This window comes from Eschrichtius robustus, chromosome 10 (genome assembly GCF_028021215.1).
Source record: "Eschrichtius robustus isolate mEscRob2 chromosome 10, mEscRob2.pri, whole genome shotgun sequence".
Lineage (NCBI taxonomy): Eukaryota > Metazoa > Chordata > Mammalia > Artiodactyla > Eschrichtiidae > Eschrichtius > Eschrichtius robustus.
Genome location: NC_090833.1, coordinates 103,631,112 through 103,916,703, shown reverse-complemented (window position 1 = coordinate 103,916,703; position 285,592 = coordinate 103,631,112). Strand labels below are relative to the sequence as shown.

The 285,592-nt window shown below is 46.3% G+C and overlaps 7 protein-coding genes and 1 pseudogene across 24 annotated transcripts; 1 reads left to right on the top strand and 7 right to left on the bottom strand.

Moving 5' to 3' along the window:
* The first annotated feature begins 8,939 nt into the window (after positions 1-8,939).
* BIN3 (bridging integrator 3) lies at positions 8,940-55,730 on the top strand. 4 transcript variants are annotated; one of them, XR_011075161.1, is made up of 10 exons: positions 8,940-9,032; positions 33,569-33,617; positions 41,114-41,154; positions 41,520-41,581; positions 44,139-44,275; positions 45,170-45,210; positions 51,834-51,975; positions 52,187-52,321; positions 54,864-55,225; positions 55,410-55,730. XR_011075161.1 is itself a non-coding variant. In XM_068552852.1 (9 exons), exons 1-9 carry the CDS (start codon positions 9,025-9,027, stop codon positions 55,008-55,010), a joined length of 762 nt encoding a protein of 253 aa, XP_068408953.1. In that variant the 5' UTR covers positions 8,940-9,024; the 3' UTR covers positions 55,011-55,730. The 4 variants fall into 4 exon arrangements, 3 of the variants coding, with proteins under 3 accessions (XP_068408953.1, XP_068408954.1, XP_068408955.1); XM_068552852.1 differs by having other exon boundaries at positions 54,864-55,730; XM_068552854.1 differs by lacking the exons at positions 8,940-9,032; positions 33,569-33,617 and adding an exon at positions 40,849-40,867 and having other exon boundaries at positions 54,864-55,730.
* Positions 55,731-55,965: 235 nt separating this feature from the next.
* CCAR2 (cell cycle and apoptosis regulator 2) lies at positions 55,966-70,937 on the bottom strand. Of its 5 annotated transcripts, none has more exons than XM_068552845.1 (21): positions 70,819-70,930; positions 69,851-69,946; positions 69,489-69,580; positions 68,951-69,042; positions 68,632-68,746; positions 68,360-68,489; positions 68,079-68,175; positions 63,630-63,749; positions 61,692-61,914; positions 61,492-61,605; positions 61,031-61,194; positions 60,392-60,563; positions 60,073-60,303; positions 59,748-59,966; positions 58,962-59,106; positions 58,757-58,839; positions 57,938-58,084; positions 57,664-57,775; positions 57,385-57,573; positions 57,027-57,232; positions 55,966-56,799 (listed from the first exon to the last, which is right to left on the bottom strand). In XM_068552845.1, the coding sequence occupies exons 2-21, from the start codon at positions 69,906-69,908 to the stop codon at positions 56,755-56,757; spliced, it is 2,754 nt and encodes a 917-aa protein (XP_068408946.1). In that variant the 5' UTR covers positions 69,909-69,946; positions 70,819-70,930; the 3' UTR covers positions 55,966-56,754. The 5 variants fall into 5 exon arrangements, with proteins under 5 accessions (XP_068408946.1, XP_068408947.1, XP_068408945.1 ...); XM_068552846.1 differs by having other exon boundaries at positions 58,757-58,836; XM_068552844.1 differs by having other exon boundaries at positions 57,385-57,775; positions 58,757-58,836; positions 60,401-60,563; positions 70,819-70,937.
* An 855-nt stretch (positions 70,938-71,792) lies between these two features.
* C10H8orf58 (chromosome 10 C8orf58 homolog) lies at positions 71,793-76,626 on the bottom strand. 5 transcript variants are annotated; one of them, XM_068552427.1, is made up of 7 exons: positions 76,128-76,626; positions 74,485-74,993; positions 73,993-74,172; positions 73,773-73,884; positions 73,532-73,644; positions 73,226-73,332; positions 71,793-72,698 (listed from the first exon to the last, which is right to left on the bottom strand). In XM_068552427.1, exons 1-7 carry the CDS (start codon positions 76,174-76,176, stop codon positions 72,587-72,589), a joined length of 1,182 nt encoding a protein of 393 aa, XP_068408528.1. In that variant the 5' UTR covers positions 76,177-76,626; the 3' UTR covers positions 71,793-72,586. The 5 variants fall into 5 exon arrangements, with proteins under 5 accessions (XP_068408528.1, XP_068408529.1, XP_068408530.1 ...); XM_068552428.1 differs by having other exon boundaries at positions 73,226-73,308; XM_068552429.1 differs by having other exon boundaries at positions 74,032-74,172.
* A 4,197-nt stretch (positions 76,627-80,823) lies between these two features.
* On the bottom strand, positions 80,824-93,840 carry PDLIM2 (PDZ and LIM domain 2). 4 transcript variants are annotated; one of them, XM_068552849.1, is made up of 10 exons: positions 93,689-93,840; positions 92,158-92,252; positions 91,301-91,452; positions 89,209-89,278; positions 88,954-89,105; positions 88,721-88,799; positions 84,516-84,610; positions 84,143-84,288; positions 82,460-82,577; positions 80,824-81,406 (listed from the first exon to the last, which is right to left on the bottom strand). In XM_068552849.1, exons 2-10 carry the CDS (start codon positions 92,248-92,250, stop codon positions 81,229-81,231), a joined length of 1,083 nt encoding a protein of 360 aa, XP_068408950.1. In that variant the 5' UTR covers positions 92,251-92,252; positions 93,689-93,840; the 3' UTR covers positions 80,824-81,228. The 4 variants fall into 4 exon arrangements, with proteins under 4 accessions (XP_068408950.1, XP_068408949.1, XP_068408952.1 ...); XM_068552848.1 differs by having other exon boundaries at positions 93,704-93,840; XM_068552851.1 differs by having other exon boundaries at positions 84,522-84,610; positions 93,704-93,837.
* A 3,280-nt stretch (positions 93,841-97,120) lies between these two features.
* On the bottom strand, positions 97,121-120,192 carry SORBS3 (sorbin and SH3 domain containing 3). 2 transcript variants are annotated; one of them, XM_068553699.1, is made up of 21 exons: positions 119,859-120,192; positions 116,213-116,369; positions 115,835-115,952; positions 114,177-114,370; positions 113,197-113,260; positions 110,959-110,997; positions 110,415-110,508; positions 108,605-108,695; positions 108,232-108,318; positions 108,081-108,134; positions 107,161-107,247; positions 106,477-106,523; positions 105,882-106,015; positions 105,618-105,670; positions 105,444-105,490; positions 105,158-105,272; positions 102,763-102,888; positions 101,416-101,724; positions 100,506-100,609; positions 99,799-99,905; positions 97,121-97,964 (listed from the first exon to the last, which is right to left on the bottom strand). In XM_068553699.1, the coding sequence occupies exons 2-21, from the start codon at positions 116,312-116,314 to the stop codon at positions 97,903-97,905; spliced, it is 2,034 nt and encodes a 677-aa protein (XP_068409800.1). In that variant the 5' UTR covers positions 116,315-116,369; positions 119,859-120,192; the 3' UTR covers positions 97,121-97,902. The 2 variants fall into 2 exon arrangements, with proteins under 2 accessions (XP_068409800.1, XP_068409801.1); XM_068553700.1 differs by lacking the exons at positions 106,477-106,523; positions 107,161-107,247; positions 108,081-108,134; ... (7 more) ...; positions 116,213-116,369; positions 119,859-120,192 and adding an exon at positions 106,176-106,372.
* Positions 120,193-131,578: 11,386 nt separating this feature from the next.
* On the bottom strand, positions 131,579-220,792 carry PPP3CC (protein phosphatase 3 catalytic subunit gamma). Of its 3 annotated transcripts, none has more exons than XM_068552410.1 (14): positions 220,588-220,792; positions 181,065-181,262; positions 180,605-180,729; positions 170,181-170,292; positions 161,012-161,157; positions 159,065-159,204; positions 155,937-156,014; positions 155,607-155,701; positions 151,773-151,898; positions 150,966-151,037; positions 140,444-140,525; positions 139,735-139,832; positions 133,050-133,079; positions 131,579-131,958 (listed from the first exon to the last, which is right to left on the bottom strand). In XM_068552410.1, the coding sequence occupies exons 1-14, from the start codon at positions 220,790-220,792 to the stop codon at positions 131,741-131,743; spliced, it is 1,725 nt and encodes a 574-aa protein (XP_068408511.1). In that variant the 3' UTR covers positions 131,579-131,740. The 3 variants fall into 3 exon arrangements, with proteins under 3 accessions (XP_068408511.1, XP_068408513.1, XP_068408512.1); XM_068552412.1 differs by lacking the exon at positions 220,588-220,792 and adding an exon at positions 220,075-220,402; XM_068552411.1 differs by lacking the exon at positions 133,050-133,079.
* On the bottom strand, positions 145,877-146,041 carry LOC137770045 (pterin-4-alpha-carbinolamine dehydratase 2 pseudogene; annotated as a pseudogene).
* An 11,438-nt stretch (positions 220,793-232,230) lies between the features above and the next one.
* On the bottom strand, positions 232,231-277,383 carry SLC39A14 (solute carrier family 39 member 14). Its single transcript, XM_068552066.1, has 9 exons — positions 277,261-277,383; positions 246,425-246,702; positions 244,268-244,454; positions 241,026-241,195; positions 238,844-238,966; positions 238,173-238,361; positions 237,848-238,055; positions 236,577-236,761; positions 232,231-234,440 (listed from the first exon to the last, which is right to left on the bottom strand). The coding sequence occupies exons 2-9, from the start codon at positions 246,686-246,688 to the stop codon at positions 234,294-234,296; spliced, it is 1,473 nt and encodes a 490-aa protein (XP_068408167.1). The 5' UTR covers positions 246,689-246,702; positions 277,261-277,383; the 3' UTR covers positions 232,231-234,293.
* Between the last annotated feature and the right edge of the window lie 8,209 nt (positions 277,384-285,592).

Genomic DNA, 285,592 nt, shown 5'->3' with positions numbered 1-285,592 from the left:
CCAAGGTCCTCTTCCGGTTCTCTTAGGTCTGCTCATTCTCAGCTCTTTCTCGCCCCTACTCTGACAACAGCACCTCATCTGCACCCACTTGGGATTCTTAGCTCGCTTCTTCCCCATCCTTTGCACACCAGCCTTCTCCCAGCAGCTCTCTCCTTGGGTCCCACCTCTCTCCCATCCACATCCCTCTACCCTTGAGTCTCTCCAGACTTCCTTATAGGAATCTCCAAACAAATCCAAGAACAGGCCTCCAGACACCACCCCATCCCACCCCGCCGCCAGAGGTTCAGGTCACCACTTCCCTCTGCACTCCCCCCGCATCGTCCAGGGAACCCCAGAGGTTACAGAGCAAAGCCCAGTTTCCCTCTGGGGACCAGAAAATGGGCTCTGGCCTCTGTTCACGCAGCATTCTGAAGCTGGCGGGGCCCTCAGTGGTCCCTTCTGTGTGCAGCCGGGTGGTGGCAGGGTTGGGGGGGGCCGGGGGGGGCTCCCATCTTTGTACACGCCCTGCACACATGCTCACAGCGGCCTCACTCAATCCTCCCGCAAGCAGTCCCTCCTGCCCTCCCTCCCCCTCTCGATTTCTCTTTCTGCGCTGTGCTCCTAGAACACACCCTCCCAGCCCACCGATCCTACACATGCCACTGCGCTTTACAAGCATCAGCTCCAGAATTTCCCAGTTCTCCACTCGCTCCTCCACCCCATCCCTCCAACTCCTCCACCCCCAAAAGGGTGGGCCCCTGGCTGCCCACCAGACAGACACGCCTCAGCTTCCCCCAGCCTGCCTTTATCAGAAAGGTCTTTGCAGGTTCCTCCCTAAGCCCCTCACCTCCCTTTCCCCCTGAACAAAAGCAGCTCAAGGTCCCCAGCAGCCCTGGCAGCCCCTCCCCGGCATCTGGTGAAAGGACAAGAAAGAAGAACTGTAGGTTCTTTTTCCCCAAGACTCCTAGATTTTGCACCAAAATGCAGGGTGTGCTCCTGTTTGCATCTTTTTTTTTTTTTGTTTCCTTTCTGAAAATAACCATGAAACTATCATTTCCTCCCACTGCCTTTTCCCTATCTTATTTGGATTAGCAGAGTTGCTGGGAGAGGTGGTTTGGAGCCACTGACAGCTTCCTTCTCTGACCTGCGTCTGGAGGACTCACAGGTGGCTCTCAGGCAGGTGCTGCCAGATGGGTACTGGGTCCCGCAGGTTGGAAGGAAGGAGTGCAGATGCTGGGCACGGTGGGTCCAGGAGAACCCCCCCACCAAAAAAGAAAAAAAACCCAGCAACAATCAAGGGCTTCTGGGAAACCAGGTTCTGCCTGGCCTTGTCCCCAACGTGGCAAATATTGGGAAGAACTGTGCCCTGGTTTTCCCTCAGCTGTAGCTCCTGGGTGTGGGGGAAGGACCGGCAGCTCAGCCCCCTCCCGGGCCGACAGGAAGGGAGGCTGCAATGGTTGCAGACTCTCAAAGTGTGTGTGCGGGGGGGGAGATAAGCACAGAGGGATCTATACTTATACAAGAAGGAAAATGGGGTACATGCTGGGGAATATATTGCCCTTTTTCTATTTTGTTTTCACGCTCCTCCCATTCAGCCATTCTGGGCACTCATGCTGCTGCATCAAGCAAGCCTCTAAAGATGCCAGATCCAGGGTTGGGGGCGGCAGATCCGAGAGGCCCCCAAAGGAAGCTGCGGCTCACTGCACCCAAGCGCCTTCGGGGTCCAGCCCCCTGACTTCCCCTTGACTTGCTTGAGAAACTGCGTTCTCCCTCCACCCCCATCCTGCTCAGCCCTCGCTGTGGAGAGTTGCTGGCCCCGCGGGTCTCAAGCCCTCTGTGACACCTCAGAGAGGTCCAGAGGCAGCGGCTTGGGCAGAGGGAAGGCAGTTAGACACGGAGGGGCGAGGAGCCTCTTCTTGCAGGGCGCCCCATGGCCCCGGCTCCTGGACCCCGGCCTCTGAGGCCTGCGGCCACCTGGCTTTACTTCTGGCTGAAGATCACCCTGAGGGAGGGTCCGTGGGGCCCGGGAAGTTGCAGTCCCATGTGACGCAAGGGGTGGCTCGAGGAGGGTCTAAGACCTTTACTGCACACAGACCTTGGCCTGGCCCTGTGGGGTTTGGGGATTCTGTGCCCCCGGCCCCCTCCTCACGCTCACTTAGCCTCCCTTCCCTTCCCTGTGTGCCTTCTTTGGGGGTCCCTTGCTGATCAGTCCAGAGGTGCCGTGGGTCAGGGCTGGAGGCGGGCAGCTGGTCTGGCTTCAGTGGCGCCACTGGTTCCTCCTATGCTGTGAGACCCCCACTACATCCCCGCTCATGCTGGGTACCACCTTCTCGGGTGACCAGATTTACCCTCAGGAAGGCTGGAGTAGTGTCGTCTGCCCCATCTAATTCCTCCGGGTCGGCCTGCGGCAGCGGGGACCTCATTCTTTTCCTTGATGGCCCTCGCCTGCCCGAAAGGCAGAAGCCTTGACGTGGTGAGCTCCTCCCCCACGCCACAGTCCTTCCAAATACATCCACCCCGTGCACCCTCTCAATCCTGCCCCTTCTCCCCCAGCGGGACCCTTCTCCTCCCCCACTCCTGTGCCAGGCTGAGCTGCTATTTGGGGCTCTGGACGGCCCTGCGGTGTAATCAGTGCCCAGGGATAATTGCCACCTGCCCTGCCGGTGTCTGGGGGCTGTCTCGGCCACAGCAGCAGGGGGTGGACACTGGGCAGCCAGGCCTGGAGCGAGGTCAGGCTAGGGCAATCCTCCCCATCCCCCCAGATCTGCTCTTCGCCACCTATAGGACCTGCAAGGATTCCCCACGAAAGCCGTGCTCTCCTGGGGGCTGTGCCCACTGGGAGGCCCCGTGGCTACAGCTGGGAATGGGTGGCCATCCCAGCCAGGGGACAAAAGTCTGGAGGCCACTCTATCACCCACAATCATATCAAAGCCTGTCCCCCCTATACTGTCCCTAGTGGGTACCCTCCCGCAGCTGCAAGCTGACCACTGGACGGCACCACAGCTGGAGCACGGGCTTTACAGCCAGGACTTCAGTTTGTCGTTCAGCACAAGCTTTCCTGGGGTCAAGCCCTCCAAGCCTCATTGTCCTCCTTCAGGGAGGAGGCAAATGAGATGACATGTGAGAGTAGGCCTCCCATAAATGCCAGCTCCCTGCCCTTTTGCTACTTTCTTTTCTACTCTGAGGCAGTTTACACAGCCTGGGTTTAAAAAAACCTGTCGTTCTCACTTGGCCGACTCTAAGACGTTGGGCAATCTGTTCAGCCTCAGTTTCCTCATCAATAAAAAGGAGATAATCAGAGGAGCCGCCTCATCAAGTTACTGTGAAAAAGACATTATCTAATACATGCCAAATGCTTAACCCAGTGCCAGAAAGTGTCAATGGTAGCTACTATTATGGGAAACTTCAGAGGGCAGAGAATGGGGCTTGGGAGCATCCAGAGGCCAGTTGTAAGACGTTCAGGGGAGCAAAGCCTGAAGACACAGGCCAGAGCTGATGGGACTAACCACACAGCAACCCTGGCACCTGGACATCCCCTATTGCACTGATGGCCCTGGGGGCTGAGGGTGATTTCTCCCAGGCCTTCTCCCTCTTTTAACCCCATTTGCTCTAAGGTGGTGCCATATACGCTTTTTGAGATCAGTGAACACCAGACACCTGTGGATGTTTTATTTTTAAAAGAGAATCACGGGGGCTTCCCTGGTGGCGCAGTGGTTGAGAAACTGCCTGCCAGTGCAGGGGACGCGGGTTCGAGCCCTGGTCTGGGAGGATCCCACATGCCACGGAGCAACTGGGCCCGTGAGCCACAATTACTGAGCCTGCGCGTCTGGAGCCTGTGCTCCGCAACAAGAGAGGCCGCGATAGTGAGAGGCCCGCGCACCGTGATGAAGACTGGCCCCCACTTGCCACAACTAGAGAAAGCCCTCGCATAGAAACGAAGACCCAACACAGCCATAAATAAATAAAAAAATTAATTAATTAATTTAAAAAAAAAAAAAAAAAAAGAATCACGGGTTTCCCTGGTGGCACAGTGGTTAAGAATCCGCCTGCCAATGCAGGGGACACGGGTTCGAGCCCTGTTCCGGGAAGATCCCACGTGCTGCAGAGCAGCTAAGTCCATGTGCCACAACTACTGAGCCTGCGCTCTAGAGCTCCGCGAGCCACAACTACGGAGCCCACAAGCCTAGAGCCCGAGCTCCACAACAAGAGAAGCCACCACAATGAGAAGCCCGCGCACCGCAACGAAGACCCAATGCAGCCAAAAATAAATCTAAAAAAAAATAAAAGAGAATCATCAGTAGCAAAATCAAGATGAAGTACTTTGATCTTGAGAGATGGAGAAATAAAACTTTTTTCTTTACTGTTAGAGTCCAGTGCTAATTTGTCCTGATCCTTGGAATTCTTCGCACAGATATCCTTGAGTGGCCTACTAGGGCCACTCAGAGAAGTGACTTCTTCCTAGGGTGGAACAACACTATTGGGGAGAATGGGCTGCAGGGCTGGGCAGAGAAAACAGGATTCACAGGGCCAGCCTGTCCCTGACACAGCCCAGCGCCATCCCTCCCAATTTCTCTTCCCCAACCAGGCACAGAGCTCCCATCTCTGGCACCCTGGCCAACAGGCCAGACCGGGAGAGCGCCTTAGCTCTCCTGCCCCACCAGCACCACAGCAGGTGCAAAGGTCACTTTGGATAGAAAGATGAGGTCCAAGTACTAGATACCACCCCTTTGAGGATGGAGAGGAAAAGAGAATGGTGAAGTGTGGAGCGTGGAAAGTGGGTACCATCCCCACCTGCAGGAACTTCTCAACCCCAATCCGAGCCCTGAGGACGCCAGCTCTAAGGCACTTCTTAGCCCCACCATGGCCTGGGTACCAGCCCCACATCACAGCCATGATGACTCCACCGTGCTCTCCCTCATCCTTTTCAGCCACCAGTGCCCCACCTCAGGAGCCACATCTTCAGGGACTTCCTCTGACTTCCCCTTGGTGGACCCACCTGGAGGCATAGGCCACCCAAAGCCAACTGGGACCGCGGGAGCAGTGGGCTCAGTGCTCCTCCCGCGAGTTCTCTTTCCAGTGGGCGCCTCCTACTGCGGGGCAAGTCGTCAGGGGGCTGCCCAGGCTTGACAGAGCATCCCTTGGACTGATGCCTGGGGCATATGTTGTCCAGGGGGGATTGTTTTCCCTCCTGGTGTGCGCTCTCTCTCTCCCTCACTCGCGTCTCCTCCCTGGCTTCTGTGAGCTAATCAGGGAGCAGGAGGGGGAGGAGGGGGATGCTGCTTGCCTTCCCCGTTATCTGCAGCAATCCACGGTGACTAATGCTCCCAGTTGGTAAAAAGGCAGTGTAATCAAAACACTTTTTTTTTTTAGTCCTTAAAGTTAGTCATTCTCCCAGAGTGGAGGGAAAAAAAAGCCCACAGCAGGCACCATGAAATGCAAGCTGAGAGACTCGCGCTGCGGATGGAACTAAAGCATTGGCCATGGCAGCTCCCTGTGGGTCTGAGGCTCGGTCCCTCCTCCTCTGGGCCCCTTGGCTAGCCTTCCTCTGCACCCTCATTTGTTCTTGCTTTCCTCGATATCTGGGCTGTCTGATCCCTGAAGGACTCCCATGCCAAGCTGGGATCTGCCCTTTCCTCTCACCCTGCGAGGTGCCGCCACCTGCTGGTCCTGAGTGCTCCAAACTGGAGGAAGCATATAAAAGCTCCCAGGCCGAGGCTGAGTGCCAGATCTTTTGTTAGTTAGGTATCTGGTCATGTGCTGCCCCCTCCCTTCACCCCAACCCGGCCATGGGCCAGGTTGCCCATGTTGGAGTCTCCATTTTGCTACTTATTGACTGTGCTTCATGCTAATAATAATAACAGTACCTACTTCATAGAGTCATTGTAAAGATTAAACAGGAACTGCTTAGAATACTGCCTGCCACATCCTGAGTGCTCAATTAACTCATAAAAATAATAACAACAAAATAACAAACTGGAATGTATACCATCACATTCCCCTTACTCATCCATGGCAGACATTGCTAATCAATCACAGAATTTCTCCATCAGTAGAAGATTCCCCAGAATCCTCAGCACAGCACTCCAGCACTCCCTAGATTTCTGTGTGGGGAAGCTGGGAGAGGAAGTATATGACAAGCTCAGAGATGAGGGTCAATGGGGAGCAGCTGCTTACCAATTACTACGTGAAAAGCTCCAAAGAGAAGTCAGGGGTCTGATGGCAGAGCTAGTAGTTCTTCAACTCCTTTCCCTCTGGTAAATAGCTTTGTCCCCTAAAGTGGATCTCTGCCACCCGAACACTCATTAAACTTCTGGCTTAGGCTTCTGGGGAGAAAGCAGTAGTCACCAGGCTTGAAACCAGGAGCGTCTACCTCTACCCAAAGCTCCTCCACTCTCTGCTTCCACTTAGAAACTGAATTTGCTTGTATTCTATTCCACCCCACCCGCTGAAGGGACAGGGTCAACCTGTATTGTGCTGTCCTTTGGTTACAGAAGAGAAAGACATAGCTCCCAGCCCTGGGTCTAGAGACCCTGCCGCTGAGTCTTCCCCAACAGTGGGAGGAGTTTGTGCTTCCTCATGCTCAGCTCCCCAGGAATCAATACATGGCATGCCACACTCACGGAGGGAAGCCTGTGGGTCCACAGGATAGCAGGATGCCTGCCTCAGCCCAGCATCCAACCTCAGCCCAGCAGGCCTCGAGCTGAGCCAATGAGCCACAGGTAAGGAGACGGAGCTCAGCTCAGAGCAGGCACTCTCCTTACAGACTCCCAGGAAGCCAGCACTCTTCCTAGTCCCCTCAAAAGTCCTGAGGGCTACATGAAAGGTTTGGGGTTGAAAGTAAGCAGCACAGCCTTAGTAGGGCCTCAGTCTGAATCCTTCCATCCCAGAAGGTATGTTTGGCTTCATTCCAAGACATCCATGATTCCTCAGACCAGCTCACTTCTCTGGGTTTGCCTCTCTGTTCGGGCCCCATCTCACATGCCTTCCCCGTTCTCCTGTTTCCTGAGGGCCTCTGGAGTCAACAAGAGAGTTGACTTGGATTCTCAGAATATTGGAGACTTTGGTGATGTGATCCATCCACTCCTCTTTTAAATGAGGGGACCAAGGCCCAGAAAGGAGATGGGACTTGTCAGCTGTAGGGTCAAAGAACTAGAGTCCAGTACTCCTCCAGATTCTTAATCTAGAACTCATCATTCTTGCCCTGCAGGATGTGGTTTCCACCCCACAGCCCTGAAACAGACTTGCCCTGGGTTATGGCGGTTGCCTAGGTTAACACTTGGAAATTCTTTAGCACTGTGGGGCAATAACTAGGGGAGACAGAGTAGGGGGAAAGGAGGAAGCAGGTGGGGAAGCCATCCGCAGGCGCTGAAATTCCAGGAGCCTCATAAACACACTGCACCCTCCGTCCATTCATCACACCCCGTGCAAAGCAGCAAGGAATGTCCCTCCCTTTGCCCACAGTCTCTGCCCCAGCTGCCCTTTGGTGACTTCTCTTCTTCCTCTTTACTCTTCAAGGCTGCTCTAGTGCTCATTTTGGCCTGTTTCCTGAGGGGTAACAATGGTGATGAAGCTGATCTGTGTGATGTGCTTGGGGGCCCACTCAAGAATGGAAATAGAAAATATAAATGAGAGACTACCTCCCCTGGACAATTTTCTGAGCTCCCCTATTCCCCCTGGCCAAGCCCTCCACCCTGCCCTGGGAGGTCAGAACAAACTATACATTTCTTTGCTCTAGTTCATCAGCTTAACTACTCCCCAAGCATCCCTTATAACACTAAAGCCCATTTGAAGCAGAATTCCTAGAGAGAAGGCCCTTGGGGGCCCAGCAGTTACCAGCAGCCTCACTGCCTGCTGCTCTCTCTTCTAAGGCAGAGAGGTTTTGGAGGGTGAGAAAGCCAACTTGGCCCAGAACAGCTTAGGAGGAATTTTGGAAGACCCACGGCAAGTGAGCTGCTTGCCTGGAACTCAGTCCTCTTCTCAGCCACCATAGGTTCCCTCTGCCTGGACCCTCCCCAGCCCTCCCCTGAGACTCACCGGGCCAGCCTGATTTGCCTTCAGGACGTGGCTTACCCATTGGCTCCTCCCAGAAGCCTTCACTAAAACTCCATGTGCAGTTTGGGGCGGGGGGGCCTTACAGGCTGCCACAGCACTTTCTTTCCCATCATATACTATTACTTAGTTGCCTGTTTATCTCTCCTTCCAGGTAAGTAGCCCTGGGAGGGCATAAGGGCAGGATCCGTACTGCTTTTTCATGGTTGTATCCTTGAAGTTAGCTCAGTGCCTGGCACATTGTAGGAGCCCAATGAATATGTGTTAAATGAATGAGCATAAAAATGAAACCATTCACATCATTTGGGTTCTGTAGTGCGGAGCACAGAGGGAAGACTGGAAGACTGGGAGCAACCCTTACTCTTTGTCCTCTTTTGTTGAGTAAATCCACAGAACATTCCAACCTGAAAAGCACTATTCTATTTCTATTCAGAGCCCTGTGCCATTTTGGAGGAGCGAAAAGATCCATTTGTTTCTTTGTAACAGGTAACTATGTACAGGGTACAAAATTTAAAAGATACAAAAGACCGTACAGTGAATGTAAGTCTCCCTCACACCCACTCCTTCATCGCTCCTTTCGCCCCTGCCCCCGCTAGACAATTAATTACTGCTACTGTCCCTGGATGAGAAATCTCTTTACAAACTGAAAAACTAAGGCAATCCCCGGTTAAGCAACACGTGTAGTCCGTGGAGGAGAATTTTACCAAGTCAGCGTTTAAGGCACAAAACGCACCCAGGGGTCCTCATGCCCCCGCCACAGGCTAAGTCCTCTGGAGCCCCTAAGCCTAGGCGCGAGAGTCGCTGGCCAGGGCAACTCCGCGAAAGCTAGCGGCAGAGGAAGGGTTAATGCGTCTGGCCCCGCCCTCCAGACCCGCCTCTTCCGGGCAGAGGGGGACGGGGCTCACGTCACTTCCTGGAGACTGGCTGAATCCGGAAGCGATCCCCCAGGACCGAGTTGCAGCTGAGGACCCCGGCGGCAGGGCCAGGTTCGGGACCATGAGCTGGTGAGTGGGGCCCAGGCGGCGGGGTCAGCTGGAGCCCCCGGCCTGCAATGCGCTTTGCTCTGCGTCCGTCCGACTTGAGTCCCTTGACCCGCGCTGCCCGCGGACCCTCCGCCCCGGAGCAGGGCCCGATTAGCCCCAGCCCGTGGGGTCGTTCAAAGGGCCTTCCTCTGGTGCTTTCCTGGAGGCTCCAGCTCTCGGCAGGCCTCACCGGTAGGTGGGGCGGGGGATCCCTTTAGAGTGGTATCCCGCGTCTGTTTCCTGACTCTGTCCCAAGGAGCCGGTCCCGTCCGTCTTCTCTCAGCTGCGTGAAGTGAGGGACGCCCTTGTTACCTCCTTTACTGAATATCCGTTGAGAAATATCCACTTCTCTCTCCCCCGTGGGCATCTCTTCACCACTGCCAGGTGGCCCTCACTCTGGCCGTCTGAGCTCAGTTCATGGATCAAAACCCCTAGCTTTCAGATGAGTAGCCTTTGCCCCACTGAGTCTTCAAGAGACAAAACTTGCTTCTCTTTCGGAAGGGGCCAGAATTACACACCCGCCCTCCCAGTATGGGATTGGACTAATTTTTTTCTGGGGCCTTACGCACTCATTGCTTTCGCTGTTAAATTAACATAAGTAAGTTTAAATGTTATGGGAACTATCAAGCCATGAGAAAAGAAGCCAGGAAGCCTCAGAGTAGTAGTCACAACTCCAGAGCTGGCACGTGCGTTGCTATGGAACTGTATGATACTTGGCTCATAGTAGACACTTGATAATGTTCAGTGGTTGATTTCTTTTGTAAGACTCAATTTGCCCAAAGGACCTTACCTTCAGGCTTAAGGGCCTATATATCCACAACCCAAACCTCAGGGCATCCAACTAAAGTGTGCTTGTATGAATGCATTGACCCCCGGAGATGTACAAGATGAATCAGTCCTTTTGGAATCCAAGTTACATTAACATAGGGTACACGTTTGCCACTCTCTCCTCAGAGTCTAGCCTGTTTCTTTACGAAAAGTGCACTAGTTATGCTTTAGCTAGTTATGAACGAGTGAAGATGGTAGAATATTCTTTAGGAAGGCTCTTGCAGGCTCACATTTGGCCATCAATGGAGACTAAGCTCTGGCCACAAACAACTGATGTCATTCAGTGTCAGGGACAGCTCTGTAATGTAAAATGTAAGCCATTTCTCTCCCCTCCTCCCCCCTGCTTCTTAGACGAAGATTGACTGACAGATGTCAGACAATCAGCACCAGCACGTGGAGGGCAGCCCCGAGCAATCCCCTAACAAGCCCCAGCAGGAGCTGCTCCTTTTCCCTCCACCTTTGCTCCAGGAGGCCGATAGGGGGCTGGAGCCTTAAAAAGCTAACTTTCGCATCTTGTTATAACCTAGTTAGTGATGGGCATAGTGGCAATCCTTCAATTCCCCTTCCTAGAGGAATTACTTCCTTAAAGGACCAATCTGGGTCCCTTTACTTTGTGATGTAGATGTCTTCTTGCCTGCTGCATCTTGAATCTTTGGAGTTCTCTTACCTGATGTCTCAAAAAGCAGACAGTACAGGTGCTTTACATTGCCTAGACTGGCATTTACAATTCTTAAGAATGAATCGACCTTTTCTTCACAAATCAGGAGAAGAGTAGAGCAGAGACCACTAAAGGTAGAGGATTCTCTGGGTGATCTGAGATGCATTGTTTCCACCTGTCTTACAGAAATCTTTTTTCTGAAAAACTAATAGCCTATTTCAGGCTGGAGAGAATTGAAATTGACAAGTAACTGCCCAGCCAAAGCTGAGATTTTATCCAGTAGAATTAATTTAACAATACACACGCATCTTGGCACCTCCTTGGACTGAGGGTCACAACCAAAAGGGTGGCTTTGTCCCTCAAAGCTGAGGTTCCTTTCTCTTCCTCCTTAGAGGGCTTCTACGTCATCTCTTGCGTGGCCCCTGACCCTCTCTCCCTGAGAGGGGAACAGCACCAGCGCCTGGGCACACAATTGCACTCAGTTCCTGGCTCAATGGCTGGCAAGGGCACCAGGGTTGGGTCCTTCTGATTCACTCCTGGAGTGGTTTTCCTGCTCCCAGAATGAATCCATCCATTCATCCGTGATTGGAATTCTCAGTGGGGGAAGAGACCAGAGTGACGTAGAGCCATCATGGGAGGCTGATGCCCAAGGTCAAGTTCACCAAGCACGTGGGATATGCCAGCCATCGTCGAATAAGGCCTAAGGGTACGCGGCCCATGGTCCCCAGAGGGTAGCCATTGTTCTGGGCTAGGCTGGGCTTTCAAAATGTCACAGTGAGAAATGTCCAATATTGGCGCCCTTTGCACACTGTGGACTTTGCATGAAGAGTGAGAGGTCTTTGTTCTCTGCTTCCTCAGTGCATGCAGCCTGCCCACCGCCTGTTTGTTTAGTGGGCACTTGCTGCCTTCCTGTACCATCTACTCATCCATCCGTCCACCGGTCTGCTTTTCAGCAAGGTGGCCCAGTGGTGGGCTCTGCTCGGAGGAAGGCATTTGATGTTTACATCTCAGATCACTGATCCACCTCTTGACCCCAAGCCAAGTGCTGCTTTCTTACCCCTCCTCCTCCGTGTCACCCCCTCTCTCCCTGTGTGTGTGTGTGTGTGTGTGTGTGTGTGTGTGTCTTTATTATGGTGTGGAGGGAGAATTAAATGGAATTAAGGATAGCGACCTTAATCTTGCTTAGCTGTCTCCAGGACCCGTAGCCTTCCTTGGAACCACACACCTTCATGGTGATCTTAGGCTTCAGTGACAAGGAAAAAGGAGCACTGCTGGAGGAAATCGTCCTATACCTAGAGGTTCAGGAGTTTGACTCAGAAGGAAGGAAATTAAAGTCAGTGCGGATAAATTCGGTAGGAGTTGGAGTGCTGAGTTCAGGCTCTGGTTCCCTCATTCACAGTGTGGCCTGGTTAGGCATCTGATCTTCCTCTGTCTTGTTTTCTCCAATTATGACATGGAATGGATAAGCTCAGCTGACACTTTGTCACCCAGACCTGTTGTGAAAAGAATGGAAACCCTGCAGATGCGATTTCTTTTTCTGACTCTTCTGGGCTCTTCTGCCCCTTAAATATTGGTATTCCTCAGGGAACATCTTTTTTTTTTTTTTTTTTTTTTTTTTCCTGTTCTCACCATGTATACCCTCCCCATCATCTTCAGGATAAAGGCCTAACTCTGGGCCATGGCTTATAAGGCCCTTCTGGATCTGGCTGTCCCCCTTCACTCCTGTGTCCAAGCTTTTCCTGGTCTCTCGTGCCCCTGCTCCTCTGTACGTGCCGTTCCCCTGCCCGAAATGCCCTTTACTCCCCTCACCTCCCCACCCGCCATCCCCCAGGCCAACATCCACTTATCCTTCAAGAGTCAGGGCGGGCTTCAGCTCCTCTGAGGGTCTTCCCTGAACGGCCCCCCATACCCTGCCAAGCTGAGTGGGGTGCCCCTCCTCTGACCACCGTTAGCATCTGAACTTGAATTCTTGGCTTACTTTTCAGTCAGCCCACTAGTCCGTGAGCTGTTGAAAACAGAGGCTGTCTCTTGGTCACCACTGTATCCCTAGCGCTGTTCCCGGCAATCAGTAAATGTTTACTGAATGTATGAATGAGAACTTTATTCCCATTTACTGACTTGCCTTCACTCAGGAAAAAATTTAAGATAAAAATGTGCAAAAGCTACTGGCCACTTCCTGAAGTGAAGAGCCTCTAAGCGTGCTATTGTTAACATGAAGAAGTGGCTTCCGAGGCTCTCTGAGGCTGTCTCAGTTCTCTGCCCTCCCCTCCCCACCCATCCCCCACCCAGACTCCTTTATTCTCGAACTCCATGGTGCTTCTCTTGTAGTACTCCCACGCTATCCACGCATCACAAACGTGAGCCTCTCTCCCACATAAAGTCCGTGAGAGCAGGATCTACAGCGTCTCCATCTGTGTGTACACATACTGTCTTGCACATAGTGGGTACCTAATCGGTAATCGTCAAATGAAGTGGATGGAATACAAAGAAAGGACGGTAAACTGCTGGGTCAGAGGGAACCATCCGTGCAATTGCAAACATTTTCTCGGTGGAGGCTCTTTTCCCTCTAGCGTCACCAGTGCTATCTTACATTCATATAGTGCTTTTAACTTTGCACATTACTTTCCCATCCATTCTCTGATATCATCCCCACATCTACCCTTTGAAGTTTGCAGTTCAGGGCTGATTATCTCCCTTTGACAACTTATCCGAATTCACTCACCTGGCAGAACTGGAACTGAAGCCTGCATCTCCTGAGTACTCCCTGTGCTTAAACAGGAACATTAGGAAAGTGGAAGACCATTCCCAAGCTGATTGGATCCCAGAGGAAGGTGTCTGACTTTGCTAGGCCGTATTGACATCACCAGGTTGGTAGTGAGTTACAGGAAGTGACCAGTTTTCACAGGTAAAGTGATAGAGGAAGTCCTGTGTCCTGCAGACCTCCAGGTATTCTGGACCATCTCAGCTTCTTCCTATTCTGGGGCCTCCCTGCATGGGGCAGCCTTATCACTTGCTTCTGTGACTTTGGACAGGCCAGGCTCTCCCCAAGCTTCTTCCTCCTGTGTAAAGATCATAGTAATGCCTAGAAGACAGGGACCCCATGAGGAGCCCATGAGATTCTATATTCAACATTGTTTTGGGAACAAATGTAAAACTCTTCTTTCAGCCGTTTGTAACAAGGGGGGAAGGGACCTTTTCCCGATTTTGGAGTAGTTGGAAAGAGTCAAGTACCTTGAGTCCCACAGCTTCGTAGTCAAAGGTGTTTTCTTGTATATTATACTTTTAAGTAAATGTGTTGAGGTAGCTTTCAAATTGGCAGTTAAACTATTAAAGTTGTTCTCCCAAAACCATTATTCTGGTGGCTAATCTATTAAGTAGAGCCCAGTATAGTTTGTTGCACACAGATAGTGCTCAATGAATCTTTGTTGATTTAATGCATATCAAACAGTTTTTAATGTACAAGGGCCTGTGCTAAACACTGGGAGACATTCAAAATGCTTTAAGAATCCATCCTTGTCTTCGGCCGGTGTATGGAAAGTACCAGAGTTTCACAAGAATGACAGCAGATCGCTAAACATCCCTGTGGCAGCATCAAGAAAGACTTCAAGCAGAGGATGTGATTTTTAACTGAACCTTGACTTAGCGAGCGTGTCCTGTTGCAGTGGGGAACGGGAGGGGGGGGGTGCAGGTTAGAAGAACGGTGTGAAAAAGGTGTGTGGAGACAGAATGCGTGAAGAGTGTTGGGGGCAGGCAGTCAGGAGGCCAGCTTGGGTTTAGTAAATAGTGATTTGGGTAGAAGCTTCATTGATGAAAGCTGGCACTGCGGTTGGGGCCATATTGTAAGTGCTTTCAGTGCCATGCTGAGGAATTGAAATTGAGCCTAGCCTTCTGAAAATTGAAGGTTTTTGAGCGGGGAAGTGGCAGGGCAAAAGCAATGATTTTTGTCAGGTTAATTTGGCAGTGGTCTGCAGGATAACTCAGAAAAGAGAAAGAATAGAGTTGGGGGCGGGGCACCTTGGACAGTGGCTTCCAAAGTTTTTTGACCACAACTTGCAGTCAGAAATGCCTTTGATATCAACAGACACACAAACACACACACACACACGAAATAAGTTTCACATTGTATGGGTACAATGCACTCAGATATTTTCTACTATGTTCTATTTTGTTTTTTAAAGAATGACCCACTTCAGTTGATTTCATGACTGATTTTGATAGATGTTTACAATGGAATGATGTGTAGCAGTGTAAATGATCGGTGAGGGATGGGTGTATCTAGGAGTTTATTACAAATATTCAGACTAGAAGCTCATACCTGTGACTCCAGCCAGGTAAAGATAGTGTTGTTTATTTGGTTGTTTGTCATTGGTTATAAATAAGGAATACAGAAGGGGCGGCTGTAAAGAAAGCTGGCTGGTTCTGCATAAGAACTTATTGCATAGATTTGAAAGCCGCCAACCACTTTACATAGAAAAGAAAACCCAGGTGGACAAAAGCCTAAATCAAGGTGTTCCATTTAGCAGTAATCAGGGAGAGCAGGTTAAACCAACATTGAGAAATGAAATGTCATTTCACAGCCATCAGACTGGCAAAAATGGTAAATTTAGCCTGGCAATGCCAAGTATCTGAGGATGAGGAGCAGTGAGAACTGGCATCCGCTGAGTGGGGTGGCGGGGTGGGGAATTGATACAGCTGCTGGGAGATTTTGCAGTACCTCACACAGTCAAAGATGGGCCTGCCCCTCACGCAGAGAAACTTCTGCACCTGTGCAGCAGGAGACCTGAGCAGAAATGTCCGCTGCTTCATTGTTTATACATGTCCAGCCTCTGAAGAATGGGAAAATAAAACATGGTATCATTACATAGCGAAATATGCAGTGTCAAAATGAATGAAGTCGAGCCATGTGTATCAGCAGGGGCAAATCTCAGAAACATAAGGCCCAACGTAAAAGGCTAGTTTGGAAATGATACATTCAATACTGTACTATTTGTATAAAGTTTAGATCTGTAAAACAACACTATGTTGTGCTTATGGATTCAAACTTATAAAGCAAAAGTATAGGATTAATAAACACTGAGTTTGGGGTAGTGGTTGCCTCAAGGATAACAGGAGGGAGGGAAGGAAGGAAATGGGATCAGGCTGGAACACTCAGGGAGCTTCAGCAGTATCTGTGCTGGTGTACTGCTTGAAGAATAAGACCTGAAGCAAGTATGGCTCAGTGTTAGAATTTGACAATGCTAGGTGGTGGGTACATGAGTATTTATTATATGTGCTCTGCTCTATAATTTTCTGAGTGTTTCCAATATTTCTGTAACTATCATCATGCCTAGCCTGACCAGTATGATGGCTAAGGCTGACCTCATAGCAGGAGAATTATTGCCTCCTGTGGCCAAAAGCTGGGGATGACCGAGGCAGGCGGGCCTAGAAGTGGGTTTCCATCCCAGCCCTCTTTCCGCTTCTGGGGGCCAAACCTTCAACAGAGAAGAGGAAACGGTGGAGTGAAAGCTCTTTTTAAGATTCCTGGTTGGGGGCTTCCCTGATGGCGCAGTGGTGTGGTTGAGAATCTGCCTGCCAGTGCAGGGGACACGGGTTCGAGCCCTGGTCTGGGAGGATCCCACATGCCGCGGAGCAACTAGGCCCGTGAGCCACAATTACTGAGCCTGCGCGTCTGGAGCCTGTGCTCCGCAACGAGAGAGGCCGCGATAGTGAGAGGCCCGCGCACTAGGCCCGTGAGCCACAATTACTGAGCCTGCGCGTCTGGAGCCTGTGCTCCGCAACAGGAGAGGCCACGATAATGAGAGGCCCGCGCACCGCGATGAAGAGTGGCCCCCGCTCGCCGCAACTAGAGAAAGCCCTCGCACAGAAACGAAGACCCAACACAGCCATAAATAAATAAATAAATAGATAAACCCAAAGTTAAAAAAAAAAAAAAAAAAGAAGAAGATCACCTGAGACCAGATTAAAGGAGTACAGGCCCCGCACACCCCCTAATCTTACCAGCAATCCTGCTCTTGAACCCTTGCCATAAAACTCCTCACCAAACTCCCCTGGGTTGGGACACATACCTTCCGAGTGCAGGAGCCCACTGTGTCCCCCTTTGCCTGGCAAAGCAATAAAGCTATTCTTAAAAAAAAAAAAAAAAAAAGATTCCTGGTTGGTAAAGGACAGAAGTGAGAATGAGATTAGAGCTACTGCCTCAGCTGGTCTGGTGCTTCTCAGACTCTGTCTGCCCTCAGCCACTGTGAACCCATCAGAGTGGAAGTCAGGCCATAGGAGGATTCTCTCAGGCTTGTTCAGTAGGCAGGACAAGACCTTTCACCTCCAAATGTCTTCTGATTCCCTTTTATAAAATGGGAAAACCGAGTTTCTACCTCTTCTTATCTTAACAGGTTAGAATGAGAATAGGTAGTAACTTGTCTGCCAAATATTAGGAGTTTCTTAAAGAGCTGCCAAAAAAAAAAAAATCCAAACCACCTCCCTGAATTGCCTTCCTTCCTCTCTTTTCTTGACCTTTGGATGCTCCATCAGCCTCCAAACTTGTGTCACAAATCCCTTTACTACTCACGAAGAAGTCACCACTCAATTTTAAGCAAATATATTAACTTGGACCTGGTAGTGGTGATTATGGTAGGGACTACTGCGTGCTCCCCAAACAGAAAACAACCATTTCAGGTTTCCTGACCATACTTACCTCTGTGTAATTTTGTGCAAGTCCCCCATCTGGGCCTCAGTTTGATCATCATCATCAAAATACCACCACCATCGTCTTTACGACAGATACTCCCAGGCTGCTTACTGTAGGCTGGGAACGATTTTAAAGATTAAACTCATTTAGCTTTCACAGCGACCCTATAAAATAGGTATATTATGGTCCTATTTTATAGAGAGGGAAACTGAGACACAGGAAAATTAGGTAAGTTGTCCAAGTCTCAGAGCTGGCAGTTGGCAGAGCCAGATCTTGAACCCAGGCAGCCTGGCTCCACAGTCCACCCCCTCATCCAGTGCGCCGTCTCTTGGGTGAAATACGGGAGGGCAGCACTTTGAATGAGCTGACATATCGGAAGCACCTAGCACAGAAACTGGCAATAGTAGATGCTCGATAAATGGTCGCTTTAATTGGATGATCTCACTCAACATTCTGTGATTCATTCTGTCTTTCCTTTTCAGAGGTCAGCCCGGGGAGCGTGGGGAAGGAGGGATCACAGCTGAGCTGGACCATTGTTCTGGTCAAGTAACAAATCAGCCAAGTCACAGAGTCGTGCCTTTTATTTTTAAACACACACATACCTCCTCGGACTGGTGGCAAGCGAGAGTGGTGTTCTCTGTGCTCTGGTTCGGGATCCAGCTAATTTAGGGGAAGGACTGAGGTGGGGCTGGAGAGGCTATGGTCCTAAGCACTGGAAATGGATCCTTCACAGCTCAGGCCATTTCCCCTTCTGATGGGGTCTCTCACGTCCTTGCTTGGGCTGAACTTTCCTTGGCCCCGGGCATTGTGGCCAGCTGGCCCTTCAGAGAGGATGGCATCCAGCAAGCAGCTGCTCCGCCGGAGCCAGCTGACTCTCCATAAACCCTGCCCTGGCCTGGGCCCACTGTTTTCTCTCTCCGATTGTCAAGGTGGTGGTAGCCTTGGTGGGGCCTCAGACCAGAGAAGGCAGCGACCGGAGGATAGAGTGACAGAAGGATGGGGGAGGAGGGGCTTGTCCTTCCAGCCTGCAGAAGCTGCTGCCTTTCGCCCACCTTCCTGCTCTTGCCGAGACAGTGACTCAGGCCCAGACCACTCCCCGGGGAGCCAGGATTTCAGCCACTATCTGCTGCCTCCTACTCTTTGCTCAGCCCTCCCTTCGTTCTCACCTCCCTCCCCTCCCCCCACGCCCCACCCCCAAAACTGTGATCTTTGCCCAGCTGGAGATACCAGACGATACAGGGTGGGGTAGACTGAATCATTCCAGGGTTCTCTCGGCCCATTCAGGCTCAGTAGAAACAAATTCTGCAGGCCCAGTGAAGGCCAGGGAGGACGGGGTAGGTCTTAGCTTCTGTAAGCTGTTCTTGGTAATGGAGTGGAGGACTCTCCAAAGAAGGCGGGTCTCGGGGGATCTGCTGGGGTGACCGGGGGATCCCCACCCAGCTGCCGTCTGGGCCTGCCTCTCATCTCTGCCTCTGCAGTGGAGGGGGTGGGGAAACAAAAGATTGAGAAACCTAGCAAATCGAAAACGCACAAGAGCTGGTTTTGTAAATAGACATTACCCAAGAGCAGTTTTTGGGGAAAGGTTTTCCTGAGACAGACAGGATTAGCCAACTGGCATCATGCTGCTAATAGAGCTATTTACTGTTTGAAAAAGTATATTTGTAGCTTTGGAGAACATCCTGTTGACTTTTCTTTATTGTGAAAGAAAATAGAACCCTTTTTCTTCCCCCCCTTTCCCTCTGTACACATAGAACTTTTTTTTTTCTTTTTTGAGGTGGGGCACGTTGAGGGTTGGAGAAGGGTAGGGCTGAGAGAAATGTTTTCTCCATCTTGTTGCCGAGACCAAAATATCCCTCCTCCTGCCCTCTGGTGCTCATATTTATGGAATGGCAAGCAGAACAAAGTGAAGAATCCTACTCCAGGGGCCGGGAGCTCACAGCCTTCGTGATGGTTTCCAGAACGTAGAGATTCTCTGGGGAGCAAGCCCAGTCTCCTCTCTGGATCTCTACTTACCCACCCGATTCCAGAGGGAGAGCCCTGAGGAAAGCTGTGAGGAGGAGGAGGAGGAACAAGTCTGGAAGCCTGGTGAGCGCCCCCTGCCCCAGAGCCCCAGCCGTGCCAGGGCAGCACTGCTGTGAGATGCTCTGACGCTGTCAGCCTTGCCGCACACTTGCCAAAGCAGCTACTTCTCCTGAGGACGTCCCTGTGCTCCTGCGGCGGCGTAGACCGCAGGATGAAATCAAGAGGTCAAGGAGAAGAAGAGGCAGAAGAGTCAGTTGACGTGCAGTTGCTTTGCTGTTTCGTCTCGCCATCTTTCACCACTTCAGTGGCAGAGAATCCGATCCCTCCATCAGGGCACCTGCCCCAGTTTTCTGGCTCTTTCTCTGGCAGAGTGGAGTACATTTGCTATTTGGCAGCCTGAGAATAAACCCAGGAGACTCTTCTCCTTTCATATTTCCTCTCAGGCTCTTGAAAATGTTTTCCCTTGACCCATACTCTGATAACTTTGCCAGGCTTTACTGCCAGTGCCAAAGGCCAGCTCCATTCTCTCGGTCTCCGCTGAATTTACTTTCCCTTGACCCAGGCTGGTACTTGTAGCTGGTGATGCCTTTTTAGGTTTTATTTTACTCAGGTAAGGATTGGGAGACCAAGGACAATGATATTACCTTTCTTTGTCTAAGAGTAGCTTTCTTCAGGAACCCTAAATTAGAGTATGGTATTTGATAGGGCCCCTGGGCCAATAGACTCATTTTACTCATTCATTTAATCATTCATTCCCTGCTTACTATGTGTATGAAGCCAGACTATAAGCTCCATGAGATCATAGAATGAGTCTGCCTTATTCATCCTGATATCCCTAGAACCTCGCGTAGTGCTAGGCATGAAGGAGGCCCCTAATACATATTTACTGACTGTTCATTCAGTAAAAGGTTGAAAATAGCACTGTGCCTAGTACAGCACTTGGCAGGAGTTGCAGAGAAGCATAACATTGAGTCCCTACCCTTGAGGTGCTTTTGTGTCATAATCAGAAAGCAAGATGTACGCACATCAAAGTTAATTAACCTGTACCTTTTACCAAGCAGAGCTCACTTCAGTAATGAAAGGATGGCTCAGTCTTAGGACATGTATTCACACGGTTCGTCACAGCACTAGGTCGTAGGAGAACCAACTGGTCCACCAAATGTATGCTGAAAAGGCATTGATATAATTCAAAAATGCAGTCTTTGTATCTTTCAGTAAACTAGAAACAGAAAAATATTTCCTTACTATTAGCCTCCTAAATAAACCAGGAGCCCTCTTCGTATTTTATAGTGAAAGATCAAACTTGAAGTATTCTTACTAAAGTTAGAAACATTTTTCTGCAATTTTTAGCCAATGCCGTAATACAAGACAAAAATAGGTATTAAATATTGGGGAAGAAGAGGGAAATTTTACAGTTATTTTCAAATGATATCACTGTCTACTTGGAAAACCCAATTAGTTCTTTTTTTTTTTCCCAGCCAGATTTCTTGGGCTATGTAGGTTAGGTGTATAGCTGTGGTGATTGGTTGTAGGGTAAATATTTAACACCCAGTAGCTTTCCTGTGTACTAGGAAGATGAAATGAAAAAGAGAATCCATTTATAGTATAACCAAAAATATAAAATTCCATGGAATGTACCTAAGACCATGTGTAGGGCAAAAAAATTCACAGATAAGTGTTACTTTTGGATGTTAATATTTAACTAAATAAATGTAGACGACCTATGTGAAAAAAACTCTTAAGACTAAAGGACATAATAAAAAGACTTGAATGACTGGAAAGAAATATTTTGGCCCTGAATGAGCAAACCTAATATTTATAAAGATGTAGGTTCTTCAAAAGTTAATCTATAAATATAATGTATTTTCAGTAATTAATATCTTGATTTGGAAGGGGAAACACAGCAGATGATTTTGAATTTCATCTTAAATATGAAAACAAAATTAAAATAGCCAAGAAATTACCTGAAAAAGAAATGTAATGAGAAGGGATTTGCTTACTAGGTATCAAGAGCTGTTATAAACCTAAATAATTAAATTCGTGTTATTGGCAAAAGAGTAGACAGATCTATGATATAGAACAGAAGTATTTAATGCTGATAAAATGATTTTTCAAAGATAGATTATTTTTTTAACTCATTCATTTATTTATTTTTGCTGCGTTGGGTCTTTGTTGCTGCGTGCGTGCTTTCTCTAGTTGCAGTGCGCAGGCTTCTCACTGCGGTGGCTTCTCTTGTTGCGGAACACAGGCTCTAGGCGGGTGGGCTTCAGTAGTTGTGGCTCGCGGGCTCTAGAGCGCAGGCTCAGTAGGTGTGGCGCACAGGCTTAGTTGCTCTGTGGCATGTGGGATCTTCCCGGACCAGGGCTCAAACCCATGTCCCCTGCATTGGCAGGCGGATTCTTAACCACTGCGCCACCAGGGAAGTCCCAAAGATGGATTATTTTTTAAATCAGTTAAAACAACTGGTTAACCATACACTCAAACTCTACATGGAGTAAAGATTTAAATATAAAAAACAAACCACTAAAATTCATATGGAAATTCAAGGGACACAGAATAGCCAAAACAATCTTGACAAAGAAGAACAAAGTTGGAGGACTCACACTTCCCAATCTCAAAACTTACTACAAAGCAACAGTAACTAAGACAATGTGGTACTAGCAATAAAGATAGATATGTAGATCAATGGAATAGAATTGAGAATCCAAAAATAAACGTTTATACTGATGGTCGGTTGTTTTTTTTTTTAATTTTTTTTTTTATATTTATTTTTGGCTGCGTTGGGTCTTCGTTTCTGTGCGAGGGCTTTCTCTAGTTGCGGCAAGCGGGGGCCACTCTTCATCGCCGTGCGTGGGCCTCTCACTGTCGCGGCCTCTCTTGTTGCAGAGCACAGGCTCCAGAGGCGCAGGCTCAGTAGTTGTGGCTCACGGGCCTAGTTGCTCCGCGGCATGTGGGATCTTCCCAGACCAGGGCTCGAACCCGTGTCCCCTGCATTGGCAGGCAGATTCTCAACCACTGCGCCACCAGGGAAGCCCCGGTCGGTTGATTTTTAACAAGGATGCCAGTTCAATGGAGAAGGAATAGTCTTTTCAACAAACAGTACTGGGATAACTGGATAGTCACATGCAAAAGAGTGAAGTAGGACCCTTACCTCCACCATATAAAAAAATTAGAATGGATCAAAGACCTAAATATAAGAACTGAAACTATAAAACTCTAAGAAGAAAACATAAGGGTGAATCTTCATGACCTTGGATTTGTCAAAGAATTCTTAGACATGATACCAAAACCACAAACAACAAAAGAAAACATAGATTAGACTTCTTCAAAATCTAAAACTTTTATTCTTCAAAGGACACCATTAAGAAAATGAAAAAACAACTCACTAATGAGAGAAAATATTTGCAAATTATATATCTGATTAGGGACTTGTACTCAGAGTATATAAAGAACTCTTACGCCTCAACAGTAAAAAAAAAAAAAAAGGTCAACCAATTTTTAAAAAGGGCTAACGATTTGAATAGATGTCTCTCCAGAGAAGATATACAAATGACTAATAAACACATGACAAGATGCTCAACATCATTAATCATTAGAGAAATGCAAATCAAAGCCACAATGATGCCCTCATACCCTCTAGAATGGCTAAAATAAAAGACACAGTGACAAGTACTGGTGAGGAGGTGGAGAAATTGGAACCTTCATACAATGCTGGTGGGGATATAGAATGGTGCAACTACTTTGGAAAGCATTCTGGCAGTTTCTCAAAAACTTTAACCTAGATTTACCATACGGCCCAGTAGTTTCAGCCCTAGGTATATATACCCAAGGGAAATGAAAACATATGTCCACCCAAAAACAAATGTTCATAGCAGCATTTTTCATAATACAAAAAAATGGAAACAACCCAAATATCCATCTCCTGATGAATGGATAAGCTAAATGTGGTATATCCATACAATGGAATATTATTCAGTGATTAAAAAGAACTGGAGCACTGATACATGCCACAACAGGGATGATCCTTGAAAACATTTTGCTAGGTGAAAGAAGCCGACACAAAAGGCCACATGTTATATAATTCCATTTATATGAAATGTCCAGAATAGGCAAATCCATGGAGACCGAAAGTGTCTTTCTACTACCCTACAAAATGGTGAATGACTGCTAATAGATATGGGGTTTCCTTTTGGGTGATGAAAATGTTCTAAAATTAGCTAGTGGTGGGAATTCCCTGGCAGTCCAGTGGTTAGGACTCCGCTCTTTCACTGCCAAGGGAGCAGGTTTGATCCCTGGTCGAGGAACTAAGATCCAGCAAGCCATGCAGCGTGGCCAAAAAAAATAAAATTAGTTGTAGTGATGGTTGCACAACTCTGTGAATACAGCAAAAACACCAAATTGTACACTTTAAAAGGACGAATGTTATGGTATGTGAATTACATCTCGTAAAGTTATTTAAAATTAATAAATAAAGCAGTTTCTGAGTAAAGGTGACAAATTGTGGGATTTGTGAGGGAGATAAAACTAGGTGTATATAATAATATAATTCATATACATCTATAATGTATAACACATTATACATTATAATGTCTAATAATGTACATCTAGTTTTATCTCCCCCACAAATCCCACAAGAAGCACAGTGAGGTGATTTTTTTTAAGTCATAAACCTACCAATTCAGGGAGAATAGAAGAGACATTGACAGCATTTGGGGATTGGAATGCAGTTACGTGGGGTAACTGACTTGGCAGTTCCCAGAAAGCCAGATCGTGAACTGGCATTTAGGAAAACCAAGAACTTACATCACAGAATCCTCAAAGGTTCAGGAACTGGTGACACTAGGTACCTCTAGAAGTGGGCGGAAGCCGAACACTCAGATCAGGAGGATTGGTTGAAAGCTGCTTATAAATAAGTTGAGAGTGCTACTATCTCCTCCCCAACGCCATTTCACGGAACACTGTCCCCACCTCACCCTAGCAGAAGAATGAAGAGGCCCCACCCCTGGAGAGTGTGAAGCAGGGAGTTTCTCTACTAGGACACACAGAGGTGGATTTACTGTGTGAAACTAATAAAGCTTAAGCCTCAGGGCCCCACGCTTACATGGACCTTGTCCAGGGCCCTAGAAGGAACCCTAGCCATGTGTTCAAATGATCCTGTGTTTCTGTAAACTTTGAAAATGTATTTATACTGCACTCAGCTAAGAATATCTCTGCCTTCCTTTCCTCCTTTTTTTTAAATTAATTATTTATTGGAGTATAGTTGATTTACAATGTTGTGTTAGTTTCTGCTGTACAGCAAAGTGAATCAGCTACACATATACATGTATCCACTCTTTTTTAGATTCTATTCCCATATAGCTCATTACAGAATATTGAGTAGAGTTCCCTGAGCTATACAATAGGTTCTTATTAGCTACCTATTTTATATATAGTAATGTGTATATGTCAATCGCAATCTCCCAATTTATCCCTACCCCACCCCCTCTTTTTCCCCTTGGTAACCATAAGGGTGTTTTTACATCTGTGACTCAATTTCTGAATTTCTGTTTTGTAAATAGGTTCATTTGTACCATTTTTTTAGATTCCACATATAAGCGATATCATATATTTGTCTTTCGCTGTCTGACTACACTCAGTATGACAATCTCTAGGTCCTTCTTTTTCTTCTTTATACTACCCTTCATGTCAGGCAGCTTTGGAGTAGCCTAGACCCTTTTTGGGATGGGACAGGATTGGAGGGGGTTGTTGAATTGGGAGTATGCTGTTTTGACTTCAGTTTGTAAAGACATTTTTGGAAAACGTAAAACAAGTGAGAAATTAGAGTCCTGGGTTGGAAACAAACAAAGGATACCTTTTTTGATCATCTTCAAATGTATTTTATAGCTAAGAGAAAAATTGGATAAAAGTAGAACACAAAACAAAAGTGACAAAGGTGAGAATGAAATCAATAGATATTATTCTGAAATCATGTAAAGTGTAACAAAACATTGTCACATTGTACCAAAAGCTAGTAATTCATTAAGAAAATAAGATCAGTTTTAGATAGGAGTGATGATTATCTGATGATCTAGTTAATGAAGAGGAGGAGCATATCATATGAACATATTGCTAAAACATTTAAATTTCCAGTGGATTTAACATGAAAGACATAACAAAGATAACATAAAACTCATACCCTCCTACTAGGACATCAGTAACAGACCAGTTGCTCTCATTAATTCAGAGAGCATTTAAGATTAGTCATTGTACAAGAAAATTTGAAATGTGGCCTGAAATCTTACAGTTTATTTATGAGAGAAACATGAGATTTTCCTAAATTTTACAACAATCCTAAAATTTATATTATATTTATATGTTACCAGTAAGCTGGAAAAAAAAAGCTTTTCTAAACTGTCAGTAATAGGAAACAAATTTCAATCAACGCTACTAGAGAAAAGGCTGAATTATCTGTCTTTTCTCTCTAAGGAAATGATTTATCAACTCTGTGTCACATGAAGAGGCAATCATAGACTATGCAGCCAAAAAAATGTGGAGAAATAAATACAAAGGTGTGTCAGGCAGATGATTAATAAAAATATTAGGTTATTTTTGATTTTCTGATGTTCATGTTATTTGTCAGCTTTTATAACTTGTAATTTATAATGCTCTTTTCTCTGTTTAAATAAACATTCACTTTCAGGCCTATTTTTATATTTGCAGTTTTGTAATCTCTTTTTTTTAAAGGGCATGCAAAATTGTGTAAGCTTCAGGCCCACAAAGCCCAGATCCGCTTCAAGCACAGGTGAGGGCAGGACTTCATAGGATGAAGTGGATGAATGCATGTGGAGTGCTGACACACCCTCTTACACACACACCCACACCCACACCCACACACACACACGGCCTCCTCTACTCAGCTCCCAGAACAGTGAGCTGGGCCTTTATTCCCGGTGCAAGACAGCGGAAGAATCTTCTCTAGGGAATTTTACCTCCCTTGGAGAAAAGAGTACAAACTGGCATCAAGGATCCCCCACAAAACTTCTCAGCCAGATCATCCTACACAATAGACAGACATTATTCTTGTACTCACAGCTTCTAGTCAGCCTTTTGGTCCCCAGTCATATATTGGAGAAGACAACCAAGAATTACCACTCATCCAAGGGACATGTTTAATATGAAAAATGGAGACTAAAACAAACAAAGAAAGCAACTTGAAGGGAAACTGAGACTATAAAGGAAGAAGAAACTTTTTTCAAAGCTATCATTAAGATTTTCAGATAAGGCGTCCAAGAAATAAAAACAGGGTACCATTTAAAAAAACAAAAAGGGACATCCTGAAAATTAAGAACTATTGGAAATTAAAAACATGGCAGCAGAAATGAAAAACTCTTTAGAAATATTAAAAGATAAGGAAACATTGAAAAATAGAGAAATTAGAGGACCAGCCAAAGAGGGTCAGCATCAGAATTATAAGAATTTCAGAAATAAGAAACAGAGAAAATGGGTGTGGGGGGAATGGTCAATAGCAACAAAGTTTCCTTTAATCCCAGAACTAAAGATTATAAATTGCCAACTCGAAAGAGTCCTGTGTATCCCCCAGCACAATGGATAAAAACAGACCACAAGGTACATCGTTGTGAAATTTTGCACCCCGGGAGACACACATCTGACCCGCGAAGCTGGCATGAAGAAAATAAAAAGCAGGTCACATTCAAAGGTTGGGAATCAGATTGGCTTCAGACTTCACCACCACAGCGGTACTGGGAAATGAGAAGCCAGTGAAGCAGTGCCTTTGAGATTCTGGAAGAAATCATGTCCAGCCTATAATTCTATACCCAGTCAAAACTAACTCGTGTGAGGATAGGATAAAAAGGGTTTGGGTTGCGCAGTCTCAAAAATGATCTCCCTCACACTTTTTCTCCACCCAGATGAGGAGTAAACCAAGAAAGGAGAAGACACGGAATCCAGGTGGAAAAGATCCTAGGAGAGAGGCAGAAGGAATCCCTGTGAGGATGGTGACAGGGGAGCCCAGAGTGGAGGCAGCCCGTCCAGACCCGAGCAGGTCCAAGGCTCCAGTAGAGACTGCTTCAGGAAGGGAAAATGATAGGACACCTGATACGCATGAATGTATTGAGAGTAGATTTAGACAACTGAGAGAGGATTAGGGATAAACATCTAGAAGATTAAGCATATGAAAGAAAAGGAAAAATTAGTTTTAGGGAAACTTGTGCAGTGTTCTTAGTTCTGTATTGCTGTGGAGCGGATTACCCCACAAATTAGTGCCTCCCAACAATAATACCAGTTTCTGATTGTCAGGAATTTGGGAGTGGCTCAGCTGGGGGTTTTGGCTTGGGAACTCCGCAGTCTCCTGAAGGTTTGGCTGAAGCTGAACAGTCTGCTGGCTGCCACATGCAGGAAGGAAAACAAACCATGTTCTGTTCCTAGTAGTGTACTTCACATTGCTCTAACCAGATCACAGTATACCTCTACTGAGAAGGCAGAGTTGCAAATGTACCTTTGGGTAGTAGGGGTGAAGACCCAAAAGAGGTGTGTGTTTTTGTTTAGTTAAATCTTCCTCTTCCAAGATAAAGAGTCAATAGCTAGGGCCTAAAACCTAATCATCACAGGGTGGTAATACACGCATTTTTATTTAGAGATGCAAAGGTACGTATCAAAAACAAAACAAAACCATCCACGTTAGAAGTGCTCATCACAGGGAATTGAGTTTAGGGGAGCCTAGAACCTCATGTTTTACTTAGCAGACATTGTTGCCTTGTTAAACTATGCACATGTATAACTTTGATAAGAGCAAAACTTAGATTAGTAGAAGGAAATCATAAAAGTAAAAAGTAGGTCTAGGTGAAATTTTTCTGTGTTGGAGTGGAAGAGACAGGTCTTTCTCAGTATGACACCAAAAGAAGAAATCATAAAGGAAAAAGATTTGGGCAGTTTCACTTCATACTAATTAAAAGCCTCTGTACATTAAACACACGCATGTACAAAATGGGAAGGTAAACGTTAAGACAGGAAAAAAATCCTGGGGCTGGTGGTAAATGATTTCAATCCTTTAAAAAATGTAAACTGTTTCAGTCTGTCTCAGGGGCAATTTGGCAAGCGAATCAAAGCCTTGAACCTGCATGTATCCTTTGACCCAGCAATTCCAATACTAAGAATTTATCCTGGACTTCCCTGGTGGCACAGTGGTTAAGAATCCGTCTGCCAATGCAGGGGACATGGGTTCGAACCCTGGTCCAGGAAGATCCCACATGCCGTGGAGCAACTAAGCCCATGTGCCACAACTACTGAGCCTGTGCTCTAGAGCTTGCAAGCCACAACTACTGAAGCCCGCGCACCTAGAGTACATGCTCCACAACAAGAGAAGCCACCGCAATGAGAAGCCCGCCCACTGCAATGAAGAGTAGCCCCCACCTGCCGCGACTAGAGAAAGCCCGCATGCAGCAACGAAGACCCAATGCAACAATTAATTAATTATTTTTTAAAAAAGAATTTATCCTATGTGACTAATCCTTGATGTACCCAAAGATTTAGCCGTTGGTTTTTGTTTATAATAGAAGAAAAACTTGAGGCAGTTGAAATGATACATAAGCCATGTGGGTTACAAAAAGAAAACTAGTGATACAGTTGATTAATGAAATACTAGGTAGCTCTTAAGAGGCTGATGAAAACTTGTGTATTGGCATATAAAAACACTCCTGATATATGTTTCCTTTATTTTTTAAAAGTTGTGTAAATATGCATATGCTGTACACACTGAAATTCGGGGTATTACTTTTTCTCTGGGATTTTATGTATTTGTATCTGTGTGTGTGTGTTTGTCTTTTGTGGTTTTCCAAGTTTTTGACACTGATCAGGTGTTATTTTTATAGTCAGGGAAAAAAACTTAAGGGATTTTTTTTCTTCAGTTTATTTGAGAGGTATGGAAAGTACAAAAAAGAAAACAGTAATCATATTCTCACCACCCGGAATTAACTACTAACATTTGGCATATCTGCTTCAGGTTTTTTTCTTTCTGCAAATGTTTAAAGTATAATTAACACCAAAATATTAACCTTGGTTATCTTTTCAATATGAGACTGAGGGCTGTTTGGGTTTTTTTTTCTTTTCCTTCTCTGTCTTTCTCTCTCCCTCTCTTCTCTCCCTTTTAAGCTTTCTGTACTTCTCCAGTTTTCTCTGTTGAGCATGTTTTGCTTTTTAAAGAGATGAACTGTAATCAACTGTAAAAGGTAGAAATTTTAAAATGCCTAATAAAGGCGTAGACATTTTGAAGAAGGTAAGCAAGGTTTGGGACTCAGAGCAGCTTTGATGAAGCCAGGAGAAGGGAAAGGTTCCCTCTGGGTGGGGTGGCCATATGTCCCAGTTGCCCTGGACAGTCCAAGTTTTATGCCTTTTGTCCTGATGAAATTATTAATGACATGTTGGCACTAGAAAAATGGACCTCCCACTTTGGGACAGGAAGTTGTTTCTGAGGCGTCTAGATTTCGGGGATAAATGAACAGCCACTTGGCTGAATCAGAGTAGTTGTACTGGGTGAATGGGAAGGGAAACGAAAAGGCGGGGTGAGACCATATTATAGAGGCACAGTGACTGCTGGTTTAGGAAGTTCCTCGACCAGTTCTAGGGCTGGCTCAGGAAGTGTACAGGGTAAGCCTGGAGCATCTCATAGTCCAGAAAACAAGGAAGTACTAAACAAAACACACACACACACACGCACACACACTGATGTGGGTATGTCAGAAAGACAGGAGCCAGCTGAAGGAGCTCCCAGTGGCCAAAGCTGGAACAGTTTGAGCAACAAAATATAGTAGGATTGGATTATAATCCATATAAAATAAATATCGATGCATTTATACTGCTATAAGTGACTGAATAAATAGAGAACAGAAATCTCCCATACAGAATCCCAAATAACTTATGCCAATACTCTGCCCACAAAAAGGTGGAGTATTACTCCTCATTTCTTAAGTGTGGGCTGTGCCCAGTGGCTTCCTTCCAAAGGCGGGGGGGAGGGGAAGGGACCATATAGTGGAGAATCCTGGGAAAGGCTGCTTCAGCCCAGTGACCGAGACTCACATCAGCAGTAGGAAGTCGGGTTGATAGCTCAAACCCTCAGTATGATGTGGCAAGAATGGCACTTCACTCCTTCCCTCCAGAACCTGTAACGCCAGTCTAGTCGTGAGAAAAATAGCAGGCAAGTCCCAGTTGAGGGACATTTCTATAGAGTACCTGACCAGCACTCCTTAGAACTGTCAAGGTCATCAAAACCAGGGAAAGTCTGAGAAAATATCAAGAGGAGTCTGAGGAGACTTAATGACTAAATGGAATGCAGCAACCTGGCTGGGATCCTGGAACTTAAAGGGGACGTTAGGTGAAAACTAAGGGAATCTGAATAAAGTGTAGACTTTAATATTTCAGGATTGGTTTGCTAATTGTGATAAATATGCCATACAAATATAAGATGTTAATAATAAGGGAAAGTGGGTGTGGGATATATGGAGTTAGGTACTGTCTTTACAATTGTTCTATAAATCTAAAACTTTGCAAATCAAAAGTTACTTTTTGGGCTTCCCTGGTGGCACAGTGGTTGAGAATCTGCCTGCCAATGCAGGGGACACGGGTTCGAGCCCTGGTCTGGGAAGATCCCACATGCCGCAGAGCAACCGGGGCCGTGAGCCACAACTACTGAGCCTGCGCATCTGGAGCCTGTGCTCCGCAACAAGAGAGGCCGTGACAGTGAGAGGCCTGCGCACCGCGATGAAGAGTGGCCCCCGCTCGCCGCAACTAGAGAAAGCCCTCGCACAGAAACGAAGACCCAACACAGCCAAAAATAAATAAATAAATAAATTTAAAAAAAAAAAAAAAAAAAAAGTTACTTTTTTTTTTTTTTTAAGGCATTCTTCAGGCAGGGAGATGGCTTTTGAAGAGGTGAGGTGAAAACTAATCAGAATCATATGATAAAGTTATAGGTGATTGTCAGTAGCTGCAGTGAGATTACAGAGGCCTGGTTCCTTCTACACAGTTCACGTAGCCTCTCATTTGTGCAGAAGCACCCAGTTCAGCACCAGCCTCCTTCTCCTGATAACACAGTCCTCTTTCATTTCCAGTCTTTTAACAATGAACCCTTTCTAAATTCCATAGTATTTTAAGATTAGGTATTTTGACCAGATGATTTTTTTTCCTGGTTCCTTCAAATACATATGACATATCTGTGTGAAAGAGTATTAAACTCTGAGTAGTAGAGAGAAAACTGGACAAGAAATCACAACCCTGATTGTTTGTTCTGGGTCCTGTTGTTGAATGACCCTGGGCTAGTCACTGAACCCCTCCAGATCTGCTTCCTCATCTCCGAAATGAGAGGGTTGAACTGGAAAAATTTCTATGGTAACTTGCAGCTCTAAAAATACTGTGCTTCTAAATTAAGATTTAGAGAGAGGCTGTGGCACCACAAATAATGGAATCTAAGTTCCTAATTCCTTTGTAGCTAGTCTGGAGTACTGGACGCCACGTTGGAATCACTTTGAAGACGGCTCTGAGGATTCTTCAGAATGCTTGTCCTGCTCGCCACATTCTTGGAATGGAGATTCAGTTTAGAATTCAAGTTTTAGATAAGCTGAAAGGGCTACCTAGTCCAGCTCCTTTGTTTTATAGTTTGTTTAAGAAACTAGTCAGAGGCGGAGACCAGGGTTTCTGATTCCTGGTCCAGAGCTTTTTATACGGCAACATGCTTCACACAGAGCCCGATCAGTCTTTTCGCAATGCCACCAGGACCTCGTTTGCAGTGTCACCAAAATGGTCCTTGCGGGCAGTTGCTCACTGTCCAAAACCATTGTGTCAGTCAACTCGAGTCCCTGATTTGGGCAAAAGTAACTGGGGGGAGGGGGAGAGGACTAAGGCTCTCCTATCCCCTTAACCTTTCTTCTTCAGGTCTGAGAGAGGGAAATGGCAATTTCATTTTTTCTTTCCTTTTCAATTCCATAGCTTACCTTCCCCTGGTAATTACATAGCCAGAGATTATTTGTTTACAGAAGCCACGTGAATCAGCCGGGCCCCCAAAGGGTTAACGCTCCCAAATTACGGGGCTGGGTTAACAATAAACAGGATGTCCTCCAGAAATTAAATTTAAACTGCTGTGACTCAGGCTGGCCCAGCCTCTCAACCAGATCGTTGTCTGGGGTTATTATCGGTGGTTAATTATACCATTGGGCTTAGCAGCAGTGTTGGTCAGTATGGGCCAAGAGAAGCCAGGCTCGGGGAGAGGGGGGTGTGGAGGGAGGGGCCTGGTGGAGGAGGGGGGAAGCAGTGGGAGCGGGAGGTTTGAATGGAAGGGACCACTGGTCCTGAGCACTGGAAGGAGAGCAGTGAGAGTGGGGTCCAACCTGCACCCTCAGGGCTCTCCCCTGAGCTGATCCCAGCCAGGGAGGCTTAACTCACGCCTACCTTGGTGGGAGAAGCCTGCGTTTCTGTAGCTGTTGGGATGCACTGTGGCTTCTTTAATTCTCAGAACTGTAGGATGGTAGAATTTTCAGCGCTTAGAGGAAGCTTCTAGATTACCCAGTTTAACCCTCTTGTTTCACGGAGTAGGAAATTAAGTCCCGGCACCCGGCAGCCTGCTCCTCAGGGGTGGAGGCGGGGTTAGTGCTCAGGGTTTGACTCCTCGACCATGACCTTCCTTCCATTATGCCACGCCTTCTTCCATTTCCAAGTGGAGAACCTGAGGTGCAGGGCTTGCCAGCAAGTTCAAGGCAGACTTGAGCTGGATTCAGATTCTTCTCCAAGCTAGCTTTCTTTAGATGTTGTCAGTTCTCGCAGGAAATAACCCAGCCTGACTGGTCCTCAGTGCCCCTACAATTTGTCATCTCTCCCCAGCCCCACAAGAAGCCCTCCACAGTTTGTCTCTCTATAGAGGAGTAGGGAAGCACCTGCTACAGATGATAGTGGGCTTTGTGGTGTTTTTTAAAGTCATGTTTTCAAGGATGATAGCTGTCCAGGTGAGCCTGCAACCTCTGACTTCGCAGCTCCTCAAGACACAAGGTTTGTAGTGACTGTTACTAGTACAGCATCTCGCCTTTCCTGCCTTCACCTTTGCAATGTATGTAAACATTGCAGAGAAAGATGCTCTGGGGCACCTCCATCTGATTCTGTCCACAGGGGACCGTTCTCCTGGAGCCCAGCCTGGTTGCTGATGGTCCTAGACCCGCAGGCGCGTGGTACGAGTCCCGGGAGTGAGGCACTCCTTCCAGCGGGGAAGTGGCCATACCTCATCAAGTCTTTTCAGCCACATCCTTCCCCATTTCTCCTAACCTTCCTCTTTGACTCTTTGTCTTACAGGATTCCTTTCAAGATTGGGCAGCCCAAGAAACAGATTGTCCCCAAAACAGTGAGTAACCACTTCTTTCACTCCGAGACTCACGTGGCCTTTGTGTAGAACCGGAGCTTTGACTCAGTGCGTCGTGGGGCCGGGGAGGCAGAACCCAGGCCTTATTATTCCCAGGCGTGCTGCTCTAGAACCTCACACAGGCGGGGGCTTATAGGGCCCTCTTATCCTGGGACACTTTCCTCCCTCAGGGCAGCCTGGGCCCCTCCCCTTCCTTGGGCGGTGGAAGAGGTGGGTTACAAGGTGAGGACAGACACCCTGCTTCTGAACAGCCCAGCACCGGGGTCTGGTGTGACAGTCTGCACTTTCCTGGAAGGGTTCCTGAGACATAGGCTCCCGCCAAGGACACGTCCCACGCCTCTATCTCCCACCCCCTCAGGCTGCGTAAAAGGCCAGAAAGCCTCCCTGGGGTGTCCAGGTCCCCTTCTCTCTGCTGCTACGTTCATTCTTAGCCAGGACCCGGAGCCATTCGCTGGGAGGGCATGATTGAATCCTACCCCTTTGTAAGTCCACAGTTTTTATCTCTATTTTATCGCCACAGTGGAAGAGGAGGAGAATCTAGATTCTCAGAAAATTAGAACTGTGGGACTTCCCTGACGGTCCAATGGTTAGGACTCCACTCTTTCCACCGCAGGGGGCCCAGGTTCGATCCCTTGTTGGGGAACTAAGATCCTGCAAGCCACGCAGTGTGGCCAAATAAAAACAGAACTGGAAGCCACGCAGTGTGGCCAAAACAAAACAGAACTGGAAGCCCTTAGAGATCATCCAGTCCAACCTTCTGAGTTTTCCTGATGAGGAAACCAAGGCCCGTGGAGTTGCTGTGACTTTCTAAGGTCATAAACCTAATTCCGATGGAGCTGGAATTAGAACTCAAGTTCGAGGCTCCGTTTCGTACACTTTCCATAGCTTCACGCAAGCTCACTCGGGCTGTGAAGATCTCCTGAGGTTTTGGAATTCTAGTCAAGAGTGGCCTCTCCACAGGACTTCCCTGGTGGCGCAGGGGTTAAGAATCCATCTGCCAATGCAGGGGACACGGGTTCGAGCCCTGGTCTGGGAAGATCCCACATGCCGCGGAGCAACTAAGCCCAGGTGCCACAACAACTGAGCCTGCGCTCTAGAGCCCACGAGCCACAACTACTGAGCCCGAGTGCCACAACTACTGAGTCTGCGTGCCTAGAGCCCGTGCTCCACAACAAGAGAGGTCACTGCAGTGAGAAGCCCACTCACTGCAACGAAGAGTAGCCCCTGCCTGCCGCAACTAGAGAAAGCCCATGTGCAGCAACGAAGACCCAACGCAGCCAAAAATTAATTAATTAATTAATTAATTAGAAAAAAAAGAATGGCCTCTCCAACCCCTCACCCACCAATGTGGGTGAGGCTCTTGAGGGTTTAACGTGAGAGACTGTATCTGAAAGCTTAGCACTGTCAGCCTGCTGGAGGCCCTGGACTGTCATCCCAGCCGCTTATGAGACAGTTCTTGTCTTATAACCTTGGCCCTCCTTAGCTCCAGACTCTGAACTGGGTTTGGCGGGAGGGCAAGTGCAGCACGCATCTGAGCACTGGCTCTGTCTTTGGGAAGTCCAAAGTTAGGTCACTTAAAAGGAAATGGGTCCACGTTCAAAGGGCCCTCCCTTTTTTTCAAGCAAAGGCAGGCCAAGGACAGACTCAGAGTTTACCTCCCATGCAGAGGCTGACCAGCTGTGGAGGCTCTCAGCTGAAGCACGAAGAATCTGGATGTGCTCCAGCCAGCTACAGGAAGTGGGAAGGTGTGGCTTTGAGTCTCCAGAGTTTAATCCAGGGCAGATCTGAAAGGGAAGTGGTTTCGAGAAGGGTCTTTTATTCCCAGCACTCACTACCAAAAAACAAACAAACAAACAAAAATTTCTCCTAACACTCCAACCTTGATGGAAATAGCCTTTGTTCTCCATGGAAAAGTATAGGGTAGCATGCAGTTTCTAGCTTCCTTGCCAGAATTTGTTGTTGGAAAGGTCTCTAGGTCTTTTACTCTGAGGGGTGGCCAGGACTCCCCGGAGGAAGGGCAGATGGACAATCTCAGTGCCTGTGGATGGGCCCGTGGCCTCCCTCTTCCCTTCCTGGTGTCCGTCGTGTTTGGGATGGAATTGTAGCCCTCTAACACCTGGCATCAGCTCCTCCAGACAGACTGGGCATCAAGGAATGGTTAAGAAACTGGATTTGGAAGGTTCCCTGCCTGGATTCCCATCCTAGCCCTGCCACGTGTTGTCCGTGACCTTTAGCAAGTTCCTTACCCTCCCTGAGCCCTCATTTTCTCCTTTGTGAAGTGAGCTCCTATGGACATAGCTCCTATGTCATTGATGTAAATATTATGCGTCTTACGTGAGATAATGCATATGAAGCACTTAGCACCGTGCCTGGCACGTAGTGAGCCCTCAGTAAATATTAACTGCATTATGAGAAGATAGCTGATTTGACTCTTAATAAACCACCAAGGACCCAGCCTGTCCCAAGCGGCTGGATTCCCCAGTACAATGAAATGGTAGGCTGGGCCTTTGATCTCTCACGAGGAATAGAGTCCTTTGCTTCCTCAACTCCGCAGAGGCACTGAAGTCTATGTAGCAAGACCCTGCCTCTTCGGAGTCTCGCTACCCTCCCCGCCACAAGCCCCCTCCTGGCCCCCAAACAGGCCGAGGCTGTGCAGTTGTCTCAGCATCTCTGGCAGCTGCCCCCGAACATGGGTGACACACTCTACTTTTCCTGTCCAGGCATTCTCAGGGAGGGGAGCAGATGCGGCTGCCTGGGTTATTGGAAGTCGTGGCACCCCTGTCATGGGAAGAAAAGCTCTTGTTATCTTCAGGGAGTTTCAGGAGGTTTCTGGCTCAAGGCACCCAACCATCAGACACAAAGAAAGCATTGTGCGTTTGCCCTCCCCATTCTGCTGTGCCCAGGTTATTAACACAGATTCCAGTATTGTCAAGGCTTTGGCTGGAAGGGTGTGTTCTCTGCAGGGGCTGGCCACTGGGGCTGAAATGGAAGGACAGACACTCCCCCACTTCCCTGTCCTAACCTTCTGCTTAGCCCCCTCCCGCTGCCCCAGCTTATAAAGGAGCTGGAGCATCTTGGTACGGCAAAGAGAAGCTGCACCTCCCTCTGCAGCCGGGATGATGGAAGACCGCATATTGAAGCAAGGGTTTCCCTGGGTCTCGCACACACCTAGATTCCCAGCTAGGCAGGCGCTCTGGAAGGTCAAGGCAGATGGGAGTCCCGGCAGGTCGCGCCTTCACTTGAGAAGGGTTTTCATGTGCAAAGTGGAGGGACCCTTTGTAACAAACCAAAGGCAGGCCGCTCTCCACCCTGAGCCGCCCTGGAAGAGGAGCTTCTCAGAAGGCACAGGGCTCGCTCTGCCTCAGATCCGATCTGGCTCAGCTTAGCCCCGGGATTAGAGCCTGGCCCTGCCTGCTGGCCTCCCTCTTCCCTTCACCATGAGTGTGAGTGGGTGGGAACTCAGCCCACTATTCACTTAACAACCACCGAGCTCCTGCCATGTGGCAGCCTGACCTAGGCCCTGGGGACAAGCTGTGAGCAGCACGGCCCCTCCTGCCACCCTGAGCCTCCGAGAATGCAGGGGTTGCTGAGGCGGTCTCGGTGCTTGATCCTCCCTGCACTGACCTCGCCAGCCTGACCCAGCCCACCCTGACCTGCTGACAGTCGTGCACATGTGTTTACACTTGCATTGTTGACTGGGGTCCAGTTGCCTTTTTGGCAAAGGCATCAAGCATCCAAAGATGTTCAGATCTTTTGTATTTGGCTCCTTCCCTCTGCACGGATATACCTTGGAATGAGGCTCCAGTGTGTCCCTTGATCCCCTCAGCCGTTGTCTGAGGGCCTAGAATCCCGGTGCTGTGCCTCTCAGATCTTTCCCCTGGGGAGGAGAGAGACCTCAGGAGCAGTGAGCTATGGAAGCAACCCCAGCTGGCTACCGACAAAAGAGGTGAAGCGTTCTTGACCTTCTCTTAGGCTGTCAGATGGCCTTGAGCTGGGAGAGCAGAAGACTCAAGCTCCCACCCCGACACACTTCTCCGCTTCCAGCGTGAGACCCCGAGTTTCTCCTCAGCCAGTTGGAAACCTGCGGTCCTTCTCTGTGCAAGTCCCAACAGTGGCAGCCCGGGAGACCAGGTGTTCCCTGACATCCCACACAGCACGCTGGGGATTGCACAAGAGAGCGAGGGGAGCCTGGCCCTCGCCTCCCCTCTCGCCCACCCCCCCCCCAGGGCACCTGCCCTCTCTCTTGGTCTTCAGGAGAGCTGGACCCCGGCCAAGGCATCCTTAATTTCAACTTCATCTTTTCGGCAGAAAAAATACTTGTGCGACGTAAAGACTCAGCTCAGCTGTCACATCCTACAAAGTAAGAAAGGAGACGTGTCCAGCGGAGGGAGGCCCCTCTGTGGCCCCAGGCACAGGGCCCGGGCTTTACCCCACCTGCCAGCTGACCGAGTGCTCTGTGCCAGAGGGTCACAGACCGGTCTGCCTCCTCAGACTCCCGGTCCCCTCACCACCCCAGTGGAGGGGAGCAGGGAGACCCCGTGTGTAAGCCGGGCGCTGTGCTCTGTGCTCCACACATACTGCTCGTTAATCCTGCAAACAAGCCAGCGAGGCTGATGCTGGCCCACTGCCTCGTCAGCCACCTGAAATTCCCATGGGCTGAGACCAAGTGAAACTATCCCATTTTATTAGGAAAGAAACCGAGGCTCAAAATGTTGGAAATGTTTCTAAAGCTCCTCATCTAGTATCAGAGTTCATATCTTCTGTCCGCTCGCTCCCCTCCACCACCTGCCCCCGGGCGCTGTTGGAAAAAGGACTAGACTAACTTCAGTGCGGACTCCAAAGGGCAGGGCGAGGCCCATTTGCTCCAGAACAAATCTCCCATCCGCCGTCGCACCAGCAGCTGTTCAGACCTTCAGCTAAGACTCTGATTCCTGTCCAGCTACAAATCCCCCGACTTAGGTAGCACTTTAAACTTTTATCAGGCACATGCACTTTAGCGGGAGTGAATTATGAATTTTTTCTTGAGAGAATCTTTTGGTGGGTCATACAAAAGGTGAGGATAAAAATGTTGGGTTCCCAGATGGAGAAAGAGTGGGTCTGTTGAAAAGAGAGAAGACTGTATGTAGGGCAGGAGGCTAGGGCACCAGTGATTGATTGATTGATTGATCGATTTAGCTGCACCACATGGCTTTGGGACCTTAGTTCCCGGACCAGGGACCAAACCCGGGCCCTCGTCAGTGAGAATGCAGAGTCCTAACCACTGGACTGCCAGGGAATTCCCAGTATGAATTTTACTTCACAACTTTGTGGAAGGTCCCAGATGTTAGGATCATAATGTAAGGGGAAGACCATGTGTTTCTGCTTCTAAGTTTTACAGTTCAAATGAGGAAGGCGAGCCATCTCCATGCAAGAGAGCCCCGTTGTCAAGCCCTGAGGTCGGATGCTAAGTAGGGCCTCTGCGTCAGGCCTCACTGGGCCCTTCCTTGCCCTCCACGGGGCTCCCCACAGCCCCCTGTCACGTGTGTGTTTGTTCTTTTCATCTCCCGACCAGGGCCTGTGTCTGTTTTGGTTTTTTTTTAATTATTTATTTTTGGCTGCGTTGGGTCTTCCTTGCTGCGCGCAGGCTTTCTCTAGTTGCGGCGAGCGGGGGCTACTCTTCGTTGTGGCGCGTGGGCTTCTCATTGCGGTGGCTTCCCTTGTGTTGTGGAGCACGGGCTCTAGGTGCGCAGGCTTCAGTAGGTGTGGCACGTGGGCTCAGTAGTTGTGGCTCGCGGGCTCTAGAGCACAGGCTCAGTAGTTGTGGCGCACGGGCTTAGTTGCTTCGAGGCACCTGGGATCTTCCCGGACCAGGGCTCAAACCTGTGTCCCCTGCATTGGCAGGCGGACTCGCAACCACTGTGCCACCAGGGAAGCCCCCATGTCTGTTTTATTCACCAGTGTATCCCTGGCACCTGGCAGAATGCATTACACTTAATCGGTGCTCAATAAATGTTTGTGGGATTAATGAATGCAGTTTGAAAAAAAAAAAAAAAGGCCTGGATTAAGAGTCTGAATTCTAGCCCTGCTTTGCCACACACTAGCTCTGTGTCCTGATGTAAATCACTTCCCCCCTCTGGGTGGCATTCTCATTTATTTCGTGAAATAATTGGCCTGAATAATGTTCTGCCAGTCTACGACTGTCAAATTTACCTTAATCCAAACCTGGAGCACGAGGCCAGTGGGGTTTTAGAAGACTCCTGGTGAGGCGCAGCGGGGCTTTGGTGATCACTGCAGATTCACACTCCTTCACCTCCAGCCTGTGATAGTCAGGATTTACTGCTCTGCCTGGCGGGAGTCTCGGGGCAGCCGCCAGGAAGGTGCTCTCATAGGTCATGGCTTTCGTTCATCAGCCAGAGCTTTTCCCCCTTAGGTAGAATGACGGTAAAGGGCACAGGCCTGGGAGCCAGGCCGCCTGGCCCGTGTTCAGACCCCAGGCCAGCCGCTTACTGGTGGTGTGACCTTGCTCAGGTGACTCCCCCTCTGTCCCAGTGACCTCAGTGTGGTGAAGGCCGTCAGTGCACCTGCCTGCCAGGTGAGTGATGGAGGAGAAACCGGTCATGGGAGCGTGTGGTGCCTCAACGAGCCATGCAGGGAGCTGCTCGGCCTCCTTGGAAGAGGACAAAGCAGAGGCGGGGGCTCCGTCCTCCTATCGGCCCTCAGACATCAGGACTCCACAGACCACTCTCCTGAGACCGTTGCCTGGGCCCCACTTTACAGATGGGGAGATTCAGGCTCTAGAAGTGCAAGTGACTTTCCTGACTTCACCTGCCTTGTAGGCCGAAGAACTGGGGTCAGGGCGCATACCCACTCGGTCTAAATATCAGGGAAATCTGATAACTCATCCAGAATTTAGAGAGCCTTGCCTGAGTCGATAATAATATCTGTGATGGCTGCATCCCAGCACACAGAGCAGGGATACCTGGTCTTTCTTGATCCACCCTGAACGTAGCAGGTTCTGGACCTGTGAGGAAACCAGGACCGGGAGGGGAGGTGACCCGTTCCAGCCCCAGAGCTGCTGAGCGGCAGGGACAGGACCGGACTCCAACCCGCCCGCTTTCCTCCGTGCCCTGCCTCTTCCCCGATGATGAGTTTCCATCACACTCTGAGCCCCTTACCCGGACCCCGCAGGGGAGGGGAGGGAGCACAGCCCAGCCTCGCTCCCTGCGGTGGAAGAACAGAGCCGGGATCTGCTGGTACCTGCCTGGCTGGCCCTTTCTGGGAGGGGCGTCCTTTGACCTAAATGAAACAATTAATTTGGGAACACAGGGCTCCTGTGTCATGAACGGTGTGCTGGCCCCTGTGTGGAGTGGATGGTGGTGTTTTCTGCAGAAGGGGGAGCGGGGGGGGGGGGGGGGGGCGGGGAGGGAGTTTCGTAGGTGACAGGTTTTCTCCAGCCTGCCGTCATTCCTCCAGTGACTGAGTTATCACTTCCCTTACAGGTGGAAAGAGACTTTGAAAGGGAGTATGGAAAACTCCAGCAGTGAGTGTCAACCCCCAGAAGGGAGGGCAGGGAGGGGGCTGCTCCGAGAAGGAAAAGAGCCCCCTTCCCCGGGCTGCCTCATCCGCTCACCCTGGGAGCCGAGGGCAGCTCAGCTCACCACCTGCCAGGAATTCTCCCCCCGGGGTGGTGGCTCTGTGACAGTCGTGAACTCGTAGCCTTTGGGTGCCTCGCGCCAGCTCGCGGTGGCCCTTCAGTCAGTGGGGACATCTGCGCAGAGCAGGCCCTTCCTCCTCCTGGCAGGCGACCTGAGTGTCGCGTGGGGCTCGGCTCAGGGGGACGGGCAGAACGGGGGCAGAAGCAGGTGGGTGATGCCAGGTCCCCAGGCCCGTGCCCCTGCCTTGCAGGCTGGAGGAGCAGACCAAGCGGCTGCAGAAGGACATGAAGAAGAGCACGGACGCTGACCTGGGTAGGCGGCCCGTCCCCCGTGCCCGGCCTGGACGGGGGAGGGGCAGAGGTGGACGCCCTCCTCGCTCAGTCCCTTTTGGCTCAGAAGGAAGTGCCCTTAGTAGGCGCCCCGCAGATGTCCCTGAGAAGCGGCTTGAGGTCACCCTTCACTTAGATCACCACTCCCTGCATTCCCTGGGGCAGCAGCAGCCACCGCTGGCGGGTGGAGGGCAGCTCCCGTGGTCTGCGCCCCAGAGCCTCCCGCCACTGCTCCTCCAGAGGACGGCGGGGGCGGGGGGGGGGGGGGTTCTGTCCACGACCGCCCCTGCTTCTGACCCCGGCGTCTCCAGACTGTGTGTAGCAAGCCACGGGTCTGATTTTCAGTCTGTCCGTTATTTGTTTTGTGGTGAGTTCTGAATTGCCTGGATTCCATCTTTCGTTGTGGCTCCCCGCTGTCTTCCTAGTAGGGAAATGCTGTGGCCTGTGCTTCTGTTCCTTCCTGCTTCTCCACACAGCTGCACTCTCAGAGCGTGAACGGAAGGGACAGAACGTCAGGGATCCATGAACTGGAGTCTGGCTGTAGAGAGTGTAGGTTTTTAACAAGGAAATCAGGACAAACGGGTGACCCCTGGCACCTAGGATTTCTGGCCGCTGCTGTTCCGAGTCAGAAGTGGAGTCTGGGCAGCGGAAGCCCTCCTGAAACTGTGGTGCCCTCGCCCATCCCAAAGCCTGCATCCCCCCGTCCAGGCCAGAGAGCCTCGCACACTGTTGGCTGGTGCATCAGAGTCAGTGAGGGCCCGCTGCAGTGTGGGTCGCCCGGCCCACCCCGAGACTCTCTGATTCATCAGGTCTGGGTGAGGCTTGGGGACCCCACTTTGAGAACCACTGCTCCACACAGTCGGGGGGGATCAAATTATACCTTTCCTGGTCTTGGAAACTCCTGAGCTGCTGCCTGGACAGGATCTCACATCCAAAGCTGTGGGTCCAAAGTAAGATCCAGTAGGCATGACCAGACCCTGCCAGGTCCTTGTCGACCCCTGCACTCCCAGGTTGTGTTAGGGCTCTAGAGACCCACGTGGGGTCCAAGACTCTTGGGCTCCCTAAGGTACGAAGCCCGCCAGCCTCCTGGTTTGTGCTGGTCTGACCATGCCCCTCCCCTGTCCCTGTAGAGGTAGAACAGGGATGTGAGCTGCCCTAGAGGAGAGTGGAGGCCACGGCGCCCTGCTCTGTTCACGCAGGCCGGTGATGTCTCGGGGTGGGGCTCCCGGATGAAGGGCCGCCCCGCAGACACTCGCCGTTCATTGACTTCAGATGGTTCTAGCAAAGAGACATCGGCGTGAAGATGTGGAGGCGTTAGGAAAGAAAAGGAAAATTGGGAAGGAAGTCTTCCCTCCCAACCCCTGACTTTTGGGGGGTTTTCCCTCAACTACTAAAAAAAAAAATTAGGGGAAGAAATTTTTCAAAAACATTTCCAGTTTTGTCCTTGTTTTCTATATTTTAATTATGCAGTCTGTGACCATTTCATAATCCAGTCAAATTACACGTGAGTTTGCTCCTAAGCCTACAAAGTCACTTTACTTTTTTTTAAGAGGGTTTTTCCCTCCGTTGCTTCAACATCTCTGGGAAGTTTACATTTCCAGTCTTCTCTCATATTTTGCCCTTTTGCTAGGGGACTGCAGCACACCCCCAGATTCAAGAGAAATCAAGGTATACAACACTTAGCAGTGTGCTCTGGTTTCATTGGCAGCATTTTTTTTTTCTTCACGGTTTATGCAATAATGGTCTTACAGTTAATAGCATCTTAAATTTAATGACATAAAATAATAAGAAATAGATCAAAAACACGTTTTCCCGTGAGCCCCTGAAACTGGTACAGACACTGTGGGGTACACAAGGCCCTTCTCCAGCCTTTCCTGCCCCTCTAGGATTTCGTTTGCTGGTAATGGAGGCCTGAAAACTCTCATGGGACCAAGAACTCCAAAGCTGCCAACAGGTTGCCTCGCCACACCAAATCCGGCCTAGTTTTGTCAATAAAGTTTTATTGGAACACACGCATTCTTTGGGTGTCATCTGTGGCAAAGCTGAGTTATTGAAAGCCTAAAATCTTGTCTCTAGCTGTACAGTAGGTTTGCCTCTCTGGTGTAGATACCATGTTACTCTTTCTGTGAGGGAGCCCCAAACCAAGCTTCACGTCCAAACTGCCTGGAGAATTTTTTTTTTTTTTAATGCATATTCCTGGATTCTAGGCTTACTGAAATAAATCTTTGGAGCTAGAAATAATGTATTCCTTACAGCTTCCCACCCAGATGATTCTGTTATAATCCAGAGTTTGGAAAATAAGTCATGGCAACAGGTAAATCTGCTCAAAAGAATTACCCAGAGCAGCATCAGAAATGCACATTACACCATAAGGACTGGTGTCTTGTGCCTCTGGGGTACTGTGTAGTTTATGGCCTGTGGCCATGGATATGGAGGTCGTCCGGGTGCAGGCCTCTGGCCCCAAGGACGACAGGGAGTCCTGAGGACAAGACCTTGAAGCCTGCCCTGTCATTGGTTCACTGAGCTTTGACTTCTTACAGCCATGTCCAAATCCGCTGTGAAGATATCCTTGGACTTGCTCTCCAATCCCCTCTGCGAGCAAGACCAGGACTTTCTGAACATGGTGACAGCCCTGGACACGGCCATGAAGCGGATGGATGCCTTCAACCAGGAAAAGGTGACTGGGGTCTTTGTCTCCCCCTCCTCGAGGCTTCTGTCTGGGTGGAGCGCCGCATGGAGTCCTTATCGGTGCTTGGTCTCCTCCCTGGACACCTGCGTGTCCCAGCCCTGTGAGCTCTCGCCTGGCCGCCCTGCCCCCGCACCGGCTGCTTCCCGTGGCTCCCACGAGCTCACGTCACTCACGTGAGGCCACGAGGGAGACTCAGGCCAGCTCTGCCCACCCATTCCTGTAGCCCCTCAGACTTGCCCGCCCAGCCTCCTCACTGAGCAAGGCCATCGTCGGCTTCACAGGATGAGAACTGACCTGGGACAAGGCCGGTGCTCCTTGTCACCCTTCAGGCTCCCTGGTTGTCATCTCTGCCTCGCTCCAGCGGCAGTTAGGGGTGTCTCCTCCCTGCCTGGGGCTCTCGGGGTACCCCTGTCCTGTCCCCTTTCTCTTCTCAGGAACTTGGAGGCTCCCCTTTTGGGAAGAGTCTGGCTTCCCCCCAGTTTTTGTTTGGTTTTTTTTTAAATTTATTTTTGGCTGCGTCAGGTCTTCATTGCTGCTCGCAGGCTTTCTCTAGTTGTGGCGAGCGGGGGGCCACTCTTCGTTGCAGTGCACGGGCTTCTCATTGCGGTGGCTTCTCTTGTTGCGGAGCACGGGCTCTAGGCACGTGGGCCTCAGTAGTTGTGGCACACGAGCTCAGTAGTTGTGGCTTGCAAGCTCTAGTAGTTGTGGCACCTCAGTAGTTGTGGCACCTGGGCTTAGTTGCTCCGTGGCATGTGGGATCTTCCCGGACCAGGGCTCAAACCCGTGTTCCCTGCATTGGCAGGCGGATTCTTAACCCCTGCACCACCAGGGAAGCCCTGGCTTCCCCCCAATTTTGACGCCATCGGGTTTTTCTTTTGACAGGTGAACCAGATACAAAAGACTGTGATTGAACCCTTAAAAAAGTGAGTAAAGGTCATCGGGGGAACACAGGCCTGAGGGCAGTTGCTGGAAAGGCAGGTCAACCAGCCACTTGGGGACCGAATATCATTTCTGGCAGCCTGTCCCGAGACTCACACGGGGTGGGCAGGAGCCTCCAGGGGACACCGGCTCCCTGATCTGTGGCCCTGGCGTTGACCCTCCCGGTAGCTCCAGAGCACCCGCCTGGCCAGGCACGCTCAGTGGCGGCAGGGCCTGTCTGATCCTCCACAGTGGCCGGCCGGCGCTCCTGTGGTCATTCTGCCATTGTCCCTTTGTTCCTGACCGAGAACCAGTGGGACCAGGGCTTGTGGAGTTAAGCTAGCAGAGATCTTGGCCGGGCCTCCACGGAGATGAGTGAGGCCTTTCATCTCGCTCAGCCGGGTTGGGAGAAGCAGCTGCCTGCCACACTCGGCTTTTGAAGCCGAGGCGGGGTGGGGGGGGGGGGGCGCGGGGGTGTGGGTGGGGGGGGGCGCGGGGGTGTGGCTGGGGGCGCCTCACACGGGGAAGGGCGCTGCAGCAGGGTCCCGCCTGGGAAGGTCCCCCGACTCATGACCTGCCAGGGTCAGAAATTCTTCTGTGAGACTCATCTTCTGTCCAGCAGGCTCTGGTCAGTGATCAGACAGGACTATTCCCCGGGTCCCCTAGGGGGGCGGCGCTGGGTGGGAGACAGGCAGGAACATTGCCTTGAAGCTCCCGAATCACTTCATCTTCCTCCCTGGCCTCTCCCAGCTCGGCTCTGGCCTAGAGAGGCTCCCACTCCAGCCCGGCAGCTGCACTTTATTACCTCTTCCGTGGTGGTCCCTGGCAGTTGCCTCACCAGGACCTGGGTAATGAGGCTGTGCTAATTACCATGAGGCCTGGATCAGGGCCCGGAGGGCGATGAAGAGAGCAGGTTTTGATCCTCTGGCCCCTGGTGTTCAGGTTGTTGAGCTCTTGTTCCCTGTTCAGGTCCAAGGGGTGGGGTTAGGGAAAGCTCTTTCTAAGCTGGGCTGTCTGGAGGCTCAGCCGTGGAGGGCAGGCAGAACCTGGCCCGCAGGGATTTCTCCCCGCTCCTGCCCTGGGCCCCTGTCCCCAGCCCCTGCTCGGCCCCAGGTCGCAGGGTCATGTGAGGAGCAGGGTGCTGAGGAGGCCAGTAGCTCAGGAGGGAGGCGTCGGAAGGAGCTCCACTGCTTGTAGCTCTGTGACCCTGTCTCCAGGCCTGAGGGTTCAGAGCTGGGTGGGAAGGACCCCGAGCCGAGCAGACCCTGCCCACGGGGGTCCCAGGGGCTGCCACGGAGGCTGCCGTGGACACCGGCCCAGAGAACTGGGGGACTGACTTCCGCCTTGATTTCACCACCACCGAGGCGGGCTTGAAATCTGATGCCTGGCTTCTGGAGCCAAATGGAGAGAAATCCCGGCTGCTTCCCACCACTCCAGCCACCCACCACCTGCCAGGAAGGTGGGTGAGCGGCCGAGGGGATGGGCACCATCTCCGCAGCAGATCCGCTGACCTCTGCCCGAGCCCCCCCAGGCCTGCCTGCCTGCCTACCCGGCTGGCTTCTCTGCATCCCGTGGCCAACATGCGATCTCCCCCAACCACATAAACCCAGCACTGCCTGTTGCCGCCTCTTGCCAGGAGAGAAGCTCCCAGGGACCCCAGCACCGGAAACAGGAAACTGCAGCTTTCCTGTCCTCTGATGAGGAACGTTGCCACATGGCCACCCCACCGCCCCCGGCCTCCCCCCAGGGGACTCGGCCTCTAATCCCCCAGTCTCTGGGCCGTGTTCACATGGTGGGATGGGGATGCTTTCAATTTCCCTTTCCTGGTGGGTGGAAGATCCCGGCTGTGTGGGCACAGATTGAGGAATGGCAGGCATTCCCCACCAGGGCCGGCTGCTCGCAGCCCACCTCCCAGCCAGCCTCCCTCCCTCCCCCTTTCCCTCCGCCTCTCGCTGCCTCTTCACCCCACGCTTACCCTGAGGAGCCAGCCATTTGCTGTGCCACCTTAGAGCAGGCAAGAAACGGGCCGAGCTTCAGGAGCGCCTGGGGTAGGCCCAGCCCTGTCCTCCCTTCTCTGCGATTCAAACTTTAGGAGCTTAGGATGTAGCGCAGAAGCCATGCGGCGTCCCCCGAGAAACGGACCAGAATGATAACGGCCGAGGCGGGGCAGTGCAGTGGAGTGGGGAGAACCCTGAACGGGCCAGGCCTGTGCCTCCAAGTCTCTTCCCCTTCTGCGGAAGCGGGAGCGGAGCTGAACTCTCGAAATGGCAGAGCCGGGCACTTCCCTGAGCGGAGAGGGAGGTATCGTGGGCTGGAGTGGCGCTGTATGTGGAGGGCAGAGTCCCTCCTGGGGTCCTGACCCAGGGACTCCCATGTGCCCCTCACCACTAATTATCAGGGGGATGCCAGGCACTGAGCAGAGAGGCTCTAGGCCCGCAGCCTTGCTCCTTCATGGCAGCCCCATAAAAGTGCAGACTTGGTGCCCCAGGGAGAGCTGGATCACCCCATCCTTGTCAGGTCAAGCCAGCAGGTACCCTGTCGGGTCCCAGGGGCATGTCTGGGAGGGGCCCGGGCTCTGGGGACCAGCCTATGCTTGTCCTTGCCTCCCTGCAGCTTCCCTGCCCTGACAAGAAGGTAGGGGGAGCACTAAAACACCCCACACGAGGAGGGGTGTCTGCTGCCAGGAGCCCCTTTCCCCGAACAGCACCCTGGTGTTTATACCCCCCGGCACGTGGAACTGGCAGAGTTCTTCCTGTTACTTCTAAGTGGAAAACGAGGCGGTGTGGCCTCAGCGGGGCAGTGACCTGAGCCAGGGATTACAGAGTTCTGGTCCCCGCCCCCCTTTTGTCAGCTACCTCCGATTACACTGCCTCATCTCCCCTGCCTGCCCTTAGCTTCCCTGCTTTACTGTGAGAAGGGCGTGACACCTACCCCGGTGGTTCCGAGGCCCAGGGCCCAAGGAGTCACGTCCCTCGGCAGCGCGGACATGGAGCTGAGCCCTCCGCGGCCTCTGGGTTCAGCTGAGGGTGCTGTCTGCCATGGGAGGTGGAAGTCAGCGTGCTGAAGAAAGTTTCCCTCGGGCCTCACAGAGCAGCCGCTTCCTCCCCCCAGAGGATACGTGGCCTTGCTTCCGGAAGGCTGAAGGTAGTGTCCTGTGGACACACCCGTCCCCTGAGGTTGCCTGGAAATCGGTCAGCCCTGGATCCATGCCTTCTCCCCCTCGGCTCAGGACCTGCCCTGGGGCTGGATTTCTGCATCCTCTGTAGGTCAGCCCAGTCCCAGCATGTGGTAGTCAGCCTTGCCATTGTATCTGACCCTGGCCCTGGAGATAAAGCCCAGTGGACAACGGGGGGAAGAGGGTCAGGAGCACTGGTCCAAGTGCTGCCGGGGTCAGAGTATCGAGAGCTGCTTGACCACCCGCGGGCTGACACCCGTGCTGAGCTGTAGAACACCCCGCACGTTCCTTCCTTACTCGTGCTGCCCTCCTCCCCAGGACGGAATGGCGCCCCGGCAGAGGCGAGGAAACTCTGCCTGCCACTCCCTGCCTGCCACTCCCCGCCTGCCTCGTCCTTGTCCTGTCGCTGAGCCCACCCCCACCCAGCACCTCCCAGGCAGCCAGCAAGGGGGAGCGGAGGCCGGGGCGCCGGGGCCACCCGAGCCGCGGGTGTTGCGCACAAGAGAATCGGGGTGGCTGCCGGCGGCCCTCGTCCAGTTGGGGTGCAGGGGGAGGTGGCATGGCGGCTTCCCAGGCCCAAGTGCACCTGCTCCCCTGAGCCACATGCCTCTCCGCCAGGAGGGAGAGGGGCTCACCCAGCATCTGAGACCCCGTCATAGCACTGCCTGAGGCAAAAGCAGTGAAGTGAGTCCAGCTCCCCCGGAGGGTCTCAGCCATCCCAGGCGTGTTCAGCCCTACCCGAGGGGGACCTTGTGTCTTGGGGGTGGCTGGTCCAGTTTGCAGAGCACCAAGTAGGCCTGCGTCTTCTGCCCGGCAGAGCAGTCATTCAGGTGTTGATTTGATTGCAGTGCACAGGGGCCTGCGACTGAGGCTTCAGAGAAGCGTGGGTGGTCTGGCCCGCGTTAGCATCTCCAGCTACGTAGTGAGCCCATTACGGACACCCAGAAAGTGAGAAGAATCTGCTTTAGTGGCCTTTCTATCTGTTTCATCAAACTCTGCTGCCTGGGCCTATAGCTTTGTTTGGGGCATTATGCGTCAGTCAAGTTTCTATCCTCTGTTCTCTGGCAGAGGTGTTCATTACTCTTGTGTCACGTGGACTCTTGATTGATTGATTGATTGATTGATTGATTGATTGATTGATTTTTGGCTGTGTTGGGTCTTCGTTTCTGTGCGAGGGCTTTCTCCAGTTGCGGCGAGCGGGGGCCACTCTTCATGGCGGTGCGCGGGCCTCTCACTGTCGCGGCCTCTCCCGTTGCGGAGCACAGGCTCCAGACGCGCAGGCTCAGTAGTTGTGGCTCACGGGCTTAGTTGCTCCGTGGCATGTGGGATCTTCCCAGACCAGGGCTTGAACCCGTGTCCCCTGCATTAGCAGGCAGGTTCTCAACCACTGCGCCACCAGGGAAGCCCCTGGACTCTTGATTTGTTGAGGCTTTTTCCTGCCCCATCTTTCATCTTCTCTGAGTTGCTCTGGGAAGAACCGACTCTGCTCCTGGTCCTGGGTCTCCCTCTGTGTGCTTCACAACCCCCCCGAATAACCACTGCGCCGTCACCTCGGCTTGAGGCCGGAGCTCCACCGGCCACTCGGGCTCCCAGCTGCGAGATAGATGCTGCAGCCCCTTGGGCTTTGTGTTCAAGGAGGCTGCCCCATCTTCTGTCCAGTTCCAGAAAACCTGCTTGCAGGCCGGCCTGGCCTCCTCCCACACTCGTTAGTCAAGGAGAATGCAGCATTCCTGCCTGGGATGCGGTCCTGCCCTGGGTCCACCCCAAGACCGTGTTGCCCTTCCCAGTCAAAGAGGATCCTGGTCACAAAGGTTATGCCCACGGAGCCAGGAATGCCAGAGCCTCTGCCGCTGCTCTTTCTGAACAGCCACCCTAGCATTGCCCTGTGGTTCTTTTAGTCCTGGTGGGGCAGGAGGAAGAGCTCCTCCCGTCGTTTTCCTCAAACATTTGGTTTGACGGTTTGGCCGTTTTCAACAGTAGAACATGAGGATTCCTGTTTTTCCGGCAGAGCTGGTAGAAAAGGCTGGGAGTAGCTTGTCGTCATTTTATTGGAGTATAGTCGATTTACAAGGTTGTCTTAGTTTCGGGTGTACAGCAAAGTGATTCCGTTTTTTATATATAGTTATAGATATATATACACATGTATATACATGTATATATATGTATATATACAGGTGTGTATATATATGTATATATACAGGTGTGTATACATGCGTATGTATATGTGTATGTATATATGTATGTATTCTTCTTCAGATTCTTTTCTGTTATAGGTGATTATAAGATATTGAATATAGTTCCCTGGGCTATATAGTAGGACCTTGTTGCTCATCTGTTTTATATATAGCAGTGTGTATCCGTTAATCCCAAACTCCTAATTTATCATTCATCCCTCCCCCCCTCTTTTCCCCTTTGGTGACCGCAAGTTTGTTTTCTATGTCTGTGAGTCTGTTTCTGTTTTGTAAATAAGTTCATTTGTATCATATTTTAGACTCTACATATAAGTGATATCATATGATACTTGTCCTTCTATGTCTGGCTTACTTCACTTAGTATCATAATCTCCAGGTCCATCCATTCTTGCTGCAAATGGCATCACTTCACTCGTTTTTAATGGCTGAGTAATATGGGAGTAGGTTTCGGTTGCAGGTCTGTCACCTGCTGTTGGCAGCATGAGGTGGTAGGGAGGTGCCAGAGGGAGGGCTGGGACGCTGGAGTTATCTGCTGGACTGTCACTACCTAATTGTGACCTTGGACAAGTCGTGTCATCTCCCTGGTCTCGGTTTTTTCACTTTTTTAACGGAAGATGTTGGACAGAAGCTTGATCTCCCAGCTTTTCTGATACCAGCCCTCAGAGCGGCTGCCCTCGGCCTAGCTCCCGGAACACCCCCAGGTCCGGGCCCACTCCCAAGGGGTGCTGCCTCCGTCTGCTCAAACGGCTTCCTGAGCTCTGTCCACCCCTGTTCCTTCGGGATTGTCCAGAGAGCTCTCCTGGCTCTGCTAGCTCATCTGTCTTTTGTTTCTTCTGAGATGCCTGATGCTAATTAATAGGACCTTAATCTTTTTGTACCAGGTCAAAAAATTTAAAAAAAGACTCCAAGGAGTCTTCAGCTCCTCCATGCTGTAGCACAGGTCTCTGAAATGTGCGGTGGGGGCTAAAGGGCAGTGGCAGCATCAGTGGCATCATGCATGCATGACCTGCTGAGTCTTACCCAGGTCAGCGGAGCCACCCTTACCCTGTCTTCCTTCCCCTGGCCTTACCCCGAGGCGACATTCTCAGCCTGTGCCCCACCAAGGCCAGGGCCCCGTCTATCTTGTTCACAACAAGATCCCCAAGATCTAGAACAGAGTCTGGCGCTTGGTAGGCGCTCGATACGTATTTCTGAATGAGGGATGAGCTGCCAGCCTGCAGCTCCAGGAACAGGCCCGTCTCCAACCCGCTGCGTCCGACAGGTTTGGCAGTGTCTTCCCGAGCCTCAACATGGCGGTGAAACGGCGGGAGCAGGCCTTGCAGGACTACAGGAGGTTGCAGGCCAAGGTGGAGAAGTACGAGGAGAAGGAGAAGACAGGGCCGGTGCTGGCCAAACTCCACCAGGTACCGGGGAGAAGGGGCTGGGGCTGGACAGGGGGCCGCGTGGTCCCACCAAGCAGGTTCCTCCTTCACCCAGGGGCCAAGACACCAGATGTCCTGAACCCCCGCCATACACACACACACACCACCTCCACCCCCACCCCGTCCCCCGTGCCCCAGTCAGGAAGCTGGATGAGCCAGCGAGAGCTGTGACACCCAGGGTCTTGCCCCTCAGGCCCGAGAAGAGCTTCGGCCCGTGCGGGATGACTTTGAGGCCAAGAACAAGCAGCTCCTGGATGAGATGCCACGGTTCTACAGCAGCCGACTGGACTACTTCCAGCCCAGCTTTGAGTCCCTGATCCGCGCACAGGTGAGGCCGCTGCCAGCCCACAGGATGGCCCAACACTTCTCCCCTCGGGAGGCAGTCGCGGGCTCTGGAGGCCCACCTCATGCCAGCCCCGCCCTGCTCCCCACACCAGAAGCGGGGCTCAGCCACTCTCTGCCCCCAGCCCCGCCCCCGAGGGAGGAATGCAGGGCGCCCTGGTTGTGGGCTGGAATTCCTGTTTCTGTTCCTCCGCTGCTCTGGTTAATCCCAACTTTCACACGAGGTCCCTTGTCGTCCAAGAGTTCTTTGCTGAAGTTCTCTCTCCACGAGCAGCAGGAGGAGACCAGGCTGCACCCCCAGCGCCTCACCCTGATGGGCAGGTCAGGGACAGGGGCCACAGGTGAAGGCCTTTTTCCGAGGACCCTGCACCCCCTCCCCTCCCTAGTTAGTCGTTCTCTTTTGGTGGAAGACTAGGGGGTGTCTTGACTTTTAGCGACCCTTGGAGGGGTCCCTAAACCTCGGCGAGAGCCATGCTCAGGGCCCCCGCCTGGGTGCCAGGCCGTGGTGCATCTTCCAGCGGAAAGGCAGGCCCACTCGGCTTGGGCACGGGTGGACACGTGCACCGCGGAAGCACTGGGGCCGAGATCCCATGCCTCCTGCTACTCAGAGGTGTAGAGACAAAGTGTGGCTCCTGCCCTCCTTCCCCCTCCCCCATGTTCTTCAAGCCCTTAGCAGGGAGTATTCTCCCCATCTGTAAAAGAGAAAAGGTTGAGGTGCCAAAACCAAGAGGTCTTCTCCACGTGGGACCCCCCCCCCCCCCCCCCCCCGCCAGGTGACTGCAGGTGCTCAGCATTCTGCCACCTTCCCCACCAGGTAACAAAGCTGAAGGCTCAACATGTCCCCGTCTGCCTCCAGCCCGCCTCGGCGCTGGGCCTGGGTGTCTGGCGCCCTCCAGTGGGCACTCTCGTTCTTGCAGAGTCCACAATCACAGATAGCCAGGAAAAGCCTGATTCCTGCCTCGAGCCTGCGTCTTCAGAGAACACCAAACCCCATGGGAATCATGGGATCAGGACACTTGGGATCAGGACCCCTGAGCAGGATTGATGTTGGAGCCGGGACTTGTTAGTGACCGTGTCCCCAGGGGCTCAGGGAAAACGAGGCAGAGAGCTACGTGCATAGGGACGTGAAGGTTCCCACGCTTGCCCCCAGAGCACTGCCCCTGGAGGTGCGGGCTTCCTTCCAGCAGCTTCGCCCTGGGCCGGGGACGGTGTGTTTCAGGAGACCTGTGACTTCCCTGTCCTGTGCCGCTGCTCCCGGACCCGCAGCCACCTGCCCTGCCCCCCTCCACCCTGTTGCTCGCAGGAGACAGCTCCAGGCTGCCCAGGTTGGGAGCCAGGGATGCCCTGTAACCAGGCAGCAGGGTGGCGGAGGGTTGTTTACTGCCTCGTCAGCGCCAGCCTCCCCCTGCCGCGGCTGCTGCTGCCATTAGTCACTGGAGAAGTGAGCATTCCTAGTGACTCAGCCTGCGCAGTGCGGCTCAGGGCAGGGAGCTGGGGGGAGGGGGGCCATCCCACTCCCTCCCCCAGCACTAGTCGGGGGCCCTGTCCCCTCAGGTGAAGACAGTGTTTGGAGACCTTGATTTAGCTCCCCCTCAGCCCAGCTGTGGGAGTGTGGAAGACATGGCCTGGCCTGGCCAATAACGGCACTCCAGGTTTCTAGAGAAGGAGAGTTCCTTCTCCCCAGAGACAACTCGGAGCTGGAGATGGTAACACTTAGGGGTGTTTGAGTGGTGTGGAACACTTTCTTGAAAGTACATGACTTCATTTGGTCGTGAGGTGGAGACTGAGGCAGAAATGGTCCCTGCCCTCCTCCCCTGGGCCTGCTCAGCCCTCAGCCATCTGAGGGCTGCCGATGGGTACCCCCATTCCTCGTCCTGCCCCCGCCTCGTTCCTGTGCGCCTCTCCCATCCCACCTCTGGTGCCTGTGCAGAGGGAAACAGGGAAGTGAGCCTGGCCTCTGGGCCCTGCTTTCCTGGCTCTGCAGCTAAGGCAGTGATTGGCGGTGGGATGAGCTGGGAAGGGACGGAGGCTAGAACCGTGTTCCCTCTCTCACCTTTACTTCTAAGGCTGGCCCAGGGCTTTGGGAGCTGCTGTGCCCTCTCCCACAGATGAGAGCTTCTCCTAGCTTCTGTAAAGCAGTTAGCCCCTTGTCGCAGGGCCTGACTCACTGGCGCCCCCAGGACCCGCCAAGGATCCACCCACACCCCCCAGCCCTTCCCCCTCAGCTGCTTGGAGAGCTCGAAGGCAGAGCCCCCCCCCCCCCCACCTCACCAAGGACCTGTCGCTCCCTCCGCTACCCAGGCAGTGGGCAGTGAACGTTCCTGAAGGAGCCGGGGCTGTGGCTGCCACGCAGCTCAAGGGGAGGGGCGGTGGTGGAGGGAAGAGTGGAGTCCAGCCCTGCGCTCTGCCTCCCACAGGCTCCGGCCCTCCGCCCATCCATCCACCGTGCCCCCGGGGGGTGGGGGCGTGCCGCGGGGCCTGGTACCCTGGAGCCCACCACCGCCGACCTCCTCCTGCTCCCACCCCAGGTCGTGTACTACTCGGAAATGCACAAGATCTTCGGAGACCTGACCCAGCAGCTTGCCCAGCCCGGCCGTCCTGACGAGCAGCGGGAGCGGGAGAACGAGGCGAGACTGAGCGAGCTCCGGGCCCTCTCCATCGTGGCCGATGACTGAGCCCGGCCCTCGGAAGATTCTGGGACACAAGTCGGCCTCTCTAGCCTACGCTTTACGAGCTCAGGCTCGGGCATCAGGCAGCAAAGGGCCCTTGCCTGGGAGAAGGGATAGCGGCAGCTCCCGCTCCACCACCCCAGCCCTTGGGAATGAGCCTGGCAACCAGGAGCCCCGAGCAGGCTCTCGCCTCCCCAGTCGTAGCAAGAACCCACAGACAGGTAAGCAGTGTAGACTGTCTTAGTCCCTAAAGAACCGTCCAAAGGGCATCCTGGCCTAGGGCCAGAGCCTGGGCTCTTGTCTGCTCCCTTGAGGTCTTAGCCTGGCTTGCACGGTTGGGATCACGTCTACCTCCAAAAGGGCCACCCTGGGGAGTCACCCACCCTCGCTGCCTTTTCACCTCAGACTCGCCTTTTCTGGGAGAGGCCTCGACACTGACCTGGGCAACGTGAAAGCCACGGTCTCCCAGCCGCAACGGGCCCCTCACCCCAGCCTCTCGGCAAGACAGCGGCCGGCTCTGCCCACTTCTAGACTTTGGGTCAACTGCAGGGCAGAGCCCCAAGTCTCGCGGCTTCCCTAGGAAGCTGGGACTCAACGCGTGTCAACAGCCTACCCCACAAAATGTCACAGACCGAGTCACAGGCCTCAGAGCCACAACAGTGGGTTTATGTCTCACCTGATTATTTGGGATTTTATTTTTCCAAGTAAAGTTTTCAATAAAATGTCTGTATATTGTTGTGCTGTAACTAAAGCGAGGAGGGGAGGAGCCACCCCAAGCCCTTCCCAGACCCCGCGGCAGCCCCTCTCCCGAGCAGCAGGCAGCAGAGCCCAGAGCTGCACCCCCCCACCCTCCGGAGGTGACACCTGCTTCGAGCAGAGGCTGCGCTGAGGGTTGGGAGGAGGGCGGAGCACAGGCAGACCTAGAAGAGGGGCGAGGGGAGAGTTACGGAGGACACTTAGGTTTGTTTTGACTTTGGTTTATTTAAAAAACAAAAAGCCAAAAAAAAAAAAAAAACAGAACACTTTATATACAAAGTCAAACTGAAACCACGGATTATGGAAAGAGGCGAGACTTATGGGGAACAGGGAAAAGGCTGGGCCAGAGCCAATACCACATTCTGAACACGGGGAGCCAGGGAAAAGAGGTGCTGGTTTCTTCTGGCAAGTCTGGGGTGGCTGGAACACAGTGTTCACTGGCAAACACTGCCCAACGCTGAACGCTCGCTAGCACTGACTGACTCCGTTCCTGCGGTGGCCGCGGGAGACCCTTCCCCCCCAGAACCTGCTCCTGTAACCTGGCAGGATTTGTGCCATCCGGAGGAAGGGGCTCTTACCCCCAGCCAGCTTCCGCGTCTGTTTCTTCAGTTTATTGGCATCAGACCTTATGACAGACTCAAAAAGCCTTTTCCTCCCGTCTTATTCTAAACTGGAAGAGGACAGGAGAAAGCACAAGACGAAAGGGCCCCAGGAGGAATCCCAAGGTAGAGGGCAAAATGACATTCGAGGGGTGCAGAAGATGTTGGATTTAGTTGCAAGTGGAACCGGCTTCCTCACTCATCCGTCCCACACGGCACAGACAGACCCCACCCTGACGGCCTGAGCTCCTCTACAGAGGCCGAGCGCAGGGGTCAGCCACCCCTGCCTATGGCTCCCAGGTCCTGCTCCAGCTTCTTTCTAGAACCAAAAGGGCTCTAACTTCAGCAGGCTCCATCGCTGACCTCACAGGATGGCAGCTCCTGCACCAGGCCCCTCAGTTGCTAGGTGCTGGCTCCTCCTTCTCTACCCAGCTGTCTGCCTGTTTGAAACAGATGTAACGAGAATCGGGACTCAGAGGAAGGGCCGAGATCCAAGGACTACTGAGCACTTCCTCCTGGGAGACTCCAGGGTGCCAGCTGCTGACTGATCGATTCCATAAGAAACTAGCGGATGGAGGCGGAGGCAAGGCGAACCTGGGCCCGGCCCCGTGCCGGCTGCCCTGACCCAGCCTCCCCGCCCGGCGGCCGGCTCTCCCAGGAGGCTCACCTTTTCAACCATCCGCTGCACCTCAAGCTGCAGGGGGGTCAGGCGCCTTCGGAACTCCTGTAGCAGCCGCTGAAACTGGTGCTTCTGTCGCTCCGCCGTCCGGGCCGTCTCCTCTGCCTCGGCCAGCCGGGTTCTCAGCTCCTGCATCTCTGCGGCCAGTGTCTTATTCGTCACTTCAGTGGCTGAGAAGCGGTTATGGCTCTCCTCTGGCGGGGGAAGACAGGAAAGACTGCCAAGCTAAGGAGGGGAGCGTAGGGCGAGAGGCCTCCGGGCCTGAGGGGCTGAGGGGCGGGCCTCCCGCTCGTCTCCTCGCGTCTGCGCCCGGCCGCGACAGGCCCCCGCGCCGCCAGCCACTCACCCAGCTTCAGCTCCAGTGTGTGAATCTTGTTCTCCAGGTAGAGCCGCCCGCTGTCCTGCTGCTCCGCACGCTGCAGCAGGTTCCCCACGTTGATGAGGCTGCCGTTGTGGGACACCAGGCCCTTGTGCTCCACAGGGGCAGCGCCCGGCTTGGCGCTCTTCCCGGGAGGAGGGAGCAGGTCCAGGTTTCCTAGAAGGGCCGTGAAAAGACTCAGGGACGGTCCCGGGAGAAAGCAGCCTGCTCCGCCGTCCCCAGAAGGCCGCAGAGCACAGTACGCACCGAAGAGCACCTCCTCAGGGAGCCCCCCATCCGGGCCCTCCGGGCGGCTGTACTGAAGGCTCCGATACTGGCAGATGTTCTGGGCCACCACTCTGCTGACCAGCTGTTTGGCCTGTAGGAAGCACACACCCAAGACGCCCACGGATGAGAAGGTGCAAGTCCCCCCACAATGCCGTGCAAGAACCTAGAACCACAGCATCCCGAGCCGTGCATGCACACAAGGATGTCAGGCGAGGCATCTGAGAGAGGCCTAGGGCGGGGCATGAGAAGGCACCTGCTCTGCGCTGAGCCGGAGCCCAAGGGTAAGCAGGATCCTCTCCAAGTCTCGCCGATGCAAGTAGCCACACCAGTTGGCATCAAAGAAGACAAAAGCAAGAAGACAGTCCAGAGGGAGCACAGGAGAGGGGTCCAGCTCCTTGGGCTAAAAGAGAAACAAGGATGAACAGGATTTACAAACAGGTCCCTTGATGCTAAATCACCCAGGACGAAGCCCTTATAAAATCTAGCCGCTTGATGTTAAAATGGATAACCAACAAGGACCTACTGTATATAGCACAGGGAATTCTGCTCAATGTTATGTGGCAGCCTGGATGGGAGGGGAGTTTGGGGGAGAATGGATACATGTACATGTATGGCTGAGTCCCTTTGCTGTGCACCTGAAACTACCACAACATTGTTAATCGGCTATACTCCAACATCAAAAGAAAAGTCTAAAAAAAAAAAAAATTAAGCAGCTTGGCTGACACACTCACACCCTTCCAGTTAAGAGACCTGACCCTGGGCCAGGCAAGTCCCTTGGCCTGTAACCAAAGGCCTCTTTGGGGCACTTTCGCCCCAGGGGCTGTCACACACAGAGGAACCTTGGGTGCTCCCAGGTCAGACAGCTCGCTCAGATCCGCCCTGATGGAGATACCGAAGTGCTCTCCTCGATCCTACGAGCATGCCATCCCATAAGCCAAGAACCACCTTTCGTCTTTCGTCAATCAGAAGATGCCAGAGGTCATTTAGGAAAAGCACCCCTTTCCCAGGAGTGAGGCAGAGGCCTTGCTAAGCTTCCCTGTCACTGAGACCCAGAAAGGCACAGAGGTCTCACCATGTCCTGAAGGGATGAGAACTCCATCTCTGACTGATTCGAGGCAACCGACCGGACCTCGGAATCCTCCAGCTTGGCTCCTGCTACAGAAAGCCCGAGATGAACTTGGAGCCGGGAGCACACAGGCCCGGACTGGCTCCACACACAGCCAGAACGGGAGCCACAGAGCCAGGAAGCCGCCAACCGGGGCAGGCGCCAGACATACCGAACTCCTCCTCCCCATCGTCCCTCAGGAGCAGCAGTTCTGGGTCCAGGGCCATCTCACAGAGGTCCTCGGACACCTCGCCCCGGGGTTTCTCTTCTTCCTCTCCCCCAGAAGACGGGGGTTTGGGCAAAAGCCCGTCTTCCTTCTAGGAGAAGCAGACCAAGATGATGCGAGGAACTGCCCCTGTGACTACCAACAATAACAACGGTTAACATCTGTGTGTCAGCCGCGTTCAGGCACCGCGCCGAAGGCGCATATGCAACGTCTCATTTAACATACTTCGTTACATGGGGGTCACAGAGCAGACCAGGGCGAGTTCCAGACACCTGGGATTTTCCTCAAGAGTCAATCTCAGTCCCGTAAGAAATTTGTTTACTTGACAGTATTTAGGCAGGAAGAAGACCCACGTGCTTTAGAAATGTTTAAGAAAATGCAGTGTTCTAGTTAACCGTCAGGTAATCAAAACACCCGTACCCATCAAAGCGTTCCTGTTAATGGAGACTTCCGCGCTGCCGTGTCAACCACGCTTCCCTTCACTGCTCCAGGCCCGCCTCCCTTCTCCCAGGTACACCAACCACCTCTGGGCTGTGTGGCCACGTGGGAGAGTTAAGCACCCCGCACCTGAGTCACAGCAGGGTCACAGAGCGCGCACGCGCAGTGAGCGAGGGGTGATGAGAGAAGACCCATAAAGCACTCTGAGCAGCGCTGGTGCCACGCAGCGCCCAGTTCTGTGCAGCATTACCATGTGCAGCCCCAGTGCCCGTGCACGGGGGCAGAGGTACTCACCGGCGGGGCATCTGACTCGGCAGCTGTGCCCTCACTCTGTACCTCATCCTTGGACTCCTTGGCCTCCTCCTTGACTGCTTCTTCCTCCTTGGCCGCCTCCTCCTTCTCAGGTTCAGGTGCGGCCACGACCTTTTCAGGAAGGCTCAGCAGCATCTTATAAATCCTATAGCCAAAATCCCTCTGCAGCATCTCCAGAAACAGCTCAGCCAACACCATCACCTGGTGGAAGAGGCAACAAGGGGTCACGAGCATCAAAAAATGGGGTGTTCCAAACCCCGCCATCCTATACGCCCTGCCCCACAGCCCCCCCGACTCCTACACCTACCTCAAAAGAGATCCTTTCTTTTGGCCTCCGGTCCTCCACGATACTATGGATGGACAGGTTTACACAGCTGGGGCGTGCCATGACAGCAGGTTCTAGAGGGGGTGGAGGGGCCTCTGGGAGATCGGTGTCCATTTCCTGCTGTGCAGTGACCTCCGGATTCTCTGCATTCTGTTTAGAGGTGTCTGCTGCCTGCTCTGATGCATCAGCTGCCTGTTCTGTAGGCTCTGTTTCCTGTGACGAAAAGTCAAGAGCTATGACCAAGTGGGTCCAGGGGTTAGGGCCCCTACTTTCCCCATGTGTTCGTAAGGCTCAGCCTCACCACTGGCACCTCCTGGGGCGGGGGAGCTGCCTCTGCAGCTTTCTGCTGGCACAGGGCCTCCCACTCTTCCAAAGTAGGCATGATGGTCCAGATGTCCGGCAGGTACACCACCACGGTCTGGAGCCGCCTCGGGGGTCCCAGCTGCAGGTACTGAAACTCAGCAAAGCGCCACCTGCTCACAGCAAAAGGAAAAATGCAGTACTGACCCATGACATTCGTGAGGGCTTCAGTTTCCAATCAGCATTTAATGAACACATACTGTGTGCCAAGCTCTGACAGTACAGAAATAAAAGACATAGACCAAGTCCTCAAGAAATGGTTAGTCAGTGGGGAGAGCCAAGTAAGCAGACAATTACTATCCGAGGTGCCATGGCAACAAGAAGGAGCACGGAATGTGGCTGGGGGGGCCACATCTGACGAGCCTTGGAGGGTCAGCTGGCCTTCAACACACTTACACACCCCTCGCCGTGCTCACGACCACGGCGACCACTGCGAGGGCTGGAGGGAGGGGGTGATGAGCAGGGACTAGGGGACAGACGGGAACTAACAGGTCAGAAAGGCCCAGCAGAAGCCTGGCTCCCTGCCGGGTCTCGCCAACTCACTGGGCAGCCACAGACAACAGCTCGGGCAGCCACTCACCACTTGGTGCAGGCACTCAAGTCGATGCCGGTCTGGGCTTGCGCGCAGCGGATGGCGGTGCGGACGAGCACCTGCGGGTCGCCCTTGGGGTCGAGGCCGTCCAGAGAAGGAGACCACTCGCCCCCCACCAACACTACCTCCTCTTCTTTCTGGCCCAGCAAAAACTGCAAAAAGAGACCAGGGGTAAGAAAGGAAAAACCAATCACCTGGGTCTCCCACAGGGAGGCAACCTGCCGCCGGTGGGGAACAAAGGGTCTGCCACACTGGGGGCGGGAGGGGTATCTCTACCCGTGAATGTGAACCCCACATAATTCTCATAAGAAAGAACATCTCTCAGCCACGCTGTCCTCCTGGTAAAACGACGGGTATCTCAGCCCCGGAACCCCGTTTCTCTGAGTTCCTGAGCAGGAACCGAACATCGTCAGTGAGCGAGTCTTGCCCCCCTGGGCTCCAGCTCTTACTTTAATTTGCTTCAGAGGATGTTCTGGCGTCTCCCTTGGCTCAGCCACATCATCCACGAAGAGCATGCAACAGCGATACAATTCCTCCAGCCCCGGGGAAGAGAGCAGCAGTACCTGGTAGGGACGGCAGAAAGGAGACACTCGAGAGCTTTCTCAGCCTCCAACAACGGGACAAAGAGGCAGGACCCCAGCCAACTCACCTTGGAACTGTAAGCAGGGTCACTGTCTGTGGGCGCGGGCTCAGCACCAGCGTCTGGAGCTGCCTCCTTCTCAGAAGATGCCTGGATGCGGCTTGGATGATGGAGGGAGAAGGGCTGGCTCAGAGGGAAGGCCGACAGCCAGCTCAGATGCACAGCCAGAAAATCTGAGGGAACCAGCAGGGTGCGGTAACGGCGCTGGAGTTCTAAGAAGTCACAGGTGGGGCTATGGGAAGTAAGGAAGGAATTCCAGATTGAGCAAAGACTAAATTATTTTTAAAAATGGAACCATAAAAGACTTGAAAGGAAAAGGGAGCAGATTATTTTATAATCTGAGAAAAGAAGAGCTTTCTAAGTAAGACACTTCTGAAAAGATAAAAATGGATCAGACTTGACCACTAAAATGTTACAACCTCTAGTGGCAAAATAAAGTCAATCTGGGGAAGGAAAAAAAAAAGACATCTGCAATATGTGATAGAGAAAAGGGTCACTGTCTTAATATAAAAGGAACCCACAAGTCACTAACAGAGTTCACAAGTCTAAGAGAAAACTGGAAAAACTGACAGCAACAGATAACTTAGAAAAAGAAGTGAGACTTAGAAGCTCATGAAAATATGCTCAATCTCACTCATAATTAAATTCAAATCAGGGTATCACTCTTCACCTATCAGACCGACAAAGATCACAAAGCTGGATAACACAGCATTGGCAACGGCTGGGGTGCAAGAGCCTCACACCTCGTGTGAGAACGTAAGCCGACACCGCCTCCGTGAGAGGCCTGGCAGTATCTGTCAAGGCTGACAGCCCTGTGAGCCAGCTACTCCATTTCTAGGAATTGAGCTCAATAAAATGCTTGCACCTGTCCACGCAGATGTATAGAGAAGGATGTTTATTATTACAACAATGTTTAGGATAATTAAAGACTAAAAATGGAGAACTGGTTAAACAAATTCTGGTCCATCCATTTAGTAGAATGCTGTGCAGTTGCTAAAAAGAATGAGATCAGTCTAATAAACTTTAACGTGGAATAAATTCCAAGACAAGTGAAAAAGCAAAGTACTGAACAGTATGTACAATAGGATTCCAGTTGTGTTTTAAAAAAAAAAAAACAGCTGTGTGTGTGTGGCTAATTGTTAGCAGTCGTGTTCTGACCACATGAGGAGGCTCTATATTCACCCCTCCAGTGGTGATGATGTGGGGACCAGTATCTCATCAGATTAACCTTGGGAGGCAGGTGGGTCAGCATGAAGAATAAGAGGCCCTGCCTGGGCCTGGGGAGAGGAAGCGGTGACAGGGGAAGAGCAGTAGCAGCCCTCCTTCCCTGCCATCTTGAGAAGGAGGTGCCAGGAGGCTGCCCTCACCTCAGCTCAGACTTAGGTGGACTTGGCTTTGGGGCCTTATCTCTAAAACAGCAGCTGGAGCCCTGCATCTCCCCTGCTAGATGGAATCTGGAATTGCTCATCTACCTCTCAGTCAGTCAGTTTCTACGTGTGAGAAGTAAGCTTGTGGGCCAGTGACCTCATACATGCTGTAGCACTTAAAAAATAATTTAGAGCTTCCCTGGGAAACCAGTCCCAGGGTTCCTATGACCCACAATTTCTACCTGACTTATAACTGGTATTGGGTACCTGGATTTTGATTGATAAGCCTTAATTATAGCCTGGCCTAACAATTTCTGGTGATCAAATCATAAAGTTCTATCAAGGGCACCCATGTCAGTGGTGCTATGCTGGTCAGAACTTGAGATTTTGAAGTAAAAAATCTGTCACATTAAAAAACAAAAATGAAACAAAAAGGTCATGAGCGCACGCACGTGCGCACATACACACACACACACACTCTCTCTCTCTCTCTCTCTCTTACTCCCAGACTATATCTCACTTACACAAGAAACTGTTACCAGCTACAAGTCTCACCCCCCACCCCAGCCTCACCACTCACCTGTCCACAGTGTAGGGAGTGAGATGGACTCGGTAAGGAGGCAGGTCATGCCTTGGTTTCTTAGCACCCCAAGGCTCTCCACCAGCCCGCTGTTTGCGTTTCTTGGAGTCATAGTCATCGCTGGAGGTTGATCCATTACCAGAAGGAAGAGACCACACTGTTACATACAGATTCAGTACAAACTGGCCTAAAAAGAACTAGAAACAATCTGAATCCCCAACTTTAAAGACATGGATAAAGAAGCCATGCTAACAGTCATATATGAGTGTTATAAAAGACATTAAGATGGATATTTTAAATGCTTTTAATAACACACAAAACCATTCATGTTAAACAAAAAGAATTATATGGAACACTATATATACAGTAGTGCCTCAAATGTGCCAAAAAAGCTTTAAAAAGAAATAAAATATTAATGGTGGATACCTCTGACAGATGAAGGTGATGAATAATTTTCTTATATTTAATATAATTTTTTGAAATGAGAAAAAGAATTTAACTGATTTTTTTTCTATCAAGATATATATACATAAGGCACCATGCTACAGGTTCTGTCAAGTTTCATTAAAAGAGACAGTTCTGGTAAAAACCCTTAACACTACACATTAGAGTCATAAAAATACTGCAACCCTTTGATCCAGTAATTTCACTCTTAAAAATTTATCCCAAGGAAGTTAATTCAGAAGAAGAAAAAAGGTTATATATAGTAGAAAAAATTCAAGCCGAGTAAGAAAACCACGTGTGGGACTTCCCTGGTAGTGCCATGGTTAAGAATCCTCCTGCCAATGCAGGGGACACGGGTTCGAGCCCTGGTCCGGGAAGATCCCACATGCCGCGGAGCAGCTAAGTCCATCCGCCACAACTACTGAGCCTGCGCTCTAGAGCCCGCGTGCCACAACTACTGAAGCCCCTGCGCCTAGAGCCCATGCTCCGCAACAAGAGAAGCCACCGCAATGAGAAGCCCGCGCACCGCAACGAGGAGTAGCCCCCACTCGCCGCAACTAGAGAAAGCCCGGGTGCAGCAACGAAGACCCAACACAGCCAAAAATAAAATAAATAAATAAATTTATATATAAAAAAAAGAAAACCACGTGTGTATCTAGCAATCCTGAATTTTTATAATAAATAAGTAATCATACAGCCATTAAAACAATTATGAGGATTACAGTGCAATATGGAACAGATGTTCGATACGAACGTATAAAAAAATCTGAACTCAAATATTTAAATTATAAAAAGTATGCATATATATAGATAAAGACTAGAAAAGAACATGGGGGGAAAAAGTGGCAGAAAGTAAATTTGCTTTTCAAAATTATTTTCTAAAGGTCTTTAAGAATGGTTACCTTGGGGATGGGGTGGAAGATAAGGGTAAGAGATTAAGAGGTACAAACTACTATGTACAAAATAAATAAGATACAAAGGTGTAATGCACAGCACAGGGAATACAGCCAACGTTTTATAACTTTAAATGGAGTACAACTGCTCTGTTGTACACCTGGAACTAATACAATATTGTAAATCAACTATACTTTAAAAGTTTTTACATGGTTACCTTTAAAGGGAAAGAGGGAATGATATATTTTTATAGTATTTTTAACTTTATATAATAGCATGCACTACTTTATACATTTTTGTAATAAATCACTTATTATAGTATCACTATGTTATGGGGGCAATAAATAAAAATAATAGAAGAGAAAAAACCTTTAGACCATTATAAAATGCCAGACTGATAAGGGGAAAAAAACCCCATGTCTCACAAGGGAAATAAAATCCATTGTCAATTCTTCGTGCTGAGGTAATGCCGAGTTGATTGTATTTACCAGAAGGTGTCTACTCTTTCCCTTTAGACCTGCCTGGGTTGTTTCCCTAGTCATCACACCCCTGCGTAACAAACTTGATTATATTTAACACAAAGTTTTTCTTCTTTTCTCATATTTCTGCCTGGGTAATTTCCTTGTTCATAGCATCTCCCTCCAAAAGCTGCCTTCTAATCTTGCCCTTGTGGGATGTCAGTGCTTCTGTGTCTCTAACAGAAGAACTGTTCCAAAGTCATTTTGACAACTCTCTTCAGCTCACCCATGACTGAAGTGAACTCTTCAGTAAATGCTGTCAACCTCAAGATAAAGTGGATGTTCCACTGAATCCTGTAAACTCAACGACCAGTTTTCTCCCCTTATTGTGAATTGTCAGGAACAGGTTATAAGGCATGACCAGTGGAAGCCATCTCCGTAACCTCAGCAGGATACTGAGATGGTATATCCAGCTGGATAGCCCTGTCTAAAAACCGCAGTAGTTCAGCATTAGCAATCCAAAGGAGACAGTTTCCTGCCTCCCAAAACCTGAAGTTCAAAATAAAACCTGGTTTCCAGTCAAACGCTAACATGGGTGACTCCATTATAAATTGCTGTTCCCCCTCAGGGTGACCTCATTCCTACTGCCCCCTTTGCAGAATGACTCTGCAAATTCTCTCTACTGACTGATTGTAATATCTCTCTCCCAATGGTCATGTCTCCTTCCTCGAGAAGCCATGACACTGAAGCATTATGGCCAAAGTAACAGAACACAGGTCTTGCACGGGGCTTGGCATGTCCAGGACAATCAAATGCAACTGGCTATATAGAAAGGCTGAATGTGAACCTAAAGCAGAAAGTCAGTAGCAGCCACTGATTTCCACCCAGGCTACATTATCCCTGAGGGCACCTGCTGTGATTTTGAATGAAGCCTTTAATAAACTCACAGAATGTGAGAGGTGGAAAGTCCTTGGAAATTTTGAAGACCAAGAAGATGGGTGTATGCAAAACGTATACCAGTAACTCAAGAATGAAAGAGTGTTTCAAGCAGAGACACTGTGGAAAACAATCCTACACAATCAAAGCTTTCCCGCCTCCTTAGTGTTCACATGACCTATCCTGAGGGAACAAACAGTAGCTTCAGCACAGAGACTAGCTACATCACTTTGCCTAAACTTTTTCTCTGAGGAACTCCATGCTCCTTTTACATGTTCTCAGTGGACTGCATTCTCAGCCCTTACCATGTAATAATCTACTGGCCTCTGGGATAGGGGGCTGTTTCCTTCTCAGAACAGTTCTCATTTCAGAAGAGAACTAAAACATGAGAACACTTTCTAGAGTGATGGAAATGTTCTATATCTTAATAGGGGTGAGAGTAACACAGGATTTTCCATTTTGTCAAAACTGTCCATCTAAGATTTGTGCACATCAACCTAAATAAATTTTACCTTAAAAAAAAAAAAATCAAGTACAAGGCAGGGAGTAGATGAAAAAGAATGGCAGATACTGATACTTGTTTAAGCTGGGTGATGGATATATGAAGGTTCATCATCCTTTTTTACTTACTATGCTTATACTTGAAATTTTTCATAATAAAAACTTACAATGAAGACGGACAGAACTAGAACAAGTCTTAAGCAAACTAGTCTAGAGCGTAACCCCCAGGGATATAAACAAACACTTTTAGGGAGAGAGTAAGGCAGGATAAGGAACATGTGAGCCAGAGAGAACAGGAAGCGTGCTCCTGGCAGTCCCCAACGCTCACAGATGACACAGGATGGCCTGGGATGCCCCAAAGGCCCAAATCCACCACGCCTGCTCCACACAAGGCCATGTCTGCATGGCCACGGCACAGACCTGGATTTCTGGGCAGAGTGCAACATACACAGTCTATCACACCACTGAACTGTACAGTGTATTTAAAGAAACATGTTTGATACTAAGAATTAAATTATGCACTGGAGGAAACTAAAAGACAAAACAAACGCACAAACATAAAAAAACAGAAACAGACTCACAGGTATAGAGAACATACTGGCGGTCACTAGAGGGGAGGAGGCTGGGGGGAATGGGCAAAATAGGTGAAGAGGTATTAAGAAGTACAAACTTCCAGTTATAAAACAAGTCATGGGGATGTAACATACAGCATAGAGGATATACTCAATACTATAGTAATAACTTTGTATGGTGACAGATGGTAACTAGCTATTGTGGTGATCACCTCGTAATATATAAAAATATCCAATCTACTGGTATAATATTGTAAATTATGCTTCAATTTAAAAAATACACTGCAAAGTTACTTTTTTTGGACAATTACTATTTTCTTGATAGTTTTGATTCTTGGTGTCTCAATCTTATGCACGAGAAATAAAAAGGAAAATTATATATTAAAAAATTCAATGTGATACTTTGAAAAATGAATTACACCAAATCCCTACTTGCTGAACCAGCTTATAAAGTTCTGATATTTGTACATACATCTCAACGTGTCAGCCTATGTCAGGGTAAAGGGACTAGGATCTAGTTGTAGAAAGAGAATGTTAGTGTCAACAGGTGGCAAAAAAAAAAAAAAAAAAAAAAAAAAAAGGACATTCTCTTAGAGGCAAATAAAATAAAACACCTTTCCTTTCCTGCTTGATCATCCTCTTACCTTCGGCCCGGATCCAATCGTCCATGAGGGCCCCGAGCAGGAAATCTGTTCAGGTGGCTCAGATGAAGTGTATGGGATGTTTGGAAGAGACTCAGAGCTGCAGAAAGGAAATGGCTGGTGACTCAAAACCCCTAAATATTTGCCCAAATTTCCTGTCCCTTTCTTCCAGTGCATGAAATACCCACATCTATTCTAAGAGCAGCAACCTAACAGTTACAAGTCCATTCATCCCGAGTACCCCATAAAGCCACACCCCCAACATCCATGCCACTGGTACTCACGCTTCTGAGGAAAGAGTGGGGGAATCCGGTGAGGCTGGAAGATCAGCTGGGGCTGAGCTCCCAGAATCCCTTGCTTCTGGCCCAGGGCTGCCACATGTAGAAGGGGAGGTGCTGGGGACTTCAGCAGGGGCTGCAGGACAGTAACCAGGAAATTCAGGGCATCCCATAGCTGACCTGCTCACTACCTTGGAAAGATGCAGCCCCAGCCCCTTGACCAAAGTAAGGTTCCCTCCCACCCCTTTCCAATAAACATGCCAAGGAGAGATGAATACCTGGTTGGAGAGCGTTTGCACCTTGACAGCATTCCAGGGCACTGCCTGGCCTGGGTTGTATGCAGCCTTCACCAGCACCTTCTCACCCAGCTGGGGCAGCCGGCCCTTCACCACACTGCCAGCACACAAGCCAGGAGACCCAGTCAGGAGAGAAACCCTGGCCAAGCCACCCTGACTGTCCCTATGAGGCCCTTCCCATCAAGATTTCTCACACTTTGCATAACAACAGCAAAGCACTGGCATTATAGGGGACCCACCAGCATAGTGACAGAACTGAATCCAATAAGCATTTCCAGAAGGCGATCAGCCTCAAGCCTACCTTAGCTGAAAAAAGACCTCTTCATCCACCACCCCAAAGTAGTCATGCAAACTGGTAACAATGCCAGTGAAGACCCGCTGCTTCTCTCCACCCTGTAAGAGAAGAGTGCAGTTTAAAGGTAATAGGGAGCATTTGTCCATGCTCTACCATTAGCATCTCATCTTCATCCACCCCGCCCCACCCCCAGCTCAATCAGAGTATTGCATGGAGATTCCCATGGAAGGAAGCATACATATAGAAGGAAGCATATGTACAGTGGACATAACCAATCTACTGGGGGGGAGTCATGCTGACTCTTGGGTCATAAGCTTCTTCTAGGATTTCCAGTTCTTTAATTCCAAGAAGCACCCCAGAGAGCTCCCTAGAGCCAGAACCTAGGACTCCCCCAGTCACAGATGTCTAGTCGCCTCTGGAAGGGCCGAGGACAGGAGTGTCAGGAAGGATGAACACTGTGATGTAAGAATGAAAGCATCGGGCAACCACGCATGCCGGGGTAGTCCCGAGTGCCGGAACTCACTAGATAGGATGCCCAACCTACCTGAAGGTGCCTGGCATTTTGGGACAGGTCTGTGGCCACAGGAGGAGTGAGCAAACCAGGAGGAGGACCCAGAAGAGATGTTGAAGCTGCGCCTATTGGGACACAGAAGCAATCCAGAAACTGCACCTACCATCTTAAGCACTAGATTCAGCTAGAGGAAATGGTAAACCCAAAGAGCAAAGTGGATCCAAGTATGTCCCACACAGGGTTTCGCTGACAACTACTATGGTCATGTTTTTTCCTAAGAAAAGTCAGCAGCAAATTGCACTCCACCAGGGAAACCCCAAAAGCCACATTTTGAAAGACTAACTCCAAAACACACACTTCCCAGTACTAGGCCAGGTAGAGATAAAGGTGATCACCTGAGAAGTTGCGTCCCCCTGGTAGTGGGTTGATCCGCTGGCGCTTAAACTGGGACATTGGGAATGCTGTCCTCTTTCAGAGTCTTGGGGGAAAACCTTCAATCAGAAAAGAAATAAATTAACAGCTCACAGGGAAATTTTCCATCTACCCCAAAAAAGGAACTAAGGACCTTAAGGAAAATGGGGAGATGGATACTGAGAATAAAAAGAGGAGACGGATGGTGAGAATGTGAAGAGGAACAGGAAATGGAGAAATTACAATGTTCCAGTCTGCCCTCACGATAATCTAGTGGTGGGTGATACTGTTATGCTCTTTCAACGAAAAGGAAACTGAAGCTCGGAGGGACTGAGACTTGCCCAAGGCCACAGAACCAGGTAGGTACAAAACCAGGACTCACACCCAGATCTCCCGACAACTTAGAGCTCCTCTCACTATGCCACGCCACCCTCAGATGGTTGGGGAGAGTGGAGGATTGGAAAGAGCCCCGATGACATTCATTCATTCAATGCATCCGCCAAAGAGCTCCACGCAAGGCCCGGAAAAATGGAGGAGGCTGCTGCCGGAGAGGAGATGGTGTGGGCCCTCTCCCCGGAAGCCCGGCCCGTTGTTCCCCGGACGGGCGGGTGAGAAGACAGCTCCGTGGCCCGGCCGAACGCGAATCCGGCTGCGCGCCCGCCCTCTTGCTCCCGCGCACCCCGGCCCTCGGCTCCCGCCTCAGCAGCCGCCGGCGCCGGGTCTCCCGGGCCGGGCCGCGGCCAGGCCACCGTGGGAGGACGAAGGCGCGCGGCTTCTCCTCCTCCCGCCCGCCCCCAGGGCCGAGGCCGTTGCCAGGGAGACGGAACTTGCAGGCCGAAGGGGGGCTCGGTCCCTTCCGCGCCCGGTTCATCTTCGAGGCCCGGCCCTCGCAGCCCCTCGGCCAGGGGAGGGGCGAAGAGGCAGAGGGGCGGCGGAAGGCCCCCCAACCCACCTGCGGGCCAGGGCCGCGACACCGGGGGGACAAAGACACCCGGAACCACCACAGCCGCTGCTGCTGCCGCCACCGGAAACGCCTCTCCGGAAACGCGACCACTGGTCGGAAGCTGCCTCTCTCCCGGATATGGTCCCTCCCTCCTCTCCACTGACCTCTCCCTTCCCCCACCCCGGCCTGCCATCCCGCTCCAACTGTGGAGCGGAAGTGCGCTTTCCCCGATCGGATGCGCGTTAGGAAGCCGCGCCTCAGTGGTGTCCTCTCTTACGCGTCCCACTAGAAAAGCAGGCTTCGGAGAATTGGTTCCTGGTCCCAAGACTGCTGGAGCTAGAGCCCCAAACATAAGGGAGCACCTATGCCTCATTCTGGCAGATGCCAAGACCGCAGCAGCAAGAGAACCAGCTGACTGGAGGAGGAGGAGGAGGAGGAGGAGAACCAGCTGACCTCCTCCTCACTGGAGGAGGAGGATGCATGATCAGTGGCCATTTCCAGAAGACATCCCTGTGTCTGATTCAACCATCCCTAGCCCTACCCTTCTGTTGATGGCACACCCCTCCACACACACCTCCTGGGTACCTGCAGGAGACTAAACTTTCCCCCTTTCTCAATTAACAAAGAGCTAGGAACCTAATAGGCTATGTAGTAAGATAAACCTCCACAATATTTAGGTATACATTTACAAAGAGTTCTCACAGTCATTTCCTTTAGTCCTCACATCAACCCTTGGGGGATAAGGAGGTCAGGAATTAGTGTCGTAATTCTCAGCTATGAAACCTGAGAGACTTCAATGAAATGACTTGCTCAAAGTCTTGCCGCTAATCACTGGCCATTTTAGTCCCCATTAGCAATCCCAGTTCCCCCTTACCCTCTGACCTTCCCATCACCCTCCAGTCTAGCCTCCTTCCAACACCCTTTCCTATTCATTTAACATTCACCAAGCACTTTGAGACAGTTTAATCTCACTTTACCCTCAAAACAAGCCTGTGAGGTAGGTAGGACAGGCATCATTATACCATTTGGGAGATTAAGTGGGAAGCTATGGCTCAGAAAAGTTAAGGGATTTTTGTCAAGGTCTAAAAGCTAGTATGGGCCTCTGGTTTCAGCTGTGATGTGGAAAGGCTAGTAAGGAGTAAAGCAGCTGAGAATAGACCTTGAAGATTACTCTGCTGTTCCCCATGTTGTCCTTGACTCCCATCCCTGGTACAGTCTTCAGGCAAGATTCAATGCAGAGGCAGCCAAGAGAGCACCCTTCTCTGTCCTGGGGCTGCCCATGCAAGCATGAGGAGGAAGGGAGGACTCCAGATCAGTAACTGCCAGCTCAGGAGTGAAGGTCAAGTCCATCGTTCTGCAGTTACCTCACCCTGAAGACTGACTCTTTGAGTGCATGATTCCAGAGAGATGGTTGGATCCAGCCAGTTCACAACACTGACAGTCCCACAGCCCCCAGCGACACGCTGGGCCCCGACAGATCACCACGCCAAACACACTCCATGGACACCAGATGAATCAGTAAGTTCACATTGCCTAAGCCCAGGGATTTCTGGCAACCAGGGAGGAGCCCGAGAGCTGCTGCACCTTGGGGCCTCTCAGGGACCCAGGGTTCCTTGGCTGCTCAGAGGAGAAAGACTCAGCCCTCGCCTCAGAGAGAAAACTGAGCATCAACAGCTTTTCCTGGCAGTGCCCAGAAGCAGCAACAGGGCAGAGGGCGAGGAAGAAGACTTCACTGCACTCCCCCCGAGCTGGGGTTACATCCCTGCACCAGGAAGTCTCAGCATACAGTAACGTTTTTTGCTCGTTGCTTCTTAACCACTAATGATGGCATAAAGGTCTTCTGGAGGGTTTGGCCTGCAGGCCTTTCAGGGAGGTCCCTTGATGCAATCCTATGGAGAAAGAAAGGGGGCACTAGGCTAGGAGGAAGAAACAAAGGTAACGATGGCCCCAGAGTTGACCAAGCATTGTGGGAGGCCTGGGGATATTAATTGACAGGGATAATCCCCCCTGGAGAATTATTCAGTATAGACCCCTACCCCCACAACCCCCGGCATCCACTGTGGCATCCTGTGTGCCCTACCTTGCTTTCCTGGGGAAACCCAGGGAGGTGACCTAAGTTTCAGCTTTGAGGGGTGAGGGCTTGCTGGGCTTATGTGAGGATTTCCCAGCTTTTGGTCCTGGCTCTGCCACTGACTCACCATGTGGCCTCGGGAAAATGACTTCCCTCCCCAGCCCAGTCCTCAGCCTCCTCATCCATAAATGGGCTGCTTTAACTACTTTCTGTTTCTTCCAGAACCCTCTCCAAGACTACGTCTCTCAAATTTTGCAGGGACGAAGATAACAACTGGCAGCACAATCTTGGCATCCTAGCTCATCAGGCTCCTCCCTCTGCCCTGGGCTGGGCCACAGGACTCACCTGGGGGCAGAGCCATCACAAGGGGCAGCGGGTTCAGCAGGTCGAGGGCTCCTCCACCGGATCCGGTTGAGCAGGACCTTGACCTTGTTCCAGTGGGAGAGATCCCGCTGAGCAGAGGGTGAGAGGGTCACCCAGGGCCCCTCCCCAAAACATACCCCTGACCAAGCTCCCAGAGATGGCTGTCACCACAGCCAGGACAAGTCACCTGTTCCAAACAGGAATCGTCTTATTTTCTAGCACACATCCCAACCACCCCCGACCTCCAGCGCATCCTGTCACCTGCCCCCACGTACATCCCTCACCTACCCTGTGTCCCTGGGAGGATGGAAAGGTGTGAGCTGGCTCTGCCAGGGCCTCTGACAGCCTGGAAGGGCTGGCGCTGGGCACCCCTACCTTTGGGGCGGAAGCTGTCCTTGCTCCTTCGGAAAGAGAATCCAGTTACACAAGGCCGGGAACAGGAAGGCACTCGTCAAGCCCAGAGCTCAGGGGGTCTGCCTGTGGGGCCCTGGGCAGGCAAGATACAGACAGAGACACAATTGCGCCTCACCTGTCTCCTCTGGCTGGCTGAGCCGCTCCCACGGCCCGTGTACCTCACTGCCCGGGGCGTGAGAGGGTGGAGGTGAAGGCGCCAGGGCCGGCTTCTCCTCCTCTTTAGGATCCTGTGCACAGGAGAGACGGGCTTTCAGGGCCTGGCTAGAGCGCTGAGGCTGTTCTGAAGGGAGTCCTGGTTCCAGGGGTCCCCCCCATCCTCTGCATCCCCCACTCACCTGCCTGCCCGCTGGTCCGACTGCCCACAGCTCACTCACCCCAGGGCCCCTCCGAGTCTGCAGCTGCAGGCAGAGCTGCTGCAGCCTCGCCATCTGCTCCAGCACCAGGCACAGGTGTTCCAGGTAGCGAAGACCCTGCCCTGGGAGGCAGGCCCAGGCTTCAGGCCCCAAGCCCCCCACCTGTGGGACGTAGTGAGGTAGGGGAGAATTCTGAACTCAACCAGACTCCCACCCTAAGGGGCCAGCAGATGGGGGCAGGATGAGTGAGAGGAGGGACGCACACCCAGCTGGCCTCCCAGTGCCCAGCCAGGCAAAGTGCCAGGCAGGCCCCGGACCTGGCCACCTCCACACAGCTGGGGGCGGGGTGAGGCAAGACGTTCTCACACAACCCATCAATGAGGGGTAAGGAAAGCCCCACCTCGAGAGAGCTCCAGGGAGAAGAAGTTGGGGGGCGGGGGCATCTCCATCCCACGCTTGAGAGTTGGCACTCACCACCTCTGCTTCTTCCAGGCCTGCCTCTAGGTCACTCTCTGCCTCGGTGGCCTCCTGTCCTCCTGCTCCAAAAAGGGGCATTTCACACTCAGGGTTGCTTGGCGGCTTTGGGGAGCGGTAGTGTGACAAGCTAGCAGAGGAAGTCGGGAGCTGGCGGGACCGCTCCAGCACCTGCTCCAGATTACGGCTGGCTGGAAGCCGGCTTAGGTGGGCAGGAGGCTCCATGGCACCAAGGGCCAGGGGCTCAGCGCTCCGCATGGGCTCAAAGTTCAGAGAGTCTTGAGAAAGGCCCGGTGAGGTGGCTAGGGAGCTGTCCCCAACCGCCATCTCCACTCCTGAGTCCTGGGAGGCCAGTTTGAGAAGCGGCACCTGCCTCCCGGGTGCTCTCAGCCTGCCATGCCCCTTGCAGGACTCTGCCGACCACCCTGGGGCGGCATCCGGGATCCGTCTGTAGGTGCTGGTGACTCCAGGCACTACACAACCACGTGCCAGGTCCTCGCCAGCCCCATCTGCAAGGAGAGTCAGTCATCAGGCTGGGCAGGCTGCCCCAACACCCCCGGCATTCCTGGCAGCTGGCGACATTCCCTGAGGAGGAGTGTCCTGGGCCAGAGGTGACAGGAGGAGACTGGTTGGCCACAGCCCCGCCCAGGTCTCTCTCCAACCCTGGCTGGGAGATGTTAGAATGGGGTTCCCTTTACAAAAGTTATTGTTAGTGATATCTGCCTTTGAGGGGTGAGCACTTTTTCTTCCAGGGAGCCCTCGTGCTCCAGACCCTGAGATTGGCCTAAGACCTCTGAGCCAGAACTGGGGAGCGGTAGCCTCTTCAACTGCTCCCCATGGGGAAGTATGACTGTGCCCCAGCCTCAGGGAGAGGGGGAAGGGCGCAAAGAGGGAAGCCTGGGCCCAAACTGGCAGCAGGATGCAAAAGGAAGTCCATCCTGGAATTCCTGGGGGGAGTGGGTAGTAAAAATAACAATAGCTATAAACATTTTGGACTTTTTTTCTTTTAAGTGAGAAACAGAAGGTTTTGGAGAGTTGAAAAGGAAAAATTTAAACGGAAGAAAGGGCACCAGGCGGGCAGGAGGAGAAGCAGCGTGATCACCCATTCGCTGTCCTCTCCTACAGCTCTCCTGGCCTGTGCCAGGCTCTCCCGCGATCTGGGTGCCCCGATTGTAAGGATGCAGAAACGGAGGCTGGAGACGATGGAGGGCCGCCTTCGTCTCCTGCCCGCCACGCGGGAGAGCTGGAACGGGATGCCAAACCAGGCCCCTCTGGGCAAGGAAGTCGACCAGGAAGTCCACCCCTGCGCGGCTCCTTTGGAAGGGGGTCCTCCGCCGCGGAGAGAGCTTTTCGCAACTGCGGGCTGGGGCAGGGCCCGGTCAGAGGAGGATCCAGACCGGGAATTAGAGGGACGTGGACCCGGAGGAAATGGGATGGAGGTGCGGTCGGTTTAACGCCAGAAGCCAGAGGGTCTCCAACGGGCAAAGCGCGATCCCCCGGCCCTTCCTAAGGGAAGCGGCGAGGAGGGCGCAGCGAGGTCGGGCGGGCTGTGCTGGGTGGGGCGGGGAGTGCAGACAGGGGCCCGGGCGCGGGAGTCGGCTCCAGGCCAAAGGTCCCAGCCGGCCCCGGGGTGGGCGACTCACCCCGGCCGCCCAGCGGCTCCACGGCGAAGACGCGCCGCCGGCCCAGCATGGCCCCAATCCCGGCCCCGACAAGGGGCCCCGGCCGTGGCCGCTGCAGCCGGACGGAGCGATCCCGGCCGGCGTCCCCGCGCCGCTGTCGGGTGCGCGTCCGGACCTGGCTAGGCGAGGCCCCCGGACACTCCCAGCGGGGATGGGGGAGGGACGGCGGGAGGGGTGCGCAGGTGTGCGGGCGCTCCGAGAGGGGCCGCGGGGGCGGGGCCTGGTCCCCCCCAACCCGCCCCGCCCCCAGTGCCGGCGGGGCGCGGGCCCGGATCTGCCGTCCTTCGGGCCCCGGCGGCCCCGCACGGCCGGCCCCGGACGTGGAGCGGGAAGCCCTGCCCGGAGACGCCGTCTGGTTCGTGGCGCGGGGTCACCCCGCCCTCGGTTTCCAAGCGGGGTCTGTCTTCCTGCCGCCGAAATGAACCCGGGCGGGGATGGGGGGGGCGGCGGCGACCGGACGCGAGCGCGGAAGGAAATGGAGCTGCACGTGCAGGCGGAGGGAAGAGAGCGGACCTGGACACCGGCGTACCCGCGCTCCCAGCTGTGTGCCTTGGGGCAAGTCACTCAGCCACTCAGAAACCTGGCGCGATCAAAGGGGGAAGTGATTCCCGGCACAGGAAGATCCTTTCCAACAACTGCAGAGCGCCTTGGGTTCTGGGCTAGATCTGAACCCCCTCCTCGTCCCACATCTCTTCCTCACTCGGGTACCCTAAAGCTGGGGGCTGGTGCGGGGGGAGGGGGCTTCAGGATCCGGGGAAGTGAAACAGGGGGGACAGGAGGGCAAGCCTGAGGTGCTGGAAGTGTAAATGCTCTCCGGTCCCCGCCCCCAAACTCTTTGGGTCCGTGGGATTCCACCCCCCCACCACCCTGAAAGGGGGCTGGGAGCCCAGGCAGACACTGACGGTGAGACAGCCTGGTGGCCAGATGGGATGGTGGCCTCTAAGAAAACCTCAGCCTCCTGAGGAAGGCGACCACCAGGCTGGAAAAATCCCAGCAGGACCTAAATTCCCTAGAGGGAGATAAGGGAGGTGGCGGACGTGCAAACTTGCACCTGAGCCTCTGGGGGAGGGTGCCGGAGCTGGAGCTGGAGGCGTTGGGAGTAAGTGGTTATTAACTGGGAGGGAGAAGGCAGTCTGCCCACCTCCTGCTCCCTCCTTCCCTTCTGCCAGCACCCTACGCAGGAGCCGTCAGCAATCAGAGTCACGAACTACAACATTCTAGCTTCTGGGAAACAGGCCTACAGCTAAGCCTGGGGAAGAATGAGAGCCTCTCTTAACACCTTGATTTTTCAGGCCAACCTCTTCCCTGCTAGCTTTGGGTTCTCTGGGTTGCCCCCTCCCAACCCTATCCTCCTGGAAAGCACCGCCCCCCCTTCCTCTTTCCCAGGTACAGAGAGGGAAACCTGGGCCTGGGGGAACTGCTTTACCCAAGTCCAACAGCCCGTGAAGATCCCACGCCAGGCCTCCCTGGGGAGGAGAGGAGGAGGGCTGGCCATCAGGTGGCTTCCTCCCTCCAAAGTCAGAGGATGGGGAGGTAAAGTGAGGGGACCTTTGCCAGATCTTGTCCTGAATTTGGAGAATGTAGGGCCAGATTCCAAGCAGTCTCCGTGGTGACACTGGGGCAGGAATGCATCTGGAGCAGGAAGCCCAGCCAGCAGGAATGCAGTGTCTCAGCACGAGGCTCTGTGTGGGCTCAAACCACACACAGAACACACACACGCACACACTCACACACACACACACTAGGCACACTCTCCTCCAGGCCATTCTCCCCTCTCCATGCAGATATGCCAGAATCTTCAGGGCGGCTGGGATCCCTCGCAGTTGGGGGCCAACATGCTGCCTTCCCATCTGCCTTCTGCTGCCCTGACTGTGGCAGCCCCAGGCCCAGAGCTGGGCCAGGCCTTCACCGCCCAGAGGGCTGTGTCTCCTTCACCCCACCTTCTACCAGAGGAGAATCATCTCCCTTTGAGTGATGTTTCAAGGAATCGGAGGGGAAGCACAGGCACCCCCTCGCTGCCCACCTGAGGGGCGAGCAGCTACCGTGAGTTCCTGAGACGCATGGTAGCCCAGCAGAGTCATCCTTCAGGCTGAGGCCAGAGATGCTCGATGCCTCCCAGCCTCCATGGGGAAATCCCAGCTTCAGGAAGCGCGTTTCCTGCCAGCTCAGCACTGAGCTAGGCCCTGTGCGAGGAAGGGCAAAGCCAAGAGCCTAGGGCAGCTCCTGCCAGATTAGAGATGGCTGGAAGCTGTGGGGACCTCCCTTATGGCCTGGAAGGGAAGGGCAAGAGCACCCCAGGGCAAACCAGAAACCCAGGAGTCAGGCTCCTGGCTCATCCTTTGCCCCCTCCCCTCACTGCTAGGAGCTCTTAGACCAGCGACGTAGCCTCCCTGTCGTTGCTTTCTTCATCTATACAGCAAGGATGACAACAGTACCTACTTCAGAATGATGAGGATTGGAGTTTAAAGCACTTTAGAATTATCTATTGGTGTCACTTCGGGTAAGTCATTTTCTCATCTCTAATAGAAGGCTGCATCAGATGCTCTCTCAGGTCGCTTCTAACTCGAATCTGTCACCATTTCTGAAGTTATTCCCCAAAATGAAGAAAAAGTAAAGAGGGCACAACACTGGACAAATAACAGCCGCGTGATTGGGCGGTGCCCCCTCCCCACCCTAGCATGTCTGGGTCAAAGGGGGTGGGTGTACACAGCTGGGCAGAGACCAAAGGCTGCCCCCAACCTTCTCTGCTGACAAATGAGATGGACTAATAACTCCGTCTTCCGAAGAAGTTCACCCCCAAGCTCGGGCTAGTTGTGTGGCTACAGAGAGCTCTGATGCTGAAACCCTCTGGCCCCGGGGAGGAGAGCTGGCTGACACAGAGAGGTGGATTTTAGCTTGAACCCCCGTCCAGTCTTCGAAAGGCATTCAACAACTCACTGGCCTACCCATTTCCCATGGGCCTCCACTCTCCCTTTGTTCTCCATTACTTAGAGCACTGCTAGCCCAGCATGGTTTGTTACAGGCGAGGATCTGACCATATTAAGATTCTAACACACCCTTTTCCAACCTGTCACTTCCCTGCTGAAAATTTTTCAGTGTCCCCAGAGCCTCAAGGAGAAATTCAAACCATATCTTACAACATTCAAGGCTCCCATCTTCCTTTCCAATCTTATCTCAGTGTCGCCCTCAGCCGCTGCCCTAAACTGATCATGCCACTTGCACTCACCCCCTCACTCTGCATTTCTCTCCTCCATATGTCTGTGTCCTGTTCTTCCTCTCACACCCACGGCCCCTGCTCTGAACTCTCAGGGCGCTCCTGTCCCGCATGAGTTCTTTACACTCACTACCGTGTAACATTATTTCATTCATGCCATCTCAGTCGCTGCCACTTGACTATTATCTTTAGGAAAGCCAGAAAAGTGCTCTATCTCTGTACTCCCACTGTGCCAGGACCTGAGAATTTACAGAGGAGTGAATCCCCTTTTGTGAGCATTCTCCCCGCCAAGGGCTACACCTGACACTAGGTGGCGCCAAGGAGCCCGTCCCACTTGGGACCAGACAGTTCTGGCCTGACAACTCCTGAGCCGCAGACAGCCTTGATCTTTCCTATGAAAATAAAGACAGCCATCCAGGCAAAAGGTGAGACAATTATAGCAAGGTGTAAATTACATCAAGGTGCCTTGGGCCGCAATACACACAGTCTCTGCCAAGATTCCTTCCCAAAAGAGCCAGATAGCACAAAGCACCCTCTGAAGCCCAGCTTTGATCTTTTCCCTCAGGCTGAGTGGGCGATAAAGCCCACTCAGGTCTAGAGCACCCAGCAGCACCCATGCACCTTTCTGAAGTGTCCTCTGGGATTAGGACTGGGAGTGATGGGTGAATCAAGCCAAAAATCTGGCAGAGGACCACTGCCCCCTGCCTGACTCAATATACCCCCAGGGCAGGCAAGCCTAGCAGCAGCTTTCAAATCAACCACCAGCGAAGCCAGCTGGGGCTCCCGGGGAAGGGGCAGGCAGACCAACCCTGGCTTGGAGGGTGGTGGTCCTCAGGGTAGGGGCACTGCAGGGTTGTCGCAGGGTTGTCCCTCCCAGGCAAAGCTAACTCACAGCGCTGTCCAAGGTTACTCCTGGGGATAAGCTTTCTCAAACGGGTGCAGACAGCCTCGGGCAAGCGCAGGAGGTTCTTTAGATGTTGCCCCCTCTCTGGCCCACCGAGCTCCCCTGGGTGCGTCAGCAGGTCAAGCAGCCTCCATACCAAGTAGAGCGAGGGGCACAGAGCGCCAGCGCAGATACGGTCTCACGGAGACGGGCCTGGGCAGAAGGAGTCTCAGGGCCTGCTTCCTGTTTGCTGCCAGCCCTCTAGCATCCCTTCCCCTCTCTGGCTCCCAGTGAGAAACTCATTCCTCTACCAAGGATCATCCCAATAAAACACACATCTTTAAAAGAGGGTCCAGGAAGAGCACGACCCTCCACTAACAGGAGCGGGTGTCTTCAGTCGGGAGTGTCACGTGGCGAAGCATCTGGTAGGGTGGAGGTTTGAGGGAGGCGGAAATAAGAGGGGAGAAAAATTGTATGTAGGAAGACTCTCCACCCAGTGGTAGGGAGAAGCTCATCCGCAGGGGCTGGGGCAGGGAAGGAGAGAAAAGAGGGGCACCTACTTTATTTTGTCCACATACAGCGTATATTTATAGAGCTCGTATGTTGAAAACTTTACACAGTCAATACCTGTAGCCTCTGGCCCAGCCCTCTCCTTCCAGATACTTATCTCCCATGTCCCAGCCTGCTTAACCCCTGGTACACAAAGGTGTCCAAGGCAGCACCCACTTCGCACTCTGATGCAGAGCCTGTCCAGCAGGGGGACGCGACAGTGTCCAGCAGAGACCTGGGAAGGTGAGGCTGCCCTCACCCGCAGCACAGGCAGGTCCCAGCCTCCGGCCTCACTCAGCGAGGAGGAAGGCGCCTCACCAGCCCCCATCGCCTTTCCAGGCCAACTTGATATTGGCGCGGCCCCGGTGCGGAGGTGCCCGCAGAGTGGAGGGCGGTCTGAGAGCGCAGCCGGGCGCTCAGGCCTGGGAGTTGACGGTGCGCGGTGCGGAGTAGCGCTGGCGGGCGTGCTTCTCGCAGTACAGCTCGTCCCCCACCCAGAAGTGCCCTCGCATCTTCAGGTTCAGCCCGCAGTCGGCGCAGGCGTAGCAGCCCGGATGGCGGTACCGCCCCTCCTGGATACGCACGGCCTGGTTCCTGCGGGGGGGGCGGGGCACAGGGAGGAGAGAGCCATTAGCCTTGGGGGGAGGAGGAGGGAGGGACAGGCGCCCCAGGCACGATGCCACCATTCCCATTCTCAGGGAGCCTAGTTTCCAGCCCAGAGTCAGGACCCGGTAAGGGCCCAAAATCTGTCACTTGACTCCCCAGGCCTGCCCTCAGGAATCTCCGTTCAACAAACGCACAGCCCACACCCCCGGAACCCCAATTTTTAAAAAGTCATTCCTCCCCCACACAAAGGCAGACAAGCACCATCCTGAATCTTCTGGATTGTTAATAGAGCAGTGACTCTCAAAATGCGGTCCCAGTGCCAGGACCCACAGCATCACATCACCTGGGGATGAATTGGAAATGCAAACTCTGGGGCTAGGGACCTCCTGAAGAGGGAACTCTGGGGGTGTGGGCCCGAAATCCCTCACAGGCCCAGCTGCTGATCTTGAGAAACACCGTATAGGACCCCCTCCTTGGGCCTGCACAGCAGGGCTGGGCAGTGTCGTGTTCTGCAGATGACACACGGAGGCCCACGGAGGCTAGGGATTTGCCTAAAGTGAGTCATCTGACCCTCACCACTGTGCACGGAAGAAATTTATCTGGGGGGGACAGGGTTCAATTTTCCAGAGAATGTGGCTGCATTATAATGAGAAAAATGGGCCTACCTCTGGAAAACGCATCCCATTCCAAAGAGGGGGAGGAGGAAGTAACAGCAAGAGTTTCCAAGAGGAGGCACCTCATCCAGAGGCTGATCTGCAGAGGCTTTGAGATTGTTGGAGAGAAATTGAAAGCAGTAGCATTTCTTCCTCCTCCAGGGAGGTGAGGAAAGAAATCAAGGAAGAGGAGAGAAAGCAGGAAAAAGCCAGTGCAGGCATCCTAAGAAGGCTGAAGTGACCCCTGAGCCCATCACAGATCCACTGTAGCAATGCTCCCCGCAGGGTCCCTGGCTAGTGGGTCCATGCAGGCCCCTCCTGAGAGCGTCCTGGACCCCGTCCCCCACCCTGCAGGGTGTGCCCTGCCCCCCAGGCCGCCAGCACTCACGCGATGCTGGTGCTGCACTTCTCACACGTGTGGAGCTTGGGTGGGGTGGCCAGGGCCCTGGAATTGGGCCGGGAGGACTGGGGGCTCAGCGAGCTGGGCAGGAAGGCAGGTGTGCCACCTGTGGGGGGCGGGGGATGAGGGTGGGGAGGACAGACAGACACATCAGAGCTCGTCCACAGCAGTGCCATCAGGCTGTATTTTTGATGCCCACTCCACCTCCTCCAACACAGCTCCAAAGAGACTCTTGTCAAAGGGGCACTTACAAGCGGACCTCTAAAGTAAGCCTGAGCATGAGAGGGGGTCATGGGGGAAGGAAGTGATCACCCCAGATCCTTGGCTGAGGTTGGTCAAGGGCAGGGAGCATGTTCAAGGCTGAGTTAGCCCAAGCTAAGGCAGCCTGAGCAGTGTCTGCTCGCTGTCTGACACGTCAGGCCAAGCAGGCATTTCCTCTCTCCTGACCCAGTGATGATGATATTAAGAGATGGTAATAATAGATAATAACAGCACCACAGCAACTCTATACAGTTTTCAAAGGGCTTTCACATGCATTATTGTGCCTGAGCCTTGGAACAACGCTAAGATGAAGCACGGATGCTATCAGACAGGTATGGTCCTCATCTGCAGCCGAAGACCCCGTGACTCCAGGGGTGAAGTCACCATCTGTCTGCGCTGCCCTCACCCCACCCTTCCGCCTCTCCCTGTGCCCCCTCCCAGGGCCTGCCGAGGCCTCAGGGTAGTGATGGACAAGCTCTGCTCCAAACCTTCTCACCTTGTCTCCGAAACATCAGAGTTGGAACCAGCCCCCAGGTACCAGTGATTGTGCCAGTCAAATACTTTTGACTGTCCCATCCTTTCTCTCCCTGATACCACTGCCCAGGCCAGCCCTTCCTCATCTCTCCCCTGGACCACGGCAGTGCCCCCCTCACCCCCACTCCCCATGCACCCACACGAACTCCTGCGGCACGGTCCACTTCCTGGGGAGCTGGGCAGCCAGTCTGCCCAATACACAGAGTTCCTGGCGGGGCAGACGTGGGTCCTGACTGCCTTCGATCTCCACACAGCACATGACTGGGCCATCAGACGACTCGGTAAACATCTCGAATGAACAACTGAACGGCTGGCAGAAGCCTGTATCTCTGCTGCTCACTTCGGCACCTCACACACCACCTGGCGTTATTTAACTGGCCCTCCTGGGTTGGGACGCTCCTCGGGCCTGGCACGCGAGGCCTCGCAGCCAGGACTTAACCTCCGTGGCCACCGTCCGTGCAGCCAGGCCCCAGTGTCCTGTCAGTCCCACCCCAGAGCCCTGCGGCTCCAGCCTCCACATTCCACACTGCTCCCGGCCACCATCTTAAGGCCGTTTGTGAAAGTCCTGATCTTTCTTCAAGGGCCAAGTCAGACTCTTCTTCCTCCATGAAGCCGTCCTTGGAGACCCAGGCCCCACCGCCCACATTCATCATTCCCTTGGCACTTCCCCTGATGCCAGCCAGCACCTCTGGGTTGCACCCCAGTAACTCCTACCAGACCGTAAGCTCCTGTAGCGCAGGGGCTGTGGCTTCTGAGTCAGAGCCCACTCCTGTGATGAGCACTTAACAAATAACTAATTTAATAACATGTCTGGTCGGGGGTCCAGGGTGTCCTGGGGGAACATCCTTCTCCTACCCGAGCCCCCCGGGGGCTCACCTCTCTCCTCAGCCTCCAGGGCTTCCTGCAAGAGCCGAAAAGAGCTGGACTGCCTGGGGGCCACCCGTGCCTCGCGATTTTCCTGCAGCATCTTGAAGACTTCTGAGTCCTCTCTCAGGAGGTGGCTTTCCCCTTCCGAGGCCACGCTGCAGGGATGAGAAGGAGGCAGCCAGGAGTGAGGGCCCGTTCCCAGGGGTTGGGACGAGCATGAGGACAGAGAAAGAGTGTCCCGGCGGGGTAAAAGGATTCTGGGGGCCAGAGGAAAGTGGACGGGGCTTAGGGAGGGGGGACCCCCCATCCTTCTCTGGGAAGCCTGTCTGTCTCCTGCCCCTCCCAGGCCCTCCAAGATCCCACCCCACCCTCCAGAACTCACTGGTACCTGAGCCTAGGGCTGGAGGAACGGGGACCTGGGGAAGGCGGTGGCGGCAGCACCAGCACAGCCGAGTCGCCAGCGGGGCCCAGGCCGGCCTGCGGGAAGGAGAGGCACCAGGGGAGGAGTCAGCGGCCGGGCCTGGGGCCAGCACACCCATCTGGGCAGCCGAACCCAGCTGTTCCCCAGGCCCACCACCAGGGGGCCCCCGGCCCTCGCTGACCAGCAGCCCCACCCAACCAGCTCGCAGAACCGGGGGTCAGCAGCCGCCAGCAGCTGCTCCTGCTGGGTTCCCGAGGGGAGGGAGGCCAGCGCCCAGCTCTAGAAGGGTGAGCCTGCTGCCCTAAGGGGACTGGGCGAGGGGCAGGATGAAGATGAGTGTGCGGGGCCACCGTGGCTGTTCCTCTGCCATCTCACATGATGCGTTTGCAAAGATGTTGCACACTGGGGCCTGGCAGGCAGAACAAGCGGAGAGAAAGTAAGCTGACCCTTTTGCAGTGAGGAACAGGATACATAAAGGGCCAAGACCCCTCTTGGAGTCAGGGCTCAGGCCGCACAAAAGTCCCGTCTCCTACACCCTCTGGCCCTTCCTCTGAAACGGCCAGGGTCTGGGCTCACCAGCCTCTCCCGGCTGCCCTGGAAGGTCTGGTCCTGCCCCACAAAGCCTTGGGGAGCCGGGTCCCCAGAGCAGAGCCCCCCGCTCAATGTGTGCTGTCCCTCTTGGGCTCCTACACCTGCTCTCTACCTGGAGATCTTGCCTTCAGTCTCCCTGTTTTCCGGCCTGCACTCTGCACCCTCCCCTACTCTGCTCCCTCTCCGTGGCCAACACCAATGGAAAGGACAGCCTCAGAGACGACTAGGCCGGCCAAGGTGCACCAGGCTGAGGGCATGGTCTCCTGGAAAGGAAAATGCCCTCGATTTTAAAGTTCAAAGTTGGGGATGAATTATGGGGTCAAGTAGAAAAGCTGCATGACTTCTTAACCTGAAAACAGAAACTTCAGAGTGCTAAAAATAGAGCCGTAGGGACTTCCCTGCCGGTCCAGTGGTTGGGACTCCGTGCTTCCACTGCAGGGGGCAAGGGTTCGATCCCTGGTGAGGGAACTAAGATCCCACCTGCCATAATTAATTTAAAAAGTTTAAAAATTTTTTCTTTTAATTAAAAAAAAAAGTCCTAGGGCTTCCCTGGTGGTGCAGTGGTTGAGAATCTGCCTGCTAATGCAGGGGACACGGGTTCGAGCCCTGGTCTGGGAAGATCCCACATGCCACAGAGCAACTGGGCCCGTGACCCACAACTACTGAGCCTGCGCGTCTGGAGCCTGTGCTCCGCAACAAGAGAGGCCGCGATAGTGAGAGGCCCACGCACCGCGATGAAGAGTGGCCCCCGCTTGCCGCAACTAGAGAAAGCCCTCGCACAGAAACGAAGACCCAACACAGACAAAAAATAAATAAATAAAATTAAATTAAATTAAAAAAGAAAAAAGAAAAAAAGCCCTAGACCCTCACCCCACTGGCCCTCTTGCGCTAGCCTGCATTCTTCTTCTGTTCTTGGGCTTCTACAGGTAAGGGGATTAAGGGTCAGAAGGGCAAAGTGGCCAATCCAAGCCACCTGGGGAGTGGGAGCCAGGGCTGGGAGTCCACGCCTAGGCTCCTGGGTGCCCAGCTGCTGCCATGCGGCCAACTCAGGAAGGACAGCTGGCACCAGGTACTCAAGAACGATGTCCCATCTCGCTGCCCTAGACAGGCCAGCGTGTGCCCTGCACGGGGGCACCGGCCAGCAGGGAGGGAGGGCTGAAATCCGCCCTGACTCCCTTCTCAGGCCATGTCCTCATGCCGGCCAGAGGGACAGGGGTTGTTTTCACTTTACATCTGCTCACCCAAGTGTGTGCCTCTCCAGAGGGGGCAACTTCCAGGCTCTGTAAGGTCTGTTGATGTCCTTCGCCCTGGGCCCAGCGCAGCCTCAGCCAGCTCAGGAGCCAGCAGCAAGGCCATGGCCACAAGAGCCTGGGGCAGGGGCACCTCATCTGTAGTCACCTCTGCCACCTTTCTCCTGCCAGAGCACCTCACCCCCGTGGAGAGGAGCCCAACGCCCTTAGCTGGAGTAGCTTTACCTTTCCTCTCCCCACCTCCCTCCCAGTCACCTGTAGGTGACACCTGCCTTCACAGAAGCGACCTTTCATCTCTAGGTCCAGAAAAGCTGCTCACCTGTCCATCGAGAGCTGTCTCCAGCCAACCCCTCTCAAAATGTGTTAGGGGGCTGTTAATAAGCGATTGGCAGGGGGATCCCCGGAGAAATTCTGCAGTTAAGTAAGTTCAGGAAATTAAAAAATTAAACATCTTTCTTCCTCACAGGCAGGACTTTTCAGAGCCTTTAAAGGTGCTCAAGTGCACGGTGACTCCCAAGAGGCAGCTGTGGGACCCGGTGACTCCCACCCCGTCTGACCACAGCCTCATTTGTAGAACAGAATGCAAGCTTCACGGGGTTAGGAATTTCTCTGTTTTTCCACCTATGCATCCCCAAAGCCTAGAAGGGTGCCTGACACAAAGCAGCTGCTCCACAAATATTTGCTGAAAGAATGACCAGGGGCCTCAGGGTGAAAGAAGGGAATTCAGAGCATCGGGTCTGACTCTGAGGCCCAGAGAGTGGAAGGGTGCCTTGTCCAAAGTGACACAGTAGAGGTGGGACTAACCCAGGTCTCCCTGCCACCCGGCTCAGGGCTCCTCTTCACACCACATGGGTGGTCCTCAAATCTGTGCGTGCATCAGATCCCTGAGGGCTCCTTAGAACAGGGATGGGTGCCCTCACCCCGCCCCTCACCCCTGCGTCCGATCCAGTAAGTCTAGGCTGGGGCCTGAGAACTTGCATTTCTAACAATTTCCAAGTTGCTGCTGCTGGTTTAAGAGCCACTCCCTGTCCCACCCGCCTCTACCCTTTGCCCCGGTTGCGAGGAAGGAGGGTAGGGTGGACCAAGCTCATTCCCAGCTGGTCTCAGCCAGGAGCTCTCTGGAGAAGGCCCCCAGGCCCCGACACGCCAGGTCTTGCATCTCCCCAGCTCATCGTTCTCTAATCCGAAACCTACCCCGTCCTGCCTCTGACATCCAGCAAAGTTCCTGACAAAGCTTTCTCAGGCCACCCCAGCCCACACTCAGCTATCCCCTCCCAGAATGCCTCCTGCTTTTATAATTAAGATCATACTGCTCAGTGCTTAATTTTTCCAAAATTGTTTTGCATGTTTATCTTATCTCTGCAACTACATTTTTAATTCTTTAAAGACGGGATCTCACTGAATACATACACCTCTCTGCCCACCTCTCCTGGAGGGTCACTGGGCAGGCCAACAGAGGGTCACCAGGGAGCCACTACTATGCAGCCCCCAGAGGACCCTGCTCTTTCCTTCTCCAGAGCCCCCAGTTTCTAGCACCCTCCCCCAGTCATCTCCAAAGGCTCTGCTTTCTGGAATGCAGAATCTACCCGAGGTAGGATTCCAGCAGCTGGGCCTCATCCTCTTCACCCCAAAGGCTGGACATGCCCCCGCTAACTCTGCCCCCAGCAGTTGTGGCCCAGGACTCTTGGCCGCCTCCCTCCTCACCTCCCCACCCCTGGCCTTAGAGAGGAGACATACCCCCAAGGGGGCGTTGGGCTGTCACTAGTGGACAGTGGGACCTGGCAGGGGTGTCCAGGGGAAAAGGGGAGGGGAGGGGGGGCAGACAGAGAGTAAGCCAAGTGCAACCGGAGTCGGAACCACAGGCCGGCTGGTGGTTCTCTGGTGGTTCTCGGGGGCTGAGTCAGAGGAGGAAGAGGAGGAATGGGTGATGGGAGTTGGGGGCGGGCATGGGGCTTGGAATGGGAAGGAATGTGTTCAAGAGATACAGCCAAAGGGAGTCATCCCAACAACAGCAGCTAAACTATTTCGGTCCCGGCCCAAGAGAAACACTTGAGAAGGGAGGAAGCCAGAAGGAAGGGGTGAGGCAGCGGCGGGTGGGAATGTAGGAGGTAGACGGACACCTGGGCTGGGCCGGGTAGGGCCAGTGCAGTGGGTGTGACCCTCACCAGAGCTCTGGCCTCCCGGCTCCAGAGAGGAGCGTGCCTATTACTAGGAGACCGTGGTGCTGGCTGCCGAGGTGGGACCAGCCGCACTCAGCCCCACGGGCACCACTAGCAAGCAGCCAGCCAGGACGGGAGGCTCTCTCCTCCCCTCGGGTTTCCTCACCTGTCGGCTTCCGGGGCGGCCCCTGTAGGACAAGTGGTCAGCAGTAGTGGGTTCCGGGGAGTACGCCAGGCTCTGGAAACTGAAATGGGGAAATGGACAGTGTGTGCCGGGGGCCCCGCCACCAGGCTGCCCCGGGAGACAGAGGTGACCCCAGGGCCCCCTAAACCCAGCTACAGAGACTTTGAGAGGCCGGCTTGGACCTGGTGGCCAGGGGGCCCACCCGCCGCACTCACCTGTGGCTGGTCACCACCTCTCCCGCGGGGGCCTGTGGGCTGGTGGCGGGCAGGGTGGAGAGGGGGCTGCCTGGCCGGGGGCTGAGGGAGGCCTGGCTGGAGCAGGAAGACCGCAGGGAGGACTGGCTGTCGGTGTGTGTCCTCCTGGAGCCCTGCGGAGAGAGGGGCCTGGAAGGGCGGGGCCGAGAAGAGCAGGGAAGGGGGCCCCCCCATCACTTCAGGGTGGGGGAGTCCCAGCAGGAGGCACCGTCCTACCTGGAAGCTAGTGGCCAGCACTTCGGGGGAGCTTTCCCCGTTGGTCTGCCCGGGAGAGGCAGCCTGAGGCCTGAGGAGAGGACAGAGGGAGACAGAGTGTCACCGGGTTCTCAAGATTAGGAACATGTCCAAAACATTCGGACATCGGGTAGCCAACTTTTAACTTTGTCAAATTCACAACAAACAACTATCCTCAACGACCACCATCATTTCTTAAAAGAAAGGACAATTTAGCACCAAAAAGTAGAAAGGACATGATTTCAGCAAAAATTCAATAAATTCAATTTTTTTAAGAGCTCCTCACATCATCACCCCTCCCCCTGCCTCGCCTTTGGTTTTTCTTTTCTATTCTTTTTTTTTTCTTTGGTGGGGGGAGCATTTCATCCAGAGTTTGTCGCTGGTCAGCATCAGTTTGTAGATTGATTTGGACTGCTGATTGTATATAAATAATCCTTTATCTTTCACCCCTGGAGAAGCTGAAGCCCAGAGAGGGAAAGTGAGTTGCCCAAATTCCTAAAGGCCAACAATGGCTGGGTCAGCTGCCCCCTCGCCCCAGGGGCCTGTCCCCCATCAGCTCCGCCTTTGAGAGGATCCCTCCCTGTGATTTCCGAAGTCTTCCCCCCCACCCCGCCCCCTGTAAACCAGAGGGTAGAGCCAGCCCCCCTTCCTGCCACGCAGGCAGCTGAAGGACCTAGAGAGCAAGGCGGCCCAGCTCCCCTGCTAATCACCAAGGCTCCCCCTCCTCAACTCCCCAGGAACCCCCCCCCCTCCTCCAAAGCCCTGCCCAGTGGAACCTGGCCGAAGCCTCGAACAGGAAGTGACTGGAGGGCTGGGAGCTGCTGAGGGTGAGGGATGAGCCCACCATGTCCCACTGCACCGTTTCTGGATGTCTGACTGCTTCCAGAGAGGTCAGCAGGAACCTCAGTCACCACACGCCACACCAGCCGCAGCCTCAGCCTCCCTCCCTGGGGAGAATTTAGGTCCAGAGCGGGGGAGCTTGGGCTCTGGCTCCGCCCAGAGCACTGCTTCCTGCCTGGGGCTTTGAGTGCTGGAGAGGTCTCCTGGGGGTGGGTTACTGGGGGAGGTTAGGAGGGGTTTGGCTAAAAGAAAGAAGAGACAGGGAGCCTCGGCCTGCCCAACGTGGAACTGGAGGCCTGGGGGTACTCGGCCAGGCCCACCTCTCTGATGGAGCTGGGTCCCTCTTGGAGGGACCCGAGAGGAAGTGATGGTGTCAGCAGCTCCCTGCCCCTCCCCCGCCCCACTCTGCAGCTTCTTGTAGATTTTGGTCCCCTTCCCAGATGCCATGAGCTATTCTCTACCCTCCTCCTCTGGGTCCCACTCCTGTAAACACTCATGAGCCAGAGTGGTACAAAATAGTCACTGAAGGGGCCGGGGCCGCGAGAGCGTCACGGGAGCCAGCTTCTGCAGTGACGTAGGGCGGCAGGGGCGAGGAGAGGGCATTGAGCAGAGGTACCTGACTCAGGTTCAAGGCCCGCCCAGAGGGCTCTCCTGGCTGGGGAATCTCCCAGCATTCCTGCCCTGTGACTCACTGGGATGCCCCACCCCCAGGGAGCCACCTGTTCCCACCCCCACCCCCAGGCTGAAGGCCCAGGAGCCTGGGAATCTGCCTTCACCAGCAGGGCCCAGAGAGGCAACTTGGGGAGCAATGGAGTGGTTCTATGGGGAGTGAGCCCCCAAACTCCTCACCACCCCAGGATCTGAACAAAGGCTCTCCCCTCCCCTCTTGGAGGCAGGGGCCCTGCAGACCCAGCCTAAGGCACACCTTTCCCCTCTTCAACCCACTTCATGCCCACGCCCTGTACCCTGCACACCTGGGAACCAGTCAAACCCGGGTGTCCAGGTGGCTGATACCAGCCTGCTCTGCCCGTGACTGCACGCCCAGCTGGGCACAGGGACACCCCTCAGCCCACCCTGCTGCAGCCCCAGAGCTTGGGACCTTCTCACGGATGAGCCATGAGGGCCCAGGAAGGCCAGGTTGGAGCTGAGAGCAAGGGGTGAGGGCAGCCACTGTGCAGCGGGCTGGCAGAAGGCAGAAGAGTGCTGGCGGGCCCAGCAGAGGTGGAGGGCCTACCGGTCCAGCTGCAGCCTCAGGGGCGAGGGGCTCTGGCGGATCTTGCTCTGGGCCTCGGCATGCAGCATGCTCTTCGCGCTCTCACCATTGATGGCCACAATAATGTCACCAGGCCGGAGGTCAGCAGCTTCGGCCTTGCCCTGCTCAGTTACCTGTAGGGGGTGAGGATCAGGTAGTCTGAGGTGACACTCAGGTAGGGATGGAGAAGAAGGGATTTCCTTGTCCTGCCCAAGAAACACAGCAGCTGGTTTCAACCAGGCTGGCCTGCATCTCCCTTCAACATCTCTCTCCCTGCCTGCCGGTGTCCACCCAGCCCATCAGCTAATCCCTTCCAAAAGCTGGAGTGGCAGCCCCCTGCCACCCACCTCAGCACTGGCGTTCTAACGGGGCTCCCCAAAGAACGTGTAATGGCAGAATTTCAAGAATTGGGCTTGGAAATACTTCTGGATAGAGAGCCCTGCCTGTGCAAATCAAATCATGCAGGCACTGCCTGCACGCAGGCCCTCTGCGTGAACACTCCCTGGCCTGGGCCTGGGTCAGGGGAAAACTGCCAAGAGCTCGGGGCTCTTGTTCTAATAACCACCCAAAATGGCTGCCAGCAGGTATGGGGTTAGTGACCAAGGAGAAAAGAGAAGGCCTTGCATTGGGCCCAGCTCCCTTTCACTCTCCAGAAGCCTGTTTCTGAAGTGGCCACCACATCCCCATGGCAACGGGGCCCCAGCCCTGCCCACGCCAACAATCCCAGAAGCAGGCCTCTGCCTCCAAAACAGAAAAAGAAAGGTGTCTGTGAGGACCAAGCGGACAGGGCAGACTCTCACTTTGGGTGGACCTCCCCGTCTCCTGGAACCAGCCCTTACCCTGGTCACCATGATAGGCGTGTGGAAATCCCTGCCGCCCGAGATGCGGAAGCCCCAGGGTGCGGGTCCCACCACGTCCACCGTCAGCGCCATACCTGAGGGAGAAAGGTTGGAGGGATGGAGCCTGCCCCTCGCCCCACAAGGGACGCTGTGAGGTGGCAGAAGGGGGTGACAGGTCCCCGGAGCAGCCAGTCAGGGGCTGGCGGCGGGTGGAGGTGGGTAGAGGAAGTGACTAACCTCTCCCACATGCCCCAGTTCCACTTCCCCCCCACCCTGGGAAGTCAGGACTCAGAGTTCCCCCTGTGTGCCGTCTTCAGCAGAGTGGCGGGGTGCTACGCGGGGGCTTGCTGAGAACAGGCGGGCGGGCAGGCGGGTGGGGCTGGCAGGTGGTAGATGTCAGCATTTCCTCCCTCTCCCCTCCTCCACCATCAGGGCGAAGTCCCCCTAGTGCTTGTTTCCGGTCCCCCAAACCGACAGCACAAGGTACTTCCTCCCCGCTCTGGGGGAGGGCAGCGCTCTGGGAACAGAGGTGACAGCACAGAAAGGGGTGGTACCACCACATACTCTCAAGTACTTGGCTGGGGGACGGGGCGGCTAGCCCACGTGAGGCCAGGGTCTTCAGAGGGACCTCCTGGCTGCCTGCCGCGCCCCGGGTCGTGTGGTCCAGGTAGGCAAGGCTGGGCTTCCCACCTCCGCCAGCGGCCTGCTGCCCTCCGAGCAGCTCCGGCAAAAAGGATGGGCTTATCTGCCAAGCAGGGCACACCCATCACCGGGCGCTGGCCAACAGGGCGAGCTGACTGATGCTGCCCGCAAGCTGGGGCCCCAGCCAGGCCTCCCACCCACTGCCCCTCCGCTGGGCAAGGGAGTGTCCCTGTAGACCAGACCCTTGTAGGATTTCCTGACCCTCTAGCTCTGGAGTCAGGAGCCAACCGAGGCAGGAAGCTGCAGTGCCAGGCTGGGCCACCACCCTACCCAGCGCCCACCCTGAGGCCGGCCCTGGAGAGGGCCACAGACTACAAGCGCTGCCCGAGTCTACCAGGCACAGTGGGGCCACTTCCCGCGTTTAGGAGCCTGGGGAGAGGGCGCCCGGGCGAGCGGGGCTGTCTGCCCTCTTCCCGGCCCTACGGCTTCCCCTTTTGCCCAGGCCCAGCCTCTGTCCCTCCCGCAGGCCCCAGGTCGGCGCTGGCGGCTAGCAGATGCCTTGGATTCCCAGACCTTTGAGCCGGCCAGTGGACTCCGCTCAGGGGGCCGCAGGGAGGTGCCCAGACCGTCGGCCCGGCTCGCCCACTTCTGGCTCCTTCTGAGCTCCGAGACCAAAGTACCCGCGCACGCTGGGGGCTGGAGGAGGAGCACCCGGGACAGGAAAGCCCAGCTCGCGGGGGGCGCCGACCGCAGGCGAGGCTGCGGGGAGCGGCCGTGCGCGGAGGAGACGTCCGGCCGCCGAGCCGGCCGCGGGCGCGCAGAGCTGCGAGGGCGCCGGGGCCGGGGAGGTCGCCGGCCGTGCGGACCGTACGCAGGTGGGCGCGCTCACCTGGCTCCCGCTCACCTGTCGGGCTGGGCGGCCGGGCTGGGGAACGAAGGGAAGGGAAGGAGGGAGGCGAGGAGACGCCGCCGTTCCCGCCGCAGCCGTCTGCCCGACTCTGGGGAGAGCCCGCCTGGGCCTCCGGGACCTGCCTCCGCCCATGTGATCCCAGGGCCGCCCCTGCCGCCGCCCCTGGCCAGGGAGGCCGCCTCCTCCGCGCAGCTCAGCCCGGGCGCTGCCACCTGGCCCGCGCCCCCTGGGGGCCCGGGGCTACTCTCCCGAGAGCCCCCTAGAGGCTGCGGCCATCCTCCCCGGGGTGTCCCCATCCTCCCGAGGTCAGGGGAGGTGATCTGGTGACGGGCCCGGAATCCCACTTCGCAGACAGCTGAGCCTGCTGACCCCCGAAGCTCGCCCAGGCCGCCTGCGCCCGCCCTCCTTCAAAGGGGCCCTGAGCTCCCGCAACCCCAGTCCAGGGCCGGGGAGGGGGAGGGGAGGGCAAGCTGGGTCTGTCTGCGGTCGACCCGCCCGGCTCCTCCGCCCACTCCAGGCTCCGAGGCTGGCGCAGATGCAGCCCCGACACCCACAAATCCCAACCCAGAGGCCGCCCCTCCGCCTTCCTGCCTGGCCAGCGCGCTCGCGGAGCGGTGGCCGCGGACTGCTGCGGCGCTTTGGCTGCGCAGAGCTCCCCTGCTTGAGATGCGCCGCAAGCCTGCTCCACTCAGGGCGACATGCCAGGCCCAGGAAGAGATGAAGAGGGACTCCGGCTGGAAGTGACCGGGCCCCCTCCTGGGCTACACACGTCCCTTGCGGGCTGATGCCTGCTCCGTCCCTGGCTGCCCTCCCCTCACCCTTTTCGGCTGCCCTGCCTGCGGCCGGCCACTACCAACAACCACCAATGGCCCTGGTCCCCCTTGCCCCCAGGCCTCTGCCAACCACCTGGATCCTCGGCTCTAGGGATCAGGAGAGGACAGCCAAGGAGAGGCCCCAGGTGTTAGCTCAGAACCATCTGGCAAATGGTTCCCCCAGAGCCAAACATGGCAACCCTCACCCTGGGGACCTCAGGGCCCTCCAGAGCCGGCTTCTCCCATCTCCCTCTGGTCTCCACTTTACTCTCTGTCAGGCTGGCCTGTTTCCAGGGGAGGCCACCTGGAGGCACAGCTGTAACTTGCCTGCCTCAGGTGTGAGTCATTCCAAGTTCTGTCTGCAAGGTGTGCCCTCACCATACCTCTCGCCTACCTATGCCCTGGACCAGCCCGCCTCCAGCGCAGCTACGTCCCCTGTCCCTGGCCTCCCACACCCTCTGTCCTCGGTGTGTGTAAGCCACTCTCCCACTAACAAGTTCCAGGCCTCCTCGTGTGGCCTCTTTGCCTGATGCACCTGTTCGGCCTCCCCAACTAGACTGGAAGTCCCTGAGGGAACAGGAAGCTGCAGGTAGGGCAGGCACCACTGGCGGGGGGTGGGGTGGGGGGGGTGGGGTGCCTCAAATGCCAGGTCTGCCTCTTCCCAGCTGTGTGACCTCGGGCAATTTCCTCAGCCCCTCTGGGTCTCAGTTTCCCCTGTGTAAACTGGGGATGACGCACAGCTTACCCTCCCGTTGTACACACTGCCCTCCTTTTAAAGCTCCCCATTCCTCAGAGGGCAGGGTGGGTTTTGTTTGGTTTGTTTCTCCATTCCTGGAGTGTTCCATAATATTTTGTTGAAGGGATATTGTTTGAATGATCAAGTGGATTAATTTCCCTTTCCTTGCCGCCCATCCCCATCCTGCCAGTTTGTAACAGGGACTCAGTTTTGCACCTCCTTCTGCTCAGACTTTGCCTTGGAGAGTCTCTAGAAAGATCTGCAGGTTCATCGGCAGGCTTTCTGCTCTGTGGGTTGTGCAGTCACAAAACTCACAACAAAGTCAGCCGACCCCAGGGCATGTCCCTGTGGAACAGAAGGACATACTGTTCTGCCCTTAGCAACTCTGGCCAAGTCACTCACCTAACTGGGGTGAGCATCCGCAGTGACCTAAGGTCCCTTCTGGCTCTGACCACCCCCCGCCCCTCCCACCTCATGCCAAGTCAAGGCAGAGAAGGGGTCATGTACAGGCAGGGCGTAGGGTTGATTTGCTGCAGAGGCTCCAGGGCCCCGCCAAAGAGAGGGTGTGGATTTGGTTTCTGCCTAAGGAAAGGAAGTCTCAACCCTGAGGTCCTTTCTGAGGGCATCAAGCAACTCGAAGAAGCTGAGATGGGGGATCAGGAACAGGCTATCAGGTTCGTGAGGAACGGTCACTTCCATGGCATAGGCTGGGCCTGCCAACCTAGCAACAGACCATGGTGAGGACTGGGGTGGATGGAGAAGTGAAAGCAGGTCTTGTTCTTCAAGCTGCTGTTTAACCAGCAGTGGAGCCTGGGCCGCACCCGGGCACGAGGAGCCTGCCAGGGACCGGCCATAGCCCTGTCATTCACAGGCCTCTCCCACCTGTCCTGACAGAATTAGCCACCACCGCCTCTTTCCACCCACCTGGGGTGCGGGTGCCCTAAGTGACAGGCCTAGATGACAGGATTGCAAGGAAGAATGTAAGAGAGGCCCAGCCCAGGGCCACTCCAGGGACCTCATGCATGACCTTCCTTCTCCAGGGCCTCTGGACAAGGACTGCGTGGGCATTTGGTAGACTGTGCAGAGAGGCAGCAATAGTCATCAGACCTGACTTCAGGTCTATAATGATGTGACCCAACTTAATTTCTCTGCCTCAGTCTCTCCTCCTGTAAAATGGACTCATAACCTGCCTGTTGGGATGCTTACATCAGATAACATGTGGGTAACACCTTATGCCCTGCTCATCTCCCAGCAGTGGCCAAGGAATGGAGCTTTTCTTCCCAGCCAGGACCAGACTATGCCCCTACAGAAACCACCAAGCCCCAGAAGAGTCGCCTTGGCTAGCTGTGCCCCACCACTCCCAGCTTCTTGCAATCGATTGCTCAAAAACCCGAGCCCAAAAAAAGAAAGTCAACAAACATATGAGAACTTCAGTGTGGAAATGGAGCACACAGAAGGAAAACATTAGGAGCAGAACAAACAGAAATGTCATTTAGTTCAGCAACCCCATGGCAGCTCCAGAACCAAACAGCCCGCAAACAAGGCCACATTCAGCTCCCATCTCTGGTTTCTCCCCACAGTCAGGCCTTGCCCTCATCCCTGTGACGTTAGTTCTTCTCTCAGCACTGCTTGCCAGACAGCTGCCCAACCCTTGGGGCTGCCCAATCGTGCCTGAGACCTGAGATCTTGAGAGATAATAATGGTTCTTTTGCAGCCTCCCCTTAAACACACACACACACACACACACACACACTCACTCACTCATTCACATCCTACCTGATTCCCTATGGCAGAAAGAATTCCCATAACCCTAAGCAGGTGGAGCCCTCTCCCACCCCAAAAGAAAAGGACAGGAAGGCAAGGTCCCTGATAGCCAGATTTATTTTACATTCCCTTCCACAGGGGACTTGGGGGTTGGGGGCCGCTGGGCAGGCAGGAGGACAGCACACATCACTCTCCCTGGAATACATCTGGGACAGGCCAGTCCTCGGAGGCCCCAACCTTCCTGGGCGCTACAGCAGCAGGAGGATAAGCACGACCGAGCCCAGGGCTTGGCAGCCTGTGGGAAGAGGGAGCCTTTGGGCAAGACCTCTTGCCAGGCCTCGAATGCTAAGGAAGTGCTGCGTCCATCCCCCATCTCACTCCCAGGCCCAGCTGGAGGCAGGAAGGCAAAGGGGATGGCAGGCAAGCTGGAGTGAAAGGGGAGGAATCCCTTCCAGGCAAAGATGGCCTTTGGTCTCTATTAGGTTAGGAAGCTGGTCCTTGTTAGAGGAACCCCATGGGGGTGAAGCTGGGAGCCGGCCCCTGTTAGAGGAAACGCCATAGCAGGGTGGGGTGGTGGACACGGGGGTCTGGTCTCAATAAGGCCTGGAAATAGTCTCCACTTCAAAGCAGACCTCTATATTTGGGGAGTGGGGTAGGGGAGGATATAAAAGGGCTGTTAGAGGAATGCTTGTGAGTTGTGGGTGGGAATCAGTCCAGGGGGCTTCAAGGGAGGTTCCGTGGGAAAGGCCGCTGAGGTTGTCTGCAGATGCCAGCGGCTCAGGTCCTGCGGGAGGAGGATGGGGGGGCATCCTCTCTCTCGCCCATAAGTGTTCTGCCCCCCATCCCATCCTGGCTGGGCTCTGAGTTGCCACGGAGATCACTCACACCGGGGCTACATAATTTCCAGGGAATGTCCCAAATTTCTGGGTCCTCCGGGAGACACCTGAAATAGGAAAGACAGAAAGAGCATTCCCCCACGTTTTAAAAGAGGAATGGGGTTTGGGGGGAGTGAGAGCCCTGCCCTCTGCTGGCAGTGTCCAGAACTGCAGGCGGAGTCCCGGTCCCAGGGAGGATTCGTTTTTTCTCACTCCTGCCCCCTAGAGGCAGAAGCTTAGATGGGACAAGCCACACTTCATGATTTCGATAATGATGGACGAAATCTGAGCGCTCAACAACTGTGTACAACTCTGCACACAGCACTGAATAACCCCACCCGTCCTTGGGAAAGCAAGGACACAGGAGGATGAATCACAGAACATAAGTCGGGAGGACTCTCACTGGTCTAGTATGACACCCTAATTTTAGAGATGGGGCAGGTAAGGCCACATGAATTCCCCCAAAGCATTCAGCTGCTTAGAGGCAAAGGCGGGACTAAAATCCAGGCCTCTGTCTGCTACAACCCCAAAGAAACCTGTGTGCTGGGGTAGAGGAGGGGAAATGCTAGAAGACACAGGAATATAAACTGAAATTAAAGTTCTGGACCTTCCCTTCCAGGCAGGCAGACATTCCATCCTGACTCTCTTCTGAGCAGCCCAGGCCCATCTTGCCCACAGGCCTTGCTGATACTCCTCCCCTGCCCGGAGTGCCTCCCCTCTCCTCTCTCCTCCCCAAATCCTTCCCCTGTTCCCCTACTTCCTCCAGAAAGCCTTCCCTGACCTGCACTGTCCAAAATGATACCCACTAGCCACATGTGGCTGCCGAGCACTTGAAATGTGCCAGTGTGACCGAGAAACCGAACATTCTAAACCTTTCCTCTAAAAGCACTTGTGGCTTATTCCACGAAAGTGGTGCTTTTTCCTCTTGTCTTTATTAGGAGTTGTAAAAAAAAAATGCAAAAGTAGACGTGTACAGAGTAAAATTAGAATGTGCCCCGAAGCCCACCCATCCAAGGAAGGACTGTTAACAAGGTGGTGCTTCATAATTACTGGTGTGTCCGAAGCTTAGTCAGCAATGAGGTGCTGGGATTCAGATGAGAAAGGGTGGGCTGCCAGGTCAAGGGATCACCCCTGTGGCCACCCCTCCTCAGGCAGCCAGCCTTCCAACCCCTCAGGCCCTGCAGCCTGCTGAGTGGGAGCTTCAGCAGGATGTTCACTCCTCTGAAGCTGAGGCCTGGACAGGGCCTGCCCACTCTGGGAAAAAGCCTGCTGGGTTGGTCACCTTGAACCAGGCCAAGGCCAACCTGAGGCTTCCTGCTTTAGTCCTTTGCCTGAGCTGCCCTTGGGCCAGCCCCGAAAGCCGGGATCTTTCTCCTCTCTCTCCTCTTGGGGGTGGGGGGAGCTAGCTGCTAGCTGGGGGTGGGGATACACAGGTGTGAGACTTGCTCCTTTCCGTCGGGGGCTTAGTGTCTCAGGAGATAGGACCCTTCCCCTGCGAGGACTGCTCCAGAGACAGAGGTGTATCATGGAAGGAACAGGGGCCTGGGGGTTGGGAACCCTGCTGCCCTGAGTCCAGCTGGCTTCGCCAATGACCCTGAGCTGGTCTGCTTTCCTCCCAGGTCTCACCCCTCTTCAGGGAATGAAGGCAGGCAACAGAAGTGCTGGCTTTGGGGAAGCAGCCAGTGCCCGGCTGGAAGGGTGGGGGATGGTCAGTCCGTGAACCTTTGCTGAACCAGCACCGGCCGCCAGTAGCAGCCACCCAAATCCCCCCAGGGACCCTGAGATACCCTTTCTGAACTGCCCAAAGCCCATCCCCCACAGGACCCAAAGATACCCCTTCTGGCCTGTCCCCCAACGCATCCCCCTAGAACCCTGAGATACACCTGCCCCCAGCCCACATACCTACAAACCAGCCGTCGTCACACTGCTGCATGACATCCACCCAATCCCCCTCCCGCAGCTCCAGCTCATCCTCATTCTGGGGTCTGTACTGGTACATCGCCCGGTACCTGCAGGAAACATCGCCATGGCAACCACCAGAGCCCTCGCCCCCTTCCCCAGACCAGGCCTGGAGTGTCTTAAAGCCAAGGTAGCCACATCCTCTGAATTTCCCAGCGTCCCTCCATGCTCCCATTAGCCCCTGGCCCAGTTGCAGGGATGGCGACTGTGTCTGGCTTTAGCGCATTCTTCCCCAGGCCTGCTCCCCGCTCTCCAAGCCCTCATCACCCAAACCCCACCTCCTCTGAGTTCCCAGTGCCTTCAAATCTGTCCTACCAGTTCCCACACTTTGCGCACACATGCGCTGAACTCAGGGCTGGAAACCCAGTGAGGAGACGGAGGCCAGGGGGCCCAGTGTGGGAGGCTTGCTTTAAGGCCCAGGGCTGGCAGGGACAGGTCAGGAACACCGCAGACAAGCGCCCTCCTGCCCCCGCACCGCCCCCCCCACCAAAATCACCCATAAGCACTATAATGACAAGCACTCTTTCGTAGGAATTTACCAACTCCATCCCGGGATGGGGGCAGGAGCGGGTTAGGGCGTCCGTGTGCTCAACACTCCTTGCGGGGTAGCCCCCCCCCGACCCTGACCAAGCACCCCAGCCAGTACTCACAGGGTCCAGTGTATCTGAGTGGTGTTGGGGGATGAGGTCCCCAGCTCCAGGGGACGGCTGGAGCCTCCAGGATGGGACAGAGCTGAGCCAGGGGTGCTGAGACTCTGGGGTCCACAGGAAGGCAGGCGGGCACATGCAAGCATGAAGGAGGAGGAGTGAACGGGCCTGCCCACCTCACCAGGAGTAGCTTCCCACGATGCCTCATCTTATCTCGCAATCGCCACGGCACAGGGAGATCTGTCTGACGGTTTCACTTCACAAGTGCTGGGAAGTTGGGCCCAGGTAGGGGAGATGGCTGATTTGAACACGTGCACAGACAAAGCCCGGAGCGGGAGAAGTCCTGTGCCCTGGCTCTGTCTGCCCATAACAGTTTGCTGAGTGAGTGGATGAACCCAGGAGCAGATGCACTTGTCTGTGGGCTATGTCAGCACGAGGACCAATGGCTATAACTTACCCATCAGCTACTACCTACCAACTACCCTCTGCACCTCTGCAGTGGGGATTACTATCCCCATTCTACAGGCGAGGAAACCCAGAACCAGAGAGGGCAAGTCATCTGCCCAAGGTCACACAGCAGGTGAATGGCAGACCCCCGACTCACGGCACACCCTGTCCCAGAGGCTGATATAGGGAAATCCCAAGAGTGGATTCTGGAAGGTCAGGAGGTTGGTGCTGGCTTTGGGTCCTACCTAGAAACTCCTGCCTCCCTGGGCTGCAGCTCAAGGACAGAACCAAGGGTCTGAGGTCCTCAAGGCCAGGATGGGGCTGCAACACAAGGTTCTGCCCAGTCACCCCACTAGTCTGTCCTGAGCAGTCTGGGCGGGATTCCGAAGCACAGACCATCACAGGAATGGGGGATACACTATGCGGAGCAGGGCTCAGCTCTCCGGCCTGAGGCAGGTCACCTTACCTGGGTCTGGGGTCTGGGCTCCTGGGTGGGGAAGGAGAAGCCAGTGCGGCGGGGGGAGGTCCGGCCCCCCCAGTCGGTGGGGTCAAATGGGCTGCGCGGCATTAATGGGGAGCTGGGGTGATGGGCCAGGCCGGCACTGGTCAGGCGGGGAGACGCAGGGAGCTGGGGGCTGTCGTCGCAGACCCGAAGCCGGGGCTCCCGGGTCACCTGCACGTAGCTGGCAGGGAAGATGCCCTGGCGCCCGGTGCCTGAGATGCGGCCCTCGTACCAGTGCTCGTTCACCTTGCGGATCAGGCAGATGCGCTCCCCCTGGTCACAGAGAGGGAGTTAGTATCTGCAGGGCCCTCTCGGGTGCCACGTACCCGAGGGAGCCTACGTGGGACAGTGTAATTTAAACCTAACACCTTGCACAAAGGGATCAGGCTCAGAGGGTGTCAGCAGGTTATACAGAGGTCACACAGCTCAATGCCAGGCTGGTAAGAAGCACCGGGCAGGCATTAGCCATCACTGCCGTGATTGGGTCCTTCCCTGCCTCCACCCTGGGTGATCCGGTCACCACTGCATCAGAAAACAAACTCTCTGAGGGCAGCTGGTGTGTCCTCACGCCCCCATGCTGACTAGTGTTAGTGGGGCTGCCCTGGGAAGGATGGTCTCTGGCCTCCACATGCCCCCACCCCTCTCCATCCAGCCACCTCCTTCCCCCTCTCTCCCTGGGCCAGCTCTTCTGGGGAAACATTCGCTAGTGGCAGTCATGGCCTCTGCCCCCAAAATCAACCAAGGGAGACCAGTTCCCTGCTTTCCAGGACAACATTTTTCAAGCTTTCTGAACTATGATCTATAGTAAAAAATATGTCGTAATAACAATTCAGTACACACACAAACATATATACATAACTGTCTAAAAGTTTGTAAAACACCTTTCTACATGCAAGGCATTCTAAGATTTCCATTCTCTTAAACATGCTGAGGAAATTCCCTTGCAGTCCAGTGGTTAGGACTCGATGCTCTCACTGCCATGGGCCCAGGTTCAATCCCTGGTTGGAGAACTAAGATCCCGCAAGCTGTGAGGATCTCGCCACCAAAAAAAAAAAAAAAAAAAAAGCTGACTGTGATCCTCACAGCCTATCAAACTGCAATTTGAACAAAGCACAACTACTCTAGAAGTTTTGAACATTTAAAAAATGGGCAAAATTAAGGGAAATATATCCAAAGAGACTGAGGACAAAAATCTGAAATACTACTGAAGATGGGTACACCTGATATTTTTTTTAAATGTTTTTACTGCACATATTTACCTGTGTCCTCACCTGCCCCTGCCCTGCACCCCCACTCCCTGCCTGGCCTCACCTTTCGGAAGGAAAGCTCCACCTCCAGATCCCCCTTGAAGTTGTACTGGGCCACGGCTTCTCCATACTCTAGCACCTGGTAGGTCGGAGGCTTGATGGGCTTGGGGATCTCATCTGCAGGCAGCACCTGTAGGAAGAAAGGGCATGAGAAAGAGTCACCTTGGGCATCATCTGGGCACAGACCTGGGGCTCCTGGGAGGGTGAGGCAATATGGGCAAGATCTGTCCCCAGACCAGAGAGGAGACAGACACCAGACACAAGACTGCAGGTGGCCAGGGGTGAGCACAGGCAAGGGGGTGGTCAGTCCCAGAATGCTCCTGGAGGAAGAATTTCCATCAGAGGTATGTGGAGTGGGCATTATTAGAGTGGACCACAGCAGTGCAAATAGGAGAGAGTTTAAATTGGAGCACAGAAGGACATGAGGAGTTCCAAGGAGCAGGGAACTCCTGGTTACCTAAAAGTGAGGATCTACCATTTCACTGCTGCTGAGAACCAAGTGGCCCTCCTCCTCCTCCTCCTCCCCTTCTACCCCACCAGGTGCCCTGAGTCCCCACGCTCTCTCTGCTTCACCTTACCCAGAAAATCAAGACACTAATAAAATAGTTCCTACTAAGATGTAAATGACTGATGACATAGAATACTATATATACTTTGTGGAACTTCAGGATCAGGGACATCGTTCTGAGGATAAGGGAGGTCTATTGATGCCTATGAGATGAAGAGCCTGAATTAGATGACCCAATCCATGAGTCAAAAAGGAAGCCACAGAGGAAATGAGAATAGTTTGAGTTGAGTGAAAAAAACAAAATATCAAAATCTGTGGGATGGGGCTTCCCTGGTGGTGCGGTGGTTGAGAATCTGCCTGCCAGTGCAGGGGACGCGGGTTCGAGCCCTGGTCTGGGAGGATCCCACGTGCTGCGGAGTGGCTGGGCCCGTGAGCCACAATTGCTGAGCCTGCACGTCTGGGGCCTGTGCTCCGCAGCAAGAGGGGCCGCGATGGTGGGAGGCCCGTGCACCGCGATGTAGGAGTGGCCCCCGCTTGCCGCGGCTGGAGAGAGCCCTCGCACAGAGGCGAAGACCCAACACAGCCATAAATAAATAAATAAATTAAAAAATTAAAAAAAAAAAATCTGTGGGATGTAGTTAAAGCAGTGCTTAGAGGAAAATTTATAGCATTAAATGTTTACATTAGGGGAAAAAGGTTTCAAATCAATAATCTAAACTACCACCCTAAAAAACTAGAAGAAGAACCTAATGCAAGCTGAAGGAAGGAAATAACGAAGTGGCAGAAATCAATGAAACTGAAAACAAAAATAGAGAAAAATCAGTGAAATCAAAAGTTGGTTCTTTGAAAAGATCAATAAAATTAACAAATCTCTAGCCAGAATAAGAAAAGATACAGATTACCAATATCAGGAATGAAAGAAAGGACATCACTCTGCATCTTACTGACATTAAAAGGATAATCAGGGGACTTCCCTGGTGGCACAGTGGTTAAGAATCTGCCTGCCAATGCAGGGGACACAGGTTCGATCCCTAGTCCAGGAAGATCCCACATGCCGCGGAGCAACTAAGCCAGTGTGCCACAACTACAGAGCCTGTGCTTTAGAGCCCACGTGCCACAACTACCGAGCCCACGTGCCACAACTACTGGAGCCCGTGCTCCGCAACAAGAGAAGCCGCTGCAATGAAGACGGAAGGCAGCCAAAAATAAATAAATAAATTTTTTAAAAAAATCAGGAAACATTATGAACAACTTTATGCCAATAAAATAGATAATTTAAAATTCCTTAAAAGATGCAAATACCAGAGATAACCTGTAGCCCTGTGTCTATCAAATCCAGAACCTGTCTCTGGATTCAGATTCTAGATCTTCTACTTAACGACTTGTCTCTGAACCTTAGCAAGTGCATCTGCAAAAGGGGGATGATTTAACACTTTCCCAGGTTAATGAGGGGAACAAGGGAAGTAATACACATGAAGAAGATGACGCAAGTATATGTGATTTGTGAACTATCACATGATCCATACTCTTGTCAGTTGCAGTTAGAATTCTTCCCAAAGACAGCTTGAGAGAGGTGGATTCTGAGTGGTGAAAGTGGGGGAGGCCCACAGGGCTGGTGGCCTCTGGTACAGGAACTGAGTTGTTTGGTTCTTCCCCCCTGGGCTGGGCTCCACCTTTAGCCCTCATTTAACAAACATTTCCTGAGGGCATGAATGAGGCTGAGACTTGGCCCCTGCCCGGAGCTCACAGTTTTACGTCTTAGGAAACTTGCCAGATGTGAGGGAGCAGCCAGCTCCAGAGAGAGGGGCCCTGGATGCTTAAAGGGGTCTGCACTCCCTGCAAACCCATGCGCCCACCCAGCCAGGCCCCTGCTTGCTGCTGCCCTGCTCACCTCCACGTAATTGGCGGGGAAGATGCCCAGCCGGCCGTGATGCTCCCCCTCCAGCCAGTTCCTATCCACCTCCTTGTGGATGTAGACGATGTCACCCTTCCTTAGAGTCAGCTCCCTGAAGGCCAGAGCAAGGACATCCAGCAACCTGAGGTCCTCCGGGTCCTCCTTCCCTTCAGACCCTGCCCAGCGCACCCAGAGTCCCCTCCACCCTCTGGGGGGCCCACTGCAGCTCTGTCCTCCCAGAGACTGCCCCAGAGGGAAGGAGAGGGAAGAGAAGGGCACTTACTTAGGGGATTGTGCCTGGAAGTCAAACTTGAGCCGGGCGGCCTTCCTCTGGGCAGGGGGAGAGGACAGAGGGACTGACCTCAGTCAAGCAGCTGGCAGGTCACGAAGAGCAGTCACCGGGACCCACCCCAGGCCCTCCTTGCACCCTGACCCTAACGCTCCCACCCCCCCTTACCTTCTTCTCTTCCTTCCTGGCTGGGCTGCCCCCTGGTTCAGAGGCACTAGGGTCTGTGGAGAAGCACTACCTCAGCTTGGGAAGGCCACGTCTGGGGGGCAGGGCTGGGATGGGGTTCTGCTCCCCCTCCCCGCCCAGGACCAGTGGAAGCAGGGGGCTCCATGACCTTCCTGCCCCCTCCCCCGGGGTCCCAGCATATCTGGTGCCTGGGGGTGGTGGTGGGCGTCTGCCTGGGTGAGAACAAGAGCAGGATCTGCTTCTTACCTCGGGTTGAGGAAGGGTAGTCGAAGTCCCTCCGACCTAGGAAGGGGCTTCCTCCGTCCGCCATCCTGTGGGCGCTCAGGGAGGAACCCTGGTAAAGTGCATTCGGGGAACTGGAGCTCCAGGCGGAGGCCGGGCTGCGCGGGGGGCACACGAGTGAGCCACCTGTCTGGAGCTTCACAGCCTACCCCGCTCACCCCTGACCGCCCAGATGTCCCACCCACCCCCTTCTCCCATCTCCCGCCGCCTCCTCCCAAGGCGTCTCCCAGGTCCCGGGCTCTCAGCAGGATGTCCTACTTCCCGAGCGGTAAAGGCCTGGAAAGGGTGCGGCCCGGGGTGGGGGAAGCCGGAGTGCGCGGCGGGATCCCCTCGCCGCCGCCACCCGAGTCCCGAGCTGGGGGCAGGCTTCTCTCTGCGGGCCAGGGATGGCACCCCTGGCGGCGAGCTGTGGATCGGGCCCCCGCCGGCCACTTTCCGCGCTCCGAGCCCCTCCTCCCGCCGTCAGTGTCCCGGGCTCGCCCCCTCCCCGCGCCACGTCCCCGCCGGCGGCCCTCCCGCCCCGCCCCGCTCCGCTCCGCTCCGCTCCGCCGCCACTCACCGCGCGGGAGGCCGCGGCTCCCGGGACCGTCGGGGCGCCTGAGAGCTCTGTGCGGGAGACGGGCGCGGTCAGGGCCCGGGACGCCGGTCCCCGACACAGCCGAGGCCGCCGCCTCCGGAAAAGTTTTTGGCTCGTAAGGGAGCGGGAGGGGGAGCGGGAGGGGGAGGGGGAGGGGAGGGGCGGGAGGGGGAGGGGGAGGGGAGGGGCGGGAGGGGGAGGGGGAGGGGAGGGGCGGGAGGGGGAGGGGGAGGGGAGGGGCGGGAGGGGGAGGGGTCCTAGAGTTGCCCGCGCGGGCGGCGGGCTGGGAACTGGAGGAGCGAGGAGCCGGGGGAGGAACCGCGGGTGCGGAAGGGGGAGGGGAGGCCGGGAAATCGGGGCCTGGTTGGGGTTGGGGTCCCAGCGGGCTGAGGTCTAGGGGGCGGGGCTAGGCCGGGGGCGGGGGACGCCTCCGGCTCTCGTACGGCAGGCTGCCGTGGAGTCGGCCTGGGAGGGTTCTCAGGGGTCACTAGGGACAGTGAACGCCCTGCATTTTAGGAAGGAGAGAGCAAACAGGGATGAAGTCTCCCAAGGTCGCGAGTGCGGCTGGAGGCGACGCCTCTCGTCGGCCTGCGCCTCCCACCCAGGCCCGGCAGCCGCGGCTCCGGGTTCCTGCCTCCCCCCAGGAGGGGACTGGGAGGCCGGTACCTTGGGGGACGGCTGCCCGGTCTCAATGGCACGCAGGTCCTTGTCCAGCTCGGCGCTCAGCTTGGCCAGCTCTCTCTCCAGCAGGACCTGGCGGCGGGTTATGGGGAGAGACTTGGACAGCGGGGAGGGGCGGTGGGGGGGGGGCAGTGCACCGTGGGGGGCGCTGGTCAAAGGTCAGATGTGCGAAGCCCAGTGGGCAGCGGGACAAAGCACAGGGTGCTTGGGTAAAGGGCAGGCTCAGGGCACAGGGCCAGGCCAGGCCGCCTACCTCTGGGCCTGCCAGGAGGTGCGTCTCAGGGTGTCAGGAGGGCCCTGCCCGCTGACCCAGCTCACCCATCCCCTACTCCCATGGTAATACTTTAGTACTTCCTGATGTGCCTCAGTACCATTTTCTGTTGTGTTACTTCTCTGTTCAAGACCTACAGGACTCCCTACTTCCTTGCCCATCAAGTCTTCTACGGCCTTCCACGGCCTGGCTTCACTCTACCCAACCTGCTTTCCCTCCCACTGCCCGTCCAGCCGGCTGAGTGTTACACACACACACACACACACACACACAGAGGCCCCTCCAGCCTTTGCGTGTGTCTCCCCCATCCTGAGCCCCTCTCTCTGCCTGTCCTCCAAGCTCCACCTCCAAGAACACTTCCTGACAACTCCAGTCCACACTAATCACTCCCTTCTCAGCTCCTGCTTTGATGAACACACAATTTTCAAGACACGTTTACTGAGCGCCTACTGTATGCCAGGCACTGTCCTGGGTGTTGGGGGTATAGAGGTAAACTGTATGGGACTGGAGAGGGTCAGAGCTTTGGGTCCGTGGCCTTTGCCCATGGTCACTGGGACCAACACCACCCATAATCTCCCTCGTTGTTCCCCCAACATGCTGTCTCCCCTCCTGCCCACCTGCCCGCAGCACTCACCTCGATGGGCTGGGGAGGCTTCTCAACAGGGTCATCTACCAATGGTTTCTTGGGCTAAGAGTGGGACGAGTGAGTCAGAGGGGGTGAACTCGCTCCCCAAATGCACTCGCTGAGGGTGCATCCTATTCCAGAGAACCAGGCCCACACTCACCTTCTTCCCAGTCTCTAGTTCTTGCAGAAACTGGTTCCAAGATTCTTCCGTCCAGACATTGTCTGCTTTCTCTCGGTGTCTGGACACCTGCATAGGGGTGGGTAGGCATCAGCTTGAGTAGAGAGGTACTGGGACACTGGCCAGGCTCAAAAAGCAGGCTTTCAGGCCACTGTCCCACCCCATCAGTGCCCTCCTAAGGATTCTGGGCTCTTCTGGCTGCACAGGCCCCAAGCTGGAAAAAAAGCCTTATCTGTGCTATTGCAGCAGAGGGCCTGGCCAAAGAGTGTGGTGGCGGGAGAAGTGGGGAGGGGGGGGACGGGGGGTGGGGATGGAGGGGGCGGGGAGGGCGGTGGGGGGATGCTGGGTGAGCTACCTGATTTGGGGTCTGGTGCAGGGAAGAGGATGCTTCAGCATTGCGACTGAAGGTGTTTCTAAGAAACTCTTCAGAGACATCCCAGCTTCTTCTAAAAAAAGGGAAGGACATCTCTTCAGTTTCCTTTTAGGGAAACTGAGGCATGCGTGAGCACACAATCCTGGGGAGGGAGCTGCACCCCCTCCCCACCTGCCTCCGGGCTGTGGAAGCAGTGTTAAATAGTAAAACGTTGTAAGCTCCGAGTTCGAATCCCAGCTGGCCCCACCACTTAGCTGTGCCACCTTTTGGCAAGTTAATGAATTCTCAGAGTCTCTGATTCGACGCCTATAATATGAGAATGATTCCCACCCTCATAAGGGTGTGGTAAAGCTTAGGTGGGGGAACATATGTGAGACACCAGGAGAAGGGCTGACACACACATCTGCTCCAGGAGTGGCCAGTCCCTTTCCTGCTGGCCTCGGTGGAATACCTCGCATTTGTGTTCTGTCTGGCCCCGTGACTGTGGGTATATATGTTTGTGCAGCTTCGATGAAGCTGGTCGCCATGGCTAAGTGCCTTGCACCAATGCCCAATGGTGTGGGACTACGTCTTAGTCCCAGGAAAACCCAGGACAGGGCAAAGAGCCTGCAGGCCTGACCCTGGAGCTCTGGGCAAGTTACTTCTGATCCGTGGGCCTCAGTTCCCTGGGGTGCTGGATCAGTGATGTCATCTGTCACATTTGCCTTAGTTCCCCTCCAGGGCTTCCTTCTTGGCTGGCTGAAATGTTCCAGCCTCTGCTGAATTTGAATGTTTCCACCAAGTGGAACCATTGTACCAAGCTTATCAAATGATGGAATGTCTGACAGGAGGGTCAGTATTTGTTGGCTGTAACTATGACTCCATTCTCTATTTTAGAAAGAACATCAGTAATAACACTGATAATGAGAATGGAATACATTGTTCCTAATTTAAGGAAGCTCCAGTCATAATTAAGCCTGTATAATAATAATGTTTGTGGAGACTTGCAATGTACCTTGATCTTCACGACCACCCTCTGATGCCCACTTAACAGATGGGGCTAGTGAGGCGTAGACTGGTTACCTCGGTCCAGGTCACATGGCTAGTGGCAGCACACCGGCTTTAATCCAGAACTCTGGGTCCAAATCTTGACCAAATCTTGTTCAAATCTTAGTCTCTACCTTATCGATGATGCCAAGAGCCACAGCCCAGTTAAGACCATGCTGATGAGGTCACGCCCTCCCCATAAAGGAATCAGAAGCTCATTGATTACTCTGTGACAGAGAAGCTCCTGATTCTTAAGGTTGGGCTGAGCTCCTACAGGGCCCTGCAGCCCGGGCTGGGCTCATGTGGTTTGCACAGAGAAAAGGAACTCCGTCCTTGACCTATCTGGAGGGTTCCTCTCTCAGCGGCATCTGGGAGAAAGCTTGGGATCCTCTATGCCCCTTGTTTTCTTCCAGGCTTCAGAGTGGATGGCCACAGGTCCCAGGTCCACGCCTAGTCATGGGCTGCCCCGCTCTCCACCCCATATGATGAGTGGATCTTTGGGGTGATGAGTTCCTGCTGCCAACCACAAAGGCATCACAGGCGGTCCTGACCAGGAATGGCGCAAAGTCCATCCCTGCCCGCCATTCCCCTTTGGCTCTGGTGGGGAGGGGAGGATCTGGAGCAGTGGGGACCCTGAGAAGGGGCAGAGCCATGGAGGGGAGCCAGCCGCCCTGCTCCAAGACTGTGCCAGCTGTGGCCACCAGGGGGCGCCAGTCCCCACAAGGAAGCCAGCGCCCCTCCGCAGCTCCTCCCCACGTTGGCTCACCCGCTCACAGACGACGTCAGGTCTGGCCTGGCAGCAGGTCTTTGCTGGGGCCCTGGATGCCTTGAGTCTGCTGAGGTGTCACAGGAAGAAGCCACTGAAAGTGGGAGAAAACAAGCAGGGGTGGTGGGAGGTGAGAGCTGGGGTTGAGGGCGCCTGGGTGACCCTTGAAGGTTCTGGCCCACACCCACCCGTGCTCCTGGATGGCAGGCGGGAATGGGGGTGATAGTCTGGACCACGAAATATGGGCTTGGGGCCAAGAGCTTTACATTCTTTACTGAACCTTCAAAACATCTCTGGGGTGTTCCCGTTGTACACGTGAGGAAAGAGAGGCCCAGAGAAATCATGGCCAGGGCTAGGCATTCGCCGGACAGTGAAGCAGAGGCTCTTAATTACCATCTACCAGGGCATTTGGAGCTCGCAGAAATGGGCTGTACAAACTTCTCAAGCTGAGCTCAGCCAACTGGGGAGCCCCAAAGCCAGGTGTGGCTGCAGGGAGGGGCAGACGCAGGCGCCGGGCTGGGGTGGGACACCCGCACCCCCTCACCTTTGGGTGTTTCCTCGAAGGTCCGGTCCAGCTGCAGGTCTGTGGGAGCAGAAAGGACCAGGTCAGGGCTGGGGCAACAAGCGAGGATGGGGAGCCCCATGAGGCTGCCCCAGAGGCTCCCAGCACCACTCCTGCCTAGAGCAGGGGCCAAGGGGCTGAGTCAGAGCCTGAAGAATGTCCCGAGGGAGGGAAGGAATTAGGTTCCTGGGAGGGCTTGAAATGCCTCTGGCCGACTTAGGGCCTGAGCGAGCCAATGGGGTCAGTGGCCTCGCCCAAACCCTCCTGCCCCTCCCTCCCGGCGTTCCCACACACCCTCTCCCTGACCTTTGCAGACCTGCCCTCACCAGGTCAGTTTGGGGAATCCCACTTCCCCTTCGCCCTCTTTCCCTTTCTGCACCCTCTTCTAAATGCCTGTCCTTCCCCCTTTGCCCAGACCCACTCCTCAAGGTGCTCAGGACTTTCTGGGGCCTCCTAGGAAAAGCTACTGACCAGCCAACCCACTTGATCCCCTTGGCACGCAGACACACGACCACAGTTCCGACCTTAAACGCAAACCAAAACGCCCCTCTCCGGATCCCACACCTTCCTCCAGCTCCTGGAGTTTTCTGCTTTCCTTTGCAGCAAACCGCCGGCCATAAGGAACTCAGTGTCTCCAGTTCCCCTTCCCGATAAGCAGGCTTTCAGCCTGAGCCACCCTCATCAAGGACCCCAGTGACCTCCGCCTTACCAGATCAAAGGGCAGTCCGGCTTGACCATCAACAGCATCTGTCACAGTGGGTCACTTCCTCCTTTTGAAATTCCTTTTCACTTGGCTTCAGGGAGACCACTCTGGTTTTCCTCCTGCCTCCCGGGCTGCCCCTTCCCAGGCTGCACAGCTGATGCCTGCCCATCTCTCAAACCAACTGCTTCAGGGCTCAGTCCCTGGGCCTCTGTCTCTCTGTCTCCCTGGGTGATCTGGTCTAGTCTTCTACCTTAAAGATCACTGTCTATTCCAGGGACTCATAACCTTAGCTGCACATCGGAGTTACTTGGGGGAACCTTGAAATCAAAATCTCTTTGAGTGGGTCCCGGGTATTAACATCTGCAGCTTAGGCCTCGCCTCTGAACTGCAGACTTGTATATCAGCTGCCACTCTGGGTGAACCATATCGAAAACTGAACGCCCCTTAGACCTGCACCTCTCGCCGCCTCCCCTGTGTGTACGCGCATTTATAAAGGGCAACTCCATCGACTCACTCAGGTTTAAAGTCATCCCTGACTCGCCTCTTTCAATCCATCGGCAAATTCCCATGACTCTGTCTCCGGAATCCCACCAGGCCCGCTGCTACTGCCCTGGTCCAAGACTCTTCAGCCTGGATTCAAGCCAGGCCTCCTGACTGGTCCCCCACCTCCGCCCAGCCCCACCTCTTCCCCGCCTGGCAGCCAGAGGGAGCCTCTTCAGCCATCACTTGTCAGAGCCTGTCACTCACTCTTCTGCCTAGAGCCTCTGGGTGGCTCCCAGTTCTCACAGAGTAAAAGCCAAAGGCTCTGAGCGACCGGATCCCAGCACCTCTGTGATCCATCTCCTAACACGTGCCCCTCTCACTGTGGTCCAGCCCCTCCCTGCGGCTCCAGAACATGCCCGGCCTGCTCTGCCTCCGGGTCCCTGGTGCTCCCCAAGCGGCAACGCGCCTTCCCCAGCCCTGCAGGGCCAACTCCTTCACACCCTTAGCTCTCCGCTCAGATGCCACCGCTCAGGGGCCTTTCCTGACCAGCCTGCGTGAGGTGGCAGCATCCCTGCACTGGGCGCTCCCCCGGCTTTTTTTCCCTAGCCCTTACCACCACCTGCCATGTTAAATACTTATCTGTTTATTCTGTGACCCCCCTCTGCCTTAAGCTTCGCTAGGGCAGAGACATTCTCTTTTGCTCCCTGTTTTGTCTTCAGCACCTAGAATAGTGCCCAGCACACAGCAAGCGCTCAACAGTTGGTTAAGGGACTGACTGAACAAATGCGTGACCTCGTGGCTTCCCAGGCCCTCAGAGGACACCGGGGACAGCGTCTGGTCATTTTCCCCCGAGTACAGGGAGGAGATTGGCGGCTCCTTCCTTTGGCCTGTTTTAGCAACCACTCATCACAGAGGCTGGGGTGGGTGGAGAGACTTCCCTGGGCAGGTAAGTTCCCTTTTCTACCCCTTACTCCCCAAGCCCCAGGGGTCCGAGCCCACATAGGCAGAGAGAGGCCTCTGGAAGGGTGTCTCACCCGGCATTTTCCGGTGAATCTGCTGGAACATTCTCCGGTACCAGTCCCTGGGGCTGTCAACACTCTGGGATCAGAGAAGGCAAAGTCAGGCTACCCTCCCAATATCAAACCACAGAAGTTTTCTCCTCCCTGAGTCCTTTCTCTGGCCACCCTTGAAGCCCCAGCGGGTGGGCTGTTGTGACACCTTTAACAACCATAACTTCGTGTAGCATGTTATGTTTGAATAAGATATATGGAAGGAGCTCCACCAGTGATGGTCCCTAAGCTGTGAGATCTGGGGTAGTTCACATTTTTTCCTCTTAGCTTTTCTGTATTTCTGATGATTCCACACAGAACATGTGTTTCTATGTAATGAAAAATAAAGGCAACAGTATCGGTGGGGGGATGGGGTGGGAATGGTATTTCACATCCTCTGCCTCACCTGTGACGCAAAAGAACCCTGGGAGGCAGAAGGGTATGTTACCAACTTGAGTTTCACTTGAGGGTGAGGAGGTGGAGAACTAGAGGAGGCGACTGGCTCAGGACAGGCCTGGGGGTGGAGGAAGGGCAGGTCCTCCGCACCCGGACCCCACCCCCGGGATCCTCCCACGCCTGCCACCCCTTGAGGCCTTCTCACTCAGGACTCTCCCGTTCACCCATTCAGCCGGTAACTTACTCAGCACCCGTTTCACTAGTGCCGTGCCAGGTCCTGGGGCCGTGAAAATGAGGGGGGTGGGTCCCTGCCAGGGTCAACCCTTACACTAGTGGTGCTCTACCACTGAGAATCTGGCGGGCAGTCTAGAACCCCACCAAAAAACCACTGTGCAACTCAGACATGCAAGAGTGCCTGTAATTTTATGGGGCTCATGATCCCCCAAACCCATCATGGTTGAACCCCTGCTTTAGTCTGGCACGGCTTGGGTACAGCCTTTGTTGTCAGAGGTGGAGCTCAGCGTGGGCCCCTGGGCCCCATCAATCAGTGGCCCCAGCCCTGGACTCACAGATCGGGGTGCGATAGGCATGCCGCTCTCATCCACAGGCCCGATTCCCTCATACTTGACCCAGCGCTTGTTCAGACGTTTGCTATCCTTGGTCCACGTGGCTGACCAGTTCTGGGGATGCTGGGAGGCAGGGGTCTTCTGGTTCCCAGAAGGCCGGCTCCCAGGACCTGGCCAGGTCTGATACCAGGCAGGGTCTGTGGGGCACGTACAGGGGAGCTTTAGCAAAGGGCAGGGGTCCCACCTGGGCTTGTTTGTCCCTTAGCTCCTCAGAACACTGATCCCCGTGGGTTCAAAAGTTTCAACATCTCCTTGTTTGTCTGAGTTGACGACGCAGATTCTCCAAATGTCCCCATCCCCAGCAGGACCCCAGGCCTCTGTTTATTTTGTAGTTAAAGTGAATGAAAATGGACTTTATCTTGAGAAATCTGTGCCCATCCCCACCCCACCCTGCTTTGCTGGGGATGTCCTAAAAGTTTTCAGAATGAGAGCCGGAATCGTCACTTGCAGAGGATGCTGGGGGGGAGACAATCCAGGTGAGGAGGCAGTGGGGTGTGGCAGAAAAGGCCCTGGGGCTGGGGGCGAAGACTGAAACCAGACCTGGGCTCTGCCACCTACCGGCTGTGTGACCATGGGCACAGCAATCAACCTCTCAGTGCCTGTTTCCACTTCTGTAAAATGAGGGTAGTCATGGCAGAGATGTAGGGAGATCTAGTGTGTATGACTGTATTCAGGACAGTGCCTGACACACAAGTCAACAGGCAAGGGACAGAAACTCATTCACCAGAACTTTCAGCCCCTAGGTGTAACAACGTAAGGGCTTCAGGGCAGGATGGACGAGGGTTTGAATCTCAGTTCAGCCTCTGTGACTGAACATCCCTGAGACTCAGGTTCTTCACTGGGAAGATGTTGATAATCACACCTTACCTTGTCAGGATACCAAGGGATGACGTGAGATAAGGCCTGTAAAGTGCCTTTACAGTGCCCAGAATTTTCTACGTGCTTAACAGCTATTTGTTAAATGAATGAACTACTTGACACAGGGCCTGCCTCAAGGGAATGCTCAGTAAAGGTTGCCACCCTCCTCAGGAGAGGGGCCCTTGGGGTGGGCCTGCACCCAGGAGGTCCCAGGATCTCCCAGACCCCGTGGCCCAGGCGGGGCTGACTCACAGGATCCCAGGAGCTGGCAGGCTCCCAGAGCTGCTTCTCCGGCCTTCTGCTGGGCTGCCAAGTACAGACTGGAGCAGCCCTTAGGGGGCCTGTCTTGAGTTCAGCCCCACCCCTTCCATAGCCAACATATGCTCGCATTCCTTCACCCTCCATCCCCAGTCCAAGCTATCTCCTGGCCATCTGGAGGTCCCCCGGGCCCCTAAGGCTATGTCCCCTGCACATGGCCTTCCCCTGACACTGGGTGGGGCAGGGAGGGGAAGGGATGTGTCAGCCTGGTCTCTCCCACAGCAGTTTCCCTCTCACAGGCCAGCGGGCTCACACGGGAGGGGCAGTTAGTTAGCTGAGCTAACTGGCCCCAGGCCCTCGAGAGGCCTCCATCTACCTCCTGCCCCTCCAGCCTGACCCAGGGTGGAGCCAGAAGGCAGGGCCCAGGAAGCTCTGACCCCCACCTCCACGGCGCTCCTGGAGCAGGTTTTCCTGAGCAGACCCACCTGGGTGCCTGGAAGCATCTCTCCTCGGTGGGAAGTACCCATTGCACACGGTCCTGGGCGCAGGGTCATGGAACTGGAAATTAAGGGTGTTGGAGCCACCATTCCGGATCACGGGCACCTGTGGGGAGGGGCCGGGAGCGGCAGGCAGCTCAGGCCCCGAGGGCTCTGCAGACGGGTGGGAGGGATGGCTGCTAGGGCACAGCCATACCCCATGGGGACGGCTTGACCCTTTCCAGGAAACCAGCGAGGCTCTCTGGAGCTATCACCTACCTCCTTCCCTCCCTCCATCCCTTTAACCCTCCCGCTCCCCCACCCGTCCTGAGAGCCCCCCACCAACTACAGGCCCCCAGTAACCCTCTCCCTCGCTGTTTCACTCACCCGTGTCCCCCGGGGGGATGACCCTACATGGGCCCGGAGGTGGCTGGGGATGAAGTCATCCAGGCTGAGAGCAGCTGGGAGGCTGCGGGCTGGGGCCTGCATGCTTGGGTCAAGGCCGGGGGACCCCGGGTGTACCAGCTGCTCCTCTGCGTGTCCTCTGTGGGGAAGGGAGGGGGAAGGGAGAGCCCTGCTGGGTCCAGGCTGTCTGTGCCCTCTGGGCCCGACCTCGGGGTCGGGCCAGCTGGGTGGGAGCTCACGGACGGGGAGAAAGGCCACTGCGGGCAGCCGCCTGCAGGCTGCCCGGGCCGGCTCCCAGAGGCACAATGGGCCGCTTGTTAGGCCGCGGGCAGGAGCTCCGGGTGGGAGTGGGGGAGGGGAGGCCGGGCCAGGAGGAGGGGAGGCGGGCCGGGAGCGCGCCTGCTGGCCAGCCCCTCTGGGGCTCTCAGTGCACAGCGCGGCCCTCTCCCCCGGAGCGAAGGCAGAGGGAACTGGGGCAGCTGGCAGGGAAGGGCCTGGGCACTGGGACTTTGTTTCAGTTCCCTCTGCCACTCCCAGGCCCTGTGTGGGCATCTGCTTGCCAGCGGGCACAAGGGGCTACTCAGGCGTGGGGGAGAGGCCCCGGACCACGGTGAGGCCACCCGCCCACTGCCCAACCGGGCCAAGGTTCCTGGGAGGTGGAGCGCGCTGGGCATTTCCAGGCCGCGGGAACCATTCCTTCTGAGCTCAGAGGAGTATCAGCTGTCTTCTTCGGCCTCTTCGCTCGGACTGAAGCCTCAGAGGGCTTCGGGTGCCCGTGAGGGGTGGGGCGGGGAGCCAAGCCGCGGGGGAGCAGGAAGGTGGACCTGCTCCCCGGCAGGCGGTGCTGAGTGTCACGCACACGCACGCACACGCACAGATGTGCGCACACGCCCCGCTTTCTCCTACACCTCCAGGTGGCTGTTTTCTGAACAGAGGGTCTCCCTGGGAGTACCATGCCTGACTGGCCAGCTGGGTTCTTCTGCCCCAGGCAAAGGTTAGGTCAGGGGAGAGGGCTCCCGGCAGCCGGGAGAGGAGCCGGTGGGGCTTCTCCATCAGAGAGCTCACCTGTCCCGCCTCACCTGTCCTATTGGACATGGCCAGAGGCTGAGCCAACCTCTGCCACCTTCCAGCGCTGGACCAGTTCTGGCACTTTTGTTGAGAGTTAAGGCTTGCGCGTGCCTGTGGGGTCTGGGGACTCACGGGAGGGCGGCGAGGGCCTTGTGAGGTGCTGTGTGTGCGGGGTGGAGTGTAAGCACAGTGCTCCGAATGTGACTTGTGCAGGGGGTACCATGGGGGGGTCATGTGAGCAGCATGGGGGGTGTGGGTACAGAGGGGGGCCAGCTGAATAGTAGGCGGGGGTGTGCAGTGGAGGTGTGTGTGTGCAGTGCAGGTGTGTGCAGTGGAGGTGTGTGTGTGCAGTGGAGGTGTGTGTGTGTAGTGGAGGTGTGTGTGTGCAGTGCAGGTGTGTGTATGCAATGGAGGTGTGTGTGTGTAGTGTGTGTGTGCAGTGTGTGTGTAGTGGTGTGTGTGTGTGCAGTGGGTGTGTGTGTGTGAAGTGGAGGGGTGTGTGTGCAGTGGGTGTGTGTGTGCAGTGGAGGTGTGTGTGTAGTGGGTGTGTGTGCGTGCAGTGGAGGTGTGTGTGTAGTGGGTGTGTGTGTGCAGTGGGTGTGTGTGTGCAGTGGAGGTGTGTGTGTAGTGTGTGTGTGTGTGCAGTGGGTGTGTGTGTGCAGCAGAGGTGTGTGTGTAGCGGAGGTATGTGTGTGTAGTGGGGGGGTGTGTGCAGTGTGTGCGTGTGCGTGTGCAGTGGAGGGGTGTGTGTGCAGTGGAGGTGTGTGTGTAGTGGGGGTGTGTGTGTGTGCAGTGGGGGTGTGTGTGTAGTGCGGGTGTGTGTGTGCAGTGGAGGTGTGTGTGTAGTGGGGGGGTGTGTGTGTAGTGGTGTGTGTGTGCAGTGGGTGTGTGTGTGCAGTGGAGGTGTGTGTGTAGTGGGTGTGTGTGCGTGCAGTGGAGGTGTGTGTGTAGTGGGTGTGTGTGCGTGCAGTGGGTGTGTGTGTGTAGTGGTTGTGTGTGTGTGCAGTGGGTGTGTGTGTGCAGCGGAGGTGTGTGTGTGTAGCGGAGGTATGTGTGTGTAGTGGGGGTGTGTGTGTGCAGTGTGTGCGTGTGTGTGTGCAGTGGAGGTGTGTGTGTGCAGTGGAGGTGTGTGTGTAGTGGGTGTGTGTGTGCAGTGGGGGTGTGTGTGCAGTGGGGGTGTGTGTGTAGTGGAGGTGTGTGTGTGCAGTGGAGGTGTGTGTGTAGTGGGTGTGTGTGTGCAGTGGGTGTGTGTGCGCAGTGTGTGTGTGTGTGCAGTGCGGGTGTGTGTGCAGTGGAGGTGTGTGTGCAGTGGAGGTGTGTGTGTGCAGTGGAGGTGTGTGTGCAGTGGAGGTGTGTGTGTGCAGTGGGGGGGCTCATATGAGCAGCACAAGTGTGGAGGCCAGAGGGGATGAAGGTGCAATGGGGGCTGTGATTACCGCTGTACCCAGTTCCTGCTCAGCCATGGGGGGGAGTGCGGTACTGCAGGGTACACACTAGGCTGGGGGCAGCTCCCTGACTCTAGTCTGAGTGGGGATTCCCTCTGACATTCGAAAAGACCTGCTGGGGACACAGCTTTTCCGGGCCCACCTCTGGCTGTGAGGGGAGTAGAGGGCTGAGGCTGGAGGAGGGGCCGCTCACCAGCTGGATCCAATTAGGACTCCTACCAAAAGCGAAACAGGCAGACACACCCCTGTTCCTGCTGCTCTCCCCCCCCTTGCGGGGGAAATTGAGGCGGGGGAGAGTGGGAGATCCGAGGGCTGGACCAGGCTGGTTCCTAGCCGCAGCCCCTCCCCCGCCAGCTGGCCACCGGAGGCCAAGTTGCGAGGTCAGCACTGGCAGTCCTGCCCATCAGCTGACCCAGCCTGCTTTCCTCTCCCTGCGGCCCACCCTGCTGTGTTCACTGAGAAGGGCCCTCCAGTAGGAAGGGGCGGGCAGGAGCTCTGCCCACACCACCTGATTTTCCAGGGGCTGCTGATCCTTGGTGGCCCAGCCTGACCCTCCCCAACACAGCTCCCGGGGGGCGCACGTCTCAGGATATGCAGGGGTGGGTGGGGAAGCGTGGGCTGAGTTTCCCTCCTGGCGGCTGTACCAGGAGACGATAAGGAGGACTTCTCGCAGGGAAGATGGAGGCACGGGAGTCAATGGGTCCAGCATCTGGCAGGGGACAGGGGCGCCAGGAAGTTCCTGGGGTCCTCCCAGAATCCAGGCAGCCTTTCACCCTGGCAGCCAGCTCCAAAGGGCTGGAAGAGGTGAGGTAGCCCTGCTGTAGTTGGCAGACTGCTTCCTCCCTCTAAGTACTGCCCTGACCTTGGGGGCCTGGCCCTATGCGCACTCCGGGGTATTTTCCAGCTACAAGACCACGTGGACAAGGACAGGTGTTCTCGAATTTCACCTTATCTGGATTGAGGGGGTACTTCTCACCTCTTTCCTCGCCGGAGTTTGGGACCAGGACCCCGGGGGAGGGGCTCCTTGCCTTCCCCTCGTGTTGGATGCGGGTCCCTCCTCGACTGCGCCCCCCCGCCGCGTCTCCTTTCCACCGCCTCGCCTTCCCGGCACCTACCTTCCCAGGCGAGCAGGTGGCGGGGACTGCGGACGCCCGAGAGGACAGGAGCATCTCTGCGCGGCTCCTGCCTGGCGCAGCCGCGACGGGCCCTCGGGGAGGGACGGCGGGCAGGGAGAAGTCCGGGCTGTGCCGTCCGCCCTCGTGACCGGGTCAGGACGGGCTCCGCGAGGCCGGGCCCCGGAGGAGGAAGAGAGGGATCGACGGAGCCGGAGTTGGGGGAGGGGGGCGAGGGCGCGCGCTGGGGGGAAGGACCGTGAGAGGCGCGCGCGCGGCGGAATGTGTCTCCCTGCGATCTGGTCAGTGGGCCGGGCTGGGGTGGAGGGCGGGGGCTCGGGCCGGCCGGTCCGGGGTGGGCAAGTGCTCCCCGTCGGGGCGCGGGCGGGCGGGCGGGCGGGCCACGGGGACAGCGTGGGCCCTGCCGGGGGCCGGGCCGGCCGCGAGGCGGCGCCGGGAGGAACCGCCCAGGGTCCCCGGGGAGCCCTCTCCGGTTTCCCAGCTGCTTCCCCGGCCCCCACCGCAGGGCGGGGGCCAGCGAGCGCCACTCAGAGTTTCCAGCGACATTTCCAGCGGGTGGGAAGGGAGCCGCTGCACGGCGGAGCCAGGACAGAGGGCAGGAATGATTAAAGAACCCGGGTGAGCCAGCAACTGATACGGAGCCGGCGGCCTCGGAAACGGGACCGGGATGCAGACAGGCTGGGGCCGAGATAAAGGCGCCGCACAGGCAGAGTGGCCTAGCGGGCCGAGTTTAGGCCCTGCCGCCTCTCTGCCCACTTGGGGAGAGAGTTTGTGATTGCGTGAGCGCGCGTCCGGGCGAGTGCAAACACACACACATGCGTGCGTGCACGGGCAAACGGGCGGATGCTCACACACGTGCAAGGCCCGCGGAGGACAGCGCGGGAGGAAATCGGCCTAAAGCAGCGACCCGCTGGGCGTGCCGCGCCCCTGAAGAGGACGAGGGCGGGGTCCCTTTGGCGGTGATGGGGTTACCAGGGTCTTGGTGTTCCCATACACCGTCCTTGTTTTGATCTTGCTGCTTTTCCGCTGTTCCCGCCGCTCTGACAACGGGTCCCAAGAGCCCGCGCGCGCCAATTGGCTCCCAACCCCTCTGGCCATCCCATCTTCCCCTTCTCCCCCAAGCCTCTGTGCCGGCATAGGGCCTGTTACAGCGAGGGTACTTAATGAATGCTTACTGCTAGTGGACAGACTCTGGGGTACCACTTCTTAGCCCCTGGCTTGGCTCTGGGACCCCAAGCCAACCAGATAGCAAATACCTGCTGGACAATCTCAGATTTATTTTGGGAGTGATCAATTATAGATTATGAAAATATGAAAACATTTATCGCAGATCTACCGGGAGTTAGATTGGTGCCCTAAGGTCACCATGCACTTCAGAGTGTTTCCCAAGCACATCATTCAACTCAAAAGTTGAGAAGAAAGGGAATGAAGAAAGATGAAACCATATTTTTGAATCCCTACCATCACTGATGCTATCAGCTGTATCTTTCCCCAGTTCAGGTAAAAGAGCTATCCGGGTTGTGGTGAACCAGCTTGAAACAATCTCACATGCGAAAAGCGGAAGGAGAGGCTCAGGTTGAGAAGAGGCTTGAGAGAGAGAGGCATGCCACCTAGCTTCCAGTGTCTGCAGGGCTGTCAGTGTGGCAACAGACTGGCTGCATACTCCGAAGCAGATCCAAGGTCTCCAAGAAAGAGATTTCAGAGGTTCCAAGTCTGCCACTTGTGGGGCATCTTCGTAAAGGCAACTATTGCACTGAGTAAGGGAACTGAACCAGATCCCCTTTAAGGCCCCTTCCGAGAATCTCTGATTCACCAGGAAAGCTGAAGGGATGGGGATGGGATGGGCAGCCCCTGCCCACAGAAGTCAGCATCAGAAAGGAGGGAGGAGCTCTGGGACCACCTGAGGGCAGGCAGCAGTGCATCTCCCCTCTCCTAAAGCTTGGATACCTGCCCACCCCTAGGCGCCATCCTCTTCCCTCCCTCAGGGACAAAGTATGTGCCTGCCTCCCCTGTCGCCAGTTTTTTTCCCCACCTGTCAGGATCCTCGCGATTAAGGGCCACATCTCTTTCATGTTCTTCCTTGTTCTCCAAAGATGGTGAAGCTGACAATCTGCCAACTCCAGGAATCCTGGCCATACCCCCTCTCACCAGCAGTGAGCTTCTCTTATTCTCTAGGGCTCTGACCTGGACTCCAAGATAAATATTTAATGTAGAGGGTGCAGCTGAGCCGACAAAGGTCCCGACTTCCTGTTTCTCACAAGGGGAGGTGGCAGCCATGGGCGAGGAGCTGGGGACTGCCTACCAGCCTCATCTCTATGGGAATGGGGAGCCCGGTAAACAGCTTTGTAGGAGGAGGTGGGGTGGGCCCCGCTGGAGACCTGAGCCTTCCTCCTAAGCTGCTTTGACTCCTTCCCGTCCGCTTGGGCCCTGCTGGGCTTATCACCTTCTCTCTCAGGTCAGAACCTGCTTTGCCCTGGCACCACTGGAAATAACTCTCCCTCTCAAGAGTCACAGGCTGTGTGCTTGGACCAAGGAGGAGCTATAACAGGATCCCTCCAACACACAGCCTCACAGGAGAGAGGATGAGAGATTGGTGGGAGCACAGAGCCTAAGGAACCTGGACCGACTCCTCCTTTTCTGCCCATGTTTAGGGAGAAGAATCCCTCCTCTTTGAAAAGTGGGAGATTAAAGGAAAAAGAGTAGCGAAATCCAGAGATTCAGCCAAAAACCAGGTGTCTGATTTCTCTGCTCCTCCCTCCAGCCTCAGCTCTGCATACTGCTGGCCTGACCGGGCAGAGAGCTGGCATGGCTTAGGGAGAAGCTGAGGATAGGGAAGGCCGTGCTAGGTGACCTAGCTGTTGTCAACAACAGAGCAGATTCCTTTCATCCCAATGCACTATCTCCTCTGGCCAACTCCCTTATCGCCTGACAGGGACCTCTGTCCCTGTGACTCTTCCCCATCTCTGGCACGGTCTTTTGTCAGGGGACTGCCTCTGCCTTCTCAGGGCCACCTGAGCCATAGTAAACACTGTTACATAACCGCTGTATTTTTTTTTTTCTAGCTATCTGATCCTGGTCGCAGCGGGCCCTACCCTCACCCTGCTCCTTGAGGCCGCCACCTTTTGTTCCACGGATTATCCCCCAGTGGCCCCCGTGTCAACTCAGGTCCGTCCACGCCCACCACACTCCAGGATGATTAGCCCAGAGACTACCAATAGATGTTGTGGCTCTTCACACGGAGGGGGAGAGGAGGGTTGGCTGTTCATACAGGAATGCGGGTCGCTCTGAACACCAGCCTCCGTCACCAAGAGGAAGGATGAATGGAAAGAGCACTTAGGTAGCTTTTTACTTAAGTGAGTAGGGTGAGCAGAGAATTCAGTTTCATTTCTCCAATGGGAAAAAGGAAGCCAGAGATCCCAGAAGGCGTAAACCTGAACTCTCAGTTCTTGAGGAGTGTCTGTGTCTGGTGCTGGGGGTCTGGCGTTCGAATGTCACCCTCAGATCGACCCTGAGCAGGCAAGCGGCTCCCGAGCTCTGTGCCTCAGTCCCCCCAACGTTAGACAAAGGAAGAGCATCTGCTATTCCTTCTTTTCTCCTCCACAGGAATGCGCGAACTCTCGTATATTCTTTAGTTAGGCTATGAGCAGGTGTTTAATTTGTGCTCTCAGAAGAGTGTTTTCTTCCCACCAGGGATACTGAGCAAAGCAGACCCGAATGGATTAGCAAAGAAAGCACTGTCCCTTTTGAGGATTTTGGACTTCTCTACAGGGGAAGACCACAGTGACCCATTAGTGAGGAACTGAAACCAAGTCACATCAGAGACATGAGTACAGATCTGGACTGTTTCATCCCCTGGGCTCCATCCCTTTCTCCTGGGTCCACTCCTGATTCCAGCTCTTGCTAATGTTGCCAGCCAAGTTCTACCCAAGGTCCTCATCAGGCCAAACACTCATGGGAACAGGAGCAAGAGAAGGGGAACACAAGGGACCCACTGTGGGTCTTGGAAGACCCTCTGAAGCTGACAATGGCATGGCCTAACCCAAGTGTTTTTGGTATAGTTGCTGTAAAGCAAGGGATCTCTGTGAGTGAAAAAATACCCATTACAGGTCACAGATGGTCAGTGCTGGAGCCTGGCAGCCAGGGTGAGTGGATCCCCATGCGATACAGGATGAGGCCTTCAGGCCTGCCTGGCACACAGATCTTTTCATAGCACACATGTGATGTAACAGCAGTCTAGTCAAGGTTCTGAGTCAGCCACATCCAAACCCCGAAGGCTGGGAGAGAACTCAGCCTTTGGTCCAATTATCTAGTCTATCTTCAAGGAGGCCTTTACACTGACATCACACCACCGACTGTTCTCTCTCTCCCTCCTTTCATAGATGAGCAAACAAGCACAATGTGCAGATGGGGTGTCTTTGAGAAGAACTGAGCTGGATGGACCTCTTTTAGTTCTCAGGAGAGAAAGAAAGAGCAAGTGGCTGTCAGCTCTTCAGAAAGCAGATTTTATAAGGGAAAGATAAATAAGCGATGACCTCAGAGGGAAAACCCAGCCAAGTTAACTCAGCCACAAAGAAGGGCACACAGACCAGGAGCTGGAAAACTAGGTCTGCATCACCCTTTCCTAGCAGGTAAACTGAGATAAGGAAGATAAGACGGCTTGATTTGCTGGCCAGTGGACACCACGAGGTCTGGCCTCCAAACAAAGAATGACCTTGTCTTCCCACCTCCTTGAATTCTAAAATGAACCTTCTCCTGAACTGCAGCAACATTAAAAAGGATAATTTACCATTATTAATCCACTGTAGCAAAATTGAACCGACTTTCTTTCTAAAACCTGAAAGCTGTGATAAAAAAACAAAAAGACCAGGCGATTACACATAGCAGGCAAGAAAAGTAGGGATTGGATCTAGATGTAGTGAGAGGTAAATATGAATTTGCATTTGAGTTCTTAATTTCCAGGCTTAAATTTTTTTTTTTTTTTCACAACTCTTGAAATAAGGGCAAATATGACCTCGTTTTACTGAAGGTTTAGCTGAGGTATAAGGACATTGCTAAGTTAGGATGCTATTGGGATAAACAAAGATCCCAAAATGCACACTTAACTCATTTGGAATGAGAAATCTGGGCTCGTTTTCGAGCCTGCATGTGGCCCTTGGTGTGTCTGTACCAATGGTGAAATTGCCTTACTTAAGCCTGGCTGGTCCTGATTTAGACTTTCTGCCTCTACTGCCATAGCTCATAGAATCCCCTCACTGATGCATGTTCCTCTCTAAAGAGCCTATCCCCTAACCCCCACCTGCCCAGAGGAGTTATTTTTCCTTGTGAGTCCACAGCACCTCATGGTATTTCTACTTTCCAGAGGAATCAAAGGCTGGTCTGACACTTCCTTTCTTGGGGAGTTCAACTCCACATTCAATTCCTCTCTGGCTTCTTCTTCTTCAGCTTCTCCCAAGATGGAATATATCTGTGTCTATTATTAGGACCATGTGCAAAGTTATTAAATTGCTATAATAAAATTTATTTTTATCTTTTGTAAAGACTGTACATTTTCTGGGATGTCTTTCTTCCTTTTCTTCAAGTAGCGGCCTCTGCCGGAGAAACCACAGAAGGAGCTGGGACTTGAGCGTGAGTTTGTGGTGGGCAAAGTGCCAGGAACGAGGCCAGGGCAAGGGAATGGGTTCTGAGTGGGAGAAACAGAACCACCACCGCAGCCAGCAAAGCAGATTGAAACTAGGGAGCTGAAGAGGTGAAGAAAAGAGGTTCCTTTTATCGTGATGGGATTCCTTTCCTTGAGGGGAGAATTCCTCGGCATTGTCAGAGACCAGACCAGACATCAAACATCAGGCTTTCTCTTGACTTCTGGAATTACTGAATGGGTAAGAGCCAAATACAAGTGTGTTCCACAAGGAAATAAAGGAAAGACACAGGGAGCCAATAAAGTTATCATTTAATTTCTTCTTTTTTTCAAGATGACTTCCAATGTACAGTAAGAAAGTTTTAACAAGTTAATTTCTTGTTCACAAAAAAGACTTATGGTTTCTGCCAATAAATAACATTTCCACCATTTGCCTTAACATAACCGAAAGCAAGAAAAAGCCAGTAATCTCTAAGCACAAGCAAATAATTCATCATTCAGAAAAGCCTTAAAAAAAATTACACCACTAGCTAGTCTCATGTGTCTGACCCCCTCATTTAGGAAGCAAAACCAGGATCCTTTCTTGGAAAATGCCTGCTGACATTTCTATTAGGAAACAGAGCTATTGGTCACAGTGCACTGAGAAAGGAAAAGTGGGGCGTTCATGATGGTATCTTCAAAAAGTTTCTTTGACAGACAAAACCCGCATCTTTATTGCCACAAATCAAAATCTACAGTAGAGCTCCTTCTTATTACATGCACTTCACTTTAACATGAACACACACACACACACACACAAGTTATTTGGAGACAGCTATGTTAAGGGAGTGAAGGGAATCGGGGCAAGAACTTACAGGAAGGCAGTGTACGTGGCCCTCCTTTAGAGCTGCTCAGAGGGACAATCCACATCCACGTCCTCACTTCTTGATCTTACACCACCTCGGCTTGTCATGAGGGTGTAGAAGACGAGAAGATGCATAACCCCGTCTTGGGCAAAGGTGTTATTTAGCAAGTCTTGCCAAGGTTGATGGGGCGTGAGGCCACGGCCTCCCGGGAGGGAATACAGTCTCCAGTATCATCTTTACCTTTGTGACTGCATAGATGAAGGCAGCTAACCCTGACCCCATTCACTTTGGCTGGCTAGACATAGGCAGGTCAGGTCACAAGTCTCAAAGTAATATAGGTTTTCTCTTTCACACTCAGTCAGTGGCACAAAGCTCTACTGTGAATACAGTTCTCTGCTGGACTCAAGATAAGAGTTAACAACCCTGTTTTTCGACTACACAACTTTCTTGCTCTATGCGCATCTGCCCTTTCTTATGGCTTTCCTATGAGTGTTTGATCACAGCAGTGCTGAAGAGGGACTGTGGCATTACAATGCTTCGGAGGTGTCCTCCAGGTAATCCAAACCCTCCTCCAGCTATTGCTGGGCTCCCTAGACTGCCCTTTACTCTCTGCTATAGCAGATTTCAGAAAAGATACGGACCTGGGTGCCAGACAAGGTGGTATCCATGTTTATGACCACAAGTGATTTAGGAAATTGGAGCCTCATTCCCACAACTGGGGCTCTGGGTTCACGCGCCCTCTGAAGTCTTTTCTCCCGGGGTAGGGAAAGCTGAATAATGCTTTGAAAAACACTTCGGTTCCACTGTTACTGTAACAACTATAATAAATATTGGAGATTCTAGAATGATATCTCAACAAGTCTTTCTGGGTACGAAAGTAATTTTCAATACAAAAACTGGAGGAAAAAAACCTGATAATTAATACAAAGAAAAACTATGAATCAGTCAATCTGGTACAAGTTCTTCCTAAACCATTTTAACTGATTGGTCACCCAGATTGGTCAGGATGAACGTAACTCTCAAGAGCTTGAGTTTTATGTCTATAGATATGGTACAGTCAGAGCTTCTGGAGATCAGCTACAATATCTACATAAAACAAGGGAGGGTAGAGGGAACAGATTTCAGCCTTACTTACTCCAAGAGGCTAGAGGGACTATTGAGTAATGACCATGAGCAATAAGTCTGGCTGTATCTCATGTAGGCATGGTTTGCAATATTTTTCTTACAGAGAGCAGCTGCCTCAAACTTTTTTGTTTTGTTTTGTTTTTTAATCTTTTGGCCGCACGCCAAGGCATGTGGGATCTTAGTTCCCCGACCAGGGATCAAACCCACGTCCCCTGTGTTGGAAGTGTGGAGTCTTAACCACTGGACCACCAGGGAAGTCCCAAACTTTGTGTTTTAAAATTACTCAGAAGAGGATCTAAGGGACAATGCCAAGGCCCCAAGTTATCCAATTTGAAGAAATCCCACCCTTGCTCCATAATGACATTAAATAATAATAATCTGTTTACAAAACAATTAAGAGCTTTTCTTTTCCTATTTTGAATAGTGTCACGAAGTCAGTTATCCTGTTATCAGGATAAGAAAGCAAATCTTTGCTATTGAGAAAAACTTGATTCATGGAACTGCAAATGTTCTGCAGAACAGAAAAGGCAATGTAAATATAGATAAAAGGGTATGAAAAATACTGATATTCCTGGAGAGTCTGATGCTTCTATCCCTAGGCAAGAAGCCACATCATGCCCATCCATAAGCCATTTTCACTTTGCTGGTCAATATCTAGTCAAAAAAGGCCAGCGAATCAGCAATGTCTGTACCCATAACCTAAGTGTTACCTTGAGGTTTTAAAGAAAACAGGCTGCTTTTGTTTTAGCATTCCGTCTCTCTCTCTCTCTCTCACACACACACACACACACACACACACGCACATGCACACACACAAGGCTTATTCTTTTACTTTTCCTCTAAATATTCAGAACACAGAGATTAAAAAAAGATGTATGTTTTGAACTTGTATTAGATGAGTTCTAAAATTTTTATTAACAAGAACTGTCATCTGATCAAGTTGTAACTTCATATGACGTGGATGTAAACAAAATTGGGAAAACTGGTCTTCGGGAAGTGTCATTTCTAAACTAGTATTTCAGAAAAGTTTACAAAGGAGCCCTCTGACGCGTGCCCCCCACCCCCATGAGAGAAGTTGAATAAGGTCTCTGTGGACTTTAAAGTGAAGGAGAACAAGAGAAAAGTATTTTTAGTATCTTTAGAACATGCAGGGGGAAGATTTAGTAAAAACAGAAGAGGCTTTGAAAACAGCAACACCACAGAGCGCTGACAGCAGTCAAAATGTTTGTTTGAAATGATGGCCCCAGGCAGACTATCAGGCCCCAGGTAGTTTTATGGCAAACTCAGGGCAGGCCACCCGCCATCTTGGGAGCTACTGTTCAGATTAAAACATTAAAAAATATGTTAAAACCCTCCAATGAAGTCTAAAGGGAAGAACAAGTGCCCCAGTTCACGCCTTCTAAACTGTCTTGAATCACAGGTACAAATGCATATACAGCTGCACTGCCTGCCGGTCTGGCTTTAAGAAGCTACTTGTAGGACCTCCCTGGTGGTGCAGCGGTTAAGAATCCACCTGCCAATGCAGGGGACACGGGTTCGAGCCCAGGTCCGGGAAGATCCCACATGCCGCGGAGCAACTAGGCCCGTGCGCCACAACTACTGAGCCTGCGCTCTAAAGCCCATGAGCCACGACTACTGAAGCCCACGCGCCTAGAGCCCGTGCTCCACGACAAGAGAAGCCACCGCAATGAGAAGCCTGCGCACCGCAACGAAGAGTAGCCCCTGCTCGCCGCAACTAGAGAAAGCCCACGTGCAGCAACCAAGACCCAACGCAGCCAAAAATAAATAAATTAATTAATTAATTAAAAAAAAAAAAAGCTACTTGTACCAGACAGACACACTCACCACACAACTTTCTAAAGTGCTGAAATACACACCCCAGCTTTCTACAGAACATAAGAAATGCCTTTACCTTTAGAATTCAACAGGATCTTCAAACCTAACTTCCTTCCAGAGCTGCTGCTATGCTCTTTTAAACCCCCTCAAATTTTCTTGAATCGTGACCACTTAACTCTCTACTCCGGCTGAACCTTCAACAGCTCAAAAGGTACCTGTAAAATACATCTTTTCGCATGGCTCTGTCAAGGAAAATTGCTTTATCGTACTACTTCATTTTGGGAAGAAAATGAAGACCTTCCTAAGTAATTGTCTCTTTTTTTTTTCCTAATACTATTTTTTGCTTATAAGTATTTGTAGTAACTATTTCACTACTTGCCTGCTGATTGAAGCCCTTAAGATTGAAGACCACAGTTTCTACCTGTGGACTGTGTATGTATAACAATAGCCTCAATGGAAAAGAGAAAGTAATCAGGGACTCCCATCTATCAACCCTGTCCTGTGAACTGACTGTCACATTAGGTGAGATTTCCAAAACAGCGGCCCTTTCCCTATTGGGATTGGGGGAGGCAGGAGTATGAGGATATCCAGGTGATGAATTCCTTTTTGATTATAAAGAAATGATGATCAGTAAAGACAGCTACTGGAGACTCTTTCTCTCCTCTTTCAAAGGTTTTACTCACAACCCAATAAGAGATCTTTTATCTCCTTCCCAATATCCTTCCTATCTTTTTTGTTAACAGAGCAATCTACGCCCCCAGATTCCAATCTCCAAAATGCTTTGATCTCCGTCATGAACAAGTTGGGAACTGTTCGCAAGGCATAGGAAAACAGAGATAGATGGGCTAAATCCTCATTCTTCTAATAAAATTATGTTTTGTTTTGAGCCGTACCACACGGCTTGTGGGATCCTAGTTCCCTGACCAGGGATTGAACCTGGGCCCTCAGCAGTGAAAGCCTAGAGTCCTAACCACCGGACTGCCAGGGAATTCCCTGAAATTATGTTTTTTGAAAAAAGGTTTCTGGTGTCCTTGAAGCTCCAAACATAAAGTACTACTGTCTGGGATACTTGCTTTAATGCTGGACTCCTACATCCCAAATGACATTAAGGAATTCCACAAATATGCCCTTTGGTGTAGTGTGGCCCAGACATGCACATTCACTACAAGGCTGACCAATGAGTATTATGACATGGCACCTGTCATCAGGCTAAACCAAAAACGGGAGCCTAAGGATCCCTGAAATTTCCTTCACTAGTTGGTTGTGACCTGAAAAACTAAGGAAAGATTATTCAAACCTTGTATTTGATCACTTGTTTTTGTATTCCAAAATATGCTGACAGAGACTGACACACAGTTCAACATAATGAGTGTTGACAAATGGAGGAGCATTCCAGTAATTGATAGACAGGAAATCCTCACTCATCCAATGCCCTTTAGCAAGACTTCCAGTTCACAGGGGTACCATTTTAACCTAGTCAGTTTCCATTACCCCAGTTGGTTTCAAAAATGCTGACACAGAAAAACAGACGGACGACGGGGAGGATAGATGTGAGAGCTGATGCAGTAACACAGAAGGGCATAAACACGTCTTACCATCGAAGGTTCTACAGAGGGCATTTATAAAATATTTAGAAATGTCGCTTCCTTTGCAGATGGGGTAAATCACCTAGTGTCCAAAAATAAAAGCAAAACGATCTGGCAACAGTTAAGAAACCTCCAAAGTTCTAAGCGAAGTTTAAACCAATCATGCCCACGGTTAGATGAACAAATTTTAAGTAATTCTACGAAAATCCCTCATTATTTTTTATTTCGCTGTACTAGAATACATTGAGTAATTGAGAGTCCAGAAGAAAGCAGGTTATTATGGAAAACATTTCCCTTGGCCCTTAAAATCACTGGGTTTGGGTTATTCACTTAGGAGTTCTACTATAATCAAGTTTTCCATAAGAAGAGAAGTTTTAGCCACTGAAATCTAAGCGATCTTCTTCAATGGTACCCTGTAGAAAGGAAAAAAAAAAAAAAGAAAGAAAAGAAAAAACCCTTTTGTGTTTGAAGAATGATTAGTCTGAAATGAAAGATATTACCCTCCAAAAACAAGAGAAAAGGCTGGCTAGTTCAAGTCAGAAACCCAGGGTAGAGGTTTCCAAGGCCCTTTTATTAGGGGAAGGTCCCCTTTATAGCACAAGACTTCACTATGTATCAGACAATCAGATCAGTTCCTAAAAATTAGGGGGGAAAAAAAAGGAAAAACAAAACACATTCACTTTTTATGTATATATTAAACATAAATTAAAAGAATTTATAAAATGGTCACCTTTCTTACAGAGTAAATGCAGAGCGTATTATGAATGCACCTCCAGGTTTAAGTTGTTTCAGTTGTTTTTGTTTTGTTTTCCAATAATAAATAAATAAAATTGATTGTTAAGTCTTGGATCCACCTGTGCCACAGCAGGGCTCTGAGTCATTACTGGCTCTTCTCCCCTTGTCACTCCTGTGTGCAGCGTTTGGTTGGACCAATTTCACCGGCCCATCAAAGTACTGGCTATCTTTGCGGGGTGGCATCCGCTCATTAATTCGGTCCAGACCTCGGGCTTCTTCAAAACTCCGGATCCTGTGCTGAAGCGAAAACCCTCTGATGGCTACAGAAAAACAGGAAAGGGAGGAGCTCAATTAGACAGTAAAGCGACCAGCTTTAAGTTTCTTAGCATACAGCAACCTCCTAGAGAAAAATACAGAAGGGTGGCTGTGGAGCACATGTCTGGTGAAGGGACTGAGCAATATTTGATTTCAATTAGCCTGGTCTGAAGCTACTGCTTCCTTAAGGCCCAAAGGGCCACGGAAACTGTGAAAGTCATTTTCATAGCTCAATTAATCATAGCAGAAGTAGACCTGACAAAAAGCCCCAGTACATTTGAAAGAGTCTCTTATGGGCCAGAAACGTGCTCAGTGAGAGAGAAAAAAGGCAACACTAGAATAACAGAACAAGTTAAGCAGAGTAGCTGCTCTAACACAAACATCACACAGACCACACAAAAAAGTTTGTTTAGAAGGAGAGCTTTTTATCTTGCACAACCAGGAGCTGAACGTAAGTTAAAAGCCATCTAGAAAATAGTTCCTAGATATTTTCTTTCTGATTGAACTTTTGTGTCACCAAGGAAAGGCATTCCCATTGTGAACCATCTTATCTAACAGAACGATTAAATTTATAACAAAAGTTTATCGATTCCAATGGTTTTCATCCTCAGAATTCACAGATAATTTGTTACTTAAAATTTGTTTTCATAGAAACAAAGATAATTTAGCTTGACTGACTTAGGACAAAATCAAACTAACTCCTATCTACTTTTGCCTCCACTTTTGATGTCCTTTGGAATCATTAGATAAAGAGGCTGATGGTTTGAATTTCTGATAATCAAATGGATGCCTCTTGGATATGGAAGGGCTATGAGATTACACCATTTGAACCCCCATGACCAGCTGCTTAAGCTTCAGTCATTGCATTAAAACTGAGAGAGCCCAGAAAGGACTTCAGCCGTGGAGAAGGTCATTTAAATTAATGCAAGTACAGGACGCAAAGGAAATACTTTGTGAGCACGCCTAGAGATATCTCTCCCTTTCCTCACTGTTACAGTTCTGGTGATGCAATAATAAAAGATTTCGAATGTTGACAAAGCTTTTAAAACTAGTAGACAGACACATGATCACATCTATCATAGGAATATGGCCATACCTTCCCGGGCCTCTACCGCTTCTACTGTGGCTGTAAGAGGCAGGAGCAGTGGCATGCAAAAATGAAGGCAGAAAAAGAGTGAGTAAACCAACAGCACCGCTGCCAGCACAGACATCCCGGCGTCCCACCTTTAAGCCTATTCCCGTCCCTAACAAAAGTCGACTAGTTAGAGAAGCGACAGGATTACTGCGAAAAACTAAATTGGGGGGAAATATGAGGTGGGGAGAGTTTCTAAGATTGTTCACATTGCGAGTGGCACGAGAGCCTTTTAGCTAATGTCATCCATAGCTAAGACAATGGGGTCAATCAAGCTGGCTAGAAGAAACAAGAGTTACGACGTTTTCCTCATTTTAAATAGCCAGCTGCTAATTTACGTCTTAACATTCACGTATCAAAATATGTCCAGTCAAATCATTTAATATTACAACTGTTCTTTAGTTTGTGATAGTTCAGATGGTATTAGATGAGTAGCTGCTGTGTCCTATTAAAAAAAGTTATTTAAAAGTATTTCTTGATGATTTCAAGCAACTTGTGTGGGGTCCAACTGTCCTTAATGAAAAAGAGCGGCCATTGAATAACAGACTGGCATTTGGAAGGAGAGAAAAATGGGTTATAAGTGAGGGGTTATTTCTTTTCCGGGGGTGGAGTACTAAGCTGGCAAAGGCAAAAATCTATTCAATTCTGAATACAAATTCATGTACCATCTGGGAGGAGAGACACAGCAGAGGCTGACATTTCCAACCCACATGGCTTCCATTCGCTGTGCAAGAGAGCAGGCCAGTTACTAAGAAGGCCCTCTTCTCCTTCACTTTTGGAAAAGGAAGCTATTTAAAAATTAGTATCAACAGGTAAACTTTCTTGCATCTTCTTTTTAAGACAGTAAAAGCGCTAACATATGAAAAGGTTACCAGTTGTAGCAAGAAAGATCTTATTAGGAGAACCCTGTTAGTTCCTCCAATACTAATTTTTTAAAAGAAGGCAGGGAAGAATAATGAACAGTAACAGTTTGCTATTCCTGAGGCTTTTTATATCAATCAGAGAGGAGAAACTGGAAGAACTGAAAATTAACTTCCCAAGGCAATGGGGAAAATGGAAACTTGGAATCAACTTATCAACTGCTTACATTTGTCAACCATGTGTTGGCATGTGTTAAAGCAATGTCACACCCTCTCAAATCTCCTCACATAGAACAAACAAACTTTCACAAGAAAATGATAGTGCCTTCAAACAGTACATCACAAAAGCAACTGTTAAGAAGTGGGAGAACAAAGCTTTACCTGAAATTGTATACACAGTGTTGGTTTAATTAGAATTTAAAAGCTATGTCTGTGGCAAAATGTGTACTAGTATCACATTGTTTTGGGTCCTCCTAGAATTGCTTTTTGCATTGGGTATTAAGATAGCCTGCACTGAAGGACATTCCTTATAAGAAACAGTCATATAAAACTGAGAAACTGGTTTTTTTTTTTCCTTTACTGAAATATACTTTTCTTTACTGAATGAGATTTCTCTACTGAAATATAATTCACATAACCATAAAATTCACTTGTTCAAAGTGTATAATTCAATGATTTTAAGAGTTGTGCAGCCATTACCACAATCTATGGTTAGAACATTTTCATCACCCCCCAAAACCCCGTTTCCCTCCCTCATCCCTTCCCCTAACTTTACAGTCAACCACTAAAGTACTTTCCGTCTCTACAGATTTGCCTGTTCTAGACATTTCCCATAAGTGGAATCATATAATATGTGGTTTTAGTGACTGGCTTCTTTCACTTAGCATAATGTTTTCAAGGTTTATTCATGTTGAGGACTGTATCAGTACATAATTCCTTTTTATGACTGAATAGTATTCCATTGTATGAATATACCACATTTTGTTTATCCATTCATCAGGTGATAGACATTTGCGTTGTTTCCACTTATTGGCTATTACAGAGCATGTTACCATGAACATTTGTGTACAAGTTTTTGTGTGGCTATGTTTTCATTTCTCTGGGTATGTAACTAGGAGTGTAACTGCTGGGTCATATGATTAACTGTATGTTTACTCATCTAAGAAACTGCCAGATTGGTTTCCAATGTGCTGCTCCATTTTACATCCCCACCAGCAGTGTATGAGGGTCCTAATTTCTCTCCATTCTCACCAACACTTGTTTCTATCTGCCTTTTTGATTACAACTATCCAGTGGGCTTAAAGTGGTATCTCATTGTGGTTAATGTCTAATGATGTGGAACATCTTTTCACATGCTTATTGGCCATTTGTATGTCTTCTTTGGAAAAATGTCTATTCAATTTTTTACCCATTTTAATTGGGTTATTTGCCTTTTTATTATTCAGTTCCAAGAATTCTTTACAGTTTCTAGATACTAGTCTCTTATCAGATGTATGCTTTGTAAATATTTTCACCCATGCTGTGGGTTGTGTTTTCACTTTCTTGATGGTTCCATTTTCAGCACAAAACTTTTAAAACTTTTGATGGAGTCCAGTTTATGACTGACCTGTTTTTTATCTTATGGTCTTTCCTCTTTATTTTGGCTACTAGGAAACTTGGAGTCAAATTTGTGACTATTGGCTTTCACTGGTTTGTCTTCCTTTGTGCTCCAATTTCCAAGCATATTTATTTCCCTTCACTGTGTTAGATGTATACTGTAACTTACTCAAATCCCCCCTGGAACAAGGTGGGGTATAAATGAATGTAGGCTATAAGGCCATATAGGATGGGATATTGTTGGTTGAAGGCTCTCCAAGTAAAGTTACATGAACAATAAAAGATCTTTTTCAGCTAATGCTCCAGTTTGCCAGTGAACCTGTGGAACTGAGACCCTGATGGGAAAATGACAAATAAACTCAGTTCTTGCCAATCAATAAGAGAGAATAAGAAGCTCTAAAAAGTTGGCTGAAGATAGACCAAGGATTATAAACAACAAATCTCCAAATAACACATCCATAAAATTCTCTTTGCTACTTATCCCAGATTTGCAGATTTACTCTTTCAAATCAAGGTCTAGAAAATTTTCATTCAGATTAAAACAACAACTCTGTGGATCAGCAAATTTCCAAAACTTTTCAAGAAAGGATGTATAGGATGTTCCTTTTTTTCTTTACCCATATTACTACCCATTAACTCTAAAATGCTTTGTCAGAGCTGCTCTCAGAATATTTCACATGACTAATAAGCAAAGTAATGACAGAAAAGTATTTTGCTTACAAGAAACTGCACATCTGAGAGGAAAAATTCAATCTGAAACAGTTTACTGATTCTTCCTATGAAACTACAGAAGTTAAGAAAATTAATTCTATACTTCCAAGGAGAAAATGTTCACTCTTCCTTATAAATAACTAAACTCTAATATTTCAGTATTCAATTTGAAAGAGAAGGAGGAAATCAATCTTATAAAAAGAAGAGGGGGAAAGGGGGCTGTTCCTATTAATCAATAGCCCTGGAATGTTCACAAAATGCAAAGAATTCCTATAAGAGGCAGGGTGACAAGGAAAAGAAAAACTTAAGTAGAAGCAATTCAAAAAACAAGGGGGGCAAAAACGCAGTGAAACTCTACTTTAAGTTCTTAAAGCTTCAACTCCAGTCTTCATGCCTAGAATTAGTCATCCAATGATTTGATCTCACATTTCTTCCCCTTGCTTGACCAGATCTGTTTATTCTGACAAATATCAACCTTTTCATTCCTGGGTTCCATAAAGCCCTCTCCTTAAAGTCAACGCCCACGTAATTTTCAGAACTGACACTCTGGTTGAAGAGGTGACTGAGGCACTGTTGTAGGATATGGTTTGCAGGCAAAGAGGCAAACTCCCTTTCTGATTGAGAAACTCTAACCCCCCAAAATTAAGGTATAAAACACACAAGTGAGGCATATGATGTGCATAAATCTGAAGTGTACTGCTTAATACATTTTTATATATGCATGCACTTGTGTAACTACCACCTAGATAGTGATATAGAACATTCCCACTACTCCAGAAGTCCCCTGTGCTCTTCTGGGTCCATATGCTCCCACCAGAGGACGTGCCATTCTGACTTCTTTTACCATTGATGAGCCTGCCAGTTCCTTTTTTTTTTTTTTTTTTTTTTTTGTTGCTTGTGTTTCTGAGAACAGAAAGCACAAATACCTATCGAGTGTTTCACTTCAGTGCCTGGGATACGGTGAAGCTCTTTTTTATAAAAAATTAATTATTTATTTTTGGCTGCGCTGGGTCTTCGTTGCTGTGTGGGGGCTTTCTCTAGTTGTGGCGAGCGGGGTCTACTCTTCTCTGCAGTGTGCGGGCTTCTCATTGCGGTGGATTCTCTTGTTGTGGAGTACGGACTCTAGGCGCGCGGGCTTCAGTAGTTGCAGCATGCGGGCTCAGCAGCTGTGGCTCACGGGCTTAGCTGCTCCACGGCATGGGGGATCTTCCTGGACCAGGACTTGAAACCATGTCCCCTGCATTGACAGGCGGATTTTTAACCACTGTGCCACCAGGGAAGTCCCAGTTCTTTTTTTTTTTTTTTTTTTTTTGAAAACAGAAAAATAATTTATTCCAAAAGATAGCAGAAATAAATTCATCCTAAAAATATACTTTGGCATAATTCTAGTGGGACAGATCTTCCTCTGAACATGTTCTCCTATTGACCGCCCCATTGGAGTCCTTCCTGTCTTGTAACAGTTCTTAAACACTTTGCTGATTCCTATGTAGTGAGCAGGCAGGAGCCACCTTCAAATCCACAGGTTCCAAAGAGAGAGTCATATATGTCTCAGAAGAACAGCATTTTCTATCTCAGAAGAGTGCATAGACATTTTATGGAGCCTGCACAGTTTAAGCAGGTACATAATTCATCAAAGTATAAAAAAGGTGACAGGGAAAAAATACTGCATTGTAGAATAAGATGTTCAAATGTGCTGTGAATGTTTAAGGCAGCTGATGGCCAAAATAGGCGAGTCAAGGAAGGTGGTCTAGGCGTGGAGGTGATTTAACATCTCTTCATGACTAGAGATAACCGCAAACTGAACAGGTCACCAACAAGGTGATGATAACTCCCAGCTGGGACCCTCAGGGATGAACCAGGGCTCCAAGAAGCTGACGAAGCCCCAGGACACGCGCATCATGATGAGAGGTACCGCGAGGCCCATGTACGCCACGGCTGCTGCCCCGCCGCCTCACTTTGATCCCACCCAGAAATGTTAGTCTGCCTGTTCTTGCACATCATATAAATCAGACAGTCTGTGCTCTTCTCGGTGTAGCTTTTTTAGTTTACCATGATGTCTGTGAGATTCAACCATGTTTTTGCATGTATTCATAATGTTATTTTTTATTGCTGAGTAAATTCCATTGTATAAATATAATACCATTTATCTATTCTACTACTGATGGACATTTGGTTGTTTCCCATTTTGGACTATTATAAGTAAAGCTAAGGTGAGCATTCTTATGCACATCCTTCGGTGGACATATGCACTAATTTCTCTTCGATAGAAACCAGGCATGGGGGCTTCCCTGGTGGCGCAGTGGTTAAGAATCTGTCTGCCAATGCAGGGGACATGGGCTCGAGCCCTGGTCCGGGAAGATCCCACATGCCACGGAGCAACTAGGCCTGTGAGCCACAATTACTGAGCCCGCGTGCCTAGAGCCCGTGCTCCACAACAAGAGAAGCCACTGCAATGAGAAGCCCGCGCACCGCAACGAAGAGTAGCCCCTGCTCGCCGCAACTAGAGAAAGCCTGCGCGCAGCAACAAAGACCCAACGCAGCCAAAAATAAAATAAAATAAACAAAAAAAAACAGGCATGGAATTGCTGGGTTGTAGGGCAGACATATGTTTTGCGTTATTGCCCAACAGTTTTCCAAAGTGGTTGAACCAATTTACAAACCCACCAGCAATGTATCTAGTTTTAGTTCTCCACAAACTCATCAACACTTGGTATTGTCACACTTTTAAATTTTAGCCATTCTAGAGAATATGTAGTGGTATCTCACTGTGGTTTTATATCCATTTCCCAGATGAGTAACTATTTTAAGCACCTTTTCATATGCTTTTTGGCCATTTTAATACCCTCTTTTGTGAAGTGTCTGTTAAAATCTTTTGACCATTAAAAAAATTTGGTTGTTTTGTGTTTTTCTTATTGAGTTGTACTTTTTTTTTGCCACAGTGCGCGGCATGCGGGATCTTAGTTCCCCGACCAGGGATCGAACCCGTGCCCCTTGTGATGAAAGCGTGGAGTCTTAACCACTGGACCACCAGGAAGTCCCTGAGTTGTAGTTCTTTATAGACTCTGAATATAAGTCCTTTGTCAGACATATGTACTGCAAAAATCTTCTCCCAGTTTATGGTTTGTCTTTTTCCTTTCTTAATCATGAATTTCTGTGAATACACGTTCTTAATTTTCATGAAAGTCATTAATTCAATTTTTCTTTTAAGGTTAGTATGTTTTGTGTCATATTTAAGGACTCTTTATCTACCCCAATGCCTAGTTTCCATACTTTCTTCTGGGAGTTTTACTGTTTTAGATTTTACATTTAAGTTATAATTCATTTTGATTTAGTTTTTGTGTATGGAGATCCATTTTCCCCCAGAGATAGATATCCAATTGCTTTAGTACCATTTATTGAAAGAAGCCCTAAGTTTCAATTTGACATTGACTGCTAGGTAACGGGAGCACACCTTCCATGAAAGGAGCATTTCTCATACTCACCTGTCTCAATAGTCTGCTTTCCTCCTGAGAGTACACCCAAAGGAAGCGTACCTGTAGGAGTCAGGCCCTTGAGAGTCAGCACACTCTCACTCTCTTCCCTGCAAAGGAAGATCAAAGCCCTGGGTTAATGCTAGGGTGTCTACCACTCAGTACCTACAAAGATACTTGAAAGAAGTTAAGACAAGGTGCGCAGAGATGGAGGAGGATAGGTTCTCCTTCTCCCTACCCCTTCCCTGACCCAAAGAAAGGGATGTTTTCTGTAAATATTTCAATTAACAGCAATTAGCCAGGTCTTGCTTTTCAATTAAAGCCATTTAATAGTCAGGTGCTGTTCTAATGTTTTCCATATGTTACCCCATATAATCCTCCAAAGAACCTTGTAAGGCAGATCTGCTATTATCACTCTTTTACAGACCAGGAAAATGAGGCACAAGATCACACAGCTGAGAAGATGTAGAGCCAGGATCTGAACACAGGCAATCTGGCTCCAGAATCCACACTAAATCACTGCACTCACTGCACCGTATCTAAGCTCATACCAAATAAACGTTTGCCAGGCATTTCTAGGCACTTCAACATGTAGGTCTGATTCAAACTGTACTCAACCCAAAGACCAAACTCCAATTCTAAAAACACTGTTCTGAAATCAACTTCTAAATTACTCTCAAAATGCTTTTATCCCACACTGTAATGACAGAGTTATCCTTACCGAAGAATTGAAAAGACCCGTGCCATCTTCCCAATGGCTCTGATTTTATTCTTGATGATCTCCTTTCGAACTGTAGTGCCTCCTTAGAGAATACAAAGAATAAGTGAGTTAAAGGAATATGTTAACAGGTTAGTTTTAAAAAATGCAGGATGAAGCGTCTTTCTAAGTTAAATAAATTGTTTTTAAAAAAGAAATCAAGGCCTAAGTTTGTTTAAACAAACCAAAGTCCCAGGAAGTTGTAAGGAGCAAGAGAAAAAAAATAATAACCCAGAAGAGAGAAAAAAAAAGATGATGTAAAAAATGGAGGGGCCACAAAAAAGACAGACTGAGTGGATCTATGAGGTAGGAACTTATTTGTGGTTTTGAAATGTAGAACACAGGGAAGAATGAAATACACACATATAAACAAAGACAGTTGCTACAGCAAAGATCTCTTTTGAGAATGCTGTGGGCCACCTCAGGATGCAGGGTTTGGCCTGCCAAATGGCAAGTGATGACTTGAGCAGTTGTCTTCTGCATGTAAACACAACACACAGCTAGCTCTCCTGAACTTAGTGAGAGCTGCTTTCATTTTAAAATCCTCACTTACAAACTGGTGAGTTATTTCCTACCATAGACAACTGTGCAGTATAAATTACGATGATGGGTAAGGTATTTTATAAAGCAACACCAAAAAAGTTAACGTTAAGACTTTATAGCCTTTTCTCATCCAAGATTTAGGAAACAGCTCACACATGAGAAGCCAATGTCCAGGCATGCATCAGGTGACCGCATTCAAACGTCAGAAACTAAGAAATGTGGCCTCTCCTTCCTCGCCCCCCAGCTCTAAATATCCTGCAGGATCATACAGCAGGGTTCAGAGGAAACATATACATTGAAACAGAAAGGGAGGATGGAGGGCCTGTCTGAAATTATTCAACTACAACTAAAAAAGTCCAATTAATAGATTGTGGTGGGACAGACAGCAAGTAGTAAGCTCATAGCACATTTTGGTCAGATACCTTTCTGATAGCTTGAAATGTAGTGATCTTCAGGGAGAAGAGACACCAAGAAACAAGGAGATGAAAATAGAAATATGGGAAGAGAAATTTAAGTTTGCATGGAAGAGAGAAAAGAAAAAATCAAAGCAAAATGCAATGAGAGAAGCAGGCTTTTATCTTTATCAGCTCAGAAGAGATATCCTTGGTATCATGATAGAATATTAAATTACAGATTTCTTGCCAGGAGTTTTTCTATTTCTTAAAAGTTTTACATTAATTCACATCTATTATTTTCCAACATACTCTATCCCCATAGATCATGAAAATAAAATTAGACAAAGAAAAAGATACTATTTGTGGAACAAATAATGCTGAAAACAATGAATAAAAACAAAGGACAGAATGAACAGCTTACAAATCTCTTAATAAGAGCATCATGTTTTTATATAATGGATTCAACATCTTCTCATATCTTTCTAGAGATATTACAGTTTTTCCATTTTTAAGTTTTATATTTTCTTAAGAATCTCAAGTTCATTTGAGTTGCTTTTTGCTGTTTTTGTTGTCGTCTCTCTTAGAGACTTTCCCGAGGAGTCCTATAATCCTTGGTGCCTGCTCCTCATTAAGAATGAGGAACTAGAAAGCTTTCAGAGTTGGTAGGTGGGCTGCTGACTTGGAGCTTTACATACACAGAATGACCAGGGTGGGTCTTTGTTAGGGAATTCTCTGTATCAGTACTGAGGATGCATATGGTCACTTAATTCACCTGTTTTTGGCAAAGTATCGATGCCCTCAGTTGTATCCTGGTCCAGAAATTCTTTTGTTTACGCTTTTTAGAGGTTAGCCTCCAGTCTTGGAGAAGAGGCAGCTAGGACTTTAGCTGCCTTTCAAACAGCTTTTACCTACTCATTTTAGCTCAGCCCCCATCTCCCTCCTCCCCTCAACTCAAGGTCCCCAATTCTAGCAACTGGTGTAGGCTACCAATTCCTTTGCTTTTTGAGGATTCTGTACTGGAACTCGGTATTCCCCATTACTAAACCGGGCTTTAGCTGTCTTGAATCAGCCAAGTCAGTAATACTAATTCATTTGTTTTCCAGCTTCCAAAATCCCTACAGAAATCTCCACATTTTTGTAGGCTTATAAATTTGTAAAAATCTCTTTTATCGTGAAGTATGATAAACATACAGAAAAGTACACAAATGTATAACTCAATGATTTATTAAAAGCAAATGGCCATATAACCAGTCAGGACAATAAACAGAACCCTGCCAGCACCCCAGATTCCCCACCTTGGGCACTTCCTAATAATTAGAGTCTCCCTCTTCCCAAAGAAAATCATTCTCTTGACTTCTATTGAAATCACTTTCTTGCTCTTCTTTATAGTTTTATCATTTAAGCGTGTATCCACAAGTACAAGTTTTAATTTTTTTTTAATTTTATGTAATTGGAACAATCAAATAATTTACTTTTGTGTCTGGCTTCTTTTGCTCAACATTATGTTTGTAAGACGCATCCATGTTTTCCCTGTTCCTGTAGTTCACTGTCATTATTGTATACAATTCCACTCTATGAATATGCCACAACTTATTTATCCTTTCTACTGTCAGTGGTCATTTGGGCTGATTCCAATTTTTGGCTATGTTGAATTCAGCTGCTGTGAATATTCCAGTGCATCTCTCTTTGCTGCACATATTTCTCTTAAGTACATTCCTATAATTAGAATGCTCAGTTATAGGGTATGTATATGTTCAACTCCGGATAACAGTTTAGCATTATCTACTAAAGTGGATGTACCAATTTACACTTCAATATATGAGCATTCCTGTTGCTACACATTCTGGCCAACACTTGATGTTATTCATCTTCACTTTTAGCCGATTTGGTAGGTGTGTAGAATCATCCATTGTGGTTTTAATTTGCATTTTCATGATGACTAATGTGGCTGAATAACTTTTCATATTTTTACTGGCCATTTGGGTATCCTCATTTGTGAAGTGCTCATTCAAGTCTCATCTCACTGATCTGTAGTTCTTTATATATTCTGCATGAGCCATTTTTTGGTTATGTAGCAAATATCCTCTCCCACTCTGTAGCTTGTCTTTTCACACTCTTTTTTAAAATTTTAATCTAATTTTATTTATTTTTTTCCACCCCGCCGCATGCGGGGTCTTAGTTTCCTGACCAGGGATCGAACCCGTGCCCCCTGCAGTGGAAGCACAGAGTCTTAACCACTGGACTGCCACGGAAGTCCCTTCACACTCTTTAAATAGAGTCTTTTGATAAATACAAGTTCTAATTTTTTAATGTAGTCCAATAGTTTCCTGTATCGTTAGTGCTTTTTGTGTCCTGTTCAAGAAATTTTCCTCTATCTCAAGGTCATGAACACATTCTATATTATAAATAACTAGAAGCTTTATTGTTTTGCCTATCATATTTGAATGTATTAATCCATCTGGAATTTAGTTTTGTTTGGAATATGATAGGGGTCAGGTTTAATTTTTTTCTCAAATAGATATCCCCAAACCATACCAATACCATCATTTTCCTATTACTCTGCAGTGCCACCTCTAGTGTAAATCAAGTGTCCGTATATATGTGGATCTATTTCTGGATTCTCTGTTCTGTTTCATTGCTTGTCCGTACTTGCACTAACAATTCTAGTTAATTTAGCTTTGTAATAAATCTTGATATCCTATAGAACAAGTTCTCTCACCTTATGTTTCTGCAAGACTTTAACTATTTCCATGTGAATTTCAGAAACTATCCTTAGTATTTCCATGTAAGTTTTAGGGTCAAATTGTCTGTTAATATTTGACTTTGTATTGAATCTGTAGATCAATTTGGGAATAACATATCTTTATAATATTGAGTCTTCCAATAATCTATGAACATGTTATTTCTTTCTACTTATTTAGATGTCCTTTAATTTTTCTAATAATGTTTTACAGTTTGTTGCTTAGAGGTATCACACATCATCTGTTAGATTTATTGTTAGGAATGACATTGTCAATGGCATCTTTTTAAAAATTTCATTTTGTTTGTTGCTGGTAAATAGAAATACAAATGATTTTTGCTTTTTGACTTTGTATCCAGCAGCTCTGTTGCATCTGCTTATTGATTCACATAAATAATCTATAGACTCTTTTTAATTTCCTCTATACACAATCATATTGTCTATAAATGATGATCGTTTTGTTTCTTCCTTCCCAATCTTTATACCTTGCATTTCTTTTTCTTGCCTTATTGTACTGGCTATAACTTCTAATATGATATTGTAAAGAAGTATGGATAGCTGGCATGTTTGTCTATTCCCAGTCACTAAGGAAAGCTTTCAGTATTTCACATATGATGTTCGTTATAGATTTTCACAGATATGTTTGTTTGTCAGATTAAAGAATTCCTTTCTAAGCCTAGTTTAAGAGATCTACTGTAAATGAAACATGAATCTTATCCAATGCTGTTTCTACATCTGATGAGGTAATGATTTTTCTCCATTTTTTTCTTAATGTAGTGAATTATACTGATTGACTGAGTTTTTAAATAAAATTTTTTTATTTTAGAATAGTTTTAGATGCATAGAAAAGTTAAGATAGCATAGAGAACTCCCTAGCACCCTCTCCCAGTTTCCACTATTATTAATATCTTACATTAGTATATGCTGAATGAATTTTGAATGTTAAATCTTCAAACATTTTATTTGAGGAAGTTATATTCTTCTAGAAATCTACCCATATCATCTAAGTTTTAAATTATACTGGTATAAATTTATTCTTGTTATTTTTCTTAATATCTATAGGATTTATAGTGATGTCTCCTTTTTCAGTTCTGTCATTGGTTATTTTTGTCTTATCTTTTTTACTTCATAAGTCTTGCCAGGGATTTATCAATTTTATTAGTCTCTTGAAAAGAGTACATTCTGGTTTTACTGCTCCTCTATACAATATTTTATTTATTTATTTATTTTTGGGGGCTGCACCGCACAGCTTGTGGGATCTTAGTTCCCTGACCAGGGATCGAACCTGGGCCCTCAGCTGTGAAAGCGTGGAGTCCTAACCACTGGACCACCAGGGAATTCCCTATATTTTATTTTCTGTTTTCTTATGCTGCTCTTAACGTTTTATTTCATTCCACCTCCTTTCTTTAGGTTTAATGTGCTATCCATTTTTTTTCCCTTAACTTCCTGAGATAGATGTTGATTTTTCACCTTTCTTCTTTTCCAATTTATGCATTTAAGGCTATAAATTTTCCTCTATGCATGGCTTTAGATGCATCCCTCAAGTTTTGTTGTTCTATTTTTTTCTTTCAATTTATATCATTTTGTATTTAAGCACTGATTTTACAAAATGTGGTACAAAGGTGAACTAAATTTACAACTTAATTTGTTCATGTAAATTGCCTTCAAAATACATGGCAGCTAAGATGTGTATAAAATTTTACATACATTTGGAAGAAATCACATAGAAACAGTTGCTTTTTCAACAAACTTGGCTAGTTTCACATCCCTTTTGGTCAGTCCCCCACAGACATGTGAGGTGAGGGGCGTATGGACCTTGTTGTACACACTGAACCATTCTGGGTGATGATTCATCTTCTCTGCTTGTAGAGTAACTTGAGACATAAAGCCAGATGCCTGATTACAATATTTGAAAGAGAACTCCTTGTAGATGGCACCTCTCTCACTTAATTCTGACCATCCTGCTGCTTTAAGGTCAAGTATAACTCGGTTCCTCTCCTCTGCTGTCAACCAGTGAACATCTGCTGAGGTTCTGGTTCCAGCCCCAAACCCAGGCCTGCCTGGTGTACTGCCTGCCCTCAAGTTTTAATATGTACTGCTTTTTATTTTCATTCAGTTCAAAGTATTTTGAAATTTTCATTGGGATATATGACCCATGGGTATTTCATTTCACTTCATTTCATTTTATTTTATTTTAATTTTTGGCTGCTCCATGTGGCATGCAGGATCTTAGTTCCCCGACCAGGGATTGAACCCGCATCCTCAGCAGTGAAAGCGTGAAGTCCTAACTACTGGGCTGCCAGGGAATTCCCCATCTTATTTTTGTTTTAGCGTTTATTTCATGTTAATATTAATCTATCTACAACAGCTTTTCTTTGGTTAGTATTTGGACTATATATTTATTCTCCTTTTACTTTCAAATTTTCTGTATCTTTACGTTTTAGATCTGTCTCTTATAAACCATCATAAAATGTTTTTTAAAAAATCTTACCTGACAATCTGTCTTTTATTCATTTACATTTAATGAAGTTGCTGATAAATTTATCAACATAATTTATTCTATTTGTCCTAGTGTTATAGGTACCTTCCCTCCTTTCTTGCCTTCTAGGTTATTTTTTTTATCATGCCATTTTTTCTATAACTTAAAGGTTACATACTTTTTAAAAAGCCCTCCTTTCTTGAAAATTACTCTTACACCATGCATCTCTTACTTATCAAAGTATAATGTTAACAGGTACTTTTCTCCTCTCCCCAGATAATATAGCGTCCTCACACACTTTAACTCCATCCCACTGCCGACTATTATTGTCATATATTTTAATTCTGTCTTTTAAATCCAACAAAAATTATTATTGTTTAATAAGGTCTAAATTCACTTGATTTACCCACATATTTTCTACTATTTGTACTCTTTATTTCTTCCTGACTCTCCAAGCTTCCGTCTGGTATTTTCCTTGTTTGAATAATATTCTTTAGAATTTCATTTAGTGTGGGTCTCCTGGTAATTCTCTTAGTACCTTTTTTAAAGGGAGGAATAGCTGAAAAATGCTTATTTCTTCTTCATTTTTGAAGGGTATTTCTGCTAGGTATAGAATTCTAGATGTACCAATTATTATCTTTCAGTGCTTTGAATATGTCATTCCATGGTTTCCTGCTTCCATTGTTTCCACTGAGAATCTACTGTCAGTTTAATTGTTCTCTTTTGAAAGTAATCGATTTTTTTTTTTTCCTGGCTGCTTTAAGATTTTTTTCTTTGTCTTTCATCTGAAGCACTTTTACTATGATGTGCTTAGATAGTGTTTTCTTTGTATTCATTCTGCTTTGGTTTGGGGGACTTCTTCAATCTGTGGCTTAATTTGTCAGTTTTAGAAAAATTTCAATCCATTATCTCTTCAAATACTGGTTCTACCTCATTCTCTGTCTCTTCTCTAGGACTCCAAACACACAGGTGATATCTACTCACTATATCCTCATGTCACTTATACTTTTTGGGGTATTTTATTTCTTCTCTTCGTGATTTAGTCTAGGTTGTTTCTTCTGACCTATATTCTAGTTCATTTATTCTTTGTTTAGCTTTACTGAATCTGCTGTTAATTCATCTGCTGTGTTTTTTATTTTTCATTCCTAGAATTTTCTTTTTGTGCTTTATCAACTCTGCTACATCCCTTTTTATAATTCACAGTTCTCTGCCAAAATTTTTAATCTAGTCTTTTATGTTCTTGAACAGTTAGCATTGTTTTATTTTTTAGAATAGTTATTTTAAAGTTTGGTCTGATAAAGCCAGTGTCTGGAGAACCTGAGGGTCTGTTTTTATTTTTTGCTCTTTCTGCTGGTTCTCATTCATTTTGTTATGTCTCCTCATATGCCTAGTTATTTTTGGTTGTGAGCCATGTGTTATATTTGAAAGACAGTTTGCAGTAGTTTAAAGTTCTACATAATGTTATCTTAGCCTAAAGAGGTTTGCTTTTGCCAGATGCTTGGGACTACCTTATTTAAATTTCAGAGATTGAAATGACTTGAAGACAGGCTGTAGTCCCTTCCAGGGCATTCTATTTCCAGTTCACCTTTACTCTTACATAGATGCAACCTTTGGGGGTCCCAAACCAACGAGCAGAAGCTTACCAGCACTCAACTCATCTTTGGCAAGTCATGAACCCCAACTTTTTTCAGCTTCTATCAAGAGGGCTGGTCAACCTCTCAGCCCCCTCTTTTGATATTCATGAATGTCTTTAGGAGAAAATTGGTCCCGTACGTAACCAAATGTCTTACCTCTCTGGATTTATGCCTTTTTCCAGATCTCTACTTGGTAATTCTTTATTACTTTCTTAGTTTTCTGAATGCCTCTGAAGCAACTTTTTAAAATATTTTGTCTAGCTTTTCTAGTTGTCTTAAGAGTCAGGATTGATTTAAACTATCTGTCTGGCATTACTAAAGTGAAAATCCTTAGTTTATATCACTTAGATAAAACCAAAATTGCACTGTAGTTTTAGTGTGGTTTCAGGAAGGAATGGAACTAGAAGTGTGTTCACTAAGTGTTCACTAAGTGTGTTCACTAAGTGTTCACTTAACCTAAAGATTATTCTTCATTTCCTTTCAGAAAAAAAGTTTTAAAATCCTGTATCAGCTTATACCCACACACCTTGTAAAAAATGGGAATAAGAGGATTCTATCCATTTACTTTTGTACTTAACATCTAATACACTTTCCATAGCAGCACCAACAGCCCTACTCCATTCTTTTATTTTTTTAATAGTTGTACTTCATACCACAAATATTTACCTACTATGCTCATTGTACTATACTTGGCTTTAAGGTGATAATGGTAAGCAAGAACGAATTTTATCCCAGCACTCAGCGAATTTACTGTTGAGTGACTTAACAGTATTAAGTCACTTATTAAATACATTAATATATTAATCTTGTAACAGTATAAATAAATGTAAAATCGCAACTCTATCAAATGCTAAGAAGTTAGCACCATTGATATGAGAGCATGACAGGGGTGTTGGATCTAGTCAGGGAGATCAGAAATATCTTCCATGATGAAGTTACAATAAGCTGAATAGGAACTAACTAGAAGAGAAGGGGAGAAGAAAGGAGGCTTACAGAAGGGAAATAATATTCCATGTGGAGAATCTGTCATATGGATATATCGTGATTGATTTACCCAGCTCTCCACTGAGGGATATTTAGATTGTTTGACTCTTTTGCTACTACAGATGATACTTCAATAAATATATCCATATATAACTTTGGGCATAATTTAGTAAGCATGTCCTTATGATAATCAAGGATACATACACACAATAGAGTTAATACATACAATAGAGTTCACAATAATTTCCATTTCCACTTAGATTTAAATATAAAATTTACTAGATGTATTTCTTACATATTTCATCCTTTCCTAACTTAAATTCTTTGTTTTAATTTTCACTTGGCTGCACTATTTTCTCAAGAACTGGTTCCCTGCAGTGATCTCCTATCCCATTCATAAAGGTAAACACAAGCTATGCTCCATCTGCTCTGCACCTTCAATGTGGAATCTGAAGCATAAGTATGTATAGGACTCTCGTCTATATTCTCAAAGTAAGCTAGGCTTTCTCCACTATGTACATAGCTCATCCTAACAGTTGAGTGAATCACCTTAGCATAAGCTTGGGGAGAATGAGACGGTCAGAGGTTTGTGCTAAGGTGCTACCATCTCTCCAGAATCTTCTGCATTCTCAGATAAGTTAGGACCTATCTTTAAAATCAAACCTCCTGAAACATATTGGGGAAAAAATACTTGGCTATGTATACAACAAAATGTAACTATATAAATATCTCTCACAGGCCAATAAGAAGAAAAACAAACAAACATGCACGTAACAGTAGAAAAGTGGGCAAAATATATGAATTGACAACTCATAATAAAGAAATAAAGGTGGTCAATAAATACAAGAAAAAAACTTCATTAGTCATCATAAAAATAAATATTTAAGTTAAAAAAAACAGCAGACTATAAGAATTATAGTAAATAGTATTGGAGAGAACACTGTGAACTATGCATCACATACACAAAATGTAAACTGTTATAGCTTTTCTAGGTCATCTGTATCCAATTTAAAACTGTAAGTACTAATTGACACAAATTTTCAATTTCTAGAAATTTATCCTATGGAAATAATCAAGAAAGTGTTAATTTTCATTTCCTAGTATTGTTTTCCTTTCTTTCATACCACATATCAATACTTGACTCATATGCGTTGTTTGTTTGTTTTCCCACCACCAGAATATAAGCTTTTTGAGAGCTTAGGACCTATACAATTGTTGGCACATATAAGGCGTATAATAAACATTGGTTGTTGAACAGAACAGGCAAAGATTTATCTATAAAAATCTTCAAAACTGTGGGGTTTTAAAAGAAAATTGGGAAAAAATCCAATATCCAACAGCAGGGGATTGGATAAAACAAAGAATGACTCACATGGATAACTATGTAACCATTAAAAAGTAGTCTACAAAAAACCCAGGAAATGTTTGTGAAACTATCACATGACTTCATCTTTGTTTAAAAGAAAAAAGAGGAAAAAAAGACACTAATACAGTATTTATATCAAGATGTTAACAGTGGATATCTATGAGATGGTAGGATTACGGGTGACTTTTTTTTCTTATTTATGGTTTCCTGTATTTTTCAAATTTTATTTTTCTACAATGAGCAGAATTCTTTTTTTAATTAGACAAAGAAAATTATTCACAACAAGCTAAAACCAAAACCAAAACTTCTTCGTTTCTGATTCAAAGGAGGAAAAGGCAAGTTTACCTTCAATTTCATCATCGGAAATCAATTCATCATCAGAGCATATGTTGAGAATGTTAACCAGCATCTCTGTGACTAGATGATAAGACAAAATAACCAAAAATTTATATAATTAATAAGGTACTTTCTCTAAAATGATGTGGATATATAAACATACGTGTTAAATAAACATAGATAAAAATGATTTGTCATTTTGCTATTCAGAGTAGCTGTAAGGAACAGCATTAAATGCAGACCTTCAAGTTTATATAGATTTGGGGGAGATTACTTGCTCCAGTTAAAGTATGGAGTCTTTGACGATTCCGTTGCATAACTACTTGATTTCATTAGACTGCTGCCAGAGCCTTTTCTTCACTGATATGCATATGAAAGGATTTCCTCCCATTTTACAGAGAAGTTAAGCCACCAGGCCTATGTACAACAGGCTTATATATTTGCATAGCTTATTTGTATAGGTGCACAAATAAAATTCCAAGAAAAATAATTCCTATTTAAATCTCTTTAGCGCTGCAGAAATCACTGAAGGAATGGTTATTTTATTGTTACTTATGTTATTTTAACATCTTGATTATAGGACGACAGCTATTTTAAATTGATATTTAGAATAAGAAAAGCATAATCAACTAGAATTACAATTTAAAAACCAATTAAGTGCCACTTAAAAATCTTTGTAGAGAACAATGAAAATAGAAAACATTTCTGATAACTTTAAGAAAAACATTTCTGAACCATCAGGGGACTCATGCAAATATAAGAGTGCTCAGTCACTAGTTAGGACAATTGATGGTCCAGATGCTTTAGTTCTCTTACCTTTTTCCCCAACAAAAGGCAAAGACCACGTGAAAACATCCATAAAGTTTGGAAGCCAGTATGGGTGTGGAGAACAGTTAAACTGCCTGATATTCATGACATTGTTTTCATATTTTAACACAGCAGCTAAAAAGGAAAAAGGAGGAAAGTCTGGCACAGAGGAAAATGACATGGCAACTGGTACACTTTGTACAGCTGTGTACCTACTACACAGAACTCAAGAACTTACTTTCCATTTATAAATTCAAGACAGATGGAAAATCTTAAAGCATGTTATATAGTTCATTCTTTTAAGAATTATCCCAAGAAACAAAGTTACCTGAAGAGCTCTTATATATAATAAAAGTACAAAAGAAACTAAGCTCTGAAACTTCAAAGGGTCTTGCACAGTAACTATCTATAGAAATCTCAGATTCCACATGAGAAAAATTTCATCATAATTTCCCTTTATAGGCCAAGTGGTTACAATTACAACTTTCCTCTGAGGGCAAACATTTCTCATTAAATGAACACAGCCTGTTTTCCTAGTCATTAGCCAGAGCCAAAGATTTTATAAACTTTTTAAGAGTTTATAACATAGCAGTTATTAATTCATAGTGGGGGATACAGATAGATGGTAAACTTGGAGCAATTTAATAAGGTTCAAAGTAGATTAAATCATCTCTGCATACAGTATGTGAAGAAAAAAATGCCCGTCTCTCCTATACACAGTATATTGCTCACACTCTATAAATGTTTAATATTAACCAGTTCATATATATATATGTTCATATATATGGCACACATACTTTGGTACCAAACCGATTTTCTCTGTATTTAAAACTTTTAAAAATCCAATCCCTTAGTTTTCATCACCAGCAATGCAATGTGGTTTGCATTATTCTCTTAATTATTCTTACTATGATCATAAATAGAATAGGGTATAATAGTTCTCTAGAAATGACAGTTATAGGTCATCTCCTGATTCCTGTCTCTTTGCTTATTGCAGGATAGCCTAGTATTCTCAAAATTAAAGTCACTGGATGTTTAAAATGTACACCATAGATTATAAAGAAGATATACGAAAATAGGATTTTCAGCTTTTAAGAAGCTTCTAATACTGGTTACAATGTACATGTCCCATTATTTTCAAGTATATGTATTTTACTTAGGTTAGATGAATATATAAATATTCAACAACTCCCTCAATCTACACAAGAAAAAGAGGTGGGAGGTGGACACAAAAAGAGAAATAGAGATGTTTAATAATCATGACTTAAAGGTCTTTCATGTAACCAGTGGAACTAAGAAATGCCTGTTGGTACCAATAAGTCTAAAGAATATACAAGAAAGAAAAACAACAGTAAAAGAAAGAGAAGAAGGAAAGGGGGATAGAGTTGCCTTTTTCAAGAAAAGAGGTACTTGAGTGGTGAATAACTGAGTACCACCAGAGATTATTTTAGATGCCACATCCCCCCCTCCCCCCGGCCAAAGGTTAAGAAACAACCAAGGAAAATAAGATTGTTTCAAGGTAAAGTATGTTACCAATTATGTCAAAGCCAACAAAAACCTCAGAATCAACTGTGACTTTAACAGTTTACTAAAGGAATAATCAAGAACAAGACCAGATTAGAATATGGCAAAGAATGAACTGGCAGTTAGTAAGCTAGTAAAGTGATTGCTGATTTAGATGACATGTTTCAGATTAGCACACTGATAAATCCACTGGGCAATCAATAGACACTTTTTTTTTTTTTTTTTTGGCCAACACTGTGCAGCTTGCAGGATCTTGGTTCTCCGACCAGGGATTGAACCCAGGCCCCTGGCAGTGAAAGCGCCTAGTCCTAACCACTGGACTGCCAGGGAATTCCCTCAATAGACACTTTTAATAGTAAGGTTAATAAAGGAAGTAAGAAGGGAAAGTCTTCATCATAGATAAGAGGACTAGGGACACTGTCCTTGAGGAAGTTTGACAACATAAGTGGCACATACCATTCATAAGGGAGGAAACGAGAACAAAAACTAAGTCTCTAATGTATTGGAAATATTAGGAAAAAGGAAATAAGAAAGAATGGAGTTAGGGAGAAGCAGAGTATTATAGGATAGCTAAGACTCAGAAAAGATTGACGAGTAGCAAAAAGAAAATATAAGACTGGAAGAGAATTTAAGTCAAAGAAATGCCTTTTTAAAATGGATAGCAAGTCACTAAGGACATCCAGAGATAACTGTTCCAGAACAGACTGAAATGAGATGTGCCATTTCATAGTCTACTCTGAAATAGAGGAAGTAGTAAATATATTGTGGACCTCTTTTAAACTTCTCTCCCAAACTGCATACACAAGGTATGACTATAAAGTAATGAGACTTAAGAAACCACCAACGACAAACACACCAGACCTTATATATCAGATGAGTGTGGTCCTTTGCTGTAATCACACCAGGCACAATAACAGTAGAATGTTATAGTAGTACAGCAATTTATAGTTTGACCAATGCTTTTAATATTCATTTTGATTTTTCCAACTTATCTCCAACAAGCCTATATCACAGTTATTTTAAGGACAAACTGAGGCTCAGAGAAGTATCTCATTAACTGTGAATTATTTAAAAGTGAAGCAGGACTAGACTAGGATTTCTGACTCCTAGCTCGGTGCTCTTATCAATACACCTTGCTGCCTTACTGTAAATTTAATCCAAAGATGCTGCCATCACTCAAAACGTTTCTGGAACTCCTCTTTTGGACTTGCCTCCAGAGCCATTTTATAAGCAACACAAGAAGAACCAGTCTCATTACCTTATAATCATACCTTGTTCCTGACCCCAAATGGTATCGTCTAGCTTGATCACTCACCTTATTCATCAGTCTTGACTCCGAATGACTTTTGGCTGTTCCAAAAATCAAATCCACCCTCAAAGGACGAAGGTTTCCCATCATTGAGGATAATCAAAAGAATGTGTCGCAGACTCTGAAGGCAATGCCAAAAGAGGAGTTCCAAAAATGTTTGAACAACGGGCAGCATTGTTGGAATAAGTGTATAACCTCCCAAGGTAACTACCTTGAAGGGACAATACTCACTTGGATATATTTGTTCTGGCATGTTTGTTTAAAAGTTCTATTATTTTATAGTCATACAACAAAATAGTTACAGAGGCATGTTACAGAGGAAGTTTTTAAGTAGACCACTGCCCTGATACAAAACTTATGAACTAGGAATCATAAAAGTTAAATTTAAAAAAATGACTAAAATAGACTAAAAGTCTTAGAAGTAGAATTTCTGGATCAAAAGGCATGTGTATATCCAATTATCTTTTTTTATATGGGAAACTGAGGTTAAGAAAGATTATATGACTTACCTAAAGTCACACTATTAGTTTCTGACAGGGCTTGGACTAAAATGAAGATTTTTCTGACTTTTTGTAGAGTATTCATTCTAACTGTATCATTTCTTAAGAGCAAAAACAGCTTAACGGACAGACATTAAAACAGTAAACAGTGACATTTTATTGAGGTACTGTTATAAATAAATTAAATTCACCAAAACCAATAATTTATGCTGACTGTTCTAACCTGAACCTGAAGTAATTTATTCCTCTTATATTTTGATTCAGTAGTACAAATCAGACCTATTGTAATCATTATTTATACTCACAAAGAGCCCAATAATCCTTAGGAGATGAAAACCAAGCAGAAGCCTAAATTCTAAGTTTCTTGGCCTTTGTTTCAATTAAGACCCTTTTTTTTCTTATTTAAAATTTATATATATTCAGAAAATTACCTATGCACATACATATTAAACTAGAGCTCACATTTACTCACTCACAAATTCAAACTCAAATATTGCTGGTCTCCTTTACCTTTATTGTTATAGACATCTAGGTAATTGGGGGCAGAGAAAATAGTAATGAGTGATGGAAAGCCTGTCGTTTGGCTCTTCCTGTACATTCGATACCTGGAAGAGAAATGACAGCCCGTCTGTCTTGATGTTAAAGGCAAAAACTCTGCAGTGCTGTTTGGTACAGTTGGTTGTTTTGTTTTGTTTTGTTTTGTTTTTTGGCCACGCCACACCACAAGCAGGATCTTACTTCCCTGACCAGGGATTGAACCCGTGCCTCCCTGCAGTGGTACGTGGAGTCTTAACCACTGGACCACCAGGGAAGTCATGGTACAGTTTTAATATAACTTACCCAGCATCTTGGGCTTCATGGGCTCTGATTATTGATAACAGATTATTGTTCTGCAAAAATTCACAAACTGCAGGGTAACTGAAAAAGAAAACACAAATCCAGAATTAAAACACTTGTTTTTTAATAGGAGGAAGGGGAAAAGTCAAGATGAAATGAGTTGAATTTGTTTCAAAATTATAGGTTTTCATTCCCACTGAACTTTTATTAATAGCTTAGCAATCATCACTCTTGTTTTTCCATGTCACTGATATTCCTCATTCCAGATCAAGGACACAGATAATAGACAACCCTAGGACAGAAGCAGAGCTCCCCCACCTTTTTTTTTTCTTAACCCACAAGAATAATAATACAACACCAAAACTTTTCTTGGTACCTTGATATAAAAAAAAGTATCACAGCAGTGTGTGTGTGCGTGTGTGTGTGTGTGTGTGTAGTAGGTGCTAAAAACTGAACATACAATTTTCAAATTGTCAAACTGTTAGAAAAGTTAAAGAACCTACTTATAGCTTCACAGGTAATATCAATATCAAGATGATATTATGCAGGAATATTTCAGGAGCAAATACAAATACTATATCCAACCTTATTCAAATGAAAGGTATGATATTTGCATCTCTCCTATCGTATTCTTTTAGCACTAGTACCTTTCTGAATGGCAAATGTTTGATACAAAGAACTGCAGAATACAAAATTATCCTGGAATTAACCAAGTGTTAATTATTTAATTTATGTTTAATCTTTCTTTCTTATTATGTTCATTAGAAAAAAATAAGTTTTAAAATAGGCTGCACATTCACGTGGCATAAAATTAAAAGATATAAAAAAGTTATACAGTGAAATGTCTCCCTCCATCTTACCTCTATCTTCCAGCTACCCTGGAAGCAACCAATGTTCTTGGTTTCTTTGAGTGCCCTTTCAGAGATACCATATTCAATTTCAAGCAATTATGCACACACACATGCACACCCCCCCTTTTAGAAATGTCATCAGATGGTACACATAGCTTTTTACTATGTCTTTTTTTTCACTTTAAACTAGTGATTATTCCAATCAGTATATAAAGGATTTGTTTCCTTTTTTTTCATTTTTAAAAAACAGCCTCATTGCATTGTCTGGTACATTCCATTGCCTGGATGTACAAGCATTTATTTAACTAGTCTCCTATTGAACGTTTAGGTTGTTTAAAATCATCATCATAAATAATGTAACAATGAAAAACTTGTACATGCATTTTACATGTTTTCAAGTACAGTTGATTCCTATCATTTGCAGTAGCTGTGTTCTATAAAGTTGCTGCAAAAACTGAGTTAGTGAATACTGAACCAGTGCTCCTAGGGGAAATACAGGGTTACGGTTATGTGAGCCTCTGGTCACAACGTTTTCATCAACTAATCAACACATAACCTTGTTTTATGTGTGTTTCTGTGTAAAGTCACCTTATTTAATGTACATTGTTGATTCATTAACATGGGACTCATGGCCAGCAGTGCCATAACTCATTCCTGAATGGAGCTTATATAACACATCACAGCCTTCTTGCACATAGGAACACTAGATAGCACTTCAGCAGTATGCCTGGGGCATTTTAAACAGCAAAACACCAACAAAAAATGTGGGAAATGTTTCACTAAATAGACCACAAAAAGAATACTTGCTTACAGTGTGAGAGCTGAAACAAGAGGCAGAGCCGCTGCACGTTCAGCCTCAGCCGGAACGTGCACAGGGTGGCTCAAACTTTCCGTTGCTCTGTACACTTGAATGTCTGTGAATGACTGCAAGTGTTGTGAGTACTGATTCCAGGGTTACAAATAAATCTTAGCAACTAGGCAAATTTGCAACTCAGAATTCGTGAATAATGAGGACTGACTATATAGCCACAGGATTACATTTTAGAAGTAGAAATTCTGGAACAAAAGCCATGGCCATTTATAATTGAGAGATGTTGTCAAGCTCACTGCCATAGAAATTGCACCAGTTTACAATGTGCTAAAAATAAAAAAGTTTTATGTTCTTTATTTTAAGCAATGTAAAGAGAAGTAAAATTTAAATGACTTCATCATATTAGTCACTGCTAAAGTTGGCAGAATGGAATGAAAGAAGTTTACTTAGAAGAATGTTAAAACTATGGCAAAACTGAGGCTTCCTTTTGTGTGCAGGATTTCATTTAATGAATGCATTATCTTAGGCAGTTATCAAAGATTTTTCAGGGTACTAAATACAGGTATTATTTATCAGAATAAAATATTGGGATTTTTAAAAAAATTCAGGCTTCAAACTTCCCTGAATCTCCCTAGTTTGGAGTGGCAAAGCACAACGAAAGCTCACATATGAGATTTAAGACAACAACCAACTTCCAGGAAATGTCCTGGGCTTAGTTCACAATGTCCTGTTCTTTTTATATCTTTGCCAATACCAGTGGTTCCAAAAGCTGGAGAGCTTTTTAAAAAAAATAACAGGATTCCCTTGTCTCAGGCTTACTGAATCAGAATCTCTGAGGGAAGAGCCAAGAAATATTTATTTTTAAAAAAGTCAGGGGGCTTCCCTGGTGGCGCAGTGGTTGAGAATCTGCCTGCTAATGCAGGGGACACGGGTTCGAGCCCTGGTCTGGGAAGATCCCACATGCCGCGGAGCAACTGGGCCCGTGAGCCACAACTACTGAGCCTGCGCGTCTGGAGCCTGTGCTCCGCAACAAGAGAGGCCGCAATAGTGAGAGGCCCGTGCACCACGATGAAGAGTGGCCCCCGCTTGCCACAACTAGAGAAAGCCCACGCACAGAAACGAAGACCCAACACAGCCAAAAATTAAAAAAAAAAAAAAAAAAAAAAAAAAAGTCAATAGATGATGTTTGGGAACAAATAAGCTAGATCATTTAGAGTCAGACAACAATATTTAAGCACTGCAAGATGTTTTATTCAATCGTGTTCAGTATATTACACTTATTAGGGCATAATACCTAGTAAAATATAAAAAACAAAACAAACAGAGTTTTCTGCCTTCAATTAATTAAAAAATTAAATAGAAGTCCCTGAGCTACACAAATTCAAGATACAAAATATGTAGTTAAAAATGATTTGATAATATATGTTACAATTTCCTTTTTCTAATTTTCTAACTGAGGATTAGCTTACCTGTAAAAATAAGAGCACCCCCGGACTGTGTTGTGGGTATAGTGTTCCAAGGTCTTTTCATTGCCATAATCCTCTGAGGGATCAGACCAAAGCAGGTCACACACTGGCCCAAAGGCTGGAGGTTCTTTAAACCTGTCTAACTAGAAGACACGTAAAAGCCAAAAGAAGAAAAATCATGAAAGCAAAAGAACTTTTGGAAAATGGTATGGGTCAAAAAACACCCTTCCACCCATAAGAATGTATCAGGAGAGTGGGCAGTAAGCCCCTAAAGAATTTTCCTTTAGGAAGAAAATGAACATTTCATAAATGCAGATACAATTTTTATTTGTTTTTGGTATTAAATTTTAATAAATATCCCTATCCCAACAGTAGAAAAGGACCTCCTTACATCCTAATCTTAAAAGCGGTGCTCATTTAACTTGAATGTGAAATCAATCACTATAGAAATACACTATTTATTAGAAAGACCCTGTAAAGTTTATTTCAATTGCCTAGGTGAGCCAATGTTACCATGAGAGCAGGAAGGGTTTTGCAATGGTTCTGTTCATTGTTTATCTCATTCCAATGGAGATTTCTTTATTTTAAAGAATGCTAGTTTTATTTTGCAAAAGGCTTTCATCCTTTCCATTCTATTCAGCGGAGGCATTTCAACATAAGTTATTAACTCAAGCCTTTAGCCACTGCTACTTTGGTTAACGCATGAAAACCAAGAGAAAACAAGTAACTAGGATAACTGAATGCCAAGAAGAGGACCTCTACTAAGTGAAAGGGGAGCTTTTTATTAATACGATTGATTCAGAATTGTAAAAATCAGGATTTACTATGTAAAAGAGAAATGTTGTTTATTTAATAACAACACGGCAGCAGAAAAGGCTGTGCATACAGGCATACCCTCTTACCTTGAGGATAGTAACTTAAATTCAGAGAAAACAGTTTTACAAACAGAAAATTTTTTAGTTTCAGTACCTATATAAGAGAGGTAAGAGAATACAAGGTAGAGAAGAGAAGATGGTGATGTAGAACAATATAAGTGAAAAAAGACTGATCACCTTTTCTCAGTCATGAAGATATACAATCCTGAAAATCATAATTACCAACTAAGGCAAGTGTAGCAATTAAACTCTATCATCTGAAATGTCAAAGCCAATGAATTTCAGAGCTGGGAGAGTCCTCAGACCATCCATTTCAACGTCCTCGTTTTACAGAGAAGAAATTCTAAGAGGTTAAGTGATTTGGTAAAGGTTACACAATTAATGGCAGTACAGGGATTAGAACCCTGGCTTCCTTCCTTCCTTATTGCTGCATAATTTAAAGTTTCAGGGTTATACTCAAAATATGTTTCTAGTTGGTAAAAGCACAGACTTCATTAAAAATTAGACATTTTCTGGGCTTCCCTGGTGGAGCAGTGGTTAAGAATCCGCCTGCCAATGCAGGGGACACGGGTTCGAACCCTGCTCCAGGAAGGTCCCACATGCCGCGGAGCAACTAAGCCCGTGCGCCATAACTACTGAGCCTGCGCTCTAGAGCCCGCGAGCCACAACTACTGAGCCCCCGTGCCACAGCTACTGAAGCCCGCACGCCTAGAGCCCGTGCTCCGCAACAAGAGAAGCCACCACAATGAGAAGCCTGCGCACGGCAAAGAGGAGCGGCCCCCACTCGCTGCAACTGGAGAAAGCCCGCGCGCAGCAACTAAGACCCAATGCAGCCAAAAATAAATAAGTAAAATAAATAAATTTATTAAAAAAAAATTAGACATTTTCTGGAAGATATACAGGAAAATGTTAACAGTAGTTATTGCCCAATGACAAGATCACAGGTGATTTCCATTTTCTTACTTTTAATTATCGGTATTTAAAATTTTCAGCAATAAAGACATATTCGTTGACCGTAATAAAAAACAAAATTAAAAGCATATTTACTCCATGAGACTAACGAAAGATTACTTACTTTCCGAATGTCATCTAAACAAGTAATTTCAGGTGACATTCCTCCATGTACACACAGAAACTGCTGGTTTAAGAGGGCAGCAAGAGGAAGACAGTCAAATGTTTCCATACACGCATCATATACCTGTTCAGAATATTTGATTCGACCTATCGAAAAAGGAAAAACAAAGGAAGAGAGTTAAAATTTATCATACATGAGAAAGGATATATTCCAGTTGATTATGAAGCTACTCCAAAGCCATTTGTTCCAGGCAAATTTGAAAACACAATCATCTTTGTAAAGATATTTCTGAAAAGTTGTGGATAAAGGGCAAACAAAATCTCCCTCTTTTTCTACAAGTGTGACCTCGGATTGACTTTCTAGCTCTGTTGTCCCGGAAACCTGATAAGGTGAATGTAATCAGCTGTGTTATTAGGCAACATTTCTTATGGTAAAAATTACCCAATTACCTGGCGGAAGCTATAGCTTTGGGCTTCTCTGAGTGCGGTGACTCGTAAGGTATGTCCCTCGTGGGACCCTGGAGGCTACGCCAATAAAGCTTTTACAAGAGATACTGGCACTTGTGATGCAAGAGGCTTCTAAGCCAGGGTGGCTCCCTAAGCTGCCCAGTGTGGATACTGTTTCCTTGCACCTGAGCTGTGACTAGGAGAGGGTGGGAGAAAGGGAGGCAAAAGGCAGAAGAGCTCCAGGCTGTGGCATGTGCTTCTATGAGGACTATTCCATGAAAAGGGATGCCTGATGCTGCCCTTCCTGAACTGTACTCTTCTAGGATGGATGCCATGTATGCCCCATGGTCTCTCGTGAGTCTGAATATTTTGTTGGGTCTAAAAAGACTTCCTGGTGGTAATGAAGATATATAAATAGAAACTGAAGTTTTGGGCGTCATCAATAAGATGTCAACAATATTTTTGCTCATGATTTTTAAGGTCTTCAAGCAAATTATGTCCTGTTTTTATTTTATGTAAAAACGTTCATCTCAGTGAACTGTATTTTGATGTGGTTGTCATTTTGAGGCTACAGAACAAAAAACCACTCCAGTGGGCAGACAGTGGGTTGGTTGCCACAATTATCTAAAAAGAACAGGTCATGAAATAATAGTTGGCAGATGGCTTTAGTTTAAAGAGAAAGGGAATGTTTTCTTCTTTGGCCTTGGGTTCAAAAAGCCAATATGCTAGGAGGTGCATATTGGTGGAGACGGCCACAAGTTATACAGGCGGGCAGCCCTACAGAACTGTGAGCTCCTTCTCTTCCAAGATTCTGTGAAGATGAGACAAAGCCTACAGGGCCCAGAGAACAACACTATAGCAAGTGAGTCAGATTATCTAGTTGGTAATTATTTCTGTGTTTATTTTCTTCTTGTAATCTCCATGCTTTTAGAAAAGACATGTTCAAGTATCAGAGCCTGGTCTTGGCAAGGCTTTGGGGAATAATATGAAGGGTGATGTGTCCAGATTTGGGCCAGAGTGCAGTACATGGGTAGCAGGAATGACTGGAGAGAGATCCCGAAAGGGAAGGTGTAACCAGTGGACCACACTTAAGGTGCTTCATCCCTGAAGGTGAAGACTGTCTATTGCCAATACTGATCAGGATTTGAGGGCATTAAGGGAGGCTGTGAGTTCCTTTATAAACTTTTAGAGCATTCTGTATTACCACAAAGGCAGTTAAGATCATCTATTTCACAATATACGCTAACTCTATTATGACATCCAAGTTAATAAGAGCCATGTCTTCTGCATCTTCGTATCTCCTTGCAATTACATGCTTATATTCTGCTTTGTATCTGAGCACTACACGTTTGGCTATCTCAGAAGTACACCCAGCACTGGCCAAAAAAGTGTGTTAAAGGAAAAAAAATCAAGGGAAAAAAACCCTTTCATTTGTGGCCAGTGATTGACTTTTTCTCCTGTAAATCCATGGAGCCAGAGTTCCCCCTGTTGCCAACATCAATAAGGAATTCCTTTGTAAGAGTCCTAAGGTTGCATATAGGCAGGGATTTTAATTAGTTATTAATTCATGCTCCAAATACTATTTTACATCAATAAAATGCCTTTCAACCCAAAGAATGACTCAGAAGAGTTCCTTAGCCTACTTCCAGAAGTCTACCAAGTCTGGAGAAAGACAGAAAGTAATACAGCGTCTTAATCCATTTTGTAAATTAAAACAGGAAGTCACAAATCAAATTAAACAAAGCACACAACCAAAATGGGTTACAGAATGTTACCATTTTTATTTTCTTAAAGTTTATGAATATGTATATAAATACCAACATTTTTATTTTCTGAGGGATTAGATTGAAGATGACTTAGTTTAGCTGTATTTTCTAGGATGGATATATAATCCTTGTATAGTAATATTTATTATTATATCACCTTTATTATTGAAATCTGTTGAAGGCTCACAATGTACCTGTGCCATCAATGAGTTAAGTGTTCAACACAGTGGAATGGAGTCTGGAACCTGACTGCTTGGATTCGGACCTCAGCTCCGCCACTTACTAGCAATAGTACTTTGGACGAATTACTTGACTCTCTGTGCCTTTACTTCCTCATCCATAATATAGGCCTAATAATAATACCCACCTACATTACAAGGTTGCTGTGAGGATTAAATGAATTCACGTATGTAAAATGCTTTGAATAATGTGTGGCACAAAGTTGGTTCTATATAAGTGTTAACCAATAAAATTACCTTATTTTATCCTCACTGAAACCCTGTGAAGTAGGTACATTACTTTCATTAAAAAGCTGAGGAAACTGGGCTCACTTGTCCAAAGGTGCAACTAGTAAGTGGCAGAACTAGAACTTGAACCTGTTCATGCTCTTAACATGATGCAATACTCCTCCCAATCATTATTTTTAAATTAAATATTTAGTAGGAGAATCTAAAGAGCCAAATATATAATTACCAAAGGTTAAATTAGCTGACTCAAGTGTTTTATTTTCATGATAAATTGTAAGATATATCCCATAATGAAGGAAACATGCACCTCAGTCATAGGATCACACTGATACAAGTTCTAACTAATATCAATAATATAACATTAACAAAACAAAATTCTCAACAATATTCTTTGAAAGTAATTTTGAGAGTCAGCACTATTTGCAGGAAACCATGACCCGGTCTAAAAAGTGATGATATATTTGTTTTAATTTTTATTTGCTTTCATTATTTTTTTAAAACAAAGGTAATAGGTTCAAAAAAAAAGAAAGGTTCAGAATTAGTGCCTCCTCCCCCTCTTTGCAGGTAACTAGCTTCCTGGGTGTCTTTATAAAGATATTCTATGCATACATATGCAGATATGTATATTTATTCCATTTTCACAACATCCTTTTGTTTTTTTAGATAAATGTAGAATATGTACACTGTTTTCACTTGCTCTTTGGACTTCTCTTTTTTTATAAATTTATTTATTTTATTTTATTTATTTTACTTTTGGCTGTGTTGAGTCTTCGTTGCTGCACGCGGGCTTTTGTCTGGTTGCAGCGAGTGGGGGCTACTCTTCGTTGCGGTGTGCAGGCCTCTCATTGCAGTGGCTTCTGTTGTTGCAGAGCATGGGCTCTAGGCACGCGGGCTTCAGTAGTTGTGGCTCACGGGCTCAGTAGTTGTGCTGCACAGGCTTAGTTGCTCCGCTGCTCGAACCCGTGTCTCCTGCATTGGCAGGTGGATTCTTAACCACTGCGCCACCAGGGAAGCCCCTTTTTGGACTTTTTTTTTCTTTTTTGGCTGTGCTGTGCAGCACGAGGGATCTTATTTCCCGGATCAGGGATTGAACCCAGGCACCTGGCAGTGAGAGCACGGAGTCCTAACCACTGCACCGCCAGGGAATTCCCGTTTTTTGGACTTACTAACATATTTTGGAGATCATGCCACATTGTTATATGAAGAGTTTTGCTATTTTTTTAATATCTATATAATATTTCACTTTATGGATATACCACAATCTAACCACACCAATCTCTTGCTACTATAAGTAATGAACAATGGCAAACATTTATTTCAAAAAAAAAAAAAAATCAACCTGTCATAACAATACTGTTTTCATTAGCAAAATTACAGGAGTTTCTGGAACCTCCTGTAATTTCAGTAAGCTGTTTAACTACACATCAAAAAAGAGGCCCTTGGAAATAAGAAATTAATTTACTTTAGAAATATGGACCCAGAGCTATGAGATGGAATCATAAAACCACTAGGTTTCTTGCTTTCCAAGTATATAACAATAAAGAAATGTTTTTGCAAAGATAAATGATATGTCAAAAATTAACTGTTATACTTTGCTACTCAAATTATCTCTGGATTTAAAAGAAATAAAAAAAATCTCTGCAATATAAAGCACTTTAAAACTTGATATAAGAAAAGAAAAGCCTCCACCTGCCCCTCCTAGAAATATTAACATGATTGCAGCTGCACAATTTGGAACTAAGCATCACTTAACAGTAATTATAAGGTGCTGATTCTAAATGCCACAGTGGCCCTTTAAGAAAGATCAGCTTATCAGTAAAAACACTCATGCAAAGTGGCACACATGCTCTTTCCTTATATAGGAACAAAATTTGAAATTGTACTTGAATTTGTGTGCTTATTCCAAGATTTATTAACATTTCAGATGCAGCATTAGAATGAAACAGGAGTATCTTGGCAGATAAGAGAAAAAGAAAGAAACGTGGTTTAACTAAATTAAAGCATGTGAAAAGCAAAGAAAAACCTGAGATAAGAAATCCTGTGCAAAATGACACACTCAAAATGTTTCCCAAACCTATTGTTCTATCTTCTGAAAACAGTCTGAACCAATTATACTAATCAAAAAAAGAACTCTGAAAAAACGGAGGAAGAATTAGATAGAATGTCACCGAAAAAACATGAATCTTAATTCAGAGGCATCCATACACAGCTTTTTCTTCATTATTTACCTATTGCTAAATATTGAGCATTCCAGGGCCTTTGTTAACTGCTTGATAGGCACTGTTTAATTTTCCCAGGTAAAGAAATAGAGGTGTAATGAGGACCACCCTAATATTTGGCTTAGAAAAACAATGCAAAATATTTCCAATTTTTAAAGTACTTGGTGAAGTGGTTCTCAAATGACAAACAGTAGATACTTTCCAAGCCTCTGGAAGAGGTGTTCTTAACCAGCAGTGTGCTACAGAATTACCTGGGATGCTTTAAAAAGCCTTTTAAATGCTTGGGCCCCAAATGGATAATTTGAAAGTTACCAGTTTAAAAAAATGTTATAACAGTATTACATAGTGGTGATGAAAAGCTAATTCAAGGAGTCCTATGGGAAGATAAAAAATTAAAAGTACTAGTCCTCCTGATCCAGCTCCCCACAGGTAATCACTGGTCCCAAGTACTTCTGCACCTTATATATTTTTAATTTACAAAGGAGATCACACTATACGTGTTCTGCAAATGGCTTCCATCACCTAACAATATATCTGAACAGCTCTCCATATCAGTACATCTAGATCCACCTTGATCTTACAACAGCTGCCTAGCATTCCATTTTTTAGATGTATTATCCCTTATTTAAGCAGTCCTTTATTGACATTTAGATTCTTTTTTTTTTTTGTTATTACAATTAACACTATAATGAACATCCTTATACATCCGTATCTTCTTATCTTTTTGAGTATATAGTGTGGTAGGCAGAATTCTAAAATGACCTGCAATGACCTATACCTTTGTATAATCTGTGCCCCTTTGAGTGGGTGGAACTTGGAAATACATTGAGATTCCCATGATTATGTATCATTATGGCAAAAGGGAGATTCTCCTGGGTGGGCCTGACCTAATCAGGTGAGCCTCTGAAAAGCAGAGGGTTTTCTCCAGCTCGCTGATCACAGAAGAGGAAGGCAGAGAGATGCATTTGGGCTCTAGAAACTGAGGGCAGTCTCTAGCCAACAGCTAGCAGGAAAATAGGGACCTTAATCCTACAGTCAATAAGGACCACCAACAACTAGTGAGCTTGGAAGACACCAAGCTCCAAATGAGAACACAGCCCTTGGGGACACCTTAATTTTGGCCCAGTGAGACCCTGAGCAGCAAATTTAGCCATACTGTGCCTGGACTTCTGACCTGCAGTAACTGTGAGATAACAAATGTGCTGTTTTAAGCAGCTAAATTTGTGGTAATTTGTTATGCAGTATTAAAAAAAAAAAGATACAGGGCTTCCCTGGTGGTGCAGCGGTTAAGAATCCACCTGCCAATGCAGGGGACACGGGTTCGAGCCCAGGAAGATCCCACATGCTGCGGAGCAACTAAGCCCGTGCGCCACAACTGAAGCCTGCACGCCTAGAGCCCGTGCTCCACAACAAGAGAAGCCACTGCAATGAGAAGCCCGTGCACCGCAACGAAGAGTAGCCCCCGCTCTCCGCAACTAGAGAAAGCCTGGGTGCAGCAACAAAGACCCAACACAGCCAAAAATAAATAAAAATAAAGTAAATAATTTTTTTTAAAAAAGATACAATCTGCATGATAAATTCTTAGAAGCCAAACTGCTGGGTCAGAAATTTTTACGAATATTCCAAAATTACTCTTCAAGTACTTTACACCAATCTAAACACTCACCAACAGTAGATCTAATTTTTTTAAACTTCCTGGTTAATTACTGATTTAAAGTGTTTATTTCAATAAGTTCCAAGGCCTGGAATGATCTATATCTTGCCCATTTGTAGCTGACTTTTCTCTCAGAGGGAGTTTTAAGTGTTCACACTCTAAAATTTCTTTCAGTAAGAAAGACCTTTTCTTCCAGGCGTTACTAGGAGGAAGGCTGTCATCACAACTGCTAACTGTAATGTAGGAAGCTACTGGTAACAAGAGTTAATATGAGCATTGGGAACATTCTCAAATTGTTTCTCAAATTGTAAGCAGAGGGATTTTGTGGCAGCTGAATAAACTCTGAGTCTCTGAAAACAAATTTAAAAGTTTTTATCAACTTTGAATATTCTTTTGGTAATAAAACTTCAAATATAATATATTCCTCCAAGATGATAATCTGAAGAGAAATCTGAATAGGACACAAAGTAAAATCCATGATCAAAATATCAATTATATGAACAATACAGGTTTTTTTTTTTTTTTGGCCACACCACATGTCAGGTGGGATCTTAGTTCCCTGACCAGGGATGGAACCCTTGCCCCATCGCAGTGGAAGTGCAGTCTTAACCAGTCGACCGCCAGGGAAGTCCCAAAGCATTTTTATATATTCAGGATTATGGGGGGAAAGAGGTAGACTTTAGAGCTCGACAAGAGATTATTTTAGCTTTCTTATTTTATAAAGAATATACTAACACTTCAGAAATCAAAAAAGGTATAATTGTTTTTTATTTCAGTATTTTCCTTTCACTATAACAATATAAAAATTCCATGTAGTATAAACTGATATATAATTTTTTTGAGTGCTAGAGTATGTACCAAAAGTCTTTAAAATGTTCATGCCCTGACACCTAGTAATTCTTTTCTGAGAGTCTATCCTAAAGATATAAATCACAAAGGATCATTCATTCAACAATTTAATTCAACCAATATTTGTTAAGCATCTACTATGACTTATTAGATAGATAGTGTTCTGGAAGAACAACAGAGAACAAAACACGTCCCTGCTGTCATGCAGCTTAAATTCTGGTGGGAAAGAAAGACAATAAATAAATAAATATATTAAAAAAATATAAATTTTATATATATAGGATATATTAAAAATTCAGGTATTGATAGATACTATGGGGGAAAAAAGCAGGGTATGAGAATAAAGTGATGAGATTTTAATTTAGAAAAAGCAACCAGGGAAGAAAATCTCTGAGGCTATGACACGAATGAAGTAAGGATGTAGGTCTTCTAAGCAGATAGACACCTGGGGAAACGAGATGATAAGTGCAAATGTCCTGAGGCAAGTTCTCCCAAACAAGCCCAATATAGTCACCATCATGCTGCATGTTACTTAGAGCCAATTGTGAGTACCTAGATTCTGGTCAAAGAAATCTGTGAGGTTTTTGTTTTTGTTTTTGCTTTGCCTCACGGCTTGAGGCTTTGCAGGATCTTAGTTGGGCCTCGTGGAAGTGGAAGTGGAAGCACGGCATCCTAACCACTGGACCACCAGGGAATTCCCTGTTTTTGTTTTTTTAAATCAGCTTGTAATGTTTTGAGCTTCAAAAAAATTCTACCTTTAATAATAAATATTTTTCTTAACTATTACAGTATTATTTATAGTTGGAATCAACCTAAGTGTCCTACAGTTGCTACTAAATTGGCCACACACATGATAGTACATTCACAAGATGGAATACTTTTTTTTTTTTTGATGGAATACTTTAAAAACATTAATATTATATTTTAAAGTCATGTTAAAAAATATTTAATAAAATGGAAAAACGTTATTACATAACATGAAAAGAACAATTTATTAAACAGTACATATACTATGAGCCCAATTTTATTGCAAAAATATATACAGTTGGCTTTCCATATCCACAGGTTCTGCATCCATGGATTCAACCAACTGAGGAACTAAAATATTTGGGGGAAAAAAAAAATTCCAGAAAGTTCCAACATGCAAAACTTAAATTTGCAGTGGGCCAGCAACTATTTACATAATATTTACATTGTATTTACAACTATTTACATAGCATTTGTATTAGGTATTATGAATAATCTAGAGATGACTTAAAGTATACAGGAGAATGTATGAAGGTTATATGGAAATACTACACCATTTTAGATAAGAGACTTGAGAATCTGCGGATGTGGGTATCTGTGGGGGTCCTGGAACCAATTCCTGGGACATCAAGGGAGGATTGTATGGATATAGATATATCTGAACTATTTCATGATAGGTTTTTATGTATACAGAAAAGAATAGAAGACTATATACCAAATAGTGAGATAATAGTGATTAATTTTAAGTGGTATAATTGTGGACAATTCATATCTTTGGACTTTTTAACGTTTTCCAAGTATCCTAAATGTATTACTTATAGACCCGGGGGGATACTCAAAAGTTATTTTCAAAACAAGTGTTAAAAAGTGGAATCTAGGTTCTCACCAGAAAACAAAACAAAACAAAACAAAAACAGAACAGGAAGCATTTGAGGTCCATTAGTTTCTTTTCTTTGTGTTTAATTCGCTGGGACTGGCTAAAGAATAACTTTAAAAGTTCTGGAGGAGTGATTATACTTACATTCCTGTTTGAAGGTGAAATATTCTGTAAGATGCCTGCATTCATGATTTCCTCGAAGCAGAAACAATGTTTTGGGATGATTAATCTTTAAACTCCATAAAAACAGTACACACTACAAGACAAACACAAGGATAAAATTTTTATTTTTGACCACAATAGCACATAAAGACAATTTATACAAATTCAAATGACTTGTTATAATGGCGTACCTCATTGACATTCCCAAGTTGAAACATGAAGAATTCCAGCTTTTGAGTGTGTTGTGCTGTTGCCCTAGAATTTGTCTTTTTTGTTGTTTTTGGTTTTGTGGGTTTTTTTTTTTTGGCTGCGCCACATGGCATGTGGGATCTTAGTTCCCGGACCAGGGATTGAACCCGTGCCCCCTGCAGTGGAAGCTCAGAGTCCCAACCACTAGACCTCCAGGGAACTCCCTGCCCTAGAATTTGAAAGAATGTAAGAGAGTAGCCTTCATAGAAATCTCTTCTTAATTTCTGTTCCCATGTTCCATCCAAATATCTAGATCTCTACGATAAAGTCACCCACACACATACCTTAGTCCTAAAACCTGTATTTTATTTAGTGGAGAAACAGTAGAGACATTTCCACTAAAATCAGGAACAAGGCAAGGATATCCACTAATACCACTACTATTCAACACTGTACTAGAGGTATCAGCCAACTGAATTAGACAAATCAGTTAGAGGCTTAAGAATGAGTAAAGAAAAAAAAAAACTATCTCTATTTGCAGATGATATAATAGCATACCTGATAAACTCCAGAAAAATCAATGATACAACTAACTAAACTAATAAAAAATCCAGTAACATGGAAGGATATAAAATTAACATACAAAATCAATAGCCTTCATATACACAAACAATAAGTGGGACACAATGGTAGACAAAACTCCATTTACAATAGCAGCAAAGAAGATTAACTACACAGGAATAAATTTAACAAGAAATGTACAAAACTCATACCAGGAAAAAGTTAAAAAAAACACTCCTGAAAGACACAAAAGTAGACATGAACAAATGGAAAGACATTCCCTGTTTTTGGATAGGATGATTCAGCATTAAAAGATTACAGTTCTTGGGACTTCCCTGGCAGTCCAGTGGTTAAGCCTCTGCGCTCCCACTGGAGGGGGCGAGGGTTCCATCCCTGGTCGGGGAACTAAGATCCCACATGCTGCACAGCGCAGCCAAAAAAAAAGAAAAAAGAAAAGATTACAGTTCTTCCTAGTTTATAAACCCATTACATTTCCAATAAAAATACCATAAGCTATTTTATGGAGTTAGACAAGTTGATAATAAAATTTATATGGCAAAATAAACATGTAAGAACAGCCAGGAAACAGCCAGAAAAACACTGAAAAAGATGGTTAAAACATACTATAAACTTTCTAAATTAAAATAGTGGTCCTGGAACATATGTAGATAAACATACCAGTGGAATAAAATGGGTCAGAAATTAATGCACGTACATATAAAAATTTGAGATATAAGAAAGGTGGCATCCTAAAGCACTGGAGAAATGATGAGCTTCTTAATAAATGTCTCTGGGACAACTGGTGCTATTTCAAAAAAAAAAATTCCATCCATATCTCACATAATGAATAATAACAAATGGATAAGGGATCTAAATATCAAAATGCAACCATACACGTTCTAGAAGAAAACATGTAGGTGAGTTTTCTTTAGCCTTAGTGTAGGGAAAAACTTTAAAACTAATGACTAAAAGTCCAAAGGCAAAAAAAGAAAAGATGGGTAAGTTTGACTACATAAAAATAATTTGCATGGTACAAAACAATTTGGCAAGAGCTGACAAAACCACATATACATTTAACTTTTGACCACATCTAGGAGCCTACCCTGAAGATACACTTCCAACAATAAGAAAATACATACACACAGGTTGCAGTGTTGTTTGTAACAGCAAAATATTTGAAACAACCTAAATGACCATACAAAGGAGAGAGGCTGAGCAAATTATGATACATCCACACAATGAAGTACTATGAAGCTATGAAAAAACACGTGAGAAAGATCTCTCTATAAACTGATATGGGGCAATTTCTAGGATACACTGTTAAGAAAAAAGCAAAATGAAAGAGTATCTACAGTATGCTACTGTTTATGTAATAAAGAAGGGGTATAAGAAAAACATATATTAGCTGCTCATTTGTGCATAAGAAATAAGGGAAGGATAAATCATAAACTAAAGAGACTGGTTACCTAGAGCAGGCACAGAGGAAATGGGTGGAAAGAAGTGGGGACTGGGAACAGGTTAGGAGGGATGAGGCCGGAGTGACACTTCTCAAAGCATACCTCTTTGGATAGGTTTGACCTCTAGAACCACAGTAATTAAAATTATTTGGGTATTAAAATTACTCAAAATTAGTATTTAAATCAACCAGTATGTGATAGAAACCCCAAATATAATATGAACAGTAACAAATGAGCCTAACTGTATTATAAATGGATAACAAAGTAACAAAGAAAGGGACGGGATGGGGGAGAACTAACCCAAGTTATATATGTATATAATATATAATATATATATATACACACACTATATATAACCAAGATACATACATATATACATATATATATATATATATATAGTGTATGCGTGTGTGTGTGTGTATATGTATATATATATATATACATATACACACACACACACGCATACATATATATCTCCTAGCTCCTGCTGAGAGGGCCTAGGACCTCAAAATCACTATGTGTATTGATTTGGGGATTACAAATAAATTTTAGTAGGGAGGCATATATACAAATACAGAATCCGTGAATAATGAAAATCAATCATATAGTCTAATCATGAAATATACATATCTCATTCATATACAGCTTCAAAACATAAGCAAAAATTGACAGGACTATTGTGAGAAACAGATAAATCAATAACTGTAGCTGGAGATTTTGACGCAAACCCAAAAGTAAATCATAGTTCAAGCAAACAAAAATAATCCAACTTATAGAGAACAAGTGAACAAGTACAGAATGCATTATTTTCAAGTATATATGGGATAGTCACAAAAATCTACTGGGTACCACAATAAATTCCAAAGGGAGTCTCAATAAATTCCAAAGAATGAATATTATTCAGATTATGTTCTCTAATTAAATTACACTAATTAGAATCAGTAACAAAATACTAACTCTAAAAAAATCCCACATGACTGGAAACAAAAAACATACTGCTTCATTGTCTTAGGGTTTAAAGATAATTCTTTAAAAAATGCTGAATGATAATAAAAAAAATACATGTCAAAATCTGTGGGACCCAGATAAAGCAGCACTTAAAGGGCAATGTACATTAATGAGTACATTTATTTTTTAAAACAGATATGCAAATATGTTTGTATATGCTTAACCTATCTCTGAAATGTCATACAAGAAACTCTTAACAGGGATTGTATGGGTGGAATGGCTAATATATGAGAAGATGCTCAGTGTCATTAGTAATTAAAGAAATATTAATTGAAATGACAATAAGATACTACTTTATCATTTTGGTAAATATTAGAAAATGAGATAAAACCAAATTCTGGAAGAGGGACATGAGGAAATATGAACTCTTAGGTGCTACTGGTAGGAGTATAGACTGGTACAGCTGTTCTGAAGAGTGATCTACAATAATCAGTTCAAGTATTATATGAAGGTAGGTACCCTTTTCCCTAGCAATCCCACTCTTGTTCATAAACCATAGAGAAACTAAAACATGGGACCATAAGTGAATTTATATAAGGGTGTGCCTCACAGCAGTGTTCATGATAGAAAGAAACTGGAGGCAACCTAGTGTCCACCACTGAGAACAGAGAACTAAAATGTCATAGATGTATACTATGGGATACTATGGAGCAGACAGAAACCCAGATAGATCTTAAAAACATACTGATATGTAAAAACCAAAATCAACAGAAAGAGAGCTACAGCAGTGATTCTCAGGGTGGTCACATTCATCTCAAAGTGTGGTACATCAGCATCACACAGGAACTTGTTAGAATATACATTCTCAGGGTCTAACCCAGACCTAAAGAATCAGAAATTCTGGGGTGGGGTCCAGCAATCTGTTTTTTTTTTTTTTTTTTTAATTCCTTTATTTTTATTTATTTATTTATTTATTTATTTATTTATTTATTTTGGCTGTGTTGGGTCTTCGTATCTGTGCGAGGGCTTTCTCTAGTTGCGGCAAGTGGGGGCCACTCATCATCGCGGTGCGTGGGCCTCTCACTATCGCGGCCTCTCTTGTTGCGGAGCACAAGCTCCAGAAGCGCAGGCTCAGTAGTTGTGGCTCACGGGCCCAGTTGCTCTGCGGCATGTGGGATCTTCCCAGATCAGGGCTCGAACCCGTGTCCCCTGCATTGGCAGGCGGATTCTCAACCACTGCGCCACCAGGGAAGCCCCAGCAATCTGTTTTTGAACAAGCCCTGCAGGTAATTATGATGCATGCTAAAGTTTGAGAACGACTGAATAGCACCATAACATTTATGTAAAATTAAAATACTTTTCCCACAAAAATGTTATATATTAAAAAATTAATAATAATATATGTATTCTGAGGCATATACTAAATACAATAGAAACATGTATAGTTGGGAGAGGGAGTAAGGAAAATAGAGGTCACAGATAAGAAAAACAAAACAAAATAATAGAGGGACTTAGAGAAGGCTAGTAATAAATGTGCCATGACCTTAAGAGCTTAATTCAACCAAGATTTCCCACCTTTTTGAAAGGAAAGACTTCAAAATCCTGAATCCAAATGCTTCTCAAAATGCCTACTCTAAGTCACCAACATCTCCTGCCTATGCTTACTGGATGAGATTACTAACTAGTCTTTCTGGGCTCCCATAGTCAGTCCACCACGTAACAGCCAGAGTAATTGTTTTAAAACATAAATGTGAATATATCACTGCCATGCTTAACAAACAAATAAACAAACAAAAAAGCTCTAATGGCTTCCCACTGCATTCAGAATAAAACCCAAACTCTACCATGGTTTGCAAGGCCTGACATCACGTAAACCCTGCCTATGTCTCTGATACACTGTCTACATTTTCCCCTTACTCATTCTGTCTAGCCATGCTGACCTTGTTTCTATTCCTGGGCTGCCTTAGGCTTGCTCCTTCCTCAGAGCTTTTACACTTGATATGCCCTTTGCCTGGAATGTACTCACCCCGCCCCCCATCTACGCATGGCTCATTCCCTCAGGTCATTCAAGTTTTTGTTTAAATATTACCTCTTCAGATAGGACTTCCCTGATCTCCAACTAAATTAGCTACTCCTGTCCCCCTTTTGTCCCTTCCCCTGATTTGATTTTCATAGACACTAAGCAAATATAAGATGCCATCTCTCTCACTAGAAAACACAATAGGGACTTCCCTGGTGTCGCAGTGGTTAAGACTCCGTGCTCCCAATGCAGGGGGCCCGAGTTCCATCCCTGGTCAGGAACTAGATCCCACATGCATGCCACAACTAAGAAGCCTGACTGCCGCAACTAAGGAGCCCACCTGCCACAACTAACACCCAGCACAACCAAATAAATAAATAAATAAATAAATATTTTTTTTAAAAAAACAGAACAATAAAGGACTTGGCTTTGCTTGTTTATCTCCACATCCCCAGAATTTAACAATGTCTCTCAACTTAGGTACTATTAACAAGCATAATTCTTTGTTGCAGGATGTTCTGTATTCCTGAACCCTGCTCGTTAAATGCCAGTAGAACTTCTCAATTATTGTGACAAACCATTCATATGTCATTGTACATAATTATGAGTACACCTGCAGTATAGTTTCTCAAAAATGAAATTGTTGGATCAAAATAATGTACATTTTGAGACAGACCGTGCAAAATAAACATTATAAAATGTAAATATATAGACACATACAAATATAATTGGATGGCTTTTTCCTTTTTTGTGTTGACTTTCGTTTTCAACATATCAAATTTCACAAAATATTCCAAGGAAAAATTACATTAAATTCATATATAAACATAGAAAGCACTTTCTCTTTTCCTACTTACCTTTCCCAACCAAGAACATGATATATCTTTTGAATTATTTGGTCTTTATCTCTGCCTCCTGAAATGACCAACTAAACTTTTTGAAGTAATGAGCTATAATGCTCATCCACACTACAATGTAATTTGGTTGATATACTTCTCAGCCTCTAATCTCAAGTTTTATTTCCTCGTATTATACATCAGGATGCAACTGTACAATTATCTTGTACACATCAATTAAAGGTCATGATTATCAGAAGATCTGTTCGATACTCAATTACCTTTTGTATTTCTATGTGAACAGAATTTTTACTCCACCTCAAGAATCATTTCTATATGTCAACAATTGTTCATTAGTTGTCCATCTGATAACATTTACATCACCTAAACATCTGATAACATTTTCTCTTTGGTGGCTCCTGTGCATTTAGTACAACACATCCTATGCTGAAAATGTTCCCTTTAATCCTTTCTCTTATTACAAAATCAATGAAAGGAAACTAAAATTTAGCTTCCCCTACCACAGAGGAAGTACTTTATAATGGGTGCAAATGAAGAAGGAATATCAAAAGGCTCAGACAAAAGTGAAACTTTACTATTCTGTTTTATCAGCCACATTTGGACCAGTCCCTGGTGTACTACCAAAGCCCACGTTGCTTCAGGAAAGATCAATGCTTGCTCTGGGCATGGAAAAAAAAAAAATCATCATGCCTTGATTCTCTCATACAGGCTCAAGGAAAGAGAAATTATTAAGTATGGAAGAGAAAATAAAGTTCTGTGAAAACGATTTGGCAATACACATCAAAAGTCTTAAAAATGCTCACACTCTTAAAAATGCTCATTCTATTATAAGAATCCAATCTAAGGAAATATCAGAAATGCTATTAAAGATGTATTCAAAAAGATGTTAATTGCGGCAATATGCAGAATGGAAACAACTGGAAAACAACCTTGTACCACTTACAGTACAAGTGATACAATCTCCAATTAACTGCTGCTTAAGCCATAAAGACATTTAAACATCTCAGAAAACAAGCAGTCTGGGGGTAAGATGTCTAGGTTTAGTGTACCAGCTCAACATCTTCACCAAGAAATCATGCCCTCTCTCCCTCTTTGATCTGCTATTCACAGCAGGTCTGCTTTTCATTCTTAGTTATAGCACCTCCTCATGGTCACAAAATGGCTGCTACAGTACACACACCCACATTTGACATGACATAGTGGAATGGGGGTCCAAAAGCTTTCACCTTGCAAGAGTCTTTTCATCTGGAAAGAAAAAATTTCAAAACAACACACACAAACAACAATGACAACACAACGTGCAGAAGTCCCTTTATATATTACTGGGCAAAAGAGGATCTCATGTTTATCCTGGATTACTCACTGGTAACAGGGAATGGATTGCCATGACTAGTTCAAACCAACCAGAATTCATTCCCTTGGGCTGGGATAAGGGCCTTCCCTCACTGAAATTAAAAGTTCTCCTTGAGAACTTTTAAATAGGTTCAGTCTGCAATGTTACAGTCTGCAAGTATGATCTCCACCCACCCCAGGTACCTATTTAGTTCTCCCTGACAACCCCCAATCCCATTTATCTGAACAAAACAGGGATTTGATAGTAAGGAAGAAGGAGAAAAAAGGTAGGCAAATAAGCAGTACCTGCTACAAACCAAATTATCCAAAGAGAAATGGTGAAATAAATTACAGTATTTATACCATTAATCATGCTTTTGGAGAAATTTTAATGATATTGAAAAGTGCTCTCCGTACAATGATGGTGGGGTGGGGGAAAGACTACAAAAGAGAATGCACACAACGATCTCAACTTTCTTTAAAAAATATACACATGTAAAAGAAGAAAAAGACTGAGGAAATATAACAAAATGTTAACAGTAATTTCATTATAATTCATTTACAACTTCATTTATAAGAATTTTTGTTTTCTTAGATTCTGCATTTCCCAATTTTTCTACAAAAAAATGACTATTTATAACAAAAAATTATAATAGGGACCCCATTACCTTATTTTCATCTGTTTGACAAAAACATCACACTCATGCTTATCAAGGACATTGATAAAAATTTATTGTTCAAGTATATACTTGTATCATGTTAGACTAAGTTGTAGCTTACAGAAATCTATAATCTTAGTGGTCTGTAAGTGGCTTCCAACTAACACGAGATATATCCTACAGTTCAGTTTTAAAACTGGTATAATACAGCACTGTCAATTTAAAGTTTTGATTCATTTATCGCTTAAGCTGTTCCACAAAAACGCTTTGTTAGCCAAACATCAAATAACAGGATAAAGCCAAATACAAACTATGATTTATTAACATTCATTCAGTCAACAAATATTGAGTGCCTACTATGTGTCAGGCACTGTGCTCAGTCCTAATATGAAGAATATTGCTAATAATTAAATAAGTACTTTCGGGGACTTCCCTGGTGGTCCAGTGGGTAAGACTCCATGCTCCCAAGGCAGGGGGCCGGGGTTCGACCCCTGGTTGGGGAACTAGATCCCGCATGCGTGCCGCAACTAAGAGTTCACATGCTACAACTGAGAAGCCCACATGCTGCAACTAAGAAGTCTGCATGCCACAACTAAAAGATCCCGCATGTTGCAACAAAGACCTGGCGCAGCCAAAATAGATAAATAAATATTAAAATAAATAAATAAATAAGTATTTTCATATCGTACTGAACGATCTATTCATAAGTATATCTTTTCTATTAGACTGTCAGCTCCCATAGAGACCATGAATCCTACTCATTATTTGATGCTCAGAGCCTGCCATAAAGCTGGCACTCAGGAAACATTTGTTGATGAGTGACAGAAAAAATACGTTAACACAAAATATTCTGAATATGGCATATGTGTACAAAAATCATTGTGGGTTTTTTTGTGTGTGTGTGTATTGTGAATATATTGATGCATTGAAACTATTTTTAAAGTATGTGAGTTAGTAATCAGAGGATGATTTGGCACAATATTTATCCTTTTAAAAAGTTATTTCATTAAATAAAATTAATTAAAAATTCAGTAAGTTCTGTATTCTTTTCTTCAGCCTCTAAAACTTCCTCATGCTACTAAACACACAAAGAACTAAGCATTCAATGTGTCTTTCAAACACCCATACTTTTGACATACTGTCTATTAAAATAGGATGTGGATAGGAATATGGGAAGCTTTTAATGTTACAGTCTGCAAGTATGATCTCCACCCATCCCAGGTACCTATTTAGAGATCTTGGGAATTTACTGAGCAGCAGGGAGAATGTGCTTATTTCCTTAGCTCCTATCATTAACTTTCGTCCTCACAGATGACACTAAATGAATTTGAGACACTGCCAAGATAACACTGAACTTTTCTGATTCATGAATTTAGACTGTCTATCTAACTAAAGAGTAAGATATATTTCTCTTGTCGTTTATTTTTCTGGCAGCTTTAGTACCACAGCTGCTTTTTGGTTGAGTACCAGGTGAGATAGTTGACTTGTATTTAGGAGTGATGCTGCATGAACAATAAACCTTTAACCACCAGAAACACACATAGTACAGTGAGGGTCCCACACTATGAGGGACAGGCAGAACTAAAGACTGCAAGAACAGCAAGCAGACTCAATTTCTCATCTCATGCTTATTCTGGGGATATTATAAATTCGATTACCTGCACTATTTCAAAAGTTACTTCTCTTTTATTTGCCAAGCACGTACAGCTGAATCAACGGACATTAAATATGAATGTACTGTGGTTCCACTGTACTCAAGTCATTCCGTTAGGTTTTGAAATAGTTTTATCTTTTGTACATAAAAGCTTATACTTTGTTTTAAATCTAACCATCTTCCTGTCATCATACAATTTTCAAAATATATAAATTGTGAGTTTTCATTAACTTCATTAACTGTAATCATTTTTTCCTTCAATGAACATGTACTTCTTATGTGCAACGGTATCATAAATTATTCCTACAAGAGGCTAAGTGCCTGATTATTCAGCATTGGCAGTTAATCTAAGCATTCAATGTAGCTCAGCAGCTTATAGTTTTATAATTAAGGTGAGCTAACCCAAACCCCACTTAGGGTGAATAGCAATTTATGTCATTTGTATACAGCCTGTACACTATCTACAAAGAGGAAAGGTTGGTAAACACTTAAGTTATTTGCAAAGCAGGGTTAACATAGCCTTCTATATGTCAGATTTTTACTGGCTAATAAAAGGAATAGTTCTTTTTATATCAATTAAAACGAATCTCTATCACTTTAATTATTGAAAGTAACAAAGTTTATAAACTCTGCCAGTGTTCTCATTTTAATTTCTTCTACTGAAGAATGGAAAGAAATTTTTTTAGAAAGATAATATGATAGTTCCAACACATCCAGTTTAATATTTACCTCTATACTGAAATAGCCTCTGTCCACATAGTCACCCAGAAAGAGGTAGCGTGTATTACTAGGTGATCCTCCAACTTCAAACAACTTCATCAGGTCAAAAAATTGTCCATGAATGTCACCACATACTAGGAAAAAAAACAGACCTAGGGTGAGGTGAAAAATTATGTCTTAGAAGAGAAAGGGCATTACACCAATAGGACCACAGTTTAACTTTTAACTTAAATCAGTCTACTTTTGGCTGGACTGCTCGATAATTGCAGGCAATCTATCACTACAAAATAGTCCTACTGGAAATATTAGACATTTTAAATTGTATTTCTTCAATGAATAACAAACATACTAAATAATCCTAAGACTGCTCACAATTCCTAGAATAATTATCACACATTTTAGTTGGTTATTTGTAATCACTTCTCAAATTAGCTCAAATCTAAGTACCACCATGCGAATACTCTCATACCTGTGATTGGAGCATCTACTTCTATCATAGTCTTCTCTTGTCTCAGGATGGCAGCCCCATCATTGATTATCTTTAAGGCTACTTCCTCTTCCAGTCGCCCTTCCTTCACCAAATGGTTTTTCAAAACATCAATTTTAGGTTTCCCATTCTCAAATACTTCCTTCAAAGTAAGCCGCTGTGTTGGAGGAAAGGGGACAGCTAGGAAGAGAGAAAAAAAAATTTTAAACAGTTAAAGGTATAGAGAAAAACCATAAACACATTACTTTTATGTAACAAATTACACTTAATGCATCACCACGATTTCACATCCACAGCACCAGAACTACATGGGAAAAAAAATCGAAGATACTATATATTATAGATGATCGATTCTAATTTTTTAAAAGGCCACAGTTAAAGTCAAAGTCATTTAAAAGATATATGTGTGTGTGCGTGTATAAATTATGTTATACATATAAAGATGAAAGACTTGAAGTTGATTCAGTAGATAAGCTAAAAGTGAGACAAGGGACTAGATGACATAAGTATCTTTTATCTACGGAAAAGGTGTTAAAAATGGAACTATGGTTTAAAAAAATGAAGGAAAAGAAATCACAACACTAAAAGGGCATTTATTTCTTCCAAAGAACAGACTTAATGAAACCATGTCTTGGAAGTTTGACTTCAGTTCCTGATCAAGGGAATCATAGATGTTTTTTATGTATGTACGTATGTATTATTAAAAGGTAGTTGCTTAAAATATTACTGATAACAAGAACACAACTAACAGGATGGAGCTCTTCCACAGAATTACTTGCTATAGTAACAGAGCATAAACTTGAGAAAAATAGGTATGGGAGGTCCACCTGTGTTTTCTAATCTCGAAATGCTAACAACTAACTTCAGTCTACACTGGATATAAAGTTTATATACAACATCATGGTAAATTAGCAACTTGAAGAGAAAAAAATTTTTGACATTTTAAAATTGGCTATCACCTCTTCTTTTACTTATCTTATAATGTAGTCTATTTTAGATTCCCTGTGACCTAATAGCCACAAGTCTATAAACCATAAGTTTTAAAGGAGGGATTCATTTCAATTTGTGGTTACTGTCTGGTGATTCCACTTCTAGCTTTATGGAAGTATTATTAAGAACCAAGTTGAAATCTACAGGCACTTAAACAATTTTAGAGTTGATCTAGCCATTCCATTTTGTTTTTTTTACAAGTAAAGAAAGTCCTATGATAAGTTTTGTAACGTTCTTAGCTATAATTTGACTCATTTTGACTATTCAAAGCCCATTGAAAATATCATAGTAGCTATCCAACCAGCAAATATTATCCTGAGATAGGGGACCATATACATCCCAGTTTACTCAGGACAGTCCTAGATTTCAGCTGCTCTCCTAGTATAATTGTTAATAGCATCCCCTTTCCCTCTTAAAACTGTCTCAATTTAAAGGACAAATTAGTCTTAATTTGTGTAATTCATATGGAATATCAATATACTATTTTAGTAGGATAATCTAAATCTAAAATAAGACAAAAATAAAATATTATGATGAGTCTTTTATTCATTCATCTGGTGAGTCTATAAGACAGGGTGAAGGTTAGTCCTGAACAAGTTTACTTAAATTTTTACTCAATTGTTTTTAATTGCCCACTTTGTAAATCAAAGAAATTGGTCAAAAAACTAAAAACAAGATGAAATAATACAAAATCAAATATGTTGGAAATGACAATAATGTATCATAACAGACGTAGTATGAGAGACATGAGATCCACAGATATTATTTGACTTCTACCAGTAGTATTATTACTTACTAATAAAAATCATTTTCTTCCTATCTCATTTGTAATCAGAGAACAGTTTACAAAACAGGAAACCCGTTTTTCTTATATATCATAAAAGTTATGTAAGTAGAGGTGACAACAACCTAAAGAGCTCCTGAGGAAGAAATTTAGAAAGATATTTTTTCTTTCTCTCAAATTCTTCAGTTGTAATTTATTTAAAACAAGTAAACAAGTCAGTTAAATGAAAGTAAGGATGAAATGGATCAAGGGGATTATGCCTAGCTAAGAGAAATGGGACACAGCTGAGCCAGGAACACTAAGAGGAATTAAGATTGGCTTGGGACAACATGCATAAAAGAAAGTTCCAGGAGAGTCCTAAGTTTTTAGGTAAGGGTTATTATTTTTTTTTTGAATTTTTGAATTTTATTTTATTTATTTTTTTATACAGCAGGTTCTTATTAGTCATCAATTTTATACACATCACTGTATACATGTCAATCTCAAAGGCCCAATTCAGCACACTACCATCCCCACCCCACCACGGCTTTCCCCCCTTGGTGTCCATACATTTGTTCTCTACATCTGTGTCTCAACTTCTGCCCTGCAAACTGGTTCATCTGTCCCATTTTTCTAGGTTCCACATACATGCATTAATATACGATATTTGTTTTTCTCTTTCTGACTTACTTCACTCTGTATGACAGTCTCTAGATCCATCCACGTCTCAACAAATGACTCAATTTCATTCCTTTTCATGGCTGAGTAATAGTCCATTGTATGTATGTACCACAACTTCTTTTTTTTTGTTTGTTTTTTTTTTGTTTTTTTTCACACACACACACTGTATTTTATTTTTACAAGAGATAAGTAGACTGACACCAAGCATTGTACATGGATGACCACAACAAAAGCAACAATGATTGCAATTACCAAACATGAAACACACTCATACTATGTCATAATATTGACATTCAGTCCAGTAATCCTCCACTGTAACAGCTCCTTTACTTTGCAGTGAAAATTGATTTGTATATTCTTTGCCTCTGAGTCCTTGTCGGATTTTTTTTTTAAATTCAGACAGAAAGTCACAAAAATTATACTCATCCTCATCAGTTCACTCAGTCCCATGTAATTAATTTTTTTTTTCATCTTGATCTTTTGTTAGCACTTTTATGAGTTCATCAGTTTTTCATTAGAGTTCTGAAAATTCAGTTCTGCTTATTCATTCAGTTCAGCAGTACAGTCAGTTACCAGAAACCTGTACTTGTCAGAGTCTTTTCCATGAATTTCTTAAAGATGAAACCCTTTTATAGGAACATATTTGCAAAAGCATCAGAGTACACACAGAACTGTCTGTAAATGACAAAAGACTTAAAAGTGACCACAGTTAAAAATTTGATGAAAGTTCATAATAATGCAGTTGACAAGAAAATTAGTTATTTCTGAGATATACATTTTAAGGTAATAACTAGGATTATGACTTATAACATTATACCAGAACATATAAGATTTTTAGAAATTTCATGTAATGTCTGAAACATTTATATTAACATATTTCCATACAAATAACCCAATGAAAGTTTAGTATTAGTTGTTTTGTTTGTTTGTTTTTTTATATTGCAGGTTCTTATTAGGCATCAATTTTATACACATCAGTGTATACATGTCAATCCCAATCGCCCAATTCAGCACAACACCATCCCCACCCCACCGCAGTTTTCCCCCCTTGGTGTCTATTTGTCCGTTCTCTACATCTGTGTCTCAACCTCTGCCCTGCAAACTGGCTCATCTGTACCATTTTTCTAGGTTCCACATACATGCGTTAATATACGATATTTGTTTTTCTCTTTCTGACTTACTTCACTCTGTATGACAGTCTCTAGATCCATCCACGTCTCAACAAATGACTCAATTTCGTTCCTTTTTATGGCTGAGTAATATTCCATTGTATATATGTACCACATCTTCTTTATCCATTCGTCTGTTGATGGGCATTTAGGTTGCTTCCATGACCTGGCTATTGTAAATAGTGCTGCAATGAACATTCGGGTGCATGTGTCTTTTTGAATTACGGTTTTCTCTGGGTATATGCCCAGTAGTGGGATTGCTGGGTCATATGGTAATTCTATTTTTAGTTTTTTAAGGAACCTCCATATTGTTCTCCATAGTGGCTGTATCAATTTACATTCCCACCAACAGTGCAAGAGGGTTCCCTTTTCTCCACACCCTCTCCAGCATTTGTTGTTTGTAGATTTTCTGATGATGCCCATTCTAACTGGTGTGAGGTGATACCTCATTGTAGTTTTGATTTGCATTTCTCTAATAATTAGTGATGTTGAGCATCTTTTCATGTGCTTCGTGGCCATCTGTATGTCTTCTTTGGAGAAATGTCTATTTAGGTCTTCTGCCCATTTTTGGATTGGGGTGTTTGTTTCTTTAATATTGAGCTGCATGAGATGTTTATATACTTTGGAGATTAATCCTTTGTCCATTGATTCATTTGCAAATATTTTCTCCCATTCTGAGGGTTGTCTTTTCGTCTTGTTTATGGTTTCCTTTGCTGTGCAAAAGCTTTGAAGTTTCATTAGGTCCCATTTGTTTATTTTTGTTTTTATTTCCGTTTCTCTAGGAGGTGGATCAAAAAAGATCTTGCTGTGATTTATGTCAAAGAGTGTTCTTCCTATGTTTTCCTCTAAGAGTTTTATAGTGTCCGGTCTTACATTTAGGTCTCAAATCCATTTTGAGTTTATTTTTGTGTATGGTGTTAGGGAGTGTTCTAATTTCATTCTTTTACATGTAGCTGTCCAGTTTTCCCAGCACCACTTATTGAAGAGACTGTCTTTTCTCCATTGTATATCTTTGCCTCCTTTGTCATAGATTAGTTGACCATAGGTGCGTGGGTTTATCTCTGGGCTTTCTATCTTGTTCCATTGATCTATGTTTCTGGTTTTGTGCCAGTACCATATGGTCTTGATTACTGTAGCTTTGTAGTATAGTCTGAAGTCAGGGAGTCTGATTCCTCCAGCTCTGTTTTTTTCCCTCAAGACTGCTTTGGCTATTCGGGGTCTTTTGTGCCTCCATACAAATTTTAAGATTTTTTGTTCTAGTTCTGTAAAAAATGCCATTGGTAATTTGATAGGGATTGCATTGAATCTGTAGATTGCTTTGGGTAGTATAGTCATTTTTACAATATTGATTCTTCCAATCCAAGAACATGGTATATCTCTCCATCTGTTGGTATCATCTTTAATTTCTTTCATCATTGTCTCATGGTTTTCTGCATACAGGTCTTTTGTCTCCCTAGGTAGGTTTATTCCGAGGTATTTTATTCTTTTTGTTGCAATGGTAAATGGGAGTGTTTCCTTAATTTCTCTTTCAGATTTTTCATCACTAGTGTATAGGAATGCAAGAGATTTCTGTGCATTAATTGTGTATCCTGCAACTTTACCAAATTCATTGATTAGCTCTAGTAGTCTTCTGGTGGCATTTTTAGGATTCTCTATATATAGCATCATGACATCTGCAAACAGTGACAGTTTTGCTTCTTTTCCAATTTGTATTCCTCTTATTTCTTTTTCTTCTCTGATTGCCGTGGCTAGGACTTCCAAAACTATGTTGAATAATAGTGGTGACAGTGGACATCCTTGTCTTGTTCCTGATCTTAGAGGAAATGCTTTCAGTTTTTCACCATTGAGAATGATGTTTGCTGTGGGTTTGTCGTACATGGCCTTTATTATGTTGAGGTAGGTTCCCTCTACGCCCACTTTCTGGAGAGTTTTTATCATAAATGGTAAGGGTTATTTTAAAAATCAATATCCTTCAAATCAGAAAAAAAGAATCTTCAACTTTAAAGGAGTGGGTCTTACCTCCCTCCAAGTTACCCCTAGCTATGTTTAGAGCCCTGAATTCCATTTCCCTTCTTGTACTGGACAGTTCTATACATACGATAGTTGAGATTGATTCACAGAAGACTGGGAAGAGCCACAATCCAGAGAAGACTAAAGGAAATCGAGGTAAGTTTGCTAATGAAAGGAAACAGTAGAAACTTTCCAAGTAAACTTTAAACCTCTGTTTAAAAAAATATGCCCCAGACACAGAGTGACCATATGTCTGAGTATCCTAGTTTATTTATTTTGTCCTGATGTAATTATTAATAATGCTTCCTTTTACTCTCAAGTATCCTGATTTAAACAACCTATCCAGGAACAAAATTAATCAGAATCAACTGATCAGAGGCATTTGTTTAGAACATAGATTCTTAGGTCTCATACGTGTGGAATCAGGATCTTTGGAGATCTACACAGGCATCTGCATGGTTAACAGGTACCCCAGGCAATTCTCATGCCCACTAATCTCAGATAATCAGCACCTGCATTCCCAGTCATCACATAGTCATAGTTTACTGGTCTTCATGTCCCTTGCCCCAGCCCCTATGTGGCCACATGAATACATGGAGTTCAGAATTTCTGAGTGAAAAACAGAGGATCTAGAGTAGTGCTTTGTAAACTGTCTGTTGGAAATGCCCCCACCCCAGCACCAACAAGTGGAAAACTATACTTTGTAAAATGCAATAAAAACAAATTACTAGAAAAATGATCACATGCATAGATGTTGTGCCAATGTCAAGCTGCTATAAAAGTTTTTAAATGCTCACTCTCTGTATTTACTGCAGTTAGTAACAATTCGTGGACAGACATTGGTCCACGGACCACACTTCTGCGTAACACGGGTTTGGATAAATGTGGATTTGGGGGAACAAGAATAAGACTAGAATCAAAACTTGAACACTATGTATATACATGTCTCTAAGCCCAAGTTTGGAGATTTTATTATGTCTAATGTATACAAAAGATGATGTTCAACTGGCTTCACTACTCACTTCACAGTGGATGATAATCTTTTTCTAAACCCAAATCTCTGACAAGTTCATTTCAAACTGCCTTTAATGGCACACAGGATTTCACTAATAAGAAATACAGCTTAAACACTTGGACTCTGAAGTTGTAGCTTCTAACATCTTACCCATGCTTTAAACTATGAAGTATTTGAACTGTAACACAGAGGTTCAGTTCTTGCATCCTTTCAAATTATAAATAAACCACTCACCACCACACACGGAAGTTTCCCTTCGTTTCTGTGGCTGTGTGTTGCCTCTTTAAATATTCCATTTATAAAGCTGTCATCCTTCCAAAATCATGTCTTAGCACAATTTTTCAAATTTCAAAGAAAAGGTACTCAGGTGATTACAAGGCTAATAAGCAATTCCAGACATTTTATTTGTTCAAAAAATTAAATAGGCATTTTTAAATAAAAGAATCAAAATGTCAGTAGTGTCAATGTTCAAGTTACTGCTTTATTGGTTTCTTCATATTGTCACTTGGGGTTCCTGGTTTCTTCATTTTTAATATAGGCATGTTATTTTATAAACTACAATCATTACCAACAAGAAAGTAGGGTTAACAGAGGGATTAAAGAGTCTCAAAACACGAGCATAGAGTTAAAAATATTTTTGGCTATGAATCAAAAGGCCATTTATCCAGAAATGTGATAATTTAGGGGTTATAAAACTACAGTACTTTTTTTTAAGAGTAGAGGAGGTTCTTGTTACTCAAAGATGATTGATTGGTGCTAGAAAAGGCCACTTAAAGTGTATCCACATTAAAAAAAAAAAAAAACAACAGTCATTCTAACAGGTCTGAGGTGATATCTTGCTATGATTTTAATTTGCATTTCTCTGATGATTAGTGATGTTGAGCACCTTTTCATGTACCTGTTGGCCATCTGCAGTGTCTTCTTTGGGAAAATGTCTATTCAGTTCCTCTTTCCATTTTTAAATTGGATTGTTTGGGTTTTTTGCTATTGAGTTGTATGAGTTTATTATATACTTTGGATATTAACCTCTTATCGGACATATGATTTATAAATACTTTCTCCCATTCTGTAGGCTGCCTTTTCACTTGGTTGATGGTTTCTTTTTCTCTGCAGAAGTTTTTTAGTTTGATGTAGTCCCACTTATTTTTGCTTTTGTTGCTTGTGCTTTTGATGTCATACCCCCAAAATTGTCACCAAGACCAATGTCAAACAGCCTTTTCCCTATGTTTCCTTCTAGGAGTTTTACAGTTTCAGGTCTTATGTTTAAGTCTTTAATCCATTTTGAGTTAATTTTTGTGAGTGGTCTAATTTCATTCTTCTGCACTGTAGTTATACAGTTTTCCCAACACCATTTATTGAAGAGATTATCCTTTCCCCCATTGAGTATTCTTGGCTCCCTTGTCAAATATTAGTTGACTGTATATGTGAAGGTTTATTTCTGAGCTCTTGATTCTGTTCCACTGGCCTGTGGGTCTGTTTTTATTTTATGCCAATACCATACCGTTTTGACTACTAGAGGTTTGCAGTATAGTTTGAAATCAGGAAGTACGATGCCTCAAACTTTGTTATTCTTCCTCCAGATTGCTTTGGTTATTCAGGGTCTTTTGTGGCTCCACACAAACTTTAGGATTGTTTTTTCTATTTCTGTGAAAAAAAAATTGGCATTTTGATAGGAATTGCATTGAATCTCCAGACAACTTTGGGTAGTATAGACATTTTAATAATATTAATTATTCTGATCTATGAATATAGGATGTCTTTCCATTTGTTTATGTCTTCTTCAATTTCATCAAAATCTTGTAGTTTTCAGTGTACAGATCTTTCACCTCCTTGACTAAATTTATTCCTAAGTATTTTATTGTTCTTGATGTTACTGTAAATGGAATTGTTTTATTTTTTTCAGATATTGCATTGTTAGTGTATAGCAACACAAGTTATTTCTGTATGTTGATTTTGTATCCTGAAACAACTGAATTTGTTTATTAGTTCTAACAGTTTTTTGTTTGTTTTTTGTTTTGGTGGAGTTTTTAGGATTTTCTCTATATAAGACCATGTCATCTGCCAACTAAGACAATTTTACATCTTACTTTCTGATCTGGATTGACTGATTGATTTTCTTACCTGATTGCTCTGGCTAGGACTTCCAGTACTATGTTGAATAAGAATGGTGAGAGTAAGCACCCTTGTCTTACTCCTGATCTTAGAGGAAAAGTTTTCAACCTTTCACTGATGAATATGATGTTGGCTGTGGGCTGGTCACATATGGCCTTTATTAAGTTGAGGTATGTTCCTTCTATATGCAATTTGTTGGGTGTATTTATCAAGAAAAGATGTTGTATTTTGTCAAATGCTTTTTTTGCATCTATTGAGATGATCCTATGATTTTATCTTTTATCCCATTAATGTGATGTATATCACATTTGTTGATTTGCATATGTTGACTACCCTTGCATCCTAGGGATAAATATCACTTGATTGTGGTGAATGATCTTTCTAACATGTTGTTAATTAGGTTTGCTAATATTCTGTTGAGAAGTTTTGCATATCTATTCATCAGGGATATTGGTCTGCAGTTTTCTTTTCTTATAGTTTCCTTATCTGGCCTTTGTATCAGAGTAATGCTGGCCTCAAAAAAAATGAGTTTGGGAGCACTCCCTCCCCCTCAATTTTTTGGAAGAGTTTGAGAAGGATTGGTATGAATTCTTTTTTAAAATGTTTGATAGATTTCACCAATGAAACCATCTGATCTTGGGTTTTTCTTTGTTGGGAGGTTTTAGATTACTGATTCAGTCTCCTTATTTGTTATTGGTCTGTTCAGAGTTTTCCACTTCTTCATAATTCAGTCTTCATAGGTTAAATGTGTCTAGAAATTTATCTATTTCCTCTAGGTTACCCAATTTGTAGTGGATAATTGTTCGCAGTAGTCTCTTATAATCCTTTATATTTCTGTGGTATCAGTTGTAATGTCTCCTTTTTTCATTTCTTAATTTATTTATTTGTCTTTTCTCTTTTTTTCTCAGTCTAAAGTCTGTCAATTATGTTAATCATTTCAAAAACCAATTCTTAATTCTGTTCATCTTTTCTATTGTTTTCCTGGTCCCTATTTCACTTACTTCTACTCTTATCTTTGTTATTTCAGTGGTGAAAGCTGCTGGGTTATCTGTTGAGCTGGTTGCCATGAACCTCAATCACTCCCACTGCATACCTGCCATGGTAGCCCCTTCATTCTACTCAATTCTCTGCTCAAATGTTACTTCTTCAGAGATCTCTTCCCTATTTTATCCAAACAAAACAAAACAAAACCTCTTCCCTAAACACTGGTCAGCAGAAAAGGTTTGGTTCTTCATCAATTTCTAATTAAGTACTTCGAGGTATATATTATGTGCACACTATTGCTGAGACATATAGAAACTAAGTCTGAGCCAGATATCAACTGTTGAATTCTACAATTATGCCACCAAATGTTCATTTCAGATATGGTAAACTCCTGCTCAACCTTTCATCCTAAAATTCTTTCCTCCTCAAAGTGTAGTCTGGGGATCAAAAATATCAAAATCACCCAGGAGCTTGTTAGAAATGCAGGATATCTCGCTTAGCTCAGATATACTGAAATCAGAATCTGCATTTTAACAAGATGCTCAGGTGCACATTAAGAAGCACTACTATAATTTACTGATTTTTAACTCCAATTGTACATTAGAATAACCTAGGGAGTTTCTGAAAATATAATGCCCTCATCCATTTCTAGAAATCTGGATTCAATTGGTTTTAGATTAGTGTCCCAGAAACTGGTAGTTTCAAAAAGCTCTCCAGGTAATCCTAATGTGCAGCCTAATGTGCAGATTGAGAACCAATGTTCTAAGTTAAATGATAAATGCATTTTTTCCTAATTTCATATCATTCTAAATTCTTGTATCTTTCTCAATTCATCCTTCTTAACTCTAGAGTTACACTGTCTAATAAGGTAGCTACTAGCCACATGTGGCCATTTAGACTTAAATTTAAACTAATTAAAATTAAATAAAATTTAAAATTTAGTTCCTCAGTTGCACTGACCACATTTCAATGCTCAATAACCTCATGTGCTCAATGACTGCCATATTGGAGAGCATAAATACACAACATTTCTATCAGTTCAGAAAGTTATATTGAACAGCACTGCTCTATAGTATTTATTCAAAAAATGAAACAGCATTAACAAGTTAATCTGAGCAAACAACTAGTGCAGTGAGTAATAAATAAATAAATGCACCATTCAAATAGGAAAGTAACATGTAAGATTCTAAAAGCAGTTAAAATTAATGAAACTTAAGAATGATCCAAGAATAAAAGAGTATTTGGGCTAAATGCAGACCAAATGTTGGCATTTTTATAATTGGTGCCCTAGGCTATCTGTGCAACAAATTTTTTCTTTTAGTGCTCCAAAATCAAACTAGTTTAAAGAAAAAAGTTTTAAGAAATTTGAAAAACATTTCAAAAATTAGAAAACTGGGGGGGATACCCTACATAAATTTTCATTAATAGCACATATTAAACTAAAAGCAGATAGCTACATGTTAAGCACGACTGCATTAATAAGCCTAGGGGCAGCAAAATGTGTTAGATAACCTTTCCAATTCTGAGCTACTATGAATAACGTTGCTATGAACATTCTTCTATCTGTCTTATGGTGGATGTAAGCACCCCTTTCACCCAGGATTGGGACTGCAAGGTTAGGGGGGTAGGCATAGGTTTCATCAAACAGTTCACCAGAGTCTTATACCATTTTACTCACACCAGCAAGGTGTGAGGGTTCCAATTACTCCTTGCCAACACTTAGTATTGGTCACTTTTAAATTTTACTCCATTATAGTGAGTGTCTACTTCTATCTCTTTGTGGTTCTAATTTACATTTCACTGGTGAATAGTGATGCTGAGCACGCTTCCACTTGTTTATTGGCTATCTGGCTATCTTCCTTTTGGGACATGCCTAACCAACCAATTCTTTTGTCCATTTAAAAATTTATTCAATGTATTTTTTCCATTGACTGATAAAAGTTCTTATATATTCTGAGTATGTCCTTTATCAGATATATGCTTTTTTTCTTAATCATCTTTACATAGCATACAATTCAATGAATTTTGACAATCATTACAACAGAACTGACTGTGTAACAATTCTAGGAGAACGCTAGGAGAGAGCAAAGAACAGAAATGAAACTGATAAAAATAAAGTATATAATATGTAAGACAAACTAGAGAAGTTCTTTTGGAATACAAAGGAAAAGGACAAATATGAAAATGGTGAGAGACAATGACATACATAGAATAGAGGATGGAGAGCCAAAATAAGAGGTTAATGATATTCCTGAAAAACTAAACTAGAACAAATATAACAGGAAAAATACTCAAAATAAATTAGAAAACTTTTCTGAGCTATATAGAAAGGTTTGTTTAAACACATTGAATTGCTGCATTTCAGGAAAAACTAATCAAGAGGCACATTCTCGAAAAAATTTTGAATTATAAGGATAAAGAAAAAATTTAAGTCATGGTGGTCTACAGTTTTTTTTCTAGAATATTAGATTTCTAACATCACTGGAATATGTGTAGAATTCTAAGGAGAAAAGGTTGTAACTTGTAAGTTTTGTACTCAGCCAAATACTTTATATGTGAAGGTCATAGAAAGACATTCACAAAATCAAAGGGACTCAGAAAATATACCACCTACATAGCCTTCTTGAAAGAAAATTACCTCAACACTTACTGTAGGTAATGTTCTGTTTTCTTGATTTGAATACTGGCTACACAAGTATGTTTCCTTCGTGGAAATTTATCAAGCTGTACACTTAGGATCTGTGCACTTTTGTATATTATATGTCAATAATTTTTTAAAAACCTTTTTAATGCAAAAACACTTGAGCCTAGCTGACCCCAGTCAGAGTTGAATTAAAATTAAGGAAAAAACTGCAGAAGTCATGATACCAAAGATTTCCAAGTCTAGCTTTATTCACTTTGAACCCCAGACTCAGAAGTCCAGGTTGATTTAAGGAAGGTTATGTAACTCAGAGATCAAACTTCCACTCATGTGCAAATTCTATGTTTCAGTTCCTTCCCAATCCTAAGAAATGTGTTTCTAGAATGATTTTTTTCACCCCACTGTTAAAACAGAATAATTCTTGACATGGTTGATGACCACATCCAAATCACATTTTGGACACTTTGCAAGGAACATTACAAAACAAAATATTTGCCTTTACCTCACCTCTCTCCTCAAAAACAGAAGGATAGTGAGTAATAAAACAAACTATTTTCATTACCAAGTAACTCAAATAATGATTTTCTGTATTCTTTAAAAATTCATATAGCGAGTGCCCAGTCTATCAATGTTTCAGCAGGGAAATACTGCCCGATATCAGTCTGCACCTTCAGCTGAGACATTCTGGCATTCTAGTCAGTATGAGAAGCCAAGAGAAGAGGGGAAAGGAGGCACATGGTGCTCTCTTTCACTCTCTAAGTCTGGAATGTTCTTTAAAGACCTCTTTTCAAAGCATTTTCTTCTGAGCTGCTGTTCCCCACAGGGAGGCCAGAGCCATGGTATCTTGTCTCAAAAAGCAAGAGGGAAGAAGAGCCAATGGAAACGCTGATGTCCTTGGTCCACTGATGATATTAAAATATGAGGTATAGTGAAAACTCAGATGTCAGGGACCCTGAGGCAGTGAGTCAATTTGAACAGCCAATGGAATGCTTTCTCTATTTTTTTGCCCCATAAGATACTGATCATAAATAAACGTATACGTACATACACACGTAAAATTTTAAAAATAAAAGGCATATTTATGAATCTAAAATTCACACAGAATTAAAGAAGTCACTTTTAAAGGTTAGGATACAAAAAACTCATAGGTGATAAGTAATATGCCAAATATCTTTTATTTAAAATTGACAAGTGGTCCAGTGTTTAACTCTGTTTAAAAATAAATCCATACAATATGATCTAAATTGTGACTAAATAATGCATTAGAAAAGGCAGTAAGGAAATATACTCAAGTATTAGTGTTAGGTAACAAGATTCTAAATTATCTTATTCTTCCTACTTGCCTATTTTTAAACTTTCTCCGATTACCCTGTATCACTTTTATAATCAGAAAAAAATGTATATAAGAAGTCAGTATACAATTATTTTGTACACTATATGATCAAAATGATATTCTTTTAAGTGAACAATAAAAATTGGAAGAAAAGGATGAAAGTATAAGCAAGAGTGTTAGGACTACAGACAGCTTTTTTTTTTTCCTATCTGCTCTGCCCTACATTTTTCCAAGTTTTTATTAAAAACTTTATTAAAAGAAAAGTAACAGATGCCAAGGGCAAAAAAGAAGGCAATCCCATTGGCAATAACTTTCCCTATGTTAATCCGTTTTATACATAGATAAGACTTTTCTCAAATCACCAGAGCTATACCCCAAACTGACTCTTACCAGCAACATTAAAATTTAAGTTACACCTATAAACAACCAAGAGTTACTAAGATGACAAAGAGGAAATTCTGTGGTTTATGCTTCAAAACACACAAAGGCACTGTGGTTAGCAGAAGGCAGACCCCACAAGATGCCTGGTCCATGGTATACACACACCTTCTCCCAGTTACTCCAACAAACAATCATCTAGGTACTGCTGGAAGGAAGTCTGCAAGCATAATTAAGGTCCCATATCAGGTGACCGTAAAATATGGAGACTGTCCAGGTGCACCTGACCTAATCACAGAAGACCTTTTAATCTGGATCTAGAGGTCAGATAAAGGAGTTCAGAGAGCTGAAGCATGAGAGGGATTTGATGTGCAATTTCTCCATTGTTCGCTTGAAGATAGAGCAGGCCACAGAGCAAGGAATGAAGGCAGACTCTAGGAGCTAGGAGTGGCCCCCAGATAAAAATAAGGACTTCACTCCTACCACCACAAGGAACTGCCAACAACCTGAATGTGCTAAAGATCAGATTCTTCCCCCAGCCTCATGTAAACTCAGCCTAGTAGGCACTTTGATTTCAGCCTTTGAGCCCTGAGAAGATAAGTCTATGCCACGAATGTACTTCTGACCCACAGAACTAGGAGCTAAAAAGACATTGTTTTAAGCCACTAAGTTTGTGGTAATTTGTTACACAGCAATAGAAAACTAATACTGAATCCTTGAAGTCAAAGTTTTTTCCTAAAGCTGTTCATTACAAATATACTTTTATACACATAAGAAACTAACACCAGCAGCCTCTCAGAATCAAAACAGAAGTCCCAACTTATAACTGTACTATGACTCATAAAACAGACGAAGTGAACCAAACCAAACCACAACATGCATCACAGACTATCTAAGCTCCAATTCTTTTTAATACCAGATGCTTCAGATCCATATATTTCAAGATAAGACCTCAGGCAAACTAATAACAGTAACTCTGCATAGACACTAGATCTGATCTAACACTAGAACTTCATGAGCTCTAGCAACTCATCTAGTCTACAAATTCTAACTAGTCCTTGCCCAGATTACAAACTTCCACCCTAAAATCCAACAATAGTCCTTCATCTAACAACAGTATCCAATGAGTAGCCTTTCCTAACTGCCTCCCCCTATAGAGAAGATCCCTATTTCCTCTAGTTCTCTCTGCTTGTTGCAGCAAGTTAAATAAACCTAACTTTTTTTTCTTTAACTATAAATAAATCCTTCAGCTGACCTTGTTTCTGGGGAGACCCATGACTTTGTAACAGTGTGCACATATGAGGCCACTTGATTTCCACCTGCGCAAGGCCACGCTGCCTACTGGAGTGAGTTACCTGATCTTCAATAATTTTCTCAAGCACTTCAGGGTTGACGTGATACATGGGTCCTCTGACTTTCAGTCTTATCAGATTGTTCTGTTCAGGAGTGAAATCTGGCTTCTATCTAATTAACAGCATTCCTATCATCTGTCTGCTTGTTCAGTATCTTGAGTGTCATTCATCTATACGAGGAAGCCCATAGGCAGAGGACAGACTAGGACCTAATAAGTGTATTTTCCAGCCAGCCCCAAAGGCCGACAAATTCAGAAGGTCTCATTAGACCAGTATCTTTAGGCAAACTCTGCATTGGCAAACTCTCAATTTTTCTAAAACTTCCTAAGGACCTTCCTTAGTCCTTACAATCCTGAGAAGTGTTTTGCTTACTTCTGTCTAGCTGGGGCTGAGGCTCTGATCGGCCCTCAATTGATGACGGCTTATCCTTGGTGTCACTTCATGTCTTCTGGAGACATGTGGTTGCAAAAGTGCCATCCTTAACAATCGTTGCAGGTCACATGGTGTTTTCTCAGTCTGAATCTTTGCCTCCTCTGTGCCTCCTCTATCTGCTTCCTTCACATTTTCAGATTATGAATATACTCAATAAACGGCATAATTTCCCCAAGGAAAAATTTCAAATTACAAATGGCCTCTTGGGGACCTTTTTTTTTTTTTTAATTTATTTTTGGCTGCGTTGGGTCTTCGTTGCTGCACGTGGGCTTTCTCTAGTTGTGGCGAGTGGGGGGCTACTCTTCATTGCGGTGCATGGGCTTCTATTGATACGGAGCACGGGCTCTAGGCGCATGGGCTTCAGTAGTTGTGGCTCGCGGGCTCTAGAGTGCAGGCTCAGTAGTTGTGGCACACGGGCTCAGTAGTTGTGGCTCGCGGGCTCTCGAGCACAGGCTCAGTAGTTGTGGCACACGGGCTTAGTTGCTCCGTAGCATGTAGGATCTTCTCACACCAGGGCTTGAACCCATGTCCCCTGCATTGGCAGGTGGATTCTTAACCACTGCGCCACCAGGGGAGTCCTCTTGGGGAACTTTTAACATGAACAAAATTGTTTATTTGAGAGGCACCTTAAAACAAGATAGGAAACAGAATTCTAAATACCCAGTGGTCTGCATTCTTTAATATGAGGAGGCTTCCAAATGCAATTCAAATTCTAAAAGTGCCTCCCTGAAAGACTTCCCAAACCCCAGGAAAAAAGAACATTTATTGAAGAAATCAGGCTTATGTAGGCTTCCCCGATCTCTAGCAATTAGTCCCAATTTTGATGTGCCTAGGAGATACAAAACCTGGAAAAGACTAATTGGCCTCACCCTAAAGAGAATTTAGAGATTAATTAATCCTTAAGAAACAAGGAAAGCCCTTACAATTTGTAACTCTCTGGAAGTTATAAGATTACTCATTTCTAACGCCCTCAGAATTTCCCTCTCATTTAACCTTTAACTCTTTTTTTATATATATATTTTTAATATTTATTTATTTGGCTGCGTCAGATCTTAGTTGCGGCAGGCGGGACCTTCATTGCGGCACGTGGGGTCTTTCGTTGCGGCATACGGGCTTCTCTCTACTTGTGGCGCACGGGCTCAGTAGTTGCAGCTCGCGGGTATAGTTGCCCTGTGACATGTGGGATCCCAGTTCCCCGACCAGGGATTGAACCCATGTCCCCTGCATTGGAAGGCGGATTCCTAACCACTGGACCACAGGGAAGTCCCTCAACCTTTAACTCTTATCAATGTCTTCCGTTATTGATTTTGAATGAATGTAAAAGAATGTGTGTGAAGACAGGGGAATGTGAATGTATGGTATCAGATGTGTTTTTGCTTAACTAGAAATAAAGAGAATAATTTTGTCTTAAAATAAGAAATGTCTGTCTCACCACAAAAAAGAAATGGTAATTATATGGTGTTACACGTTGTTAGCTAATGCTATTGTGGTAATCATTTTGCAAAATATATCAAATCAACACGTTGTACCTTAAACTCACACAATGTTATATGTCAATTGTATCTCAATAAAGCTGGGGGAAAAAGAGAAATTTCTGGTCGTGCCAAAATGTGACAGAATATAATGAAAGACAAATGAGACAGCATACCATAAGGGTAGACAGTATGAGAATTAGTATACTTTATTTGTCTGGGTTTGTAGTAGCTACGAAAACCAAACCAAACAAAAAAAACCTTTGAAGGGAGAAAGAAAATACGTTAAAATTTCTGACAAAACTGGTCAGATGTGAGGGGTTTTTCATAAGGAATAACGGCTTATAAACCCTTTTAATGCAAATTCTTTCATGAATAATAAACAGAGTAAAACTAGAATTTGATTTTCTTTCTGTTAAAAGAGCAAAGTTATTCTGTGCCCAGGGAAGACATTCCTTAAATCATCAAAATATTCTATTAACTCTGTGCTTTTTGACAAACTCATAAATCTTTTTTTTTAAGTTCCTTACTTTTGGAAACAAGTTGACATTCCTAATAAACACTGTCACTTATTGTTGTGCTTTTAAAGATACTGCCTGTAACTACTTCTCACCTTTGGATAGTCACAGCTAATATTTTGTCACATAACAATTCTCTTTGATTTTGTTCTTCTCCAAATTCAGAATAATAAAACTGTGAAGATGTTTCTCACACCTACAATATCTTTGGGTTTACACTAAATGACCGTTAGGTTACACAAAGACTTGATCCTTTACCTTATTAAAAATATTTTTGAAGGATTACAGAAATTATTAGCTCTGTTTGGCATTCTCCAACTTTTAATTAACTCAAACTATTGTGAGAGCTCTTTGCTTTATTAAAATGGGGTAAAAAAGAAAAAAAAAACTGATGAATGAAAAGAGTTCAGCCTTCCTAAGTTAATCATATGTAAGTAAAATGTGTTAAAAGTAGATATGCTTCAATGTTTGTACATCTTTCAGGTTAAAGATACATTTATATACAAAGACTGACACAATAGCTGTCTACAAAAAGATTTTATCTCTAGGTTTAAATAAGCTTGTATTGGTGAAATTCTTAATACATTTTATAGGATAAATCAAAGGCCTGGAGGTGTGTCAATGTCCCCTCTGTTCAGAACATATTCTTACTTTCAGAATAATCAATGACTGACTCCTTACAAAACTGATTATGTACTTTAACAGAAGATTCCACTCTCTTCCATTCTGATAAGGCTGGTTAATAATAATAAATTAACTAAAACCTACAGACTCAACATCAACAAGTAGTTTCTGCTTCTTCCTTACATTCACCTAAAGCTCCCAGTGATAATCTAAAGATCAAGAATTGAGCCTTGTGGAGATGTGTCAAAAGAACTTCTGTAAAGGTATGTATCATGTACTTGTAACTATTAACACTACAGAGAACAAATTAATTATGTGTATTACTGACATCATTGCTATTGTCAGACACTGTGTCTGAGTTAGGATTTCCAGAATTGTTTTGGTCCAAAAGCAGAAGATAATGTGAATAGACCATTTACGGCCAAGATCAACAGAACACAATCTCTCAGACGCCAGAAGCCACTGATTACCATGCAGTTTCCATGATTTTGCCCTTTATTCTCTTGGCTATTTCTTCTCTCTCTGCTGGTTCAAGATTCTAGACTGTCAATAAACACCCTGCCCTTTATTCTTAGTACTACCAAGACCTTTATCCTTGATAATCACCAAATGCAAGACTAATTCTTCAGACACAGGCAAAGGTGAATAATCCATATCCAAATTAAAGGGGAAAAAATGATTTGGTTACCAAAGGAAGATCCGGATAGATATGGGATATATGGGACATTATTTCAAACTTTAATAATAATTCTTGTTTGAGGTTTTGTCTGCTACAGAGGCCATGTGTGTGATCTCCAGAGTCTTAAATGCTGCAGTCAGCCATTATCATGCCAGGTGATTCAAAAAACAATCATCTAAGAAAAAGAAAAAAATGGCTTGGTGCTTACAGAGGTCAAAATTACTACCATCAAAAGCTTGATAAACACTCACAGCCTATCTAACAAAGATACAGATCTTGATTGATCACTTACCCTAAATAGTAAATCCTCCGGCTTAGTTAACAAATGATCAGAAGCAAAGAGTAAAAATCGAAACAGAAACTACAAATTGCTCCCAAACACTCAGAAAAACACTATGACTTAAAAGTCACATAGGGCTTCCCTGGTGGCACAGGGCTTAAGAATCCGCCTGCCAATGCAGGGGACGTGAGTTTGAGCCCTGGTCCAGGAAGATCCCACATGCTGTGGAGCAACTAAGCCTGTGCACCGCAACTACTGAGCCTGCGCTCTAGAGCCGGCGAGCCACAACTACTGAGCCCACATGCCACAGCTACTGAAGCCTGCGCGCCTAGAGCCCGTGCTCCGCAACAAGAGAAGCCACTGCAATGAGAAGCCCTTGCACTGCAACGAAGAGTAGCCCTGCTCGCCGCAACTAGAGAAAGCCCACGCACAGCAACAGACCCAACACAGCCAAAAATAAAATAAATAAAATTTTTTTAAAAAATAAGGATTTACTGTATAGCACAGGGAACTATATTTAATATCTTATAATAACCTATAATGGGAAATAATATAAATATATATATTATATATAACTGAATCACTTTGTTAGACACCTGAAACTAACAAAATATTGTAAATCAACTATACTTCAATGTAAAAATTTTTTAAAAACGAAAGAGCACAAAACACAATAACTACCATAAAAACAAAAACAAATTTCTTAGAATGCCATCAACCAAAGATAACCACTGTTAAAATTCTGGTGTGTATCTTAATATTTTTAATATGGAAATATATTATTTTATAATCAGTTGTAGTACACAATCTAGTAATCTGTCTTCTGGAAAATATTCCAGAATCCTTCACTGGTAATCTGTCTTTTGAATTTTGTATTACACTACTAAAATTTTCTCACACCAACATTCTTCTATAATATAATTCTCAAAGTTTGCATCATGGAAATAATATAATTCACCTAATTAATCTGCTATTATTAAACATTGCAGTTATTCTTATTTTTTATTTTTGCTATTATGAATAATGTGGGAACAAATATCTTTGTCCATACATCTATAATCTCACATGTTCATTGGCCATTTGAATTTATTCATTTATAAATTATCTATACACATCATATCCTTTGCTCATTTCTTTTGTCCGTGTGATTTGCAGTACTTTAATAAGTATAAAAGATGACTAAAAATACACCTATGTATTGAAGCTAGCCATAAAGTGCAAATATTTTATCCCTAAAGCATATTTTTAAAAGGAGGCATTTCAACTCTAGGTAATATTTTAAAGTAAATTGTATCCTTCTAAAGCAAACTACTAATCCCTAGTTCAGAGGGAGTCTCTATTTATTTCCTTCCTTCAGGTTTTCAATTCAATTTTGCAGTAGTCTATCAACCTGCAATCTTGTTTTAGCCAAAGTAAGTCATCTGCACTAAATCCTGTGTTAATTTTAGGGTACAGCTTCCATAACTTCTTTTTTAAAAATAAGCTTTATTGAGGTGTACTTAGGTACAATAAACTGTATCCACTGAAGTGTACAATTCGATAAAATTTGACGTCTCTATTTGTCAAACCACAACCACGATCAAGATATAAAACATTTCTATTACTCCTGAAGAATCCTCTCCTCTGCCTCCAGCATCAGGCAACCACTGATCTGTCACTACACATAAATTTGCACTTTCTAGTTTTATATGAATGGAACTGTCCAGTGTATAGTCTTTTGTGTCTGGTATTTTTCATAAGCATAATGATTTTGTGATTCACCTGTGCTATTGCATATATCAGTAGTTTGTATCTTTTTATTGCTGAGTAGTACTCCATTGTGAGGATATACCATATGGTTATTCATTTACCTGTTGATTATTTCCTGGTTTTGGCTGTTAGGACTAAAGCTGCTATAAACATTTGTGTATAAATCTTATTTTCACTTCTCTTGGGTAAATAGCTAGCGGTGGAATGCCAGGGATGTATGACAGGTGTATAATTAACATATGAGGAGACTGTCAAGCAATTTTCCCAAGTAGTTTTACAACTTTACATTCCCACCAGCAGTGCCTCAGAGTTCCAGTCACTCCACATCCTTGTTAAAACTTGGTAATTGTCTTTTTAATTTCAGCCATTCTAATGGGTGTGTAGTGGTAGTTCATTGCGGTTTTAATTTGTACTTCTCTAATAGTTAATGATGTCGAATATCCCTTGTATGCTACTGGCTATTTGTTATATCTTCATTTGTGACTTGTCTGTTCAAATCTTTTGTCCATTTTAAAATTCTGCTGGTTGGCTTATTAGTGAATTGTAAGTTCTTTATATATTCTTGACACAAGTCCTTTGTAAGACACATAGAGTGTGAATATTTTCTCCCAGTCCATGGCTTGTCTTTTCATTCTCTTAACAAAACATATTTAGAAGAACAAAAGATTTTAATTTTGACAATGTCCAATTATCAGTTTTTATAGTTCATGCTTTTTGTGACTTAAGAAAAGTTTGTCCACCCCAAGGTCACAAAGATTTCTTCTATGTTTTCTTCTAGAAGTTTATAAAAATGGTAAGGTTTAGCTTTTATATTTAAGTCTATGATGCATTATTAATTAAGTTTTGTGTAGGGTATGTGTCAGATTTCACTTTTTTCCATATGGATATCCAGTTGTTCCAACACCATTTGTTGTAAAGTTTTTCTTTTCACTGCTGAGTTGCTTTGTCAAAAATCAAGTGACCATTTATGTGTGGGTATATTTCTGGACTCTACTCCTTTCCATTTATCTATAAATCTACCCTTTTACCTTTACCACACTGTCTTGATTACTGTAGCTTTATAGTGAGTCTTGAAATCAGGTAGTGTGAGTCCTTCAACCTCGTTCTTCCCTTTTAAAATTGGTTTACTTACTATTTACAGTAGCCAAGTCATGGAAGCAACCTAAATGCCCATCAACAGATGAATGGATAAAGATATGGTACATGCACACACACACACACACACGATGGATACTACTCAGCTATGAAAAAGAATGAAATAATGCCATTTGCAGCAACATGAATGGACCTAGAGATAATCATACTAAGTGAAGTCAGAAAGAGAAAGACAAATATCATATGATATCACTTATATGTGGAATCTAAAATATGATACAAATGAATTTATTTACAAAACAGAAGCAGACACACAGAAAGTAAACTTAGGGTTACAAAAGTGGGAAGGGGGGATAAACTAGGAGTTTGGGAGTAGCAGATACAAACTACTATGTATAAAACAGATAAATAAGGTCTTACTGTATAGCACAGGGAACTATACTCAAAATCTTGTAATAAACCATAATAGAAAAGAATATGAAAAAGAATATATACATAATATATATGTATAACTGAATAACTTTGCTGTACACCAGAAACTAAATTGTAACTCAACTATAATTAAAAATTTAAAAAAAAAATGTCCTCAATTGTCCTCCCCCTACAAAAAATAAATAAATAAAATAATTGGTTTGCTTATTCTCAGCCTTTCTTATTTTCATATAAATTTTAGAATCAGCTTACCAATTGCTATTAAAAAATCCTTTTAGGGGACTTCCCTGGTGGCGCAGTAGTTAACAATCTGCCTGCCAATGTAGGGGACACGGGTTCGATCCCTGGTCTGGGAAGATTCCCACATGCCGCGAAGCAACTTAGCCCGTGCGCCACAACTACTCAGCTCTGCGCTCCAGAGCCCGCAAGCCACAACTATGAAGCCCACGCGCCTAGAGGCCGTGCTCTGCAACAAGAGAAGCCACTGCAATGAGAAGCCTGTGCACCGCTATGAAGAGTGGCCCCCGCTCGCCGCAACTAGAGAAAGCCCGTGCGCAGCAACGAAGACCCAATGCAGCCAAAAATAAAATAAATAAACTTATTAAAAAAAAAAACCTTTTAGGATTTTGATTGAGATTGCATTGTATCTATAAATCAGTTTGGGGAACTGACATCTTAACTATATTGTATGGTCTGATTCATGAACATGATATAACTCTCCCTATATTTAGGTTTTAAATTTCTCCTAGCAATGTCCTATGGTTTTCAGTGAAGAGATCTGACATATTTTTGTCAAATTTATTCCTAAGTATTTTACGTTTTTTGGTTGATATTCTAAGTAAAATTTTTAAAAATTTCATTTATGAATTGTTTGCTGATGGTACATAAAAATGCAATTGATTTTTGTATATTCACTTTGCTTCCCTTGACCTTGCTAAATTCAATTACTAATGATTATTTTGTAGATTCCTTTGTATTTTCTATATAAACAATCTTGCAGTTTGCAAATGAGACGGTATTACTTCTTTTCAATCTGTGTGCCTTTTAGTTTAATTTCTTGCCTTATTTCAATAGCTAGGACTATTAGTTATAATGTTGAACAGAAGTGGCAGGAAAGGCCATCCTTATATTATTCCTAATCTTAGGCGAAAGACATCCAATAGTTTACCATTAAGTATGACATTAGCTATAGGTTTTTCATAGAAGATCATCAATTAAGGAAGTTTCCCCTATTCCTAGTTTTCTAGAGGTATGTTTGTTTAAATCATGAATGGGGTGTTGAATTTTTGTCAAAGTTTTTCTGAATTTATTGCAGTAATCATATACATTTTCTCCTTTATTCTGTTAATATGTAGATTATATTCATTGATTTTCAAATGTCAACACAACTTTGCATTCCTGGGATAAACACTACTTGGTAATAATGTGTTATTCTTCTTATTAATAAATTTGCTAATACAAGTTAGCTAAAGTCTCTGATGCTAAATTATTTATGTTGTGCTAAGTTGTCAAAAGTATCTAAAAAATGCTTTTCAATATAGGTTTCAGATTTCAACTTTCGTAACTGGGGTCGCAATAATAATAGTGACCATAATGTTTATTGGTTGCGTGCTAACTACATAACAGGCATTATGCTAAGGGCTTTACATACATAGTCTCATCTAACCTAATAACACTCTATGAAGTATTACTACCTCCATTTGACAGATGTGGAAACCAAGGTTTAGGGAAGTTAGAAACTTTGTCCAAAATCTCACAACTAGTAACTGGAGGAGCTGGAATTTGACCGCATGTCAACTGATTCCAGAGACTAAGTTCTTCTGCTATAGTGCTTCACCAAATAATCTGTAATACTTTTTCTTAATACATAAATCAAAGTAAAATAAGACAGGTTAGAATGAAAATAATCTCTCTGAGAAGCCACTAAAATTTAAGTTCAAATGAGACCTACGTAGACATAACATAAGACAAATAACATTCATACACAAGATATGAGCAAAAGCAAAAGAATTTTACACAATCCAGGATTTTACACAATTCTAGATTTTACAGAATTCATGGTTATACAATGTTACTAACTGAAAAATAAAACATTCAATACCTGGATAGATCTAAGTTCCTATATCTAGCCTTCCTAAAATCCTGGATAACAGTGATGTTTGTTAAAACCTGAAGTTCTGAAATCTATAGCAGAAAAAGAACTGGAAGGGTTCTTTGAGGAAAATTCAAAAATACTAGGGAGGTAATTATATTCTAAGTTAAATAATTCAATATTTATCTGGCATCTACTACATGCTCATACTGTGTAGGTAAGGTATAGCTTATATAATTTTAACATATGGATTCTACCTTAAAGAAATTTATGTTCTATTTAAGTAGACAAAATAATTCATATAAAACAAGATGTAATATCAACACAGAACAGTTAAGCAATACACTGTACGGTACAGACTGTATGGAAGATTATAAAGGGGATTATCAGTAGATGGCTACAGAAATCAAGGAAGGGCATCAGAAAGTTGAAATTTGAGCTGGGTCTTCTGGAAGTTACAAAGCCACTTTCTCATTTTTGGGTATTTGTTATAGAAGCACTCCACTCTTGGCACCAAAATAAAATAAATAGAAGGTATACTAAAAGGGAGAAAAGAGGAAATTCCAGACACATATGTAATATACTACATGTATACAAATTTTAATGAAATATTTCAAAAAATAATTTTACATAAAATGGTATAGGAAATAATACAAATATTACAAACACCCATGTACCTACCATGTAGATTTAAAATATTAAGTTTGTCATACCTGTTTCAAATATTTTTCAAGACCTAAAATGTTACAGATATAATTGAAGAGATCCTTCATCCTTTTCCTTCATCCCAGGGGTAATTAGTACCTTTAGGTACTTGTGTATCCTTCCCACATGTATATAATTTTTTGTTATAAATATATCTGTGCACAATATTAAAATTTTTACATATGTGGTGTCATACTGTGTATCATTTTTTTTAAAATTAATTTATTTATTATTTATTTTTGGCTGTGTTGGGTCTTTGTTGTTGCACATGGGCTTTCTGTAGTTGTGGCAAGCGGGGGCTACTCTTCGTTGCGGTGCGCGGGCTTCTCATTGCGGTGGCTTCTCTTGTTGCGGAGCACGGGCTCTAGGCGAGCGGGCTCCGTAGTTGTGGCTCACGGTCTCTAGAGCACAGGCTCAGTAGTTGTGGCGCATGGGCTTAGTTGCTCCGCGGCATGTGGGATCTTCCCGGACCAGGGCTCAAACCCATGTCACCCGCATTGGCAGGCAGATTCTTAACTTCTGCGCCACCAGGGAAGTTCCTGTGTATCCTTTTGTAACTTGCATTTTTATATTCAACATTGCTTTCCAGATTTATCTGGAATGAGGCCAAGGTACTCATGTTTTCTTCATGTTTTTTTTAAGCTCCACAGGTGATTCTGGTTGGTAACCAGAGTTCAGAATCATCATTCTAAGTCTATATATATTTAGCCAAGAAAGTTTTCAGTTCTCCCAAACTGCTAACACATTTTAACCTAGTTTTTACCATGAGTCAGGTGCTGTTAGATTACCTGTATTGCAATAAAAATTATTTTACAATGCTTCCAACTCAGAAGCAAAAACCCTAATCAAATCAGGTTTGCACATGATTCAAAACAATAACCAAACTATAAAAATGAGTTTCTGAAGGGGATGGGTGTGGCTACAAAGGGGTAGTAACACAAGAGTCTTGTGGTGATGATACAGTTGAGTATCTTGATTGTGGTGGTAGTTATACACATGTGAAATTGCACAGAGCTACACACACACACACACACACACAAACACACAAGTCCATGTATAACTGGTGAAACTTGAATAAGCTATCTGGATTGCGCCAATGTCAATTTCTTGATTTTGCTATAGTACTGTGGTAGTGTGGGATACTGACATTGTGGAACAGACCTAGGGGAGGATGTATAGGACTTTCCTGTACCTTTCTTTGCAGTATCCTGTGAATCTATAATTATCAAAATAAAAATTTAATAAATTTTTAAAACTAAGTTCCTAAAGTACACTGAAGAAATTCTGCAGCCTTTTCATGGTCAAATTCAATTCAATTCAGTATACGGCTTCAATATACATCCAATACATAAATGACACATATTTTCATACGTCTAACATCTGATGCAGAACTGCATTAAAGAGAAAGACCACATTGGTGACGACCACTTTAATCCTACAGTAAGTATAAAAGATAACCCTTAAAAGTTATTGGCCTATAAGCTATTATTTTTAGATTACTGTGTGGTCTTATCCTCACGGGACACTAGGATTTACCTAAATAGCTATCTCTGTTCACTCCAAATAACCCTGCTTTCATTCCTATTTTAAGCCAGCAAGCCTGCCCTACTTTTGCAGACTTATTTCCTAATCTACTCACCTGCGTTTCCAATCATGAACCAGTTAAACACTGCTTAAGAGGTTATATTAGATATTATTAGTGAAAGTCATATGTACCTTTCAAGTCCTTTCATAACTGATCAGAACAAATAATTTTATTTCAGTAATCTGAAATAGCTCTTTCAGATTATTCCCTCTGTTCTTTGATAGTCACAGAACTCACTAGCCTGACAGAAACAATAACTTTATAGTGATCATATGTGTTCAATAAAACAATGCACAATAGTAAAAAACAACTAACTTGCTTTCATGAATAAATCCACCAATTACCGTTATTACTCTGGCCATTCATTAGAACTATCTTATTTTATTTTTAAACTTCCACAAAGCCTTAGGTCACAAGAATAAAATGTACCTAGGCATACACACAAAAAAACACAAATTAAGTCTTACCTCTTTAGGCCACTGATCAACCATTAAAGTTTAAACCTGAAAGGATTATCAATTTATAGAGTGAAGGAGCAAACATTTCTTACGAGATATAGTCTACGGTTTAGTCATCTGCTCTTCCCGGTAGTTACTAGTCATAGGGAGCTCCACAGTTCTAATTTTCTGTCACATTTTTGGGAGGTTATCATATGCTATACTGAGTACTTTTCAAGACAGTATTTAAGCTTCTGAGTATAACCAGAAACGTGTTGCTTGTAGTAGGAACTCATCAAATATCTGTTTCCGAATACATGATTTCCAAATTCTATCTATATTATAGAAAAGGAAATTTTCACCATTTTTATTAAGGATTTTACGTTTAAGTCCTTTCAAAAGCTAAGGAGATTAAGGTTGGAAAATATAAAATATAACACTGTTAAACTATCATTGCACATATGCCACTTAAAGTCAAACAGACCTGCTGTCAGATCTCACCAAGATTCAAGAAGAATTCATTTAATAAAGAACAGCTAACATTTATTAAGCACCCACTATGGGCACTATGCTAAGCACTCTACATAATATTGTACAACATGAAATACAATCTTTAAATTCTGAGGTAGGTACTGTTATCTCCCATTTTAAACTTGAAGCAAGGAAAACAAATGACAAAAGTCACACAACTAGTAATGAGCAGCGCCTGTGCTCTTCCCTACACCGTCTTCAATAAAATAAGCTTCTTATGCTTTCACTTAAACAATTACTAAGCGCGTATGTGCGAGGCACTGTATTCAACATTAAGAACACACAGTTCTTGGACTTCCTTGGAGGTCCAGTGGTTAAGACTCCACGCTTCCAGTGCAGGGAGCATGGGTTTGATCCCTGGTTGGGGAACTAAGATCCCACACACCCCACGGTGCGGCCAGATAAATAAATAAAATACAATTAAAATATTTAAAGAAATTTGTAAAGCAATGAGACTGCTCATGGGAGCACATGGGAGGCAATATCTAATTCTTCTTCTGATGATGATAGCAGCTAACATGTACTGAGCACTTACTATGTGCCTGTCACTGCACTTTGTGGAGTTTATTTCATCCTTACAACTATCCTGCAAGCTAAGTTTTATTATCCCTCTTCCTCAAATAGGGAAACGGAGGTAAAACAAAGTAAGTGATTTGTCCAAGGTCACACAGATACCAAAAGAGGCAGAATTTGAATCCAGGTTCACCTGACTTCAAAGCCCATGTTCTAAAACCATTACTCATACAACGTCCTAGTAAAGGAGAAAAAGCTTCTCAGGTGTCCTCTTGGCTAAATCTTGAAAGATAGATAGGAGCTAGTCAGGTTGGGGGACAAGATTCTTCAGAGAAGTAATGCAAAGAGCCCATTCACAGATACAACACGACATGGCATTCTAGGGAACCACAAGGAGTAGGAAAGTAGGTTTGGGAATGGGGGTGTGAAACGAGGAGGAACTAACACAAGGCTAGAGGTTTAGCACGAAGGAACTTCTACATCAACAAAGTTACAGTTTATCCTATGGGCTGGAAACGTTCATGAAGGATTTCAAGCACATGAATGATCCTTTACATTATCCAAAGATCATGATGGCAGCATGGAGATTAGATTAAATAGCCTTAGCAAGTGGCTACTGCAATAGTACAAGCAAGAAGTAGGAGAGGGAGATGAAGCAGAAGTTTATGCAGAAACCAGAAGTCCACAGAACTGATTCTGGTAGAACGGGATATGAAGTGAAAGGGATAGGAGAGTCTGGCCTGACTCCCAGGCTTGTCATGTGAGCCAGTGACTAAATGGGTAAGTGGTATGATTAACAGGGATGGGAAATATACTTAGGAAATCCTTTCCATCTTCTCTCCTTATTAGTACTTTTTAATATTTATTTTATTCCTCTACCGCCTTACTCACTTGAATCTCTCCAAAAAACAAGTCTGTCACCATATCTGTTTGGGTAATGTTTGAATTTTCCATAATTTTGGATTACATTTATAAGCCAACTAAGCCTCAGTTGTTTGTTTGTTTTTAACACATAGCCATCAAAATAATCTTGCTATCTCATTAATAATGGGATCTGATCACTGATAGTTTTCTGTCAACTGTCAGCTGATCACTGATAGTTTACAGCTATTCCTCTTCCTTCTCCTTTTCTTCATTTAACCTCTTCCCATTCTCTGACACTTCTAGTTTACCCACCCTCTCAACTCCTTAGTCAAGTATACTTGCTTTCTCCATCCTTACTTCTGCATGTTCTTCCAAGGCCCATCATGTAGCTGCAACAACCTCTTTTCCTACTAAGCAAGTTGCCTCCACGCCACATCAGCTATAATATACTTTAAAACTCATGTTCTTCTCTTTAGCTTGCCTTCACTAAGCCACCACTGAATCCTCAAATATGATAGTGCCTTTCCTGAGTCTAGTTATGTAAGGCATTTCTTAACTGTACTCTTTTTTCTCTCAACTTTATATTTTGAAAAACTGAAACCCTATTAAAAAGTGAAAGAATAGTAAAATGAATATCCATTTGCTCTTTACCCATATTCACCATGGTAAACATTTTGCTACTTTTGCTTTCTCTCTTAACAAGTACATTTTTTTTTCCTGAACCATATGAAAACAAATTGCAGATATCATGACATTTCAACTTAAATACTTCATTGGGTATTACCTAAGAATAAGAACATTCTCCTTTATAACCACAATACCATATCACACACCCAAGACATTTCCCATTGATATACTATATCTAATATATACTCCATATTCAAATTTCCCCAGTTGTCCCCAAAATGTCCTCTATGACTTTTTTCATTTTCCCAATCCAGGCTTGGCACTGTACTTGTCATTTCTCTTTCATCTTCTCTCATCTAGAATAGTCCTCTTGCCTTTTTATTTTTCATCACTTTGACATTTTTTAAAATAAAATTAAAAATATAGCTCTGCAATACCATTAGCCACATTTCAACTGATCAATAGCCACATTTGACTAGTGCCTACTCTACTGGACAGTGTGGAGAACACTGTTTGCCATTGTTATAAGATCTATTGGACAGCAATGCCACAGAATTCTACCATTAAAATTGATGTTTACTGTTATCACTTTGACACTTTTGAAGAGTTCAGACCATTTGTCTTGTAGAAAGTCCCATAAACTGGATTTGTCTGATCATTTACTATAACTAGATACAGGGTAAACATCTTTAGCAAGGATTCCATTGGCAATTCTTGAATGCATTCTTAAATTATCTCCTAGTGTTTACTTCATTCAGAATTTCACTCTCTTGGGCTGACATTGTCCAGACACTGCACAAAAACATCATGAATTCTTAGTATTCAATAAATCTAATAATGATCATCAAAGATACACATTCCCTTGGCCAGCTAATATAGCATATTTTTCTGTCACCCAGTCTAGAGAGCCTAATTACCAAGTTATACCCTCTTCTAATAATAAACAAAGACTCAAGAAACTAAAAGATTTCATGATAAAAGTCTAGTTTGCCAACAAAATAAAACTGAATATAGGGAACTAAAAGTTCTCTCTGCATACATCTGAATAATTAGGTAGACTATAAAGATAACTAAGTCAGATATCACTTAGGTTAGGTTGAAATTTTTAGACCTCAGTTTTGCAATTTCAAATGAAGCTAAAATTTAACATGAAAACTTTAAAACAGAGTGTTATATTCTATTAATGATTGCACCAAAGGATGAAAAGATTAAAAGACACCTCTTTATTGCCATTAGTAGCAGCAAAGCTCTGAAATGACCACAAATATGAGAATTAGCTGAATAATTCTGTCTCTCATAGACGTATGTCTAAAAATTAGCTTTTCCCCAAAATGTCACTTTAATGGAAAAATACTCTATTACCAAATACTGCTTAGGAAAAGTGTTTAATTCTTTTTTTAAAAAATTTTATTGAAGTACAGTTGATTTACAATGTTGTGTTTAATTTCTGCTGTACAGCAAAGTGACTCAGTTATACATATATATATTCTTTTTCATATTCTTTTCCATTATAGTTTATCACAGGATATTGAATATAGTCCCCTGTGTTAATTAATTCTTTAATTCACTTTAAGTAATGAGTCCTTAGCACTTGTCTCTCCAATAATCCAATAGCTTCTTTTTTTTTAATTTTACAGTAAAATGTGATAATGTTACTTTATGGAAGAAAGCTTTATTACCAAATGGCTGATATACATAAGGCTTCAGTCACAACCATTATCATATGGGTAAAAAAGAACACCTTATTCCTGCTTGGAAAAAAAAAATTAAGTGTTTAAATTAAGATGTCCTTTCTGAGGTTTGAGACTTTCACTCAGAGGTGTGAATCTCAAAGAGCATCAATTTCCAGTGTTTAAATATTATAGTTTGTACAATGAGATATCATCTCACACCAGTCAGAATGGCCATCATCAAAAAATCTACAAACAGTAAATGCTGGAGAGGGTGTGGAGAAAAAGGAACCCTCTTGCACTGTTGGTGGGAATGTAAATTGATACAGCCACTATGGAGAACAGTATGGAGGTTCCTTAAAAAACTAAAAATAGAACTACCATATGACCCAGCAATCCCACTACTGGGCATATACCCTGAGAAAACCGTAATTCAAAAAGAGTCATGCACCACAATGTTCACTGCAGCTCTATTTACAATAGCCAGGACATGGAACCAGCCTAAGTGTCCATCGACAGATGAATGGATAAAGAAGATGTGGCACATGTATACAACGTAATATTACTCAGCCATAAAAAGAAACGAAATTGAGTTATTTGTAGTGAGGTGGATGGACTTAGAGTCTGTCATACAGAATGAAGTAAGTCAGAAAGAGGAAAACAAATACCGTATGCTAACACATATATATGGAATCTAAAAAAAAGGTCATGAAGAACCTAGGGGCAGGACGGGAATAAAGACGCAGACCTACTAGAGAATGGACTTGAGGACACTGGGAGAGGGAAGGGTAAGGTGGGACAAAGTGAGAGAGTGGCATGGACACATATACACTACCAAATGTAAAACCGATAGCTAGTGGGAAGCAGCCCCATAGCACAGGGAGATCAGCTCGGTGCTTCGTGACCACCTAGAGGGGTGGCATAGGGAGGGTGGGAGGGAGGGAGACGCAAGAGGGAAGAGATACAGGGATATACATATATGTATAGCTGATTCACTTTCTTATAAAGCAGAAACTAACACACCATTGTAAAGCAATTATACTCCAATAAAAATGTAAAAAAAAAAAAAAAGAAATGTATACACCAAAAAAAATAAAAAAATAAATATTATAGTTTGGCAGTTGTTAATTACAATGGTAAACTAAGTATAACTTAAATAATGTTGACAAATTCAACAGATGTGTGCTATATGACTTGCTCACATTGAATATTTATACTTGAAAATGTTTCTTCTGGGTTGGCATTGTATCAAATGACTGAAAATATAAAGGACCAAAATATGAATACAAGCACTTTCAAATCATTTTCATGCTGATTGAAACCAATATGAAAGAATTTAGGTAAAATTACAATATTTATGTTAAAATAATATGAGATATTTGCAGAATAAAAGGTTTAATATATGTCATCCATTTTCCTTTTAATTTAAAATATACCAGTAGATGGAAATACAGTTGACCCTTGAATAAAGAGGGGGTTAGAGGTGCTAACCTTCCACACAGTAGAAAATCCAAGTACATCTTACAATCAGCCCTCTGTACATACACGGGTGGTTCCCCCATACCCAAAGTTCCTCCCTATCCACGGTTCCACATCCTCAGATTCAACCATCCTCGGATCATGTAGTACTGTAGTATTTACTATTGAAAAAAAATCCACGTATAAGTGGGCCCACAGTTCAAACCTGTATTGTTGAAGGGTCAACTGTATTGAAAAGTATTAACGAAAGTATAGTAATGAAAAGTATTAAGAATAGTAGTTTCTGGAAGGAAGGAATATGAAGCCTTTGTTTTCTTCCCTTTTGCCTTTCAAATTTTATAATTAGCAGGGTTAAGCTTACATTTAAAAGAAAAAGAAATTTTTTTAATCCTTGGTAAATCCATTCTCATAATATGAAAAATGGAGAGAGGGGACAGAGGGCAAATAAATGAGGTATAGGTACCAGAGACTGAAATGGGGTTCAGGATATACTTGTGGAAATAACCATTTCTGTCCATACTACTCTTCCTAAAAATTTTTAAGAAAGCTATAGCCACACTATTCCGAGTGCCAGGATATTAAAGAACCAGCAGCCTTCAATGTGTGCTACAAATGGCAGTACATTCTACATTTGAATTCCAAGAGAATGGGAGAACTCTATCAGCATCCTCCTGAAAAGAAGTCTGGAGCTTCCCTAGTGGTGCAGTGGTTAAGAATCCCCCTGCCAATGCAGGGACACGGGTTTGAGCCCTGGTCCGGGAAGTTCCTGCATGCCGCAGAGCAACTAAGCCCACGAGCCACAACTACTGAAGCCCGCGTACCTAGAGCCCATACTCCGCAACAAGAGAAGCAACCGCAATGAGAAGCCAGCGCACCGCAACGAAGAGTAGCCCCCCTCACCACAACTAAAGCCCACGCGCAGCAACAAAGACCCAACACAGCCAAAAATAAATAAATAAAATAAGTAAATTTATTTTAAAAATAAATAAAAATAAAGTGCACATACATTTGTAAGTTGAGAAGGTGTACTGAACTGCTTTCTTGAAAAACTCCACTAAATGGCAGAATACCTATTGAATGTTGGTTGCTGTATTTTGCTGTTTGTCATTAAAACTTATCTGTCCATATTCTAGAAAATATTTATATTTTAATAAAGAAGATAGATCGCAGTCAGATGTTTCCATTCTTGAAAGAAAACAGAAAGGTAATATAAATCATAACAATGTCAAGAATATAAACAAAGAAGAAGGGGGTGTGAACATTGTTGTTTCATATATAGACAACTAAGCACAGACTGTGGGCATCCTTCTAACTCTTGGGAAGCTAAATTGAGAGTACCGTTTCTTTCTTTTTCTTTACCTCTTTTTTGAGAACTTCCAGTTGTACAGTGTTTAACATATGGGGATCAAATGTATCTATACTTTAAGATATTCTAAATATGGATAATTTCTAACCTAGGAAAACATGTAGTTTAAGTAAGCGAAAAGAAAAGTTCAGGAAAATGTTTTTCTTGTAATCCTTCATTTGGCATTTGATTTATTAATTGAAAGTTTTATTTAAATGCTTATTAAAAGTATGTGATTTATAATATATAGAAAATAGCCACAAGAAAAAATAGAAAATTACTATATTTTATCTTGTTCTACCACTCTTTGTCTAGTATGTGTATATGTATGTTCTAATGTATCATAATTTTTCATTTTCATTTAAAAATCTAATGTCCCCAATTCTATTCAGTTTTAAACTATAACAACTTTAACTTCATATTTTGTAAAGGGCTAAAAGTATGATTTAAACTACAGATGGATATTATATTTTAATCCTAAATGAAAGATAATGTAAATAATAAGCATAGATCTGATTTGAATAAAGATTTTTAAATAGTAAAAATAAACAAATAAAGTGCACAATTAAATGATTTAAAAAAAAAAAAAAAAAAAAAAAGAAGTCTGACTTCTGTTAAAACCCATTCGGCCGGGGCTTCCCTGGTGGTGCAGTGGTTGAGAATCTGCCTGCCGATGCAATGGACACGGGTTCGAGCCCTGGTCTGTGAGGATCCCACATGCTGCGGAGCAACTGGGCCCGTGACCCACAACTACTGAGCCTGCGCATCTGGAGCCTGTGCTCAGCAACAAGAGAGGCCGCGATGGTGAGAGGCCCGCGCATCGCGATGAAGAGTGGCCCCCGCTTGCCGCAACTGGAGAAAGCCCTCGCACAGAAAACGAAGAAAACAAAAAAGTTTTCTTGTCACCAATCCTGGTTTCCTTTCTCCTTCTAATTACCAGAATGAAAAAATAAAAGTATTTTAATAGTTTTCCCCACTTACAACTAACCCCTTTATTCAGACCCAACACAGCCAAAAATAAATAAATAAATAAATAATAATCAGAAAATTCCGGGGAAAAAATAAAACCCATTCGGCCACCAAAGAGCAAACTCAGACAATGGATTCTCTATATTTGTTATGTAATGCCTAGTGAAATTTCCTTGTTGCTTCTGAAAAGATTCAGCCTACGAGAATAAACTTTTTACAAAAATCACTGTCAAAGAAAAAAAATTCCTTCAAACAGGAAAAGAAACTTGGAAACCAGAAAAAAAAAAAATCAAGCCGAAAGATTTTCAAAATGCAATTATTTGAGTTTCTCATTTTCTGCTCCAGATACGAGTAGTGATGCCCCCAGTGTATATGGACTGTTCTGGAGGCTCACACAAATTTTAATTTTTAAAACAAAGAAGAAGCAAATGAGCACCAATTGGGAGTACATTACAGATGGCTCTCCATAAACATTTAATGAATGAGGGAAATCATAAGAATGTTTATATTTTTAAACACAAAATAAATACCTTCAACTGCTAGAGAAGAAACCAGCTGCCAGGGAAGTACTAGACAGACTGTATTATTGGTTTGTACGCTGTTATCCATGGGATTCCACCCAGATATCCTTTATATTGTAGAAGAGGTATTTTCCTGACTGGGAACAGTTTCCTAACTTATAATTTCATATGCTTTCTGATTCTGATATTTTTTGAATGTTAATGATTTCTCTATTATCCACTTGTAAAGTAGCTGATCTATTCTCACACTACTATCATGTTTCATAATACTACCTTGTCTTAAGCTTTTCACATCCGTTATGTCATTTGCGTGGCTGAGATGCTTGACAAAGAAGGTATTATTAACCCTATTTTGCAGATGAGATTATTGAAGCAAAAAAAGAGAGAGTTTAAGTAAAAAGGCAAGGTTAAAAAAAAAAGGCAAGGTCACAAGTAAGCCAGAGAAGTAGGAGTAAAACCTCCAATCTAGTCTTTCATTTTAGGAAGGTTGCTGTTTAAAAGGCACAAAATACAAATCACTCCCACCCACCCACTCTTCTCCAAGATTTGCTCAAGCAAAACAATTAAGTAGAACTTAAAGTTAACAGGAAATGACAAAACCAAGAATAACTGGGGTGTGGTCTCACCTCTGAAAAAGATTTCCAGCTGTGAATAAATGCAAACAACTCTGGCCAGAAAAGATAACATTAGATCAGGATTTAGAAACCAGTACAGTACAACCGGACCTTAGCTATATATACAGTGACACCTTACTTTCTTAGAATAAACGTCAATATTTCAAACTCAGGAAAACCCAGAAAAAAAGCAACTTAAGTCACCAAGAAGCCAAAATTGCTGTGTTCAAGTTCTTATACTAAAGTTTTTATATACGAGACAAATCCACACATTCTAAGCGCTTGAAATCATTTATGTTTCATTTTTTTAAGGGTAATCTTATAATATGCAGTAATTTATAAAATTTCACCAAAAAACAAATTTGAATCATATAGACTATGAGGGTATTCACTTAACTGTGGGCATGCCTAGCAATAAGCCAGCACCTGCATTTTAGCTACATTTTATTTTACTTTACTTTTATATTTAAGGGTCTGAAAGGGTCATTTAAAAATTTCCTTGATATCTTACAGCACGTTATGGTAGAAATTACATACTACAATGGCGATCAGAATTTGAGATTCATGAAGGTCTGAGGACTACCACTAAGCTTCACTCAGATCCTATTTATTCTGACTTGACACACTATTCTGGTTTATCTGGTTTCCCTGCCTACTTCAGCTTAGAAGTGGCAGATTAGAAGGGCATATTTTGACAGATAGAGAGCAGTACTGCAGCAGATAAACTAAGAACAGACAAAAGCACTAAACTGGTACAGCAGTGAGGAGTCATTTTAGCACAGGAGGAAACTGCCAACACCCTTATACAGCAGAATGCACCAGCCATATTAACTGCATAGGACAGAAATTAATGTACAAAATGACCTTGATTTATCAAAAAAGATTATGTTTAGTAGATTCTGAATCTTAAGAGAGGGTTATATACTCTTCATGGGTTATATACTATAAAGACTGACATTAAAATGGTCAAAAGAATTTAGCAGTTAAAGGGCTGTCAGTTCTATGAACAATTCTCTTAAATCCCTAATGATACCACACAAATGCTGAGTAGATAAATCTCAAAAACCTCATTACATTTAGTAAATATTATATAGTGTAGATAATTAACATTTATGATCAACACTTATGATGATGACTTTTTAGGGGGGAAAACTACATTACACACTAAAATTACATATTGCAGACAATCAACATTTATGATGCTTAATGTTTTTAGGGGGGAAAAAAAAACCTGTTATACACTAAAATCCTCTCCCTTCATTGAACATTCAATAATTTTTCTCCACTTAAAAAAAAAGTTTTCTTGTCACCAATCCTGGTTTCCTTTCTCCTTCTAATTACCAGAATGAAAAAATAAAAGTATTTTAATAGTTTTCCCCACTTACAACTAACCCCTTCATTCAGAGGTCACTAACACACCTGGTCTCGGTATATTCCCTTCTTACAAAATGGTGCTTTCAAACCGAGTATTAAAACTCAGAGAGAAGACTTGTACTTGTCTTATGTCTGAACAAAAGAGGCACATAAATTAGTGGTTATGTTTAAACCACTATTCTTAGTTTAAGGGCAGAAACAACTACAATGTAAAGCCCTGTATGTATTAGTAAGGAACACTTTAGTTTATTTGGGACATCTGAAACAGAGAACATCATTCTCCAAGTCTCTATGGCCAAAAGGAAAATAAAACACCAACAATCATGTCAAGAGATCTGTAGATCCCTTTCAAATATCACAATATGAATTTATTTGCATTTATTTCACTATATTGTTTCTTTTACTAACAGCAGTGACTTGTGATGATCTGAAGTGGGCTAAAAGGTACGTGGTATCCATCCTTAAAAAAAGGGTGGGGAAGTTGCAAGAAAGATCTGATCCTACAGAAGAGGAGCGGCAGAAAGATCTGACTTGCAAGCGTCTACTCAACTCCCTACCCACATCACCCTAGATGGCTTCTCCCAGGTAAGAGCCTAGAAAAGAGGAATCGTTTCTTTTTAAAAATATGTGGATCCAGACTCTTCGGGGGTGGTGGGAGAAGAAATCGCCACCCTGCCTGGAAATCCGACACTACGGGAGATAAATAAGCAATCTCCAGCTAGCTACTGGTCCAGGTGCAACAGAAAACGCCCGGCGCCCCCGCGGGGGGAGCCCCGGTGGGGATCCCGGCCTCCCGTCTCCCACACCCCCTCCAGGTCCTCCTCCGGGATGGGCGCCGCCAGGGACCCCGCCGCCCTCCCGCCTCCTGTCCTCGGCTCCCTCCCTCCGGCCCCGAGCCTTCGTCCGGCCGGGGGCCGTTTCCCGCGGGTCGACTGGAAGGCCCGGCCCGCTTGGCACCTTTGATGACGCGTTCGGTGGTGGAGAGGTGGAGGTTCCTCCCGGACATGGTCCCCTCGGCCTCCTCCCGGTCCAGGAGACCGCCAGACGTGCGCCTCCGCCTTCGCCTCCAGCGGTCTCGGCTCCCCGGGGCCGGTCAGTCAGCCGTGCCCCGGCCCGGCTCCTCAGGGCGGCCCAGGCACCAGAAGGAGGCGGCCGCGGCAGCCCGGCCTCGAACCCCACGGACAGGATGCGGACCCACCGGCCGCTCCCTCCTGAGGCGCGGAGTCGCGAGCGCCCGCGACCGCCCGCGACCGCAGTTGAGGGAGGCAACCCCAGCGGCCGCGGCTCTGCGCGGCCCGGCCCCAAGTGCGCGCGCGCGCGTTCCCGCTCGCCGCCCTCCCAGCTTCCCGGCGGCCCGCGCGCCGCCGCCGCCGTCGCCGCCGCGCTGAGGCCCAGCGCGCGGCCCCGCTGCCTCAGCCGGCTCGGCCGCCTGACCTCCCACTCCCGGGCAGTCGGCGACCCCGGCTTTACCCTTCGCGCGGAGGCTCTCGGCCCGCGCGGCTGCCCTCCGCGCACGCGCGCTTCCTTCCGCTTCAGCTTCCGACAGTGGTTTTCCCTTCTCTGCCTGCCCCTCCTGCAGCTGACTCCTTCGCGGCTGCCTGCGCCGCCCGGGCCTGGAGCACCTAACAGCGGCCCCTCGGTCCTGCACCAAAAGCCCCAGTGGAGCAGCGGCCATCTTGTGACCCGGCCCGAGCGACCCAGCAGCCTCTCGGCGGAGCAGTGCACCTCCTGTCCGCTTGGGGCCACCTTGCAGGGAGCCCTTGCCCTCCCAGACCTTCCCCACGGGTGACCTCCCTCCCTTTCCTCGGGGTCTCCCCCCCACTCTGTCTAGGAGTCGTTATCAATTTGATCAGGCTCCGTCCCCCAGTTTACCCTCCCCCAAGTCAGCAAACCCATTTAAACCCCTGGTTTAAGTTGTCACATTTGTCGAGGGCGGTTAGTATATAGTAAGAAGGACGTTCGCGTCCATCCTAGTTCTAATCCAGTAGTGCGCGGCGAGGGGCGGTTTCCGAGTGGGTGGGTAAGACCCTCCGCTAGGCGCCGTGGCCTCCTCTCTGCCTTTGCACTTGTCAGAAAGGGGACGGCAGCCAGCTCCATGGAGCCCCTGGGCCAGACCTCCTCTGTGCAAGGAACTGACCTTTTCATAAGTTCTGCGTGTCACCTACACAGCTAGAAGCAATCCCTTCTTCCCCTTTGACGCAGTGACACAGTACCTGCCTCCCCCGGTCATCCTTACTGTGGGACACGATGGGCAAGTCTCCGTAGAGTCAGCAATCTGGCTCCTCTCCAGGTTAAAAACTGACCTTTTCTCTCCTTAAATTGTAAGCCTAGAATAGAAACTGTCTTCCCTCATCGAGTATAGTGCCTGGTAAAGTCAAAAGTATTTTGATTTTAGCCGTGATAGTGGAATATTGAAACTGAGATCCAAGGAAGTATATGCAAATTACAGGCAAACCGGTCTTAACAGTTACTGTGGTGGCCAATGAGTAGTCATAGGTGGCTCTGTACATTTAAATTAAATAAAATTAAAATATTCATTTCTTTAAGTGCACTAGCCACATAAGTGCTCGATAGCTACCTGTGGCTAGTGGCTAACTAATTGGATGTGGTAGAATAGGACACTTCCATCATAGCAGAAAGTTCTTTTGTACAGCTTCCAGGTAAAAGATTATAGGAGTTAAACCAAATCTCCTTTAATATAGATTTATGTATTGGGAGGAGATCTGGGGATACACACTGGAGTCAGACCCTGAATTATGCCTTGCAGTTTTGACCTAAGGCCATTCATAGCAATCCCAGCAAGGCAGGAGCACCTGAAGGAGCTGAATAGATTTCGGTTCTGTTTTCTTGGGTCTTGACTTCAGGCTTCCACCGAAGAGAATTGTTCAGATATCCTGAGAAAGTTCTTCACTTAGGAAGTAATCAGAGCTCCACACGTCTATCAAACAGAGCAAATTTCTAATGGTCAAAAATAAATTGGTCCCTGCAGCGTAGTAGAGGCTAAAAGCCATCTGGAAGAACATAAACAGGATGGCTAAAAACAAAGAGTTTAGGAAAACATTGCAAACCAACGTGAAGAGATGGATTATCCAATAATAGTTGTGGAAGAAGTAACCAACTATCCGGATCTCAGATATATCCTTGTTTTTTTGGCCACACTGGGCAGCATGCAGGATCTTAGTTCCCCAACCAGGGATCGAACCTATGCCCTCTGCAGTGGAAGCACAGAGTCTTAACCACTGCACCGTCAGAGAAGTCCCTGGGTCTCAAATTGGAGCCACTCCTTAACACCAAACTTCATAAGTAATAAAATATGAGAATTAAAACAAGATGGTATTTTTCACATAGCAAAATGGAAAACAAAAAGGTGACACTCTTGGTGGAATTATAAATTAGCACAATCTCTCTGGAAAGGGATTTGGCAGTATCAATCAAAGAAGATATATGTATGGCCAATGAAAAGATTCTCAACATTGTTAGTCACCAGGGAAATGCAAAATAAACCATACTGAGATACCACTTTACTAGCCTAGTAGAAGAGCTAAAATTAAAGACTCTCGGTCTTCCCTGATGGCACAGTGGTTAAGAATGCAGGGGACATGGTTTCGAGCTGTGGTCCGGGAAGATCCCACATGCCGTGGAGCAACTAAGCCCGTGCGCTACAACTACTGAGCCCACGTGCCCCAACTACTGAAGCCCACCCACCTAGAGCCTGTGCTCCGCAACAAGAGAAGCCGCCACCGCAATGAAGAGTAGCCCCCACTTGCCGCAACTAGAGAAAGCCCGCGTGCAGCAACGCAGACCCAACGCAGCCAAAAATAATTAACTAATCAATTAATTTTAAAAAATGACTCTCAACACGGAAGTGTTGGCAAGGATGGGAGCAACTCTCCCACATCGCTGGTGGGAGAGTAAAATGCTACAACTTCTTTGGAAGTTTCTTGTAAAGTTAAATATACACCTACTCTATGATTCAGTAATTCTACTCTTGGGTATTTTACCCAACAGCAATAATTACCCAAACAGTAGACTACTACTCAGCTAATAAAAAGGAAATAATTACTGATGCATGCAACAGTATGGATGAATCTCAAAAACATTATGGTGAACAAAAGAAACAAGACACAAAATAGTACATACTATGATTTCATTTGCATAGGAAAATGTTTAAATGAAGTATGAAATTGGATGCAACATTATGCTTTATGCAAAATCATACTTTAGATGGAAAGATATTGGCTATCATGAGAAAAGCCTCAGGAGATAACGAAAAGTGAAAAAGTACAGTATGGACCCCATGTTATTAACAGACAAGCTAATGTATGCATAAAAATGCTAGAAGGAACTATTAATATGTTCACTCATTGGATAAATATTAATTAGGTGCCAACTGTTCCAGGCACTGTGCTAGGTAGTAGCGTTACAGTGATGAACTAAAATCAACACAGTTCTTACCACCATGGAGCATTAGCTGATGAGGAAAAGACTGTTAACAGTAGCCATCTCTTGGCGGTATGATTAAAAGTCACTTACAAAAAAACAATTTTCTGTATTTTACAGATTTTCTATGGTGAGAAAGTATTACTTTATAACTAGGAGAAAAAAATATTTAAATGCTCTTTTCTTTCACAGGCCTGTTGTCCACGCCTATTTCCAGTAGCATTAAATATTCATTTGGGGAACTTTCTGAGAGCCTTCTCTGATCAAAACAAAACATCTAGAACCACTCAATGAAAACATAAAAAGAAGAAAACTCTCATTAAGCTCCCTTCCCAAACAATATTTTTAAATGAATAAGGCTTAAATGCACTGGTGGTGGTGGTAATGTTTTTAGTCATCACATCAACAGCTCCTGGCAACAACTGGAGGGTTCTATTTCACTCAGCTTGTACAGGTATCCACCTGGCCTGGGTCAGTTGCATTTTCATTTAATTGATGAATTTGATTCTCTTTCCTTTTACTTTCTGCATTGGTCAGAATTGACTACTTAAAACTATCAAGATTCATGCTAAATTGGCAATTCTACTAATTTCTTCAAATCTAGGTTTCCATGTTACAGGGCTTGTGAGACTTGGTATATTTCCTTATGACACTCCCTAAGCACTTCATAAACCTTAATTAATGACTAACTCTTCTGAGAAATAATTACGAATGCTTTTAATTTAACAAAAGCACAGGGAATCCTAGTTTCCACTGTTGTACAAAAGTAATCTGGCTTCAGTTTCTACGTGTATGAAGCCATTAAATATTAAACTTCTGTGTTAAATGCAGAGAACTGCAGAATATTTTAAAAACTGCAATAAAATAGCAAAAGGTATTTTATAGTGTATAATCTCTAATTTTATATGAAAAAGCACTACAGAAATGTTTTTATTAGTAATACATATTGTATGGACATTGTATACTATATTTTACTCATATCTTCCTATGAGTCCATTTAATTTTGATTAAGTTACCTCAGAATGGACTCCTCCCACCACAGTTGAGGTCTAAAAAAAATTAGCGACTCCATGTTAAAAAAACATTTTTTTTGCAATTGGAAAAACATGGCCTAAAGCAACATTCTACCAATCATAGCCTGATATCAAATTTATAATCTCTTTAGACTTTTTTTGTTTTGTTTTGGCTTTGCCGTGTGGCTCATGGGATCTCAGTTCCCTGACCAGAGATTGAACCTGGGCCCTAAGCAGTGAAAGTGTGGAGTCCTAACCACTTGGCCGCCAGGGAATTCCCCCCTTTAGACTCTTGTAAGTAAAAAATGCGAATGAAAGTTTTGCTGACTGGTAAATATATATTTACAGGTTGATATTCAGGCCATTTGGGGGGTAATATGCAAAGCTCTTAACAGTGTGTTATCCCTTGGTCTTCCTGGGAGAACCCAATACTATAACTGTGACAAGGATTGGGGAGCCCCAAAGCTGCCATCACCCCCTATTACTTTTGTTTAAATCCTTAAGAAGTAGGAGAGAAAATGGTGGCAGTCATTGCTGGCTACATAATACAGTACAGTCTAGGAGAACAGAATTTAATAGCTCTCTCAGACCTGGGCTCCAGCATTCCACAGCATTCCTTCGTTGCTGTAGGTAAACATCACAGGCATTCATCAAGTTGCTTGGGCCACAAATTTAGAGTTGGGGGCCAGGCAGAGAGGGACGCTCAATCCCTCACACACCATATCCTGTAAACCTACTCCCCCTACGGTCCATTTTTCCATACAACAGATCTTTCTCAACTTAAGTCTGATTTTTATCATTCCTCTGCTTAAAACCCTCAAGTGTCTCCTTTTTTCCTGAAAGTGATCTACTTCTTAGTAGACTTCTGTCTACTTCTTTGAACTCAGCTCAAACCTCTTTCCTTACATCCACTACAATTCAGACATAGTGGCCTTGTTTATACTGTATATACTGCAATTTATACAAATAACCTCAAACAGACCAAGCTCATTTCTGTCCCAGAGCTCTTGCATTTGCTGTACCACAGGGTTTCAAATCATTCCCTCCCCATCCAGGTCCAAACTATAAATGAAATAAAGGTTTTGAGTATATTTTTAAGTGCTTTGGGGTATGTGTGAGAAATGTGTAGGAAAGCATATATTTTTCAGTTTCTCAAAGGAATCCAGACAATAAAATGTTAATGACCACTGGTATAGAGTTTTAATTTATAAAGCGCTTTCTTATACATTTACTTTTCATTATGTTTATGCAGGTAGATAGTATAGAAACGATCATTTCTACCTCGTAGATAGACATTGAGGTGTGAAGAGGTTAAACATATCAGAGTTCACACAGCCAGTCGGCGATAGAATTGACACAAATCCATTCTTTTGGACTCAAAATCCTGTGCCCTTTTGGCTGAAGACCAAGACATAGTCCATTCTTGCTTGTCTTCATTTGCTTCAAAAACATCAAAGTTAAACACTTTTCTAAGGGCTTTCTTATTTAAACTAGCTTATAAGGCTGCATTAGGGCTTCCCTGGTGGCGCAGTGGTTGAGAATCTGCCTGCCAATGCAGGGGACATGGGTTCGATCCCTGGTCTGGGAAGATCCCACATGCCACGGAGCAACTGGGCCCGTGAGCCACAACTACTGAGCCTGCGTGCCTGGAGCCTGTGCTCCGCAACAAGAGAGGCCGCGATAGTGAGAGGCCCGCGCACCGCGATGAAGAGGGGCCCCGGCTCGCCGCAACTAGAGTAAGCCCTCGCACAGAAACGAAAACCCAACACAGCCAAAAATAAAAATAAAAAAATAGAATGTAAAGGATGTACCAAGGTTAAAAAAAAAAAAAAAAAAAAGGCTGCATTAAAATTTTCAATGAAAATAATTTTATCATCAGCTGGATCAAGGCAGTTTTCAAGCAAAAATTTAATGTATGAACAAAGGAATGCTAAAGAGTTTTCTATTAAGCTAAGTAGAGCATAATTGGGGAAATAGCTTTGCAGGAATAAATTTAGCACACCTTAAAACCAAATGAAAATAATGTTGAGCTCTCTAATGTTTAGATTTTACCTACCCTTTTAATTAGCATACACAACTGAACCATCTATCCTGAAAAATCAATTTAATCTAATTTTTTTTAAAGTTAGTTTTCCCAGAAAAGAAAAATCTAAATTTAATCTCTTTCTCCTGCTCATGCAGTTTTCAAGAGAAATGGGATGGGGGGGGATCTACATTATTTGGAGAATTACCACAAAACATTTAAACCATGTGAATTTGGCAGCAAAGATACTTCGTCTCAAGGGCCATGCCTGTGTAATGACCTATATGGGAAAAGAATCTAAAAAAGAATGGATGTATGTACAACTGATTCACTTTGCTGTACAGCAGAAGCTAACACAACATTGTAAATCGACTATACTCCAATCAAAAAAAAAAGGGGAGGGTATGCCTGTAGGATACAACCAGACACCAGCTTCAAAAGAGCTTGCTTCATTAACCTCAAGAACTTAAAGGGAACATGTCACTTGAAAGAATCTCCTATTCTGGGAGGATACAGTAGATCAAAGAGACTTTTTTCCTTCCTTATGAGCATCTATAATTAAAGACCTAATCCTTTATTTTAAGGAAGAAAAAACATGTGTCCTTTATTGAATTAGTTGTTTTCTTTTCCTTAAAACCCACGAGGTTAACATCATGTTTTGGAAGGAATTTCCTTTTAACCGGCCTGGGTGTCATTCTTAGATTTTGGTGCATATAAAAATGTTAGCCTAGCAGCATGTCTGCCTGGCGTCTTGGGACCTGCCACCTTCCCTGGACAATGTGAAGCCCAGTACCCAATCCCCACCGCCTGCAGAGGCCCAGCTTCATGCACAGCAAGGGCAGCAAAAGGAAGGACAGCCTGGAAGGGAGAAGCATAAATCCATCCACTTACAGGGTGTGTCCACATCTAGTGCAGGCAGCGATAACCATGGTATCCAGGATTTCTCCAATGAGGACCAGTTGAAGTTCCACTATGGGGTTCGAGGGCCTCCCCTGGGCAGCTGCAGTGCCCATAGGTGTGGCAGTGGACACCGATGGAGACATTTTCAAGGCAGACTATGACAACCATTGGGTCAGCATCTTTTCTTCTGAGGGCAAGTTCAAGACCAAGATTGGAGCTGGTTGCCTCATAGGCTCCAAGGGAGTAGCCATAGAAGTGAATGGACATATCATTGTGTTTGACAAGTTGCTGCATCTTTACCTTCTGGCCCAGTGGCAAGCTGGTTGGCCATTTTGGGGGCCATGAGGCCACTGACCAACACTTTGCAGGGCCCCATCTTGTGAACAAGAATGAGATTGTAGCGATAGATTTCCATAACCATTCCATGAAGGTGGACGGGGCTGGCAGAGTTCCTCTTCAGGTTTGGCTCCCACAGGAGGGCAACGGGCGGTTCAACGCCCCCACGGGAGTAGCTGTGGATTCCAGCAGCAGCACCCTTGTGGCTGACCAGGGCAGCGCGGCACCCAGGCGTTGCACGGCTCTGGGTCCTTCCTGTCCTCGTATCAAGTCTGCAGAACCATCGCAGCACCCACGGAGCCTGGCACTGACCTCCGATGCCCCCGTCGTGGTGGCGGCCTATGCTGGTGTCAACGAAAATAATCAATTAACAATCTATAATAGGAATAGAAGAGTTTTTTTGAACCAAACTGAGGACTGCAGCTTCAAGACAGCATCTCAGATAACTGAGGAACTGTTCCAGAGAAGCATGGTTTTCAGCAGTTTTATATGTTGTCAGAACAAAGAACATTAAACAAGTCAAGGATACATTCCTTCAAGGTTAAAAAAAAGATCAGCACTACACAGCGAGTCAGTATGACCTTGGCATCTGGGAAAGGAGTCTTATCATTGAAGGAGTATCAGCATTGGCGTCCCAGGAAGGGAGACATCTAATCTTTACTTTTAACATGGACATTCTTTACTTTCGGCCAATGTACCCTTTTCTTAATAATTAAAGCAGATGAGGCCTATGCTACACCAGTAGTGGCATGGAGGCCCGGCCTAGCTCACGCAGGGATGTACCTAGGGGTGACTGGACAAGAGGCTCTGGCCAGAATCTGGCAGCCCTGAACGTGGGTTGTGGGCATGGGTGCCCTGGTGCCTTCCTCTTCCCCATCTCCCAACCCCAGGGTTGCTCTTTATTTACTCGTTTCTTGCTTTTAACTGGGTGGGCCTAGACTGTGGTCTCAATGATGTCTGCAAAGCTTCCCCCTACCCTTTTTACACACCTCCCCCGTCCCCTCAATCTGCTCCCCACTCCCCCAGCCTGGGGCGGAACAGCCTCGTACTCCAAGGCACAAGGCCCTCTGATGGTCTGTTTGCCACCCTTCACACAAAGACAGCAATACCCCATCTCTTTAATGAAATGAGTTCACACAAAAAGGCAAATGTAGGATGACGTGTACTTTAAGAGCACATTTCACATTTAGAATTACCTCATCAAAAAATTTCTTTCCAGGGGCCTCTGCTAGGAATTTCCTGATGGTTTTCTATTACATACGTATATTTATAACAACCTGTGGATTATTGCCTAAGTTAATTCTTAGGCAACCTCAATAGAGAAGCAAACCACAGATGGAGAAAAAAAAAAAAAAAATCCAGAGCCTAATGGAAGAAAGAACTACTTCTTGGCTTCTGATTGCCAGAATTAGAACGCTTTTAGGTTATTCCTTAAGTGTAACTGATGCCACTGTTTCGGGATCCCATCCACTGCTAGGATCTAAGATTGCTGTCATACGGGAAGGGTAGTCTGTTAACTCCCTTCCTTCATTTAAAATAAACCTTGAAGAAACATCTGGCAAGAATTGTGATGTTGAAAATACTTTTTTGGCTGACAGATCTAAACATACTTAGCTGTGAGATGATAAGGACCTATGGATCTTTTCCAACCACCATTTTTTTTTAATATTTAAATGGAATATAATTCAGTTTATTCCAGAAGGATGAAAAGGATTCACTTCTGCTGGGATTCAAACCTATCATTCTTGAGAAGTCCACGTGTATCGCACTGGATCATTAAGAGTACAGAAATCTTTAAAATAGATGAGCATTTTGTTTTCCCACGAATCAAAAATCCTGTGTCCATGTTTGGTGTCTTCATTATTTCTCGAAATGGATTTTGCTCAAATCAGATCTCAGCATCACCGAATGGTAAAGAAGAGTGTGCAGAAACAACTTGATAGGAGAAGGGCATTCACCTTCCACCAAAAATGTCCTGAATGGCTTAGCTGGTTAGCAGTATTACAAAGAGATGGCTGAGATCAAAGTTTTAATCTTCTTAGTGACCTGCTTACTCTGCTTAGCTCTATTCTATACTGGCCACAAATTCACCTCTCAAATTTCTGTTTCTAAATAAAGAAGGACCAGGAAACAAGGCATTAGCAAAACCAACACCAAACACAGGAAAACACAACAGGAACTGCTGCCAGTGGAAAAGGAGCCCTTCCATCAACACAGAACTTGCAGGCATTTCATTTCGTCTTTTCATTCATTCTTTCTGTGTGGCAGGTGCTGGTATCACAGAAAGAAACCAGGTATATTGCCTCTACCCAGAAGGAACTCGGTTTATAAAGAACAAGAGAGATTACAGTGCAAGTCCAGTAACTGAGGTGTGAACAGGGAGGCACTAATTCCAGCCTGGGCAGGCTCTCCAGAGGTGGCACAAGCCGAAGGACAGAGCGACTATCATTTTGAACAGCTGTAGCAGACGTTAGTCCAATATAGTAGCTACTTAATGAAATTTAAAATACCAACAGGAGGGGCTTCCCTGGTGGTCACAGTGGTTAAGAACCCGCCTGCCAATGCAGGGGACACGGGTTCGAGCCCTGGTCCGGGAAGATCCCACATGCCATGGAGCAACTAAGCCCGTGCGCCGCAACTGCTGAGCCCACGTGCTGCAACTACTGAAGCCCGCACGGCCTAGAGCCCGTGCTCCGCAACAAGAGAAGTCACCGCAATGAGAAGGCTGCACACCTCAACGAAGAGTAGCCCCCGCTCACCACAACTAGAGAAAGCCCGCGCGCAGCAACGAAGACCCAATGCAACCAAATATAACTAATAAATTAATTAATTAATTAAAAAATAAATAAATAAAAATCTTTAAAAAAAATAAAATACCAGCAGGAGCCACTTAATATATTATTCTTGAGTTTTAAAAAAATGGGAGGACTGAGCAACAGGCATTTGGGAATCTCTAGTGTATGTATTAATAAGATGGCATCAATTCTTTTACCCCACTGCTCGTTTTTGTTGTCGAAGATAAACAACAGATCCCTGGCCCTTTGAATAAATTGAAATAAGAACAGGTTTAGAATTTTAAGTCTCAGGACAGAACGTTTCCCTATAAGACATACAGGAGCTGTGGTTTAAATGAACCAAGTGTACTCTCCAAGTTTCAAATCATGGATTTATACAAGTGAAAACAGTGTGACAGAAAGCTCTACTTAGGAAACACCACAGTTCTTCCATCACTGATGAAGTCATGGGCTCCATTAAAAGATAAGTTAATCATTTAAAGTGAGTATGTTATGCTATCTGAGGTTCCTTCTAAAACCCCTCTCCAAAGGTAAGCTGGACCAGTAAAATGAAGCTTTATAAGTTAGCAAGACACCATCCCCATCTTGTGTTCAACAGTCTTCATTACACCCACGTTATTGCCAAAGATGACACTTGCAATTCAACAGTTACAGAATATAGCTTTATTTATAGAATCTTACAAATAAAAACATCTACAGTCCACATAACTTAAGTTATTTTTTTTCTAATTTATCCTCATAACACCTGAGTTATTTAAAAAAATACTGTGATGGAATTGCAGAACTGTAAAAGGAAATATGAGTAATAAAAATCTAACCTCTCTCTTTTGCAAAAATCAGACAACTTTTCGTTTTTTACGCAGATTTCCAACGTATTACCATCTCCACATTACCATGTGGAAGAGGACTTACTAAAAACAGGTCTTAGGATACCCGAACAGAGAAGCCTTCTTTTTAAAACCCAGGGTGAAGGACCAATGAAGGAAAGACCTAAGTTGACACTAGACACAAAAAACCTTTGGGGCAAGGACAGAAGGCAACCTGCAAGCCAGGGTGAGGGTGAGAAGCAGCAGAACCCCTGCTCCTGGGTCACTGCTCCTGCACGTGACACATACTTTCCTTGTTATCCTTAATGGGAGCCGGTCCACGCAGGGAAAGGGAGGGTGAAGATGCTAATGCCAGAGGTGAAAAAGGCCCTCAGAACTCGCTACTCCTCAGACTTCTAATATGTACAAATGCTTAAAACAGCAAATCCAACACTTCAAAAAGAAATGGCCACATTTTCAATTGAGGAAAACCTGTTGCCAATGGCAACACATAATCAGTTGCACGATTTCAGTGTCTCCACCCCTAAGCTCAAAGTAGGACTGGCCTCTGGACCAATTAGTTTGAAGAGAATTTCCCTTTGAGGCAGCTGTCTGTGAAAGGAAAGTTAGTTCTTAATATAGGTGTGCAAGAGAAGGGAAGGCACCCTGCTACTTCGTATTTTATTTTTTAATTTGCTCAAGGTTACATTTTTGAGCTCTTCTCCTAAAACTAGAAACCCACTAACTCTTACTTAGGATTCTACTCCAAGAATAACAGTATTTATAAGGAATGACAGATCTATAGGGAATGCTAAAATTATAAATTTAATACATCCATGTGAATTAAGGGAAGCAAAATCTCCTGAAGTCCTAAGGTTTGAGTGTTATTTCCTGCTAGCTCCTGCAAGCAGTTTGAGGGAAATCAAACAGAAAAGACAAAGAATCGTTTTAAAACAGTAACAATGACAATATAAAAAGTTAGATTCCAACATTCAAGGAATTGGTTCTTTGGTAAAAACTGGACCATAATCGTACCAGGAGTCTGTCCTGATAGTTCATCTAGAATTGTGAGAACTGAGTTTTCCTTCTTCTTCTGCCCATTCTCAAATCTATCAAAGTCAATAGGCAAGATGAGAAAAACTTATAAAGCATCACCAGCGGTTTTCCCGCTCATGTTCTTTTCAAGAATAGTCCTGGTTTGACGGATGTTTCCCAAGGGGCGGGGGGGGGGGGGGGGGGGGGGGGGGAGGGCGGGGGGGCGGGGAAAAAAGCCAGAGTAGATGCTGCTTTTAACTACCATAGAGTGGAAAGTTTTCCTGTCAGAACGGAAAAACTAACGGGTGGTGGCGACGGACCAGGACTCGTCAGCCACATGCACAAGTCAGTTTGTGAACACAGCCCCTGGGCTGCGACTGTGGGCACCACTGAGGAAGGCTTCTGGAGAGGTCGGCTCCCCAGAGTGGCTAAAGAATCTCACATTATCAATATGATAATAATAAAGCAATTCACCTAGTGAACCTGGAGATTAGCTCCCCTCCAAGCCAGAGCTCTGAGGAGAGAGCTCCACAGGGCCGGCGGCTGGCCTACGGTCTCACACACAAGTCTATCAATCCGTTTTTCTGAAGAGAGTTAGAACAATTCCTATTCAATTCAATACAGGATTCGCCCTTGCTTGTTTGGGGTGAGGGAGTAAGGGGGAACCCCAGACGGTGCAGCAGAACCCATGGGTCCTCTATTCTGCAAACCCCAGGGATGCCCCCATCCAAGCTCTGGACCTTCCATCTCAGAGTTCTATCACTGTTACTTATGGAATTAGTAAACCCTAAATGTTGCCTGCACTGATTCCATTTCTGATTACCCTTGTCAAGAAGACCACAAGCTGCACTCCAGTTCTGTAAGTCAGCTTGCCACCCGTCAGCACAACTGTTGACCAGGGAGGTAAATCTGTGCAGTCTGCCCTCTGACATGGGCATCGTCAATGTGCTTAGAATGTGCTTCCAGGGAGTCTCCCAGGAGATGGGGGTGGGGAAAGGGGGCTAGAAATCACAGCAAAGCCAGCGGATTTCTCACAGGTCTCTCTTCTCTGCCCTCCAGTCTGCCAGTGTTCATCCAAAAGGAGGGGAGGTTCAGGCAACAGAACCTACCTGCTGGCTCACCTGGACGGCCACGAAACACCAGGTGCAGAACCGGTGCCAAGCATCCCAGTGGGAACAGGTAACCATCCTGACAAGACACACACCCCCATCTCAGGGTGATCCTTGCCTCTCCCTCCTGCCCTACTCATCTGTTTCCAGCTTTCAGTTCTCTTTGAAAGAATAGGCAACTGAACAGATTTTGAAAAAATAAGAGGGATTCCTATCTTCTATACCTTTTCTGTAAAAATAGGCGGATTCGCTTAAAAATGGGTCACCTTGAGGCCGAGGAAACACATTTAGATTTATGGGCCCCAAACTATAGATTCACCTCCTGATATTTCTAACCAAGTTGTGAGCCCTGGCTATCTTTTTTGCATTGTCGGGCAAAGGATTCAAAATGTCTCAGTGCTGGTTGGAAGAGAAAGAGGCCAGGGTAACCAGAGAAAAAAGTTAGTCTTGTCTTTTAAGCTGCATTCAGTTCCAGAATCACTCCGAGAAAGAAGAGGAAAGGGAGAGAGGCACTACCTAGAGGCTGGTTACCAGGGCAGCTTATTCCTAGGATACAGCATTTTAAAAACAGCTAACATTTGAATGCAGGAATACAGTCTCCATGTCACAGTTTTTAATAGAACTGCCTCTTCCGAGGTGCTTCCTGGATGAGGAGTCCTCGGGCCAGGGATCGGCAGCCAAGGGCCAGACTGCCAATCCCGCCGGCTCCTGGCAAGGCCCTACCCGATCTGGATCTGTCCCGAATACATAGTGAGGACCAGCATGATGCTGAAACCAGTCAAGAGGCCCAGGTTCTGGATGGCAAAGGGGATCAAGACACTGCCCTTCCTTTCATCCTCTTGGCAGACCTCGTTCATCTCAGGGAACTGAGGAAGAAGAAAAAAACACGAGAGAGCTGCAGTTCCTTTCTTAACCTTTAAGTGCAGGACAATTCAGTCATATATATATTACCTAACAATTATTACAACATTTACTATTATTATATTTTTATATTATAAGGCTACCACAATCATTAGTATAAATATATGATTATAATAAAGATATATAATATACGATTGGTTTACAAAGAAAATCAACAGCAATAACTTCTAGAACTTAAACGTTAGAGCCTTTCTCCAAGGTGGTTACCACTACTTTACAGCTATGGAAGTGAAACAAAGTACTATACATGCATGTAACCCTGGATGTGTTTAGATGCGGACTAAAAATAACCACTTTGATAAAAATTACTGTGATCTTTAAAAACACTTCAAAAGGTCTTTTTGCTATCAGAATGTTGTCACTTGTTTGGGAAACTCAGCAACCATGTAAGGGGCCAGCATGGAATGGAACTAAGCATTGCCATGACTCAAGGCCTCTTGCTGCTGGCCAGCAAGGCAGGTGACAAAAATACCCTAACCCCAGGGAGGGCCACCCACCGGAGGAGAGAATCTAAGATGTTTCCATGGGCTGAGGACGGACCATGGTGGTCAGTGCTCTCATCATCTCATCAAAAATACTACTTTCCCTTATAAAGCAGAAACTAACACACCATTGTAAAGCAATTATACTCCAATAAAGATGTTATAAAAAAAAACAAAAAACAAAAAACAACTACTTTCCAGGACTGCTCTGCTGGTGCAGTGGTTAAGACTCCGCGCTCCCAATGCAGGGGGGCCAGGTTCGTTCCCTGCTCAGGAAACTAGATCCCACATGTCACAACTAAGGAGCCCGCCTGCTGCAACTAAGACCCAGCATGACCAAGTAAATAAATAAATATTTTAAAAAAACAAAAACAAAAAACTGCTTTCCGAGGATATGGAAAATAATTCATGCAAACCTGCCAAAGAACATGTCATGCCAACAAGGAAGGAAACCAACCTTGTTAGTTAGAAAAGATGCAACAAATCAGGTATTAAACTAGCAAACGCAAAACTACTTACATGGTTATACCAAATGTTAGCGGGTACAATGTACACTTTCAGACACTGCTAATGATGTAAATTAAAGAAGGGTAAGCTTTTTAGAAAGCAATTTGGCGATATATATTAAAACCTCAAACCACGCATCCCTTCTGAACCAGCAATTCTTGTTCTGGAGAAGGTAAATCCTCTCACCAAATACTACTGCTAATGAGAAAAGGATGCTTTTAAAGAGTATGCCACATGAAAAATGTCTAGGATGCATTAAGTAAAAAAAAAAAAAAAAAAAAAAAGAAACCAGGGTATAAAATTGTGTACTCCATGTGATTAGTTATTTAAAAACAAACACAATGCACTGAGATGAAAAAGAAACAAACCCAAGTGTTGTTGTTTTGGGGGAGAATAATTATGGGTAAGTTCCTCTCCTTCCTTCCCTCCCTCCCCCCCATTCTTCATCTATAAGTCTCTATTCTGTAATTCTTAAAGTAAGGACCCTGGAGTTGAGATACATCATTTTCTTTAACGACATATGCTAAAGGAACATAGGCCTTTCATCCTTTAAAATCTAATGTTCCCTTAAAAGGCATTGAACAGTACACTGTTATTTACAAATCGTGTGGCATGTGACTTGATTCCTCAATAAAGTTATTATTGGTGGCTCAGCGGTTAAGAATCTGCCTGCCAATGCAGCGGACACAGGTTCAATCCCTGGTCCAGGAAGATCCACATGCCGTGGAGCAACTAAGCCCGTGTGCCACAACTACTGAGCCTGAGCTCTAGAGCCCACAAGCCACAACTAATGAGCCCACACGCTCTAGGGCCCACGTGCCTAGAGCCCGTGCTCCACAACAAGAGACGCCACTGCAACGAGAAGCCCGCGCACCGCAACAAAGAGTAGCCCCCGCTTGCCACGACTAGAGAAAGCCCGCGCACAGCAACAAAGACCCAATGCAGCCAAAAATAAATAAATAAATAAATTTATTTTAAAAAAAACAAAAACAAAAAAACTAACTAATGCCCCTTAGCTGTCCTCCCAATCCAATGAATTTCATAACCCAATCCAGTTTTGCCTACAAGGCATTAAAACTATGGAAGACTTACCATATCAGCCAGAGAAATATACAAGAACATTCCTCCAGCCAGGGCAAAGATCCAGTTGGCAGAGAAGTGGCTGCCAGCTAAGATGCCGAAGGCCAGGCCCACGTAACAGCAGCAGGCAGAGAGGAAGTTGAAGAAGAGAGCCTGTTGGATACTCATGCCGGCATTGAGCAGGATGACAAAGTCTCCTATGGTGGGGACAACAAGAGGGGAGGGTGTGGACAGAAGATTCATACTAGGTCGTGGGACACACAACTTGATGAGGACATGCTTAAACGCTGGATGGAGTGTGGGTGAAAATCAAGATGGCCCTAGACTGGAGATCACGGTGACAAGACTAGGGCCCCCTTGACCACCACGCCGAGGGGCTGTCTCCATCTGCGAGGCTGGGAGTGTACATCCAGCCTAGAGGCTGAACACAATGCACAAGATTTTCAAAAGAGAAAACCATCTAGCAATGGCCTCATTTCTCTTTTGATTGATGGTGAAACAGAAGGAGCTTCCTTCCTCAAAACTGCAATGAATGGTATTTTTCGAAAACAAAATTGAGACTGAGAGAAGTTAAAGTAATTTGCCCAAAGTCACAAGCCGATAAGTGGCAAAGCCAGGACATGACCTTGAGTGTCTGAGCCTCCAAAAAGTCTAGGCTTTTTACACTCTCCCTCTGATAAAACCAAGGACCTTCCAACCCCTGGTTCATCTATTTCTTCTACCCACCAGACTTCTAACATACATCTCAGCCTTTGGAAGATTAATAGGATGTAAGAGATAACCTATATTGAGCACTTAGCATAGCGTATGGCACGCAGTAAGTCCTTTTCACTGCTTTTTCCTTTTGTTTCTTACAATAAATCAATGAGGAAGGTACCAGTATTAAGCCCAGTGTAGAGGTGAGGAAACAGCCACAGGTTATGGGACTTTGGGGAAACAACCATCCCAGTAAAAAATGCCATCATTTCCAATGATCAATTTTCTTTCTTTCTTTCTTTCTTCCTTTTTTTGGCCACGCTGCGCAGGATGCGGGATCTTAGCTCCCTGACCAGGGGTCGAACCCATGCCCCCTGCAGTGGAAGCGTGGAGTCTTAACCATTAGAAAGCCAGGGAAGTCCCGTCCAATGATCAATTTTCAATTATTAATTCAGCTGTTGAGAATTAGTGGTTGGATTTCACATAGCATAGACAATGTGTTAATTAATTATAATGTGTGTTCTGAAGTGGGGGGAGGAGTCGGCACAAGCGGAAGGGGCTGGGGGGCGGGGTGTCAGCACACTTACCTAGTTCGTGTGGGAACTCCTCGCAGAGGATGGCCACCGAGGTGCTGATGCCTTGGAAGACAGACACGGTGAAGGAGGCACCAATAGCCAGGCCATCGATGAAATTATGGAGGCCGTCACTCAGGGTGATCATCCAGGCCAGTGTGCCGATGTCAGAGTAGCGGACACCTTTCAGCCAGTAGCAGGCGCTCTGGGAAGCCTGCAGGTCCTGCAAGAAAGCCCCCCTGTCAAAGGGTGGACGACGGACCTTCAAGGTAAGCCCGAGTCATCAAGGCCATTACCGCTTAAGGGCCCCTGCCTGCCCAGCAGTGGATGGCCCACTGACCTGGACAGAGAGGGAGCCCACGATGACCTTCTCGTCCATCACAGGGGCCTTCCCGTCCAGCTCGCCACTGCAGCGCTGAGGAATCATGTGGTCCAGATCCCCGTTCTGCAGCTTCTCCGTCACCCCCTCCTCCTGGTCCTTCTGGGAAGGGAGCGTCTCAGAAGCATAATGACTGTGTCCGTGATGATGCTGGAGGGACCACAGGGAGGGGTCGGGTCAGTGCAACGCTCACCAAAACCACCCACCCAGCAGGAGCTCCAAGCACCGGGAAGACCTCACTCCCACCATCCAAGAAAACACAAGCAGGTGATAGGACAGAAACCTAGGGCAAGGTGTTGGAGAAAGCTGAATCGAAGGGCATGTGGTGCTGCCAAGGGACGGATCTCAGAGGAGTGACCTCAGGGCCAACACTCATTCCTGCCAGGAGGCACAGCAAAGAGCGTTTAGAGCTGCTCCTCGCAATGGCTGATGATTCGCCCTCACCCACTGCTAATACCCTCCTGAGGTGAAGTGAGATAGCTACTCAGGAAATAGTTTGTGGGTTTGAATCCACGGCGGGAGGATCCAGGTAAGTTCACTGGATTGGCACTGAGGTAACACCACTACCGGACACATTTCTGAGATGGATGCTCTCCCTAGAGGCACTTCTTTTACCAACGATCAGGCCTCACCTCATTTTTCTGCCTAAGAAGCATCTTCAAGACCTTCTCTGTGAAAAAGAAGAGATAAAAGCCCCCAAACACCACTGCAGACTTGGAGACATAATAATCTTCCAGAGGGTTGAAACCAAAAGCCTGTGGACCCAAGAAAACAAAATGAGTTTAAGAATATAGAAAATCTTCACTGGTCCCCTCTCATCTCTTTAGCCACTTGACTCTAGGAAAGGAAGAGGCCGGGATAACTCTGCCATGTACTCAATCCCCTTCCAGCAAAGATCTAGCCCTTGATGTTTCCCTCATGTCACATCACCAGACCTGCTGGGTTCTTTCTAGCTTATTTTCTGATGCAAAAGACAGATCGTCTTTAGAATTTTACTCTCAGGAAGAACAGCCTTGGATGTGGCTTTCTACTTTTAATGAGGATTCTGTCTTCATTTCTCCTGGTGCTTTGCTACAAGGGCAGACTCTGCCGGCAGATTCCATCTTTAAGGAGGAGACACTCGTGTTTGTTTTCATCGTTATATAGCGTTCCTGGCTGATCTGCCTGTAAACACACAGGGAGATGGTACAGTTATACTTTCTAAAATGGGAAATCCTTTCTCCAGTTAAATAGTAAGAATTGCGGCATCTTCCTGACCGCAGACCTCCCAGTGACCACAAAACCAAGAAAGCAGACTGGGTGACTGCATGTGCCAATTCTGGGGGTTTTGTCTTGGTTTCTGGAAACTTCACTTATTATGGCCAAAAGGCAGAAAGAAAAAAGACTCCATTGGGAAGCAGACAGGAGTAGAAATCCGGAGAATTGCATTCTTGGTGACGCTCCTGACTTGTGCAGGGGGCCCTTGGGAAAGTGTCTGCTGAGCTGCTCCTAAGTTTTCTGATAGGAAATGGGCCTCTCGAATAAACGCCAGCCTTCTCATGAATGGGTCCCAGATAAAAGACCATCAGTACCAGGAACTCCGGGCTGCTTAAAAGCTAAGTGTTTTTCTTTTCTATTTTAAAGGGACGAAATGCAATCTCTTAGTGTAGTTTTCTAAGAGACATTAAAGGTCAAGTTCTAGAAGAGAAATTACTCATTCCGGCCAACTTTCCAGGAGAGTCAAATCATTTTAAGGAAAAGTGGAGTGAAAAGAGGCAACTAACAGTTCTCCACAAAAAGCACTAAGATATGAGCTCTTGTGCAGGTCAGATTCTGTATCTGTTAAATGGGTACAACATTCCTTGTTTCCTACACATCACAGAGGTGATCTAAGGATCAACTCAGAAAACACAAAACCGCATCTCGGAAAACAAAGTGCTATAAGGAGCCCGGGGCGTCACCTTTCTGCTTCACCTCCGGCTCATCCAGGCCTGTCAGACTACCCACAGTGAAGCGCCTCAGGATTCCTGCCATCAGCAGGTCTACGCAGAGACCACACGGGATCAGAAACTCCTCCAAGGCCCTTGTAAGTCTTACAGACACTGGGCTCCTCCTCTCTCATGAAGGGTTTCCTGGTTAGCCCAGGCGAAGGGGCAAAGGTGCCATCAACGTGTGTGAGGCCAGACTGGTGGGTTCTCTCTAGCTTCTTTTCTTCTTCTTTTTTTTTTTTTTGCCAACAGCAAAACTTTACTGCACACCTATTATATAAAGGCCCTTCCATGGATTAGGAGCTCATTATTTAATCCTCATACCTCTCTAGCTTATTTTCTGATGCAAAAGACAGATTGTCTTTAGAATTTAATGCCCTACGGAGGAGAAGTGAGCTTTTCATTGAGACCTATGGATTCTGTTTTTGGTGCCAAAAGCTCCAAATTGGGAGCCATAACGTGACCTAACTACACTACCTCTCTCCACCCAACAGATAGTGAGCACCAGGTGTTTAAGAAACATTAACTCACGTAACCCTCACGGCATCACCCTGAGGTCCGCCCTTATTACTCTTCCCGTTTTACGTATGAGGAAACGGAAGCACAGAGAGGTCAGGTGACTTGCCCAAGGGCACAGAACTTGTGGCCGGTGGAGCTGGGACTTAAACCAGCTCTCAAACCTTCTCTAAGCTGCCTCTCCTCGCTCGTGCCTACGTCCTAGCTTCACTTTCCAAAAGGAGAGGACCTCCTCTCTAGGCCTTCTGTGGAGACGGAGGGCCCTCCCACTGTGTCCCGCCATCCCCCAGGAGGCGGCGTGCTCCTGTGCAAGGGCCCTGGCTTGCCATACCTCGGGGATGAGCTGGAAGAGGGCGTTGGAGTAGAGGGTTCCAATCGCCAGAGCTATGAAGTAGAGCAGCAGCCTCTTGTAAAAAGTCTTCTTCATGAAGGGCACCACGCTGGCCCCCATCAGGGAGCAGAGGGAGATGACGGTCACACAGAGGAGACCGTACCCCCAGACTGCCGGGGAGGGGGAGCCAGCCCCACCCAGGACAGGGACAAGGGCGAAAGCCCCACGGCACAGCCGCCGCCATTCAGGGAGAGAGGTGGAGAGGGCGGGAGGTAGAGTGGGAGGGGGTTTTGGTGGATATTAACAAAGGAGGCAAAACAAGAAAAATCAGAGAGACAAGCAGGGTGGGAGAGAGAAACAGAACATTTGTTAGTGATTCAAGTCCGATGAAATTTCCTTCAATCAGCTCAGGAGAAACGGGGAGGAACTCGAGGTGGCCTTGGAACCCCGCGTCTCTCGCCCCTGCTGCCTGGTGGCTGAGTCCCACCTGCTGGCTGCTGTGCCTGGCAGGGCAGGTCCTGCCTTGGCCTGTAGCCGAGGCGTGCTCAGGCCTAGCCAGGGGCTGCCCAGCAGACTTTGGACTCGAGAGCTCTATGGAACAGGAAACCAGAGCAAGGGGAAGAGACCGATCGACCATTGGGCTGCCGTGTTGGCACGTCTGACCCTCGCTATGCAGGCACGTGGGACACTCCCCGCACCCGGTCTGCTCTGTGCAGGACTCAACAAAGTCGGACGTGCAGGGCAGAAGGGACGGACAAGTAAGGCCCGATGGCCACAAAATCCATTCTCTTAACATCTCAGGTTCTGTTGCCTTTTTTTTTTTTTTTCCTATGACCTTGTTTTGTTTTTTGTTTTTGTTTTCGGCTATGCCCCGAAACTTGCAGGATCTCAGTTGCCCGACCAGGGAATGAACCTGGGCCATGGCACAGGAAACCCGGAATCCTAACCACTAGGCCACCAGGGAACTCCCTCAGGTTTTGCTTTATTTGTTTGTTTCCATTTGCTTTGAGAGGGCTGCAGTGTAGAGAAGAGAGTTCCAAGATCACCCCGTCGAAAAATATTTCCTCTACCATTTCCCAGCGTCACACACTCCGGGCAGGACAAAAGTGAGCCAGGATGAGGCCTCCCCTGTGAGCCCAGGGGCGGAGTATGTACCATTATTGTATTCCCATTCAACAGGCAACACAGCACTTCATTTCCAATCTTGAAAAAAAATTAATAAATTTAATTTCTGGAGCTGAAAAAAAAAGTAGCCCAAGATGAGGCCTGCCCTGAGAAGTGCTTGCTAGATTCATGTGGAATTCTGATATAGCATCAAGATGGTTCACCTTAAACCAGATTTCTCCCCTCATCATGAAGAGGGAACAGGCAAGGCAAGGCTGGGCATCCCATAGAGTCTTCTGATTGGGAAAGGGCAGGCAGCTGCCTATGGAAGGCGGCCATCAACATTCCCAAAGAAGGTCCACACATCACCCATCGCCCCACTGCACGTCCTTGCCTGAGCTGACAGGTGGGCAGACTGTCACCTTGGGTCTTATTTTTTTTAGCTCCTCAGTGGTTACAATTAAAGAACAAAATCAACAAACATTTCAGAACAGTCAAGTAAGGGTACCAGGAAGTCAGTCCTATCAGGAAAAAGTCAAGATGCAAGGTGTGAAGGACGGTGGGTCCCTCTCCTTAATTTGGTAATTTTGATTTCGCTTTTTTCATTAAATAGTCTTGATGCTATGTTTGGCCCTCTATACTGTGGATTAGGGCCTGCTTAAAAAAAAAGGATCACGTACTTTTTAGGTCAATACAACTTTTCAGTCAGTAACCCCTTTCCTTCCACCTCATTCCAGGTGGATCATCTCTTGGTGGCCACACCTGAGTATGGCCAGGTCCTCTACTTAGAACAGAGGCGGGGTCCGGAGGACCAAGGGCAGGGACAGCCACCACCGGCTGCTTTCCTTTCCAGTCCTGCCGACAGGGCTTAGGAAAGGCACTGACTGGGGAAGGAGGCTGACAGGTCCCCAGCATGGGGGACAAGCGCTGAGAGCCTTGCATCTGACATCCCCTGAAGAGGCCAGAGGCAAACCTGGGTGCCCCAGGAGTGAGAGGAGGCCCTTGAGATCCAGAGGCAGAAGTCATTTGCATCCCTTGACATGAGGAAGAAGTTAATGGTTCAGGTGGCGGCTGTCAGGTGCCTTGGAGCACAGGGGCGGGGCGGGGACGCCCCAGGGAGAGAGGACGCGCACGCTTCTTTGCTACTGCACCTCTGGGATGAGCTGGAAGAGCGCGTTAGAGAGCAGCGTTCCAATGGACAGGGCGATGAAGTAAGTGAGCACACGGCTGAAAAACGCTTTCTCCGTGCACGGCAGGACGAGCACTCCCAGGAGAGAGGCCAGGTTAATCAGTGAGACACTGAGGAAGCCAAAGCCCCACACTGTGGAGGAACAAGAACAGACGAGGGCCTCCATTACTGAGGGTGGAGGTACTCTTGCTGCCGGGGGCGGCCCGTTCTGAACTCAGCGGCAATCAGGGCAGACAGAGATCCGCCAACCCATCAGTAAATGCTTGCCGAGTCCACCTGTTGCTGGGTGCTGTGGAGAAGCCTAAAAATATACACCAAAGCTGCTATCCAAAAGCAGCTTACCTTTCAGACGGAGGGGCAGATGAAAACATGAAAGGCTATAGACCATAGGAGTTAAATAACGACAGCAGGAAACGACGTGGGGTGTGACACAGGTGGCACGTGCTAGGTACCAAGTGCCAGGCCGCTCACACCAGCATGACTGGACAGCAGAAGGTCGATCCAGGCCCAAGGGAGCCATGTGCACACACAGGCCACGGTGAACCACTGCGGCTGGAGCAGGGGTACCGGGCAGGGGAGGGGGAGGAGGATGAAGTGGGCCGAGGGCAGACTGTGAAAGGCCCTAAATGCTAAACTCAAAAATCAAGGTGTTGGCCCCCTGGTAGTTTAATGAAAACCAAAATGGAAAAGTGACCAAAAAGAGCACCTCGAGGCTGGTCCAAAAGCCCCACGATGGCACGCTCACCAGCCACGCTGCCTGGCCTGGCAATGTGCTGGACCGGTCTTGGGAGCACACGAGATACCTGTATAGTCATTACTCCAACTCGCCCCTCCCGACGATGATAAGAGGATGATAAGCGGCCAAACATTCAGCGGGCAGCTCTATCTGATCAGCCCGGTGGTCCTCGTGCTTGTACGGACCAGGCCCTGCCTTCCCGTGCCGGCTCACCTTCAACTGAGCTGGGCCTCCCCTCTTCCGTCTGCTCGTTCTCCTCATTCTCCTGGTTCTCGGAGGAGCAGGCCCGGGAATCCAGCTGCTGGAGGATGGTGGGGCAGAACTCCTGGAACTCACGCCCCCCAATCCGCAACTGGTCGCTGAGGTTGTGGGCAGCAAAGAGGTCTCCAGAACTGAAGCACTGAAACCAAGTGGGAGGGGCAGAAAGCCTCTTAGGAACCAAAGTCACACCTTGCCCCTGATGAGCCTTCCCAGACGGAAAACAGAAGATGCAACTGTTCAAATTTCACGGAACCTGCAGACTAATTTCCAAGGATGAGAGCAAAGTGGTCCCTAAACTTGAAAGACTGATAAGTAATCTTAGAGATCAGCCACCCATACATACCTTCCACTCACCCATCTGTAAATGGCTACCCAGAAGTTCTGGGAACAACTGAATTCCAATCATTATGACCAGGGTGTGGCTTCTGGAAAACATGCCTCTATGTGCATTCCTGAAGATACAGCTTCTCCCAGATACCAAATCTGGCCACATTACAACAGCCCAGGGAGCTATTACAGTAAAATGCAGATTTCACATACTTCTCCAGAGCTATTGAGCACAGGTGTCTAAGGGGAACAGTAGTCTCCTGGACCATATACAGTAATGTCCCCAGCCTGCAGGATGTGTTGGCAGAGATTGGGGAAGGAAGCGGGGGAAATCTGAAGACTCAGGGTCTGCCATGGAGCAAGTGTGGGCTACCCAGTGGGCATGAGCTCTCAGTTCCCTTGGGAGGCATCAGGTTAAGTGGTTCTCACACACCGTTCCCGTGAAACACTGCCATTTTACTTCTAATTAGACAGTTACACGTCGGTCTTTCGCTGAGTTTGGTTTTACGTGGCTCTGTCTCTGAGGGAGCCAGCCCTCTGTGAGTGCCGACGAGTGAGGGTTTCTGGGCCTACAAAGCTGGGGGCTGGGACATCCCTGGCGGTCCAGTGGTTAAGACTTCGCCTTCCAATGCAGGGGGTGCGGGTTCAATCCCTGGTCAGGGAGGCTGGGATCCCACATGCCTTGCGGCCAGAAAACCAAAAAACATAAAACTGAAGCAATATTGTAACAAATTCAGTAAAGACTTTAAAAATGGTCCACATCAAAAAAATCTTAAAAAAAAAAAAAATGCTGGGGGCTGGACTCGGTGACCCCAAGATCCTGCTGCTGAGCCGGAAGGCCTCTGGGGTCAGGCTGCACGAGCACCCCCCAAGGCAGCCGCCCCTCCGACTCAGATGTGCACCACGCCCCCGTGGTTCTGCATACACGCCACATGGCCCCCCCCCAGCCTGGCCACTCGGTCTCTCCAAACTCTGTTCTCCTTCAAGGTGAAGCTCCAGGACGCCCCACACAGAAGCTTCCTTGACCATCTCGTGCACACTCACGGCGCTTCTCTCATTTCTGAATCCTATAATGACTATCCAAGCCACAGCATCTAGCGCTTCATTTGAATATCAGTTAACTCTGTTCTTGGTTGGCTGAGCTCCCCATCTTAACAGTAAACTCCCTAAACATGACTCATTTTTCTCTCTTTCTCACAACACTCAGCACAGGGAACAAAGTAGATAGATAAAGACGTTGCTGGCTGACTTATATTTGGCTGCCATACACAGCCTCAGACTCTGATTAGCCAAGATGATATGGAAGACAGAACAGAGAACCAGGAGCCAAAAGACCTGAGTCTTAATCCTGGTCCCTCCAGAACTCACTGTGGGTCCCTTAGTATCTCAGTATACACAGGATATAGTGAAGATCTGCCACCTGCACATAGAGGTACTTTGAGGCTCACCTAGGATAACGGGCAAAGGGCTTTGCAGAAACTCTCTTAGAAATATTAGCTGACCCGGGAGCTCCAGCTTACCAGCAGTTCCAGGAGATCCCAGTGCAGCTCTGAGGAAGGGCCTGGAGGGCTGAGAGCCCCTACTTCACGGCTGCCCTTTGCTAAGGGCTTCAAAACACCCATGTAGGAGGTCGGGAGGCGCTGCTGGAGACTCAGACTAGCTGATCCCGACCGCGGGGGAAGAAGCGGCCCCTCTGCTCTGTCATCAAGGCTCGCCTGCCCCCAACTAGATTGGGAACCTTGAAAGGACAGAGACGGTGCTGGGCAGAGCCAGGAGCCTTACCGTCGAGAGGTTCCTCGGTCCCTGCACGGACTGGGAGACGTTGTCCCGGCCCACTCCCACATCCAGGTGGTTGAGCAGGGCCTTCAGCTGCTGCAGGGTGAGGCTGTCGCCCTCCCCGTAGCGATGCATGAGGTTCTGCAAGAAAGAGGCTGCGCTGATGGCGGGTGTCCCCACGGACACAGCGTGAGCCTCAGGGGCAGCTGTCCACACGCCGAGCAGAGCCAGCAGGAGGCAGCTGGGGAGGGCTGGGTGCAGCAGCTTCATGGTGACAGGTGAGGCTGCAAGAGGAGAAGGCCAGGTGAGGGCAAGGCTTAGGACACCCATCCTCTCCTTCCACACCAGACCCATCAGCTGCGCTCCAAACCCGAGGGTCTCTCTTCAGACACTGAATCCAGTTGGTATCAAAACTGACCCTTCACTCCTTCTCTAATGCCTCTGCCTAGCTCTTGAGAAAAATCCTTCTTTTGAAACAGAAAATAAAATAAGAACAAATTCAATAGGTTTGACCAAATTTGAAAAGAAAAAAGTATAGAAAAACTATGGGTGTTTAAAGTCTTTATCTTTTTAGAGATACTGAAATTATCATGGATTAAATATCTTACTTGGGATTTGCTTCAAAATAACCAAGGAGTGGATATTTGCATTAGAGTATAGATGAGACAAGACTGGGCATGAGTTGGTAATTGTTGGAACTGAGTGATGGGTAGGTGGGAATCCATGATACTATTCTCTCTACTTTTGTATATGTTTGAAATTCTCCAAAGGAAAATCTAAAAAAAAACCCTGAACACTACCACTTAAAGAGGGGGGATAAAAAAACAGACTGGGAAAAATATACACCATCAAACACGCCAAAGGATTATTTCTATACTACCTAAATTAGGGAACCAACATGAAAAATACTCAGTCTCCCTGGCTTGTTAAGAATACAAATTTAAAAGATGGAGGGTGCTACTTTGCTACTTATTAAAATAGCAGAACACATTTTTAAAAAAAGATATAAAACCAAATGTTAGTGAGGTTAAACAACAGAATAACATACTTCTGGGGGCTGTATACATAATATGACTCTGGACAAGTTATATGACAATAAATGTATTTAAATCCTTTAATAACTCTACTTCTAGAATTTACACTAAGAGAAGCAATCCAAAAATAAAAAGGCTATTGGCAGAAAGATGTGTTGTGGTCAAGTGGATTATATCAATTTCACGCAATAGTATGCAGCTATAAAAAGGAGAATCGTGAGTTTAATGTTAAATAAAGAAGCAGAACAATTATGTAATCAGAGTTAAGAACTGAGAAGGAACAAAGAAAAAAATGAAAGCTTCCAGTAGCAGGATGGATGATTTTTCTTTTGTTAATCATTTCCCTTAGTATAGTTATAATTTAATTTGTGAATAAACAAATACCAGGAGGGGAAAATGAGCCTCCTATTTAATCCAGGCCCAGGAGCCCAGGCACTGCAGTTATTCCCATGCCTCCCCGGGGCACCCGGGGCTCTGGCATGATGCCTCACGTGGGTCACTCCATCTTCCGGACCTTGCCTGGGACAGAGGAACCAGAGCAAAGTGGTTAAGAGCAGGCTTACTTGCATCCTGACTCTGCCGTTTACCAGCTGTGTGATCTTGGGCGAGTTATTTAACCAGAGTCAACATTCTACAATCACCCAGAGTGGTGATAGAGCGTACCATGACCTTTACGGTCAGGAAGACCTGGCTTGAATTTCCACACTGCTGCTTCCCAGAAGTGACCTTGGCCAAGTTACGTAGCCTCTCTCTCCGCACCTCCGTTTTCTCATCTATAAAATTTGTACCCACCTCATTGGACTCTTGTGAAGATTTAACGACATGAGCTTTGGCAATGGACTAGACTCAAGAAAGCACTCGATAAAACATGGCTATGATTACTATAAGACTTATAATTGTCAGGGTTCCTCCACTTTGACTCCCTCTCAGATATTAAGCTGCCAATGGAAGCATAGTGGCCGACTTTACTCCACGCCTACATCGCACAGGTCCCCGACCACAAGCATGCCCGGGACATTCCAGGCTTTAGGTTCCACACATGGGGCACGCACAGAATCTGGAGACGTTTATACCATCACTCTCCAGTGAATATACTTTGAGTCACACAAATGAATGGATTAGGCATCAGCCAAAACGATAGTCTGTACAAGTGCTACTTGGAGACTAAAAACTCTCAAATCTCCACCAAGACCCAAAAGTTAACCTATAGTGAGTAGGGTGGATCTTATCCAAAACAGCTAAACTCCACTGTACAAAGAAAGCTGTTCTCCGCCCGACCACACTGTGACTTGTCTAAGGCGTGTGCTGTACTGTTAAAACAAAGGGGAGGAGGGCTGCATGGGTTTAGGAAAGGGGGGGCAAAGAGATGGGGACAGCAGCTAGCAGTCCCAGTGTGACCTTACTTGAAGCACCTGACACTCGCTGATTCCTTTAAGAGAAGGCAGGACATTTATCCCCACATAACAGATGAGGAAACTGGGGTTTGGGGATTAGGGAACGTGGTCCATGACCAGCAAGTAGACCAGAAATCGAATTTTTCATGAACTGCAGGCAGGTCTGAACGACACTAAAGTCAGGGCACTCTTAGCCACTGTCCCCTCTGTGTGGAGACACACACATACATGCCCCAGGTCCCATGCAGAAGCCACCAAAGCCCGCATGTCTCTGGGCAGATCCACCCCAGTTTCTACCAGTCCCAGCAGGCACCCCAAATCTAGGCGTAAGATGCCCTGAAGACCTGTGGAGGAAACCCCCCAAGTGTGTAACACAGACAGGCTGTGTTACAGGGTTCCCTCTGCAGAATCACTTCAACAAAACAAGCAATCAAATTCATCTGCAGCAACTTCAGAACACTCACAAACAAGAGACACGCAAAAACACTTCAAGGCCGAGACACCTGGGGTACTTACAGCTGTACCCGGGCAGGCATTCACGTCAAGGTAAGCATCGACTCGGCGTGTGCTCTTCAGTGACCCAGGGGCCCCTGGGCCCCTCCGCCGGCAGCTGGGAGTGGGTGGGGCGGAGCCCTCCCACCTGGCCCTCACTCCAGACACGATGCCCACCCCACCCCACCCCACCCCGGAGAGGCAGAGGAGAATCTAGAAACAGCTGGAGGGCGGTAAGGAGCCCTGGTCCAGGGATCCTGGACACGTTAAAGACACTTCAAATCCAAGTGACCCTGGCTTTTTTGGCAGACATGAAAGGGGAGCTTTCTGCTCCAAAGGAGATGTAAGTCATTCTTAGGGAAAAAAAGAAAGTTTATAAGGGATTCTTTGGAGGAAAGAAAGAAGACAGGAAGAGGACACATACAGCTCCGGAGCAGCGGGATGGTGAGGCTGGGCAGGGGTCCTCGCCTCCAGCTCCAGCTGCAGGAGGAAGCCCAAGCCCGTTCTATTAAGTCCATGGAAATGGGCGGCCCCGGGTGGGCCGTTCCCCCGGGGAGCTGAGCCAGCCGCCCTCAAGGCCACCTTCCTTCCAGGAGGAGTAAGAAGAGCCCAAGGGGCCAGGCATTAAAAACAAGCTGCCGACAGACAAAAGCTCGAGTATGCTGTTGGCTCAGAGGACCAGGCTCCCCGACTAAAGAGAAGCTGGAGCCTTCTCCACCCCTTTGTTCACCTGGCTCAGGTTCCAAGAAGTAAATTATTTTAGTGCCTTAGGTCTGTCTTCAAGGCGCCAGACCCAACCCTCCCCAGGGCGGGGTCGGGTGCGGGGTGAGGTGAGAGTCGACAGGAGATGCTTTTGCTCTGGACCCTCTGTGGAGCTTCAGAAGTGCCTTCCTACCTTGGAGGCTCCTAAATCAGATTCCACCTGCCTGTGGTCCCTTCACTTGGCTCAGAAATATCTCATCCTGGAAGTGGCACTTCTGTCCCGTGGACATAAATTTACTCTTATATTTACTGTGCTGCATTTTTTCCATGCCCACCCCCTGTCTCAGAGATGAGCAAACATTTACTTCTCTTCGTGGGGACAGAGTAGTGACTTTCCGTGATGCTCGGTCCAGGGACTGGACATTGATGTGAGCAGAACAGGCAACAGAGACCCGGGGGGCCTGGGAGCCGCTAGGCCTCCCAAAACCCACTCCCTTCCCTGACCGCGAGGTGGCCAGACAGCCCACCGTTCTCCCTCTCGGATTCCTCTGGGCCGAGGAATGGAACGCGGAAGGTAAGATCTAACGCTCCAGAGACAAACATGGCTGAGGCACAGCGGTTTCCAAGGCCAACTGGTAAGTCACGGGAAATGGGCAAAGGATGTGTTTGGGACCCTACCTCCTCTGTGCAGCACCCTATGCCTACTCTGTGCCCCCTCAAAGCACGGGCTATGTGGGAGCACAGTGAATGGGAAGACTTGAACTCTTCAGCTGCAATGCTGGTCAGCGGCAGGCCAAGGCGTGGCGTGTGTGCAAGGGCAGTCTGAATTGGGCTTTTACAAAGCACTTGAGTTAAAACTGAGAAAAGACTGATGGTCCACACTAGAGAATGACCACGGGGGTCAGAGGGGTGGATAAGGAGGTGCAGGTGAGGGGGCAGGGGAAAAGGAGAGGCTACAGTGACATGAATGATGGCTCCCGAAGGCCTTGGCTGCACTACTCACTGGCCTTAGTGAATCATCTTAAGCCTTCTCCTCAACTGTCTCCTCCCCACTTGAAATCCAAAGGATGTAAAAAGAGGCATCAAGTTCTCTTATACTCCTCTTGGGGACAGACAGCAGGGGGTCTCTGAGGTACCTGTGCTCTCAGTACCCAACTAACTACCACAAGGCAGCTGCCACCCCCCTGCGGGCTCTCTCCCCACAGCTCATTGCTGCAGAGGACTGTCAAATAGACTGGTCTTCCTCCAGCCCCCATCCCCTCCCCATTCTAAGGCTGTGACCCGTCAGCCTAATAGGAATGTCTCCCCGGTGGACAGTCCCCACGAAAGGTTAACCAGTGAGGGGTAAAACAGACACACATGGTCTGGGAGAGCCAAGGGGGCAACTTCCAGAGCCTACCTCAGGAGAGGTGTATAAAAATCCCTGAAACTTGCAGACCGAAGACAAAGCCAGGCCTCAGGGTGGAGGTGGAGGCCCTGAGGACTCAAAAATCCTGGCCTTTGTCTTCCCTGCCGTGGGTGCTGGTAACTAGGAAAAGTGCAGCTCTGGCAACAGAAGGACCACTGGGCTTGGTGGGAGAAGTCCAATCTGTACCTCACTGATCTCACTAGGTCGCCTTCCTTATATTGGAAAGAGGAAAACAAATCCACAGAGCTTTCTTTGAGTACTAAGAAAGATAAGGTATGTTGAAACACTATATAAAAATAAAGATTTCTGAATTAAGATGGAGAACTGAAATGGCAGCATTTTTCCTTCAACTGATAACTAACTTTTGAGTTAAAAAAAAAAAAAATAGTAAAAAGCAAGCCAAAAAAAAAAAAAAAAATAGTCACCCACAGCAAGCAAACAAGGAAAGAGACATAATCTGGTATAATAACTTCCAAACCAGAGGCAAGGAAAGGAATGCAGGAGGCACCACACGTGGCTAGTCTCCCAGCCCTGGCCCGGCCCCAGGAGGATTCTCACTAAACCACCCCAGATCTGAAGAGAGGCAGATTGCCGCCAAGTCTTCCTGCCCTTCCACTGGGGAGTAGTGGGAAAAGGTGCTGGGAAACAAAGAAACAGGTGGCAGGGGAACAAGAACAATGGGCTGACTCTCTCTGAGGGAAATAAGGGCTGCAAGGCTGCAGGCTGAACTGGGGAAGCTGTCCAATTCCAGTGGGTCCTCCTCCCCCTCCAACAGCACCTCCCCAGTCCAGGGCCGCCACCGGGGCCACCACCACAGTCGCAGAACACAGGCCCGATCCATGCCCTCCACCCCCAACTCAGGCTACAGAGAACACGCCATAAATACCCAGCACTCGGCACTGCTGTCACTGGGGTGGGGGACAAACCAGCCTCAAAGTGGTGGGAAGAAAGTCACTGCCTTATTTTAGAGCCAAAAGAGCCAAAAGGCACTAGCATGAATATGACGAGAAGAAACAGCAGGCCAACCATGCGGAGACAAAGATGTCGATGGAAAGGAAAACATCACTCCAGAGACAGCAATCCCTCAAAACTGCCCACTCTGTGGAATAACTCAATTAGAACATGCGCACAATAAAACCAGGGCTCAGAGGTGGGGCTGTAAAACAAAAGGAGATGCAGGCTTACCCAAAAAAGACCAACAAAACATCACTGAAGAACTAATACATAGATTATAATGAACGGAGAACAGAATTCTGCCAGAAATTTCAAATAGAGATACTGACAAAAGAAGGTTTGAGATAAGCACAGTGAATGCGGATGGAAAAGACAAATTAAAGCACATAGTGACAACATGACACCAACGCCAGGATAACTGGTGTTCCTGAAGTAGAGAGCCTGAGACTGGAATAAAAAATATGTTCAAAGATAAAAAACACATGATTTCCCTGAAATGAAAGGAAAAACAGAATCTGATGATTGCAATAATACACTGTACTCCACAAAAATTTCATGCAGAAGGCTCAACACTGGGACACTGCCTAGCGAAGTTACCAAACTTAAAAAGAAGACTTTTGCAGGTATCCAGAAGAAACTCCCCCGTCCCATAATATTTTCTTCCAAAAACTGTGAAATGTACTAAAACTTCTCTTAAGTGGCAGAAAATTCAGACTGCCCTCACCTTCTCCATAGCAACATTTAGCATCAGAAGAAATGCAACAGTGTTTACATAATTCTGAGAGAAAGAAAATATGAACCAAAGAATATTATTCCCAGCTGTGATGTCGTACAAATTGGTAAAGACAACAGGCAGAAATTCTCAAGCATGAAATAAGTCAGAGACTTCAGTCCCCTTTCTAGGGGGGAAGAAAATGACATGATAATGAAACGCAGCTAATTAGTAGAAAAATAAAATGAAGGCTCAGGAATGCAAAAACCATGGGTAAGCATTAAAACCCTTCAAATAAGAAATAATTAAAAACTATGGGGATTACAGTTATAGGACAGAATCTAAATGTTATAATCATGGACAATTTAATAATATAATTAATACAATCAAGAGATGGAAAGAAAGGAGATGAGAAAAAAATGTGAAAATGCTAATGTCCTGGGACTTCCCTGGTGGTGCAGTGGTTAAGAATCCGCCTGCTAATGCAGGAGACACGGGTTCGAGCCCTGGTCCGGGAAGATCCCACATGCCGCGGGCAACTAGCCCGTGTGCCACAACTATTGAGCCTGCGTGCTGCAACTACTGAAGCCTGCGCACCTAGAACCCTTGCTCCGCAGCAAGAGAAGCCACCGCAATGAGAAGCCCGCGCACCACAACGAAGACCCAACGCAGCCAAAAAAAGAAAAAAAAGCGAATGTCCTCATTTTTCATAGCAGAGTCAATAAATACCATCTAAAATGGAAACAAGTAATTATAGATATGACTCACAAGCTTTTTTTTTTTAGCCTTTTTGGGGTCTTTTAGGAAATCATCTCTCTTGTGAAAGACACATTTCTTCATAGTTTAATAATTCCTTTAATTTTACTATAGTTTCTTTTTCTTTGGTTACATTCAGGGAAGTTTTAATACTTTTTTATAGGAGTATTTTCTTTAATTTTTATTGGAGTATAGTTGATTTACAATGTTGTGTTAGTTTCAGGTGTACAGCAAAATGAATCAGTTATATATGTATATATATATATGTATGTATATATATTCTTTTTCAGACTCTTTTCCCATATACGTTATTACAGAATATTGAGTAGAGTTCCCTATGCTATACAGTAGGTCTTTATTAGTTATCTATTTTATATATAGTAGTATGTATATGTTTATGTTATGTATGTGTTATGTATATGTATATGTTTATAGTAGTATGTATATGTATATGTTTATCCCAATCTCCTAATTTGTCACTTGCTCCTACGTTTTGGAGTATTTATATCTATTTCTCTATATGCATTTATCTGTGAGCATGTCTGGAAGGTTGTCTGGAATAATGTTCACCTAATATTAGTGATGACTATTTCTGAGTGGTGGGATTTGGAGTGTTTTGTTTTGTTTTGTTTTTAACCTTTTTAAATGCATCATTGATGTGTCCCAATGGGTTGTGTAGGTACAACAATATAAGAAAACATGGGTGATTTTTTTTATAATCAGGGAGTTAGGGAGAACTTTCTAAGTATGGGACAAAACCTAGAAGCTGTAAAATTAATAATTGGACTACACAAACTGCCAAGTGTTCTATAAACAATTAGTGTACTCCCAGCACTCACGGTCAAACTAACAAAGATACAGTTCTCTGTGTAAGTCCCCATAGACACCGTGAGAAAACCAACAGTCTCTCAGCATGGTACTCAAGTACATACCCCCCTACAGGCTCTCTGGAGTCCAAAAAGCTTTGAGAAAAACTACCAAGCCTATGGTCCTCCCCGCCCACCAAATGAACATTGTCCAAGATGCCACTCTCCTCTCGGACAAGATGAAACTCCCTCCCAAGTATAGTGCAAATATCACGGCCTGAAAGCAAGTCCTCGGCCTTGCCCAACAGGCCCAGGGCTCAACGGGCCCATTCTTCTCCTGCTTCCCTAGGCCCTCCCTCCTAACTGCTCTCCCACGTACCCTAAAAGGATGTGCTCTCTCCTCTTCCAGCTCGCACTTCCAGAACCTTAGCCTCAGGCTTTGGCTCAACCAAAGGCCACCCAGGGTGGGAGATTTCCACTGACAGCGTAGGAGAGCTGGCAGGGAGGAGGGCAGTGGGGGTACCTGGAACTGGTGACCCACTTACTATACTGTCCTCATGAAACCTCACATCGCTGGGAGAGGCAGGATGAGAAAACTTAAAAAAAAAAAAGAGTGGTGACCCAGAAGCAGAGAACAAAATTAGAACCACTAGCCTGCTGTTCATGGACCAATATTTACTGAGCCCCCATTGTGCGAGTCACTGCCCGTGGGAGGGAGGTTGGGAAGGGCAGAGGCCAGCGGCGTCAGGGCCCTGGGCAGCCAGCACAGGCGGCTGGGATGGCTGATTTAGCCACATGCTGAGCCCTGAGGGCTGGACCAGCAGGGGAGAGTTGTGCATCTGCCAGGCTCCACCGTCCCAGCGGAGCCTGGGCTTGCCAGAGCAAGGAAACCTTCCAAAACCAACTGAGTCAGGAAACCCGGTAAGCAGGAGCCTGCAGGACTCCCCCTACCAGAGGCCAGGGCAAGAGTCACCTCTATTCTCACTCATCCATCAACATTTCCCAGACACTCCATTGCAAAATTCTGACCTATTGTCCCTCTAAGTCCACTCCTGTTTGTCAGACCACGGGGCCCGGCATGTGGCTTGGGAAACAAGGTACTCACATCCACCACTTACGTCACCCATTTGAAGCAAAACTTCCCAACTTGTTATTCAGGGTCAAATAAATAAGTAAAATGTATGATCTAGTGGCTAAATCAGACAGCATGATGAGTTGGGCAGGCCTGGGTTCAAACTTGGGGCCTGCCACTAACCTACCATATGCCCCCAGCACAATTAGGCTATGAAATGTCCAGGCTCTCAGGGGCATTCTGATAAACGAGAGAGAGCTTAAAGGTCATACATAGCACAGTGTGTACTTAGGTCTGTTCCTTCTGTTCCTTGTCCTCCAAGCTCTCAGGCCAATCCCCTCACCTAGACCTGAACCTGCCTATTCTTGGATTACCTCCTCTTCCAGAAAGCCTTCTGGGACTACCCTTTGAGCACTGATCTCCAGCTACTTTAGACTCCTAATGACCTAGTCGCCCAGGGAGCCTTCCAGACAGATTTTTGTTCCTTGAAGGCAAGGGGGTCCTCCCCTTATGCTTCCCCATAACATAGTGTCTGGACCAGTGTTGGGCACACGAGTGGGGAGAAGCAGAGAATTTCTGCTGGAAGATGCCAAGTCCAACCTCCCATCTAACTGATGTCTGCTGGCATCGCCCCTACAGCTTGATGAGGAACAGGTAGCTCAGTGCCTCCTTCCACAGACATTCTAACCCACCCACTACCACAGCTCCCCACCCCGCCCCGGGGCCTTCAGACATTCCCCAAAGTCAGATGTCCAGACCACTTATTACCCTAGACTAAACAATCCCCATTCCTTCCCCCATTTTGTTTATATTCATTGAACAAAAGGCTAGCTACACCTGCCGGACTTTAAAAAACTCAGTCCAAGAGTTCATTCATTCAATACATATTCATTGCCTACCGGTTTCATACCGGGAATAATGCTAGGGAATGCCTAGTACCTGCCCTCACAGAGCAGGGAAAGCAAACAATTCAACAAGCAACTTACAAGAACAATGATGACAAGGGTTGTGTATTGATCCGGGTTCAGTTAGGCAATCTAAGCAGAAAGAGATTTTGTGTAACATATTAAATGGCCCAGAGAATCATGGGAAGAGCTGAAGAAACAGACTCTAGACTGAGTGTCCAGGAGCTACTCCCAAAATCACAGTGCAGAGCCAGTCGGCCAAGGAGCTGCTGCCCCCCGCCACCATCAGGAAGCTACGGCACAAGGAAGCTGCCTGCTCCAGGATTATGCCGCAACTGCCATGATCCACACCAGCAAATGGATGTCCCAGGGTCCATCCTGAGGAAGAGGATATCCACATATTTAAGACTAGATGGAGTGTAGCTAATTGGCAGAATGCATGTCACATTGGGAATTCCAGTGAAAGGATGTCTGGAAAGTGTCGTTTTTTGATTCTCTACTTTTAGTAGCTTGGACCATAATTTATTATCCGAAGTAACGCACTTGATAGTGAAAGGAGGCGCTATTGGTAAACACACCAGGACAACAAGAGTAAACCACAGGGTTGCCTCAGCGTGGATGCCTGGGGAACAAGCCAAACAAACCGTCTGCCACAGGTCACGATGAGGAGCACAGGAAGCTTGGAGAACACAGCAGGGCGGTCAAGTCTAGTGTCAGGGGTCAGGGGAGGCCTCCAGAAAGAGATATTATTTTAGCTGAGACCTCGAGGGCGTGTAAAAGTGGGCCAGGTGAAGCTGACAGGGTGGGGATGGGGCGGAATGTTCCAGAAAGATGCAGCTTCCTGTGGAATGCCTCGGCCAAGATGCTGCCTCTAAGAACTTAAGAGCCCAGGTGTGCACAAGAGGATGTGGCAGAGGCCAGGGCAGGCACAGGCCTATAGGCCACGTGAAGGTGGCTAGACCCCATCTGGAGGGCAGTGGGGATCATTTTCAGCAGAGGTGCCACCAGATCTGTGTTTTTAGTATACTGGTCTGGCTGCAGTGTGGAGAACAGACTGGAGGTGCACAAGAACAGAAGCCAGGAGCCCAGGTAGGAGGTTCCCTGGGTTCCAGGTGGGAGAACACAGCACCCAGTCTGGTCTAAAGAGCAAGGCTTCTTTTCCCCAGGTTCGATCCAGCCTGGGGTGCTTCCCTGCCCCTTGGGGCTGCTGGCCCCACAGTTTTCCATTAAAGACCTGCAGAGGCTCTTCTTTAGTGGTTACCAGGAGAGAAACAAGCCACATCACTGTCCTGGTAACCATAAGCATCAGAGTGAGTTGGAAAAGACCGCCCTCCACCGCCCCCCCCATCATTTCCTCAATCAGGCTGAGACCTCAACTCTCTTGCTATAGCAGGAGGGTCATTCATAAATGCCAACTCCAACTCCCAGGCAGCAACGCTGTGTGGGCAGACTGTGCCACCGAGGGCCTCTCACCAGAAGTCCCAAAATGGCTAAGAAGAGTCCTCTGAGAAGGGAGGTGGGCTCTTTCCAGACAGTGACCCCTTACAAGACCCTGGGCTACAGCAGGCAGAGGCACGCTTGGTTTTCCTGGTGCAGGGAATCTCTCTCTACTAGAAGCCAGGCCTGAGGAGAGCTCCACTGCTCTGCCTGCAGCAAAGACTCTCCCTGCCCTGCCGCCAGCCCACCCATCCCCCTCCCTCCGTGTCCTGCTGCACCACTATCTCCCCCATTTAAACCCTCCCATCCTTAAGCCAGCGCAAGCCTCCCCGACTCCTCCTCAAAGATTCTGACCGCGCCATCTCTTCAGCTGAGATGCTGAACTGGGAGTGATAATTTCTCTAGGAAAGTAGTTCTCAGAGTGTGGTCCCCGGACCAGCACCATCACCATCACCTGGGAACCTGTTGGAAATACAAATTCTCAGCCCCACCCGAATCTGCTGAATCAGAGACTCCAGATGGGGTCCAGCAATCTTGTGTTTGAGGAAGCTCTCCAGGTGATCCCGATGCACACGGAGGTCTGAGGACCACTGTTCTCCAGGGAAGGTTGTTAGATTACCAGATTTCTTCACCAGAGAGGGCAAGGATCACTGCTGTGCAGTGGCAGCCCCTTCCCTCAGTTACCGCACATGAGCACATGGCCAGGGCCCAGGTAGGAAGGCACAGGCTGCATCTTGGGCCTTATATTTACCAGCATGAGTCATAAACGAGCCCTACTCTCAGGAGAAAGAGGGTTATTGGGAAAAAGAGGAAAAAGCCCGTATTTCCAAACCAGAGACAGGAAGGTGGCAAGAAACAGAGGGAGATTGAGTAATTACATGCCTGAATCATAATTCCTCCATTTTCCCTCCCATTTCCCAAACCTCCCACATGGTTCATTCCCTGGCCCAAGGTCCCTGGCAGTCATGGGATTACTGAGGTGAAAGGCCTTCCCTCATCCTCTGCTTCCTCAGCATGGGCCTCACCACGTGACAGGAGCGCCCCTCTTCTTGGGCTTCAGGAGGAGAAACCACTGCAGCGCACCACCCACACTAGTCACTTACGCCCGCTCCATTCCATCCTGTCCCCTCCGAGGATTGTGCTAAAATACCTACCTTCCATCACTTCCCCTACCCAACAGCAAAGTTGAGTCCCTCTGCCTGGCAGGCAAGGCTCCCTCCAACTAGGCTCCCATCACCTTTCACCCTCAGCTGCCACTACTCTCTGGCCGGGACCCTGGGCTCCACCTGAGACGTCTGCCCCTGCTCCCTTTCACCCCTGCACCCTCCTGTCTCCACATGGCCCACAGGACCAGGACTGGAAAGGCTGATTAACATATGGTAGAAACATCAGTCAGAAAGCTGAATGTAGTCCGAATGTTTTCCAAGGACTCTCTCCACAAGTGTGAAGGGCCTGGATGTGTTGTGTTTTTTTTTAAAAAAGGATGAACTGCAGGAAAAAGCACCATCTCTGGTCCACCCCAAATCCTCCCCAGCACAAGTCCTATCCCATCCTCCTCTCAATCCTACCACTCTGTCTCAATGGTGTACTGTCTCACAATGACACTCCCAACACTTTCAGTTAACTTTCTTGGTTGTTTCATAACAATCCTAGGAAGTTGGTAGGATCTAAATAAATACTTGCTGCTCGAATATGTAAATACAAATGCATATGTAAACAGACATACCCTCACTTCTCCAAAGAGTGCAGGATGGCTGGGATACACTGCACTGGAGATGCAGTATTTAGGGCCAAGGGCTCAAGGGCAGGAATGCACAAGTGTCTTCTCAAAGCTCCCTCTTGCCAAAGGTGCTAAGGACAGCATAAGGACCCCGACACTTTGCCCTTCTGCTTCCCCATCTCTGCCCGGCCAGAGCTCTAGAGAGGGGCTGTCAAAGCACACTCAGACGGATTCCAGAGCAAAGGCAACCATGTTTCTGGCTATCATCCTCAGATACAGATCAGGGACAGCAAAAGACCCACATGGACAAGCTCCCCTTTCTCAGGTTAAAATACCCCTCAAGGCAGCAGTCTCTAGACAACATGGTGCCAGAAGTGACTTCCCTTAACAACATGATGTATTTCCACTTGCCCTCCCCCCCCCCCACAAACTGCTTGCCTATTAAAAAGGGATCAACATTCTAACCAGACTTAAAGGCTTACCCTCTCCTGCCAACACCAACCCCAAGGGGCAATCAGAATGCCACCTGGAAAGGGTTTCTGATTTTTTAGCTTGCAACTGAGACATCCTCTAGTTTGGGTGACTTTCAGCTCCAAACAGAAAGGAAAAAAAAAAAAGACAGATACAAGAATTCTTGCGGCAGCACTATTCACAATAACAAAAACTTTGGAAGCAACCCAAAAGCCCGTCAGCAGAAGAGTGGATAAGCAAACTACGAACTTTCACACTGGAATAGTATAAACCAAAGTGAATGAACTACAGCAACATTAGCACTGAGTGTATATTACAAGTTTTCAATAACTGCCTTTTTGGGTGCTACTCACAAGACCAATTCATTCCTCAAGACCTCTCCTCCAGAAGACTGGAAGGACTGTCTGAATCTGAAGACAGGAAATCTGAGTGAAGGAAATGTCGAAATGCTGGTTGAAATAAAAATACTAAAATAAAATAAAATCTCTTAACCAGGCTTCCAGCTTCCACTGAGCACTTACCCCCAAACTGTCTGAGTCCCTTCTCTCTCTTTTTAAGTGTAACATATATACACGTGAAGTGCCCAAGTCTTAAGTGTATAGCTCAATGAAAGAGTCACCCTTTTAAAGTACAAATCTGATCACAGCACTTCCTTTGCTTTGAACCCACGATGGCTTCTCAGTACAAGTGGAATCAAATCTGGGACTTTCCTGGCGGTCCATGGTTAAGACTCCGCGCTTCTACTACAGGGGGCATGGGTTCGATCCCTGGTTGGGGAACTAAGATCCTGTGTGCCGCAGCCAAACAAAACAAAACAACAAAACAACAAATGAATCAAATCTAAACCACTTTTCCTAGCCTATAAGTCACTGTGAGATCTGGCCCTTGCTAACCCCACTGACCTCACCAGGATCCAGCCACCCTGGCCTTCTTTCTGTTCCTTTAGCACACCAAGCGCATTCTGACCTCAGGGCCTTTGCACTTGCTGTTCCCTCTGCTGAGAATGCCCTTCCCCTAGATCTTCATATCAAGTCTCAGCTCAAAGGTCACCTTCTCAAAGCGGAGGGCCATCTGGTTTCAAAAAAAGAAGCCTACTCCCAAGTCATTCAGAATCCCAACACCCTGTTTTATTTTCTTCTTACCATATATCACTATTTCACAGAGTCTTCTTTCTTTTGTTTTGTTTTTTTTTACATATTTATTATCTATCTCCTCCTACTGACTGTAAACTGCACAATGGTGGAGACTCACGCCTATTTTCTTCCCTGAGCCTGGAGGAGTGAGTGCCTGGCACCGGGAGAGCCCCCAAAGGATATCTGCTGAATGATGTATTAATTTCCCACGACCCCCTTGTCCAGGGCCCCCGAGTTTAGAACCTTACTGTTCTTTGATCTCAACCCCCAGTCGAACTATTAGCAATTATAGGGGGAGGGACACCCTCTCCTGCAGCTTCAAGAGAGCTGAAGACCCCCAGAGAGCCAGAGAAGTCTGTCTGGAGTTGGAATATAAAACATAAGGTAAAAAAATAAAATAAAATAAAGTAGAACATAAGGTGGGGTGGGAGACCCAAAAGTAAGGTGGTGGGAGAGGCACAGACAGGCAGCCTTCCTTTCCCATCCTGGAAGCAAACGTGCCGAGGACAGGCGACCATCTGATCGCCCTGCCGAAAATTCCACGTTAACTTTTCCCCGTGGCAGGGAGAGAAAAGGAAAGGAAACCCCGCAAGTACAGGCTGCTTCTAGAATTTCTCAGCTGGTCATGGAAACTCTGAGTCCCGGTCCCGTTACTCACAATCTCTCTCAATGTGCCAACTGCACATATCCTGAAGTGCGGGGGGCGGGGAGGGGCTCGTGGCCGCTGCCAAAAAGAGGCACTGGTGTGAGTAGCCAAGGTCACAGGCAGAATCAGGCCAGCAGAGCAGTGCACGCCACGGTTTACCCATGCTCAAGGCCTCTGCCATGGGAAGCACCTCCACGGCGTCTGGTGGATGGCAGGGGGCGGCCGTGGCGGGAGGAACAGGAACGGGGACAGAATCTGTTCCTAGGGCTGGTCAGGCTGTCCCAGAGGGCACTTTGGCTGGTGGCCCGAGTCTGGGGGAGCAGGCGACTTTGTACTTTTTGCGCTTTTCTGGGAAAGGTGATGAGAACAGTTGTGGCTTGCTACCCTGGGAAACTCCCCAGGGACCTGGTATCCTGAGAACTTGCCCAGCCTCTCAGAGGGGAAATGGTCAGCACTGAAATATACATACGCTAATCAATGTCACTGGCCGCCTTCAGGAAGCAGGGGGAGAGGAGGAGAGGCAGGGAGGGAGTCCAGGGCCTTCTGCCGCTGGCTCATCCCTGGTAGAGAAAGCCGGGCCAGCTTCCCTGCAGGCCAGCACGGCTCCACCTCGCCCCAAGCCTCACGTCCTCTGTGCTCTGAGAAAAGCGAGTCCCGGGGGCTGGCCGGGAGCCCTCTCGTTTCCAGGAAAGGAGGAGGGTAGCCGGCAGTAGAGCCTGCTCCCTGGGATTTGCAGGGCTCTCCTGACTAGCAGGACACACGTGCCCCACCTCCCTTTCTCCCATACAAACCAAACTTTCAGGCTTCCAGTAAAAGTGAGAATAAAACAGTGGGTTTGAGACTTACTAGAGAATGAACTTGAGGATATGGGGAGGGGGAGGGGTAAGGTGTGACAGGGTGAGAGAGTGGCATGGACATATATACACTACCAAACGTAAAATAGATAGCTAGTGGGAAGCAGCCGCATAGCACAGGGAGATCAGCTCGGTGCTTTGTGACCACCTAGAGGGGTGGGATAGGGAGGGTGGGAGGGAGGGAGACGCAAGAGGGAAGGGATATGGGAACATATGTATATGCATAACTGATTCACTTTGTTATAAAGCAGAAACTAACACACCATTGTAAAGCAATTATACTCCAATAAAGATGGTAAAAAATGAAAAAAACAAAAAAAACAGTGGGTTTGGGTTTGGGTCTGGGTTCGGGTCTGCCCTCCCCCGCCTTTGGGAGAACAACCCAGAAATCCTGGGAGCCAGGGGGTAGTTAGTATGCAAGGCCTTCAGGTGAGCTGGCTGCCTCCCCGCACCCACCCAGCCCAACCTGACAGCAGGGCATAGGGAAAGACCCCAAGGGGAGAAGGGGACCTTCCTAGAAGGAAAGGAATCAGTGAGATCCAGGAGCAAGTTGGCCCAGGGCCAGTCCCTGCCCCCAGGGCTGCAGTCAACAAATATTTATTAAGAACTTACTACATTGAGATTGACATATATACACTAATATGTATAAAATGGATAACTAATAAGAACTTGCTGTATAAAAAAATAAAATAAAATTCAAAACTTTTTAAAAATAAAAAATAAAAATAAATATAAATAATAAAAATTAAAAATTAAAAAAAGAACTCACCACACAATTTGTTAAACTACCCTTCTGAGATTTAACTAATTTACTACTCCTACTACCTGTGGGTAAGGATGCCAGCTTCATAAGATTCTCACCAACGCTGAGCATTAAAATAGGATTCCATCTTTGCCAAATAGGTTAAAAACCATTTTCATCATTCTTTTAATTTGCATTCCTTTGATTACCAGTGTGGCTAAACACAGCTTCAGGTTTACTAACATTTATACTTCTTCTTTTACAAATTGCCTGTCACTCTCCTTTGCCCATTTTTGCTGACCCCCATTTAACTTTTTTTTTTATTGGTGTACTTAAGAGTTCATCGTATGGTAAAAATATTAACCTTTTGTCACATGTTACAGATACTCTTCCTAATTAGTCATTTGCCCTTTAATTTCATTAACTGGTCTTACTGACAAAATTTTTAAGTAAAGTCAAATATATCCCACTTTTCCTATAAGGTTTCTGCTTTTAATATCATGCTTGGAAAACCCTTTCTCACCCTGAAATTACAGAAATATATACCTATTTCTTATTGCATTAAAAAAATTTAAATCTCTAAGTCATCTACAACTTAATTTGACATAGCGTGACAAAGAGAATCTAACTTAAAAAAAAATAGCCAATTATCCCAATGTTTTTTAATGAACAGTCTATTGTCCTTGTAAACCTCAACTGTGGAGTCTATAAAAGCTAAGAACCAGAGGTGAAGTCAACTACATCCTTTGTGCTAAGAAAGGCCACAGGTGGCTGTTCTGCCGGTGAAATCTAAGTGCAGGGCTGTGGTGCCATCTCTTTCCCTTCCTCCCTACTGCTCAGAGGTACAGGCTCGACTACCACGAGAAGGAAGTCCTATGTGCTAAGGATGGCAGAGCAGAAAGATCCATTGAAGACAGCCTGGGTTCCTGCAGGCACCACTGAGCAGGAACCCAGCCTCCCACGGTTAATCGCCAGATGCTTTACATGCTATTTGCCCAAACCAGCCTTGACTGGACTCTGGTATTTGCATCTGAACACTGCTGTAACTCATCCACAATCCTTTCTTCCCTAATTTTATAATAATAAGAATTGCTAGGATTTATTGGCGTCTGCCAGGTACTGTGCTAAGCAATTTGTTTTCATTATCTCATTTACTCTTCTCAACAACCTTATTAGATTCCACAGTACTTCCCTAATTATAAGTATCAATGACAGCTTTTCAGAGCAGAAAAAGATACTGCATTAAATGTACACATCACTGAGACACCTCCCTATTTCAGAAACATGAAAATAAAACAAACAAGCATTTTAAAAGTGAGGAAATATGGTATCAATCCCATTTTACAGATGCGGATACTGAGGCTAAGAAGACTTGCTCAAAATCACACCACAACTAGTAATAAATAATACCATTGTTGTTTGCTAAATTCCTACATGTACTGAGGTCTGTTTCTGGACGTTTCTGGTCTGTTCTATTTATCTATCCTGTGTCAATGTCACATTTAATTTTTTATTTTTAATTTTTTCTGGTAAAGCAAGTTCAACTTCACTATTTTCTTTTTAAAAATTGTGCTTGGCTCTTCTTACACATTCATTCTTTCAGAAGAAAACTTTTAAAGTCATCTTATATGAAAAGACAACCCTCAGAATGGGAGAAAATATTTGCAAACGAAGCAACTGACAAAGGATTAATCTCCAAAGTATACAAGCAGCTCATGCAGCTCAATATCAAAAAAACAAACAACCCAATCCAAAAATGGGCAGAAGACCTAAATAGACATTTCTCCAAAGAAGATATACAGATTGCCAACAAACTCATGAAGGGATGCTCAACATCACTAATCATTAGAGAAATGCAAATCAAAACTACAATGAGGTATCACCTCACACCAGTCAGAATGGCCATCATCAAAAAATCTACAAACAATAAATGCTGGAGAGGGTGTGGAGAAAAGGGAGCCCTCTTGCACTGCTGGTGGGAATGAAAATTGATACAGCCACTATGGAGAACAGTATGGAGGTTCCTTAAAAAACTAAAAATAGAACTACCATATGACCCAGCAATCCCACTACTGGGCATATACCCTGAGGGAACCATAATTCAAAGAGTCATGTACCACACTGTTCACTGCACCTCTATTTACAATAGCCAGGACATGGAAGCAACCTAAGTGTCCATCGACAGATGAATGGATAAAGAAGACATGGCACATATATACACTGGAATATTACTCAGCCATAAAAAGAAACGAAATTGAGTTATTTGTAGTGAGGTGGGTGGACCTAGAGACTGTCATACAGAGTGAAGTAAGTCAGAAAGAGAAAAACAAATACTGGATGCTAACACATATATATGGAATCTAAAAAAAAAAAATGGTTCTGAAGAACCTAGGGGCAGGACAGGAATAAAGACGCAGACGTAGAGAATGGACTTGAGGACACGGGGAGGGGGGGAAGGGTAAGCTGGGAAGAAGTGAGAGAGTGGCATGGACATATATATACTACCAAATGTAAAACAGATACCTAGTGGGAAGCAGCCGCATAGCACAGGGAGATCAGCTCGGTGCTCTGTGCCCACCTAGAGGAATGGGATAGGGAGAGTGGGAGGGAGATGCAAGAGGGAGGAGATATGGGGATGTATGTATATGCATAGCTGATTCACTTTGTTATACAGCAGAAACTAATACACCATTGTAAAGCAATTATACTCCAATAAAGATGTTAAAAAAATAAATAAATAAAGTCATCTTATAAAGTCCCAATACCGTGGAAATTCATCCCATGGAAATTATCCTGAATGGGGGTATTCAGCTTTAAGGAATTTGATAGAAGTATATATTCAACAACAAATATCTATCAAGTACAAACTTTTGTGGGCACAGGGAATACAGCAATGACCAAAAAGACAAAAATCCCTACCCTCCTGGAGCTTGCATTCCTTCAGGGCTCATAACAGTGAAAAACTGCAAGCAATCTAAACATACAATAGAAGGGGATTGCTAAAGTAAGGTAATCCATACAATAAAATATATGTAGTTCAAGTCAGAGATTAAGAGTTTAGGGTCTGAATGCACAGACCTCAGTGCGGATCCTGAATCTGTATTTACTAGCTTCAAGGCTTTGAGTCAAGTCACTACTTCAAGACTTATTTTCCTCCTACATGAAAACAAAGTTAGGGCTTCCCTGGTGGCGCAGCGGTTGAGAATCCGTCTGCCAATGCAGGGGACATGGGTTCGAGCCCTGGGCTGGGAAGATCCCACATGCCGCGGAGCGGCTGGGCCGGTGAGCCACAATTACTGAGCCTGCGCGTCTGGAGCCTGTGCTCCGCAACTAGAGAGGCCGCGATAGTGAGAGGCCCGCACACCGCGATCAAGAGTGGCCCCCCGCTTGCAACAACTGGAGAAAGCCCTCGCACAGAAACAAAGACCCAACACAGCCATAAAGAAATAAATTAAAAAAAAAAAAAATTCCCCAAGTTAAAAAAAAAAAAAAGAAAACAAAGCTACTAGGTCTCTCCCTCAGAGCAACTGAGAAAAGTAAATGAGATACTGAGTATAAATACAGTGCCTGATACACAGTAATTGCTCAATAAATGTTAGTATTTGGTGAAACAACAAAGGATTAATCTCCAAAATATACAAACAGCTCAGGGAGCTCAATATCAAAAAAAACAAACAATCCAGTTAAAAAATGGGCCAAAGACGTAATTAGACATTTCACCAAGGAGGACATACAGATGGCCAAGAGGCACATGAAAAGATGCTCAACATCACTAATTATTAGAGAAATACAAAATCAAAATTACAATGAAGTATCACCTCATGCTGATCAGAATGGCCATTATCAAAAAAGCTAGAAACAATAAATGCTGAAAAAGGTGTGGTGAAAAGGGAACCCTCCTACACTGTTGGTGGGAATGTAGATTGATACAGCCACTATGGAGAACAGTATGGAGGTTCCTTAAAAAACTAAAAATAGAACTACCATATGACCCAGCAATCCCACTACTGGGCATATACCCTGAGAAAACAATAATTCAAAAAGAGTCATGTACCACAATGCTCATTGCAGCTCTATTTACAATAGCCAGGACATGGAAGCAACCTAAGTGTCCATCATCGGATGACGGGATAAAGAAGATGTGGCACATATATACAATGAATATTACTCAGCCATATAAAGAAACGAAATTGGGTTATCTGTAGTGAGGTGGATGGAGTTAGAGTCTGTCATACAGAGTGAAGTAAGTCAGAAAGAGAAAACAAATACCGTACGCTAACGCATATATATGGAATCTAAAAAAAAAAAAAAATGGTACTAATGAACCTAGTTGCAGGGCAGGAATAAAGAGGTAGACACAGAAAATGGACTTGAGGACATGGGGTGGGAGGGCGAAGCTGGGGCAAAGTGAGGGTAGCATCAACATATATACACTGCCGAATGTAAAACAGTTGGCTGGTGGGAAGCAGCAGCATAGCACAGGGAGATCCGTTCAGTGCTTTGCGATGACCTAAGGGGTGGGATAGGGAGGATGGGAGGGAGGCTCAAGAGGGAGGGGATATGGGGACATGTGTATGCATATGGCTGACACACTCTGTTGTGCAACAGAAACTAACACGGTATTGTGAAGCAATTATACTCCAATAAAGAGCTATTAAAAAAAAAAGTATTTGGGGGAATAATAACATGGAAAGATGTTCACATGTTAAGTGAAAAAAAAAAGAGTCTACAGAACTATGTACAGCAGACCAGTTTTCCTTAAAATGTATGCATTCATAGAAAAAATTAAAAATATATAACAAACTGTTATTTCTTGGTGGTGGGTTTAATGGTAACTTCTGTTATCTTTTTATTAGTCTATAGTTTCTACAATGAACTTGCATTACTTTAAGAAGAAGGTTAAGGGAGTTTCCTGGTGCTCTAGTGGTTAGGATTTGGCGTGCTTTCACTGCTGTGGCTAGGGTTCAATCCCTGGTCGGGGGAACTGAGATCCTGCAAGTTGTGCAGGGCAGCCAAAAAAAAAAAGAAGAAGAAAGTTCATTTTAGAGTTCAATTAGGAAATGGGAAAGGCTTTTTTAAAAAAAATTATTTTGATTCCTTTTTTTTTTTAATTAATTAATTTATTTATTTTTGGCTGCGTTGGGTCTTCATTGCTGCACACGGGCTTTCTCTAGTTGCAGAGAGCGGGGGCTACTCTTCGTTGTGGTGCGCGGGCTTCTCATTGCAGTGGCTCCTCTTGTTGCGGAGCACGGGCTCTAGAGCGCAGGCTCAGTAATTGTGGCGCATGGGCTTAGTTGCTCTGCGGCATGTGGGATCTTCCCGGACCAGGGCCTCGAACCTGTGTCTCCTGCGTTGGCAGGCGGATTCTTAACCACTGTGCCACCAGGGAAGCCCGGGAAAGGCTTAATGATGACCAAGTGGAAGCCTCTTCTCTCCCCTTTTTAAAGATCTTCACTTAAGAGTCTGGAGGTGGATTCCAGTCCTAATCTGCCGTGGGCTGGACTTCATGTGTGCCTGGTCCCCCAACCTGGCCGCCCCAGTGAGCAGGGCCTCACCTCAGTTCTCCTGAATCAGAGCTTCCTGGGTGAGATCCAGGTATCCGTACACGCAGTTCTGACAGATCAACCTGGCTCTTGTCTGGGGCACTGGTCTGACATTTCAGTCTAGTAAGGACTGCTGGACTAGACACAGACTAGCTCCGACACTCTGTGATTTACAGAAACTCTTTGAAGTCAGTTCCCCCTCTCTGTCAAATGGGTACTACAATCTCTGCCCTGCCCTTCCTACAGGGAAACTAACACTCAGTGAGAACTCCTTGCACAGAGACGAATTGTTGGCATTGCAAAGTGTCTAGAATGTAGGGACTCTGAAGCCAGAGTCCTCAATCATTTATACCCACCTGGTTCTCAGATCTGTGTCAACACGAGGGGAGCAGGCAGCCTGAGGCTGGGCCCTTGCCTCCTCAACAGCCAGGCCTGCTCTCTGACTCCGGTCGAAAAACAAATCTCCCTTCTCTTTTGCAGCTCTGTGAACCACAGTTTACAAAGGACAGTTCCCCCCATCCTGAGCGTAGTGGGTTGAATAATACCCCCCCAAATCCACATCTACCCAAAATCTCAGAATGGAACCTTATTGAAAAATACGGTCTTTGCAGATATAATGATTTAAGGATCTCAGAGATGAAGTCATCGTGGATTTAGGGTAGTCCCTAAATCCAATGATTACTATGTTTATAAGATAAAGGAGAGGGAGATTTGGACACAGAGACACACAAAGGAGAAGACCATGTGAAGACAGAGGCAGAGATGGGAGTGATGCTGCCACGAGCCAAGGAACACTTGGAGCCACCAGAAGCTGGAACAGGCAAGGAAGGATTCCCCCTAGAGCCTTCAGAGTGAATGTGGCCTTGCTGACCCCTTGATTTCGACCTTCTGGCCTCCAGATCTAATAAATTTCTGTTGTTTTAAGCCACAGAGTGTGGTCATTTGTTAGGGTGGCCTTAGGAAACTAATACTTTGATGCTGGAATTAAGGCTCGATAACTTTTATCTGAGACTCTCTCGCTATGGTTGGCAAAATTCCAAGATGGCCCCCAATGACCCTTGTCTTTGTGTATGGGCAGGACCTGAAAATGAGATATCATTCCTGTTATTAGGTTACATTATCTGCCAAAAGGGATTTTGCTGGTATCAGCTGACCAAATTAGTTGACCTTAATGTAGAGAAATGATCCTGTATGGGTCAGAACTAATCAGGTGATAGGCTCCTCCTGGCGAAAGGGATTTGAACCAGAGAAGGATTCAACATGAGAGTAACTTTTCCAGTGTGGAAGTCCAGCAGACTCCAATTTAACCAAGTGATCCAAGAAAACATCACTAGTAATGAGACATCAACATCATAAATGCCTTGATACGATGCTCTTAAAAGGATGCAACATCATTTTTGTGATATTCTTGCTAAAAATGCATGACCTTATTCTAAGGAAGAAAGATAGAGGAACGGTTACAGATTGAAGGAGACTAAAGAGAAATAACAGCTAAATGCAACATGGGATGGCAGACTGGATCCTGGGACAGAAGAAAGACATCAGCAAAAATACTGGTAAAATTTAAATAAGGCCTGTAGTTTAAAGTTTTGTACCAATGTTGATCTCCTGTTCTTGATAATTATACTATGGGGTGAGGGATATAAAGGAACTCTGCTATAGTCTTTGCAACTTTTAAGTCTAAAATTAGTTTTTAAAAAAAGGTTTAAAATGAAAGGAAATGATTGAGCAGATTAACAGAGGTTGCCTCAGGGCCACAGGATTAGACTTCTCCCATACTTCTTTATACTTGTCAGTAAGTATGCATTACTCTCGATAATCAGGGGCAGGAGGTTGGATGGAGTAAGTGGACTGGTGCAAAGGATGTAGATTTGGGGCCACTGGAGTTGCTCTGGATAAGAGCAGGCTGGACCCCAAGACACCGCTGCTGAAACGAGCAGCAAGCCTTTGATAGAGAAACAGCTAAGACTTAGAGAATATTGGTACCTTAGACCCCAAAGCCCTTCAAAATAACTGGATCCAACCTAAATTTCTAGCCATGTCACTTGCTCTTTCCTCTATCAGCCACTCTGACCTAGGGTGACCACCCCGGCCCCAGGAATATACATCTCAGTGCCATTATTCACACAACTCCCCCGGCCAGGACCCCTCCCTCTCTTCTTAGCTTTCAAAACCTCGCTCAATTCCGCCTCTAGGAAGCCTTCCCAGACCACTCCTGCCCCCAGTCGCCTTGCCTTCTACCGGCCTCTTTAAGTATCTCTTGTCTGTTCCACTCAATGGAGCTTAACAAATGCCACAGATAGCATGTTAAGTTTCCATAGGTACTCAGTTCATCCCCACACATATTTTACAAGCCTCTTTGGAACAGAGACAGTGTTTGCCTGTCTTCACGGAGCGGGAGCTCTCTTAGCTGAGCTCTGCTGGCTGGGCCCATCCCTGCGGCAAAGAGGCCCCCTCTGCTGTCACCAGTCCAGGATTCATTGACCAAGAGTCTGTGGTGTCTCTTCCCACACTTTTTTTTTTTTTTTTTAAATAAATTTATTTATTTATTCTTGGCTGTGTTGGGTCTTCGTTGCTGCATGCGGGCTTTCTCCAGTTGCGGCGGGTGCTACTCTTCGTTGCAGTTGGCAGGCTTCTCATTGTGGTGGCTTCTTTTGTTGCAGAGCTCGGGCTCTACAGTGCAGGCTCAGTAGGTGTGGTGCACGGGGCTTAGTTGCTTCGCAGCATGTGGGATCTTCCCGGACCAGGGATCGAACCCGTGTCCCCTGCATTGGCAGGCAGATTCTTAACCACCGTACCACCAGAGAAGTCCATTCCCAAACTTCTTTATGCCAGTTGTTTGTTTTTATGATTCTAATTTAATTAAATAGTAACAAATATAAATGGAGAAAAAGTTTTGATTTCTACAAAAATGTAACTAAGTGATCTAGAAGAGCAATTCTGAAATTGTGGTCTTAGATGACACCTAGGGTCACTGAGACTGTTTCAGGTCTGCAAGGTAAAAACTAGTTTTATTATAAAATTAAGATGTTAAAAGCTTTTTCACTCTCATTTTTGAGGCTACGTGAAGTGTGATGAATGTGTGCCTATGCAGTCTTAAGTTTTCTGAAAATTTCTAAGGTAGAAGTTTAGGGTATAAATATGTGTGTTCTCAGAGATTAACTCAGTTTGTTTTCAGAGATTAACTCGGTTTGTCCACTGAGTATTTACCAGCAAATGTATGCTATACCTATTTTAACCTGTTATCTCATTATTATCTAATAAATCATTATTTTGAAATCCTGAAGATGCACAAAAATGTAAAAATAATGCCACTTTTTTGACTTTCTTTTATTTTGGAAAGTTATTTTTCATAAAAATATGCCTTTTATGTTAACATGTAATGACCTTTATTTTATTCATTTAAAATAGTGAATGAATAAACTACTTTTTATATGTTTTAATTTTTAACATGGTAAATAATAGATATAGCCAGTAAATGAAAGACATTAAGGAATCCTAGGATCAAAAAGTCTGAGAACTGCTTATCTAGAAAGATGTGTTACAAATGGAAAAAAAAAAAAGATTAAATTAGGTGTGTGCATTAAAAAAGTAGGATTCTGCACATGGACTGGTTTGCAAATGTCTTAAATTCTTGCTCTATTATTATTTTTTAATGGAGACTAATTAACAGATGTATATATCCTGTCACCCAGCAATCTCACTTCTGAGAATTTCTTCTGTAGTCATACACATAGGAAATGCCATTTGTAAAGTTATTCACTGTAGCACTGTACATAATGACAAAATACTGGAAACAACCCAAGTTGGGGGAGAGAGGGAGGCAACATATGTTGGTTTAAAAATTACTTTTGCTTTCCTATTCTGGAATAATATGCAGCTATGGTAAAGGAATAATAAAAGTATTTCTGTGCCGATGGAGAAAGATCTAGAATAGCTGCTAGGTGAAAAAAGCAAGGTGCTAAACAATGCCTAAAATGTTAACTTATAGCATTTGTAAAAATGGGGTGCGGTGGGCAGAGGTGAGACTTTTCACTGTATGGGGTTGAGGGGGGATGTGTGGTTGCTTTTTCAACTTTTTTATCCTCCTGATCTTTGAACTATGTGAATATATAGCCTAGTGAAAAAATTTTTTTCCATTAAAAATTTTTTTCTTCCAGTTTTATTGAGATATAATTGACATATGGTGAAAAAAAATTGATAAAAGAAAAGAAACAAAAAAATCACAGGTGTGATTTTTATATACAAACAATTTGCAAGTTTAATTAGGGGACCTAGAGACCCAAAGAAAAAGGCTTAGCCCTAAATCAAGCTTTGGCAAATAAAGATATATGCACATTGGGGGTGGGGGAATTGGATGAAGGCAGCCAAAAGGTACAAACTTCCAGTTATAAGAAAAATAAGTACTAGGGAAGTAATGTACAGCACGGTAAATATAATTAACACTGCTGTAGGTTATATACGAAAGTTGAGATTAAATCCTAAGAGTTCTCATCACAAGGAAAACAAATTTGTTTCTATTTCTTTAATCTTTTATCTCTATGAGATGCTGTATGTTCATTAAATTTATTGTGGCACTCACTTCATAACTGTATATAAATCAAACCATTATGCTGTACACCTTAAACTTACACAGTGCTGTATGTCAGTTATATCTCAATAAAACTGGAAGAAAAAAATGCATGCACATGTTTTTAAGGAAAAATGAATTGTTTGAAACATGGATTTTTAAAAAAATTCCCAACGTTTAGCTGACATTTTTTATTAATTACTAATTCTAAGTGCATTGAGTAAGAGTCTCTAGGGACCCAATGGTAATAAATTGGGTCAGTCACATTCTCATTCCGCCAAACCCCAGGACTCTCCTGGGCCTGAGGCTGGAGGAACGTTAGGAGGCCCGGTGATACAGTCAGATCTGAGGCAGGGAATTTGGTTTCCCACATAGGGGCATGCCAAGCGCTCTCTCCAGGCTGATTCTGTGGCCACCTTCCCTCCCACATGGGGCTCTCCCTCTGGATCTCACCCGGGGCCCAACAAGGGGTCCCCCCTGGGAGCCTCGATGGCCACAGTAAGGGAGAGAACAAGGCAGCTGGGCCTCGGACACCTTGTGGTGAGGTTGCCCTGCTTGCCCCCAGGAGGGCACGAGGCCCCTGGCTGGCGGTAGACTCTGGACTCCTTATCTGCAGGCATTCTGCCAGCCCGCCAGCCTCGAGGTCAGCAAAGTCCCATTTGTAGACATCGAGAGTCCTGCCTGGGGCCCCATCATCATGACCCTTCCTCAGCCACTCCCCACCCTCCTATGTCTCCAGGGAGTCAGGAAGAGAGGGGTGAAGACTCCTCCAGAAGAAATTTCTATCCACACAAGCAGAGAACTTCCCAAATAAGCACAGGGACAACTGGCTCCTTTTTCTTCATGTTTTCAAGGAAAAGTCTAGGATTATCAGCAATTTTATCATCACACTTAGGAATAAAAACTGCACCTTTCTTTGGTCCTCTCAATCAAGCCTCTTGGCCACTAGCAAACAATGTGACTTGGAAACACCAGTTAACCTCTCTAGATCCAGTTTCTTTAGTTGTAAAACAAAGGGCCTAGACGCGAAGATTCCCAAAGTCCCGCCAGTTCAATATCCTATCATGGGTGGTTCTGCAAAACGCTTAAGCATTATTTTCTGCAGGCATCAAGTACGAAAAGGCTAAATTATTCTGGAGGAGATCTCAATTTCCAGACATATACGTCTGTTCATGGCACTACCACTTAGATCGCAAGATCCTGTAAATATTGGACATGGATTGACGGTCCTCCTGCAACTGAGGGAGGAGTGAACAGGTAAGGAAGAGAAGAAGAAGGTGGAAAGGGTTTGAAAACCGAACCAGCCCAGTGACTGATAATTTACTGTGCGTGCGCATGCGCGAACACACACGCACGCATGCGTGCAGATACACACGCAGTGTTGGTCCTTCCCGCCTATTATCAGCCCAGAAAAGGAGTATCTCCGTTACCTGAAAGAATCAGAGTAGCTCCCAAAACCAAAGGTGGAAAAAAAGTCTTTGTGGGACAGTGAATATGTGGAACAATCCCCGGCAGGCCACAGAAAAGAGGCCTACCCGGAAAGGCATGGAAATTGCATCCATGTTCCCAAGGAGGTGACGAATCAACCCTACATCTGGGCTCATACCATTCCTACAACCCAACCTACCTATCAGCTCCTGGGATCCCCTAAATAATCCACTCCATCCCAGAGATGATGATGATAATGATGATGTAGATGATCACAAACCTCTACTATGCTCCAGGCACAACCACAACATGATGCACAGCAGTGAGGACAGGTCTACGGAAGTTAAGAAATGTCTCCTGCTGGAGAGTGATGGGGCCAGGATGTGAACAGATTTACCTGGCTCAAAAGCCTGGAATTCTCCTGTCACCTTGTACCATCGCTAGTAGAGTGCTGTCTTCTCTGAACTTGAACAAACACAACAGTGTGACCTCTCTTGTGTCTTATTCTTTATGTATGAATGTTCTTTCTCCCCCCCAACAAGTGTCTCCAGGAGCCAGGCCCCATCCCCTCTTTGCACTCTCCAGTGGCCAAGTGCAGAGCCAAACACAGACCAGGCACTGTGTATTTACATACTGAAGTGATGAAATACTGAGAGCCACGGGGCCCTGGTACCTCAACGTAGTCTTCTTGCCTAAATGACAAGGCCAATCATTCTGTTTGGTGCTCTCTAGTCACACCTGCAACCCAGGAAGAGCACCACTAGTCTATACAGTGGCTATCACACAATTTATGAAAAACTCACCTCTGAGCCTCCAACAGGAAATGGAATATGCAGTTTTTAATTTCAGGTGCTAAAAGTTATGATTCTCGACATTCTTTTTCTTGCTTCATCAAGTTTCTCTCAGTTTTTATGGCTCTTGTTTTAAGAGTTAAGGATTAATCGTAGATGCTATGGGTAAGAGTCCACAGATCTAATCTGACTCCTTCTTCCAGACACAGGGCAAGTTAGGAACAGAGCTGGGACAGTGACCAGGAAGCCAGGCCAGTACCCACCACATTACCACCACCATTTCCCAGCAGCCGACCTAACTGGCCTGGGGTTCCTAGGAAAGAGTGACTCCAGACAAAACCAAGCCCAGGGAGGCTCCAGGAGGAAGGGTCAGGTCAAAGCTGCTCCTCCCCCCACCCTTTCTTAGGCCCCCAGGAAAGCCCTCAGCCACTCTCCAAATCATGCTCACATACTCACGGACACCCAGGCCCTAGCAGACTCTAGATCCTCAAAACTGAAGCCACAAGCCAGAGCTGCGGAAAATTTCTTGACTCAATTGGACCCCAGGATCACACTATAGACTGCTTGGATGGTATTTTTTCCCATTGCCCTAACCCACCAAGAGAGGGCAGCCTGAGCCAGACCACCTAACCCGGTCGGTAGGGACCAAAAGTAGCTAAAAAGCCATGCCCTCGGGATAAGCCAGGTCGGAGTTTAGTTAGTCCCTCCTTTGCCATCCTCCAGCTCCTGCTCCGGGCCGGCCGGAAGATACGGGTCATTTATCTCCAGCTGGGAGGTGGTCTGGCCAGGGTGGGGTGAGGGACTCAGTTCCTGAAAAGCAAAGTCCAGACACCAGTGCACCATCAGAGCCGCCCCGAGAGCTGACCACCAGATTTGCCCATCTACTCTCTCCTTTTTCTGAGCTCGAGTTCATGGGCTCCAGGAAACCTCTCAGTCTTTTAGTGCGGCTATCGACATCCTGCTCCGGCTCCCACATCCCGCGCTCTCCAGCCAAAGGGACCGTAGCTGCGCCTTCTCTTCCCTCGCCACCAAGTAACCCTCGTTGTGGCACCGCGGCCAGGTAGCCAGGTGTCGCCTCCATCCAGCGTCCCGGTCCGCATGCGGGTGCGCCGGAGTGACTTCCGAAACCGCGGCCGGGCTCGGGGTCCTCGGCGCAGCCGTACCCCCACCCCCACCCGGTGACCCCGAGCCCCGGAGGCGCACTGCTCCCGCGCGCGATGCCCCATCCCCGGGGCACGGAGCCGCCCCTCCCACACGCCCTCCCCACCTCACCTGAAGCTGGGCGGACGCCACTTGGCCCGGCGGCCCGAAGCGACAGCAGCAGCGGCAGCAGCAGCGCAGCTAGGTCGGCGTGCCCGCGCAGGGAGGCCGCCTGCCCTCACCGCCCGGCCTGCGTCCTTCCCCCGCGCGGCGCGCATGCCCCGCTATATACCCTGCGCGTCACGGCCGGGCCCGCCCCCGCTCTCGCCCCGCCCCCGCCCCACCCCACTCTCCCCAGGGCCTGCCACGTGGGGCCCTGGCTGGCTGTAGGGCTACGTGTGTGAGCTGGCTGCCAGCCGCCCGCTAGACCCGACCAGCGCTTGGCTCGCCCAGGCTTGCGGGGCGAGCCAGCGCCCTTCTGCGCCTAGCCCGCCGAGAGCCCAGCTTCATCTCGTAGCCCTGCCGCGAATTCCATCCCACAGGCTCCTCCTTCCTCTGGAAACCTCCCATTAAGACCTTTCCCTCCTTATGTGGGAAGTTCTCACAACCCGGCCTCCATCTCCTCGGAGTAACACTGCTACCCACCTAATATGTATATATATATCTTAACACTTCTGATTAATGTAAAAAGCTCGATTCTGAAATACTCCCTGGGAGGGGACGTACCCATAGATAATGTTTTTTCTGCATTTTCCCACCAGGCGAAAGAACAAAAAATTCCTGTTCAAGTTCTAAATAAGCCATATTATATACTCACTTTCGAATTAGATGTCGCACCACATATTGCTTAACCGAAAGCTGGGAGAAATGTTAATTTTTGTGTGAGAAGTGTCCGAGGAGTCTTTTCTGATGTGGAGTAGTTCTATTGAGATGGATATCAAGCCTCGGAAATGCAAATTTCTTGAGAAAATAAGCCACCAATTAAATTCCCATTGTTCTGTTCTGCTGGACGTCACGATTATTTCCTCTGCAGCTAAGCCAGCTGCCACCTCGGTCTGTGGGACCCAAAGGAAGGGCTTTCTAAGCAGAATTGTAGCCTGTTAGTACCCAAGTTCCTGTTCCAGCTCAATGACTGGTGCTCAGCCGACACTAAGTGTCTCTGTATTTGCACAGGGAAGGGGGACCACATCCCACTCTGCAAGTCCTGGGGAAAGGAAGGCCCATGATGGCAGTGCTTGTGATGAAAAGCAAGCAGACAATCCCTGGAGTGGGTGGCAGGAAGAATCCAGGCCTCAGTGGCAGCCTGTTCCTCCTTAGGAGGAAGGTAGAGAGGGAAAAAGAGAGAAAGCACTGAAGCAAAGCCAGAGCAGGCCAGATTGTTTATGCCACTCTTGAAGAGACTAGCTGGGCCGTGGGTTTTTCTAAAATTTAATTATCCTCACCCTGCAATTACAGTGCTCCAGTTGAGTAAGAGGTGGGGTGATACTCCTCTCATTTTCCAAGAGATTTCAAAGTAATTGTATCTCTCGCACAATCTCCCTCAGAGCCCCTTCATCTTTGCAATAACCCTTTATATTTGTCTTTCTTGGTTAAGCTCGAGTATTTTTCAGACATTATGTCATTCATTTGGGACTCTCAACCCCAAATCCAATGGGCTGTCAGAAGTGGCCCAGTCTCTACCATGCCTTCCTTTTCTTGAAGTTCTGGAAAAGGAATGAGAAACTTACCCAGTGATTAAGTAAAACAAGCATGCTTCTAACACACGGAGCTCTGAAAAGTTTGAAGCCCATAAATACACATTACAAAGAGGTGTTAAACTCTTCTTAAAAAACTGAGGTCTAAAAGCAATCCCAAAGGCTCTTCCAGGCAATGTGTCAATACTACAAACAGGGGGGAAGGTACCTTCAGAGAAACGGGAGGGGAGGCAGGACAAGACACCCCACCACAGGCCCTATCACAGCATTCTCACTGGTTTGCAACCAGCAAGGGGTAGAGCTGCCAAAGTCCACCAGAGCTGATAAGCTATCAGTAATCCATTAGGGAATTCAATTAATTATTAACACAGCTAAAAATCAAAAGGTCTTAACTCTCCATAGCCACCCCCACACAAAATTCTTTAGGTATACCCAAAGTCCTGCCTTGTCCCACGGTCTTTCCTGCCTAGTGACAGGTTTGGAGCCCCAATTCTATTTTTCTCTCTACCTGATATAGCCCTTTCTCCTCTTATTTCCCCATTTCCACTTGTTAAAGTTCTAACTCTTCAGAGCCACCTCCCTTCAGAAAGATTCTTGATTCTCCTGAAGCGTATTTGACCTACCTTTTCAAACTCTTTTTACTGTAACCCACAGTAAAAAATATTTTACACTGCATCTCCAGTACAAATAACAACATAGCGAACAAAAATCTTACAAAACTTCCTTAGTATAGTCAACGTTCTGATATTTTATATTGTTTCAATTTTTAAAAAGTGGTAACAAACCCACTAAATTGATTTCATTGGATCATGATTCACAGAATTAAAACATTTTATATGGTTTATGTACTTGCTTTTCCCCTTAAAAATTATTTCATTTCCATCTCTAACCTCTTTACTGGACCTTAATCTGTCTTGCTTACCAAAGATTTCTGTATATACCTGCATCCCCTAACATAACATCTTGCACATAACAGATGCTCAATAAAATATTAGTTGGATGAATGAACAGGTCAGCTCACTAAAAGTTTGATGTTGGGCAATAGTTAAGGAAGTAAACATAAAAATCTGACATTTTCATGACTGCTATTTCTCTTCTGACAAGATGCCACAGCCGCCTGCCTTTTCAAAAGATATGCAGACAGATTTCTTGTAGCTGAAGTGAGTGGAACAGCCTTGAGAAAGAAGCCAGGGAAATGAGACCCTGGCCCAGAGTGTACAAAGTGGGACTGGGGACTCGAAATCAAAGCCCGCTCTGTGGTGTGTTGACAAGGTAGACAACTTGATCAGCAGGGTGGGGCAAAGATCCCCCTTCCACCCCCCAGCTATCACGCGAGCTCTAGAGACTGAAGAGAGAAACCAATGGCGAGGTTTCCAAGACACTTTAAGGGGAAAAATGAGTTTTCGATGTTTCGGCATGTCTTAACGAATTCAAGAGGATCAGAAGGAATGTGAAGGTTCTAGTTTACCCAAAATCGTGCCAGAGGACTAGCACCCCACACTCTGGCAGACAAAAGAAAACATCTTTAGAAGCCACATTCGTCATTTCTGTTATCATCCGATGGTTTCAGCAGGCAAAAAAAGATAACTGGGAAAAATAACACTTGGTTCAGTAGCAAGTTATCTATAGGAATTTGTTCATTTCATCTAAGATACCTAATTCGTTGGCACTTAATTGTTCATAGTATTCCTTTATAATCCTTTTAATTTCTGTAAGGTTAGTAGTCCTCTCTTTTCTTTTTTCTTCCCCTGGCCAATCTAGCTAAAGGTGTGCCAATTCTGTTAATCTAAGGAACCAACTTTTGGTTTTGCTGATTTTCTGTATTATTTTTCTATTCTCTATCTCATTAATTTCTGCTCTGATCTTTATTAGAAAATTTCGTTATTTTGGTCATCTTTTTATTTATTTACTTATTTATTTTTGGCCGCGTTGGGTCTTCACTGCTGCCCGCAGGCTTTCTCTAGTTGCGGCAAGCGGGGGCTACTCTTCGATGTGGTGCGTGGGCTTCTCACTGCAGTGGCTTCTCTTACTGCGGAGCACGGGCCCTAGGCGCACAGGCTTCAGTAGTTGTGGCAGGCGGGCTTCAGTAGTCGTGGCACGCGGGCTCAGTAGTTGTGGCGCACGGGCTTAGTTGCTCCACAGCATGTGGGATCTTCCCAGACCAGGGCTCGAACCCATGTCCCCTGCATTGGCAGGCGGATTCTTAACCACTGCGCCACCAGGGAAGTCCCAGTCCTCATCTTTGAATGAATGTTTAGATGGGAACAGAATTCCAAGTTGACTCTGCATTTTTAAGTTATTATTCCTTCTGTCTTAAGCATCTGTTGTGGTTGATAACAAGTCTGCTGCCAGTCTAATTCTTTTATAAGCAATCTCTCTGGTTGTTTTTAACATGCTGTCTTTGGGGCTTCCCTGGTGGCGCAGTCGTTGAGGACCTGCCTGCCAATGCAGGGGACACGGGTTCGAGCCCTGGTCTGGGAAGACCCCACATGCCGTGGAGCAACTAGGCCCGTGAGCCACAATTACTGAGCCTGCGCGTCTGGAGCCTGTGCTCCGCAACAAGAGAGGCCGCGATAGTGAGAGGCCCGCGCACCGCGATGAAGAGTGGCCCCCGCTTGCAACAACTGGAGAAAGCCCTCGCACAGAAACGAAGACCCAACACAGCCATAAATAAATAAATAAATAGATAGATAAAAAATTAAAAAAAAAATGTTAAAGATTCTGTCCTTGGTGTTCTGTAGTTTCACTACAGTACATCTAGGAGTGGTTGTGCTTTTCTCTATCCTCAATGAGTTTCTTCAGGTAGAGGATTCATATTTGTCTCTCATTCTGGAAAACTCTGTCTTCATATCGTCCATAATTGTGTGACTTATTCTATTTTAACCTGCAGGAACTCCTATTAGACCTTCTCATTCTCTCCTATATCTTCTCTTCCATAGTTCCCATTTATACCTCTGTGTGCTGCAATCCAGTTGATTAGTTGTTTCTCCAGGGCTCTGGGCTCTCACCAGTCTGGGCCAATCTTCATGGTAATTTGTCAGCATGTGGTCCTTCCACATGCTAATATGAATTCAGGCTGCACACACCTGTCTGTGGCCCAAGCTTGGGGATTTCTCATAAATGCCTTTTGTCTAACTTTCTTGCTGCTGCCCCAGGATGGTTGGCACGGACCTTCTACTCTACACCCCTTCCAGGCTCCAGCTCTCTATCTAGGAGAATTCACCCCAGCAATCCTGCACCTCATAAGGTCTAACGCTGCATCTTCTATCCTTATCTGAAATGAAAAAGCTCAGTGCTCCTGTCCCTGCATTTTGTCCATAACCCTGGGATGCTGTGTTGGCATCAACTGTAACCACTCTGGCTTCCCTTTCTTTCTTGTGCCTCAATATCTTCCCTCCTTCCTCCTTCCCTACCATCTTTCTCTCTTCCCTTGTTCCATTTCCTGAAAATCCAGCTACTTAACATAAAAAAATTTTTTTTTTCTATTTCGGCCAACCTTCGTCAGTATGGTCAGCTCAAGTCTGCTGTGTTGCCAGAAGTCTCCCGTACTCATTCTTCTTCTTTCTTTTTGTGCCGCGCAGCTTGGGGGATTCTCAGTTCCCTAACCAGGGATCCAGGGATTGAACCCCAGCCAGGGCAGTGAAGGCGCCAAATCCTAACCTCTAGACCAGCAAGGAACACCCACACTTACTCATTCTTAAAAATATGTATTTTTTAGAATAGCTTTAGGTTCACAGCACAGTTTGCAGAGGGTAAAGATTTCCCGTATACGTACAGCCTCCCCCATTATCAACATCCCCCACAAGAATGGTACATGTGTTACAATTAGTGAACCTACATCAACTTATCATAATCACCTAAAGTCCCAGTTTACATCAGGGTTCATGCTTAGTGTTTCACAGTCTATGGGTTTACACAAATATATAATGACATGTATCCACCAATACAATATCATACAGAATAGTTTCCTTGCCCTAAAAATCCTCTGTGCTCTGCCCACTCATCCCTCCTCTCCCCTAACCCCTGACCCTTTCACTGTCTCTATAGTTTTTACCTTTTCCAGAATGTTATATAGTTGGAATCATACAGTATGTAACCTTTTCAGATTGGCTTCTTTCACTCAGTAATATGCATTTACGTTTCCTGCAGGTCTTTCCAATAGCTTGATAGCTCATTGCTTTTTAGCACTGAATAAGATTCCATTGTCTTGTCGTACCATAGTTTATCTATTCACCTACTGATGGACACCTGGGTTGCTTACAAGTTTTGGCAATTATGGATAAAGCTGCTTTAAACATTCATGTGTAGGTTTCTGTGTGGACAAAAGTTGTAAACTCATTTGGGCAAATACCAAGCAGTGTGACCGCTTGATCATATGATAAGAATATGTTTAGTTTTGTAAGAAACTACCAAACTGTCTTCCAAAGCGGCTATACTATTTCACATTCCCTCAGGCAACGATGAGTTCATGTTGTTCCACATCCTCACCAGCATTTGGTGTTGTCAGTGTTTTGGATTTTGGCTATTCTAATAGGTGTGCAGTGGTATCTCATTTTAATTTGTAATTCTCTAATGACATATGCTGTGGAGCATCAACACATGATGTTTGAGCCCTGGTCCGGGAAGATCCCACATGCCACAGAGCAACTAAGCCTGTGCGCCACAACTACTGAGCCTGCGCTCTGGAGCCCACGTGCCACAACCACTGAAGCCCGCGCGCCTAGAGCCCGTGCTCCGCAACAAGAGAAGCCACCGCAATGAGAAGCCCGTGCACCGCGACGAAGAGTAGCCCCCGCTCGCCGCCAACTAGAGAAAGCCCGCGCAGCAACAAAGACCCAATGCAGCCAGTAAATAAATAAATAAAATTTTTTAAAAAAGAAATTTTTTTTAATTTTAAAAAATTAAAAAAAAAGAAATTGGGTTCTTTCTAGAATGAGTTCAAGAAGCACTGCACCATTTAAGATGGAGTTTCTAAATAAATAGAAAAGGACGTAGTGGTGAGGCAGGCAGCCAGGGTGCTTTGGGAAGGTATTTTTAAAGGTTACATACACGCCATGAGGTACATGCAAAGAAGGGCAAGCATTAGGAAAAGGTGAGAAGGGAGGGCCACCCTTAGGAGCTGGGTCTCACTTAGGCTAACAGAAATTGTCTGATGCGAAAAGAGATTTTTGAAAACAAGACAAAACACACACACACACACACACACACACAGAGTTGCCTCATTTGTCCCAGAAGTAAGACTGTTAGCGTCTTTTCCAAGAAATCTTACTGCCAGATCTCAGTGAAATTACCTGGGTACTAATACTGGAGCTGCATCCAGCATGCCTAGTAACAAATTAATAATTTTAACAAGTGTTACAGCTCTACAAAGGAAAAGAACTATATCAGTATCATATGTCAATGACATTATTTCAAACACAACTACACATTTATACAAATTTGTTTTTATTTATCTCCCACCCCATGACCCAGTCATTTCACATTAAGACTGAAAAAACAAGACAAGAAAACCGGAATAAAAAGTGAAATTTTTGTATTATATTCAAGTATTTGTCTTTTCTGATTATATAAGAGAAAATGAGTATTAGGAAATCTAACTTCAAAAGAGAAATTCAAAATGCTTCCAAAGAGAATCAGAGACTGTTAAGCCAAAAACCAGTGATCCAATGTGTCTGACTCCATGGTGTTTAAATCCCAGGTCTCAGCCTTCCTCTGTCCCTCACTCCAAATGGAACCAAAGCGCACTTGAGACCACTGACACCCAGAGCCGCTCAGCCTCTGCGAACGCAATGCTTGCTCAGTTTTCTTCTAAAGATTTTTAAGCTGAAGTTTCTCTTCTCACACACTGTCATATAAAATAGGGATTTCTGCTTCACCCCCTCCCTGCCATCATACCAAAAAATAAATAAATGCAAATGTGAAAAGATTAAATGTAACTGTCTTTTAAAACCCAGGTAAAGCAAGATATGACTGAATTAGCCCTGAAGGGACTGGAAATTTTTTAAACGGGGAAAAATAAACACACAAAAACAGTGCTTCCCCAAAACACTGAAACCCACAGACACAGTGACAACTTTCTAAACTGAAACGTCTGGACTTTGGAAGGAGTGTCATGTTTCCCAAAGCCAACTTCTAGAAATCGTAACATGGATTCAGAAAAACTCCTAACAAAATGAGCCAACAGCCGGGAAGAGGGTATTGAGCAAGGGAAATGAGTGATTCAATTTGCAAACATATCAACAGAAAAGAAGGTGACACACTGGGGAGAAAGGGTCAAGAAAAGCTCATGCCCCATTATGAACCTTCCAAGCTGCTGAATTTCACAGGTTCTGATGCTTAATTTTTAAAAAACTGAAACTTACTAAAGATCAGTAACCGGAGCAAAGCTGTCTTTGTGCCTGAGTGTGTGTGTATGCGGCGGGGAGGGAGGTAGGAAGAAATCAACATGGCACGCTATAAAGCAACTGAAATATACAGAAAAAACTGCATTTGGCCTCTCTTAGGAGGCCAAGGAATAGCTAAACACCTCTTTCAAAGCCAGCTCAAGTCACGTGTCATCAACTCAATCCCTAGAGAAGATTAGGTAAGCAAGGGCCTGACTATCCCACCAGCTGGTTTTACTACATGCCTTTCACATTTTCCAGCAATAGGCATATCTTGAAAAACCTTGCCTTCTTACCTTTCCCAGTTGCCCAAATAAAGTAGCTCTCTACTTTAAGAAACTTGCAAAGACTTCATTCATTATCACCTCTGGCACCAGAAATGGGAAC

Coding starts and splice junctions, on each gene's coding strand:
- BIN3 (XM_068552852.1), top strand. Junction 33,618..41,113: donor AACAGATTGTCCCCAAAACA/GTGAGTAACCAC, acceptor CTTCCCTTACAG/GTGGAAAGAGACTTTGAAAG. Junction 51,976..52,186: donor TGCTGGCCAAACTCCACCAG/GTACCGGGGAGA, acceptor CTTGCCCCTCAG/GCCCGAGAAGAGCTTCGGCC.
- CCAR2 (XM_068552842.1), bottom strand. CDS start 69,908: ATGTCCCAGTTTAAGCGCCAGCGGATCAACCCACTACCAGGGGGACGC. Junction 63,750..68,078: donor CGATTGGATCCGGGCCGAAG/GTAAGAGGATGA, acceptor ATCAACCTCCAG/CGATGACTATGACTCCAAGA. Junction 58,837..58,961: donor CGATGGGGAGGAGGAGTTCG/GTATGTCTGGCG, acceptor TTTCTGTAGCAG/GAGCCAAGCTGGAGGATTCC.
- C10H8orf58 (XM_068552426.1), bottom strand. CDS start 76,176: ATGCTGGGCCGGCGGCGCGTCTTCGCCGTGGAGCCGCTGGGCGGCCGG. Junction 73,645..73,772: donor CAGCCAGCCAGAGGAGACAG/GTGAGGCGCAAT, acceptor CTCTTTCCGAAG/GAGCAAGGACAGCTTCCGCC. Junction 73,333..73,531: donor CATCCTCCCAGGGACACAGG/GTAGGTGAGGGA, acceptor CCCTCTGCTCAG/CGGGATCTCTCCCACTGGAA.
- PDLIM2 (XM_068552849.1), bottom strand. CDS start 92,250: ATGGCGCTGACGGTGGACGTGGTGGGACCCGCACCCTGGGGCTTCCGC. Junction 89,279..91,300: donor CTGAGGCTGCAGCTGGACCG/GTAGGCCCTCCA, acceptor TCCTCTCCTCAG/GCCTCAGGCTGCCTCTCCCG. Junction 84,611..88,720: donor GCCGCCCCGGAAGCCGACAG/GTGAGGAAACCC, acceptor TCCTTCCCGCAG/GCCGGCCTGGGCCCCGCTGG.
- SORBS3 (XM_068553699.1), bottom strand. CDS start 116,314: ATGCAGGCCCCAGCCCGCAGCCTCCCAGCTGCTCTCAGCCTGGATGAC. Junction 108,319..108,604: donor TGCACCAGACCCCAAATCAG/GTAGCTCACCCA, acceptor ACCCCTATGCAG/GTGTCCAGACACCGAGAGAA. Junction 102,889..105,157: donor TCCCCGCCAATTACGTGGAG/GTGAGCAGGGCA, acceptor TTCTTCCTACAG/GTGCTGCCTGCAGATGAGAT.
- PPP3CC (XM_068552410.1), bottom strand. CDS start 220,792: ATGGCCGCTGCTCCACTGGGGCTTTTGGTGCAGGACCGAGGGGCCGCT. Junction 170,293..180,604: donor GAGGCTATTTCAGTATAGAG/GTAAATATTAAA, acceptor TTTGTCTTGTAG/TGTGTACTGTTTTTATGGAG. Junction 155,702..155,936: donor CATGAAGCCCAAGATGCTGG/GTAAGTTATATT, acceptor TTTCTCTTCCAG/GTATCGAATGTACAGGAAGA.
- SLC39A14 (XM_068552066.1), bottom strand. CDS start 246,688: ATGAAGCTGCTGCACCCAGCCCTCCCCAGCTGCCTCCTGCTGGCTCTG. Junction 238,056..238,172: donor TGGGCTCCCTCTCTGTCCAG/GTCAGTGGGCCA, acceptor GCTTTCTTGCAG/GACCTGCAGGCTTCCCAGAG. Junction 236,762..237,847: donor GGAGTTCCCACACGAACTAG/GTAAGTGTGCTG, acceptor TCCCCACCATAG/GAGACTTTGTCATCCTGCTC.